General features: G+C 40.7%; 5 protein-coding genes across 21 annotated transcripts in view; all 5 read right to left on the minus strand.

Moving 5' to 3' along the window:
* Positions 1 to 21,328: 21,328 nt before the first annotated feature.
* Positions 21,329 to 27,121, minus strand: SERTAD4 (SERTA domain containing 4). Of its 2 annotated transcripts, XM_040060356.2 has the most exons (5): positions 27,033 to 27,121; positions 26,507 to 26,804; positions 25,988 to 26,174; positions 25,463 to 25,578; positions 21,329 to 22,569 (listed from the first exon to the last, which is right to left on the minus strand). In XM_040060356.2, the coding sequence occupies exons 3-5, from the start codon at positions 26,157 to 26,159 to the stop codon at positions 21,814 to 21,816; spliced, it is 1,044 nt and encodes a 347-aa protein (XP_039916290.1). In that variant the 5' UTR covers positions 26,160 to 26,174; positions 26,507 to 26,804; positions 27,033 to 27,121; the 3' UTR covers positions 21,329 to 21,813. The 2 variants fall into 2 exon arrangements, with proteins under 2 accessions (XP_039916290.1, XP_039916289.1); XM_040060355.2 differs by lacking the exon at positions 27,033 to 27,121 and having other exon boundaries at positions 26,507 to 26,968.
* Positions 27,122 to 44,122: 17,001 nt separating this feature from the next.
* On the minus strand, positions 44,123 to 131,953 carry SYT14 (synaptotagmin 14). 7 transcript variants are annotated; one of them, XM_040058944.2, is made up of 9 exons: positions 131,844 to 131,953; positions 119,934 to 119,981; positions 106,216 to 106,380; positions 99,596 to 99,814; positions 73,888 to 74,156; positions 71,573 to 72,022; positions 57,942 to 58,131; positions 54,823 to 54,879; positions 44,123 to 53,667 (listed from the first exon to the last, which is right to left on the minus strand). In XM_040058944.2, exons 1-9 carry the CDS (start codon positions 131,854 to 131,856, stop codon positions 53,354 to 53,356), a joined length of 1,725 nt encoding a protein of 574 aa, XP_039914878.1. In that variant the 5' UTR covers positions 131,857 to 131,953; the 3' UTR covers positions 44,123 to 53,353. The 7 variants fall into 7 exon arrangements, with proteins under 7 accessions (XP_039914878.1, XP_039914880.1, XP_039914879.1 ...); XM_040058946.2 differs by lacking the exon at positions 99,596 to 99,814; XM_040058945.2 differs by lacking the exon at positions 54,823 to 54,879.
* A 33,040-nt stretch (positions 131,954 to 164,993) lies between these two features.
* Positions 164,994 to 180,689, minus strand: UTP25 (UTP25 small subunit processome component). The gene is made up of 12 exons (XM_040060366.2): positions 180,555 to 180,689; positions 179,282 to 179,321; positions 177,489 to 177,738; positions 176,532 to 176,738; positions 174,333 to 174,421; positions 172,554 to 172,964; positions 171,293 to 171,512; positions 169,065 to 169,267; positions 167,668 to 167,850; positions 166,974 to 167,086; positions 166,317 to 166,562; positions 164,994 to 165,528 (listed from the first exon to the last, which is right to left on the minus strand). Exons 1-12 carry the CDS (start codon positions 180,653 to 180,655, stop codon positions 165,282 to 165,284), a joined length of 2,310 nt encoding a protein of 769 aa, XP_039916300.1. The 5' UTR covers positions 180,656 to 180,689; the 3' UTR covers positions 164,994 to 165,281.
* Positions 180,690 to 184,373: 3,684 nt separating this feature from the next.
* MRPS10 (mitochondrial ribosomal protein S10) lies at positions 184,374 to 191,032 on the minus strand. 2 transcript variants are annotated; one of them, XM_040060749.2, is made up of 7 exons: positions 190,965 to 191,032; positions 187,973 to 188,031; positions 187,805 to 187,883; positions 186,627 to 186,766; positions 186,028 to 186,136; positions 184,830 to 184,919; positions 184,374 to 184,554 (listed from the first exon to the last, which is right to left on the minus strand). In XM_040060749.2, the coding sequence occupies exons 1-7, from the start codon at positions 190,998 to 191,000 to the stop codon at positions 184,468 to 184,470; spliced, it is 600 nt and encodes a 199-aa protein (XP_039916683.1). In that variant the 5' UTR covers positions 191,001 to 191,032; the 3' UTR covers positions 184,374 to 184,467. The 2 variants fall into 2 exon arrangements, with proteins under 2 accessions (XP_039916683.1, XP_039916684.1); XM_040060750.2 differs by lacking the exon at positions 190,965 to 191,032 and adding an exon at positions 190,861 to 190,950.
* A 3,311-nt stretch (positions 191,033 to 194,343) lies between these two features.
* Positions 194,344 to 288,358, minus strand: part of TRERF1 (transcriptional regulating factor 1) — a 99,915-nt gene continuing 5,900 nt past the window's right edge. For 6 of the 9 annotated variants that reach the window (XM_058419991.1, XM_040060167.2, XM_040060166.2 and 3 more), the window contains 16 exons: positions 264,906 to 264,961; positions 224,039 to 224,130; positions 213,077 to 214,702; positions 212,424 to 212,473; positions 211,584 to 211,734; positions 210,400 to 210,648; positions 206,589 to 206,955; positions 205,967 to 206,027; positions 205,106 to 205,245; positions 204,297 to 204,400; positions 203,024 to 203,099; positions 198,151 to 198,239; positions 197,050 to 197,163; positions 196,168 to 196,356; positions 195,515 to 195,723; positions 194,344 to 194,891 (listed from right to left, as the gene is read on the minus strand). In XM_058419991.1, the coding sequence (XP_058275974.1) occupies positions 194,570 to 194,891; positions 195,515 to 195,723; positions 196,168 to 196,356; positions 197,050 to 197,163; positions 198,151 to 198,239; positions 203,024 to 203,099; positions 204,297 to 204,400; positions 205,106 to 205,245; positions 205,967 to 206,027; positions 206,589 to 206,955; positions 210,400 to 210,648; positions 211,584 to 211,734; positions 212,424 to 212,473; positions 213,077 to 214,435 (3,480 nt within the window). In that variant the 5' untranslated portion in view covers positions 214,436 to 214,702; positions 224,039 to 224,130; positions 264,906 to 264,961 and the 3' untranslated portion in view covers positions 194,344 to 194,569. The remainder of the gene's footprint in view (positions 194,892 to 195,514; positions 195,724 to 196,167; positions 196,357 to 197,049; positions 197,164 to 198,150; positions 198,240 to 203,023; positions 203,100 to 204,296; positions 204,401 to 205,105; positions 205,246 to 205,966; positions 206,028 to 206,588; positions 206,956 to 210,399; positions 210,649 to 211,583; positions 211,735 to 212,423; positions 212,474 to 213,076; positions 214,703 to 224,038; positions 224,131 to 264,905; positions 264,962 to 288,358) is intronic. The other 3 variants (XM_058419992.1, XM_058419994.1, XM_058419993.1) reach the window with 3 other exon arrangements.

The raw sequence follows: 288,358 nt of genomic DNA on the forward strand, positions 1-288,358 counted from the left end.
TCGTAATCCCAGAGCCTCCAAGAGGGAATATCAACAGACAGTGCCAAACCACTTGGTATTCTGTGTTTAGAAGGCTGCGAGGCTGGTGTATACAGCAGAGGGGAGTAATTCAGGGTGTATTTATTGCTGTAGCGTGACTCTCGCAGGGCCATCTGACCTCCTAGAGGGTTGGCTCGCCCAGCTGGGGAACACAGGCTACGATGGGGGTGAATTCCCATTTGGAAAGCGTGTTGAGATACTTCAGAGAGGCAAACAAATGTTTCTACAGAGTAATTGTTCTCTGAAGACAATTATTACTTTTACAACTGAGAACTATCAGCTTTAAACAGAGATTTCTGTCTTGGCCTCTCCTTGCAAGCGAACTATTTTTTTCTCTTTAATACTAAGGAAGCCTCAAAGGCATTATTAGTAACATGTTTTCTTTTCTCTTTCTAAAATCCTGCTTTTCAGTTTTCTTTCACTATCCCATGTCAGGTTAGTGACTACTGACAAATACTATCAACACATCTTGACAAAGAATAAAGTTCTGTCTAGAGCTATTTCACTCCCTCCAACATGTTGAACTAAGAAAGCTAAAGGAGAAGCAGGGGTGGGGGAAGAAAGAGAGAAATGAGAAACATTTCCAAACATAACATAAAAGGTCTTGCCTTAAGACCATGGATTTCCTTTTTGGTACTTTCAAAGAATGTGTCTTTAGTTCTCTTTGGCTGTGTGACCAACAGTTGTGGGGTGTGTCTGTGGTTTTCTTCTCTTCACAGTAACTCTATTGTTCAGAAACTTCAGCCAATTTATGGAAAGAGGTGGAATGTTTATGTAACTTACTTTGCTTTAGACGAGAAATTAAAAAAAAAAAATTTAAAAAAAAAAAAAAAAACTGGTGGAGGAAGGCCAGTCAAAACAGGATTTTTCTTCCTTTCTGGACACAGATGTTGGGAGGAAAAAAAAGCTAGCTCTGTCTTCACATTAAGCTAAACAGCATTTCCATTTTTAGATGCTTTTTTTAAATTAAGTAGGTCAGAAAAACAAAATTAAGTATTAGATTAGTGCTATAATTTACTTGTTTCAGAATGTGCCACGCTTGAGAGTTACGCTGTTGACATGCTTACAACACTGTAAACTGAGAAATAGATATATTAGGGTCAGATGATACCACTGTTGCCTAGACTGCTGTGTCCTAAACATACAGTTGGCAAGTACTGCTAGACTGCAGATGGCAAGTGTCTCTTTGTAAGCAGACTGGAGTTTTCTGCCATTTCCAAATTAGCTGAGCTACAAATACAATTTGCAAATTGCAAACCAAAACAAAGTAGCCAAAAGAACAGATCTTCTTATTTATGTGTGCCCACTGCCTGTATTGCAAAAGTGGACAAGTTAGCATCACTGTGTTTCTGCCTTATCTATCCAGAACCCTAATGCCTTGCTTGAACTCTTCTTTAACTGCAGTGCCTATCTAAAAACTTTAGGTCAAATTAATCTTACCTAAATGGACAAAACTTTGATTTACTGAAAAGTTTTTGATTAAATATGGAGGAGCTCTAAAGCTCAGGGTATCCTCAGGATATTCAGGTGAATTTGTTAGGTTGGGCCTCACCTGAACCAGGCAGGTGTGACTCACCTGAAGCAAGCAAATTTACATCAAAAGTACCTCAAAATGGGGTTTTGATTGTAAGAAACTATTTCCAGCCATCACTCAGCATCATCACAAAACACATCTTCCTCAAATCTTAGTGCCACCAGCATGAAACCAAGTGGGCATGAAGCCAGGCTGTGCAGACACCAGTACTGCCAAGACTGGGTTGTAGAGTCTAAAATCAAATTTTGGTCTTCATTTCAGACATACACACAGAAGCATCACCAAAAAAAACCCAAAAAAACACTACAACATGGAAAATATTATAAATAGAAAAGAGAATGGAATTAGGTGGCTCAAAAGCCTGAGTGAATGCAGTGTTCTCTTAAGCCACAAAAAAACAGAGTTTGAGAGACACCGAGGAAGCTGCCCCTGCCAAAATATTTCAGTTTTGACAGGGAGAACAGCTTCTGGAGGAAGACTTTGTTTCTATAATTATCTGGTTCTTTGCCTCACTAAGACCAGTTTATTGCACTGGGCCAATAAAGGCTTCTCCTGTGCCAGGAACATCCAAGAGTTTCCACCCTCATCCAGCACTCAGGTGGCAGAAAACCCTCAACCTATTCCCAATCCCATAAGCCTTTCAAATTGCTCTGGAAGGCAGGGCTGCACCATCACGAGCGAGGGATGGAAATTATTCCAGCAGCATTATTCAACTTGAAACCCCCACTCAAGTATGCAGAGAGTTTATTTGACCCAACGGGCCAGATTGAGCTGTGATTGCGTTACCTCCTCGCCAACTGCAACAGAATTGCACAAGCATGAGCAGAGTCTGGTCCAATAACAAGTAATTTGCCATATGGAAGCTACTGAGCAGACATCTGCAGGACACTGGAAGTGCTTTTCTATATACAGTGCTGAGTGCTACAGTTGTGCATTCCACAGAGACTCAGTTTGCAGAGGGATAGAAATGAAACATTATTTAGGGTTCTGGTTTCTTGGCCTTGAAAACTGAAATCTGAAAACAATTAAAGCCCAGTGCCATACCAAATCAGTTATGCAGTCATTCCTGGATTTTCCCATGGAATTTTTACATAAGAATTAGAGTGTATTTGCTGCAAACTTACAGAGACACACAAAGAATTGTGCTGGTCAGAGGCAGACCAGCTTATAGATGAGTTTCGGGAGTTTTTGCAAATGCATGTAAAAAGCAAAGGCATACGGAAACACACCACTGAAGATTACCAGACATTTGATGACAGCTCACTCATTAAAAGCTCTATCATGCCTCACAGCTTGTCCCTGAGAGATGGTTTTCCACACCCTCCCATTCAGGCATTGCTTATCTTCTGTGTCATTGCAAACTTCCCTTTCCAGCCCACCTTGAAAACACTTTTCAGCCCACAAACTGGGGCTCTGGAAATACTCTTTCCAGCTCTCTTGGAACACCTTTCAGTCGTGGCATTGCCGGGGGATGGAGCAAGCCCTGCGCTTTTTCAAGGAATGAGCAACCTTTGATGGTAGGTTGGCTGCTGTCCAGGAACACACAACGAAGAGGCTCCCTGCAGCTTTCTCAGCTCTTTGTGCCCGTGTAGCAGCTGGGCAAAATCTGGTCTCACAATGGTGTGTCTGTATTGACACCACCAAATCCAGTCCTAGCGGGACTGGGGAAACACCATCCAACTGAAGGTCAAGCTCTGAATTATAATGGTGCCCCCTCCAGCCTCTAGATATCTGAATCAGCTGCTTCCCCCTTCACTCAGAGCACTGTAGCTAATGTTTCTTTATCCCATTTAAAGTCTAATTGCCTTTAGAGAAGGGATCTCATGTGATTCTTTCAGAAAAGTGAAACTTTTGCCTATGCAAGAATGAAAAAGCATATCCACCAGGCAAAAAATCAGGCAATCAAATCTCTTCAGTTTGCCTTCACTGCAGGAGACCTGATGAAAACTTCTTGTGAACGCAGCTGTGCAAGTGAAGGTCTCTGACTATTTCCTGGTGCCCTGCTAGTGCATTTGATTCTCTTCTCTAGCCCATTCATTAGTACCAAATCCACAGCGATACTCCCCAGATTTAATGACAGATGTTACAACTGACCTGTAGAAGAGTGTTGTAGCCTTACCCAGACCTGAGATGTGGACACAAAGGTGGGAAGCAGAGAGTCACCATGGTGGTCTTGGCGGGGGGGGGGGGGGGGGGGGGTGTGAGGAAAAAAGCCTTTTCCATTTTGAGCTTTTTATGGTTAACGCAAAGCCTTTCTTTCATTGAACCAAGTGTTGTCATAATTTTCATTGCATTTAATCTCTAGAGTTCAAATCCCTTTTTTAACATGACACTTTGGATGTGACATGACAAGTGTTAATATTCATTATTCTACAAAGCTATAAATATCCTGAGGTATAGCAACTCACTGCAAAGGACAAGACCAAAATTATTTCCTCAGCCCTGTGCCTACATTAAGATCTGCATCACAGACACTGTTTTTCACATACTAAAATGCTCCTCTTGCACTTATTTTGGCACTAAAATTCACTCACGTACTTTTATTTTAATGGATACTTGTAAAGTTAAATTAAAATACTCAGTCAAACTTTCCAGTTCACAGTAGGCAACTTGCACACACACATTGACATCCAGCCTATACATCATTATCCCATTGCAGCGCGTGAAGAAAAGCAGTCATTTCAGAAGCTGCTGGAGTTTCCCTACTGAATTTTTCCTACAGATGTTTTTTTCCAGCAAGATCTTACTTGCAAAGTGTTTTCCCATCAGAGGCTTGCCAGGTTTTTGGGGCAATGCTGAACAAAGGTCTTACCACCTTTGTAACACTAAACAGTATTTAGTCTCTTTAGTCTCTTTCATAAACTTGATAGCCTGTAAATCTGATGGTCCACACCCTCTGCATTCCTATGTCACATACTAACAGCCTCTTCTTTAATTACAAGGTGTGGCATTTCTGGACAAGAGACAGCTAATCCTCCAGACGCGTGTTATTTACATTTATCCTAGAATTTCTCCTTTATGCAAAGCTTTGGCTCTGAAACTGCCGAGGTTAAACCACTCCGACAAAACCTCTAGCTCATGGCCACACTTTGATGCCATTTTTAATATTCTAGTTCACTAGTTATTAAGTAGAAGCGTTCTGAACATACAGGATGCAGATCTAAAACCTGGGAGGTATTTGGATGCAAGTTTGGTTCGTGTCGGTATCTGTTGCAAAACGCAACCATCTGCAAAACTTCAACAGCAGCGCAAGTTACTTTAAACCGTGCCCAGCTGCAGCTGTCTTGATGAATCGCTAATTAGCAAGGAAAAACACTAAAGCCCTGCGTTCCTTACCTAGAACCCAGTCGGAAGCCGGGCTGGTGAGCGGGTATTTGTGCTTTCAGTGGCTGCGGGTGGGACAGCGGCACTGCCCGGGTGTGGGCACGGGCCCTGGCCCGAGCCTGGGAGCCCCCCGGGCCCTGCCGTGCGGGAATGGCGCGGGAATGGCGGGCCCGGCCCCGCCAAGCCAGCAGGCTCCCTGCCAGCCTCGCCGTCTCCCTGCCAGCCTCGCCGTCTCTGGGAGCTGCGGCACACCTTGCCCGCGGCCGCTGAGGGCCCCATCCCTCCCTTCCCTTCCCACAGCGGGGCCGGCTCCCCTCCCGGGCCGGTGCCTTCCCCGTGCTGCGCCGTTTCCTCATCACCGTCCAAGTCTGTCACCCGCAGTGCTTCCCACATCCCACAGCTCCAGGAAATCCAAAATGCCTCGGTCCCTCCTCCGGCCGCACTTGCCTCCTCCCTGCCTTCCCCTGAAATACTTCTCCTGTTCAGTGGCAGCTCTTGCTGCCTTTTTTTTTTTTTTTTCACCTCGGGCAAAAAAACCCCAAACCCATCCTCCCTTTCTTGCTCCCAGCTCTGAGAAATTCCCACTGATTGTTGGGGTACAACAGCACTGCCAACAACTGTAGGGAGAAGCCAGACAGGGAACTGGCTTCACCTCAAGTTGTGACCTCTGAAGGACAAAGATTCCTGACCCTGGCCGTGCACGCAGTTGACGAAGGTCCCCCTCAAACATCCCTCTTCCCCAGTGCACCCATCCCAGGGTACGGCTGAACTCCACAGAGAAGATGGTGGCACCTCAGGGAAACTGTGTGAGGAAAATTATACGGTGCCCTGCAGACACCCAGGTGGGAGGAGGAGGCGGCACAGACGCTAAAGCAGAGATTCCTTTGTGGAGACACCCACGCAGCACTGCAGGTCATGGAGAGGACCCACACCAGAGCAAGGAAACAGCATGAGGAAGATTGTGTGTCTGAGAGGAACTGTTCCAGACTGGCCACAACTCTCATTTCCCATCCCTTGCACCATCTTATGAGGAAAGAGGCAGAGAAGTTGGGAGTGAAGTTGTGCCTGTGAAAAATGAGTGGGAGAAGGTGCTGACTTGTCTTATTTTTTTCCCCTCACTATTCAATCTATTTTAATAGATTATCAATTAATTGTCCCCATGTCAAGTCTGCTATGCCTATAACAGTAACTGGTAAGCGGTACTCATGTTTTTATCTTGACCCATGAGCTTTTCCGAATCTTATTTCCTCCCAGTGACCTGTTGAGGAAGAGAGCAAGGGGATGGCTGGATGGGCAGCTGGCCATGGTCAACCCACTGCAATCATACACTGGACCAACAGCAGGAGAGAGTAAGGACGAGAAGAGAACAGAGTTACCCTGACACTGCAGCCTGGACCTGGTGCTCTTGCTGCTTCCTGATGAATTGGGCCATTATCAGTGGATTGCCCTGGACACAGAGCCCCACTTCACCATGCACTCATCATGAGGTTGATTTGTGGGTTTGGAAGTTAGTTGGCAAGGGGAAGGCTTTCCCTACCTCCTACCCAGAGAAAACCTTCTTAAACAAGACAGGATGTTTCCTGAAGCATTCCAGGAAGCATCCACTGAAGAGAAGGACTGTGAAAGAAATCAGGAATGGTACAGACCAGTAAGACACAGTATAACTGGAAAGATTATATAAAAGCATCCCTTCTTGGGCCCAAAATAGTACAAAATATTGTGATGGGGTTTAGCTCACAACTTTTTCTAACCAGTGTATCTGTTGGCAGACTCAGCACTACTGCACTCCTCTGCCCTTTCTACCTAGAACTCCTTTAGCCTGATTTCCAGTTCCACTGCTTAAGAATGCCAGGCAAGCACACAAACTGCCTCTGCTCCTTGGCTGAATGCAGCAGAAAATGTATTAATGGAAAAAGAAGAAACACCACAGGAAGATCATCTCTGGACATAGCCCATGCAAAATGTAACTTGACATAACATAGCCCCAAAGGCACTACTGGCAAAATACCCTGGCATGTTACAGCAGCCTCCCAACTTGTATGGAAGCTGTTTTATTGCTGATCTCAGTTTACTCTATTCCCAGGCATAACTGAATTGTGGGGTTTTTTATGGGTCATCTGACCTCTCCACTAAGTGTTCTGAGCTATGATTAAGGCTTGGTAAGGCAAAGTTCTTCCTTTTTTTTTTTTTTTTTTTTTGGCTTTTTTCTATTTTTGCAGAGTTGCTTAGAAAACCTTTTATCAGATGATCTGCAGAAGCTGCAGAACGATATGCAATACATCTCCCGAAGCAGTCCATGGATAACTGCTTATTCTTCCTCCTGGAGCCACCAACAATGAGTCAGGGGTTGGGGAACATGGACAGTATTACCAGCATTGCACTGTCTCTCAAAACACAGCTGCCTCAGCTCCCCCTGGCATCCTCTTTGCACCCAAAAAACTATATTAGCAAGAAAATGAACCCACGTTCAAAACCCACTTGAAAACTTCAGGTCATTAAGTTTCTGGGTGAAAACAAATCCATCTGAACTCAAAATTACAGTCTTTACCAGCAAAACTGCTTCCGTCCTGTTCCTCCAGCTTCTCCTGCTTCCCGTGCTTGACGCAGTGAAAAACCCAATGAGAAGCTCATCTGTTCATACCCAGGAACTGCTCATGTTACTAATGTGCATAATGTGGATGCAAAAAATCATCAAGACATTAGTACATTGTTAAGCCATATCCTGTCATATCCACTGTGGGGAGCACAAAGTATCAACTTTTATGGAAAAACCTGGCTTTTTTTATCTGTCCTGCATGGAGTGAGCATGGAATGCTAAGGTTGCAAGGGAAGTCAGAGTTACCCAATTTGTTTGTCAGCACCCTCTGGTAATGTTTCACGGACAAGGGAATTATTAATAAAAATGTTCAGAAAGTTTTGGTTAAGAGGAGGGCAGGCCTCTTTGCTACTGCAGCTGCATAAGGACTAGTCCATGCATATGGAAAAGCACTATCAAGGGGGAGATCAGGTTAAAGAAAACCAAAGGAAGCATGATGTGAAGCTGGTGGTAAAATAAAGGAAGGAAATGGAAACACTAATGAGAAGTTACTTGTCCATGACTGAAGTCAGAGAAGGAAGGCAGCAAATTTCAGAGAAATATATTTCAATTCATGACCCAGTTCCATGATGCAGTACATTTCTCTTCCCCTTCAGACCACTGTTGGCAGCCCTTTTGCCATCACAACATTCTCCAATTTGCAGGCAACATCCAGCGACGAGCCTTTGATAAGGAGGAACGCCAGTGCTACTTGCTTTCCTTTGCACCTGCTCCACAGCTGAGGAAGAGCAACAGGGCACAGCTCATCTGACACTTCATTGCTTGGGAACCCATCAGCCCAAAACTCGCTCTTATTTCTGGGATATTCTAAAAGTTTACAACCAGCAGGGTGATGTAGAAGTAATTCCAGAAGTAACTGCTGTGCATGCCTACATAGTACCATGGGGTTGCTTACAGATCCATAATCATCTTTTAGAGTGCAAAACCAAATTCCTGGATCACAGCTGCCCCTGCCTCCTCAATGCTTTGCAGGTTGCAAATCAGAGGTAGCATTTCCTGTAGCTCCAAATGGTCTGAACTCTCTTCTGGCCACCTCTGCCTTCATTGCATCCAAGGCCCAACCTCTACATTTGAAATGGTGAGGAGATGTAAGGGAAAAGCAGGAAAAAAACAGCCTCTGTTCACACCCTTACATTCAAAAGTCCAGAGCTCTTTGCAACTGCTGGTCGCTGTCACTGCTCTGGGAAAAGCATCCATCTCTGACTCACTATCTATATTTCTTGGCAGCAGCTACTACAGTGGCACAAGACAGAAACAAAGAAGCTGTGTGTCAGATCTGCCCATTGTAGAGACACAAAATTGGGACCTAGATCCAAACTTCTGCCTGCAAAATTATGGCTCCAAGCCCACTGTCTTGTGTAATTTTGGATGAAAACTCCTGTATTTGTCCTCTCCTAGAGAGTATAAAATTTTCACTAGTTACATAGAGGCTTAGCAAATGGTTTGAGCAGGGATTTCACAATGAATATGTGATGATTAACTGTAGGATCACAGAGATTAAAGGTGGAAAAGAACTATTAGATCATTGCAGCCCTATGGCAGTTGCAGAATTGTTTGCTGTAGTGCCTCTCTTCCAGCACCTTGTTCAGGCTAGTTGAGTGGCTCAAGTAAAGGCTCTCCCAGATTTTTTTCTGGAGACTGTTCCATGCATTAGCAGATCTTGTTGATACTTACTTAATTTCATCTTGCTCCATTCTATAGCCAAGGGCCATCTTAAATAGTCCTCTTTCCCACTGTGTTTTTGTGTTGCTGTTTTCCACCCTTATGTCACTTCATAAATTCACATCTGTTTTTCTGTTTCCATTTCCCAAGATCAAGATCAGCAGAGACTAAATAACACACTTCCTTGTATGCTATGCCCTCTCCAACCTTTGTTAAACCAATCTAGTCTTTCTTTGAGAGATGACATTGAATTTCTGCTGTTTGACTCATCATGTGGTTTCCTGCTCCAGAGGTGCCAGCATGACAGAGAGCAGGACCCACCAGTTAATGAGATATAAAGATACAAGAAAGACTTTCTTGACATAACTGTCTTTGACAGCTTAGTACAGCAGGAGATAGATGCAGACTCGACCTGAGTCTGCATGATGACTTCAGGTCAGTTCCTGCTCTGACTTGGATCCCTGAGTATTTTACTCTGCATCCTGGGCTTAGGCGTGAAGCACCACAGCTGGTGCCAATGAAAGGAGACTTGATTCGGTCGTAATGTAGAACCACCATTAACGCCAACAGACCGAGGCCGGGAAAAATACGTTCCTCTCTTGAAGTCACGTTAATGGAAGATTTTCTGCTGGATCGGGATCAAACACTACAAGGTAGACATTGTCTAATACAGAGAAGGATGTGGCTGAACAAATGCCAGAGTGAACAGTCCTAATGACCCTTGCATTAAGGAGCCCAGAGACAAGACAGAACAAGGCCAGGGCTCCAGGAAACAGTCCAGCACAGAATGTGTACACACATGTGCATGTCCTCCAACAAGCTACACCCAGCCTCCCTCCGGCACATCAAACAGAGCCTCCCGCTGCCTGCGGGCAGGCGGCTCCGCAGAGGTTTCAGGTTCCCACTCAGAGCAAATGACAGTGTAGCAGCCACACATACAGCTTTAACTCCAAAAACCATCACAGATGTGAGTGCCTGGTGTTGATCCCAGCACTTCTAAATTTTCTGAATTCCCTGCTTACTGAAGGGTGAAATTAGACTCACGCTCACAACTTCCAGCTTGCGGAAAGCGGCTCGGAGCAGGTAGAGGAGGGTATGGAGAGCAGAGAATAAAAGACAATGGTTGTGGGTGCAGAGAAATATATTCCAGCAACACAGACTTTGTTGTAGTAAAGTTCAGACTGGGAATTTGCATATGGAAATTCTTTATGAAGGTACTCTCATTAACAACCTCAATTGCACTCTTAAGAGATTACAGCAGTTAGGGAGAGGTAAATGATCTCTGTCAAAACAGGAACAGCTCTAAGTGATTCCCCCAAAGCAGGATCAGGGCATGCACCGTGGCAAATTTCCTCCATATTCTGGCACTGGCTAAGCTAATTATGGAGGTGTTTCTCTTCTGCTTCAAAGCAGAAAATCTGGCAGCAGTTCTCGTCCAACGATGTGGAGTCAAAGCAGTGTTGATGCAAACAAAGGGAAAAAAAAAAAAAAGTTGTTCAGGCCTTAGTTCAGTCACCACAAATCATCTCTGTTCTCTAGGTCCCAAGGCACAGGAGATGCCCCTTAACAGCCTCTGAGCATCTAAATCCAGAGAGAATTTAGGATGAGCAGAGCCAGGGGCAGGAGGGCTGATGCATGGGGTCACCTGCAGCAGAGGGCTGTGCCAAAGATGCATCTTCCTGTCAGAGCAGTCAGCTATGGACGCTGTGTAGCTGCACTTCTGGGAGCCTTAGCAAGCCTGCAGCTCTTCTCCAGACAATGATATGAGAGCTATAAGGCAGCTTTTTCTTCCCTAATAGGTCTCATTCAAACATGAGCAGATCTTTCAAGCAGAATCTTCATGTCTCAGGCAAGTCAGATCCCCGGACAAATGGACAGTCAGAGAAGACCGCTTAGCCACACATGGGGTCAAACACAGAGGTCCTTCATAATGCCCAGGCTTGGCAATCACCAAAGAGTTCCAAATATTTGCCAAGCCTTGGAGGTGCAAGAAGAGGCATGCAGATATACCGCCCAAAGTGTCCACACACAAAACTCTGTTTTTTCTAATCTCCCATTTCTTAAGGAAGGTTTTTCATGCCTTATAGACCTCTGCAGTACTGGCCTGAAGGAAGTACAGTGGGTCTGGCAAACATCAAGGGTTTATAGCACTGCAGCCAACTGCTCTCACTGACCTCAAAAACTTTTCAATCCTGCTCAATTTCTGTTTTTTCAGTTAGTCTCTGTGAGGAGGAGGAAATAACTACATGGGTGTCCCGGAATGGTATGTGTCCCAGCAGATATCTTCTGACAAGCCTTGCCCAAAGGGTCTGCCCCTGCGCCAGGTTACTGATATCACTGAGGTGTACATGCATTCTTCTGCTCAGTCTGACATGCTTTGCTTAAATTGACCACACTTCTTATAAAGGAGTGAAGTTAAGTTGGGATAAGAGAAGTCGTAGAGCCTGTTTTTCCATCTAAGTAGTGTGAGCTGTAGGAAATGGGCACTGTAGATGGATGTGGCTGATGCAGCTACATGATTGTTGTAGAAAGGAACAACAGAGTTTCTGAAGTGTTCACAACAGGCCGAGAGATAACAGACCTGGTGGGGCCTCTACAAGACTCAGAGTAACTATCATTGCAGAGCCCAGGAAAGACAATTTTCACATGTGGGACACTCTGTATTTATCATGGAGAAAGAAGACTGTTCCAGGGTCTGTGGCTGTATACTGTAAGGACAGGACTAAAGCCCTGTGGGCTCCCACATCAGCCAGGAGCTTAGCTGAGATCTTTGCTTTTTTAACTCTTGCTTTTTAAAATTTCATCAGTGCTTATGGGGTGGTGTTTTGTGCTCTCAGGCTACAAAGAACCAGTCTCTGCTTAAAAAAAAAAAAATTAAAAAAAAAAAAAAAAACCCAACAAAAAACCACCCAACAAAACAACAATACCAAAGACCTCACAACCCCGCCCCCAAAACCCAAACCCAATGGTATGCTGAATGTTTTTCCCCTGAAATGGATGAATGCAAAGTATCACCCAATGACACTCCCTACCACTGAATCCATCAGCACCCTTTGTGTTCCCATGGACATATTTACCTTATAAGAACCAGTTCTGTCTTCTCTGCTGCTATGTAAAGGCTCAAACAAATGTCAGAAAACTGACTGACGGACTGTAGAGGCAATGTGGAGAACCTGACTGTGTTCAGGGCTGTCAAGTGCACAAAGTAAACAAAAGAATACATCTGTGTAATTTTTTCTCACTAATCTCTTTCAACTACAGCTCTTATTTTAGACATTACTCATGAGGGAAAGCACAACACAATGTCAGTGTGTTTTAAATTTAAAAAGTCTCGTTAGTTTTGACAAATTTGTTTCTCTGATAAATTTTATTATCGCTATCAGAAACAAAGCCTGAACAACATTGTGTCCTTTGTAACTGTTTGAAAGCTTTTGCTTCCTAGACTACCACAACCATTTAAGAACCATCAATAGCACTATTGCAATGCTCCAATCTTATCCTTCCTTAAAGCCTGCCTCTGGCTCTTCCCTCAAGTTACCTCCATTAGAGGCACAGCAGCTTCTCTATCTCATGCACAGCCAAGACAGAACACTAGGATCTTCCAGGGTCGTTGCTGAATTTGCATCTCCTTGCTTGATGAGTCATTTCAAATACATATATCTGGGTTAAGTACAGAAACAAATATCTGTACTTTAAAGTACGTTCAGGTTTTACAGAAGTCACTACCACTATGGATGGAGCGTTCAGCATCTCACTGCAATACTGGCTGCCTGCAGGGCTGACAGAGCTGCCATCCTAAACTGGGATTCACCCTCCTGCCCTGCCAGGGATTCTCAATCCGAGGGAGCAAGAGAAAGAGTTGCATGTGTGGGTTAGATTTTAAATCCCTCTTTCTGACAGCATGATGCAGCTGTGCGCTGCTAGCACGTCTGACAGAGATTGGACCCAGGGGAGGATCAGCTCTGAAAAACCTTCCCTGGGAAATTTTTGCTCCTTTTACTCCACTCTCTGCATTTCTTATAACTCCCAGGATGGGTAATTTCCCTCAGCAAAAAAACAGTCCAAATGGGGGTCGGGGGGGAAAGGAAGGAGAAGAATACGCTGCAGTGAGTGGGCAGGCACGGCATGTGTAAGTTTATTTCACAATGAGCCAGGGAAGGAGCCACGGGTTTTGCAAATGCCACAGCCCATAGTAGGCTCCATCCAACCTCTGCCGTGGGGCAGTGATAGTCACCTGGGACAGATTTGCTGTGACCAAGACAGGAGGAGAGGACACAACACCTGGGAGCTCCCAAGGGAGGCTCCTGGACGGGTGAAGGAGCTTTCTACAGGGTTTGTAACCTCTCGTGCAACTAAATCCCCACATACCGCCAACACTCCCGCAGCGCGGCTGTTCGCCAACAATGAGAACGGAGCAACACGCGAAGTACTTGCACCCCCAGCCTTGCCCCTGATAACCCCGCCACCTCTGGGCTGGGAGGGACAGAAAGCAGCTGCTGGGCTGCCTGGGTCACGGCCACCTCAGTCCATCAGCTCCTGTATGCCAGGAAGAACCCTCCCTGCATCCCCCCCAGAGCCTTCCTCCCGCCCCGGCCGGGGAGAGCGGCTCTCCCTGGCCGCGCGTTCCCAGCGGCCCCGCGGACCGACACCGGCACCTGCCAGCGCGGCTGTGCCCGCAACACTGAGCCTTCTGCATCTGCAGGGAGAGCATTCGAAGTATCTTCACTTTGAAGGCTGAGTTCCTTTTCAGTCTGCGCTTTGCCATTTCTACCCGGAATTCAGATTTACGTGGCACGCAACCGAACGTGTGAAGGTATGCGAAGGCTTGCGAATGCACAATGCAATACTATAATATAGCTCTTTGTTATGCTAATTGTTTCTTCCCAGCTGCTCCTGCAACGAGAGCCAGCCCGAGCTATCAAAGGGGAACAAAACCTCCAGGCAAGCTTTCAGTCGCAAGGTCCCCTTACCTCTGTGCTCGAGGGGCTGCAGCTATTCTGGCACCAGTGAACCAAGCCGAGGGGCAAAACAAAACAGCCTAATACTGCAGCTCCGCTGCTGCGGCTGGGAACATGAGCTGGGAAATAAAAAGTGATACCCTCTTGACAGTCAGGTTGCTATGATTTACATTTTTCTCTCGGGTACCATCCCCCTCCACGTGCATCTTCTCAGCACTCCAGTGCAAAGGGGAAAAATGAGGCAGTGTGGGAAAACATCCAGTCAAAGCTCAGAGGCTCTGCCGAGGTTCTGATTTTGGCACCCACCAGGGCAGGGCTGTGTGATCAAGAAGGATTTTTAGTGTATGCGTGTCAGATTCATGACGGCCAGAAAATTCTGGGGTTGCATTATATAAATAAAAAATAAGTCCCCAAATAATAGTATTTTTTTTAAAAAAAAAAAAAAAGGGCTTCCTATATTCGCAATTAAAAGAATAAAATTATCAGCCTGGCTGCCTTTCCATTATTTATGATGATATTCAGTTCAAAGACAGTTTGTCATGTCCCTGTGTTTCTAGGGCCTAGAAATATATCTTGCTGATAGCATATGGAAATATTCAAGGGGGAAAAGGAGCTTTGGCAGCTGGAAGGGTACTACTGGGGTCCATCAGCAGCTTGAGAGGCTCAGAGGATCACTGGGAATGGAGGGCAAGCTTGTTAGCTGAATGCCTTATTTATAATGGTCACCAGTGAAATACCTCAAAAGCTGACATTACACTGTCATCTTTAAGCCTCAGTATTAGGAAACAGCCACTTCCAATGGGTGGATAAATTCATACAATGAAAATCCTTGTCTCAGCCTGCATGCAGAGTGAGGAAAGTGATCTGACAGTAGCTTATGGCCTACTTGTATTTTAAGATTTTATTCATGCCTGTGATGCCTGTACAGGTTATTTTAAAGTTTCAGTATTGGAGCAATCTTTCAATGGAGATACAGGATTGCATTAACACTATGTGCTTTACTACTTACAGCAAAGACAAAATGAGATTTGTCGTCGTGCCAGCTAGTCTGCTGGTAAATCAGAAACCAATCTGTTACACAGAGGAAGGGGTCAAAGAAGATCTAATACATATTCAGCCTCCACAGGTAAAATGTAGGCTGCTCAAGATTGAACAATTAGTCAAATTTTATTTCCAGGGTAATGCTAATTACAGTATTAACAGAAATTGGGAAATGCAGGTGGCTTTAGCCATACTTGCTGAGACTCACAGAAGTTTGAAGAAAACAATGCTGAAAGTACATTATACTTAGAAGGGAGCAACATTTAGATGTATGTCTGAGGGTCTGTAAGAAAGATAAAGGACAACTGCATTTTGAGCCAAACTCACACTAACGTATTCAAAGAAGTAAATGGCCCCATGACAGCCATATCACTAAGAGGATGATGAGTCTGGTTAGTGGGACCTACTCACAGACCAAAGTACAGAGGATTTTGCCCTGAAAAAGCAATGAACGGAATGGGAAAAAATAATTACAAGGGCTTTTAGCATTTATTAAGAAATAAAGCACAGATTTTACACATACACTGAGAGACACAAACCATTTTTGAGTTTGAGAATAAAGCTGGATTTGAAAACAATCTGCTGCACAACTTCAACTCCCACCGGCAGACGTTTCTCCTGACAGAGGTAAATACAGACTAGCCAGTCCCACAAAATGGGGGGTGGAAGAGAGGGATTGTCTTTCAAAACTTATTCTAAACTAAAAGAAAATGAGGAAAGGGGGAAGACAAAACCAACAATAACCAAAGGTGTGGGTGGTCAGCTTATAGGACCAGGCACAACTTCTCAAAAAATCAATAGCACAGCATCATCTCACGCCAGCTAAGGGTCTCATTACCCATTACCAGCTTCAGAAATCTCTGAAATACCAGCCAGCAAACTGCTAGAGACCATCGACACCAGTCATAGCTCCTGAGGGAAAATACTGCGTTAGAAATATAAAGCAGTGAGGGGATGGTAGAAGGATGTTGTGGGGTCCCTCTGAGCTTGCTGAGCACAACTGTGGCAGCTATGGGCCAGTATCATGGAGGAGACAATACCACAGCTACAGACAGTCCATCACCCTCCTCTGCAAGGACCTGAGCCTCTAGTTGTTTCAGGAGGCAGACACAGACCACAGAAGGATGAGCCTAGTGGGGTGTTCCACAGGAAAAGCACCACTGCAGGAGGTAGCTCTAAATGGACTGACCTTGAGCAGCCAGACCATTTGTTGTCCTGCTGCAATCCCAGTATGACAGAATAAATGCTCTCCACGGTAAATTTGAGAATTATGCTGGATTAATTGAGAAGAATTACTAACCATAGAAGATGAGTTACTTTTCAAAGTCAGTATCTCTTCGCTTTGGGGTTTTTGTTGGCGTTTGGGGTTCTCTGCTCACTCTGAGTATACGCAGCCCACCCCGTGTGTGGCTCCTCCTCACACTCCCTGCATTCCTCAGCAAGGGGAACTTAAGCAATAAAAGAAGTTAAAACATTTACCTACTTGGCCTTTCAGCTGGAGCTGGTGAAAAACGCTTTGCATACTCTGCACCACTTTTGCAAAGCCAAGGAGCTGAAATTCCACTTTCCCCAAGGTATAGTCCCTTCCTGCTAATGATTTAAAGACTAAGGAGAGCAGCAATAGGCCAGCTACAGCCCCAAAGGCAACTGCTTTCACATGATTACTGCCCTGAAGTTTTATCTAACCTTCCACACCTGATCCAAGGCCCCTTGGAAGCCTCTGACCCGGCATACTAAATCTGGTCTGGTCTTAGAGCCACAGCTGTTTTGCTTCATGCCTGTTTAAAGCCCAGAGAGTGAAGGTCTCCCCCTAACACCCCTCAGCCCCAGGGCTGGTTCATGTTCAGCCCCAGAGTGGACCGGCTGGCTGAGTACTCCACGTCTTAGCAGCCTTGAGCTGAGCAGGATTAGCTGCTGCAAAGGCACTCGGCACCCAGCCACGGCTGTGTTTACATTAGAGAAAATGGACCTCACAGAGACAGTTTGCAAACACCGCAAGACGAACTTTTGTAAACTCCCTTGGTTTAGTCATCTTTCCCCATCTGTCAGAGAAGTTTAAGTGAGATTGAAAAAACACAGGAAATTACTGTGTATTCCAAGTAGTCGTGACTGAGCGGCTTGGCTGTTATATGGGATGCCTTGTGGAAGATTCGCATCTCCTAACATTTCCAGCAGGATCCTTTGAAACACTTCCCTGGCTACGGTATTTTAGCAAGCTCTGCACACCCTGCCAGGAAAAGCCTCTGGGGTTCTTCGTGCAGCTGTGGAAAAGCTCATACCAGTTCTGAGGAGCCCAAATGGTGACCTCCAGAAAGCAAGGGCAGCCCCTGTCTTAGAGGTTGCAAAGCAAGGGATGGACAATGTAAAAGGTCAGGTCCCTTTGGGAGGCCTCCACGTGAGAGTTACATTCACTGAATACAACACCAGATGAAATCCTCTACCTAACAGCAGTTTAAACCTTTGCCTGATGTGACCGACTGGTTTGGTTTTAGGGTTTTTTTTTTTGTGATAAAACTTAAGAAATTTCTTTTGCCAAGGTTCCTGGCATGAGTGAGCAGCCATTGCTTTCGCTACGCCTTTAGCTCAAGGAGGCAATGAAAGGACACAAGTCAAATGCAGGCTAGAAATCACCTTCACCTCTTTGCTTCAGCCATAACTCTCTAATCACCGGATCACTCCGCAGTGGCAATCTGAGCTACAGGCAGCTGGGAAAGTCATTTACGTGTCACAGCTGGCACCAGGCTCCAGAGGCACCGCAGAGCAGCCACCAGGTTACTTTGTTTAAATGCCGTGTTAGCTCATGCTGTGGCTCTGAACCAGCTCCCTGCTTCCCCTGCACAAATCCGAAGGGTGGTGGCACACGCCGTAGCGCCCTGGCGGCATGTCATGGTCATCGTGATGGTAGGACACAAAAGGACAGATGGTGGATGAGGGGTGTAAATGGAGGATGGAGGGCATGCAGGAAGATGAAAAGTGAAAAATGCCACAGCTTTGCTTAGGGGCGTAACACCTTCAGGACTGAAAGAAGCATTTCATTTCTGTGGCTCAGGCTGTGTCTGTTTTCCCTGCGGAACCAGCTGCTCTGCTGGCACTGCACATCACTGCCAGCTGAGGCTGTCTGAGCGCTGAGGATGCTTGAGTACCCATGTTAAGCTGTTTCAACAGATTAGCTAACACAGTAAAAATAGTAAAATTTTACCAAAAGTAGAGTGAGTATAAATCGAGCACAATGATATTATGCCACGTGTTTTAAAAAAGAAATATGATTTTAAAACTGAAATGAACTATGCATTTCCAAGGGAAATGTATTACCTGGATCCTGAAGATAAAATGACACTTCTGTTCCTAGCGACAGGAAAATTGATGTGACAACAGAAACATCTTTTTCTGTTGCTGTTTGGCATGTGCTGAAAGGCACAGTACTTTACAGTCTTACACTCTAGGAGCAAAGGGTCTTAGGATAGAGAGAAAAACAATCTTCCTAGAGAGAAGCGCTTCTGTCCAGTTCTTCTGGCAGGTAGGCCAGGATCAAGTTCAGGAGCATTCATTCAGCAGTTGTGTAGGGGACATATGGATGAAAGGCATTCATATAATCTTGTAAAAGAACTATTTTTTGAAAAGTTTTGATACTAGCAAAATGTCCTCAGCAGTGGAGTGTGCAGTGGGGGAAAGGCCTATCAGGCTTGCAGTCTCCACATGCCGTAAATCAAATTGAATTTAAACTAGGAAATCCATTCAGTCTAGCCCAGGCTGGAAATCCTATCAAGGTCTATTGCATTTCTGGGAATGGGACAAAGGTGTTTCCCCCTCTTTTCTAATGCAGAATACCTCTGTCTCTTGTGAGGCCAGTAGGATAACTCAGTGGACTCCTGAGCCAAATACGTCTACTTTCACTATTTGCTATTATTTTGTGTGGCAAGAAAGGCATAAAACCCCACTTACCAACTTTTGTTAGATGGCATTTCCTCCCTTACAGACCCTGATGATGGTAAGATTGTCCAGAGCTGTAATGGGTTAATTTCCAGATGTCTCTGGAACTAAAGAAACCATTAGAGAGGCCAGAATAGACAAAGATCTGCTGATCCATCACTTCAGCTTGTGCAAATTCAACTGAGAAGCCTCTGCAATAGGTTATGTGTGCAGGCTTGTTCTGGAAGACCAAGGAGCCCTTTAGGGTCAAAAAGCTTTCAGCCCCCCCAAAAGTGTTAGCTGATTTGTGGTTTGGGCAGGTGTTTTCCTTGGCTGTATGTGCAAGTCTACAGAGAATCTGTTGCTTCTCAGTGCACCTTCAGACTGTCCTAAATGCTCCTGAAACCCTGGCAAGGCTGAGCTCTCTCGCAGACCCAGCCTGAAGTGCAGTCAGCTGCTGTGTAATCTCTTGAGCAGGGAGCAGTTTGATTAAACGGCATTTTCTTCGGTGAGGCGGGGGGAAACATGGGGGAAAGGACCCAGTAGCCATTGGAGATGTAAAATTAAAATGAATTTTGGCCATTTTAATAAATATATATCAAGGAAATTTCACTTTACTACAACAACACATTAGTATACAAGCATCTAATATTTAAGCTTAAAACATCAAGCGTTTATCAAATATTGGAAAAGAGCAGACATTACTAGACTATCTGGATATAACACAAGAAAAATCAGGTTTTTTTAAAAAAATTGGTCCTTGTGGACAAATGTCTAAATGATGATCCTACTCATACACTGTATGAATGAGATCTATATTTAATATTATTATTATTTTTAATAAAAAAGCTTCTGTCTTGGAGAAATCAGGTGGGACTTGTACTGTCATTATTTGTCACTTTTCACAATGATAACCCTTACAAATTTACCAGTTTAAACTCACCTGACTTCATAAAGGTTATCATTGATTTATATCCTGCTGTGTTTGTGGTCACCTTGGCTGGGAGGGAGCGTTTTCCTGTGACTGCTGGGCTTTCTGAGAAAGACCATACAGTTTGCAAATGTCTTTTGCTACCCAAAATCACTATGGCCCAGGACTCCTCCAGCTGAACCCGTGAAACCCAAAGCAGGAGGTCTCAGACCCGGAGACCTGTCTGACTCCAGTGCCAAGCCTGGGGCTGTGTTCTCCTGGGGACACTCATGCCCTGCACTGAGCTGGCTGCTCCCCCAGCACAGAGGTGATTTTCACCCTTTGGGCAAGAAGCAAGTGGAGAAGTCACTTGAGTGCAAGATGCTGTGGGAACAGGCAGCTATTTATGAGTCAGCTGTGGCCTGGATGTGGCTATTGCGCTGAGCACAATCCTGCCAGTTGTTATGGGGACTGTGGGAACTAATTAATTTGGTGGATCTAAGACTCACTCTTGGTGCAACCCCAACTAACGTCTTCTGGGCTTTTTACACAGCACACTTTTGCAATCCATCAATCTACCTAGGGATGACTAAATGTTGTCCTCAGCCACTGAAATCTCCAAAATGTTCTTTTTTAACACTAAACCCCTTACATTCATTCAGATAAAACTGTGTTTATCACCACATTATTAATTAACATTGTGCTTTTTGCCTTCTTGTCTTTTTTTAAATCAACGGCAAAAGCCGTAGAAAACTCCCGCATGCTTTTGCAATCTAAAAGAGAGAAATTATGTGAAACAGAATAAAGTATAAAACATGCCACTGGGTCATGAACTTCATTATACGAAGAAGAAAAAAAATAGAGCCCCAGCAACAGACAGTTGCCATAGAAACACTCAAGCATCGAATGCTTGTTTACAAGAGACATCTCTCTATTGTTTCTTAAATCCCTTCCTAAGGATGGCAAATCAAAAAGCAATTGAGCATCAAAAAGGAAGAACAGAGATGTTTGAATAGGAAGTTGAACTCAGTACTTCAAAGGTTAAAGGTTTCTAATAATATTGATCCACCCCATGGGTTTCTTTTTTAATCTCTGTTTAGGTTAAATCCCTGCTGTATCAGATTCATACTTAATTTTCACACTGGCAAAAATTAAGACAAAAAGTAAGGCACCAAAAAAAAAACCTGCCCTGTGTAACAACAAACCTCATTAGTTATTACAGCCGAGGTGAAAACATGCAAGTACTTGAGCTGCATGTTTGATTCTGATTAAGATTCCATAAACAGGTTATTTCTTTATGCTATGTCCTATTTTGTCAGTTGAACAAGACGCTGAATACAGGAATTCAAGAGTACCACTACAAAACGTAAGGATGGTTTATTCCCAATCCATGAAGATGGTCCTTTGTCAGAACGAATACTGAGTTACAAGGAGCATATCATCCTTGCTGGTAGCATCAATTTGTTTACCAGACTTCTAATTCCTTGGTAAACATAATGGAGGTTCTTCTTAATTAATGGCAGACTTCTTGGGGGCGGGGATATGTAAAACGATATGTTTTCCCCATCTGGCTGATTGGCATTTTCAGCAATGAAAGCTCCACCATAGCTGCACAGACTACGGTGCTCAGCAGTAATGCAATGTGTTCTTTCTGAAGTCTCCTCATTTATAAATAGCCGCCGATGGCAGAGACACTTTACGCAATCTGCTCTCCGCTCTACACGTCATGTTTGTGGCATGATTGTACCATTCGTAGAAAACTATAAAAAATCCGTTCAAAATAAAAATCTGATAGAGAAGGAACATGCTGTGCATGCTTCAATAGAGCAAGAAAGATGCCTCATATTTTACTTCCTTTGTTGCAGCAGATTTTATTACTTGGTAAAGATTCCTTTTTCCTTAAGGATTTTTTCCAGGATTCACTTACGTTGCTCTTGTCATTACATCCAGTCTCAAAATAGTCATAAAATTTGCCTTTACATTCAAGAGCATGGGTGCCTCTTACAGGTTCACAGTTTAGGGTGATGCTCTCTCTCTCAGGTTCATTACCTCCTTTCTCATCATTAAATTTTGCCTTTTCCTGATTACTGTGAGACCTGCCATTAGTGACGAATATTTCATTAGCAGGTATCTGGTCATCGCTTCTGTAGGAAGGTGCACTGCCAACTTCATAATCCACCTGCTGGGAACAGCTTGGCAAAGAAATGGGAGGGGAGGAGGAAGAAGAGGAGGAGGAGGAGGAAGAGGAATTACTTTCTGTACTAGCATTAACAGAGTAGGGTAGATTTAAATAGTGACTGCCACATTCTTGATAGAAGCAGCACATGTGGAGCCTCTCATACTCCTCCTTTGCCATCCGAAGGCGTTTTCTGTATGGACAGTCCTGGGGCACAAACCACTCTTGTGAAGAGGCGCCACCGAATGAGCAGGTGGAGAAGCACCAGTTGTTCTGCATGAGGATCTCTCCGTGGATCCTCTTCATGAGATTGTTGATGAGGACGGATCTCCGCAGGTAGACTTCAGGATCATCAATGAATTTCAGCTTTTCCAAAGACATGTAAAGAATGTGGGCCCGCTCCTCAAACACGGAGATTGTCTGAAAATGCAAAAAACACAAGAGATGGAGCTGAAGGCAACCAGTTTTGTTCCAGACAAGGAGAAAAGAAATAAAGCATATTATTCCCTCTCTGTCACTACTTTTCTGTTCTTTTTCAGAGGCATCTAAAACTGACTTTTTTTTTTTTTTTTTTTTTCCATTTTGCGCGTCCATGTAGCTGGGGACCTGCTTTTTCTCGGCCACGGCATTCCCCCATGTTTAGGGGGTAAGCAGCTGAGCATTACACCACAGAGGCAATTGCAGGGCATAAATCCAAGGTGGGAGAGTCAAATCCAGATGCACACATCTGGCTCTTTAATTACATTTGGGATTAGAACATGAAATTGTTGTTTTGCTCCACTGATGGCTAGAGGGGGCCTTTTGTTGCAAAAGGACCCAATTCCATCATCCCCTGTGGGGCTTCTGCAAAGCTCTGAAGCCAAGCAAGGGTCCTTCCTGCAGCGCCAAGGTTTGCAAGAGGCAGCCAGCAGCCATCGCCTCACACAGCAAGTGTTGGAGCGTTTCATCTGCTGCCAGTGGAAGAGGCCCTGCAGCGAGGAGGTCTCCCTGTGCCAGGCTCTTACACTGCTCTGGTGCACAGAAATACATGCAGGGAGAAACCCATCTCAAAGCATCCCAGCATCTGGAGAGCAGCTGTTGGCCTGTGTACTATGCTCTGTGCTCTACAGGACCGGTGGGAACACAGATAGGCAGGGATAAGGTCAGGAAACGAAGAGAGGATAGGGATTTGCAGAAATCCTGGCTCTACGCCCACAAATTTGTTCTCCCTTCCATGGTCCTTCCAGGGCTCCCTTTCTCAGCACTAGCAGCGTGAGCAGGTTACTGCCCCTGGGAGCCCCCAGATTCTGCACTGTAATCGCTACCCTGGGAATCAAAATAGGAGAGGGGGCAATGCCTGCTACTACTGTAAGCGCTATTAACTAATTTTCATTTTTAGTAAGAATTCGGTTTGCGTAGGAGGAGAGCAGCACAGCACAAAGAGAGACTGCTCTAAATCCCCCCATCCGTGGCTTGATCATTCTTCCCTTTCCCACATGGTTACAGCATTTTTGCAGAGTGGAAGTCGTAGCTATGAGGACAGAAAGGGCTTAAAGCACAGCTGCTTTTCACATCCATTCAAGCTCTCCTCAGCCCTCTAGCTCTTTCCACAGCCTGGTCATGTCTGCAAGGCTTAGAAGCAGCACAGTGCCTCATAAAAACAAAAATTGGCCATGATTTCATAGGAGTTCACAGCTGAAGCTCTTTGCTAGAGAGAGTAATTTTCTATAATAAATGACTCATTTTAAATTATATTAAGCCTATAGGTTCATTTGCGTCCTTTGTACCTGCTGCAGCAACAGTCAGTGAAGCCATAAAAGCCTGGAGCAAACCAGTAAGCCTTGAACTGGGATCCTCCTGGAGATATGCACCGGAGGGACACCAGTAGGAACAAGTTGTCAAAGGCTTTCTTCTACACATTTGCCAGCAGCTGTCTGGAGAGAGGCTCCAGGCCCTACCATCATACACTCTATGGGACAAGTATTCTCAGAACATAACTCCTTGCTGGGTGGTATAAACATGTAAGAAATTCAAGGAAACCTGGTGGGCATCCTCCCTCTGCCAGAGCTCAATGCTGCGAAGTAGAAAATGTACTTGGGCTCAACAGAAGAAACTGGTAAGCCAGGGTTTCTGACAGGTTACACCTCTACAAACAGCACAAAACAATGGCTGGGTCTAGCTTACCAATACCTCTACAACTGCTTTTGGTTGCTGTTAGAAAAGACTAAATTACTCTTCCTTCTCCCCCTCTTTGTAAGGAAATTAATCACCGATACAAAAATCCAACAATCTAGTTTAAAAAAAAAAAAAAAAAAAGGCTGAAAACTGGGAGAGTGATGTGACATGTGTAAAACACTCACTAACCAGAGCACATTTTTCAACACCCTTGGTGCTGTTTATTCACTGCTCTGGCGGCAGACCAAACATCTTCTGAAATTAACAGCGGGACAATGTTTCACCTTCCCGGTCCAGGTACTTATTTCCAGACAACTCTAAAATCCTTGGGAACTGAGCTTGGCATTAATGCTTGCTTCTCCTCCACAGAAATCCCTCCCCCATTGCCAAGAGAACACGGGTAGCATTGGACCTCCATGGTAGGATTCAACAAGGTAAAGACACTGTCTCAAGGCATGAGCTATCCTTGTGCACTTCACCCCAGGCATTCGGTTCCATACAGAACCGAGCCCTTAATGAAGAAGAGCATAAAATCTTGCAAAAAAAGTCCAATTTTAATTATGTATCCACTGGCCTGGGTAACGTTCGCTCTAATCTCTCCCTTGACAACTTTCACTAAAAAAATATTCTTGCATTTACTGATCTGTTCTTTGGGAGTTATCAGCTTTTTAATAAACACGATTAAATACTGAAGGGACTTGTACTTGCTTTCCAAGTCATTCCGGTTTTTTAGAGGATCTGTAACCAGCGTGGGGTATATGGAACCTCTTACTATTTCCCCCCCTCGTAAAAAAAGTTTTATATGAGAGGGAAATCTTTTACTTATGTTCTTCCTTCCTGTTGTTCAAGTGCTGTTACGGAGCTGTTTCTGTAAGCGTGGCATGAACTAGCTAAGGAACAAAATAATCTGAAAAAAACCGAGTTATTCTCAGCGTTTCCATTTGCAGTTGTTATAAATGCAGAAACGCCTTTGCTACTTTTGCAATTGATGACAATACAACAATAAATGCGAAGAAGTGACAACTGTTTGTTTCTGAGCAAACAGCTGGATCATTCTCCTAATTTCAGCAGAGTATTTCAGCCTTCTGGAAATGGGTCAATCGAGTGTTACTAAGCATCTGAAACTCAGAGGAAAAATAATGACTATTAGAAAACATACTTTATGCGTACAGCTGCCGAGCGGCGGATGAAAATCCTCTTCTTCCACATATTTCCTTTTAAAGTATGTGATCTTGGATGTCGTTACAGGATTTGAAATTCCCCTGTAATGTGATCCTGTGGGTAATAAATCAGATATGACAAATGACATGCGGTTTGCCGGAGGTTCTCCAAACAAAATACTTTTCATTTCCCTTCGCGCTACAGGAGAACGCCGCCGCATATTTTCGCATCTATTCGCGGCGATCAGAAATAAACCCTCTCCTGCCTGGCGCACGACCCGGGGGCCGGAGCGAGCGGCGGCGCGGGGAGCCGGGCCCGCCGCGGGGCTCTCGGCCGCCGGACAACTTCGCCGCTCCGCCGCCGCCGAGCGCGACGGCGCCGGGCGGGCCCCGCGCACACTGCGGCCCCGCTGCCCGCGGGAGACGCCCGCCCTCCGCCCTCCGCCCGCCTCGCTCCGCGGACGGCCGCTGCTCCCCGCGGAGGCCGCCCGGTCCCCCCGCGGCGGAGCGGAGCGGTGGCCTACCTGCGGCGGGGGGCCCGGGGGCCGGCGGGGTCGGGGCCGGGGCCGGCGGGGCGGCGGGGCCGGGGCGGCCGCAGCAGGGCGGCTCCCAGAGGGCGCGGTAGGCGGCGAGGTCGGCGGCTCCCTCGGCGGCGATGGGGCGGCCCAGCCGCTGCATGGGCAGCACCAGGGTCATCGCGGGCGCCGGCACCTGGAAGCGAAGCAGCGCGGTGAGCGCCCGCCGCCCTCACCTGCCCCCGCCCCGCCGCGTTCCGCCCCCCGCGGCCCCCGGCAGCCAGACCTCTGCGCGCACGTATATTAAAAACATACGCGTATCGATCTCGCACAGACGCACGTTTGGGGTCGTCCCCCCTCCCTCCTTCTTATGGTAGGAGAAAGAGCGGAGCCCTCTCCCACAAAGGGCGCGGGGTCCCCGGCACCGGGAGTTGGTGCGCGCTCCCCCCGGGCCGCCCCCGGCCCCGCTCCCGGCCGCGCTCCCGCTTCCCCCGCCGCCCCTTCCCGGCCCCGGCGGCGCTCACACACCGGCACGGATCCGCTCGCTCACTGGCTTCCCATTTCCTCCCGGCGGCGGTGGCACGGCGCGCTCGGCACCGGCGGGGTGCGAGTCTGCCTGTCTGGGTGCGTGTGTCTGCGGTGCGTGTCAGTGTGTGTGTGTGTGTGTGTGAGAGAGAGAGAGAGAGCGCGCCCAGCAGTCCGGGATCGCGTTCCTTTCTTCTTTCTTCCCTCCCAAACGACACAGACAGGCGAAGACTTAGGTAGTTGTTTCCACTAGCCCCGATCGGACTGAACTGGATCTGCCTCCAGTCAAAACACTGCGAGACTAAGACAGAAAATTGGCTCCGGTTTCACGCCGTGAGTTGCGGTCCCACCGGAGCCAAGCACAACATCGGCGGAGCGGGCGGAATATTAAGCAGGAGCGGGGACTCCGGGGCCAGCGCCGGGCTGCGAGCTGCCTCCTGCCGCGCCAGCGGGCGGGAGGGGAGGGGAGCAGGGGGGGGAGGCGGCAAACTTTCTGCGAGGGGCGAGGGATGAGTTCATAGTCACCTACTTCTTGGCAGAGGAGCGCGGAACAATGCGCCCAGACGCGGCCCGGCCCCTCCCTCTCCTTCCTCCTCCTCTCTCTAAGAAAGCGGGATGTAGTTTCCCCTCGGCGCAGCCCTCCCGGAGGAAGACGGCGGCCCGAGCAGGCGGAGGGAAGGAGGGGCTGCAGGTGGGCAGGTGGAATTTCAGCAATTGTTTGTGTTAGCAGCTGAGGGCTCTCGAACAAGAGGAAAAAATAAACCGCAGCAGAAGAGGGAGGAAAAATAAATCGTTCACATCTGCCAGTTGTTTTCTTAAATCCTAGCACAAGGCTGCTACTTTATTAAGAAACGGCTTCCAGCGTGCGCTGTTTGTGTCTTGGATGCCTGCGTGCGCGGATCTGCCTTGCCTGCTCACCGGGGCAAAAACGGGAGCTGAAGGCACAGGCAGCTGAGGCCCCCAAGCAGTTTGCTTCAGGAAAGGCCACCAGCCTCACTGCAGTCGGGCTGACAGGTGCCTAAACCCCTTCCTCAGAGCCAATTTACTGCTAATGCACTGCAGATAGCCCTCAGTCATTTTTTCTTGCCATCTTACTTTTTTCTTGGACCAAGGAACAACACAGGGAATGGCAAGCCGCCGGACTGGTCCGTTGAAAGTTTTCCCTGACACGGAGATTATATGTTATTTATTCCTCACACCTTTTCTTACCAGCTGAGTACCAACACGTGGAAGGAGTGGTCAAAACGAGGCAGTCTGCTGACCTAGCAGCAGGGCCAAGAAGTGACCCGAGAACCGGCTAAAAAGTCAATATATTTTATGTCTGAAAAGATTACACCGTCATTAGAAAGCAGCATTGGACTATTCTCATTAATCCAGACGGAGGAATCATTCACAGGGGCACATCAATCTTCTCACGTTGGCAAGATGTCAACACTCAGTGTTTGTCCTGAGAGAATAAAGGTTGGAAGAAACTCGCTGCTGCTTCTGGAAGTCAGGATTCCTCTGCTCATGATGAATTCAGCATCTCTTTGTGAATTTATTATTTTTTTAATGAGAATCGGAGATTTCAAGTCTGCATCTTTTTCTTACCATATTTAATCACAAATAGGTCTTTCTAAGCTTAAGCAGAAATGTGCAGGAAGGAAGGAAGCATTGGGATGCCTTCTGCACAGCGCTGCTAATTTATCTTGAAAAACTGAGTTCTCTGGACAGCCACGAAAGTAAATGAACTGCTTCTGCTATTTACAACATGCAAAATTAATAGAGGCAGGCCAGTTCACTTCCATAAACAGCTACTGCCCGTGCACATCCTCTGGGTTTCCAAACTGTATAAAAACAAGGCATAAATAGTATAGCTTCTCCGGGAGAGAAAAACCCCAACCACCAGAAAACCAAAGCCCCAAACAAAGCTTGTAGGTCTCAGCATGCATTACAGAGATTTAGAGGTGGCTCTCGGCTACAGAATCAGCCCTGTTTTGCAGCAGAGGAATTGCTCCAGCATACAGAAGCTGAGCACCAGGCTTTTAAAAGGGCTCGTGACTCTGGGCGCGCTATTCGTTCCCCTTGGATGTTCCGAAGCACCGATTTCCAGCTGCTGCAGATGAGGGGGAAGAGAGCTGCAAGCATGGGAAAAGTCGGCCTCCTTGAAGGTAGAGCTGGACACAGCAGAACTGTAAGCCAGTGTTTACTGAGGAAGCGCTACCGGACCCAGCTCTGCAAGCAGGACCTCTGGCACTGCTCCCGAAGAGCCAGCCTACTGTTTTTCCCCATTAAGGGTGGCAAAATCCACGCCTGAGTATCTTGCCAGAAGTCGCACAGCAAGTCAGTGTCAGCGCCAGAAATAGAACCAGATCTCATCGTCCTCCAGCCGTAAGCCCAACCCATTCATACTGCATTATCTTATGCAATGGAGGGATTTCATCCAAAATCCCGTTGGTTTCAATGAGACTTTGCAGAACAGCACACGCATTGTTACATTTCCATTAGCGCCTCTGGAAATAAAGGATGAAAGATGTACATTTGAACGTACAATATATTTACTATACAAAATTACAGCAAAAGGTTGACACTTAGGGCTGGATTCAATTTTGAAAAATCCATTTGGGAGCCTTGTGTGGGCTTCAGTGGCATGGAAGCCAGGCAGAGTTTTTTATTGAACCCAGCCCTCCATCCTTAGGCTACCACAATTTTTCCATTTTGTCAGCCAAATGCATTCAGTGTGAGGACACCCCGAGGCATCTACGGCAGCCTGAAGGTTAAAATGTCAAACTTTTTCCGTGTTCGGTTTCACACAGTAAGACTACTATACATTGCCACGCTACTCCATTTGCTGGGGTTTTCACTCCCTATTCCTCCAGAGCCATTATGATGTTAATGAGAGAACTGTAATGATGCCATTCACATTACAAAAAGCCTGATGCGATGTCAGAGAAAGGGGCTTTTTACACAGTTCCAGAATGCCTCCAAAAACCCAAACTTAAATATAAAATGCCCGTGACTATAAAGCTGCAAGTCTCACCGAGACCAATAAAAACAAGGGAATAGACTTAAGATGGCTATTCCTTGTTTAGCCCTGGGTTTGTACCCAAGTACTGCAGCAGGTTCAGTCTTTATCACATAGCGCAGAGCACTTCCATTGCATAACAACGCTGCTTGAGGAGAGAATAGCGTTTCTTAGCTGTTAACATCTGGATTGCAGCGCTTAGAAAACAAAATTGCCATGGTTTTGGTAGCTGTTACCTTCCTGGCGTTTCAGAAAATTTACAATGCAGAAGCAATAAGGAATCCCTCTGCACACAGGCAGTGCAGAGCCACTGTCTAAGGAAGCAATGACAGCTGGCGAGAGGAAGGGGAAAGGCACAAACACCTACCCAGACTGCTGTACCCCCCTTAAAAGCAAAACAAAAACCCGACTGTGTCACCTGTAAACTAGTCCAGGCTAACCTCATTGTAAGCTATCTGCTCTTTATGGTTGATGCAACAAAGTTTGGTGTCGCAAACTTAGCTGGGGAGGCAGGGCATCCTGTGGACAAGAGCGTCATGGAAAAGGGCATAAAGGCTCCCCCGGGAGCAGCAGATAAAGGCATGAGGACGCCAGCATCACGGGCAAAGAGAGCAGAGCCATGCTGTAGAGACAATGGTGGAGTGATGACAGCTATGGCAGAACTGTGACAACCTCGCACGGGAAAATAAAAGACTAGATGGAGGCAAATAAGGAGGACAGGCAGGAGGTGGCTTGGCTCTGACCACAGCAGCGGACAGGGAAGAGGATGTTGGGAGCTTGTGTTTAAATTGATCAAACTGGCTGATATGTCACAGGTTCAAGGGGGAGGAAGTTACAAACAGAGAAGGGAGATAATGAGTGCCTTGATTAAAATGTTTATCGTTTGGATAGATATGCATGGACTTGTAGTAACGTTGTGAATAAAGCAGTGGAAGCACAGGGGACACCTAATTGCAGCACACTGGGGCAGCCCAGTCGCAGGAAATGAAAGCAAAGGATCAAAGACACTCCCTGCACTCAGGGCTTTGGAGGCAAGCTGAGCAGCAAGGCTGCAAGAAGTGGAAAAGCCGCTAGAATTGGCCATGATGGGCTTATATTGAAAACTGGACTCCCAAGAGACAGCCCATGGAGCAGACATTGCAGACTTCTTCCTTCTCTTTCTGATAAAAGATAGCTGAGGAGAACTGTGTCATGCCAATGCAGAGCAGTCTCTGGTCTATGGTGAGGGAGAATCAGCGAGCCAGAGTCATCAGAGAGGCAGCAGGGGGAAGAAGGGAGTGAGGACAGGTGAAGCGAGATGGTCTGGGCCTGAGGCAATGATGATTTTCTGTTTCTTCAGCTGTACCTCTACCAGAAATGTACAGAACACCGTCTCACAGAAGCAGGATCCAAGGGTGAAATGAAAGGGTTAAGGCTGGCTGAAATAACTAGGCTGGTAGAACAACAGGTCTGTGTGCCAACGGGGTCAATTCAGCTTTTCATCCTTCGGAGGTATAGATAAACTATAGACCTGCCAAGTCTAGTGTTTTTTCCTTGTATTTTTTGGCCCTTACTTCAGGGAATTTCAGGGAATCCACTGGGGTTTTTTCTTTTGCTTTCTCCCCCCTCTCTTCTTTTTCTAGAGCTGGACTTACTGTTTGGTGGAAAAGGAATTAGCTTGGAATCAGAACTTGATTTTGGTGTCAAAATACAGCCATTTCATGGAAGTTTTTCAAAGGTATCTTCACTTAACTTCTACCCTAATTTAGATTATACAACTCCAGATACTTGAGCGTCTCTTTCTCCAGACAGCATTCAAAGCAAATATTTCTCTAACTTTTCTAATTCCCACGTGCTATTTTTTTTTTTTCTTTACATACTTTTAAGTTGAATTGAAAGACTTTCAACTTATGAAAGTCCAGAAAGACTTTATGGAGTTGCTCTGGACCGGTATGCCAGAGTCCCCTGGGTTTCAAAAGAAAAAAAAAAAAAAAAAAGCCCTTTTGGATTCTTAACACTTGTGCTTTCTCCTGCTTTTGTTTTCTATGAGGCACAATAAGAGAAAGTTTCTGTTCTGACAAAAAAGATGCTTCCTTTCTTATTTCTTTGTAGGTACATGTCACCTATCAGAACTCTTGGCAGCCAATACGCAATGAATCCTGAATGCTGGTTCTAACAGTTAAAGTTTTCCCCAGAATTTATGCAAATATATGAAAATGCAAGCGAAATTGCAATTTCTTTTGCCACAGGGCTCCGACAGATCTGAGAAGAGGTGCCATCACATTTACTGCAGCCATCTCCCTAAGGCTGCTTAGCCTGCCCGGCCTGGGAGAACAATAAAGCCCCACGGTATTCATTTCAGCAAGCATAAATATTTTTTCCAGTGTTCTTAGCCAATATGTCTCATATGCTCTCTGCCTCCACCCCGCTGGTGGCTGCGTGGCCTCGCTCGACATAAAACACTGTCCAGGATCCATTTAGCTCAGCGGGGGTTTCGTTTTCAACACGCTTCAGTATCCTGAGGCCAAAAGGTGCTCCTCTTGCTGCACACTGTAACCGAGAGCATTTCTGATTAGTTAACCTTTGCGAGGGGTTTTAACACTGAGTAGGTGCTCCCGGTGTTATTATTGGGGCTGAGGTCAGAGGGAAAAAGGAGTCCCGGTAGTCAGGCGGGGCTGAGAAAAAGCAAAGCCCTGCTGTTACATAAGGAGATTTCCCAAATCACCAGGCAGTTCTCATCGCTTCTTCTGCAGGAGAGGTACCAATTAAAACCGCTTCCCCGCTTAACTTTCACTCCGGTGCACAGCACACGCGTGTCACTGGCACCGTAAATGAGATGGTTTATGGAGTTAATTATATTGCATTCGTCACTTTCTGTCTGCTGAAGAAAGTAAACAAAACAAACACAAAAAGTGTTTTGGAACAAAGAGCGAGTTGTCTCCCACTTTGCTGTGTGCTACTTTCCACGAAGAATGAGAGCTATTGTTATCCTTTTACAAGTTTCCTTCTAAGGGAAATAAACACCAAAGGTAGGATTCCAAGGAAATGACTCACAAATATTGGCAACAGGCTCTGAAAATTGGATCCAGTCTTCCCAAAAGCCTTTAGCAGAATACTAAAACCTCTTATTGCAAAATAAACTTTTCCCAGATGAGCTCCACATCAGCTCTGCGAGTGTGTGAGTGTGTGTGTGTGAGTGTGTGTATGTGTGTGTGTGTGTTAGCACTCGGAGACAGGAACAGAACCCATTCCTCTCGTCTCCCCTTCTTCCCTCGGGGGCACCGCTGCCGATGCCATTTTTAGCTGGAAATCTTTAATAACCGACTGAGTCATCCTCGGCAGAGGGATGTGCCTCACCTTGCCGAGCAGCGAGCTGCCCGCCGGCCGTCCGCACCCAGAGCCCCCCGGCAGAGAGGCCGGGCAGACGTCTCCTACAAGCCCATCTACAGGAGCTGGCAGGAGCATTTATCCTACAGCTGTAAAAATGAAGGGCAGGGCAGAGAAGGGATTTTTTTTTTTAATTTCTTTTTTCCCAATCCCCTGACGTCGAATCGAATTCAGCAGGGCAAAATCAGCCTCTAATAATTTGTTTTCAGTCACTGAGTTAGCCTTTCAGATGTGCAGAAGGTAACCATGCACCGTGACTCATATTTTATTTCTTAATCAGGAATCCCAGGAACCAGGGATGCAGACACTGAAAAATCAGACAGCTGAGCAAAATCAGTGCGGCAGGATTACCATCTGCAAACAGAACAATCTACTTTGCATATTTATTTCTCAGCTGTTTAAAATTTTGAATCATAAATGCATGTTCTGTATCACTTGTAATGCATGCAGTCTAAATCACTTGCACTCACTCATCTTGGTTTGGGGGGTTTGTTTGTTTGTTTTGTTTCTGACGATTTAAATCTGGTTAGACAAGAGCAACAGAAATTGCAAACCTTACACAGAATTCCTTTGTTGCTGGGTTCTACTTAGACAAGCCTATTAAATGAAAGAAGCTGGTCTCCTCATTCATTTCTTTTGCAAATTCCTATTTAACCACTCCAAATCGAGATGAAACAAACTGCGATGCTGGTCCAGAGTCAGATTTCTCTTTTTCCTTTTTTTTTTTTTTTTTTCAGAAAGTCCCTTTACAGCGTGCCTGAAAGCAACTGGCAGCCAAGTACCTACTTAAGACTCGAAAGGTTGTGTTAGTGGAAGTTTTGCATCTGGTTCAAGGCACTGCCAGGTAGTTTCTAAAGCCTGTAATTCACTAAGTGTCCAACAGAAAGAGCTTCCAACAGGACCTCTAAGTAAGGAACGATGTTTATATAGACTGTCTGAGAAATCTGAATTGTGCTGAACTCCAGCCATCGCTCAACCAGTTATAACCAGCTGTCAGGGTTGGGAAAGAAACCAGGATAAACCAGTGTGGTGTTGCCTTCCCGAATCTGCTGGCAGGGTGGCACAGCAGGCTGGGAGGTAGGAGCTGCTTGGACCCCACCCCACTGCAGTGTTAGTGGGTGAATTTTAATATTCATCATTGCGAGACTGCTCCTTTTAGTGACAGAAAGGAGGGATCAGCTGGGAAGTGGCGGCTGCTGCAGGGAAGGCAACGCAGAGGGAGAAAGCCAAGCACATGATAGAAAACATTTAGAGATCCACAAGCCAAAAATCACTGTAATCACTTTGGCTACCCCCTTTCTCAGCCTTTTGTTGTGCTCAGCTTTTTCCACTTTCCAGAATCCTCCTGAAGCAGCCAGAGCAGTCACAGCCACAAGAAGCTGGCCAGCATCCAATCCTGCTCAGGCACCGCTGCTTCTACCCCTCTGTGTTCTGTTTCTGTCTGGACAAGGGAAAATAGCCCTGGTATCTGCCTGTGTTGGGGCATCTGCAGGGAGCACCTTCCAGGAATGAGTCTCACATTTTGTAAAGATTAGGCACAGTGAGTTTAGTTACAGGATAAAAATCTCCCATCCCCGACAATGTGGCACAACCGCAGCGAGGAGCTGGAAAGGAGAGCGAATGGAGAGAGCCCACCTTGCTGTGGGACATGGGGGGTTGATTTAAAAACGTATTTTAAAATGCTATCATTCCAGAGTAAATACTTGCAATGCCCATAAAGCACCTTAGAAAAAGAGAAATGTCTAGGTAATGAAAAGATTATAAAATTATGATACCGGTGCAGTTGAGTATCCATTTTTTTTATGCACAGTGTGGCTCATGAGGCTACCAGGCAGCACACATGACCCGTAATCAGCAGGAGATGCTTTTGGCAGGGATAGATTAGTCATTCATCCCTGTGCTCTGGTGACAGCTCCTCAGAGAAAGGTTTTCTGGGGTAGCCTCACAAGCCACAGTGCTAAGAGAACATATAAAATTTTGACGCAGAACTTCATATTTGACTGAATATTTTTTTTTGTTTTCAGAGTTTCAGCATTCAGATTGATTCTTACTTACATGACTTTGCCTATTCATGTCTCAATCTCCTTGCCAGTGTCCCTGTTTTCAGACTTCAACTTTTATGGCCTATAAGAGCAAGCCAAAAAAAATCAATTAAAACAAAATATAAGAGGCTTTTTTAATGTTTCAATTTACACCGCAGACCCCAAAATACTAAGTTTTTTAAAAAACTAAGCATTTTAAATTCAGTTTTGATTTTAAGTCCAATCTATTGATTTAATTGCTATGGGAAAAGTAATCTCTAAATATTTCTATAATATGAAATAATTATGCAATCACTGTCCTTGGACAGATAACATTCTGCTAAGATCTGCCTTCAATTATTTATCTGCAGCTACAGAAAGTGATTATTCCTTTTACTTGAGCAGTAGCTTGAAAAAACTTGAAGTTCTTCTGAGAATTAATTTTCAATCAGAAAACTGTTTTGAGGCGTGTGTCCTCATGGAGGCTGGGAATCACAGCTCTGATCCACACCAGTGGTTCTTCCTCCGGCACTCACAGTTGGTTTTTGTTGCCACTTCATTTTTTAGGAGTACTTTTACTGCCGCGAGCAGAGTCTGTTTCTAAGAACAGCGCAGTCCAATGGATGGAGTGGATGATGCTCCCAGGGACCAGGGAGGACCAGGTGTCCTGGCAGAGCGTCCAGTGCGTGCTCTGGGCAGGAAGTGCAGATCCAGGTGTGTGTGGAGAAGGGGAGCACATGGGGGTGCTCCAGCTGGAGCAACCCAGCTCCCTGCAGGACATTCCCCCTGCTCTACACGGGTGAAAGGGGCACAGGAAACCAAGTGCTGGGCCCCACACTGATGATGAGAATTTACTTTCTCCTGTCCCAGACCTGGGTAGTCTCCAGTGTCCAGAAAGAAGACAGCATTATGTGTGGGAGGGACAGCATTTTCAGAGCAGGATCTGGTGCCATGGCAATTACCCAAAACTGTTCCTGCTTGCCTGCTCCAAAATCTCCTGCACAGCTGTGTCAACCCTCTTGTATATCCACATGGTGTGTCCTGGACTATTTCTAAACTCCAGGGACTGGGAGATGCCTGAGCTAAGCCCTGTGAAGTTTTCTCACTGCTATGAGTAATGGCTAGGGACAGACAATTACTTTGGTTTAAACAAACTTGTGAGACAGTACTAATGCTTTCAATGAAATGCACTACTCTCCAGATTTAACAACAAACAAACAAACAAACAATAAGAAAAAAGGAGTTATGGAGAAGCAGTTGTGTATTCCTTTATATTTTCAAGGTTTGTACAATATATTGATACTCACTCCAGTGTCCACATTCACCTACATCTGCAGCAGCAGCAGCACAGACACTGTATGTCCAGTCCTCCTCATGTATGCACTCTGGAGCAGAACAGTGACTCTTTTTTTTTTCTTTTTTTTTTGCTAAAAGGAGAGAGAATTTTAAACTTCAATATCAGTTCATCCGTCAAACCACCAAGAAAAACTGAATAACGATCAGCTTCAGTTCAATTATTCAGCTGAATCATTTTTGTCATTGCAGCGAAATTGCAGTATGAACTCTAAAACAAAATTTAGATCTCATGTTAAATCTCTCAAGTATTTTTTTGGCTCCAGCTTAGCTGCTCTTCCATGATAATGAATCAAAGATTCATTTCGTTCCCATGTCTACTTCTTCTTGACACATTCCTGCTCACCAGCCCTCTCTGTTACACATGCTCCCTGCTTTTCACAAAAGGAGGAAAAGACTTTCCTCTCTCTGCTTCCCAGGGCCAGACTGTGCCAGCCCAGCTCCCATTGAGCGGTTCCTCAAGCTCACCTCGCTCCATGAATAGTTTCACTGAGCGCAGCGGGACCCGAATAAAGCTGGCACAACCTGGCCTCCAGAAGAAAGATCCCATCAGTCCAAAGACAAAAACAAGCTCACAGCAACGGCGCAGGGCACAGCGCCGAGAGGCACCAGCCCAGCTTGGGGACGGCCAGAAGGAAGTGCCAAGTTTCTGTTACATCCCAGAAGAAGCTTGCACAAAGTTACTGGAGGATTACTCTAAGGGAGGATTACGCAAAACACTAAGGGAGATTCTCTGGCAATTCTGTGCTCGGGCGACTTAATATTATGAGCTTGGGAAATGCATCCTAGTTGTCTTTAATAGGAATGCATCACGACCTCTGAAGAATTTATAATCTTAAAAGAGAAATCCCAACAGCTAAAAATATGGATGCTGAGAAATGCGCCACTCAATTACAAAGCAAATTATATGGGCCTCCTGTGTGTGGTTCTGTTCTCAAAAAGCACAAGCAGCTTCCTACTACTTTACAGCCATGAGAGTAATTCCTTTACTTAGAGAAACACACAGTAAATCAGAAATAAAAGGTCCTCATGAAAAATATCTCAGCAGCAATTCCAGATCTGAGGGGCACAAAAGGAGTTAAAAACCATCAGAGCATAGTCAACAGTTGAGAAATAAGTTAGTAGAAGTTATTCTGGGAGCCAGTGGATTGCAGTAAGTTAAACTGTGCACCGTATTTGTTGTCTGAAATTATTCCAAAAGCAAAATCATTCCAGGAGAGAAGGATAAATATCCTGGGATAATCCAAACCAAAAATCAAATACAAGAGGAAGAATAATATCTCATTGCATTCCAAGTCCATGTCGTCTTGAAGGAATTATCCACTTGCCCAGGTTTTGCTGTCTATTTGTTTCTAAAGACTGAGACTGGAGAGGAAAGCATTAGGGGAATGCAGGGAATCTCAGACAGGGCACTAAAATTGAGTTACTTTCTCAGTTTACATACTGTGCATGTTTTTAAATAAAGTTGATTTTACTTTCCAAAATCTAATCCCAGTAATACAGAATGCATACTGTGTTTCAAAGTATGCTTGTACAAAGGAAGTACTCTCTTTAATAGAAACCCCAAATTAAATATGTGTATTTTTTTAATGCAGATTTTGGAATTGAGGTTCACCCTCAGGCCCCCTACACTCTTTGCAGGTTGGCCTAAGTGTGATTCACCCAGTAGCACTTGAGCCATTACACACACAGAGGTGTAAATGTTACAGCTTGTAATGATCCCAGAGTTCCTGGAGACACTTGGTACATCAGGTCCTTCTCTGTCAGTGTGCTGGGAACTACACACCCACTATGAGCTTTAAATTAAAAGTCAATGCACACTTAAAGAAGGTGCAAATAAACAATTACCTCTGCTAATTTAGCAAGAATTTAGCTTTGAGAGGTAGCATTACAAAATCACTGCTGCTCCAGGGGGCTGTCCTGATGCAAGGCAGAATAATGCATCCAGCATTTCAATTTCAATATTGAAAATTTTTAGCACCCATACAAAGTTTGGCTCACGTATTTTTTTAATCTCTGAAGTAAAACCTTCATAGGCATTTTAAAGGCTGTTGCTTTTAAAGGGACTTCTCTGATTCAGCTGATAAAGTATCCCACACTAAATGTGGTTTAAAATAACAAAATGCAACCCCCTCTGTGCACACAGTCACTTACATTTGGGCTTCAGCTGGCTGACACAATTCTCTTCTCCCAGAGATCTTCAAAGGCAAACAGTTCTAGTGTCTGTAAGGCATCAATTTTCCCTCATGTTTAGGCTGCCAAGGACTTTTCCAGTCATGCCCCTTTTTCCGACCATTAGCTATATTTAGAAATAAATATGTGTAAGAAATCCAGAAGAACGTATGGATTTGGATATACCTAGCTATAGAAAACAGCAAGTCTGGAGATCTTCTTCTCGTCCAGCCTAACTGAAGGGCTTAATAAATTTGTTTGAAATTATTCTGCAAACCAGCAGATTTTTTGAGACTGAAAAACAGGGAAGAAACCCCCAGCTTAGTTGAATCTAATGTAAATCAATTCAAGTTAGTTAAGGATTCCTTTACTTGCTTAGTGGTTACTTCCCAGGACTGATGTGAGGGTTATTATTAAAATACATGGGCCAGCTACTCCTCCTACAGGTCACCACACTGAGTTCTTCATCGGTAAGAAAATGGTTCTGGTGTTTCAGAAGACAGGATACTTTTTTTTCTATGCCTCAGCCTAATTACAGGCACCAAATTATTTCTGGAAGCAAACCAGCATTTTCTGCTGCCCCTTGCAGAAGAGAAGAAACCGTAATCTCGATTGTTTGCATTCATTAAAGATCCTCTAGGATCTTTATCCCCAAGGCTTTGGCCAAATTCCAACTCAATTACTGTCTACCTGAAAATTCTCCCAGTAAATTAGGATTGATGGATTTGTCTCCTCCCTCAAACTGGTGAGCAGCCATAGCTTGAACTGCATAGGCTTCATCTTCAAACTGGCTGATTTCAGGGTCAGGTTAGGAACATCAATACACTCACCTGAGCCAGGACTATATACCATAATTAGTACTTGTAAATGTTTCAAAATGACATTATTAATTAATTAATTAATGTGAAAAGCACAACTCCACACTGTATCAAGAAAACAAACCAGAAAAGATCACATGCAATAAACTCGCTGAGAAATCCACTGGCGAATAGAGTTAGTGGATGCAAGTGAAGACTGAAAATCTAACGGCAGGATCACCAGGATGTCTTAACATCGTTTCAGATCCACCCCAGCATAAACAGCAACATTCCCAGTTTTGCTACAAGGCAGAAAGTTCTTTGATGGGGATGCTTAATTTGGTTCGTCCAGAATGAACAGTTGAAGTACATTCTGTATTTCTGGCTCTTGATGCAGCCCATCACTCACACCCTGAGTGTCTGCCTACTGAGAAAGCTTTCAGTGAAATGTTCTGCATAATTAGAGAGGGTGGGATATGCACTCAGAGAACAATTCCTTGAAGTATTTCTGGCAATGAAAGGTTTGCCTAAGGGTGGATCACCCCATTCCATGGAAAACCAAGAAAGGAGCAGAGCAGCAAATCTGTGAGATGTGCAGTGGTTTGGGTACCAGCATCCTTGGATCTTTACAGTTGTCTGGAAACACCTGCTTCTGATTTACCTTCAGTAATTGCTCTCTCTCAGCTTCCTAGTGGTGCTGATGCTCCCATGTGGTCACACACAAGGACCCTTCCTCCCAAAAGGCTCCCAGGTGGTGCCTAGAGAGGCTGCCTGGAGCAGAGGCTAGACAGTGTTTAAGGAATAAAGTAGGTATTTCTCAAAAGGCCTTCAGAGGATTCTCTTGGGCAGTACAAGAGCCCGGCCGAGGCTGCACCCAAGATGGAACCAAGACGGATGACGGGTCACACATTTTCACACTTGTGTAAGTCTTGGTCCATTTACACATTGGGGTTAACTGTCCAATTATAGCTTCAGGTTATGAAGTCCCATCCTTCCAGAGTGCTCTCCTCAATTCACTGTTGTTTATACTATTTTGGGCCTGAAGTTGCAGTGGTGTCCTTGGCTCTCAGGCTGGAAAAGGGTTGCTTTGTCCAACTAAACTGTGAAGAGAACTTGCTAACACTTTATATGGAGTTCAGAGTCACACATTAAGGGAGTACAGAATCTGGAAAACATGAATGCTAAAACTTAAGGCATCACCAGGGTCCAAGCACCAGCAGCAGCAATCTGTCTACTGCTCTTGTGTCAGATGGCAAGGGCAAACTATGACCTTGAAGGGGGTCCTGCTGTGGGACAAGTATTCTGGGGGTGGAAGATAAGAGAAAAAAAAAAAAAAAAAAAAAGAGGGAATGTTGCTGGAGGTTCAGGAGAACCCCGAAAATAACATCAACTGTATTAAAAGGACAGAATTTTAAAATGTGGCATTGATGTATATTTTCTAATTGATTTTTTTAAGGGATGAATTATTATACTGGAAACAAGTAGCAGTTTCTGTCCCATCAAGATGACTCTCTGGTCTTCCAAAATTATTTAGATCCTTTTCTGCCTGCACCAATGGATTTAACTTTTTAACAACTTTTACAAGATTTTTTTCAAAATAAGATGAGAAGTGTTTGGTTATATTCCAACAGGCAATAGTCAGCAGTGTAAAATGCCTCCATGCTCAGAACAGCTTCCTCAGGTAGTGATTTCCATGTCGTATTTAGCTGAGATAAGCACGGATCGCCGGGGAAGGACAGCTCAGCTCCAGCTGTGCACTTCCACCCCCCTCCCTGTGCTGGCACTCATTTAGGTTCCAATTCAGTCACATTGGGGAACTGATCTCACTGAAAACTAAAAAAAGGCTTTTTAGGTTTTATCCTGATCCCTCAGTGGCTCTTGCTGAGAGTAAGCGTAACCGAAAGACTGCACAACTAAGGTATTCAGCAAACGAATTTGGCATGTTTAAGCATAAGCAGAAAAGCGTTCTTCTGAAAATAATACCTGTAATTTCTATATATTAACGCTTTACAAAGTACTTCATACTGTATTTCAAAGATGTGCATCAGTTTCACTGATTAATTTAACGGCATGACAGGTCATTTACTGCCTGGATATATCAATTACATGGAAGAAAACAGGAATTTTAGCAATGAGAATAAGAGTGCTGTGGGTGACAGTACTTTGTATTCGCTGGCAAGACCCATGTGAAGAAGTTCAGTTAAAAACCCAGACGAGGAGACCCAGAACGACTCCATCAGGAGCCTCTGCCTGGCTGCACGGTGACAGATGGCGAAGGCTGAATGGTTAATGTCATTTCTCAGCCTACTGGCCTGGCTTGTGCTCCCAAGTGTTTTATACGGTCTCAGGAAACTGTAGCAAGCATGTGTGATGATCTGCCACTGAGGCTTACTAAGATCTAGCTACATATTCATGACCTTTAGCCTAGCTGACTGATTTGGAGCTTTATCAAACAGCTGATTACGTGGCTTTTCCTTTTCCTGCCTATATTTTTTTTTTTTAAATATAAATATAAATGAATTCTGCAATCTGTATCTCCCTGATTTCCTAAGAATGCCAGACATTCATTCCCAGTGAAGGCATTAATTAGCAAAGGCTTGTGTGACTGACGTTTTAGTCTATTGGTACTGTAGGTCTCTGCAGATGAAAATGCTGTGGTACCGTGAGAAATGTGTGCTTAACTCTAACAGCAAATGGAGTACAACTCTGGTCTCCTTCGGCATGTTTAAGCCCGTTCCTTTTCTGAACTGTTGAACCACTGCAACAAGAACTGATATCACAGGATATAACTTTAGATTTGATTACTATTATCTCTTATACCCACATTCATTACATTTGTAAAGCTCGGTTGGCCTGGTATTCTGAATTTCTGTTTGCAGTTAACCTTAACCAGGACTTTCTCAGAGAGATGGAAGATGAAGTTTTCTTACTTCACACTAGCAAAATTAAAAGAAGAATATAAAATAAAAGCAGCTTTTTTTTTTTTTTTTTTTTTTTTGCATAATGCAATGAAACAATATGAAAAGCGATGAGGGGAAATTTCATTCTGCCTCTAAAATATACATATTAGTTCAACATGATCTTATACAATTTGACAAGAGGATTTTCATTATTAATAAGATGAAATGTAAGGCTTTTAATTAAGCGGAAAACAAACCAGTATAAACTACACTCAGAGCACACAAATCTGTTAGGTTTTAAATTTAATAATAAATCATTTATCTAAAGCCCAGCTGATTTGTTGCATGATGTTACTTGATGAAGGTTTATTTAATTTCTGCAATTTTTCTTCCTTTTATCCTTACTATTCTTAGGCCAAAACAACAGTAAGTTTGGGTTTTGAATCCCTGTGCTGAAATGCAGCTACCCAATATGATTATCAGGTAACAAAATGCCTTAGAAAGAGTCTCATTCATTTGGGAGGGTTAATTTACAAGTAAAACGAAATGTCGAATATGAATAAACACTAAATTAGAACTGCACTGTTGGACTACTAAAACAAAAATACTAGAGAAAAACAATTACAAATTTCATCTGGAAAAGTGCTAAATAGCCCTTGCCCACAGGAACCTTCAGAACCAAGTAAGTAGTGACTTCCAAAGGATTTTAAATACTATCTAACGTGGGATTTGCCACATGAAGACAATTACTCAGAGAAAACCTTTGACAGGTAAAGTAGTATATGCCTAAAAGTGATGTAACTTGTCTCTACACGTCTGAAGCAATTGGTGTTTCATAACAAGCTAATTACCAACTATGACTATTACACATAATTCTGCTCAGTTACTTGTATGAAACATGGGTGACTGCAAGGTACCACACATGCAGCTGAAGCTGCGTAGTAACTCTTTTTTTCTGTGATCTTTCAGTAGAAAATGGCTGCTCATAATTGGTGACTATCAGTCAACAGATTGTATTTCACTTATTCTGCCATGTTTTCATAGCTTCACAAATCCTTATTTTAAAGTGAATATTTTTCATATTATCACCTGTTAACAGGTCTTATATGATCTAGTGGAAGGTACTCCTCGGTTGGCATTTTTTTCTGACAGACAAGGATACCAAAGGTCTTGTGACATCTTCTAGAGAATATGGTCACAAGGGCACCGTTCAAAGTTTCTCAAACACCAAATACGCAGCCGTCTGCATATGGAATGCCGCGTCATTTTTAGCTGTACAGCCTTTGGAAAATGTAGCCTTAACAGCTACGAGTACCATTTTATCTTATTTGCAGGAGTTCTAGGTTCTTATTTGCATGGATGGTGATGGTCCAGAGAGTCAGGATCATATGGCAAAGAAATGCACCCTCTCTCCATTTTCATCTGGTAAAAGTCACTAGGCTATGCTTCTTTCATCTGCAGAAATGGGAAAAACAATAAAAGCTTTTTATACTAAATGTTCCCATGTATAGGATAGGAAAAAATGCTTTAATTGTTCTAAAAATTATTTTTTCACGCATGCCAGTAGGTATTAAATACATATCTTACATACATATATTCAGACACCTCCTAAAGCTGAGCTGCCATGAAAGCCCAGAAAGCTTTTTTTTCTAATAGGTATCACAAAAATCATCAGAGTACAGAAGAATAGCACAGAAGATCTAAGCTGGGTCACAGTAAAGTTATCATTGTTACTTGTGGCAAGTGCTCTTTCATGTTTAAAACAAACCTCAATTATTTCATCCTACTTATTCTTTAGAAAGCAGAAGCTAAGCATAAATACGTTAGATGAGATCTTTTCTGAGAAATGCACATGGGACAAAGAAGCAAAGAACCACAGATGACCCCAGAAGGAAACTGTATAGAGTCAAACAGAATGATCACCTGAGTGTGTCTTTATTTGCCAGGATACACATCATAGTTGTTAGAACATTGTCACACTGATTAATTTAGAGTTCTCTAAGCAGAAGGTTCATGACATCAACAAAGACTGTGGGAAACAGAAAGGGAAGCAGGGAAACTTAGGAAATTTGTAAACAGAGACAAAATGAGAGTAAGGGCTAGGATTACCTTGCCAAAATTAAAACATATTTTTTCTTCAACACAGACAGCAGTCCCAATGGTTGACCAAGCGTTACTATCTTCTGAACAGTGAAGTCTGGTTTTGTTTACAAGGTAATGAATTCCAAAGGAAAGTGACAACAACAGGTTTTAAAAGTGATTTTTCCTTTTTTTTTTTTAATACTTTCCAGCAATTAAATTCACATGCAAAAAGCTGATTTCACATACAGAAAATACTTTGAAATATCCAAAGTCCTCAAACTGACAAAAATACATTTCACAGAGTAAACAAAATACAAATCCACAGCTGCAAAGTTTCAGATATGGAAAATTACTATTTTAATGTTGTGACAGATATAAGGTTCGAAAATATACTACAGCATGTTTCAATCAAACTGACATGGTATTTGAGTTACCTGTGCTGTACAGGTAAATATACCTAAAACCAGCTGGTGGCATTCTGGCTCTCCCCAGAACAGGAATGGGATGTGTATGCTGAAAGGCCAGGGGTTTTCACAGAAAGAGAACTGACAACATCAAGCTCATCTTGCACACTGGAAACCCTCAGGATTAATATACAGTAGCACGAAAATGATAAAAGTAGTTTTTTGCTAGGTAATAAGAAAGAAAACAAAACAAGTATCTGACAACACACAACTGAAGACACTGTAGGTACAATGTGACACGTAATTATAAATCCCTCTGGGGATTCAGAGTCTGACACACCATGTGCAGATCTGCACATTCATCGCCAGAGCTCCTGCTTTCACCTGATGTGGACTGAAATGCCATGAAATGTATGTCTTCATCTGGGTTATAATGACGGTTTCAAACAAAGTTCTCAGGCTTTAATAAGCTGCATAAACAGCTGCAAACAGTCATTTGCTCTAATTATGTTACTGTCAAAATGTAAAAAAAAAAAAAAAAAAAAAAAAAAAATTAATGGGAATTTTAATTACTGCTTATTCAATTAAAAAAAAAAAAAGGAAGGAAAAAGAATAGCAGCTCAAGGAATACTGAAAATCTGTGTGAATTCACTCACAGGTATAAGTTAAGGGCACCAAGGTTCTGTACAGAAGTGAAAATATGAAAACAAAAACAAATTCATGAGAGGAAATGAGCACTGATTCTTCACCTCTAAAACATTTAGCAAAAATGCCTCTTTTTTCTTAGTGCATATAATTAGGAGCATGGTTGATAACAGAGCTGCAATGTACTCATTTTCTACAGTCTTTTACTGACATATAAAAATAATTCTATGACTTCTGAGACAAACAGGACTTGCAAATATAACCTATTCCCATTAAAACTGTGCTTGGTGTCTTAGATGTTTAAGGCTATACATGCATTGAAATTTAAGGAATTTCAGGTTGAAACAGTAGTTGAAAACTGTGTTATATTACAGAAGTTGTACAATGAAGGGACACTGGTAGGAAACATACATATGATGCAGCATCAGTCTGTTCCTGGTGAGACCAGCATACACCAGATAATTATTGTACAACATCAGGACTTCGGACACAGGAAAGCCAAAATCTGTTCTCAAAGTAGCACACTTCAGATATAGGTATAACATGGTAAACCAAGCTAATCTGACAGCACTTACTGACTGATATTTCTGTTTGTGATAGGATTTTCAGTAAAATGCACCAAGAAACACAACCCAAACACTTTGCTACTGATACAACAATGCACATCCAGTCAGAAAAGAGGTATTTGGAATTCTCAGCTGGGAGTCGTATTTACAGAAGCCTATTTAATATTTGTTAACAGAGATCCATCGTATCACTTTTGTCTTTAAGTAATTGCAAGTCCAAACATTATTTTTCCAAATAATTGGAAACAGGCTTGGTTCTTTGGTTAACACCATGTGACTCACATCAGACACAGGAATCAATTAAGAACAAACAGCCATACGGGGAAGTTTTTCAGATGGGGGGTGGGGTGGGGGCAAGGAAGGAAAGGGGAAAACTTCAAATCCAAAGAAATGCATCGTGTTAAATTGAGCTGCCCTTTCAAACCTCCTGCACTAGGAATAATCAGTTTAAGACATCTCTTCAGTTGCAGTGACATTGTTTACACACCATAACTTCAGTTTCTCTACATATTAAGTTTTATACAAAAGAAGGAAGGCACCGAGTGCATCGGTGGCGTACAGGCAGTACAAAAGTATGCAAGAAAATGCTACATACTGTATATTTCATACCTTTTAGAAATGTGGTGAATGTGTGCTATCTCTATGCAGTATAATGCTTCACAAATCCAACTCCTTATACCCCAATGAAAGAATGAATTAAAATGTGAAACACATTTTAATAATCTTGCTGGTAACAGCGCAATTCAATATCTGTATTCAGTAGGATCAGTTATTAGCTTATAGTCACCAGAAAAAACAAGTTCAAAATCACTGAAGATCAAGGGAACTATAATCTAAAACTATACTTTGGGACACAGCCAGCAGCCTTTACTCATGACAGATGTCCCACTAAGAATGGAGAGGAGGCTCAGTTTTACCACTGTTATTCATGTTAATAGTGCCTTTCTCTGAGACATCCCCAGGAATAGATGGAAGTGCTTACAGGGAAAGGTCCTACACAGCATGAAAGACATCTGGTTAAACCAGGACCTGAGTAAAAGGCAGAAGGTTCAGGCCCTTAGTCATTATATTAGCACTTTTGATTGCGTTAACAGTGATATAGCTTGCTCATAGAGCATTTAATTTTACATTGTTAAATCATCTTATATAAAAATAGGTAAGAAAGCTCTGTAAGAAAGTATATATACTATATAAGGAGAAATCTCTCCTTAAAAAAAGCAAATAAAGGGAAAAATTGAATAAAAGGTTTCACTAATTACACTTTGTCATGAAAATCACATTAAAAACATTTATCGTAAACAAAACAGTACTGAGCACTAATGAACCTTGTGGTTTACTGGAAAGGACAGCAAACTAGCTGTATAGTAAAAAAAGATCATTGCTCTACCTCCTTTTTTTGTAAATATTCCCTAATACATTCAACTGCTTAGAAATTTTCTTAATATGTCATAATAAGCCATTTGCAAAATTGACAATCAAAACTGGTTCAAAGCCCTGCTCCTTGCTTCTACTATGGCCTAGAGATTACATCTCAAAGCTATGGTAATTCTTCTAGTCAATTCTGCAAATTCATCCAAATTCACACACTGGAAATGAACCAAAAGTTAAAAAGCAATCCACTTTAGACCCTCAGCATGCAGTCAGTGTCCATGGGATTTGCAAAACACAGAAAAAAATTATATTGATACAATGGGCAAGACTCTCGTTCTCAGATAAAAGAGAGAAAAGGATGACATTAATTACATCCCTGAATGTCCATGAGGTATTCCTTTAGTGGTATGGTATTACTGCTTCTGCTCTCCTGAGTAGGGCCTTTATGCCAGCTCAACCAGTAAATGTTTCCAAGGAAATGAATTAATCCTTCCTGCTATAACACAGCTTTGCCCTTTTTCTGGGCAGAGCTGTCTCCTGATCTTCATTCCTAGAAGGAGCAGTACCACCCACTTTCCTGACTCCTGGCACACTCCTCTGCATAAGGACCATGTTTCTATATCGATCCAGCATAAGCCTGAACAGAAAAACCTGATCCAGCATGTACCAGGCCCATTACTTCGGTCACACCACTTTCCAGCACTAATAATTGTGCCATATTCAGGTAGACATGATATAAGCAGATACTGGTGCATAAGATTTCTGCATAGCCTGCAGAAAGGAAGAAACCCTGCTTGAATATAAGGAGGGGCAGTGATAAGTTCTTAAGGCTAAACTAATCCATGTCACTGTAGGCCAGTTGGCACTTGCCCTACTCACCCAAGGAAATAAAAAACCATCTACCCGCTGTAAAATGCACTGGTTTAGAAGCCACACGATGTCCACAGAGACCAGCACTGTTCTGAATGCATAAACTCCACAACTCACACGTCACGCTTGGTCTGAGCAGGGCCCTCCGAGGGCCACAAGGTTCCAAGAGAGGAATACGAGTCACTGTTGCTGCTACTGTAAGAAGCCATCTCTTATTTTAATGCTCTTGCTCTCAGATGACATCTCTTCAATGGGTGTTGGTGATTCACTGACAAGGAAATGCTCCGGTGACTTTTCTCTCAAGAACTACCATCAAAACAAAGTAGCCTGAAATCCAGCTGTGATGTACTACAAAAACTAGCAGTTGAGTTAGAGACCAAAAAACCAGAACACCCTTGATGGTCCCTTCTAACAATAAACATTGCTGAATGTTCCAGTTAAAACGATCAAGATGTTTAGGGACTGCTTTAACATTTTTAATAATAAGTCTTAAAAATATTTCAAAAGCTGAGGAAAGGAAGAAAAAAAAGTAAGCGATAATGATTAAATAACAAGTTTGTGACAGTATCTGGATGTTTGGTTTTTTTGCCTCCGTTGATAATTGAAACCATATTTGACTATTGCAGGTGCCAGGCTGTACCACCCCTCCAACCTGCCAATGTTACTGCTCCTCACACCTTCAGGGTGAGGTCTGCTCTCCTCCTGAAGCCCGTGGCCTCCTCTCACTAACATTAATGGCAGGCAGGAATGCACATCAGTGGGGAAATGGAAAGGATGTTTAACTGTTATTGAGAATTCCTCTTCAGAAGGAAGACAGTCTGCCTTACAAACAATTGACAAGCCAGGATTTTAAAGACTGCTATAAAGAGGACAGCTTTTTTTCCTCCAGAAAATTGTCATAACTAGAGGCCTCAACACAACTCTGAGTTCAATGAAAGGGCATTCTGTTGTTAATTCAGGCTGAAACAGGCCAAAAGGCCTCCTCTCAAACCTCATTCCCTGATCTTACCCCAGACTTTTTGTCAGAATTGGGATGTGTAAGAGTGATCTGTACTCAATTCCTACATGAAAACGTCTCCCTCAAAGAAGTTTTCTTCTTCTCGTTCGCTATATTAAAGCTGACGGTTTGCATTTCAGAAATCTTTGGGAGTTGGAGAGGTCACGGAAACTTTGCACCCATACCTTAAAGTACAGAGTGTCCCTGACCTCTAAGGTCCAGTGACTCCCACAGGCAGCTTTTCAGGGCCATGGGGAGTTTGCAGGAGGGAGCCATTGGGAGAATAGAGAATAAATCAAGAACACAAACACAAATTTTAGACAACAAAAGAATTGCTCCAAAGGTGTGAAAATGGGAAGGTACTGATGCTGACACTGCATCTGCCATCGAAAGCCATTACAAAAATTTTCAGGTAGAAGTATTTCCAACAGTAAGTGCCATAAAATCTTGTTTTCAGCTCAGGTATTTTCTAAATCGGTAACAATGTTTAGCTCCCACAAAAGCACATACGTTCATTCGAAGGGCTCCCCAAATTTCCAAATCTAATTATTAATTAGTTCAGTGAACTTTCATTTCATTTAGAAATTGTGTCACATTCTCCCACAGCAGAGCTTACACCTTGCCTTGCTTCTGCCTTTGCAGTCAGACCTCAGAGTGTAGCTACAACGTGGACGTCTCCCATCCTGAGCAAGAGGCAGCAGCACGGGGAGCAAGCTTTGCATCTTTCCAGTGCGCCCCCATTCCCTGTGCCCTGGCTGAATGGGAGCAGCAGGAGGGCTCTGCTGCCTTCCTGCCTCCACGGATGTGGGAGACAGCCGTGTCCTGCAGGCGCTGCAGGACCCCTCCTCCTTTGGCGCAGTGATTTCATGCTTGGCTGTCCTGCCCTTCCCAACCTTGCCCTTAACAGAAAGGAACTGACCAACTTTTTCACATTTATAATGCTTTAGGACGACCTATGTGGAATGTTCTAAGTGCTAAACCACACAGATCATATACAGAAAGGAGGCAATACTTCCAAGAACAGAATCTGTAGAAACGTCACTGTTCTACAATTATTTAAGGCTACACTGACAGGAAACAGATTCAATTCAAGATCTGCAATTTCTTCATCGTTTGCTGGCACACAAAAAAGTAATTGATACATTTTTTCAAGTACTTACTGTACTTTTGAACAAAGGCAAACAATAAAAACCTATGAAAAAACCACAGCAAACTATGGGGAAAATACAAGTGCCTCTAATTTGCTACTGTACTTTGTTCTTCAGCAATTCTGTTCCATGCCTAAGACTTAACTCAATGCACAAAACCACATTGTGTGTACAAGCCCTTATGTAGGGTTTAAGAAACCCACAACAGCTGAAGGTAGATTTCAAATACAAAGGTGTAGGTTTGCATAAGCAATGAAAAACAAAATTACAAACAAATCAAATAATAAGAATAGGTTCTAGGAAGAAAAACCAACATGACAGCTATTGGTACTACAATTAATTCACAAAAATCCCAAGGTGAATCCAATTATTGGTGTGACTGGTTTTGCACAGCAAATCTATATTCTACTGCATCAAAATTAAACATTCATTTCCATTCTTTATACATTCAGTTCCTAGCCTTTGTACAGTATAAATCCAAGTAAACCAATCCCTCTTATGTGAAGCACAGACTGGTCCCAGATACTTTAGGAAAAGTCCTAGAGAGAGATTCCTCTTCCCAAATGAGCCCAACACAGAGTACCATAAATCTCTCTTGTGTCTAAATTAAGATTTCAGTGCCTTAGAAATCTAAATGCTGAAATGCAAAGCTGAAGTAATGCAACCTACAAAGAGAAACCCAAATCATGACACAGTTTAGTTTAGTTTAGTTCTGTAGGAGGTTATTTGCTGCACCTTCCAAACTGACTTCTTCATTTGTTCAGTGATGACGTTAAGTATGTTCTCCACTGGAATTACCTGACCCAGTTCTTGCTGTTCAATATTGTACATTATTTTAAATAGCAAAAGAGACAACCATCACAAGACGATTTTCAGTTTCAGGAAAGAGCATCTAAATATCCACAAACAGAATAGATAAAACCATTTCCACACCCAATGAAAAACTGCTTTACAACAGCTTTGACATCATTGCTTCTATTACATTGAAAGCTGAGAAGATTTTGAAAATCTGAGCATTTTCCTTATGCATATAAAATTAATGTTGATTTTGTATTAAGTTCTACACTCAACATTACATTTCTCAAACTAGACTAACAAAAATGACTGAGAGACACAACCTGCATTGTATTACTGCAAGACCATTCCTGTTCAAAGAAAGTTTTTGCATTATTTGTATTTAGTAAATAAAGCTTCTGTAAATGAAGCAGCAGCACAACATCAGGAGGAAAAAAAAACAACCCAAAGTCCTGTAATAATGTCTAAATCTTTAAATCAGCAACAACTGAAAGCCTGGCTCTGCAAATAAATCCCTCAAAAGACACCAAATAAACCAAGATGTGGAATTACAAAATCCTTTAAAAAGGACTTAATGGAATTGTTAAATAGTGTGAGAATTGGAGAACCATGTGAAATATCTTTATTACAGCATGCGCACCATCACCAGCCTCGCTGTACTTGACTGTGTGTATACCTCAAAGCCAGGATTGTCAAAGGCATTATAAAGGAATTCAAGAGGAACACATCCGTCCTAATGAGAACACTTTAGACTAACACAAATTGACTCAGCAAAATCCCACACTTTACTCTTCTACCCACCAAGTGCTACAACAGTCAGTGAGGTTTCTTACTAGTAGGACATCACCATAATTTATAAGAAAAAAGAAATTGCTTGCTTTCTTTACAGGAACAATTAAAAAATAAACAAAACTTGCAATTACAGACAAAAAAGAGTATTTAAATTGGGAAGCTTTTTAAAAATATGTTTACTCAGTAACACATAATTTTAGTGATATGAATTAGATTCAGCAGTCACTAAATCAGTGTGAGTCCAGCTAAAGGCTTTGGGACAAATTGAAACCTCAGAAGCACTGATATTTCCCCAGTTTTGGTGGATGCCACGAGTGTTTCTCTGATGATACTGCAGCTTCTCAACTGCATCATTAGAAAGCCATGTTTCTCAACCTGAACAAAAGCAAAGCAAACTTCTGTTTTGTGTGTGAATATTCATTCAATTGCTGGCAAATCACTAGAAAAATAACTTACTGATGTTCTCTTCTTCAAGAAGAAAGGTAAAAACTTCTGGTCTGCTCTCTACTTCCAACAAACAGCATATGGTAATTCCTAAAACAGCTCACAAAAGACCCCAATGGACACCTGTTTCAAGCAAAGCCATAGTATTTTGCATTCATTCAGACTAGTCCAACTGCTGCCACTTCCTTCACAGTCTTTCAAACTAACTTCCGACTGCTGACATTTTAAAGAAACCTGTATCAATTTGGTTAATGAAAATATATTTTAGTAAAGTCATACTCTACAAGCTTCCTACATTGGAATACATGAATACAGGAAGTGCTTTCAACAGAAAGTTACATAATTTTACAGTACAACCTGTCTAAGGAGTTTTGGAAGGGACCAAACTAATGATCTGGTCTCTTTGGATTAGGCAGAAGTACAGGCAAGAGGGAAACCCCCAATTTTTGCCATATATAGAGCTCGTTCCTGTCACAGATTGAAGAAACATTAGTTTGATGTCAAAGTTCACCTGATGCCCAAATGCTAGTATTTTTCAAACCAACTGCATATCAAAAAATGAGAACTTACTTTACTAAGCTCCTGGAAAGAAACTCAGTGCAAAGCAACAGTATATTTCTATTTGCTATATTATTAAGTGTTCTTTCACCAGTGGTTTTTCTTTTTTTTTGCTTTTGCTTTACAGACCATTAACTTTTTCTCAAAGTGCAAACTATTGACCTTTAATCTGAATGCAGGCAGGTCAGAAGCTACAGTATTAAAGCAATAAAAAAGGTACACAAGGAGGAGCTTACATTAATTTGGAGAACCTCGCACAAAATGTTTCTGAATTGAAAACCACGAAACAAACCGAAACAAATACAGCATCAGGTGGATGGGGAAGGGCCCGCTATCCTATCTGTGCACAGCAATGCTTCACTGACACCAAGGAAGTTCGTGACACCCAGTGAAGGTTCCATATTAAATCCCACCATTTTGCAGGTTGTGCATCCTTTATGATGGAATGTTGACCGCAATTTCCGTTTTTTACTCCCACAACAAATCTGCTGATTGCGACCAGCGATGATCATCTTCCCGGGAGAACAAGCTCCCTTAGAACCACGGCTGCACTTTCTACCATCCGTTACGATTCCAGTAAAGTGTGCCATCTACAGACTTGCTGTCCTTTAGATTCCTTCATTTCAGTCCAGTGATTGAGTTCGTCTTCTCCTGAGCTGTTGAGACCTAAGGAAATCCAGCCTATCATCTCTTTCCGCTTCATGCTGCGCTTATTATACACGGACAGTATGAGCGTCACGTCCGAGAGCTGGAACAGAGCCACCTGGAAAACGAAGGTTTCCTTGTACACGGGGTTCGGCTGCCCCCGGCGGATTGAAGTTTTGCATTTGGACATCTCCTGCCCCATCGAGTTCAGCAGTGTTAGCTTCACATATGTATCTACAAAAGAAGTCACATTGCGGAATGTCAGGTATCTTGGAAAGGAAGATTTGGAGAATGAGGTATTTACAAAGAACAAGGATATGGTGTATACCAGGATGGCTGAACACAGCTTAGTTTAGACACATGGAGAGATGACACGTGAACAAAATATTACAAACACGCTACCAAATGAACTAGCTCCAGTACCACGTAGGTGGGTTAAGTTAAAGGTATACCTCATAATCCTCTTCCCATTGACCCCCTTGTTTAGTCTGGAAAAACTTCAATTGCATTAACACTTAGCAAGCTCCAACTAGCCACAACACTGTAAAGCATACCACTGAAATTTCAAATAATATGGATAAATGAAGTGGAATAAAGGCAATTAATGAAGATATTAAAAAAAAAAAAAAGAAAAAAAAAGATGTCAATATGCAGCAATGATATTGAAACAGCCAGGATAAAATGCTTAAGAATAATCTCTGCATGGATGTGGTTCTCATTTTGGGCTTTTCAGTTTTATTTATTTTGAAAACCAAAATGTTGCAAAGTGCATTCAAAGATGACAGTTTACACAATAAAAAACCCCCTATTATTTCCTAGATTCATGAAGGAATACATTTAGTTCATGCTTAAAGAAAAGCAACTTTTTGCATAATTCAAGATGATTGTTCAAAGAGCAGCTTGCATGCTGCTTTTAAGCATACACTTAAGAAGCTGATGCAAGTAATGTAGTTAGCACACATTATGTGTTAGCATTTGGGCATAAACCCTTATTTTTAAATGTCTTTTTCCATTGGACCAAAAGCACCAAACCATGCTCCTGCAGAAGGATGCACATTTCATGAAGTTAACTAACTATAGGAAATATAAAATTTCATAAAACATAATATTTAATTTTTATTCCTGTCTTTTCATGTTAATGGGTAATATCAAATAAAGGATGGAGTTTATGTTAAAAAAACCTACATTGAGTATTTTCACTTTGCAGGTACACTGAAACCCCAACATCCATAATCAGAGATAAATGCAACTTTTACATCAAAGAGTGCCACAAAAATTAAACATATACTTTTATAAACTGGTATGGTAGGCAGCTGTGGATATTTTACTGCTGGCAGGTTTCTTTTGCATGAAAAAGACAACATCCAATTAGTTTCTACAGGAACTCACCTCGGATTATATAAACCTGTCCACCTATCAAGTGTTTTAGACAACAGAACAGTCCGTCTGACAACAGGGGGTGGAAAGCAGTAAAAGAAATAATGACCAGATGTCAATAGTTGGGTGAGAGAGGATCAAAGGTTAAAGTTTAAGAGGAAACACTGTTCACAGGAGTGGAAGAACATGAAACCTTGGCAGCACAAATCAGAAAAAGGACTGAACAAAAGGATTGTTAGGTAAAATTTAATGAAATGAAAATTTTGTGCAGTTTTTGTATAATCTTCAACAAAAATTACATTGCTTACATAATGGGTTATCTTAGAACTAACAGACATTGGGTTCTAAGTCACACTTACCATAGCGAGAATCATGCGAATGATTAAGTTATATATAATTGGGTAAAAATCACTATATCCTTATAAAACCTTATGCTTTTTCATGCAAACTCCAGCATATTTAGAAAAACTGCACATTAAAGTAATTAAATTTCATATATTAAAAGCAGTAAAATGAAAAATCATTGAACTGAAAACCAAGCTGATTTTGCCCTTAGCTTTTCTAGTTATTGATATTTGATTGTAATACTTCAGTACTTGAGTAGTGATGAACTCGGACACAAGAATGACTCTGATGTAATCTCTAAAAAGAGCTGAGGGACACTTATATCTTAAATTCAGCAATGGGTTTCTATTTAGGATGTAAAGATATTGCTTATTAAAACCCACATATTTATGGATTTAATGTGTGTGTGCATGCATACTCACACATTGATTTAATATGCAAAAGCTCATACCCTGTTTCAACTAAGCTTTAAGGAAAACAGATAAGCATCCTTTTCTCAGACAAAATATTAACTGTCACACAGAGAAACAAAGAAGATGCATCCACTGCTACTGCCTGCAGGATTTGGCGTATTTGCTGGCACTCAATTGTTAAAATGAGTCACTAAGTAACATATAAACATGCAGCAGAGGAGCACGTACTAGCAAGAAGTAGAAATTAGTGTTCACAAAAATTCATAAGTTTACAAGCCCTAGACTATGGAAATGTGGGGTGCAGTAATTGCTTCCATTGCTATCACAGTTCCTCAATACATGAATGAAAACTGAACTGCTCATACACTTTGCAGCACTTCTCACGATTTTGGACCACTGATAACACAAACAACAAATGTTACCAGGACATTTCTTCTTCATCACCATCATCATCATCATCATCCCTTTGGGCCTTAGTTTTCATTTTGTGGAAATGATGGCACAGATTGAGGCTGGCAGATGTCCATGATGCATTCAACAGGGAGTTAGGGGATGGCAGTGGCATGGACCTGGGTCCAGGAGCTTAAAAGGTGCCACCACTGCTGGGGGGAGGGGAGGGGGATGGCACAAAGCAGCCCAAAGGGGAAATCTGGATTTCACAATATTCTGGGCATGTTTTTACCAAAACCAATATGTTCATTCATTTCCGTTTCTCTAGAAACGACAGAACTCCAAACTCACATCTGTCTAAGTAGAACCGGACTATTGTTATTATGAATATCAAATCTTCCCCCAATCCTTCACAGGGACCAAAGGCAGCACGGAAGCTCTTCCCTCCAAAAAGGTTAGACAGAACGTGGTTTTGCAGGGCTATGTGCCATGTCGAATGCTCCTTTCTTACAATCTGAAACAGATTTTTGACCCCAGTGACATGCACAACTGGTAGCTGTACAGCATGTGCCCACTGAGCACATTTTGGGAATTAACATACTAGGGACTCAACATCTCCGTTTTCAAAACAAGTACTGAACTCCTCCTAACTTGCATATTCTAAATATTAAATAAAAAGTGGCCATCTCTGAGATTCCAGAAAGATAAGCATCTGGTTTTGTTTTAAGGGAACACATGGTCTCTTCTCTCCCTTTCCTTTCTTCCCCCACCCCAGTGTCCTTGGACCTCTTTGGCTTTCCCCATCTCTTTCCATACTTTGTCTCCAAATAGGTGACTCTGGGGCAGCTACCCAATGATATCAAAATATTAGAGAGTCATCTATCGCCTTCCTTCTCTGGCCATGTTAACAAAGTCTGGCTAGGCCAGTGTGAAAAGTACAGAGAAAGCAAAGAGCCAATTATGAAGAGAATATATTATGAGCCAATTATGAAGAGAATAAACATGAGTCAAGAAAACGAGAAAGAGGAGAGAGCATCAGTATCAAGTCTGGCTTACTTCCTAAACTCTGAAGGCAAAGTGAGATGTGCAAACCACTTACAACATGTTGGCAGCCTAATACATAATCCAGTAGCAGATAATCTGCTAGTGCCATACTAATCTGGGGCTTAAAAACCAGAAAGAGTAGCTAAAACCTAAACCTCCAGACAAAATCAAAAGGAACAGGTAGGTATTTCTTATTAACACTTACGTAAATCAGACACACCATCTTAAAAAACAATAAATATCTTTTAAGAAGTTTGTTACTGAACTTTCTCAAGCTATGTCAAAGAGCTAGAGACAGTAATAACATTCGCTCCCTGTGACATTCCATCTGGCTCCACTTAAGAAGTATAGAAAGTTCACAGATATTTCAGACATGTATTTTTGAACAAATGCTTGAAGACACAATTCAAGTCCTTTCCGATGGTGAACATTCCTCCTGTACAATAAATATGCCAAAGCACTCAAGTGGTTGCTCCTTGTCTTTACTGACATTCCCAAATTACATATATTACCACATATATACAGGCACATAAGCAATTAAAGACTGCAGTATCAACCCCTCTAGGAACAGTAATAACTATTCAGAATGTTTATATTAATATTAACTGGCATGTGCTTTCTCTTTAAACACTGCCTTTTTTATTTTTGGCCTGTGATGTGAGGCATTAGTAATTTAGCAATTAATCATTATGATAAAGGTAATTTATTAGTCAGTCATCATGAAAAATTAAAACAGGCTTGTCAACTTACAATTAATATTTTGAATTTTAGATTTTTGCTATTTCCCAACTGACTAGAAATATAAAACATGAAACAGATTAGTTGATGATTGCTCTATTTCATTTTGATTGGGTAAGACTAAGTGATAGGATTGAAGTCCTTGCTACTGAGAGCCCCACCAGTACAGAAGTATTAGGATGAAAAAAGATTTTCACTCACTGGGTGGTCTGTTCGCTGCCAAGTTTTTGAAGTGGCTGCCTTTTATCACTTCTGCTGATAATCTTCCAGTTGTAGCGTTATAAAGGAGGCCAATGAGGATTTCTGGAGCTGAGCCATGTACCAGAGACTGACAAGAGGAGGTACTTTCACTGCAGGACACTTCTGACATGCTCATTTGAGAGTCACAACCCTATAAAACACGTAAAAAGTTCTGTGTGTCTTATGGAACAATGTTACTGGGAAGTAGATTTTTAGAATAATGCACAGAAAATTCTGAAAGCAACTTAGTGACAATAACAAGTTCCATTCAATCACCCAATAAGCAATGAGCATTCTTAACATACACTTAATGTGCACATGTTAGAGGTAACAATAAAGTGGTCTGAAATTAAAACAATTCTTAGGTGCTTCCACTGCTTCACGATTAAGGAGAAATAACAGCAGTAGATGAAGAACAGCCTTTATAGTCCCTATTTACTTCAATTTCTAAGGTAAGACCTGTGACATAATTTGTCAGCATCCCGGAAAACGTTAAATCTTGGATCTTTTACTTTCCGGGAAATGTAAAACACTAGTGGAACCTTGAAGATAATAAAATGCAGAAAATTCTTATTCATCCTTTATAAAGGGTAGTCTCTAGACTAAGAATTTATGAACAGCAAAATAACAGAACACATGCAGTTAGAAAAATGCTCTCTGTCTAGTATAAATTAGCTTACAAGGAATTTAACTGATCCAGGGACACAGAACTGCAATAGTCCCTTTGCCTTGGGTGGGAAAGGAAGAATGCCATCCAAAGCTCAGGAAGCAATGCTTTAATTTCCACCCTGAATGCTTCCAAAAAATTTATATCTTTCATACATTCCCACTACATCACATCTTTAATGGGAGTTCCTGATACTAATTTTTATCATTTTAACTCCACATTATTTGCCTTAAAAAAAAAGGAAAAAAATACACTTTCTTCATGCTGCTATGCTAATCATACCACATTTGTTCCTATTTTCATTTGCACTGGCACACAAGAGTGGAACCAGAGAAAACAAAAAACTGGATAGCAAGTAGCCTAATTGAATGGCAATGTACTTGGTAGCTGAGGAGAGACTTTTGAATTATCAGTGCATCCCTTTATGATTCTCTCAGAAAAAAATATAAATTGGGTCCCCAGATTTTTCAAATATGGCTTGACTCATTTGGGAACCTGGCATCACTTTTCCAAGGAGTCATGATGATATTGTGAAGCTGATTCTTACAGATTCCAAATGTCTCTATCATTTCCAGCAACAGCTGACATGGGCACAAGATCAGACCTAAAACCTAAATAGCACAAATCCTCATCAAGATAAATGTTAACTTTATAAGCAAGTAACTTCTTGCCGACATATAAAGCCCACATGCATTATAGAATCTCAAATTATAGAAGACATGATACCTACAATAATATCCCTTTTATTGACATTTTAACTAATCCTTTTCAACAGAACATTTCCCAAAAACAGAAGTTTCAAGTAGGAATCCAGTTCCTCATTAATAAACATTCACTGTTGTTAGCAAATGTATTCTTACTACTGAAGAAGGACCTCAACAAATTTCTCTGACTTCCCTCTCCCAAACTGCAAATTCAGAATTTTAAATCTTCAGTTACTTCTCCAAAAGCTCTTTATTCAATGCCAAGAATAAATTTCAAACTGCTTGCAAATTGTTAATTGCTGAAAATTAATTACAAGTATACATTCATTCTCTGATTCTTGTCATTCATAGAACAGGAAACTTTTGATTCCTAACTTCAACAGAAGGAACAAAATGGAAAGTTTAAAATAAAGATGACTTGATTCAGCAGTTGTGGTACACACTGCACACTTGAAAACCTCAGCCTGACACAACTGCAGCTATTACTTAAGCTTTCTGGTCTTTTAAAATTGTAACACATTATCCCCATGGTGCTTATTCACCTTATTGTTTTCTTGAGCCAGGAATCTTTAGCACAGTCCACCTGATACTGTTCAAAGCTTAGGTCTCAAATTTGATTGAGATCATGCTTCAAGCCCACAAAAAACCAATGTAACACAAAGCAGGCAGCTTTGTAACACTGTCCCCAAATCCTCAAAGGGCTTTGACATGATGAGAAAAGGCGATGATAGTATCTTTTCCTAATTGGGATTTATTAGTACAGTTTACTAAGGGGAACTGAGAAACCAGTTTATGACAGAGTCAGACTCACTGCAATGGATGTCAGAGTAAGGTTCAGCCTGCTAAAAATAGTGAATAGCAAATGAGTGACTACTGAGTGTAAATTACTCCTGAAGTACCAGGAAAGAGAAGTAGCTTCTGTGTGGTATAACAGAAAATGAGGAAAACAACCAAAAAATTCAATGTGTGGTACTACAACGTTACAAAAGCATGGGCTAGAAATACCATTCCTTTACAGCAGAATCCCAAGTGGATAGGAGAAGGACAAGACTGCCTTTCTCAAGGCCAGGCAAAAGGATTTCACCAGACTAATGGTGGGTTGAGAAGACCAAGGTGATGCTTTAGAACTCTAAGTGGATGGAAATGCAACTAAATGACTGTACCTTAGGAGAGTCGCACAGAAAGAACTGGGAGATGTAAGCTAGATGAAAATGTGGAGAGAGAATCTATTTTTGCAGATTGAGAAAAACAAATCGATGTTGTCTAATCCTTATTTCATAATAAACTTATGGATCTCCTTCCTACAAAACTGTGGGGACATCTATAGACAAGACGTTAAAATAAAGCAATCAAATTCACTGAAGAAAAAATAAAAATAGTACTTTGTTTTCCCTTTCACTCTAAAAGAACCTCAACTTCAATTAATTTTGTTTCATTCTGATCCAAATGAATTAAAAAAAAATACTCTGCTTTTTAGTTATGAACTGGAAAATCCTAATATAAGAGAAAGCAAAATGTTAAGAAGGAAAATTAAGCAGATTAGAAGACAGAATGGTGTTACTGGCTAACAAAAGATTAAACCACATAAATGGAAGTGTACTTTCTGTGGCTATAACAAGGAAGAAAACAGAGGATTTAGGGACAAGTATGTAAAAGACCTGAGGAAAGGGGGAGAGCAAGGTTGCATTTTGTCTGTTTTCTTTTACAAGAAAACAAAAATTTTATGAGGAAGAAACCAGAATCAGGGATTGTAAGAGACAGCTGAGATCATCTGGGCTCAGATCAACAACTAAAGAAAGACCTTCCATTGCAGGGCAAAGTTAGAAGCAGAGATATTGAGTATTATTAGATGTCTTCTCAGAATTGTTTTCTCCAGCACTGAATTTATTGTTCACATTGTGGAAATCCATTCATTGTTTTAAGGAACATATTCCATGATACCAAAATCTGTGGATAAGTAACCTGACTTTGTGCTAAGTGATATGCTGCACTAGAACTGGAAATAACAGCTGTATTAAAGTTTCTGTTTAGAAGGTTTTTCTCTGTTTACACAAGTCAGAATTCTAGAAGAGCACTAACAAACTCATCAAGAAAAAAGCCAGAAAAGAAGTTACGCTTTTACCTGCTTAAAATATAACCGTCAAAATCAAGTGCCAAAGTGTAAAATATTAACACTGAAGTTACTCATTGGTACAATGTGAATATAGATGGAGCTCCAATGACATTATGGTGCAACCAGATGCTCTTCATCTCCATGCAGGTCTGCATTCAATCTGTCTGTAAAGCTATCCCTAGCCCACTTTGATATTGTTGCTTCCCTGTGGGAAACTTAAGATTCAGACCAAAAGTTACTATTTGTTTGAAATAATGTCTATGCAAGTTTATTTTCATAACCCTTCCCTCTCATCCTCTATAAACACAGTGTAATTAAACAAGCAAGGAAAAGGACTAAGGCTCTTCAAGGTCACTGAAGCACCAGAAGAGAAGCTAGAGGCCTGGTGAGAGCTGTCACAAAACCTTGTATGTGGATTTTTAAGAACTTAGATGAACTGTCAAAGTGTTACTGGTCTGCCCACAGTGCAAGAAACTGTCTCTTGAGGTAGGCTAGGATATTAATATTAAATCCTGAATCTTTTTTGTCAATTAAGCCATAAATACATTATTAACAATAAACACTGGGGGGGGGGGGGGAAGTAAAAAAAAAAGAAAAAAAAAAGTGAAGTCTATTCCAAATATTTGGTTCATATATCTGACTTACTGCAGTAAATAAAAAATGTTCAACTTTTGACTTGTCCAACATAAAGCTCTGTGCAAAGGACCTATATACCTTCCCATATACACCACAGGATAGTACTTTGTAATAAAGTTAGTCTGATTTTATTTGATCAACACTTACAAGAATTGCTGCTTTCCACTGGATTGTAAAAGTAGTCTGTGTCATATCCTACAAAAACTTAATTACTAATTCTCCAAACTATTGTCCTTGATGACTTCTGTGCATACATTATCTGGGGAAGAGACATTACTTCTTAATAAAGATATAATAAAAACATTCCCATTAAGCAGGCTTTGTATTTTGTATGTTCCCTCTGTACCAAAGCTGGCAATCAAAAAGAGAACACTCTTTTTTCCCCTCCTACCAATGGACACGAACGCATAGAATGCATGACATCAGACTTCAACCCCTGAGAAGCGTTTTCAATAATGTTTTTCTCTTCCCTCTTACCACATACAGAATCGTCTATTTGCATCCATGGTAATATATGTAAAATGTGTTTATTTGTCTTCCTTCCCCACAATTCCATGGAAACACAGTATTTGTTACTTACATATTCATCTCCTACTGTTATTTTTCTATATCCTGAAGTTCTGCTTATAAATTCTGCTCTTAAGCCAACTAGAGTTAATGACAGGGAATAATGTGGCCATGCTCTGAAGGCAGTTAAAAGTTAATTTTCCTCAATGCACAGGTTAAAATCAGGTCTCTGTAGGCTTACGAAACCAGAGCATCTGAATCTTTTGGCTTTTCAAAATATACACAGAAAAGATGAAACCTTGCTGACAATCCTTCAGCAACAAAAATCTGATTCACAGCATGTTACTTGTCAAAATGTCTCTCTCCAATTTTAAATGTTAATGTTATACCACTAATCTCTTAAAGAACTTTTTTTGCACATTACTTTTTCTGCTTCTAGATCAATACAGCGGAGAGGTTAGGGAAGGAAACGTGAATCCTACCAGGCAAAGGAGAACCCTCAATCAAGCATTCATCTCTCTCAGTCACCACCCCAGGGCTGAACCCTGAAGCTCCCATTCCCTTCTGAGCTTGCTGAGGTCAGGAGAGCACCCAAGCCCCACACGGGCTCTGGAACAGCTCTCAAGAAGAGAAAACCAAATCTAGGGACTCTCCATCCTTCATTAGTGCCTTCAGCACCAGATACTTTATCGAAGCACGTCTCAAAACTAAAATGTTGTTGAAAAAATATCGAGATCATGCCTGGGAAAGAGAACTTAAACCACCAGATGAACTCAGCCCTGAAAACAGAGGGATGTAAAATAATTAGGAATGTCAACGTTTAAAGCCAGCTGTCCTATACTGCAAAATTAGGAGAACACATAGTTATCAGTATTTTGCTTTAAATTTATAACCTGAACTTGCAAACATTGAAACATATAGCTTTAAGCAACTCACAAAGATTCAAGTTTAGGAAAGTATCATTATCTATGACAGGTAATTATTTGGGGGTTTTTGCTTAATAGCTTCCTTGAAGCATGTTCCAATTAAGTATAAAGTGCATTTTTATTCATGTACTTAACACTTTACAGCACTACTAAGTCAACTTAAATCACAAACATGAAGCTAAATAGTCTAATAATCTTTCCATTATGCAACTTGATCTTAGGGGAAAAAAACATTTATTTTGGGTAAAATGGCATGCTTTAAATATTACCAGGACTTCCTAGGCAAAAATTCCAATTTTAACAAATAAATCCACTCAACATCAATCGTATTCACATCAAATATGGATTGTTTTGATTATTAAATAATATTAATGTAGTTGAAAATCAGATTATCTGAAATTATAATATTCCCATTTCTCATCAAAAGCTTCTGCTCTACCCTATTTTTATTCTCAAGAGAGAAAAAATTCTGGATGCAGGTTCCTAAAAAACACATTGTTTTCATGCAGATGGAACACTGAAAAAATTGAAATCAAATTAAAATTCTCTGATTCCCTGGATTCAAAGGATTTAAACCTTAAAAATTCCATACAGTGCTTTAATTTTCCATAGACACTACAACAAACTTCCTAAGATACATTATGATAATACACAAATTTCCATTTCAAAATAATTTAGAATAATTAGTTTAAAGAAATTTAAATCTTTGTGAGATTTCTAATAAGAATATACTCTATTGATAAAATAAATGCTTGGTTTCAAATTTAAGATACTATAATTTAGCATATTAAAATAACAAAATAAAATTTACATATTATTAATAATGGCAGATCACCACTCAACTTTTCTGAAAGATTTTATATTTATGACAAAAGGTCACCTGGTTGCTCCACAGACATAACAGGCTTGAAATTTTCAGAGCACACCCAAGCAGCAGTTGGAGGAGGCAACTGGAAATGAACCTACTATTGAATTTACAGCATTTGCAAAAGTACTGGTTTTTACACTGCAGAAGTCTAGCAGCTTTTTATACTGCCACGGGCCAGGGGAGGAAAAGAGGCAAAAGGGCTTTTATTATCAATTTCTGTTTTCTGTGATAAGACAGGTACATAAAGAAACATTCAAGCACTAAAAGCTGTTAGATATTTGTGTTAGCAATTTAGGTAAGAACATCTGACACAAAATGCAGACATTTTACCTGCTTTGCCAATGAAGCTGTGCTAACAGCTCCCACCCAGACCCACTCACACCTCCCCCTCTCTTTACTCCCTGTCAAATATGTAAGAGCATGGAGATGTTACTGTGGGACAGCTTCCAAGACCACAGACTTCTTTAAATGACAATGTTCTGTCCAGCTGGATTGAGTCTATGCTCATTGGGGAGATCAATGGCAAATAATTTCATTTTTCTCTTGATTACACCCTTTCAGTCTGGGAAAAGAGAGCGATTCAGCAATCAAACAGTAAGGACAATTTATGAGTAGTCAATCTATGGATTAGTATTTCATTTCATAAACATACATGCAATTATTTTTCGCAATGAACAAACCCGTATCATTAACTGTACATTTAGAATGTATTTGTCAGGTAAACTCTTTGTGATTAACAATTGCTAGTGGCGCCCTTTTGATTTGCTCAGGTCATGTTTAATCTCATGATCAGAGGACCACCAGCTGTTTCCAGTCGGAAGGGATCTGCTTCAGTTCTTAGAGCTATCCTACACACAAAAAAGAAAGGGAAAAGATAAACTGGATTCTCCAGAGGCCAGCTGACATCTGATTAAGCCCAACAGAAAGACAGGAGGTGTGAAAGATACAGCTCAAGGTCAAATGATAAAAAGGGCAAACCTGACAAGAGGCTGACACACTGTGACTAAAAGGATGCCTTGCTAAAGGCACCCTATGAACAGAAATGCTTATCTGATACCAAATACAGGCTGCTTGTGTATACAAAAGAAGTGATTACCTGAAGATCCTCAAGTCTGAAATGAAGAATGCTAATGAAGAAGATTTGTGTTATACTGCAAAGCCCACCAGAGTAATACAAAGAATCATCCAGTAAATAAATAAAAAACTAATTCAAAAGTTCCACAACCACATATGTTATGAATTTGCAGCCTAGGTGACTCCATCTGTTTGTGCAAAATCTCTGATTAGGACTTCCCTCAGTGGAAATAAATCGAAGGAAAATGGTGCACATGATTTTGCTGAAGAGTGCTCAAAACTGCAAATAGAACTAATTCTGTGGTTTGACCTTTCCTAATTTTCTTGGAAGACAGTAACAAATTCGTGTGTACATATATATGCAAACAAGATGAGTCAAAATTATAAGAAAACAAAATATTTGGGAAATTCAGCATCTCTAAGGGAACCAGAAATTTCACTTAGATTGGTAAGTTAAAGAATGTACCTCCACTGAAAGAGTTCCTTGAGGAAGGTTTAAGCAGCAGCTCATGGTTTTCAAAAGTGGAAATTTCATATGAGGGACAACCTTGATAATTTTAACTTTTAACTTCTAAAAAGTCACTTCAGGGAAATTTACAGTATGATGATTTTCCTTACTGCTCTTAGAAATCACAATCCAGGTTGGGAGACCATATTAGACTACAGAGAGTGATAGAATCTCACAGTTACCTCTCTTTTTTAGCTTTAGGTATTGATAAGGTTTCTCTATTTTATTTTTTTAAAGATGATCAAAACACGAGACATACAGTCCTAGACAATACCTTTGCCACTGATGGACAGACTGGTTTTTCTAAGAGTATTGCTCAAGAGGATTAGTTTTAGTTAATCTAGAACAGTCATTCACAGCTTGCCATTTGACTGGAGGCACTTTAGAGACTGAAAAGCATCATCGTACACTCAAAATAGTAACACCATGTCTGAAACATATCTTCCATTATTTGCAAATATCCAAAATTGTAGGGACCAAGTTGAGTAAGTAACTTATATGAAACAACTCATTAATTGAAGGCAAAGCATGCCTGTTGTTAAATTGTTATTTTACTCTGTGTGACCAAGTGATGATTTGGACTACTAGATGAAATTCTTTACCTTGCTGACTTCAAAAAATTCTCTCAAGTATCCTACATTCAGGGTTATGGTAATAGATCTGGCTACTCATGTAGGAACTTGCTTTCCATCAGTGTATTGGCAAGGGAGTTGAAAGTCCATTTTTTTGCCCCCAAACACAACACCAAGAAGACGATGGCTGCTGGTTGACGATACTGCCATGAAATGTTACATGAACAGCCAAACACAGGGAGAATGCTTTGTTTGCCAAGAACTGTCAAGTACTCCTGCAGCCTCACAAGCATTACCACCATCTTCCAATCAATTAATAACGTTCTTCAAAGAGATTGGCAGGAATCTTCTTTTTTACTGTATCAAAGGATCAATTCTGATTTTCCATGTATTGCTACCACTAACTGAGATCAATTGAGTAAGTTATTCCTGAGATAAAATGTGCTCAGGGTTTAAACATAATTGCCCCTTACTTTGATGGACACAATTTATACAAGCTAACCAAGAGCATTTATATATCATCACATAGGAAGTCTTTGTTTTAGGTAGAATTCCAGTTAAAATACTAAAAACAAAGTATTTTGTCTTTCTGTTTCTTCCCTAGACAAGTCTTAGTCATTTTTTCTTATTAGTAGCTTAAAGTATCATACTGGTATTTTATAAAGCTTTGTTTATACGTATGAATTTTAGTATTTAGCCTTCCAAATACAATCCTGGATAGATCATGCCACAAGAACACAGAATTAAAGTCACTAGTGGTGACTCTTCTGCTTTGTTTACACAAAACCTGACAGCTTGACACTATAATGGACAAGAATTTCCAAAAAATAAATGCTGCTCTGAAAACCTTTATTCCTGCAAAGTTTATGAGCTGATAAACTTTACAAGGAATACTGAAGACATAAAGGGCAAGATGAAATAAAGGCTTTAAGTACAGTGCATAAACCAGTGTACACTAAGTGATTAACCATTGTCCTTATAGTGGAGAGAGCGCCTATGTGTGTGTGTGCAAAAGCGAGCATCTTTATACACTGCATGCATAAATGCCTTAACTCAAAAAAACTAATTAACATAATTATCCAGACACTCTGGATCTTTACCATAAAGATGTAGAAAAGAATCTTTTCAACACCTATGACTGCCTTCACCATCAATTCTTTGTTACGGGGATCACACTGGGAGTTCAAGATGTTAGAAATGGAGAATGCTACAGCAAAAAAGAAAAATAAATTGAATTCTTCCCAGTAAACACCTTGTAATTTGATGATACATAACGAACAATTACTAGATTTGCTTAGCAGCAAGAGGTATGTTTTGGTCATCCAAACAGTACTTCCCAAATCAATCACAAAATAAAACCTATGGTTGATTGTTGTTATTCTACACCAAAAAGCAACCTGTGGGATGGTGAAGGGGACTACGCATGTTTCTCCGATCTTTTCCAAACAGATTTCGCTCAAGAAACTGCTTATATGTTTTTATAATCACACCATACTAGAGGCTGTTTTTCACTGTCAGGAAAATTTCTCTGGGTGAGAATGAAGAGTAACTAAAAACAGGTCCACAGGGATTTCCTGGGGAGGAATAAACAGCTTTTCTAAACTTCAAGATGGGTGAAGAAAAATTTGTCTTCCGCTGTACTAAATGAAAATTTCTCTGAAAGCATCAACAAATACCTTCCTACACAAACTATACTCGACAAAACCACAATGTATACCCCTGCTAATAAACATTTGATGCAACGGACAATTTCTATTAAATCTGAAAGGGACAGATAACAGTGACAACTGCATTCTACCCAACTCGTATTGGTTTCACCGCTTCCTCCTCATTCAAACATGCGCTGAACTTGGGAGAAAACGTGTGATAAATAAGGGGGCTGAGGAGGAGTTCCCTGCTACGTGGGAAAACTGCAGCAACACAGGGCTGTTAAAGACAAATGACAAGGGCACTAGGGATAATAGCTGCTAGTGCAAGACATCATACACAATGTGGGAAGGAGAGAAACAGGGTGAAATCTTGGGTGAAAATGATATTTTGTGAATATATTTGTAAATTTGAAACCACATGTAGCTTTGAAACCTATTTAAGGAACATACTAGTATCATGTCCTCACCACAGCATGCACTTGTTCACTTTTTAACAATAACCAGAGACTTGCAGGCCCCACTCATGTCAGCATGTCACTGTGTTTGAAAGGCACTGGACTTGTAGATCTACCTTTAGCCAGATTCCCTTGTGTACAGGTTTAAGGTATCACTGAAAAAATACCGAACTTCACAGGATGCAAACTGTTCTTACACAATCAGAAGGCATACGATTGGCTAATAAGATACATTAATATAATAGCAGGCACAGACAGAAGGAAATAAAATACATTTCTGCAGAAGAGATTAGCACAGATATTTCAATGGATTAGGAAGTTTCAGTTACAGAAGGTATATTTAATATAAAAAACCCATATAATGAGATGCAGTTGAAAAAATAGGACAACTGTCATGTGTCCAAGAAATCTCTTGATAAAAAAGCAGTCACATATAAACACTTCTCAGCAACAAAACTCTCTGCAACTGAACAAGGCAAATTTAATTCTGAATGTACAATGTGCCTCATCATGGATCTTATAATTACTAATATTCTTGAGCAACTGGATATCTCCAAATTCAAACAGCACTTACCTTTTCCTGTCAAATAACTCCTGGCTGACATTTATTAGTTGTACATAAAGACTGTTGGTTTGTTCTAGCAAAAGGACAGTTGAAAAGGAATACAATCAATGTGTATAAATACACCCAGAGGGAAACACCTGAGAAGGGTAGGAACTAATTAAGCTCAAGGCTAACGTTTTGGCAGAGGAGCAAGTGGTAATAACTTGCCCATGAAGAAATTCAGGTTGCAAACAAAACAACCTGATGTTTTCAGATGAAAATTCACAATTTTGGATCAAGATGTCCTGGCTATTTTGAGTAACCAGGGCTTGACCTCAAGAGCCCAAGGATGCCCCTCACTTCCAGTCATACACAAACACAATGAATTTTAACACTCTTGCAAAACCAGTAGATGTTAAATCCTGCAATAAATCTGCTCACTGAAAAAAATATTATATTGGCTATAAATGATAAGATAAAAATACCTATAAACTCAGAAGTGAATGAATCCCCAAAGGTTTCAAAACTGATTTGCGTAGTTCCAAAAGACCATGGATTCTCATTCACGCTATCACAACCTTGAAGGATCCTTCCCAGCAACAGGCAGAGCTGCTTAAATCCTCTTACAACAACAAACTCTGGAAGATCCCTTTGCTTTCTACCAATATTCCTTATTCTTGTTCCAACCCACAAAAACTGAGGAGGGAAAAATGCTGACACACCATGCCATACCATAAGAGAAAATAAGGAACAACCTTATCATCTTTCATGCCTCATGGTACTTGTTTTTATTCTGCCTATCACAAAACCTCAAGAAAGTAATACTAAAGAATAATCAGTGCACGTATGTGACACACCAATCAACCACAAACCTGGCCCATTCACTGCCCTTTATCACTTTAGTAAATTTTATACACAAATCTATTAAAAACACAAAAATAAAGCAAGTTCCTTTAGAATATTCTGTGTTTTGGGTCATGTGGTGCTTTTTTTCCAAGTTATAAAACTAGGAAACTTTTCACTAAGAAAGTTTGCTCTAGAGAGGTGAACCATTTCATCTTTAGACCAGACTGATTTGTGCTCCTTAAGGAAACATGAGAAATCTGCTCTATTGTCAGTTGATCCTCCACCAGATGCATGATTTAACCTCAGCTTTCACTAATAAATATATATATATATTCAGTCATTAAATACAACAGCCCTTTATTTTGAGTCTTTGGCAATACTCATGCTCACCAGAAATGCCATTTCGATCGATCCAAACTTTTTTTTTTCAAAGTGCAGAAAAAATTAATTGCTTTGCTTCACCTAAAAAATAATTTTCCTTTCTTTCCCTTTTTCTCCTCTTTTTCTTTTATTCATTGTTAAAAACAAAACAAAAACAAAAACAAAAAAAACCAAACCAACAAACAAAAAAACCCCCACCAACAAAAAAACCCCCACAAACAAAATAGCTACAGTGACCAAATATGGATGTCCTTGATAATTTTTTTTTTCCTCCCAAAATATATCTGTAATACAGCACATGTGCAACTCTTAAGCAAGGAACACTCAAGCACTCTTAGTCTAGGATGCCCAGATCACAACATGACAATCATTCTCTTTCTGGACAAAAACATATTTAAATTTGTACAAAACCAAAAATGAAGAGGGTGATCACCGCCAATTTAGTGATCTTCTGTGTTTATTGATAATGATACCTATGTTTACCCTTAATTACTGTTGCTTTGCTTTATTAGAAATATTATTTGTGGCACAAATAATTTTGTTCATCAGATAAGTAGTTGTTTTTTCAGAAAAAATTCTTTTCAGTTTCAACTACTTTTCACTTCAGGCTGAACCAGAAATCAATTATTTCCAAGGTTCTAATGTGAAGTTATTAAAAATGGCTTTATACTCTCAAAATTCCTCTTTCCTATCTTTCTTTTTTTCTTTCTTTCAAGGAAAATACCTACTTGCAACCATGACTTAATTGCAACAGATGGAGGATATTTGCTAGTATAGCTTCTTTTTTCTTCTACTCTGGTGTGTTTTTCTCTTTAAACTGAAGTACTGCAGGTGGTAAAGACAATACTATTACATACATATACATATCTATGTGCATGGATACATACATTCACCACTATATCCCTATTTATGCACTGGAAATTTCTAAGTAATTAAAAGAAAAAACCTGGACATCTTTTGCAGGTGGAAAGTGAACGTACTTACAGAAGCTCTAAGGAAATTTTCATTGTGCTAATGCAGTGCTATGACTGTTCAAAAAACTGAGTGGATGTGATGACTCTATAAATATACATACTATTCTTATTCAGAATTCAGGACACTGTATCTCACTGCATTCTTATTCTGCCTCATTTAATACTCACAGGCAGACTGTAAGAAGGTTCCAGTATCACTGGCACTGACATCTTCCCTTGAAGATTCAATTTTGTCAAGTAAAAAATCTTTTCTCCCACAATCCTCTCTTTTTTCATGCGCCGTACGCTGTACAGTCGAAAGCGAACTGCATAATTCCCAATCATCTCAGACTCGACGTGATTAAATTTGAATGTCTCTGTGAAGACAGGACACGGTCCCCGCTGGATGCTGGTTTTTGCTCTCTGCTTCTTTATAGGGAGAAGAACTAGGTGTACTTGCCACGAGCTTCCACCTGTCCTGCTGTATGTTGGAATGTCTGTGACAGCTGTCACTGTCACCAAAAGCTTCTGTTCCTGTGAGTCATAGTCAAAAGTCACATCCAGGGTGCCATATTTAGCTACTGGCTCAGGATCAAAAGGTTTAGGAAGCTGTGAAGATGATCCTCGAGCTGACATATCCTGAAGAAGAAGAGAAGAAAAGCCTATTTATTTATTTATTTGTTTTTTTGTTGTATTCTGTTATGAAACCTAGCATGGAAATATATGGCTTACTCTAGACAATATGAAGGCAATATGATCTTTTTGTTCATTTCATAATCCAGGCTATTAATCACTGAAAGCCCCAAAGAGACGGCTGACTGGCAGTCAAGATGAAATCAAGGCTTTACCTGGCCAATACCACCAAAAGCCAGGAGCCAATCAGTCTGAACTCAGATTGAATTAAGCTGTAATGATCTCTTCTTGTGTGCCCCACATGTTAAAAAGTATATATACATTTGTCACAAGATAAAACCACCTTATTTCACATATTTTACACAGGTATTTTAAATTTCACCTTTTACATTGCTTGAAACGACAGCTAATGATTGAGAGCACAGTGAGATGCCAGCAAAGAATACAGGAATTACAAACCTACTTGCACACACAGTTCCTGTACATGAATATGCCAAAAATTATCGTAGAAACATAGAATCACAGAAGATTTTGGGTTGGAAAGGACCTTAAGGATCTTTTAGTCCCAATCCCTCCTCTATGGCCAAGGGTGTCACTATCGTGACTTTATTTGTGTAATTTTACTGGAACTGTAGAAGCTGTATCTGTTTTGAACTCATCTTCTGAACTCTCTGTTAACCACATCAGTCCTAAAATTGTATTTTAAACTCAAAATTCAGATGGTTTATTGTCACTTCAAATTTTGAATAACATACTGATCCTCTATAAAGTTACAACAGCCAGTTTGATAAGGATACTGAAACAGAAAATATTTACAAGTACAGATCAACCTACTGCTCATACAATAAATTATTCCAAGTATGTAAAACAAAGATATTTCAAGCGTTTCTTCATATTATCAAAGATAAGCTTCTTCACATGAACAAATAGAGGCAAAAACAAAGACTTCTGGGCTAAGAAATGTTCTTATTTTAACCAGGCTGCCACATAGCTGTGGGAATGCATTCCTCTAAAGGCTTCACTCCTGAAGCTTTGAGTGGCTATAAAAAAAGTTGGCAGCATTCTCAGTTCTTACTGAATATGCTTACATTAATGACTGGAGTGACACTAAATGGGAAGACCTTGAAGCTTGGCTTTCCAAGACCCTGCACCAACACCCCAGATACACAATATCAACTTACCAACAGGGGTACATGGACAGAAACATCAGGACTGAGCTCTAACATGCTCTTCAAAACTTCCGGTAGCAACAAAAGACAAATTTGTGCCAAAAGCGCTTTTTCTGCACATGGCATCATTAATTAGACTTACCCATAGATGTCAGTGCAGTAACTGGTTGTTAAAGGCATTTCAGTGAAATATGTGTCAGAAAAGATGATTCCTCCACAGAAAATAATACATATATACCATTACAATTTCTAGCAGAAAAATAGGAATATTAAGTGGCCCAAATCACTATACCACATCAACAATTGACAAAAAACCTTCTTTTTTTTTTCACCCTCCCCATAAAACTTGTTTTACATTATGGGGTGTTCAGTTTGAAAAAACATTAACAGAACCTTTATTTGGGTTGTCTGAAAAGTCATGTGGAAGAATTTTGACAACAGTTCTTACAGTGTGATTTTTGGACTGGTTTAAAATGGTTTAAAAAATAATTCACTCTTTCTGGGAGCTGGTTTGAAAGTTAACTTATCTTTTGCCATAAAGGTAACTACAGCAATCTGAACAATCTGAAATCCTATTGTCATATTTTCTGACAAACTATTTTTTTCTTAATTGAAATGAGCTGCAGTATTACTGCTCGTATAACTGTGCATTGATCTTTAGATTAAAAAAGTGCTTCACCACACTCAGCTATTTTCATTTACCTCTGGACTAAGAACCGCTGTGCTATCACTTGGAACATCCTCTTCATATCCTTTGTTATGAAAGCTTTCTATTTCATGTCCTGTGCTTCCCTCACTTGGGCACTTATATGAACATCTTGGGCTGTTGCTACACTGGGAATATTCACATTTGCTGTCTCCGACTTCAGAAGGCGTACAGGAAAGATGAGGAGATCCACTGTCATCCTGGTATGGAGGCGGCTGCAGTTCATCCAGTGGAGGTGTTCTTCTCATCCTCTGAATGCAGTTTGCTGAGAATAAGTGAAAATGTTTTACTTACTTTCTGATTATTTACTGTTAAAACATTTCTGTAGAAAACGTGAATCGAAATGCCTGGACAGAGAATTAAAAAAATCTATGTATGCCCTTCTTTCATTTTATTTATTTATTTATTTTTAACTTTACACTTCAAATCAGATGAAAAATACTACTGAAAAAAAAATTGTCAAAAATGGAAATGAGTGATCTCTCAGATGAAAGAAATTTAGATAAAAGCGAAGTTTAAAGTGTATAGTTAGAATGGATTGTGCAAACCACACATAAATAAATATAGCACGGATATGACATGACAAAAATTCTAGGCTTGAATTTCAGGGATGCTTACCTTGCAAAAACCTTTGGATATCTTAAGTCAGATTCTGTGTAGATGGAATGTAGGCCAATTATGGAAACAAAATGCACTCCCTAAAGCCATGATATCAGGCTGATTACCTCCCATGCAGTTGCCCACCAGGGAGACACTAAATTAAACTCTGAAGACAAGTAAGGTACTAATAAAGGCAACTTTTACACAAGTGAACTCTGCTCACCAGTGAATTTAAAAAGTGAAGCAGTGTCTCAGATTCTTTATTACTTGTTAAGGACAGCTAAAGGGTACGTATCCAGTGTCTGGAAGTTACACACTACCTCTAGTCACTAAAGACAGTGGAAAAAGGATCATGAGCAATCTTGTGCTTGGGATGAATACTTGATGCTGACCATCTTTGCTTTTCACACTAGATAGATAGATAGATAGATACAAATGTGGTTATACATCTCCTCAGAAATTAAACCTGATACATGGCTACAGACACAGAAAGTTAATTCAAAATAATTACAATTCAATTTTTAATCTCATATTTTACTATGAAGCATTACACAGTTGAATAGAATTGGGGAAAGACAGCAAGGTATTCCGCAGCTGAAATGAAAGGAATATCAAGGACAGGTAAAGAACTGTCTCATACTTTGTTTACATTTTCTGTAGAGGTTTTAATGAAGATTTTAATGCCCCTGACATAAAGAATTACCTTATACATAAAAATTTCAAAGCAAAAATGTTCTCTGGTGTCAAACATACCATTTCACTCACAGAAAAATCTACCAAACAAGTAAGTTAAAGAAAGCAGGGCTCTTCTCTATTTCAACAGCTCCTAAAATAATCATGGCAAACAAGTAATTAAAACACTCCTACAAGGTGAAACCACTGTCAGGAACCCTCTCATCTCTGATAAACCCATCAGAGCCAGCGTGCCATTCAGAGTGATTCCAAAATACTGTTCCAGCACTCCTGCAAAAGGTCTTCTGCTGTTAGAGAGTCAGTGCTACTAACTCTTGAAAACCCAGTCCCACAGGGCTGGAAAACAAAACAGACAGCAGGGAATCATATTCTTGAATTGTAGTCATCTGTCTAGCAGATAAACATAAAACCTTACCTATGAATATTAGGCAGCTTGCACCCATGAAACTAGATAGACATGATTTTAGAATCTAAACTGATATTTTAATAATAATAAAATAATAACAAGCATCATTTGACTCTCTATACCATAAAAACTGGACCTCTCTGTCATAATCTATATAATTAAATATTCTAGAAAATTCAGAAATACAGCATTTCTGCTCATTGTTGCCAAAAGGCAACAAACAGCATTAAAAGAGACAGTAACCACCTGGCAGCCCTGAGTTTCTTTCTGTTCACTTGTCATCAAGTCTGCTAAGAATTTTTAATGCCCAGCTTTTCCATAGTCTAATGAAATGAAAGTATGTCCAGGTAACTATCAACACCATTATTGTCTTACCTGACTAAATAAATGCCCTGTGTGACTCACTTTTTTCACTTTGATGAACTCCATTATATGTCCCTATGGGAAAACTGTACAGGCTGTGTGACAGAAAAGGTGCTTTGAATGTCGGCGTGGAAGAAGTCAAGACAAAATTCTTATTAACCAGCTGTGATTCAAAAATCTCAGAAAAAGCTAAAGCACCGGGGCAGGTTTCAACTACATATTTTTGAAATTGCAGTTTAACAAACTGAAATAGCATGTAAATTCTAAAAACAAACATCTGGAATTAAAAATCTAGGGATACCTCTGTCTAGAGAGGTATAAACTGGTTTTGAACAGTTTTCTCTACATAAAAAGATATCTAAGTTTTCAAATTAATTCTCAAGGTGAAAAAGTCTCATTTTAACTTTCCCCTCCCCACAGCAAATGATGCAAAAAATGATTTTGTGTGTGTGTGTGTGTGTTACGGCTCTTTGAAAACCATAAATATTTGAATTCCATTGAGACATTCTAATGACTGATGATATCAAAGCCAAATAGTATCACAGACAGTAGTGAATACAGCAATACTAAATATCTGATCCTGCATATATTTCTTAAAAATTATTCAGAAGTAGCGACTAACTTTGACAGTCTAAAAAAAACTTCGCATATGTATCTAAGTTTAAAATACAAACCCACTGCTAGTGCTTGCTGGCTTATCACTAATTGTATTGGAGAAAAACATTTGGATCTGAAAGGCAAGATGATCTGAAGTGTGTGCATATTTACACGTGGAACCCATCTGTTATATACCTTGAACCTTTTATTTAAGGTGTAAACTTCAGACACAGCTATGTACACTTCTGTACTGTGACAAAGCCACAGAATACCTCCTAAAGACCACTGAACATGGCTAATCACATGCAAGTTTCAAATCACATGGAAAATACTTTTTGTAAATTCATTTGTAAATGAAATTGATCATAATGAATGATCACGTCACCTTGGACTAGATAGACAGGGTATAAAACAAGTCAACATATGTCCCAAAAGTGGAAGTAAGATACAGTCACAGAGATATCAAATCAGGTTTAGTCTGAGGCTCCTACCAGCCAGAAAATGGCATAACAGAGAAAAGAGAAATAGAAAGACCTCACATTCAGTTCTCCACCCAAAATATGTGAAAATACTTGGCATTCTCATGATATGAGTGAAGCTAAATCTGTTTAGTAACAAGTATTTGGTAAATTCTAAACTGAGAATACAGTGTATTGGTGTCAATAGGAAGATCTGAATAAATGCTTTTTAAAGGGGTAACTGCTTTAGTAAAAGTTTTCATCCTCCCTTAGTCAGCTGGGAAAACACTCACTTAGTGGTGATAGTAACCACCTTGCTTAATAGCTGAAGAAACCAGAACCATAAATAAAATACCTGACAAACCTCAGCAGATTAGCATTTTGCTGGTAGACTCAGGAGCTGCAGCATGTAAACTGTCATTAGCACATTTAAGTCAGAAGTAAATAAATATCTTCTTTTTAGTACTGTTAAACTAAGAAGGTTCGTCTGTTTTCATAAGCCCCCCCGTAGGACAGATTGCAAATCAAAGGGGGATGATCCATACCTTGCCATCAACCTCAAGAGACTCACAAATTAAATCTGACACAGGAACCTAGGCCAAACTCAGCATTCCTGGAACGTTGAGCAATTGATAACTATGAGAAAATCCAGAAAACTTTCAGTCATTTTGCTGGGGGGGAATCAAAGTTTAAAGATGCAGAAGTTTATAACAAGAAATGCTTTAGGTTTTCAGTTACACTACTTGAAATTGTTTTTTCCAATGCTGCTCATTTCTCCTTTCTGTTCTGGTCTCTCATGGAGCATGCTAGGCTGCACATTTCACCATGCAGCTGGAGATGTCCTTTTCCCATGTTTACACCGTTTAGACTTTCCTATAGTAATTATTTTCCCCAGAGGTGTACAGCAGCAGCACCAACCCAGCCTCCCTTAGCCCATATTTCCTGAGCAATTCCAAGAACATCCATCTCTTAACATGGAAAAAGGAGCTACCCTTGTGCCTTTAATTCCCCTGTCTCATAAGCCATTGTTAACCACACTTCTGCAGTTCAAGTTTCTCATGCACAGTACTTCTTTAAAAATTCACACTGTTGTGGGAGGCAACAGTACCACAACAACCCTATTGGAATCTGGCTCCCAGTTCCTTTAAAATAAATAATCACTTCATAAATCAGTAATTTTTGCAAGTCATATTTTGTAATTGTCAGAATATCTTCATACTCAAATGATACCTTTCCTTTCTCTAATAAATCTCTGCTCATGCTCTGCTACATAATTATTTATTTTTTTAATCAAACGTTAAGTTTCAAGTTTTCAAGCCTTCAAGGGGTTCTATGTAAATGTTAAGACAATTTAAATAAAACATAAAATGAAATACATGTTTAAAAATTAAAGAAACCTTTCTTATTCAGAACGATTAAATACCCTTAGAGATTTCTGATAGGCAGCACAGACAGTCCAAATGGAATTTTCATGTTTGAACTTTTCTACCATGCAAAAATATTATGTTGACTGAATTACCCCACATTACAGGGAGTATAAAATATAAACATTAAATATTGAATGAAACCTCAGGCCTCTCCTACCTTTAACATTAAAAGCTTACATGCATTTTTGTGAGGACAAAACCCAAATTATTTCACAGAACAACTTATCTTGGCATAATTCTATTTCTTTTCCAAAAGAATTATGGCATGAGTCATGCTTAATGAAAAAAAAAGGAGAATATAGGAGTGGTATGGGGTCATTACGGATCACAGAAAAAAAATTTCTTTCTTCTTGTATTTGCTTCCTTCTTGCATTTGCCACATTTTAGACTTCTATTCACAGGTGATCTATTCTCCATTAGGCAATTCACTGTAAACAAGAAAAAGTATAATATCTGTTTGACTGGAGGTTGTTTTCCAATAATAGATAACTGTGTTTCCTAATATTTAGAAAATTCCATACACTATGAGCTTAATTGCAGACCTGTGGAAATCAGAACAGCATTGCTGTCATTTACACCTGATGTCATGTGATGCTTTTAGCACTGCATTTTCCTTACCCTCTCAAGCTAATTCCACTGGTCATTCATGTAATAAAAAGGTCCTCTTTTGCTTTTTTAAATAAAAGTAATTCAAAATGATAGAATTATCTTTATGTCCAGTCCTTAAAACTTCATTTTTTTTCCACAGGAAAGGTCTAAGACCAACTGAAACAGCTGAAACACACATAGTATTTTTTTTACTGTGTCTGTTTACATCTCAAGCCTGTAGAAGTACAGCTAGGTTTTGTTTCCCTAAAAAAGAAATTTGCTCTTTGCTCTCTGTACTTAGTAGAGAACATCTTATTTGTAAGAATTTATGGTCTCTTTTACAGAGCAATGCTGAAAAGCCCAGCACCAGTGAAAAAAAAAAAAAATCTCTTCCCCAAATTAGCCCCATTTATAACATTTTAAGTACAAATACATTATTAAAAGTATTATCATGAACTAGCTGTCAAAGACATTCTTTTGTTTCCTTCCCAAATATTTGGGTCGTCTTTCAATGAAAATTATACATTACCATCTATTGAATTAATTTGTTTTCAATCTAAGTATCATTCTCTGATTCCTTATACAGCATTGATATTAATTGGAAGAGGAAAGCGTTCTGCTACCTGGTTCTGTATTTCTATTTTTCAGTAGTTCATAATACATCTAAATAGTGCTTAAATCTAATAGTTCAGTATTTTTAATCATTTATTGATGTAAATATCAATATATCAAGCTCCAGAACACTTTTTCTTCTTTTTAAACTTTAAAAACCTCTTGTTTTCTGAGACCCCATCCAGCTCTAAAGCTTTTTGAAAGCTGTGATCTTTAAGAAGTGAAATGGTTTGCTTTTCCTTCTGTAATAGTATTTCCTTAGGTAAAGCATATGTACCAAGTATGCCCATTCAGGTAGAAAAATGTATTTTCTGTTCCATTTAGATGCTGATTACACATTTAGTATTTTTATAAGCAGCCAACTTTCCTTTACTTTTCAGATCACTATGTTGGCTAGCTTTATAAATGAACAGGTATTCCTAGGCACCTCTGCTCACTGTTAGTTTTTTCCAAGTTATCAAAATTGTTAGAAAAATATCACTTCCAAAAAGGTAATAAGTTAAATTAATTCATAGCATCTTCCTTTTATTTATCCTTCCCTCTTTTAAGATATGCTAGAAGTCCTGCTTGCTGAGGGTGATTGACAACCAGCTTTGAAATCTTAGGAGTATCTTGGTGACAAGGAAATGCTTTTTATCGTCTCTGCGAAAATTCTCCCAAATTCAGCTCTCTCACCAGCATTTATGGAGGTTTAAGGGAAATTCAGAGCTTAAGAGCTAAAAGCTTTGAAAGCTCCCCCCACTGTAAAGCATCCCAGGCCCCTGAGAACCCCAATTTCTCACCAGTGTGTGCACAGCAGCATCTTCCTCATACCTGTAAACAGTAGCAGCAGGATGCGGGCTTAGGAAATATTCTCCTGTCATTGCTATGCTTCTTTTGAGTACTGTTATCACCTTAAATTAAAGCTCAAATTCCAGTCCAGTTTAATTCTACTACAGCTGTGGTATTTAGCACAGGAATTGAGCAGCAATGAAGTGCTGAAAAGGTGAAAAAGATCCCACACAGGCCTAAAATCAATTCCCAGTGAAGGATTGTAACACACAGCTAATATTGCTGTAATGTTCCTGCTCTAACTCTGTTCGGTCTCAAATGAGGAAACAAAGCATGATTAGAAAGCAAGATTAATGTGTGGATAATTTTCTTGAGCATTTTAATGATTTTGCAGCTCATTTCAGGCATATTTGGTTTTATATTTGACAAAAATAATAATAAAAAAAGTTTTCTAAGCAATGCAAAGGTCCTCTTTCAAGATCTTGATTCATTTACTGATATAAACAAGATCCATTCAGAAGTATATACAATACTTACAGTACTTTAATATCAGAATTCCATCATTCTTTTCTCCATACTTTTATTTTAAGTAACATAAAACTACTCTCTTATTGAGAACTCCTACTGAAACTTAAAATGCAATAACTTCACGTTTTCTTAAAAATACCTTTACCCTGGTAGTTGCATTTTGCAATTTAAAAAAAAAAAAAAAACAAACAAAGGGATAAAGTTCCCTACTATTTAAGCTTTCTATTTATTATTTAACCCTAGCAGGTGAAAATGAACCATAAAAGACACTTTCCATCAAGAATTGCTTATGGAATAGGAACACAAAGCTTGATTCCTTTGCCTCATTTTCACAGCAATTTTGACTGCAAAGGATGCTCTGTTGGAGGGAGTCCCTAACAAAGCAGCACTACAAGGATTATGCATGAACCATTTCAGTAGGGCATGAGTTAAGTTTTCTGCCCATCTACTTCAACTAGCTATATGATCACAATTTGGCTACCTCGCAGCTGTTAATATGCATATAAGTGAAATATATATTATGGTGGCTAATGGTAGTATTATAATAGAAGTTAACGTGTTTGGTATTTTATGGATGGAGAACCGAAGTACAGGGTGAAAACGAGATAATAAAAATGGCTGTGAATCTAGCTCAGAAGTGCTCTTCATCAAAGAAAGCTTTCAGAGAACTGTGGAACAGAAACACAGAAACCAAGTATATTACAACTAGCACTCTAGCCATTTCTTCTATTGGTTTTTGATGGTTTGGTTTTGTTTGTTTGTTTTTATTTTTTTATTTATACTTCAGGCTTTTCAATTATTGTTAATCTAAAATTCACTTGAAATGAATATCACCACCAGCATGAAAAACGCCCATAAATATAACACCATCAAAATGAAAAACTCCCATATATATACCCTCACAGAATTTTCCAATATCATCAGCTTTGCAGTGGAAGAGAATGAACAGAAAATAAAAAATAAAACATGCGGGTGGAAAAAACAAAAAAGTACGGGGAACGAGGAAAAAAAGGCAAAAGGAGAAAGCAGTGCAATGATTCAGGGAAAAAAAAAAAAGTGGTTTGTTGTCAAATGAACAAAGAAAAAAAATAAAAGGAGAGAAATTTAGTAGAACTGTATGGAAAATGAGAAAAAGTGCAAAGAGAAATAAAGAACAGACAAGACGCAAGCAGGAATGAAAAATTACAAACAGGTAAAATAACAAAGCAAAAATGACAGAGGAAGAAAGGTGGAGGAATGAGAAAAAGAAACAACACATGACATACAAAAAACTAGTTCAGTTCTGAGAAAAAAGCAATGTCAACAGAGCAAAGAGATAAAAGAGAAATCAGTGATGTCTGATGGGTGGAAATATCCATATTTGTAGGTAAAAATCTGCACAACCTAGAGAACACAGCTAGTTACATTCCAGGAGAGGCAAGACACTTCCCATGATAAACATTTATTTTTGCATTCACATTTTAGATTTATTGTTATTTTTCTTTTAGGTGGGAAGACAACAGTAATTATTTATTCAGATCCTACAATTCCAAAGGGCCTTGATTTCTCTGATCTATTCAGGCATTTTCTCTCCTTCTCTCCTTGACACACTCTCTCAGTGACTTGCTCTAGTAAAATGGACTGCCTTCCCTGCAGTATATTAACGTATTTCTGGAAGAAGCGTTCTAGAAAAATCAGATTTTTTTTGCTTTGTTTTGAAACAGCTCTCATAACTTTACCAAATAAAAAGCAGCTAGAACACAGAAAAAAAATCTACTATGATCTGAGTTTGCAAGAGCAGCTAACAGGTCAACAATAGAAGAAAATCGTCTATGTAGGGTCAAGATATTAGTGTCTGTAGAAGGCAATATTTTAGATATTAGTGTCTGTAGAAAGTACGCTTAGGGATGGTTCTGGTATCATTTACAGAGCCAACTCTCTAGAAAAAGAAAGGCAAAATAGACACAGTGAAATCACAGGAAATGGATTTGCTTCGAAACCAAGGTCTCTTTCCTTCACACACCCAGTAAGAGGGCTAAGAATTCACAGAAAAGGCACAGATTAAGCAGCAGGGAGCATGTCAGTCTGTTCTGCTCACTCCAGCAAGGCCTCAAACAAGTTTCTCCTGCCATAAAGAAGCACACTTATTCAAAACTAAATTTCTTGCACTTACTTGCGGCCCTTCTGAGACCTCCCACGGTCACAGATGAGCTGCTTTACTAGGCTTACATGTAATGTATGATGAAGGTATTGCTATGTCTCCATAGCTGTCATACAATTCACAAAAAAGATATTTTCTGCATTTTGACAAGACTGCATGAATATGAGTCTGGCTGGTAAAGATCTTTTCATTCAGCCACAGTGCCAGCTGTAAGAGCTGAGCAAGAGCTTACGAGGATGAGAAAACTGGCCAAGCTGCATAAGGGCTCCTAAGACCTAGAGCATGATGCTTCAGCCCACAGCAAACAGCAGGACAGGATCTGCTCTTCCATTTCATCCACCCAAACAAACAACAGCACTAAACAATCAAGGAACAGTCATTCTCAACGCACTGAACCTCCCAAAACACTGTCTGGAAAATCGTGTTGTCATGGTCTTGTACTCACAAAAATAAACCATTGGCAAAGAGTGAAAATATACCTATCCATCAAAGTCCCTTCTGATAGACCTTTCTTATACCAGAAAAAATTTATATATCTAATTTGAAATTACTGTTTGATGCTGCTTGCTGAATAAGAGACTTAAAGGTGGTGCACAGCAGTTAATTAGTAATCAAAGTCTGACAGATACAGCTGCAAAATGTTTGTATGATAATTTCAAAATTGAAAATTATTTATTTCACTCTACATGAAATTAGCGTACACTCATTAGAAAGTCAGTGATTATCCTGAAAAGGACTACAGGAACATTTCGATAGCTGTGCTACAGCAGCAGAAAGTATACAAGACATCTCCAGGCCAATTACCATCACACCCTTCCTCAAAAATTGGTGTCAGTGAAGTTTTTAGATCTTAGCCTCACAGCTGAAAACATATTCAGCAGAATTATGTTTAACATGGTTCACAATGAGAATGTTGCTGCATCCTGCATTAATACATATGACCCACCAGTGTAGCACTTCTATTGCTAGAAACAGACAGACAAAACCACCAACCAGCCAAAAAAAAAACCCCACAAAAAAACCCCCAAACCACACCACTACCAACACTGAAAAAACAACCCCAAACCCAATCACAAAGAAACAAGTAATACAAGGAGCAAAAGAGATCCAGAATACTTTGCTAACTGCTGGCATTCTACCGTAGTATCATTGAAAATTTTATTTCAACAAAATGAAAACATCAAGACATACTTTTAGGCTAAAAGGATCCTAAAAGTAGCTTACACACACATACATGTAAACACACATATATACATAGACACACACGCACGCCCCCATGGCCACGTACCAGTAACAGGATCCATTTAAGGCTTATGAAATATTAAATATAATTAAGATCACAGTTGAGGAAGTAATGTGCATTACAAAATGCTGATGCTAGACAGCAAATATTGACCTTTAAAATTTAACAAGTGAAAAGAGCCTTAATTTGCTTGTTATTCAAACTTTAACAATAAGTATGATCGTTTAGATAGCAGAAAGAAAAAAAACCCAAACCACAACCCCACAGCATTTGCCATCACTTTGCATTAACATTTTGACCAGTCAACAATTCAGTAGTGATGAAATGTGCAGTTTGATTCAAAGTAAGACAAGGCTATTTAAATAACTCAAAATAAGAAATGGTTATTGAAACATTAGAATTTTGATAAGCGATCACAGCTGCACTAGAATTAGTTTCTATAGCAACAGAGGAAATAATGTGGAGAATTGCACTGCAATACAAGATGGATTCCTTACAAACACTGATGTTCAAATAGAAAACTTCAAAATTATTCACTGTACTAAAATATTTTTATTGAAATGTTTATTCAAATATCCTACATCTTGTACTTCACATATTGCACTATTTTTGTTCTCTGGTATTCAATTTAGTCCATCCATTCAAGTTTTCACACCTTCCCCCATTGCTTACCTTCCTACTTTAAAATTAATTAAAGTGACTTAGTCTGAAAAATACTGGATCTTTAACCTCAAATTAATCTTCATTTTCAAGGACTTGTTTGCTATCCTTACATAGAAGCACACAATACATTTATTTTTCCAGCAGTGCCCTTTTGAGACAGGAGAGAACGCTTTGCACATAATATTCATAAGAAGATGCATCACAGCCATGAGAATTAACATCACTATGGAACTTGTGAAACTTACAGTCATACGAGACTTGCAGGAGCTTTTATCAGTGTGCGCTCTCATGTCCTAAGCATGATTAAGAAACCTTTGCAAACCCATTAGTATGCATGGACTGAATACCCATAAGATGGTAAGATAAAGCCTTTCATCTGAGTATATCTTTTAGATTTCAAGTGGTGCTCATTTCTAACACCAAGAATTATTGTTTCGTTGCATCATCCATGATTCCAGCTATTTTTGGCAACTAATTAAAAGCATATGCCTGAACCTTTTATGTATTTTGCCCTTATAATGAGACCTATTACTCTGGCTTATTCCATCCTTTTGAGTTCCAAAGTATCTTTCGAGTTACCATGGATACAAGTGATATGCTTTCTCCCACAACTGCTTTGTGTGCCTTATCGAACACCAGAAAACTGGCACAGTAGGAATCTAAGCCATCTATACAGGATGAATATCTAACCTCTTCAAGTATGTCTCCCTCTTCCCCCCATCAAAAAAGAATAAACAAAATTCAAGTACGCCATAGACTACCATTTGTAACAAAATAAACAAGCAGGCTCTTTTCTGTTTGAAATCCATTACTTTTGCTCAAGGAAAACAAAAGGAAAAAAAGCTACAGACATAAATTAATTTAATCTGACCAACACTGAAACAGTGCTGAAATGAAAGTGGGAGTACACAATCATTCTGACTTTGCTGCTTATTTTGAATTGACAGAGTTTAAGTGTTTCTACATCAATATATCCACAGAAGATGTAAAACACAGCAAATCTCAATGAGCATTTCTGAAAGGAGTCACAGAAACATTGCATGCAATTCTGAGATTATGCATAAACTTGAGTAAATAGAACTCCCCTAAACTCCCTCTTTATACCAATTTCTTATGGACATTTTTAAATGCAGATTGCTTTCCAACAAGCTGGGAATAATTTGTAGTTATTCAGTGTAGAAGAGGGCAGTTAAACAGATTTTTCCCATTATGCTTTTTGTATTCTGACCTCTTCTTAAAAATAAAAGACTCTCACTGAGACAGCAAAATTTACACAGTATTCAAAAACCAAGTGCTGATAGCACAATCTGAAATTCATGTGTGAAGAGTAAAGGGGAATAACCAGAAGGAAAAACAAATTATTGTAATATGAACTTGATAGAGATTCAGAACTGTCTCCCAACTTTCAATGCATTAAATCATTGGAAAGACATCAACTGCATAAATGAGTGCCATAATGGCAACTAAGAGCAAGAAAGACAGTGAAGATTGAGTAGACAAATGCCGCTCTTGCCTCTTTTCCTCCATTATCTAAACTTCTCCAAGTATTACAACAAAACACTCAACAACAACAAAGAAACCATACTTGGCTACTTCACATCCACAGGCTCAGCCCTGCTTTAAAATAGAGAGAATTTGAAGTATAATATCTGAGCCAGAGACGCTGATGCATAAACCCCAGAACCTTACCTTTGCTTGTATTATGAAGTAACTGCAGCATTCTGCAAGTTTTCCACAAGTTTTCCATAAAGTTCTTAACTTTATGAAGTAAAGATATATTACACAGTTTCATTTTTTTAACAGCATCAATGTCGATGACTAGATGACTTATATTTACCTGGATTTCATTTAACCTTTAAATTTGGTTTCTAAAACTGTCTAAAACTTCCTTTTGGGGACAAAAAAAAAAAAAAAAAAAAAAAAAAAAAAAAAAAAAAAAAAATCCGCATAATGTTTTTACTGTGAACTTTCAGCTAGAATTAAATATCACTTCTTTTTTAGTCCCCTTAAAATTTCTTTTAGAAGTAACTGAAAGCTAGAGAGCAAGGAAAAGGAACTCAAAATTGACTGCTACATTGTGATATTTATGCTAGGTCGTCTGTGCTACCAAAATATTGCAGTTGTGCAGTTTTATGTCAGAACCATTTACAAAAAAAGAGAGCATCTACCTGGAACAGTGGCGATATTTACAGAATGGCTCAGTACTCAGGCCATTACATTCACCGTTACACACGCTATTATTTGTCCTCTGTATAGTATTCTCCTGGATTATCTTCACTGAGCACAAAAACATACAAGAGATTCCCCCAGTCCTCTCTGAGAAGAGTTAAAGCACGAAGTAGTCTTTTTTAAAGAAATAACTACCACTGTTACGGTCACTCTAAAGTTCTTCCTTTTCAAAATATTGAAGTTCTCTGGAAATTACCACTGCAGTTCCCTAGACTTCTGTGGCCAACAGATTGCCTTTAGCACATATTAGAACTACTGTTGTTATTTCAAAAGATTTTCTTCTTCTAAAGTGCCTTCTCTTAAATGGAAAGAAATGGCACCAGGACAAGCAGATGATCGAGAGCAGCGCTTCCTATTGCCAGCGAAAGGAATTTTGCTCTGAAAATAGTCAAGATAACAGCTATTATCGACTAGCAGGATGATGAGTTTCTCTGAAGGAGAGCATTAGATGCTCGTCTCTCAACAGATTAACTGTTCCTCAGTTAAGAGGGAAAATGACCATCAACACAAAGCACCTTTTCCAACTTCACCAGTACTACTCAAGAACTGTCTGCTGGCCAAATTTTTGTGTGGCTACACAATTCATGAACCAAGAATTGAGAGGAAAAGAGAAAAAATATATCAGAGCAGTATAATCAACTTCACCATGAAGAAGAGCTTTTAAGTCATACATGTACTTGCAAATTTTCATGGGATTGTTGCTATATTAAGATGTAAGTAAAGGAAAATTGTAAAGTCCAAGGAAAAGACATCATCATTCTCTCTCATTCTTATAATCTAAAAATAGTTCCATTCTGGCATTATGTATAGCATTAAACAAAGCCAAATACTAAGGATTCCAAGCAAAATAGTTTCGAGAAGGTGGGTAAAAATTAATGCAAAATTAGACTCATTTTCTGGTTTGTATCCATCAGGTGTGGAAAATAAGTGCAATAGTAATAATAATAATAATTATTATTATTATTATTATTATTATTATTATCATTTTCATTTAACTCATCAAATTGCCACAAAGCTACAGATGCAACATAAACCCTTGGAAATATAACAAATCTTTATAAAATATAACATAGATGACATTGTACTTTTCATGCCAGAGTAGTGAGGTTTTTTCTATTAAAATTCACAGGAGCTTGGGCAAAATTCTAAAAATACACTGTTTTTAAATCTTACCAGCACAGTGCTGAGGATTTAAAAACAAAGTTTCAGAAGTCATTATTTCTTCTACCAAACTACTGACTGAGCAAAACACAGGGATAACCAAACAACTGATCAGATATAGCCATGAACAGAAAACCACAGAAAGTTTAAGCAAAGTCAAAGACCAATACAAATCGTATCTTCCTTGAAGATATGAAGAAATTAGCTGATCCCTAGAGTAAATCTTGATCAATTTAAACCACAACAGATACAACTGATCTTTTTTTGCCGAAAGTCGCAGAGCTGGCCCTGGCCTTTCGGTTGCGAGTGTGTTTTCTGGTACAGATGTCGATGCTTTGCAGCAGCCAACAGCAACCGCGTCACCTGTTCAAATCACACACATCAGCCGTATTTGTTCGGGCTTGAGCAGTTTCAAAGGAAGGAAATTCACACCTGAAGTCAGCCTCATGAAGACAGGAACCTTTTGTAGTTTCATTCTCCAAGATTTGGATTTTTCAGATACACATGCTCTTATCAGCTCTATTTTTAACCTGCCGCTCATATAGGATACTTAAAATTCTGAACATGTTTACATTATCCATCCAGCAGGCTAATGGAACTGCATACCAGACAGTCATGCATAATTCAAATCAATATCCTCAGGCTTGCAACTCTAAGTCAAAGCTGCCTTTAAATAAGCTGGGTGTGACTTTACCATGAATAAAATGTATCTAATTTTTAACCTTTATCTGACAAATTTATATATTTGCAAAGGAATGTAATAAAACTTCTTTAAAAATTAAAACAATTAGGAAATCACGATAATTGAAAATCTTTTACAAAATACTTTTAAAGACAAAATTTAGAATGGTTCAACAAGACTGAACCCAAATGTCAAAATGGAGAGCTGGGTCATTAGTTTATATATTTATTTTTTTTTCCAAGCAAATTGTATAGATATATACATAAAAACACATGCTGCTGAACTACTAAGCGGTGAGAGAAGGTGAATGCAGCAAGATTTCCTATTTACAAATTTAAACATCAAGCTTTAATTGAACTGGGCATAGGTGAACACACAGAAAATCTTATACCCAGTTAAGCATGTCTGCTAGCTTCTCACAAAGCACCAGTATCAGAATTTCCATAATAAAATAGTTTTCCCTTTAAGTTTCCCTATGTGCTTTCATGAGACCATGATTCCGTCTTAGCAGATAATCTTCAGCTGTGCCGAAATGACCAGAAGCATGGCAATGACATTAGCTAAGGATCTATTTCCAGATTGTAAATACAGTGGAGGAAAGGCAATTGCAAGAAACCAACCCCACCCCCCAAAAAAACAAAACCAAAAGCTTGCCCCAAACTAAAAGGACACAAACAAAAAAAATTGCTTCAAGTTGTATAACGTATCATGCTTACTCCTTTTCCCAAGGAAAATATTCCAATAATTCCTAAAACTCAGGATAACTTTATAAGATAAAGTGTTCCAAATAGCAAATAAGAACTCATTTTGGAAGAAAACAGATTACAGGTCTTTGCCTCCACAGAAGCTACAGACACAATTTTATATTGTTTACTCAGATACAATATAGTCTCCAATAATATATGCAAAGTAGCTATGAAAAAGTTATCCTAACAATAAAATACATGTTATCAGATTTAAATGGTAACATTGTTCAGCTTGTGTAAGGACAAAATATTCATTAAACCATTCCAAGAGAATACTTACAAGATAGTTATAGCATGTCTATGAAACTGATACATATGCATAAGGAAAAGAATCTACATTAGGTAACGAAACAGAAAAAGAGTTCAGTTTCAAAAAATATTCTTCTCTTACCTAATGTTCCTCTTTTACCAAAGAGAAGGTTAAAATGTCATACGCTCAGAATATAAACAAACAGCCCTAATGGGAACCTGTCCTTAACCTACAGGGAAAAGGCACAACAGGGAGGCAAACTTTAGTTTCAAACTAGAGTTAAAATCCTTTGGGTTTAACCTTTAAAGCTAAGAAAAATGCTCCATTTACCCACAGCTGCTATAGAGGAAGAACTGGTAAGCCATTCTTTTGTAATATTCTTATGTAAAGTTCAAGATGAATTTGATGGGGCCTTGGGCAACCTGATCCAATGGGTGGAATTCCTGCCCATGGCAGGGATTTGGGGGTTGGAACTAGATAATCTTTAAGGTTGCTTCCAACCCAAAACATTCTATGATTCCATTCTATGAAAGCTGTTTGAGTTTTTAGTTCTCATATTTACCTAAACTGCTCCATTGTGCTAATCAAGCAGCATGACTATTCTCAGGAGGTAAGCAGAGTACTGGGTAAAATTCCTTTTTCCAATGTACCTAACCATGTTTACAAAGAGATTTCCAGTCTACTGCTCAATCTTGTTTCTTAGTCAGTCCTTCCACGACAGACCATGAACCCTCGGAATCAGCAAAAGCACTTGGTTCATGCAGGAAATTATCTTTATTGCTGATATAGTACTACCTCTTGTGTTTATATCACAAAACAGTTCTACATTTTATGAATGGAGAGCATCTATTTTAAATAAGAGCTATTTCAGTCACTATTTCAGTCTGTGAACTTTTCCAAGTTAATGATCTTCACATAAATTCCAGACTTAAATAGACAAGAGAGCTATTAAAAGAGTAAGTTTACAATAAAATGGAAACTTTCCCGTTATCATTAATGTATGATTAATGTACATCACTTCAGAGATATCACATTGCTAAGGGTGACTTTCTTCAAAGCCTTCACACCAATGCAAGGGGTATTTCTTGAAAGACTTCAAAATTGCTAGCAGGAGGAACCTAATCTGAGAGATTGCTTTGCTCACTTGTGCACATCATGAAAAAAAGCCCTTTCCCACTGGAAGACAGTTTTTCCTCCATTTTGGAGTTGGTTGAGCTGGAAAAGGAATTTTTCTGTGGAAAATCTTGTCATCATCCCTAACTCTGAGTTTTGTTACTAGGTTTCTTCTCTCAGCAGTAGCTGATACACATACCTTTTTTCCCCAGCATCTCTGCTGCTCATCACAGGGTAAGCCCATGATTTCAGAATTACCCAAATTCATTCTATCAAGCACTTTCATGGGCTTCCTTTGATTGAAAAGACTGTGCACAACTTTGATACCATCTATCCGGCTTTTAAACTCACAAGTCCTCCATGTAAATCCATTCTGTTCCAAACTATTTCAACTCAAAACATGGATCTCCTTTGCATTTAAATACCCTGTTTATGTCTTGCCTCCTCCATAATATTCCTCAAGAAAATTACATGACTAATACTGAATTGCACATGTATTTTTTACCCTCATCTGTGAATTCAGCCTATTCCATTACTCAAGAATTTGTAAACATTATGCACGTCTCCTATTCATACACATAAAGAAGCTAACCTCAACATGATCATAGCCTAATTACTTATAAGAAGAGTTCCTTTCTATCAGGAACTTCTCACAAGACAAGGGGAGAAAGGAAAATACTTTCTTGGGAAGGAAAAAAAGATATTAATTCTGTAAAACTGAATAAAAGAGCAAGAGTTAATATTTAAATCACCTCAGTCTCTGCAACGCTCAGTTGAGTGTATTTTGTGGAAACACGCATCATAATTTCAAGCACTTAAGAGAACTGTCTTCCACTATTACAGAAGAACAATAGAGGTCTGTCATAATGCACTAGGAAGATACTTTGGAACTCAAAAAAATCCCACTAAACCCCAAGCAAAACCTGACTAAAGAAAAAACCACAAGAAAACCCAAACCCACAGCATCACAGACACTAAGTAGAAATCATTGCAAATCAGGTTAATTCTAGACACTATTCTGCAGGTCCTTGAATTACAAAACTATTTTTTTTACAAAACTATCCTTAAATATTCCCTTGAAATAGCAGTGGATCCAACAGACATACTCTCCAGAAGCTTCAAAATCACAAGGTACCGTCATTCTCCGATTTTTAAGGGCTTGGAGCCAATGAAGACTCATTTCAATTAACCAGAGGAGGCAGACACACATGATCAGGAATCAGAACTTTGTATCATTAGTATTGCATCACTGCACTCTCCTGTACTACAGGAAGATTTTTAATTACTCCTAGAATAAAAAATGTCAGGGGCAGATGCCCACATAACAGAAAAACAAGAATAACGAAGCAGGACCAATTAAAGAAATACTGTAACTAAAAAAATCCCCCCAAATCTCCAAAATCATCAAAAACATCAATTGATGGTACACAAGTACTATCAGATAAGATACACAAGCATGAATATCTGGAGTATTCACAACTGCAACATGACTCAGCCTTCAAAATACACTCTGAAGCATTTAGAAATAGGGCTCTGAAGGAGTCTTAAGACTTGTCTTAAATCTCTTCACTAAAGATCCTTTCAAAGTACCTGGCATGTAGTATTTGAAGCCCTAAGCCTATCCAAAGTTGCAGGACAAAAGGAGTATTTACTTCCAATAGGTGTCACACCTGAGAAATCTCACAGGTAATCTGATAAAGACACATCAGAAAAAAGTGGGTGGCCACCTTCTTCCTAAATACTCTTTTCATTGAATTTATTTCTTTAAGGTCATTAGAGGAAAAAGAGGAGAAATAACTATTTATGGCTGAGTATTCAACTCAGAGCTTTCAGTCCTCCAGTGTGAATACCAGTACACAGTTCTTTTCCACGTCAGGCATCTTTTTTGTCTGTAATTCTTAGTCTCTGAAATTTAGAGACCAATTTTGAGAGAACTTAGTGGCCTTATTTTGCTGAACACAATAGAGCCACACAGAGGCCCTCACTCTATAATTTCAAAACATTAAGTTTTCATTCACACTTGGCTTGAAAATAGATCTACTTACATGCAAGGAATAATGATAGAAACTAAATTGCAAAACATATGGTTATCATGGAATTCACTGAGTGATCCATTGTTCCTCTCTCAGCCTGTCCAAAGGCTTTCACCTCAGCTTGGTAAGTCTGAAGAAGTAGGATCCTGCTTCACAGAATGTATTTACTAATGAAAATTCACCAGGTTGCTTAAACAGACTGGGGAGATTCACCTCTATAACCAGTTCTGAGAGGCTTGTGAAAGAGCTTTTTGAGTTTACCTTGGAAAGATACTGAGAGGAAAGCTCTATATATACTTTAAGTAATTCAGTGAGGAGGCTTTTCCTGAGACATGAAAACTAACAAGAGAGAAAGAAAAGGCAAAAATCTGCATAAAGAATTAGATCCAAGAGATTCCAGAAGAACAGTTGCCTTCACGTGCAAAGACTGACACGGAGGAACAAGGCAAACATATGTCCACAGACACATCAACATAAAGTGCCGAAAGCCTAGAGAAGAATAGAAGGAGAGAAGACAAACTACAAAAATAACCATATTCTACCTTCACAATATGGAAAAGATGGATAAAATCCAGTAGCATATGCCTGCTAGAGCAGCAGATTCTCATTTAAGAGAACTTATGTTTTCTCACTGCAGTCTTTTAGTGCTTCCATATGTTTCAAAAAAACCTTGTGAAATGTAAGGCACTTGGGCCAATCTCAGAAATAACATGTCTTCAGCCAGGGGGCTTTACCAATTGAGAAGTTAGAAAAAGACCTTAAAACGGGCTGGAAACGGAATCTGTGGTTGTACTGAACTGGTAAACAATAGCTAAATAAAATACATCTAAGTATGCTAAATAAGCAAGTGAGCTTACTCCTTTTTCTTTCATGATGCGACTTCTTTTGCCTCCAAATGGGATCAATTCTCCTTGCTTGCTCCTAATCAGGAATTCTGCACAGATGTTAAAGAGGTAATGCTTTAAGCATATCACAAATTAACTATGAAAAAACCCAAACTGTTTTCTTCTCCTCTTCTACCTTTCTCATCTCAGGGGATTCAGAGAATCTTGACTTCAGAAGAAAAAACCATCCACAGAGCTTTTGACATCTGCCTGCAAAACTGTAATTCCAATATACTTAACCCTAACATTTCTAAGTTAAAAAACCTCAATTTTTAGGAATTTAGGGGACTGTTCCATTAGAGAAAATACATTGCCTATGAGGCTTATGGAGATACTAAAAACACAACAATTTCTCAGGATAATGCTTGATTTTTCAAAGGTGAGGAAGCAGCCACTATTGGGACAGAGGCCAATTCAATGTTTTTTTGAAATTTAAGTTATTAGGAAGGCAAGGTCCATTTAAGATCCAAATATAGATACTAAAAAATATTTCAATTATGAAATACAATGATTGCTAATTTTAATTTTAATGACAATTTTAAACATAAAATTTTTACACTTCCTTATCTAGATTCCTATTTCAATTCATAAACTCTTTGTTAGCAGAAATATCTTATGGCACCAATTTTGCTTGCTTTTTTCCTCCCCCTTATTTTTTATTCTTTATTTTCTGAAATAAATGTGTAATATTACAGTCTATATTAATCCCCTCTTCCAAAATATTACAAATGGTTGGAGCACATAAAGACAATACTACATATTAAATACTAAAATGGTAGGCTACACATTATAAAAACCTAAAAGGAAGTTTTGTCAGGAAAACAGGAAAAAAGACCACTTCAGTAAGTATCCAGACTTGGGTGGATAATATTAGAAAGTACAAAAATAATATTATTGGCAAAATTAAGACTTCAAATTTCAGGCTGACCCTGGAACTCTGGACCTAAGCACAGAGATTGAGCCACACATCCTGTACTTATACAGGTTTTGCTTTTCTTAGATTAAAAACTTCTGGTCTTTTGTGCAAGAGTTGAAAATTTCCAGTGTAAACCTCTGTGCCATTTTACTTTTAATGTTGACATTTGTCATCAACTTGATTTTCTATTGAGTTAGGTTTTCCTTTATTGAAATTTATTTCCTTTATTGTAATTAAGCCTGTCCATGAGGAGTTCACTGCAAAAGTTTTATATTTACAATGGCATACAGTCTGTAGAAATACTTGCATCCAGGCACAGCAGTAATTCATTTTTCATTTTGTGTATATGTAAAACATGTAAAAATCTAAATGCATCGAATGTGCAATACAAATATATAAAGTAGGTCCGACACTGGCCATAAGCAGGTATTTGCGAATAAAAATTTAAACCCCTGAAATTGCACAGAATTACCAAAAGTGTTACTAGAACATTCCATCATGAAATACACCAACAAAGCCTGCAGAGCATATAGCTTTTTTCATTTCAGCATTAAAAACATTGTACAAAATGCCATGTGAGTTCTATACAAATATGCTGAAAAGAAAGATTAATATGGCCATCTAGAGGAGAAAAGAATGCTATGAAAACATACGACATAATTTTTCAGGCTTCAGAGTATGATGCTTTTAGAGGCATGCTGCCAAAAATTGATGTAATAAACTAATTACGGAACTGGTAATAAGTAAACCTTAAAAATAATACATTCAGACATTTTGGTGGTGTGAATGATGCAAACATATTAATATTATACACATTTTTAGCAAGGCAAGCAAACCATACAGGATGTATTAATAAAGAAAAGATTATATTTTGTCTCTTTGTTAGATTTTGTGTATGCAGAGTTAAGTACACGCGCATCTAACCAAACGAATTTAAAAAGACAGAAGTTCAGAGTAAACAGTTATCTGTAAAACTGTTTATTGACTCCTTTGAAAACACACAGCTCGCCACTGCAAAACAGAACATGCGAGAGAAATTAGCAGAGAGATTAGACTAGTGAAGTGAAAATTCAACACAAAAATCCAAAATTTTCTGAAAATCAAATATTTTCATTATTCGTACTACTCTATCTTTGATGGAATTCATAGAGTCATGGAATCATGGAGGGGTCTGTGTTGGAAGGGGCCATACAGACCTCATTCCAACCTCTCTGCCCTGGACATGGGACACCTTCCACTGGACCAGGTTGCTCAGAAATCCACCCAGCCTGGCCTGGAACCCTGCTAGAGATGCCACATCCACAGCTTCTCTGGGCAATCTTTTTCATTGCCTTGAAACCCTCACAGAAAAGAGTTTTTTTTCCTAATATCTAATCTAAACCTACTCTCTTTTAGTAGATCTTCCAGATCTCCTCAAAACCACTCCCCCCTGTCTTTATTCTTAATGATCAGAGGCTGCTTTCCTGGCAATGAGCAGGAGGGAAAGAGTGGTGAGACAAAAATTAATTCTGTCCTCTCATCACTTCACTTTAACACTATCAAGTGTTATATGCTCAACATATGGACTGATCAGTGCCTTACAACAGAAGCACAGCTGAAACATTAAAGACTTAGAAGAAGAATTTATAAAGCACATATGAGAAAACAGAAGCACACAAAGTCAAATGCACTGACAATTTTTTCTCATGTTAAACAAAGTACATACGAACACACTGCTTGTTCGACAAAAGAGTCAAGAAATGGTTCTATCGTCTGTCTTTACACTTTTTATAAACGTAATTCAATACCCATAAAAGCCAAATATTTAAAAAAACAATTCAGCATTCCTATGGCATCAAGTCTTCTACAGATTTTTTTTTCAAGTTTAAGGAATAGTAAAGCTTTGCATTTTTAAAATCACACTGAAACATCTGGAATGCTGATGTTTCCCCTTTGGAATCAGAGATTTTTAACATCATCTGTTAAGTGTACTGCTTCTGTGAACACATATGGACAGCTTGGTAGTAATAATCTCTCCTTTATTTCTGATTGCAGGCCTTCTTCATGGGGTTGTCACCTCTTCTCATCAAAGCTCTATGTTGGGCAGCTTTACCTCTGTAACGATCATCACATAAGGCATACACTGTCTCTTCCTCTATTCTAAAACATTTTTATCATTGTGCAAAGATTCTTTGAAGTAATTTAAGAAGAACATAAAAAGTACTAAGACTAGTTATTCCGGTATGCCACCTTCAGGTCACTGAGAAGTGAAAAATGTTAGGTTGTTAATCTGCTACTATGTCCAAAACTTTCTTTAATAGTACTGAACATAGTTTTGTTGAAAATAATGGATTAATAAAACAACACAAACTCCTCATTCTAATTTGCAAGCATTTTGCCGAACATACGGTGTAGAATGATTGCAGGCTGTCAAAAAAATAACACTTTTTATCCTGCATTCCTTGTAAAATGTGGAAAGAGAATGCTCTCATAAGCAGCTGCTAAAGCAGAATATTGACATTATTAAAGTTTTTGTGCAAGTAGAAGTATGTGGTTAAAAAATTAGGTTTTTAATTTAGAATGTTTTGATAGGTTTTGTTTTAGAAGCTTTTTGCTTCAAAACCCTGAATGTTCTTTCATTACAATAAATTTTAAAATGGCATTTATATCCAGCCTGCTTCCAGAATGGAGAGAGCATTGAAAAGGAATAGCACCCAGTGACAGATACATTTAGCACTAGAAGAACAAAAAATGAGGAGGGGGTAACAACTGTAACTTTCCAGATGCAATATTTGGACTTGCCAAAAAGATTCTTTTGTCTTAGATTGTAATCCTGATGCGGATTTCCAGACTGGAGACTATCACTCCCCAGAATAAAAATCAGTAACTATAAACTCTGATGAATTAGAAGGATGATAAGGAACACAATCATAAAAATAAAAATAAAAATTTAAAAACTGATACAGGCTAGCACAATGCCTTTGAAGCTTAAATCCGATAGGGCCAAAGTAAAAAGCTCAGATGAACTCAGGACTTTTCACTGAGAATATGGACTAGATTGGATAAAAAAATCTGAGCAGTTACAAAACAAAAAGAAGAATGTCATATAACTATGGCTATTTAACTAGCCTCAGTAGTCTGCAGGGAGAGAAATATCTTATTCTAGATATCTGAAAGGAGTCTTCCTGTGTGTGTGTGTGTGTATATATATATATATATATTTATATATATATTTCTTGTATCATTCATATCTCATATTATTTGCTAATAACTTTTCCAATTCCTGTTAATACACATCATCATTCTTTCCCAACAGTGACAGAAGCCATTAAAAAACCTGAGTATCATATCTTTCATATTCCCCCCACCAACACTGTTGAGAGATCTCAGCAGGTATCAAAACCAAACATACTTTTACTACCCCTATTCCTTCTCCATCACAATGTTCAAGGACCAGTTTTTACCACCTGACCTTAACTCTGCACCTCCTTCATTATTTGCTGGAACTCACACTACTTGCCTTCCTAAAACTTAACAGCAGAGGAAAGAAATTAATTTTCTGATGATCAAAAGAGAATCCTTTTACTCTGCAACTTACTTGAACTATGACTTTCATGTCCTTCAAGTCTTAGCTTGGAATGACCATGTACTAATTTCAAGTTTTAACAGCAAACGGACATTTATATAATTTAATTATATCTAACTGTAGAAATTATATTTTTTTTCAAGTCCCTTTTGGACTGTATAGAACATTTAAAGTGAAATATCTTTTAATTACATGTATCCACTTTTTATTAGAAAACATCAAACACTAAAAAACTTTTGCATTTTAACATACTAAAGGAAGACCAAAAATACCTTACTATAACACAGCACCTGTATCAGAATCTGACTTTTACCTAACTTCCAGAAAAGTTCACTTTTCCTGCCTGAAACTGGCTATAGACACAGTTCTCACACAACTACTTTCAAATACGAAAAGCATATAAACAAAATATTGACAGGAGAATTCTCAGCTCTACATCAAGCTGTCACCCCAACTTAAAATCAAGGAATATATAGCATATAAGAAAACATCCACTGTTTAAATCCTTTGAGCACTATGGAAAAACATTAATCTAATCTTTGTAGTAATTTCTTTGTGTCATTTCAAGAGAAGAAAAGATACAGAACATTCCAGCAATGCACACTGCAATGACCATATGCAATGTAGCCAATAACCAATTCCATTTAGTTTGCTGTTAGAACAGCTTATCAAAACAGGAATAAGACGTCTTCTTTGTATTTGTAATACCACAAATTCAACAAGAGTTGCCATGTTTCCTTCCTAAACCGAAACAGCTTAAATTGCCTCAAAAATGAAATGAATAATGACAAAATTAAATGAAACTTAATGTAACAAGATATTGTATCATTTGTAGTATTTCTGGAAGAATGGATAGAAGTGTGTGCTTTTCTTTTCTTTCTTTTTTTTTTTGAGCATGCACTAATATAAGAGGTGTCTGGATATTTCTTGCAGACATTGACTATTTGCTAGCCAAGCTGCTCTTGTCTAGGACTTACTTATCCAGAACACAATTCTGAAATTTGGAATAAAAGGAAGGCTTTTAAATCACTCTTACCTTCATCTATTGAGGCTTCACTACTGTATCCATCATATTCTGCAGACAGGGGACTATATTTTTGTCTGGTTTCCCATATACAGTTTTTTTGCTGTCTGCCATCCACCACTGGCAACCTGGAACTCTGGGTTCTAGACAAGGCCTCATGATATTTACCCAGTGCTTCATCTTCACTCTCAGATGATGAACCATGCTGGTCTTTACTCATATAAGAATTGTCTGTTTGAATAAAATAAAGCAAATCGACTACAGCTCAAAATAGAATACAAGAAAATAACCATAAGAGGTTATCAATGAAGATATTCAAGCCATTTCAATTAAAATTTCTGTAATATTTTAAAAATATCTTCTTGTAATTACAAGCATTGTGATTTTGTAATTGCTGAGAGGTGTTCTCATTTTCTAGAAGACCTGAAAGATCATTAAGCCCCTCAAAAACCATACTAACATTTATTCAACAGAAAACAGATCAATTCATGTAAGGCGGCACATAGACATTCTTGAAACCGTTCTTAAGTAGGAAAATGCTTAAAATAATTTATGTAAAGTAAATCCAACACTGCTGCAATATTACATTTGGATACCTAACATATCAAGCAAGCAGATCCTGATCTTACATTCCCAGCTGATTTTTGCTCTGAGCATGTGGCATAGCATAGAAATGAAACTGATTTACAAAGAGAAGCCTACAACAAAATCATCTTTAGGATAGTTCTGTCAGTAGTGCTTAAACTCACAACAACAAATGGGAAAATGCTAGTGAAAGACGTTCGCATGCACAATTTTATTTAACTTGCAATAAACAGCTCTTTGTTCAATAACTGAAATTAATGCAGAATTTTTACTGCAGACATCTGGCAACAGCGAAAATTACACAGGAAAAAAATCTACCTAGTTAGTTCTTTTACAGCAGTTCCGTAGTGCCCACTCCTGTGGCCAACATTTTCCAACTACATCTCAAGCATGACTTCCTCCCACAAATCAAAGATTAGCTGTATTTTTATTCCTGTAAAGGGAAAATTTCCTCCTCCCTCCTTCCAAAGTTCAAATGGATTTTGCCCAAAGTTAACATTCCTTGCAGAGGTTCTGTAGATCTCAGAATCTAAAAGGCATTAAGAGTTCATGTAAACTCACAAGTCAGCATTACCTCTACTCTGAGAGCAAACCTATATGGTCTGTGATTTGCCAGTGTATTTCCATTACCAGCAGAGCTTTGAGATGCCCATAATGCTGGTTCTCAGCTCCTGATTCTGAGGGAATGTTGTCTAACATGCTAGCCAACTGCCCCTCCCCTCCCTGCTTTTGCGCCCTCAGCTCCAGATCTGCATTTCTGCTCCCGTTACGCTCCCGTCTTCATGCCCAGTCAGTCTCACTCCTCTGGCTGGGTATTCCTGCTAAAAGAGACATTCAGCTTATTCAAAATTCAGCTAGTTAAAATTTAATTTACTCAATGCATGCCAGCCATCTAGGCCTCTTTTACAGTCAAGTGTTTGCCTCTTAAAGTATTACAGAGGTCCATCCTTCCTACTTTTAGGAATCACTTCCCAAAGACGTCTTTTTCTCCCTGGTACTCATACAGAAAAACCTCCGCTGCAAGTTTAGCTAAGAAATCTTTTGGAAAGTTACATTTACATAAGTAGAATCGTATGCCAAGTTCCTGCCTTCCAGCCCCATACTCCAAGTTCTTACTCCAAAGTGCTGACTTTTGGTTTCTTACGGTGATTTCCTCTATTCCCTTTGGCTATTCAATCCCAAATTCTCTTTACTTGCACCTAACCAACTAGTTATGTAACCCTGGTCTTTCACCTTTAGTCTCTCCACCTTCATAAGAAGTTATCAGGTCTCTCCATAGCTGTCACCCTTCCTAGTTCAAATCCCAATCTACCATGTGCATCAGGTCCTATTTGTTGAGGGAGTTTCTGTCCTCACATCGAATATGTTTATTCTCAATTCTTCTGTTCAAATTCCCAGTGTCCATCAGTAACCATAAGTATCAAAGGCAGGGCAGAGCAGTACCTGCTCCATTCTTCAGTCTCTACAATGAAGCATATGAGTGCAAATGGGATGGTCAGTGAATTTAACAAGCAAAGTATAAGAAGTGTTTACCATGTCTTTTTAAAAAGCAAACTTTCCAAAAATTTACAACTTTGTCAAATTTAGGTGTTTTTTCATAGAAGATCATGGGAGAAGTGCTCTCCCACATTTCAAGCACATATTCCAATACACAAAGGTGCCACAGCATCTTTGTAAAGCTGAGGTGATATCTACTTTTTTTTTTTTTTTTGCACAAATACCCAGCATGTTTTTCCCATAACCTATTTTTTCGAAACAGTTAAAGATTTTAAACTATAACTTAGGAAAAAAAACCCCAAAGAATAGGAGCTCAGACAGAAAGAATTCCCTATTTCCTCACAATTATTTCAAATCTGGCACACAATTTAGGAAACTCATAATAAGGTCTTGAAATAGAAGTTGTCAGAAAACCTTGGATGTGGGGCCACCAGCTCTACACACAATGTGTACATCAACTTAATTTACCATTTATAGGAAAAACAGTGCCCTAAAAGACTTCTAAGGAGCAACTAGATCTTTCAACTGTAGACTATCATTTCAAATCTAGCAGATATGGTTCTTCCCATTTGTGGATGGCTATAAAGCAAGTTCAATTTCAGTGATCATTTACTGAAAACATCACACCAAGCAGGACATATTCTGGCTAACACATTCACTGCAAGAGGCTACCCAGAAAAAGGAATTTTCTTTGCTGTAACACAGAGCAAAATTTTGTATCTCATATGGCTCCAGGGGTTGAAAGCTGCCATACTGAAGCTTCAACAGATTTCCACTGAATTAAAGCAGAGCATACCAGGCCTAAAGTACAGTGCCAGACATCAGTATTAGGTGCACACTTTAACATTACAAGAAATGTATTCACAAACATGAAATCAGGTTCATTAATCAGCCTGCATAAAGAATGGAATAGTACAAAATATGGAAGCAACATGTTTGTAGGAAGAGTTGAAAGCTATATCTCTAATAATACACTGACTTTCATAAGAATCCAGAAGTTCTCAGTGATTGCAGTTTTTTATTTTTTCTCCAGTTCCTATCATAAAAGAATGAGAGTGTATATATATCATTATTATAAGTCATAAAGCAAGACCTCTTCAGAGGACTTAAAAACCTCCTCAAAGTTTAAACACAAGCTATCCATGCAAATATTTTTTTAAAAATCGCAAAGCAGATTGGTTTCAGTTTCTTGGGAAAAAATATCTTCCTGTATATTAAAAAAAAAGAAAAATCTCAGAGTTTTATGCCTTTGCTTGCCACTTCTCATTTGATTTTTATACCTGATTTGGAAACTTGCCTAAGAGAATTTGTGTTCTTAGCAAAACCCTTCTTTATATGGCTGACACAGGTCATAAGCAATTATTAACCTAATGAAAGCTATTAATTTGCTTATTATGGTACCTAAATGCCATTTTTGAGAGATTATATCTTGCAAATATATTATCATGTATAGAAATAGATAAGATCATAGTTTATCATACAAACATGGAAAACACTCCTAATTCAAACTAAAAAAAAAACCCAAACAAACAAAACCAAACCAAAACTCAACAAAGCAGTTAACTGAAATTTTCAGATAAGGAAAACACACACAACTAAAGAAAATAAATGGGTTTCTATTAGGAAATCATTCATTTCTTTACAGAATCAGCCCCTCTGCAAAAGCATATGTTGCTTCCTAAAAATTTACTATGCAGCCTGCAAAACCATGTAAAATCGCAAGGTTTTACTTCTTACTCACAAACTGGTATTGCAATTCCCTTGTTACACTAAGATTGGATGTTGAAGACAGCACACAAAGTATCCATAACAACAACACACAGGTTTTCTTTCCAGACTACAACTTTAAGACAGCCTCATTCACTTTCTATACTTAAATTCACTTAATTGGCATTTCTTATTGAGTTTCTCATTTTGTCTCAAAATCATTATCTTACATATCCCAGAAAAATTCTGAAGATCTACTGTAATGTACATGCAAAGCAAGTTACTCCTTATTATCATCATAGCACATCTTACACAATGTTTTTAAAGAAACAAAATAAAAAATCACTTTCAGAGAACAATTATTAATTTCCAGTAATTATTAATTCACAATTTTCAGCAGAAACCTCACAAGGCAGAGAAGGCAAGAAAAACTGTATAGATAAATAGTAAAGTTAGAACATAGAAAAAGCATTTATTAATCAATTCCTTTAAGTAACACTTCAGAAAGTAATTAATTTCCAAGATATATCAACATAATTAGAAAATGAAGCACTGAAACAAACCCATTTTCACTCACAGAAAACACTATTATTAAATGTGTAAAATAGGGGGAAAAAGTAGGAAAGTTTTGTAAGTTTCAGAAAAGGCTGAAGAATGCAGTTTGCTGATAGACTCCTCACCTTTTCCTGCTGTCTTCTTATTACATAGCTCTCTTTCTAATTTCTTTGAGTTTTTCCTTTTACCCTCACTCACAATTGTAATTGACTCATTGCCTTCATCCTTTGAGATGGGTTTTCTTTTTCTGTCAAAGAAGGCTTCAGATTTCTTTTCTTCTCCTTTATTAAAGCAATTGGGATGGTCATTGTGCATCCTCTTCAAGCTGGAGTCTGATAATTTCTCCTTCTGTACTTCAACAAGTTTTGTTTCTAAATCTTGGGGAACATTCATACTGTGCACTTTATCAGAATCTTCAAAATCAACTCCAGGTGACTGTGGTTTGGGTTTTTTATGCTCGTGATTCTTAGAATTATCTGATACTGCATATAGATAATTATCTTGCTCTTCAATAGACTGCTCCACTGTAAGTTTTTTACTTTTCAGGTTACTATCCTTCAAGAATTTATCATTTACAAAACACTCATTTCCCCCTACGACTTCCCTTTTAAAAGCTCCTCCCACAGTCTTCAAATCCTGAGGAACTGCCGTATCACTGACAGAATTATGATGATCTGTGCTTCTTAACTGGCACTGGTTTTTTATCAATACCTGGTCAGATACTCCAACTTGACTTGCACCTCTTTTTACAAGATCTAACGAATCAGAGTTATGAGTCTCTTTATGTTCTGCAGCACCTCTCTTTATTTTCATATTAATTTCCTGGGACTGATTTAATGATGGTGAGTGTTCCTCTCTGCCTTCCACGGGTTTATCACTCTGCGTTTTGGAGCTCTCATCTTCTGTCCGCAGGCCATTGATCATGCTGGTTACTTGCTCTGTCACTGAGTCAGCTACAGAGTAGCCGACCTCGCCAACAACACTGGCCAGGTCATCCACAGCGCTGCTCAGCGTGTCCACCAGGGAAGACACAGAGGGAAGGCTCAGATTTTGGTGAAGGTTTCTAAAAAACGCCATTTGTCCGGCCTTTTCAGCAACAGCTCTTAATACTGAGAGGTCCTCTGTTTCACAAACTGATCATCTCTGCTTCTCCAGCTTCAATTTCAGAGCTATTTGTCTTTGCTATCTCAAAAATCAATACATTTGCCAGGGGAAGCTGCAGTTTTTCTCTTTTCATTCAATAATCACTGAAAACAGCTAAATAAATATCTTGAAATGAAGCCACAATCAACCAGCAAAACCATAGTCTTTCATCAACTGCAGCATAAACTAACCATAATAAAATTCGTTATTTTCAAAAACAAGACAACTGTGTGAGGTGGATTTTTTTTTTTTTAATTCTAACCTGCGAAGAAGAAGTTATGAGACATTTAAATTTGCATCAATGTCACACTAAAACAAGCTTTTAGCATAACACAACACACATCGTGGACACTTCTTCACCCCAAAATATTTGTTGTCTTTTACATAAGGTAAGATATTTTGGAATATCAAGACTTGTTTTGTAGCAAAAAAAAAAGTTAATATGACAGACAATTTCTGAGGAATTTTTTTTTTTTTTTTTCTTCCTGGAAATTTGAAAAAAAAAAATTAGCTCCATCTTTTAGAGAAGTAGAGGGGAAGAAGGCCTCTTCAATTTCACATTCTGTTCCCTGGTGCTTGACTGTTTCTCTCAAGTCAGCTAACAAAGCCTGTTCAATTTTCACAGTGCAAAAGTAGAAAGAGGTTGTTTTACCAATCCACAATATATTTTTCAAGCTCTAATTTCTTTCATTACACATGATCCCTAAAGACCTTGTTATATTAAAAAATATTCAGTAATGTGTTAGTCAGATATTAGATATCACTAAAATTATTCTTTAAAACTATTTTCCGGGTGAATAAAAGCAAGACCTTCTCCAAAAGTATGGTGAAGGATTTTAACAGGATGTGTGAGAATCCAGTAATCTCATTCACAAATTTACCTGACAAGATTTAATTATGCAAAATTATGGAATGTTTAAAATAAGTTCAAGAGTATTCTCAGAGTGCAAGAGAAGTATCTCCCCATAAGTAAACGCAAACTCTTTGATTATATAGCTGTTGAATTTCTGCGGCTTGTGGATACAAAGGTTTGCTCCTTTCAAGTACTTCAGTCACAGGAAAAGCCAACATTGTTGTGCTGTTACAAATTGTAAATATGTGCATTCTTATAATTAAGTTTAGTACACTGTATGTCAGATACTTACAAAGTTTATCTTGTGAATTCTTTCTTGTAGTGTATCCCGAATCGAGATCTGGGAAACCACTAACATTCTCAATACACATCTTCTTATTAATGTATAGGAAAAGTAGCAACATGAGAATAATGAACACCCCGACTGCAGACAGGAATCCAATTGCTTCAGGAGATACTAAAAGAAACAAGAAAGAAACACACTTTTAAAAGCCTTGTAAAAGTTTGCAAAGTAATCCTGGGTAAGCGGGACACTTAATGTGCAAAAAACAGAATGAGGAGAAACCACGCATACGAACCAAGAAATAGTTAAGTGGAATAGAGACAAAGCCAAAATCCAAAACCAGGCTGCGGGGCAAAATGGCCGAAGGAGACTGACATGTCTTAGAGAATATGAGTATATAAAATACAAAATACATAATTGCTATTAAGCAGATACCTCAGAGGCAGTGTTGGGGATCTTTGGCAAGGGTAGAATCTTTGAAGTCCCTCAGTACCAAACATCAATTATACCACTTAAGATCAAGACATCAAGGAGCAGGTTTTAGAAATAAGAAATCTGCAAATGGATGTGGCAAATTGAAGCAATGGGGAAAGAGTATTTAAAGGGTAGCTTGTTTATTTGAAAGGAGAGTAAGCAGAGAAAGGGATATAAAAGAGCAGCAAGAACAAAAGTCTAGAAATGTGAGAAATAAGTAACAACTTATAAATGCAGTTCAAGACCAAGAGAGGGCAGATCTTTAGAAAGGAGTGCAGATGCCTGCAGACTATAATGAAGCTGAGCTGCTTCATTAATAAAGGCTGCCAGGATGTCAGAGGAAAGGCCCTTAGGAAACCCAAGGGACTCTCCACAAGGTCTATATCCAAAAAACTTGAAGTGAGAAATTAAAATGGTGACAGGATTGCAAATTTATTACGAAGTAGGGTGGGAGGTTAAAGTGAAGGGTTATAAAACTGCAATTCAAGAATATTTGGGTGCAATTTATAGGCAAGAATGTGACAGAACTCCATAACTACGTGCAATTAACAATCGTGTAAAGCATTACAGAACTGTGATTCCTAGTGATATGTACCAGATTAATTAATCTATTACCTGGTTTATTAATAGTGTACTGATAATTAAGAAACATTATAGTTCAGTTATGTCTCAAACCTGCATTCCAAATGGAAGAATAACACCTCAGAGTGGATTTTGTGGCCACAACACACAGACAACACATCTTTTCAGAGGTGAGCACAACTGCATTAATCTGGATGAAAGCTGGAATTTCACATATCCCTTTTGTTCCTCCTGACTTTGCAAGACTCTACACTGAACTCCATAACTCCCGTTCTTGGGGGTTGATTTTTTTCTATTTAATAAAGATTTATGAAGCTTTATCAGATTTACAAATTCTGTCTGCCGAGATCTTGGCACTTCACTTTAGGACTATAATGCTGTGTGGTAACATATTTCACTATTTAAAAAGGAGTGGGATTAAAGAAAAGTTGGCAACAGACTCAGCATTCTCAGAGATGCAAAACAAAAGGACAAGACACTAGAGTCCAAAATAACTACAAGAAAAAGCCCCAATTGGAGATGAGGTGGGAAAAATCCAGAATGAGAGGAGTTTATCACTGGAACAGATTGTCTAGACCAGTTATAGAATCCAACTTCAATGTTATCCCTGCTTTGAGCAGGGGACTGAACTGCAAATTACTTTCCCAGAAGCCTTCCAAATGAAATCATTCTCTGATTCGACATATGCCCTTTGTAAATCTGGGCTCATACATCTATGTAAAAGTACTGACTGAGAAACACATGCAGTTCCACAACCTCCTTTGCAGGATGACAGGGAACATTTGTGTCTGTGGTGCTGTTCTTAGATTATTATACAGGTGTCTTTTAAATCTGACAAAGAAAGATCCAAACAAATGTGCCTTCCACCCTGAAAAACAAATTTGCACTTCTGTTTCGAGCTGGACATCCAGACCTATCTAAACCTGACAATTGTTTTTGCTTCACTTCTTACCTCTGATCAAAAGAGTTCATGTAACATTTTGCCTAAGCCACCCCTTAAAGTTTTCCTGTGAAAAGGAACTTGCCAGCAACTTGGTAACAAGGTGAGAAAAGTGGATTTCTATTCTGGAACAGAGAGGAAAGGCAGGTGGTTTTTGTTTTGTTTTGTGTTTTTTTGTTTGTTTGTTTTTAATTAGTATTTTAATTATCATGAACTTTGGCATGTGTCAGACATTCTTTTATTGTTTGTCAGATGTCTATTTACCATTTTCACAGAATCTCCCCACACACAGGAATACTCTGAAATTTGATAAAAACCTCAGTTCATATAAATTAAATTTTGACCCCAAAGCTTAACAGATGAAATCTCCCAAAGTTCTGCTGGCAGTGGGCACGATCCCACCCCTTCCAACACTGCATATGGCTAACTGAGAATATCTAAGGCTATTGTAACAACACCCAGTTTTCTCTGAATTATTGATCCTGACCCAAATGAGACTAGAGACTGGTCCAGAACAGAAAATTCTCATCTTCAATAGCTGCCAGCCATAAAACCTATCAAACACAGAGGCGGTGGCAGAAAAGGCAGCAAGAGAGAACTGCAATTCACCAGAACACAGAGACCAGCAGAAGTGTAAGAGCAGTAGAAGGTGGCACAGGTTAATGATGTTCAGGGAGGAAATCAGTGTGAGATACAAAGAAGGTGTGACACCAATTTGGGGTATATGGAACAAGTCAGAAAGCGATGAGAAGGCAAAAAAGAAGACAGATCAGAAGGCAGATAAAGATCATGGGACCTTTGAATGAGCTATGAGAATGATAGCACGCTGTCCTAACCAACTTTGCCTGAATTGAGTGACCGCGCTGCTCTGAGGAGGAGATTTAACTGAATTCCAGGCAATTCTCAACAAAGGGCAGAGACAGTCTCCTTTTCATAAGGTATAGTAAATGTGCAACATCTTCAGGGAAAAACACTCTCACATATGCCACATTTGATCTTTTAAAACTGTAGGTTTAAATTGCAATTTTTAAATTTTTATTTATGCTTATATTGTTCAGCAATCAAGCTGCTTTGATCCATCAAAAGATGTGCCTAAGGAAGTTGACTGGGCCCTAAAAGGTACTGAAAGCTGAATACTTTCGGGTGTTTTTTCCAGTACTTCCTGGAAACTAAGTAGTTAAAAAAGGCAGCGTCTGAAAGCCTTATAGTTCTCTATGGAAACACAGTATCTAATGACATTTTTCTGGAATGAAAAAAGAAACATTGGCTGATACCTCACAACAAGAATGAAACTTAAGCTGCCGCATAACTAATTAATTATTTATGTAATTCAGTGCGAACACAGGACTTGAAAATTATATTTCTGTATCCATTTGCAGTCATGTAAAGAGTCTTAGAATACTTGTTCACAGATTAGGTAAATTACCAAGCTGAAACCCTGTAAAGTATTACCATTATAAAGCCAGGGGGAAAAAAAATGTACTTCAATTTTCCACATGAAATGTGTACAGATTCCCATTTATGAATACAGGTTTTATACATCACATTAATCCTTCAGTTAGTTTCTCACAGCTTAAGCATCAAGCAGGTATACTTCGTAGACAGAAAAAATTTAAAAGTTCTTTTTTACATAAAAAATACATTTATGCCGCATTCACCACCAGAATTATTTTGATTCAAAACATATTGTAATAAATTCTGAGTTGTCTGGTAATTAATTGTATCATGAAAAGCATTTTAAAAACTCTCAGAGGTTCCCACTGGTTTCTTCTACTATCAGAAACCAGTAGAAAAGCAGTTTTTTCTCAAAGTCATACTTTAAATTCAAAAGTCCTACTTGTATAAACTTCATCATTATTTTCAGTTCTTAAGAAAAGCAACAATGAAATTCTGAATTTATGTTCTAAATTCATTATAATAGAAGGCAGTTTTAGAAATACTAGAAGAACAGACAGTCTTTCTACAAAGTTACCAAGACCAATTGAATTTCTAGCTGTGGAAGTGTCATAGAAAGTCATAGTCATTACAGAAGTATTACCTTAACATCACTTTAATTCAATTTTGTTGTTATCATCACTAGAATCAGAAGTATTAGAACACAGAAACTTACCATCTCTTCATCTTAAATATCAAATTATCATCCCTTTCTCAAATAATAACTTCCTTGTTATGACATAATTTTTCATTTCCAAAAGATGTTTCAAACTCTTCAGAAAATAATGACACATTCAAATATATACCACCAAAACAACAAAAATCCTCAGACACTTTAAAAAGATGAAACATTTTTAATATGAAATGTAAAAGCATTTAATATTTTAATATGCATCTAGCCCCAAACTTTATTTAATATCCAATCAATTATTTTTGGAGCTTTCACACTCTACATCATACCACTCACTTAGCTAGTAATGTACAAAGCCACACAGTTATCCAGTGATGTTTCAATTATTCATTTACAAATGCAATACTAACTCTTCTGTACACAAATTAAGTAACTAGGGGTTATAATCTGAAAAATGCCAATTACCTTTAAAATACTAACCCCAAAAAACATTTGACATTTAATATGTAAGGCTTTTTATTTATAACTCAGGGTTTTGGGGTTTTTTTTACAACTTGATCTACGATACTTTAACCCTTTAAATTCTCTTAAATATACCAGACTGTTGTTTTGTATTTAGTCCTGAAGAAGAATGATTTATTGTTATTCATTTTTTACACCATTACATCTTGACAGTCCATGAAAAAAATCTGTGCTGTCCAGCTCAAAACATTTTCATCCAAATGCCATTCACTGCTGCTTGTCACTTCTTTCCCACTTTGCCACTTGCACAAGAAATTAAAGAAATCAGCATATTTTTTAGAAAGCTGAGCAGGTTACTCAACAAAACAACAAAAAAACCCCCAAGATCTGTGCCTTGATTGTCTTTCCTCCATGCTTGAATTATTTGTCTCCAAACAGGATGCATTTATTTCTCAGACAACTCATGTCATAACAGAAGAAACCAAACAAATCCCTTTACATCTGAGTCTGCTCACAAGTGAAACACTTTGGTCTGATTACTCAACAGGAGTAGGGACTGTACTTTCACATGCATCAATTTACATGTCAATTTTTTAAATACTTACATAGGATTATCTCTTCTTTAAAAATAAGTAACTGAACTTGGAGGCTACCCAAGACTTCATGCTCTTTCTAAACAGCTTTTCTTTGACAATGAAAACTCAATACACAACGTTTCGCAGCAATTTGTGAACTGGTACATAATTAGTATCTTTCTCTTTGCCGGAGTAGTTGAAGAAGCAACAAGTGAATAGAACCTTTTTTACCTAAACAAAATGCTACACCTGTAGAGACAGTAATAGTTTATCCACTGTTGCCTTAGAATTCCGACTTAAAACATTAAATTCTTGACTATCTGCACTGTTTCAGAAACATGAACTATATATGCCAGCATCACTATTAGAATACTTTCCCATATAAAAAACGAAAGCAACTGTACCGTAAAAATTGACGAGCTGATGTTGCTGCTAAAAAATCAGTGACAATGAACTCTAAACATTTTATTGAACACGTCAAAAGACAAAATTCCAAAACATATATCCTATGATTTCTGTTTTATCCTTTCTTCTATCTCCCATACAAAACCTGGACTATGTAATTCCCTTCTAAAACATTACCTATTTCTTCTACATTTTGCCAAAGCGAACACCAGGAAGTCTTTTAGCTCAGCTTAAAACACACAGTTACATTTCACATATCAATGCTTTTAAATTTTTAGTTACATTTAGGTAACATTAAAACTGAAGCTTTTCTGTATAAAGATGCTGCCCCCTCCAATTCCAACTTGCATTTTGCCTTTCTTTATGCAGCACGGATTTCTTAGCTTCACCTACTACCTACATCTCTCAGCATACTGTGCTAAATATATTTTATTCTGCCAGTCTTACGATGTTCCTTCCTCCAGGTTTGTTGCTCCTGCACCTTGCACTTTGTTATACAGCAAGTTTACACACTACCCAGTACAAATTACAAGCCCCTGCAACATGAGCTACCTGTACTTCAACTCTTTAAGTGTTGTCATCCAGGATACAACCCTGAGAGACAGCAAATTCAACTGGGTATGAACTTGAAATGGCAACTCAATTCAGTTCCAATGCAAAACCGAAAAGAGTGCCGCATTTCCTAAATAAGAAAAATTATAAACAATTGTAGCAACATGAACCTCTCAGAAGTTTTTTAAGACTGACAGAATGAAACAGGGATTAAGTGGTTCTACTTGGAATAACAATGCCCTTTAAATGGACCTTTTAAAAATACTGAGGAATATACAAAAATTACATTATCTGAAGTACTACATGATGCCACTTTTGGGTTAATTTCTTAAAAAAGTCATATCAAGCAAAGAATAAATGGGTCTTTTTACATGAAAAGTCTACTGGAATTAGTGTATCATGAAAGCTACACTGGTCTAACTCCACTATCACTCCTATTCCAGTGGAAATTTATTAGAAATAATAATAATTATTTTAACATTCATTTTATGTCACTTCACCCTGGCTAAGCGATATTATGCACTGCTACAGAGACAAAGCAGAACTTCTTTCTCCCTTTGTTTCCTTAATATCTAATTACAATGACTAATAAGAAAAATACACTTTAACATCTAGATTCCAGGAATTCTTACACATAGGAAGAAATTCTAGAATATATTTTAGTTAACAAATTCCGTTTATTTGATTTTATTATGATCAACTAAATTACTTGACTAAATAATTACATCAAATAGAGTTAATTTACTTCAAAAAATACAAGTATAGAACCATAGTATATCCTGAGCTGGAAGAGACCCACAAGGATCTAAGCCCAATTCTCGCACAGCACCATCCCAAAGAAGCGCATTGTCCAAACCCTCCTTGAGCTCTGCCAGGCTTGGTGCTGTGATCACTGCCCTGGTGAGCCTGTGCCAGTGTCCAGCCATCCTCTGGGTCAAGAGCCTTTTCCTGATATCCAACCTAAACCTGCCCTGACACAACTTCAGGCCATTCCCTCGGGTCCTGTCACTGGGTACCACAGAGAAGAGATCAGCCTGCCCTCCTCTTGCCCTCACAATGAAGTGGTAACTGCAATGAGATCTCCCCTCAGTCTCCTCCAAGCTGAACAGACCAAGTGACCTCAGCCACGCCTAACTCACAGTTTGTGATAAAACCAGCTTGGTTCATTACATTAACTAATCACATCCATAACTGCACAAAAATACTTGTGGCAGCTCTAGTACTGCCTCTACAGATTGTCTTTTCCAGGATTCTTTCCCCTAAAATACCAAGCTGAAACTGTCTTTTGCGGATAGATTTAATTACAGGGTAAAGAGGACCCTTGGCTCCAAAATACCAGTGATCTAAGAAAGAATTTAGGAACACTGAAGCCATACTCTGAGATGGAAATTTAAACTTTTGACAGAAATCTTTTAATTCCTAAATCCTTCTGTGCCGAAAAAGTTGTCAGCCTGCCATCCCTGCTGATTTACCAGTCCCTCAATGCCTTTTCTCTCTTACATTTCTGATTAAATAGTATCTCACAACAGAAATCTCTGAAAAGAAACAGCAAAGAAAGCATCACATTTGCCACTTGGAATAGACGCTGATCATGGAATCATCTTGATTACCTCCAAATCCCAATAATCTGTTGCAATTACATAGCACATTACATGACTATTATCCATGCAGTGGGTAAGAGAACAGCAGTGATTATAATTTTTTAATGGTATTCTCAAATAATCCTCCCAAAGCAAAAGTGTTAAAGGCCCACAGGGGTCTAGAGACTTGCGGTTTAAAAGTTCATACCCATCACAAAGCAGCTCTCCACTGCGGGGAAAGAAAAATAATCTATGTAATAAAAATGTCTTAAAATCTCATTTTCGCCTATCAGACACTACAATTAACAACAAAACACGAGACAATCCATGTAATCCAACAGTAATTAACCAGGATAACAGCAAAGCACTGCATGGTAAAAATGAGTATATGTACATGAAAACTTGAGTGAAGAAATGCCAGGGTTTGGATATAGCAAAGTTCTTACAAACAAAACTTGCCACAGAAGAAAAGATACTGCCATAGCTGGAACTAAGTGACCCCAGTAGCTGCTGTTTTCCAGAAGACTCCAAACACTGGAGAACACACAGAAATAATATTCTCCTTCCTATACGGGCATCAGTAAGCTCAAAGAAAAGTATTTACTTTGCACTGAATTTTCTCTAATCCAAAACATGTACATACAGATTGCTTTTCCAAGAGAGAGCAAATTCAGAATATATATTCTGGTCGTGTTAATTTTAACATTATTACTTTTTAAAAAAAACATTGAGCAATATGTCTAAATATCTCCCAATTCTATGAAGTCTAGTATCCATGGGATAAAAAAATTGTCAAGCCTTGAAAAAAAGCACTAATTATTATTTTCTTCATATATTATACAAGTAGCTTTAGCTGTTTACACTTTCTAAATGAAAAGATTTTATTCCTCTTTGTAAAAAGAGAAAGTGCACTTTACACTGTACTGTCCAAATCTGAACCTCTAAATGAGTATAGAAACAACATATATTTACATTTTACATTAATGTGAGGTTATCTAATTTAAAGAAATTTGCGACTATCTGTGGCATCACCCTTCTCCTGATGAAGAACAAATAGTTCTACCAAGTGGATGATAGCAGGAAGAAAGGGGAAAATTATTTCATTCCTTTTTCAGAATCAGTTACTTAGTGTAGACTAACACAGTGTAAGATAACTTGAGTATCAGATGAAGTTGACTTTCAATATTATAATGTTTCTACTGTAAAATTAAACTAATGAATAAATGTTACTTTTTTTTCCATTTGGATTAAATGTAGTTGGCAGCTTAATATTCAGACACATGCAAATGGATAAGGATAGTTGACCAGAACATTAAAGAGGAATAGTTCTACTTAAAACATACTTCTGACAAAGCAAAAATTCACACCTTCTTATCTTTTCAAAATTATTATTACAAGTGACATTTTTCATTGTCAGACAAAGACATTGTCTTTTTGCAACTTCTCTTTTGCATATTAAAGAGAGCACTTCTGTTCCATTCTTAGTTACAAAGTCAGTTTGCTGAATAATTTCCTTTGTTTGCAAGACTGCCACAACAATAGAAAGGAAAGAACATCTTGCAAAAGAAAAAAAAAGGCTTAAATATAATTTTTAAATCTCTGTGCAACTTAGCCCTTACTTGGATACTCAATCTACATTTCCATTAATTAAATACAAAACACGCTGCTGAGTTAGAAGTATCACTTTGCACTACTTCAAAAATAAACAAGTGAAAAATGTTGAGTGAAAGAAACCAAAAAAATAATATGGCCATGTATTTTCTCCTTTAATGTCACTTCCATGTCACACAGTGAATACATAGCAGAATATATTAAAGAGGAGTTTCTTCAGTTATAGCTCAATATTGTTAACACTCATCACAAATCTGCCTTGTTTGTACAAACAGAACCTGAAACAGCCTTAATTAAAATATTACTTAAATCTAACAACTAATTCCAAGTTAGATTTGCAGCTGCACTGTACAGCTAAAAAAGATATATTTTTCTCAAGTCTAATCTGAAGTTTCCTGAATTCTTTTATGTCCATAACAAATAAGGAACAACTTAACAGATATCCTGACTCTCTCAAAAACAGCTGGATACTAGGAAGATATCCAGCAAAAAGACAAACTACTAACTGAGTAGACTCAGAGAAACTCTGTCGCCTTCTGTTGTCAAAAACTAAGCAGGACTCTTCTTTCCCCAGCCAAGGCTTCAAGTTGTATTGTTAGATACTGAATAAATGAGTGAACACAAACTTGCATTAAATAACAGAATGTAAACAAGAAGCTAATTTATAATAAAAGCAAGAATCTATTTTTCCTTTTTTCCAATTTCCAGATTTCAACAATGTGTAAATAAAAAACCGCACAAAAACTTCAACTACTTAACTATACTAAACATTGGAGACACATATTTCAGTGATTCCCTAATAGCTGATAGTACATCTTAAAGTTCTTTTTGCAAGCTGGGAAGTGACTTGCTCAGTATTTTGTAGCTATTAGATGGTATACAACAGCCACAAAATACTCTAATTTTCAGGACACACACTCCCTATATTTATGCATTTAGAGGAAGTCTCTTTAAAAATACATAAGAGTTAGTTTTCAAGGCTTTCCAGAACAGCCTGTTAGTCTCCTTACTCCTGATCAGCTCTTTGCAGATTCCTCTCAAAAATGTACAAATCTGCTAAAAGGAATCCAAGTAACAAAACCCTATAAAAGTACTGCAATCCTTGTGCAGCCTAGAGGGAGACCCACACCGCGGTCTCTTCAGCAACGACAAAACTATAGCAACATTGTGACACAGGAGGAAGCCTGTGCCAGACAACTGCTTCATCTTTGAGCAGCAAATCTGAGTCCTGTATTGATGCCATATTGGGATCACATTTACACTAGAACAGACATAATGTCAGCTATTCAATGACCATTATAACCAGTACTTGCAAACCTTTGAGTCTATCATTTTAACTAACCTGAGAAATACAAAACCTAAAAAGCAGGAAAAGTGAGGTTTCAAGTTATATTCATTTTTACAGCTGAATAATCTTAGAGCAGACATTTCCTGTTTAAGGCTTAGGTTTTGCTTTTGCAGCTATGCCTTCAACTACAGCTAAGAAGTCTTCATTATGTTATTTGAGCTAAATGGTGTAATCGTGCTTAGCTTTGTGGACCTTTCTGGTCCCTTTCCACATTTCATCATCCAATACTCCAAGGTTCCTATTTTCCTAGTTAAAAAGGAAAGGGCAGGCAAGAAAAATACAATTTAGGGATGTGTAACTTTGCTGACTAGAAAGAAAAATTAGCCACCAGCAACAGGTGTTCTTCAAGTCATATAATCCCCATATAAATTGTAATTACATTCCATCACTTGAAACCGGAAAGTTTTCCCATGCATTATTCATAGAAGACACATGCTTGTTTGCATGCTTACTTTTCCCTTTTCCCTATTCAGCGCAGGAAAAATAAGATGGAACATCACTGTTTATCCTATTAGCTGCTTCTCAACAACCATGTACTTGGAAGGACTGGAAGAAAGACGGACAGACAAGCAAAGCACAAGTGTAGACCGGAAGAACTCCAGTTACTTAATGCAGGCTATTTACTACTAATGTTTCTTTCAGAGGTTCCACACGGGCATTCCAACTCACAGTTACCCTCCATACCCTGGCAGAAAGCATGAGAGGCTTTCAGGCAAATGCAAATGCAGAACCATTTTGTCAAACATCACCAGCTCTCAAAGCCTCACAGACAGTATTCAATGAAAATGAGGGAGTGGATGAATGCCAGGAGTGCTGGAATGTACTCTCCTGGTGCCACAGTCACACAGACATCAGAGAAAAAGGAGAAGGGCACACAGCAACCTTACCCAGTACCAGACAAGACTGCAGAGAATTAGCCATGTGAACACTTAATCTGTCCATTCAACTTCTACTGTGAGCTTGCAGATGAAAAAACAGCTTGGCTTTCAGGGCACAGCCAAGAGATGGGAAACTCCATCCTGCAGAAGCTGGACATGAGCACTCAGTGACATTAAGGACAAAGCTGTACAGTCTGATGAGACCAGCTTGAGACTGCTGGCAGCCAGGAATTCTCAGCTTGGAAATGGCTTCCTATTCGGAGGATGTCAGTAGAGATCTTGAGTCTGCACTCTTATCCTGGCAAGCAAGCAGAGCTGGACAACTGGCAAATAAATTAACCCTGAGGAGCCTGGCCTTGGTCAGACAATAAAAGCATCCTGAATGTGCCTCAGAAGATGTGAAGTCTTAGGTAAAGTAACCAAAGCTTCAGGTGACTGGAAGATTTGCAGTACAATGGCAAGCACCTTCTGCTTTAAAGGTACATGCTGAGTAGGGAGTGAAGAAAGACAAGAATGCACCAAATCCATGCACCACAAGGAGAAATTTGTCAGTAACATAGGGACATAAAAAGGTTAGAATGTACATGGGAACTTGTGTGAGCTAAAAAGGAGCCCAACGTAATGCAAGTATATAAGGCACTAAGAGGATATTTCTCTTTTAATCACACTTACCCCTAGGCTAATTTATAACCACCAATGCTAAAACTCAAGTTCCATGCTATTGTTATTTAATTTACTGTATCAATGGCTAGCAGAGCTTAGAATTCAATGCTCAGATATAACACAGCATCTTAAAAAAAAAAAAAATCTTTTCAATTTAACTTCCCAGCTATTAACATTAAAACCGTACAGCACTGTCCCCAAGAATGCAGAAAAAATGTTTTTCTTAAAATCAGTACAGCATCCTAAAATAAATAAGGATTAGCAAGATTAACAAATCTTGAAAGTTTATCAGAAGGCCTTCTGAAATTCCCATGAGTTTCACAATTCAGAAAGACAAACAGGACCTATTGCAGAAAGAATACAGAGCACTGTGCGTACTAACTTAGCCATCAATGGAAAAAGAGAGACAACAATAAAAAGAAAAAAATCACCTCCCCTCCAAAATGAGAAAGCATTTTTAAAAAGGCAAGACCTAAATGATTCACAGTATAGAAAAGCAGAGAAATGTTCTTAATTACAGTATTATAACAAATTCACACTCAAAAATTCTTTCAGCAGATATTTGGAAAAGATGACTTGTGACCATAAAACTATTTTGACCTTAGCTGTTAGACTTATTTCTGATGTTAAGCATTGTTAAATAAATGTTTCAATAGACCCAAACAATTTTACCAAAATGTCTCAGTGAATGCAATGGAAGCTAAGAGGACAAACAAAGCTTCTTCCTGCAGAGTATGATGCGGTTTGACAATATTATTGAGCCAGTCTAACACTAAGTTGTCAAAAGAGTCCTGCAGCTGTTGTCAAAAGAGTCTTGCAGCTTTACTCCTCTCCCACCACGTTTTCTTCTTCCTTTTCAAAGCAGTGAGCCTCTTCTGACCTAACTGAGACTCAACTCAAGGAAACAATCCTTGAAGAAATTTTTTTTTTTTTTTTTTTTTAATTAGCTTTCAGATAAGAAGACAGAAATTCAACAGCAATGCTGCAGGAAGGAGCATAGGGCTGCCAAAAGGGACAGAAAACAGAACTGTCTGGCCTTTACATCAGCTGAGCTGATCTGCCAAGCTCCAACTTCAGTCACTGTAGCTCAGCTTTAAGCTGCAACAGCCCTCCCTGGAGCACAGCTCTGCTCTGTCATTTGCTGGTCTTGCTATTGTTGCAGCTGTTTTCAAAGAAGTTTGAGTCATTAGGATCTCACCTGAAATCAGAGGCAGAGATTACCAGTTCATTACATCAGTTTTCTAAAGTGTCCTCACAACTTTCTATTACTACTAAAAATCATATCATCCTACAAATATCTGAATAAAGCGAAGATCAAAGTTTTCATGGATACCCACGGCTAAACAACTTTAACATATTACATGTAACTCGGTGAATTTTGGAGGAACACATTTTTTCCTCTTGTGAAAAATCAAATTTTATTTTATAATTTCACTATTTTTTCCTGCTGGCACTGTCAGCATCAAAAGATTCGGCAACACAAAGATGCAACACTTAGATCCACAAAAAGTCAGAGTGTAACAATGGACAGCAGATTTCTCACCAGGAATATTCACAAGCTAAGGAGCTCACTTTCACAAATCATTGCTTACCTTTTCTAATGCAGATCAGTTCATGTACACCACAAGTTCGTTCTCCACCTGTGTGGAAACACACCATTAGAAAACAGTTACAAATAAAATGTATTTCAGTTTTTAACAAGGCTTATAAGCACTGAAAAAGAAAGTTCCAAAACTCCATCAATTAATAAAAATGTGGAAAATTGACTTAACAAATTCTGAAAGTATACATTAAATCCCTTGGAGAAAACAAATGTACCATTGGCTTAATATTGCTAATGGTGGTAAGGTTTGAAGAGCTTTACACTGAATTTATACAGATAAAATCACAAAAGCAACACTAATGTTTCCCAAGTATAAACATCATTTCCTGTTTGGAGAGAACTACCCTACAGAATGGCATCTACAGAAGAATTGCGAAAATATAAGAAAAAACTTCCAGTGTAATAGAAGGCCAAAATAAAGTTATGATTACCTTCCATGGTAAAAAAAAAAAAAAAAAAAAAAAACAAACCAACCCACAAACACCCAAACCAACCCTCCAACCCTATTAGCAAAGACTTGGTTTGCCTAGAATTTGTTCTTTAGATACTTTTTAAATTAAAAAAAACCAGCTGTATAGAACTTGAGATATTTATTTGAGAATAACAAAATTGTTGTTAGAAATACTATACTTTTTTTTTTTTTACATTTTGATAAAAACCATTTTAATTGGAATTGCAGCTTGTAAACAAAGCACCAACACATAATATCTAAACAAAATATTTTAGAGTGATATGCTCCATGATCAAACCTTAAAATTCCAAACTACATCAAGCTATGGCTTCTCTTAAGTACACCCTAACCCACTCAGCTTTTTTCCACTGACAACAAAAGAGTGCATGGATATGAATACAGAACTGAGGGGAACTGCCTGGGTTTTTGTACCCAGCTCTCCACAATCTCATGAAAATACAAAACAGCGTTCCAAAACCTCCCAAAACATCTATTTCATATGCATTAATCACTCCTTGGCTCCAGACACTTCAAAAGGCACTAAAACAAGCTTTAGGTTACAAAATTCTCCCCATCTCAAAAATATGGAAATACATTATATAGCACTTATTACTCTCCTCCATTCCATGATAAATTAATTATGACATATCAATACAGTATGTAATGATATCAACCAATACTTCAAACTCTTAATTGGTAACACTAGCAGATGGTATTGCAAAGCTTTAAGAAAATACCCATATTTCTAATTAAATTTACGCTTTAAAGAAATAACTGTAGGAAATCCATACATTGGAGTGAGAAAGGATAAAAGGGATCAAATCAATGGAATAAAACATAACTCTACTAAAATAAAATTAAATGTCTGTGGAAGTAAAAAGAATCCTCATTTTATGTCAACATACTCAGAAGTATGAAATACAAGCTTTAAATATACTCTTGAATGGGAAATCAAGTATCAGTGAATCTGAGGATCCCAGGAGCTTTGTAGAGTCATCGCCCTTACAAAAGCCAGTTGTGACAGCAATATAATTTCCTCTTCTCAGTGCATTCTAGAAGCTGGGCAACATCATTTTCATTCAGAAAGGATTTTGGAAGGAAAACATAAGAAAAACTTAATTTAAAATATAATCCGCTTTTATAAAAACCAGGCATTAAAGAACAAACAAAACCCAAAACAGGACAGAGGGAGATTACAATCTTCTTTAAAGTCATTGCAATCATCTTCAGGGAACAAAAGATAAACCACAGGAGTGACTAAAAGTCTTCTCCCTAGAATTTTTTCCCTGTTAGCTTCAAATTCAGCAGTGAAGAAAAAATAAAAAATACGGCAAAAAATGCCAGACGGTTAAAAATAAAGATTCACCTAGAACTGACTGAGGGAAGAGAGCAGCAATAGATTTTTAATTATATTCACTGCTCTCAGTGAAATCAACCAGCTTAAAATCCTATCACAAAATACTAATTCTAGATTTGGATTCTGCATTGCTACCTATTGTTTTATAAAGTCAAACATTTAACTTCTAATATAAGATGGCATTCCACCAAATAAAGCCTTTACATTAACCAACATGTTATTTTTTATTGACCACAAGGCTACAAAATACATTTATACCACTGAACAGGCATACAGTCAGCATTTTATTCCTTTTCATTTTCCTTGAAAATGCTAGAATGTTATTTCTTTTTTTAATAGGTGATTCATTTACTACTTTGTTTTTTTTAAACTGCTGATGGATGGAAATAACTGTTAAATAAAAATACATCAAATAATATAAAAGTTAAAGAAAGCATCTTTTGTATTTTAAATTAACCAACGTATTAAAGACGTGAAATTTTATCCTCAATTGACCTGGACAGATTCTTCTTTTCCCCTGTGGTCCTCAAAACTGTGGAATACATTATTCACATCTTCCTTTTATTAATGGATTAACAAATAAACCCAAGTTTTTCCATCTTTACAGCTCCCAATAATTCTCTCAGCTTTTAATAAACTAGTTACTGGAAGAAACCAGACTGAAAGTGTGGAAACATTTTGCATGACATCAAGATGCCAATCATTAATTTAGCATTTCAGTCTGAAAAAAATGGGTTTGTGTTGGTTAGCCCACAAATCCCAAAGGTTCTATGGCATGACACACTTAAATTTTATTCTTTAAATAGTATTTTTAAATAATTTATCATAGTATAGTGTTAGTTCACCATAACATTATGGTTAATTAAAATTTAAGCTTGATTTAGACACAAATCATTATCAGTTCCATTCCATCTTGACTATGAATATGATCTCCTATTTAAGATTTCAATGTTTTAAGTGAGTTTGCATATTAAACTACATAATGCTCTCCAAAACATAATCAGAAACATGAGAACAGAAACAAGCCCACTTGGGCACACAGAGCTTTTCATAATGCCAGACAATGGAAGTAAAATGAAAAATGATAAAAGATCAAATAATTTTAGAACTTCATATTCAAGAAAACATTTTCATTTCCTTGAGCAAGAAGAACCACCTAGTGATCCTAAAAATCTAAATAATTTAAGACATTTAACACAAAAAGAATGGCCAGATGTTTTCCAGAGACAGCTGGAACACCTGATGAAGTTTAATTTTCTCAATTTGAGACAAAGGTTTTGTATACCAAGTCTCTATTTGCCAAGATGACTATGGCGGCAACAAGATTAAAAGATGTACATCAAAGATGAATACTAAATTTTGTATTAACTGAAAATTTTATGTCTTTCTAAACTAGTACAACCCAAAATTTCAAGTCCTACTGTGTTTAGAGCTTAGCTGGAACTTCATAACTAGATGCTGATAATAATTGTCAAGGGAATTTAGCACAGGCATTACCATAGAGTGACTTAGGTTGGGAATGAATGACATCTGGCACTCTCAAAGACTTCAGAGCAGGACCAGGACCAGCACTACAGCAAGTTCCTATGAGCCTCAACCAACCACGTTCTGCAATGACCACAGTTCCAAGACCTCTCTGGTCAGCAGTGGTTCTCAGGGGGAAGGTGTCACCCCTGTCAGTGCCAGCACTTCTCCCTTGCAGCCAGCCAGGACTCCCCTTGACGTAGCTCACAGCCACTGCCCCACAGGCTTTCACTGGGCAGCTTAACAACCCCTCTCCATCACTCAGACCCCCTTGCACAATGAAAGGCTGTAAGGGTGCCCCTCAGATTTCCCCAGACTACACAAATGTATTTCCTAAGCCTCTCCTCATGTCCCAGGTACATGTTCCCTCCCAGCTCAGTGGCACTCTGGATTAACACAGCTGGATACAGGCCACAGCCACGTGGCTGGTCCATGTTCAGCTCGCTGCTCGCCAGGATCCTCAGGGTGTTTTGTTCAGGCAGCCTGCCTGCCTGCAGCTGGTAGCGTGGGCCTTGGACTTCACCTGTCCTTGTGGAAGTTTCTGAGGATCCTTCAGCCCACTCTGAGCTTGCCAGGTAGCAGCCCTGCCCTCCAGCTAATTAAGTACTCCTTCCCTGGCATCATCCGTAAACTCAGCCAGGGTGCATTCCATGCCACCAACAAGCACAGTGCACAATCCCAGTCCCAGCACCAAAACTGTGATGCAACTTAGGCTGCCACTTATAAAATTCATTATTCTTCATTTTGGCAAAAAAAAAAATCCATGTTGGTAGCTCCAGCAGAACATTACACTGTATCACAAAAGCCTTTTGTCAGCAGGTGTAATTTTTCAGATGCACTTTTTACATGATAAATTACTTTCCTGCTGAGAATTGTTTTTTAATTAGCATTTTCATAAGTTTGGATCACATTCAACAAACGTTTACTTAACATTTTAGTCAACAATAGACAACTATTTTTTCCCTTGGCAAACCCACAAAATTCCAGCACAGAATGACAACACTGAGCAGGCTGAGTAGCAGGAAGAGGGTTCTACAGTGTAGAAACATAAAACAGGATACAAGTGATAAAGCCTAACACAATGTTAATGTCATCATGTCCAAGCATGTGGAAATGCTAATGCTTCTGCTAGGAATACAAGAGACACAGGAAAACCATTCTTATGTTAAGAGTTTCATACAACATGCTACAAATTTATTTTAAAAGACAGCTATGATGAAAGACTTCTGGGTTCCATGTACCAACAAAACTACTAGAAAAACTGCCTCACGCCATAAACTGAATTTAAGGAAGAATCTGAGCTTGGATGAACAGACAACCAACTATAGAAAATAATGGAAATTGAATGGAAAATAGTAATGGAAAATAAACAAAGACTTTCACACATCAGCAACCCTACAGATGCCATCAGTGTCTTTCCTGAAAAAGTTACATCCTCACTCATGGTGTAAAATCACCTCTGCATTCCTTTAGCATCCTTTTTCATGAGTTTAGTCTACAAGTAATACTGCATACATAAAAATTGAAATGCTTAAAGCTGAATGCTGAGAACTAGTCAAAAGATAAACCATAAAGCAAACAACAGCTGAATTTATAAGGTGTATGTTTACATTTTGTGCAGTTTTGGTCTCCTCTTGGTCCCACAAACTCAAAGAATAAAATAGAACCGCAGAAGACAAAGACCAAAAAAAAGTCAATAAAAATGGTTAAAACACAAATGGTTTCCATATGAGGAGTGACTTAACAGACTAAGACTCTTGGACCAGAAAAGAAACCCACAACAGATGGTAGACATAAACAGGTGAACATAAAATAATTATTCACTGCCTAACCCACTAATAAGAGAACTAGCTATCGGATTAAATTAGCAGTGGACGTGTTCAAGACTAGAAAAGAAAAAGTCATAAATCTATGTTCTGATTTTGATACAAACTACTGTAAAGACTGTCTTCTTTCTTGCACTATTTAAAAAGATCCCTATTGAGTAATTTCTTAGCCTAAGGATAGATTATCTACCTGTTCTAAGAATATATTGGGCATTGTTATCCAACTATAAAACTAATGACGAAAATAAAAAACCTTTTTTCATGGGAAATACTTTGTTCTAAATTATATTTGTAATCAACATGACATTGATCAATGAATTAGCAATCAGTGACAACTGATGAAGAACAGCATAACCATTTCTGTTTCTCAAACAAATTTTGCATCCAATCCTACCCACACTGAAATAAATGGAAGCATCTATATGGACTGAAAGCAGCTAAAAAGAGATGGATTTGCTAAGCTAATTCATAAAGTAGAGAGGTTATTTGGGATCTTCTCCCCTCATCATGAAAATAGTATTCTCTCTGCTTCCTTTCTCTCCAGAATGACCACAAACTTGTCTTTCCCTACACTTTTGACATCTGAAATATAATTAGCACTAAAAAAATATTAGTAAGTTCTTTATTTCACCTTGTTCTCAGTCACGTACTTCTTCAGATAAGTCTTACTGGTGGAAATATAGTAAATATAACAAGCAATAGAAACATCCAGTATAAATGGTTCAAATTGGACCTAAAACCTATATTTTTTAAAATTACTAAAAATAGAAAGAAAACCAGAAAACTTATCACAGAAAATTACAAAAAGATTAAGCATACATTGCCAAGCAATGTACAATGCTATCAAATGTTCAGAAAATAAAGATGTCAAAACCAAAAACTGACAACAAAAACAAGGATGAAAAATTAGTATGACTTCTAGCAAATTCCTATGGTTTTTAATTAACACCACTAATCCCTACTCTAGAACAAGATTTCACAAGAGAAAGTAAACTGAGAAATATCTCTTCTTTTTAAATTACTTTACGATCTATGGAGAAAAATATACTCATAGAAAGAATTTCAAATGTTTCAGACAATGCAGTATGTTTGTGATACAAAGGGAAATTACTACAAAGAATTTGTTTTGCAAAAGATTCTACTTGGTAGGAAAACTGCTTATTTTAACCTACAGAACAAAAGTACCTGTAAGATGTGTCAGTCATACTGAATTTACCCCTTTTCACATCAAAGATTATTCTCTGCAGAATGGGACCTATTAGCTCACAACACTAATTCGGTGTCTTAGAATTAACTTTCAAAATCCTCCCCAAATTTCCCCTTCTTATTCTACAAACAGATTTACGCAGAAATCAGGAGACATCTCCCATCTCCAAGAGTGAAATGCACAAAGATTAGGAGATCCAGTGATTAATTGCTGCTTGAAATCCACTTCAACTTTTACATGCAACATGGGCCCTTGGCCTTATGCAGTTCAAAACCTGACAATATTCAGGAAAAAGTTTGAGAGTGTCTGCTGTGAATCCCTTGCATGATTCACTACAAAAGCTGGAAGAGGTATAACTGAATTAGGCTGAAGAGAAAATTAGGCCTAATGGTTAAAACAGCTGAAGGTTCTCTGGAAGACAGCAAAACTCTTTCCTTTCCCAGAGGTTCCCTGTATTTGGATGGCAACATAGGCAAACATTTTTAATCAGGTAGTGACTGCGTGTTTACTTTCTGGCATGCCCATCTTGAAAGCCAAGAATTCCAATTTGCAGAAGTGCTAGGCATTAAAAACTAAGAGAATTCAAGAAAAATTTCACTCTGAACACACCAACTCTTCTTATATTAAGTATGATAGCGTCATCTCAGCCCATCTCAGCCCACAGGGAACTTGTCAAAAAGAAGTCTTTAAAGCATTAGAGATTAGGTGGGTTTTTTTAAAAAAAGGTTGCCCCCTTTGTTATCTAAAAGATAAGAGACCTACCAACTTTCTTTATTTCAATAGATTCAATACTACAGCAATGATGGTGTAAGACAATCCAACCAGAAAACTGGTGATTTTGCCTATGGCACAGTGTTTCACTGTCATCAGCAAATAATGCAGGAAATCATCCTTACAATGACAATACCAGGCCACACTCCCTGAACAGTTTCCACCACAGTCACTGAATAAGCATAAGGCAGCATTAAACCAACTCTGTGTGGCCAAATCCAATACGAAACCCTGACATGTGATCCACCACACAGTTGTCAAACGTGTTTAAGAGTGGGCCTAAATATAAAATATGTCTTCATATATTTAGGCTTCATTAAATACTGCCGATACTGCTCAACCCCTGCCCTGGCCACACCAACTTGGATTCAGAAGCACTGTTGTCATGTCAGGTCAGCACTAACCTGAGAATCTCCATGTCACCTTACACCCTCCTAGTGCACCCTGCAGTGACACCTGCATAGCCCAGGTAGTCGGGAAGTCAAGATAAAATTGTTCCCCAGGCCAGATTCAACCTACAAGCTACACATGATACTCCTACTTAAGCTCTGTTAGCAGCTCATTGCTCTGTTGTTTCCTTTTCTAGATTCTGGAAATTTGCAATAAGGCATAGTTTTCATGTGACCTATAAGAAGCAGTGTTCTAAATACTCTCTCTTTTTGTATCCATAAACAAAAAGTAGATTCATTCCATAATTTTTGTCTTTGTTTCCCAAGGAAATGAGGGTTATATAATTAAACAGTTCACTCCTTGCCTCATCCTCCTATTGTTTACAAATTCTCTGGCTAATTTAAGACAAAATTGTCAAAAAGTCTTAAGAACCTAATTTAATGTTTCACAAAAATCAGCGGTCAAATACAACAAAACACAAGCTCCACCGAACACAAGGACAACCCACCAGCTAATAAACTCCTGCACAGCACACACAGGTGCGGCTGCCTGCTCCAAACCAGGCAGCTGGAAGATGGGGAAAAAGAAGGAGACAATCTTCTCAGAAATCTGAGAGAGACTACGACACTTCACAGACACTTAGGAACAAAATGATCAGAAAGGTAGATACTTGTAAAGACCTTGACCTCTGCATCAGGAAGGAGAAGTGTTAAACTGATAGGAGCACAGGGGGAAAATAGGGGAAAGCCCATTAGTCTCATTATTTTTTCAGTAACTTATTAGATGACAACACCAACACCGCACTGTAATTCTTTCTCCTCTAAATTCCTTCTATCTGTACAGCTCATTATTCTCTTTAATACTACTTCTCATTTATTAGCATTAAACTCCTCACAATGGAAACTATATGCAAGAGTTTAAAACCAGTAAAATTTAGCTCAGTCTAAGAAGATTCATCTCCAGGTGTATTCCCCTCCTTGAGAAATGTAAACTTGTGCAGCCTGCGCTAGATTGCAGCACGTCCAAGTGCAGCCCAAAAATCTGGTAAAAGTAGATTCATGATGATACACAAGACATACAATTACATTATAAAACATTCCACCTGTGACCTCTAACATTTCTTTGCTCCCCCCTCCATGCAATGAAATGTGGTTTCCATTGCTGGCTCCTCACCCAGACCTCAATTCAACAGACTTCTCTAAGGCAGGCACCAAAGCTTTGCTATTCCTCAAAAGAGGAGAAGCAGCATAAAGCAATCAAGTTAATGTCGCCGTGAGGAACATCACCACAGTGGTGCAGAAGGATTCTCAAAAGTCACTCCTCAACTTCCTTCACCACTCCCAGCAAACTGCCAGAAGACCCCAGGCTTGGGGAGCAGTAGATTGGAGGGATTTTAATCTCAGACTGCCCACCAGTCTGGTTTTACTACTGCTTTCAGTTTGACCTTACCATCAGTTTGACCTCCCCATTCTGATACTGTCCATATTAATCCTGCCCTATGAAAATGTGGAAATATTAAGCAACAATATAACCCTGCAAAATAACCCTGCGTGATAAAACAGAGCTCCTAGTAAATGCTAATTGTGTTTTGGAAGATAACTATACAGAAAATAAGAACCGCAAATACAATTCTTTAGACGCATTTGAGCCAGAATTTTTCCAACAGAGTTGCTCTCTGTTGTTTCCTCACAACTCTGAGATTGCCTGACCTATGCAAACACTAACTGGATGTCTTTATAAAGATACATAAATGGAACACGTTTTAACACTTTCTAAAGAAAACTTTCTAAAGAAAAAGATGTAACAGTTCCTGCAATCACTAGATTAGGGCTTTGAACTTGGCCATATGAAGAATACTTGTGTTTTAAACGTCTGTCAGTGAGCGTAACAAAGCACTGACGTTGACCAAAAGGGTCGCTGGCCACGGCCAGTGGCACCCTGGTTCTCTGTAACGCTTTACACAAAATGCCTCACTTTTTACAAAAACTTTGGGGTTTAGTGTTAAAACCACTGGAAGCTGGTATGCTGAAAAAGTGACAGTGGAAATGGTACTTCAAATGATTTTAATTGTATTAATTTGAGCTCTTTTAATGTTGTGCACTCTTCTCATCTATGTCCTGCTTTGAAGGAGTTTTGAGCTATTTTATAGTTTTGAGCTATTTTATATTTATTCTTCAAAGAGAAGTTTTCAATCTTCTCTGCCTAAAAAAAAAAAAAAAAAACCCAAAAACAAACAAACAAACAAAAAAAAACCTGGCCAAATGCAGTGCCCTTAAAATTGAGCAAAGTATTTTCTCTGCTTACATAAATACATTTACAGATTTACTCTGACACAATGCAAATTCTGTATTTTGACAATTAAGACTAGAAATCCCATGGTTTGATACTGCCTTCAAGAGCTAATGTTCAACCCAATCAAACTCATATTTTTAACTGATGGCCAGAACACAGTACTGCTAAAAGTACAGTCAAAGCAAGGTACTGTTGCACAAACAGGAGGGAAAGATCATCAAGGAATAAAAATTGCAACACCTACCAACAACTCTAGAGCAGTCAGCCTGTCAGTTTGAAAGCAAAGAGGAGGAGGCATGCCGGCTACATGCAGAAAAATACATTGTATTTGCTGTCTTCAGGAAGAGTCCTAAATGAAAACCTAGCCGACCACTTTCATGAACGGAACATTTCTTAATCCCACCTCACATTTGAATGTAAACTATGCACCCAATTTTATCAAGAGCTTAAGTCCCATTTTGGATATTTCAAATAAGCATCAACAAGACAGTTGAGCAATTTCTAAAGTCTGGCCATAATAAGAAGTGTTGCATTATTTTCAAATGCTAGATTGCTGTATTCATCCATGACTTTAAAGAAATAATACCCTAAATCCTCTGAAAATATAACACATGAATTTCACATATCATGAATATTTTCAGATCTAACACATCCTCACAGATTTCTGGGATAATGCTGCCTAAAATGAAAACAGAGACAGATTTTGAAGGATAATTTTTTTTTTTTTTCTGAGCTCAAGTTATGTAAAATGTCCAGACCCAGCAGAATTTTTTTGCTATCTTCTTGATAATATTAAGAGGACTTTTCAGCAGAAAAGAACCCAGCCAACACAAAGCTGGCCAGCTCAGACTCCTAGTGTGCACAGCTTCCAAGACTGGGTGAACACGCAGCTTTGCTTGATCAGTGCAACTTCTTCTTAGAGGCCTGAATTACTAATCCAGGGAAACTGACAGCAGAGAAGCATCCCACATGCGAAACAAACCAGAACAGTTTGTTTCCCCCACATACACACTGTTTTCCTACATCCTTTGAGTTATAACAACAGATGCCTTCAGGAAAAAAAAAAAACACCTCGGCCGAGGAAGCTGTATACTTCAGGTCCTTGTCTGGCTAGAAATAAAGTTCGTATTGTTTGGGATTTTTTTTTTTAAGGATTTTTAACGAGGTGTAAAATTACTCTCAGAGTCGAGAGGAGAGGTTTCAAAGCAAAGCTCAGAAGCCCTGCCTTTGAAGATGAGCATCTCTAAACAAACCCAACAAGTGTCTAGTACATCTCGCTCCCTTGTTGTTGTTGTTGTTCCTAAGTGATGACTAGAAAGATCTGCGGACAGCAGCTCCTGTGCAGCCTGTTAGCGCCCAGCAACCGGCAGAGAGCAGGGAGCATCCCTCGCCTGGGGACTCAGTTTTCAGAGACTCCGGGGCCAGGAGAGTGACAACGAGTTTCAGAGCAGTTGGCAAAGTCCCTGCGGGAAGGGTGGACAGGGCTGCGCACCTCCGGCACCGACCTTCCCGGCGCGGGGGCCCGGCGGTCCGGGACCCGGCGGCGGGCAGGGGCGGCAGAGCCCGGCCCGGGGGGCTGCGCCGCCCGCCCCCGCCTCCTCGCCGGGGCAAGGGCGGCTGACGGCGCGGGGGAATGGATGGCTCCGTCCTCCCCGGGTCCCCTCCGCGACGCCCACGGGCGCACGCCCGGCATCACCGGGGCAGGCGGCGGCGGAGGAAGAGGAGAAGGAAGGATGCCGGCCACGGTGCCTGGGATTGATTTACCCCGCCCGGCTCCCGGGCACGGAGACGGGCGGAGGGAGCACCGCGCTCACCTCTCCCCCGTCACCAAAGAGCCCTTGACCCGCAGCCCCCGCGGCCGGGCCGAGGGGAACGGGGAGCAGAGGAAGCGTCCCCGCCGCCCTCCTCGGCTGGGGTCCCGCTCGGCTTCGCTGCGCCCCCACCTCCCGCCGCGGTGGGAGCCCTCCCTCCCCCCGGAGCCGCCCCTCTCCCCGTGCCCGGGGGAGGAGAGGGAGAGGAGGGGGCTGGGGGAGGGGAGCGGTTCGGGGCGAGAGAGAGGAGCCCGTTATTGGCCTACTTACCATCAATCGCCATGATCCCCGGCGGGGTGGGCCGTACCAAGCGGAGGGAGCGCACGCAGGAGAGGCGCTGCCGGGCGCCGCGGCTGCCGGGCGGGAGCGGCGCGAGGAGAGGGGCGGGGCGGAGGTGAGCGGGGCGGGGCCCGCGCGCGTCACTCCCCCCGCCGCGCCCGGCCCCGCCCGCCGCGGGCCGCCCTCAGCCCTCAGGGCCCGCGGGGCACGGGCGGCCCGCCCGGGGGGGGTGCTTTCCGCGGTGCTCTTCCCTGGGTTCCCGTCCCAAGGCTGAAATAAAACCCAAAGCTCTGAGGGCGCTAAGTGTCAGCAAAGCCGCGCTTCACAGAATCACTGAATACCCTGAGCTGGAAGCGACCCAAATGGATCATCGAGTCCAAGTCCTGGTTCTGCACAGCACACACCGAGTCACGCCATGCGCCTGAGAGCATTGTCCAAAATCTTTCTGAGTTCTGCCAGGCTTGGTGCTGTGACCACTTCCCTGGGGAAGCTTTGCCAGTGTCCAACCATCCTCTGGGTCAAGAGCCTTTTCCTGATATCCAACCTAAACCCGCCCTGACACAACTTCAGGCCATTCCCTCGGGCACCACAGAGAAGAGATCAGCCTGCCTCCCCTCTTGCCCTCACAATGAAGTGGTAGCTGCAATGAGATCTCCCCTCAGTCTCCTCCAGGCTGAACAGACCAGGTGGCCTCAAATATTCACGGGTTGTGGTAAAACCAGCTTGGCTCATTAAATTAGCTAATCACATCCATAACTGTGCAAAACTGCTTGTAGCAGTACTAGTACTGTTTCTACAGACTGTCTTTTCAGGGATTCTTTTCCCTTTCTTTTAAAATACTATACTGAAACTGTCTTTTGGAGGAAAGTTTAGAGGGAGTGGATTCTCCCCCTCTATTCCACTCTCACAAGAACATACCCAGAATACCACATCCAGCCCTGGGGCCACCACCATAAGAAGACTGTGGACCTGTCAGAGCTGGTCAAGGGGTGTTGGAGCTTCTGTTGCTACTCCTTCCTCTGTCCCACCCACCACAGGTTCTTCCGCTCCCTTCCGTGCCTTTTCCTCAGCTTTCTTGTACCAGCCTCTCTTTCCCTGGAGTTCTGCAGTTGTTGTCACAGTCAGGGCATCCTTCTACACTCTCTTCCCCGCCTCCCAGGAGTGGCAAAAGTATCATCACAGTGAGCAAAGAGGACAGGGTTTTGCAGGGCCTTGCAGCGTTTACCACAAGGATCCAGAAGGACATCTGAGGCAATCCATGCATGGCTCCTGCAACTAAGAGAGAAAACAGCCAAGCAGATAGCTTGTGTTATGAATTTTATATTGTAATCTTTTACAGGATGCAGGATGTACATAAAATTCTGTTACTGTGACAGAAAGTCCTGGTAACATCTGGAGCTATAAAGAAACACCTTTCTACATGCAAACAGGTTTTTCATGAAACATGGGTAGACTGGCCAAACACAGGAAAATTTTCACAAGACGGTAAGGAGGAATACCCTTCGTACCAGTATCATCTTTCTGCCAAATGTTTAGTCACCATTCAAATCCTGGAAACATTAATCCCCTTCAGCCTCAAAGCCTTCAGAAATTTTTTGTCATATAGAAAAATCAATGTGTTTTCTCAAATTTGTTCTTCACCTCAGGACAAAAAAACTTAAAAGTGAGGCATTTAAAAGCACAGCCAGTCTGAGCAAAATGGCTGAAAAATACAAGTCCCAAATGACAGATATATGTCCAGACCAGAACCAACTGCAAAAAAGGTGTTCAAAGAGAAAATGTCAGCAGAGCTTAATGGCAAATATATTTCTCTGTACCAGCACTGACATGTACCTCAAATACCCTAATGATTTGCCGTCCTTCCTCTTCCTTCCGTGCCTTTTCCTCAGCTCTCCTGCTCCTAGAAAGTGTTCCAGCTCCAAAGCTTTCCCTAAAATTTGTGTGGATGGCCATCTTTCTGATGATATTACGGTATTGAGTACATGGATGAAGATTCCTGTGGGATCAAGTACATAGTTAGAGTTATTATTCTTCTCGGCTCAGTTTTTTATTTCTCCCCCTGGTTTTGGCAGCATCCCCAGTACGAAGGAACTACCAGTCAGATGTCATCAAATCTTCCCAGGGCGCAGACATCTACCCATATAGAATCCAGCATATAGTTTTTGAGATGTTTAAAAAGTCATCCAAAATTTTTGGAGAGCCTCACGTGTCATCACGATTCCATGACTCGTGTATGCAATTATCATGATAGGATGTAGAAGTTCATGCCATTGGACAAGCTCTTTTTGAAGATGAGAAATGAACCTATGTTTGTGAATTAGTGACACTAATGATTGGTCCAGCGATTTGGTTTTCAAAACACAGACAAAACTTGTAATTTCCACAAAAGTAATGAAAGCTCAGTTTGGAAAAACAATTTCAGAACAAACATGATTCCACATCAACAAAGAGATGGTGTGAAATGTATGTGTAAGGAACCAAAACACGACTATTTGGAGCTATGCTGAATCAAATCTGTTCTATTTGTGCTTAAGTTTCACAAGTACATGTTTAAAATTTCTAAGCTTTATTCAAGCAGCAGATATTCCTGCCCACCACCATAACAGTCTCATTTTTTTCAATGCTGCCAGGAGAGAAGAATCTTGAACAAACATCTAAAATTCAACTATTTTAGTTTTGTTCCTATGGTGTAATTGAGACTGCGTAAGCCGTAGCTTCAACCATTCCCTTCACAAAAGGAGCACAGCTGGTCAGTTTGGATGTGTCAGAAATTTTCTACTGAATCCAGTGGGCAATTCATTCTGCTGGAAGCATTTGCATGTGATCCCACAAGTATGCCCTTTGCAGAATAGCACTGCTGTGCACAACCATGACTGCAGCTCAACTCCAGACCTTAGGTAAAGGTGATAAATCCTTAATGTACAAACAACTTATGGGTTATCAAGGGTTCCCTCTCAAAGGGAAGAACCAATTTTTACACAGATTTTCTGACAGCAATGCAACTATCTGACAGATACTGGATAAATTTAATCCCATAAGGCCTAAACTTTTCAACAAACTACCTACACAGGAGAAGCTTCTCCCACTGCACTGACGTGAACCCACTGTGGCAATTAAAACCAAAAGCTGTGGGAAATTTTGGCACGAGTGCCCTAGGAGGAGAAATACATTAAAGATCCATTTAAGGCCTGATCCTTGCCAGACCTTTCTGGATTTTCTTTTCTATTTTAGCCGTACTCTTAATGTTAAATCAAATATAATTTAAGAGTCTGTGCTTCATGAAAACTTAGAATATATGTAAACCATGGCATGTGTGAATGAAAAGACTAATGAAGTGTTAGAAAACACAGACTATCAGTAACCAGAAAGGTTGAAGCCCTAGATTAGTAATTTGCTAATTAAGATGCCAGACAGATAAGGTATCTATAATTGCCATGATGCAAACAAAGTGAGTTCACGACTGAACAAACAGTGGAAGAATATTTCTAAGAGCCGGATGTAAATTTTCCAGTGGAATGTTGCCATTTCTTTCAGCTGTAGGTACTCTGCAGAAACACAGTGATTTTACTGAAATGCCATTGTGGAAGGGGGCGAAATATCCAAGATCTTGCATTTCAGACAAAAGCTTTTAATCTCAAGACTTTGTCCTTCATATTATATTTTAACATAATAATGACATTAAAATGAAACATCTTGATCTTATATAGATAAGATCTTTCAGTTAGAAAACTCAGTCTTTTGTTGAAATTTCACTTAATAAGGCATTCCAAAACTGTGTGCATGCAGCTATAGCTCCCTGTGTATTTCTCTCTGGTTGTGTTTCAATCTGGAAAGAAAACAAATTTTTAAAGAAGGGATGAAAACTCCCACAAATGTGAAATTCTGGGGTTTTGACCAGGAGCCTTTAAAAAATCAGAGCAAGAAGCACAAGGATATGTAGCTCCAGGGTGTTGTCTCCTTGAAGATTATTTATAGGAATGCAAAAAACCTGGTGCAGCAATGTTGAGGAGACATATAGACAAAATCTCTAACCCATAATGTAGAAGTTAAAACATGACCTCTGAAACATCTTCAAGAAAGATCTCCAAAGTTGTTATTGCTCCAGCAGATGAAAAGATGGCTAAGAATTGTAATACAGTGCTGTGTCCTAATTGATTTGGAATATCAGTTTACAACTTCCCGTAAGGATTTTTGGCAGCAATTTTGTGAACACTGCCAATCAGATTTGCAATCAGATTATTTTCGCATGCACAGTGTTCTTTATTAGGACATTAAATACCTGACCTTTCAATGTTAAGGTTTGCATTATCAAGGTTTTTGGCACTAAGTAAATAACCTGTGACTCTTATTTAGCTTCTCATAGTTTTTGAAAGGTAGGAAAGACAACCTGAGCCCTCTGGAATTTCAGAGCTACATGTGGTAAGAGTGATACAGCACATACAGTCAAGTCTCCACTTCTTGGAAAAGAAACATAAACCTGACTTTTGGAGCAAATGATTTGGCCAAATAATAATATGTAACTTCATATTCAGGAATAAATGATTGAGAAACTGGAAACTATTGTTTCCAGCAACACTTTCCTTCTGCCAAATTTGGGACTCTACATGGTCAGATTTCCAGCCGGGATACAGTTGGAAAACGTCCTATGAGCTAAATCAAAATGGAAAGATTTTTGTTCTGATTCACGTTGTTAATCCATTGGTAATGTGTTTGCTACAGAAATAAAAACTGAAAACATAAACAAAAAATGTGCTTTTTTTTGTGCCTATTCATTCTAGTGGATGTTCAGTTAGCCATAAGTCATATGCAAACTTCAGACCTGGATGAATAACACAATGACTCTTACTGGTGCGCTCGTAAAAATCTTAACTGGCTCAAGCAACCAAGTTAATATTATTCCACTCTGTTGCCTTGTACTGCTCCAAGACAAAAGCCTCATGAAGTTACAACTAGGACTATTAAATGAATTTCCAAAGAAATATGCCATTCATTGAGCACTTGTGCTTACACAAACTACAGAAAACCTAAACCAAAAGTGTGCAAAAAAAAGTCGTATGCCAAATTCATGCACAAACCATTCAGACCTGCCAGATTTTCCATGAGAAGATGAACTGATCAAGTGTGTGTCCTGCAAATGTAGTTCTGTACCACTTATCTCCATCCCTCCCCAGTGGGAGATCTCTTGGTTATCCCCATGTCATCCACTGCTACGTTCCTAGTGTTAACAGGATACATTGCAATTATTCCAGAGCTTAGCACAGGGTGTTTGAATGGTTCAGAAGCTGTCAAATGAAAGGTACAAATGATGAATTGTCATAACTGCTAAATTCTCCTGACCTTTTCTTCTGTGAGGGTACTAGTTTCATTCTCTTTCCTCTACACAGAAGTTAGTTTTCCTGAAACTGGAAGGAACCTAAATATTTCTGAGATCTTGATGAACTTGACCAAACTGTTCCTAAGCTGAGGCTTCCCTCAGCTTTCCCAGGTAGAAGCATTTGACAAAGAGAACGTATTCACATGAGCCTAATCTGCTTGGGAAATAACATTAGAAATCCAAAACAAATGGCCTTCACAGCTCCAGCAAAATATGAAAAATGAAGAATTTAGCTACACTTAAAAAACAAAGCATATATTTCAATGCAAATTCCCAACAGAAAACTCCTGTGTTCTTGCAAAGACAGGTATGGCATACAAATATCCCGACACACAAATGTATGGGGATTACTGTGCTTTCTTACAGAAGAGATATGTGAACATCTAATTAGTGAAGTCGTAGTATAAAATAGTGATATGAAAACAGGCACATACATAGTATGAACAGCCAGCCATTCAGAAAGCTGCACCTAATTTTTTGATGGAAAAAAATCTTCTTCATCAAAAAGCCATCAAAGGTAATACCATGGAACAAAATCAAATTCAATCTCCTTTATTCATACTTAAAATATTAAAAGGGGATTGAAAGATATGATCCAGTTCTCCTGATGGGCTATTTTTAGAAAGAACAAGGTCCTGGATGCTAACAGCCTATTGGTCTGGTTCGTGCCAGCATAAAATGAACGACCTTGCTGTCACAACCTCACGTGATAGAGAGAAGAGGCTGCAAATGGTGTGAACAGAGACTGTAACAGAGCTGTAACAAGGTATAAAACCACAGCACACACAGCGGCAGAGTTAAAGCTATCACAGGGTTGGTTATTAAAACATTTAAATCTCAGATTGCTTGAACAGTACAGAAGTTTTCCTGTCAGGGTGTTTTTAAAGCTGGTTGCTCCAACTGGCACTGCGAATCCGAGAGTGGGAGAGATTCTCTTCCCTGTGGCCCAGGCAGCTCGGAAAAGTGGTGCATGCATAGGTGGTGGTGTCAGCACAGGGAGTTAATCACACTCCCAAGGAAGGGGAAGTGATAAGAGATTCACAAGGTGGTTTGGAACATTAGGTAGCCACAGCATGGATGCCAGTCCTAGTTTACTGACTGGCCCTGGCCAAACCTACCCACAGTTGCTGTTCTTGGCTAACCTTGACAAAGTCACTCCTGTTGCCATGAAACAGCTTCCTTCGCTCTCACTCACTCTTCATCTTCCTCTAATTGCCTTTAGTGCACTCTCTGCTTTGCTTCTCTGCCCTCCCACCTGTAACCTGGTTCACCCAGGCCGCCGCTCCTGGATTTCGCTGAGTACTTTTGTGTAGCTGCTCTGCATGCAAAGGAGGCGAACCTGATCTCTGTAGAGGAGGGCGACAGTGTCTAGCAACAAAAGAAAGTGCTTGACAAACACTGTCCCCTTAGCAACGATAAGGCTGTAGCTGCAGCCAGACCTCTCAGGGTCTCTCTGGAAGGAAATGGTGTCCTTAACCATTCCTCTGGGAGGCTTGTGCTAAGTATATAATCTGCATTTCATTTCTCTCTAATTGCAGCAACTTGTTTTGTGTATGTTCCTGCACAGCTGAGAGCTCAAGCCTGTGGAGTACCAGTTACTTCCTTTCCCACTGAGCTTAGTCCCCAGGAGCAGTATTGTTAAAATATTTTTTAAAGAAATAAGGGTTCAAAAGGCTGCATCCATCTAATTTCATGTTTCTTTTTACTGATAAAAGCTTTAGTCTGCCTTTTAATTAAAATATTTCAAAGTGATACAGCAACATATGATCTACTCAGATTTTTGGACTTAGCAGAGCTGTTCTTAATGCTGTTTCTGAACATACGTTCTGTTCTTACATTTAAAATAACTACCAGAATATGTCATTCATTCTGATGGCACTACAAATATTCTATTGATGCATTAATGACAATTCTGGATCTAAAGAAAATTTTTTACTAAAAATCTATGAGACCTGCAGAATTGTTAAAGTCACTACTAAATGCAGGAACCTATTTAAATACTTTTTTTTTTTTTTTTACATTACTGTTACCTTATTAAAGGGCTTCCTTCCATGAAAAAAAAATCAAATTATACATAAACTAGAAGTATAGTGCTCATTTTTTAAAAGGTTCCTCTTTTATACAACTACATCAAGATTAAGAATTCTACAGAAGGGCTGTAGAATCACAAGGTTAAAATATTACGTATATGAAGTACTAAGGCTTAATCTACATTTTTAAGGTAATTAATAAAAAGCTACCGAATTAGTTCAATAAAACTATTTTATATTTTCTAGCTTAAGCATACTCTTTTAAAAGTTGCCCAAATTCCAGTCTGGAATTCTGCTGTAATTTAGCAGAAACTTTCACAAACATTTGCGAAATACAAATACGTATAAATGGGGAACTTCAGAGAGACAGAAATGATTTAACAGAAAACTTGGTAACAAACTAAACTGAAATTAATTTGCCACTCAAGTACGTAAAACATGTTGTTTTAAAGCCAATCAACCTGCTTTCTCCTTGTCTAAGACCCAGCTTCTTCAATTAGAAGAAATAAAGTGATATATATTCCAATCTGACCTCCTTAATATATCACCTAGTGATATATATTCCTCTGACCTTTCCCTTAGTTATCCTACTGATACCCCATGGTAATAAAGGATTTGAATACTGAAAACTTACATTCAAATGAAAAAGTGTCCATGGAGAAACATCTTCTATCCTAGAAGAATGGATAAGTAAACATGATTCCTCCAGGGCATGATGGCACTAGAGGAGGATTGGTTTGGTAGGGGAGGGATGACTTGTGTTTGTAGAGTAGGGAGCCATATGAAGGGGCAGCAAAGCATTAGTCATATGGCCTTAAAATCTCTATTTCTATTTGATGTGGGTTTGACTTACTACGACTATCTAAATGTTTTTCCCAAATAGATGTATCTTAACTCTTCTGCTTTTCAAAAAGCTCAATGTAAACATCTTAAAATAAAAGTGTTTCATTTCAGATGTGCTAAATGACCATCTAGCACTTACATCTTTTCTAAGAGAGGCAGATACACAAATACCTTTGGGGAAAAAAATGCAATGGAAAATTCAAAGGCTATGTGAAAATTATTCACAAACCCACCACAAAACTTCAGAAATATTTATCCTAAATTGCAAGTTACTGAGCTGGATCTATTGTTATAATATTTTTAAAACCGTGTGGCAACAGCTGTCTAGAATGATGCTTTCTAACTTTCTGCCTTCTTTGTCCCTTTCCAACATTAAACTTATTTTTCATTCTTTCCAGCTACCGTTACCCACATCTGGAGCCCCTCCATTGCTGATCCCAATCTACACAATTACTCTGCCCTGGCAGTTCTTGTTGGCTCCCAAAAATGTTTTCAGTCCAAGTGAAAGCTGTATTCTCTACCACCATTTTCTTTGCCAATTCTCCCAAAGTCATTGGTCCTTGTTGCTAGTTATCATCTGCGTGCTCTCTTCTCACTCCTCTACATGCATTTTTGCCCTTGGTAGGTCATCCTTTGGCTCTGTGTTTCATTTGAACCTGCTCCCAATATTCTTTCAACTGCAGCCTATGTGATTGTCCAAAAGAGAAAAGTACTCCACTGGAATTATGTCACTATGGTTTAGTACAGGATCCGGCCCTTCTTTAAGTTATTTAATGAGGTTAACCACTCCTTGCATAAGAGAACATTTTAGTCAAAGAGAAGTCAAGTTCCTTTGGTTACATCTTCATTGGATCAATCCACACAATGCTATTGCAAGGTAAGCAAATGAAGTTTCTCCATGGACAACTTTTTCATTATTTTAAAGATAAACTACAATGATATAAAAGCTGTAATAACATTGCTCAATAAAAGAGGACCAGAGACCTTCCCATGTCTCTGGGGTCAGTTGGCACAGCCTGCATGTCTCCACCCAGTGCATGGTCCTGGGTTCTTTTGTCTCATCAACTGCTTCTGTGGTCTTATGACATCATCACTGAGGTTTTTTTCCTACTTAGATGTCTCAAATATTGTAAGAGCTACATACATTCCACTAGAGTGTGTATTCTTGGCGTTTATTGATATACGGGTAGGTGTTGCATGCCATTGGGCAATTTATGATGGTACAAGAGGTAGTTAAGGATGACAAGTCTGCTGGAAATATGTTGGAGCACTATACAGGTTACAAGGACATGGTACAGTTTTTTCTGTACCCCCCAGGAGCAATTTTTGTGCAACAAATGTCTTACAGGCATTTTATGAGGCCAAGGATCAGTATTCTCTGAAGAAGAAGCCTGTGCATTTTGGGTGGGCTAGGTGTACTAAGGTCACCTTGCCCAGCCATGAATATCATATGGAGTAGATTTTTCTTATACTAACTAAATGATGTAAAGTTATGCATTACAGTAAGTTGTATTTCAGGGTATAGATAACACAATGATACTGATACTAGGCAATTCAAAACACGGAAGATGACACCATTGTAAAACAATTTGCTTTAGTTCATTCTCTCTGCAGAAAAGTTACTTCCCTAAGCCATTAGGGTGTTTATTTTCAAACAGATGTCCTATTCAGCAATGTTTTCCTGGTGGCTGACTTCCCTGGGGTTAGTATTTTTTTAATGAAAAGTGTGCTGATATTTCTGTTACATGTCTCTAGCCTAAAGTATGGTTTGAAGCAAGTACTTACTCATTTAGCTGTTTAAGTCGATAAGATTCACAATTCATGAGCTGCGAATTAGTAAACAAACTGAATTAATGAACTTGCACAAATTCATAGACTTATATTAAATGAACTATGATGCAGACTGTAAGAGGTGACTGCATATGAGTCCTGATGTTGCATGGAAACCTTGCGCCACTAAACTCCAACTTAAGGTTGCTATCAGACACTGACAATCAGAAATCCAGCAAATTCAATCTGGACCAGTGCCATCATTTAAACCATCCAAATGGCTACTCCTACTGGACATTTTCCTAGGCACAGAGCACAGTTCTCTTTGGAGACAAACCTGCTCAAGGCTAGACAACCAGCATTTACCTGGAAGTTTTTTGCTGCCATGAGAGAACAGCCAGCAGAGTTTGGAGGTTACGTTCTGACAACGTGGTAAGCTACAAACCACAAAATATTCTTGGCTGATGAAAACAATAGTGTGTAGGTAGAGTACCTGATGGTTATTGAACCATAAAAGCAGTGAGGGATTTTTATCTTCTCATCCTCCCTCACTTATAAAACCTGCCCATTAGGATTATTTCCTCCTATTGTCATCAGCTTTGTAAAATTACCCTGCTTCATTTTGTCAGCATACTAAAACTTCAGCTCACTGGAGGCAATGCTGTTGCACCAAATGAGAATTAGGAAATTAATTGTCTTTTGCAATAGTGACACAATAGAGGACGAATGGCCACAACAAAATCACGACATAGCATCCTGCAAACACATAATTAACTTTTCCTTGGAATGAGAGGAACATGCTGTCCTGTTTCAAAAATAACAGTGTGCTTGGTTGTGAGCCAGAGTCGGTGATAAATACATTTCTGATTACAGTCAGCAACTTAATTTACAAGCATCTGATTAGAAGGAAAAAAAAACCCAAAAAAACAAAAACAAACCAAAACCACCAAAACCCAACCTTTCAGAAAATACAGTGTTATAAACAAGACAACTGTGATCTAGTGCACTGAGAACAAGGTTGGAGTCATAAGACTTGGTGTTCCCACTGCTGCCACTAATCTGCTGTCCAACCACGAGCAAGATAGTGGATGTCTCTATCTCAGTTTCATTGAGCTGGTAATTAGCTATCTGCAGGTACACCTTAGAGATCAGGGCTTTAACTATGATCTATGAATAAAACATCCTGTTAATACAGAAAATGGTTCCAGAATTTCAAGGATAGGTTTCTACTTCCAACAGTTGAAAGCCCTTAACTGCATGATACCATGTCTGCAGGTATTTATACTGAGGAATTTTAGCAGAATTATATGCCCACATGATATGATTAAGGCCACAGGAGTACAGATAAACCAGCTTTATGCAGAATTAAGATCCTAGCTGTACATGTCCCGCTCATGGACTTTGCCACAAACTATCCTGGGCTTCTAAAAGTGTGTATTTGTTCCAAGCCAGCATATTACAGCTGTATCAGATGAGCCAGATCAAAAAAATGGACATAATTTATCTTCCAAGTTAATGATCCGACATTTATATTTAAAGATAATATACTGCTCTCTGTCCCAAATGGGCAGCAATATGTGATTGAGCAGAGAGTATGCAATTACGTGCTGATGTTCAGTCAGCAGAGAACAGTTCTGAGTGACTCCAGTGATAAATGCCTCATCGTATTAAAAAATACACTGAGCTGTAACATCAAAGCTAACTGCTAACCCTCTAAAACTCTGTGCTTCTGGAAAGGAAATAAAAATTTGCCATTGCTGCCTGAGTGACCATACAGCCTTATTAGTAATAACTCGAGTGGGCTGAGCCTTTTGGCATGGCATTATTTCAGTTGCCAAATTTTGTCATCTAGTTTTGAACTGACTATATTTTTACCAAATCTAAAACATTTCCCCAACATTTTCCACTTTTAGCCTCAGCCTGGAAAGTTTAGACAAAACTCTTGCTGTTTGTGAGAGCATGCTTAGGGTAAAAGATTGTTTCAATTAAGTTTACTTAATGCTTCCATTTCTGATGTCTACTGGCTGTATTACTTCCTTGAGTCAGTACTGGGATTTGTAACAAGTCTAAATCCAACTCCCTTTTGTGGTCCCCTGGAAGTCACAGCAAAACACTCTTTTTAGGTATTTCTTATGCAGCTGATAAGGGAAACTTAAAAATAAAATCCATTATTTGTTTTACAATTGTTTGCTGGAACAGTTTTTCTGGGTTATCTTTCCAAATTTTCTTGATTCTAAAACCAATTTTTTAAAACGTTATTGGAAAAGATTTTTTAAAAAAATGTTTTGGGTACTAAAGAGACAAGGAGAGAGAGGGAAAAAAGCCACACTTCACTTTCATATGTGCATAAATTAAGATCATAAAGCAAAAAAATTCAAAGGATCTGACTTTCAAGCTTTCAGATGCATTATCCCATCTGGCTTACATTTTGCCCAGAGAAAGAGATTCTGCTCTCTGGGGACAGGGAAAGAACAGCACTCAGGAAGCATGTTCAGAAGAGTCTAACCAGGCTTTGACCTGTGAAGCTGTGCTTCTACACTGATCCGTGGTGACAGTACAAAAGAGTGTGTAGGAAGCAAGAGGAGGCGTATGGTTTATAAATCCATGCCAATGCCATTCCACTGGCAAAATCCCCTCCTGGGGAAGGGAAGCTGTTGCAGAAGCTCCTGCATGCTGGAGGCTGCAGCTGTGTGCAAGGAGTACTTATGCTAATTTTGCCCAACCTGGGAAAAGATTGGGGGTGGCTTCATCACCGGCACAGAATAACTCTGCTGAACACTCTCATTTGTGCTCGGGGCAGTGATCAGAATTAAGCTCTGAGAACTGAATATATTAATGTGAGTGGAGAAATAATCAGTTTCTTTTCTACCGCACGATTTGGAGATATCTGAGTTTTTCCACTGTGTTTTAGGATCCTGTTGCCATAGTAGGCATCGAAGTTGTGAACAATGAGCTGCTGCTCACGGAAAGGACCGAGGAGTTGCAGAACAGCGGTTCAAAAAAGGACACAAAGGCAATTATGGAAGCTGCAGGGAAATGAAATTATTTTCCTTTTATCGGAATGCTTGCTGTTTCTGTTTTGACACTGGTGGCACAAGAATAAATGCCAAGAAAAGAAATTTAATCTACATTCAAATAAATGATTTTTAAAAAGACAGATCAAACCATGTTCTTGGTACATGGTGACAATGTTCTCAAAATCAAGGACTGCTTAATGTAAAAATAGTCATGGATTAGACCTACCTACCTCCTGAATTTCATCTTAAGATCAATGTTCTTTAGAACTACTACAGCTTACAATATTTTCATCTAAAAAGGAAAAAATATTCTGGTTTTTATTTACCTGATACTTCTTTTGGAGGTAAATAATGCACGTAACGGGATAATGCATCTTTAGATACTGCTTTCTTTTTAATCCTCTGTTACATAGTTTTCTAGAGCTGATTGCTATGCCTGGCAAGCCAAGAGAAATTGCTATTATGGGACCCTTTTACAGCTTGGAAAGACAAAGTTAACAAACTTGTAACTTCCAAGTACTTACACAGGGAGCCCATTTGCCAAAGAATTACATAATGCTCCGTTTGACTGCAGTGGCTCTTAACAACACATATTTTATAGACAGTAGTGCACTTCTAGGGCCCAGGCCAAAAGATCTTGTTCATCCATTGCTCATTAAATTGTTGAATCTTTAATAGAAACAGGATGGGATCATTGCTATAAAACTTTGCAAAAATATACAGAGGTTTGATTCTGGATATATTCCATTTTGCATGACTGAAGGTAAAACTGTTTTGCAAATGCAGGAGGATGAAAATGCCTTTGTATTTCTGCCTACACCCACCTCAGCTTACTGCTGCTGACAGAGAGGCTACTGCAAATGCTGAGGTTTGTCTTATAATAACAAAAACCTCCTGGATATCTGGGGTGGGAACTACAGTAACAATTATCAGCTTCCAATCTGTGCTCTCGTGAATTGATGCAGTGACACATATTTGCATTTCTCTGATAGCAAATGATAGGGCATACTAATAGCTATTTTAATAGCTTAACAATTATTTAAATTAGGGTTAACCCTATTACATTGCCTATTAAATACAGGCAGTGATTTCCCCACCTCCAGTGGAAAGAACTGCATGGTGAGGCTTACATGCAAAGAAGGATCTCTCAAGTTTTCTCATGCCAGTTCCTGGTGGGGAAGACCTGGGGAAGGGAGCTCTGGCTCTCGAGTTCTTGCCTATTTCCCTTGAAAGAAGGAAAGCTGAAGAATCAGAAAGCATCAGGACAGGAACTGTGCTGAAGCAATAATATTTAGCTTTGCTAACCCTTTTTGGCCTGAGAACCCACTGGATGTATCCAGGTGACACATCCGATAAAAACAGCCAGGGCCCAAATTCTGCCATAGAAACTTGATGCAGGCAATTAGCAAGGCTGCAGGAGAGGGCACACCACTATCTCTTTTCTCTGGAAAAAAGCTGAGGGCAACACCACATCCACATGTGCAGAAGACACCTCAAGGAACATAAACTCCTAAATGGTATGAGGAAGCCAACTCACCCAGAGAATCTGTCTTGCCAAGCACAGGTCAGGGGGATTTGCTCTTCAGACTCCCTTGTTTACTTTTGTTCAGCGAAGAAGAAACAAAAGCATATAAGTAACCCCAAGTTCTCCCTTCCTACCCCCAAAAGATTAAGTGATTCCCTCACATTTTCTGGAATGTCAGCCCTTGTTCTTCTTTAGCCTTTAATTATTTTATTGCTATTGGATGGCTATGGAAACACACATAATCTAACTCTACTATGTAAGCGGAGGTTTCATTTCAGAAACCTTGAGACAGTGAAATCAGAAGCACAGCCATTGTTCATTCTCACCGTTGACTGATTCAATTTAGCTTTAAATGTGTAATTAATTTTACTACTATGGGAAATTAATTATGTTTTTGTTATAATGATCAGTATTAACCTAATTAGTGACCATGAAAATTCCAAAGCAAAGCACCTAATTATATTAGAATTAGGAGGGTAAATATTTTCCTAATGGAAAACTTCCAGTAAAACACTAATGTGCTCGAAGGCTACAAGCCCAAGAAACATGAAGCATTTGTAAAATGCCATCCGTAATGAGATTCTGATTGCTAACTCTGCTACACAAGGTAATAGCGTTTGCAATATGATGTTAGAAACCTGCCCATACATCACAAGTAAGCTATGCACCACTTAAATTGATGCTTTTAAGATTCAGTTCACCAGATAGAGCAGAAATCATTTTCAATAACCTCTTTCTCTACCTCCCAGACAGAAATGGTGTCCCTATCCCTATGGCCACTCTTTTGGGGACAGGAAAAAAATATCCTTCCCTCAACTTCTTGTCCTTCATGTGCAATTTTTTTTTTTTTCCCCCTCTGCTTATAACCACTGAGTATCCACTTCCTGCCCCGCTCCTGCTCATTTCTCTGTTTTCCACTCTTCACATTTTCTGTAACCTTTTTATGCACAGCATTTTCATAACTCAAAAAGGAGTTCCTGCACCCTGGAAAACATAGGCAAGAGATGCAGCTTAGGTGGGAAAGAATGCCACCACCAAATCATGAGGCAACTGTTCCTGCAAGGGAAGGACAATCTCTGAAGAAACAGCATTATCTTCTGTCTTCCGGGAGATGTGGCCCACCTAACCTAAAGTCTCTTGTAAAGGATTTGCATGTAAAGGGTTTTGCATGGTGCCTGCAGAGAACATCTCAACTGCATTTTTCTTTATTAAAGCAAAAGTTATGCCAAGCTGTGTTACCCCACAAAGTCCTTCTTGTAATTAAGGGACACCGAGTAACCGAAAGAATCACTTCAGCTCCCCAGGTATCCTATAGTTATTCATAACTCAATCTGACCCTTCTTTCACTAACTTTGTTACAAAAAGCTTTCTTTGGCGGGCAGAACTTGTTGCAAGCACTGTCCCAGATTTAAGCCACTTTGTAACACAGGGACATAATTGTCAATGTGATCCCCACAGGCCACCTAACGTTGCAATTAAAGTATTTGTTTAAGATAAAAGCTTCGTATTGAATTAGAAATCGATCTTCCATTTGACCTGATAGTATTGTTTTATGTATTCATGTACAGGTCTCTTTAGAAACCTCTTCCATTAGTGTGCCGGCCAGAGTGAGTGATGGAATCATTCCCATACAACGCAGAAATAATACTTGGAAATATAATTCCCAGCTTTTGTGGGACTCAGGGTGACTGGGGCAGGCACCAATTCTCTTGTCACCTCCCAGCTCTTGGTTAAACAATTTATCTCACTTACCAACTGTATACAAACAGTGCCAGGAATTTATCAGGTCAGTATTATACCCTATCAATTATGCATGGCTTACAAGCACAATATAGTTCATGAAATCTGAAACACAGACCAGAAAATTAGAGAATGTGTTCCTCCAGAACCGCATCATACCATTTATGCACAAGAGAAAAATATTTTCAGGCAAATTCTTCTCTTTCCTTACAACTTTTCCCCTTTTGATCTTACCCTATAATTTCTAATCCAAATTATGTGCTAAAAGTACAGGAACAATGAAGCCACTAAAGAATCAGTGGAGGTAAGATCCTTCAGAGATGCTGGCTCCAGTAAACTGATGGATTACCCTATAAAAGAACTTCAGAGGGATTTTTGGTTTCCTATTTGTTTACATCTACATTATCTGTGTTACACATGCATTTGTGCCTGAACTCCCACCCCTGGACAGCTGCTTCTCCCAGTGTTATTGATGGTATGTGCACATATGTAAATAATATGTAAATATATGTGTGTGTGTGTGTATTCATTAATGGACTGCTGCTTTCCAGCATAGGTCATGGGCTCTTTGCTGTTTTGTCTTTTGCTCTTCTGGCATCAGTCCATTGTGACAGCATATCATGGATGGAAATATTAATGATAGAACTGTCCCAGTCTTACCATATTTCTAGTAAATGCTTTACAGAGGGAAAGAAATAAACAAGCCTTAAAATAATATTCCAGTATTGATTTTGTATTAAAAATCTGTATTAGTTTTCAATATCCCAATTTATCCTGAAAAAGATGCCTTTTCCTGGAGACTTGTATCACACTAATCTCTACATACATGGAGTTTGTTTCAGTCATCTTTAGGTACTAATGGATGAAATACATGCTCTGGAAATCAATTTGCCCTGACACAGAAAGTCTGCCTTGATTTGTTTCAAACATGCAGAACACAAAAAAAGCTGCAGGCAATTCTCTCATGCAATAAATACGTTTGCTATCCTGGTGGCTTTTTAAAAATCAGCAGATTAGGTCTTTAATAATTTTTAAAACTGATTATGGTGATGAGAAATACAATAAAACCAACTTTTTTGATTGATGGACTTTTATTAATGGAAGGCTTTTATTGTTATATGTTTAATTTTGAAGCTACTGACATGAAATGTTGTAAGTCCTATGTATGACTGAATTAAAATTTCATTTTAGATAGTACCAATCCCCAAAACCTCAGCCTGTCTCCTTCAATCACACTCTACACGTTCAACCATCCGTTTGGCACTGGCAGAGCATTTATATCAAGTCACATACACAGATCTAAAAAAAGTCCTCTAAACTCACATAAGAAAATGGTTTTGTTTGTGGCACAACTTATACAATTGAGACTTCACTGAAGACATTTGCAACAAACTCAATTACACCTTGAAATAATAACTATATAATAACAAATTTGTTATTATTTATCATTATGAAACACTTCTCACTTCATTTTCCACAGCCACGAAAAACCTTAACATCTAGTCTTTAATTATTTTGATTCAACTTATATGTCCAAAAGGAGATGAACACCACAGGAATAATTGAAGCACAACATAAAATGGGAGAGCTAAAGGCAGTACTGAGCAAAACAAACACAAAGCACAGCTATGGTGTGGGACCTGACCTGCCACCTTTCATCGGGAAAGGATTTTTCCAGAAGGAACCGGGGTTTTAATACAACGAATGTAGTATGGCCATGGCCTCAGAAGAGTCCATCCTTCTTTGGACATTGGTGTGTCTACTCTGAAGTACTAAAAGAGACCTCTGCTTGCTACTGAACATGGGTTGAGCATGAATATGCAAAGGGAGGCTTCTATTACCCTGCTAGCAGAGAGGGAATGAATGGAGATGTGTAAAGGACACGGGCAGGGTATTTTTGGGCCCCACCAGATCACTACTTGTTTTCCTTTTCAAGGCCATTTGTAATGAGAGCAACTTAAAACATCTCTAAATTATTCAGAGAGACTAGGCCTTCATGCAGCTGACAAAAAACCAGGGAGCATTAAGTTTACCTTTGGAGGCTTTCCATAGCTCTCCAGTGGGGTGTGTGGCAGGGCTGGATCACCAGGACCTGCTTCTCTTCTCCAGCGGTCCATGGGCCAATTCAGAGACAAAGCTGGATACTTCTTTCCTGCATAGAAAAAGTTTCAAGATTAGTTTTGTACAGCACAAGCCAAACTACATTTCTAACTGTAATAAAAGTGATACTTGCCAATTCCAAAGAAAGGCAACAAGCTGAGGATTGGTTTGAATGTTTTTGTTCTTTCCTCCAGATAGAACGAGCAGCTTTTAAAATCCATTCCAATGTTATTTGGAACGAACCCAAAGAAATATAATGGTACATATATATTCACCTTTGAGTCAGCATCTCGTGTTTCAGCACTTCTAGTCACAGCATTTTCAGAACAGTTCATCATCCATATGTTTCATGCACATCATTTACCTTCTCAGTAAATCAGAAGATGGATGCTAAAATCCACAAAGCAACCTTAAAACCTCCCCTGTTTTTTTAGCAGGTTTTATTAATACTGATGGCTGAGCATATTCTGTAATGGCAGATGGCAAATTCTCCCTTATAATTCAGACAAACAAGCAACTGGAATTAAGAAAGAGGTTATCACACAAGGAACTTTTGCAGCAGTTAACAGTAATATTCCAACTTCATGTTGAAAAAATATATGCAGATAAAATAAAGGAGAAAAAAACCCCCTCATTTTCACTATAATTTGTATGAAGTATGGGAGAGATATAAATAAATTCATCACATGGATCTCAGTCTCACAGGAATCTCAAAACGATGCCTCAGTTTTAAAGAAAACAGGTGGGGTTGGGTAGATTCTTTGTTTGGTTGGGAATTTTTGCCACTAAGAAATAATCTTGGCATCAAGCTTCCAATAAAACAGATTTGCCTAGCTAAAGGAAAACAGCCAGGAATCATTATGAATGTACACAGTAACTGGTGTCTTTGTGAGCTTTTTTATTGACCTCATCCTTTGAACTTTTCTTTAGATAAATTCTTCAGATTAAAGGAGCATAACTGTCATTTTGCTAAATGTCATATGGTGCATGATCATGCTTCTTTATTTCTGTAGGCTCAAACAGTAAATTCTTATGATTTTTAGGCCTGCTGTTTCCATTTTACCTGTGTGGACTATGATCCACACATATCAATAATGTTTAAAACAGTTATTTATTATTATCTTTGGGGTCCTCCAAGAGATGACATTCAGTCCTGAACCACCCTCACATCCCACTAGTATGATGATTCCTCTCTCTTATTATAAGAGCATGGTTAATAGGCAGAGCAAAATTAAGAGAGCACAGAGATACTTACATCTAGAGCTTTAAAAGAATGTTTTGCTATGTAATGCTGTCTGCTTGGTTGGGGTTCTGTTACAAAATTGAGGTGAGCATCACCAGCCAACTTTTAGTGCGCTAACCCTGCCACTGCCCCCTCTGACTTTCAACTAGATTTGCATATCCACTGCCCTCCCAACCCTTCAGAATCACAGCTTTAATACCATAAACATATTTTTCCAAAAATATTCAAAAATCATCCGCTTCATACTCACAGCCTGCCCTTTTCACTATCTGCATCTAAGCACCCTGGTATAAACCTGACCTGCTCATATTTTATGGACAGCAAATTTTCACACCTTCTAGAGGTCAAGAAGGAAAGAGAAATTTGCTGTGTTTCTAAACGATCCCTCTGATGACGGTTGTAAATATTAATAACTAGGTGAAGAGCTATACCTGTTCTTGTTGAGGGCTCTGAATGTAATTGGATTTCTTCCTTCCATTAGGCTAGGGAGAAAATTAACCCCATAATTCATCTGGGGAATAAGAACTTTGGGAACACGGTGAGTTTGTGATTGAGCTAAAGGGATGCCAGCTTTGAAATGTTTGTTCTTGTCCAGTCCAGTCTTCTTTACTTGACTTTGAGCTTCTACATTAAGCAAATATGTTTTTCAAGGTGCATTTTATAAATTAAAAACGTAAATGAATATGAAGTATGTGATTTAAATCAATTTATCTCACATCTCGAAATGTAGCTGTGGGTCTCAATACTTGAGCAAGGCAGTGTCTTCATCATGTCATTCCTTCAGTTTCAAGAGCAAGGAGGGCATAAATGATCAACAATTCCTACCTCCTAGCCTGGTTGTATAAGAAGCTACTTAAAAAATAATAATAGTAGTAATTACTCAAACCCCTAAAATTATGCATTTATTAAGCTATGTAGTATTTTGTAAGATAAACAGGAGTATACTGGGATAATTTATCGCAGCAGTGGAATTTAAACCTTTAGGACGAGAATCAAAGAACATAATTTCCAAGTAAATGTTCACCCAGAAACCTGAGGGGCAGGAGGTGTCCTCAGGAGTAGCACCCAGTCTTTACAACATAGTCCTGAGCAGAAGTGGTTCTGCAGACTTTAGGAAGAGGCCTCAAGCTGAGTTGCAGAGTGGAAGGTGCCATCAAACCCGTTGCATTAAGGGCGGAGGTTTCCTCCTTCCCAATGCATATTTGTAAGAAGAAGGTTTCTCTCTTTTTTTTTTTTTTTACTTTTGGTTGACAATTTGCTTCCACACTATACAAGTATTTTGTGTTTGGTCATAGAAATTACAGCAGTTAACTGTAGCATTTGTATTCAAACATCTTCCAGAGAACTTAATATAAATAGACTGGATTGTTTTATTATCACTTTTGAACATTTGTTCTCCAAAGAAGCTAAAGAACATCAAGAAATTTGATTTCCAAGTGTAATCTCTGAGGGGACCTATTGACATTAACATTTCTTGTATAGTTTGGGTTTGCAGCACTTTGACACAGACATATTAAACTCTTTTCTTCCAATGGAGTGAGGGCGTACATCCTCTCCAGCTACTCCGGGAGCATTATTGCTCTTCCTTCCCAGCGTCAGCCCGCCCAAGCAAAGGCTGTGAACTAGCCAATTTTACCTTGATGGTTCTCAGACATGAAATTTTAATCCTTGCCTTAAAATTGATTTCATGGAACACAAGAAAAGGAGATTTACGCATTCTGTGGGATTCTTCCTGGATGTTTTAAGACACTGGAGCCTGCAGCACTAGGGACATCCAGAAGACTACTCCAGAGACAGAAGTAACACCTAGAAGGTAGCAGATAACTTCTTTCACTTCTTGTCTTTTTATTCCTAGTGGCGGTACCCCACCTTCCAAAGCCTCAGACCCCCAAACCTGTAAGGTACTACAGCAACTTCTCCTCTACACCCTTTCTAGTGGTTACACAGCAGCCAAAGATACTGCTCTCTTTTTAGTCAGCGCTAACATTTTAGAGGACGGTGATTTCTTAGCAGGCCATCTTCTTGCATTTTTATTCACAGAAAATCTTCAAAAACCCAGAATAGATAGCAGGACATAGAGAGGAGGATGAGTAATTCAGTGGGTTGTGTTTAGTAAGTGAATAATGATATCTTTGCTTAGAGAAGCATGTTTCCTATGTTTGTTCCTCATCTGATGGCAAACTGCCTGTAATTATTGTTGTTGTACCACTGGAGAGCAGGGGGACAGGGAGCAGTAGAGTTGATAAGATTAACTAATTAGACTTCTAGTGGACATGCAAACAAACTCTGAAGGCAAAGAGCTGTTCAGGCAGACGCGGTGACAGAAAACCAGGCTTCAGCCCTCCCACTAGCCCTGGCTTCCAAGATCCCATGTGCTGGCCTGAACACTGAGCTGTGCCACATATTAAGCCACAGTGATGCTTGAGTGGATCTCACACTGGGTATGATATGTTGCTGGGCAACAGAAATTCATTTAGCAAAATTTAATTTCCTTTATATTACCTTTACTCTGTAACATACAGGGCTGAGTAACAAATACAAGCACTGTGCTACCAGGAAATGATTTGATTTCTGTTAAGCTTTGCTTTGGAGTAAGCCTAAAAACAACCAGAAGAAATAAAAGAGGGAGGGAAGTGCAACATAGACCAACATTTTGACCTAGCTTTAAGTTACAGTGAAGCAATAGAATGTCACAGTATGCTAATTATTTAATCAACCCACATCTTTCTCTGCTGTTCATGTATTATTCTGACTACCAATCGAACACCATCTGCCCTCACAGAAAAATGTTCCTGCAACATAAAGAATATTTAGCTGGCAAGAAACTATCACCATGTTCACACTAGAAAGTCTTGAACCTGAGAAAGCTTGAGGAACTTTGGGTATTCAAAAAATCTCCTGCTCCCTCTTAGCCTTCCTCTAGAGAAATGGATGATTTCCATTTGAATTTCAAATAATTAAACCGTTTCATTAATGGATAAGAAGCCAAACGTTGGAATCCAGCATTCCTTTTAATGAAAAACTTCTGTCACTTGGAGAAGCGTGGGAAGCAACAGCGAGGAGAGGGAGAGGAAAAGAGGAGGAGGAGAGGCAGCTCTGGCTCCTCTCATCCTCCCCACTCCAGCAGTGTTTCCCTCTGGGCTCTCCTGGGCTGGCCCTATGGACTCAGGCTGGAACCCAGCGCTCTCCTCCCCAGGCCCCATCAGGAGCCCTTCGGGGGCCTGCTTCTTAACTCTGGGAAAAAGAGCCTCTCACTTTATTCTTGCCCTTTACCTGGACAGCAAATCCTATCAGGGTATGCATTTTATGAGGGAAAGAGATAACTCCTGTCCCAAACAGGGAAAAAAGGGGCTTTGGCCATGAGAGCCTGGTAAAATACTACAGGGAAAGGATTTTGGAAAGGTTGTTTAGTGAGTGAGAATTCTAAGGGGATGTTTACCTTGAACAGATAAAATTAAGTGTGAAACATTGCAAAGTGCATTGAATAACATCAAATCTATGCCAAAGGAGGACATTATCACTTACATTTTAATTTTAGTTTTAAACTACTAAAATAGATACACAACCACAACGTTTCATCCTAAATTGTTCCCGTTGGAAGTGCAGCTCAGTTGGCCTTTTCATTCTTTTCCAATCAAGTGCTGCCTATTAAGGAATCCCGAATACAACAGGTACAAGGATTTCACGTGCTGTGACAAATACCGAGCACATAGGCAGCCAAAATGTCTTTGGGCGCTGTTCAGATGCAGCTTTGGAAACAGTCCCACCATCTTTAGTTAATAGATGACTTAGCAGGCTGATGTTGAGTCCCTCCCTCACACCCTTCTGTCTGACAGCCTGGCCTGCAGCACCTAAGCCCACACCTCACCTGCCAGAGCAGCCGACAGCTTTACAGCAATGTTCCCTATACCAGTGAGGAGCCAGTGGAGCCAGGGATGGATCCACCTACCAGAATAAAAAAATGGGCCCGACGTCTCTGTTATCCTTACCCTGAATTCCTTGGAGCAGGCCCAGGGATTTCCAGGGGGACTGGAATTTGGCCCAGTGTGCCACAGACCCATAAAACACAACTGTCTATTGGCTAAACAATGGCAAGCATGTCTCAGCCAGATGCCTGTTTACTGTCTACTGAGAGAGAAAAGAAGCTCCCAGATGCTATTGCTTGGCTTTGCAGGATGTAGGACATTAATTATGAACAAATGAAATGATCATAAAACAGAGATGAGCCACATAACTTGGTTTGGCTGCAATTCCTGCTGTATGGAAAAAAATGACTGCACAGGGCTCGGTGAACATTCAGTCTGCATTAAAAAATAAATTATTTTGTTATCTATTTGCTTAAGATAGCTCTTTGCTTTCTTCTGCTATAAGGGATAATGGACCGTAAAATTGGCAAAATTATTGTCCATTTAGCACAAACGCTTTCTGCAGCAAAGGAAGAATCCCGGTTCATTTTTCCAAGAAAACACTCTTGTGCTAAAAATGTCTTTTCCTTCCTAGAAACAGAGAAGTCCAGCAACATGAGACGGGAAAGCAGAGCTGAGGGAATTGTGGCAGGGTTACCTTAAAGCCTGACGTCCCCCTCCTGACTCAATCCAGAGCCTGAGCCTTGCAGGCGCCCCTGAACCGTGCTCAGAGCCAACCCAGCTCTGCCAGGCTGCGCTGCACCAGGGTCCATTCTCCCTGCCCATGGCGGAGAGCAGCAGGATGGGGAGCTGAGCCGGGCTGGGGCAGAGGAGGCAGAGCCTGCTGGTGCCCCCAGGGCCCTGACCACACTCCTGTTTCAAGAGACAAACACCCCCCATGCTATTTGTCCCATTCCCTGGTACTGATGTGCAGTTTTCCTTCCTGCAGCAATGGCAGCAGCACTTTTGCTTCTATTTATGACAAGAAGGACACAAGGTCACACAAAAACCCACCTTCTTGAGCAATGAGTTTCTAGGTCTTCATAACATCTCAATTAAAACATTTCTCCTAATTTCAAACCTTAATTTCCCCTGTTTTTTACCCTATTCACCATAAAGAGCAGGTGGTTCTTGTGCTCTGAACAAGCTTTTGTTCATTTGAGGACCAAAGTGTTTCACTTCTCAGTCTCTTTTGTTTTTCAGTCTTTCCTGGATGAATTGGCCCATACCTGTTAAGCATCATATTTTATTACCTTGTGTTGTGCATTTGTTTCTTCCAGCCCAAGACCATGATCTTGAGCTTGTCCTAGTTGAATGTTTGGGGGTTTTTTGCTTCTCTTTCCCAGGCTATTTTTCATATTTGTTGATAACATCTGGCATCCAATCCCTGCCCTTTACAGATCCTGAAGCTTCTTATCATTTGCAGATGTAATAAGCACAGGCCTTTGCCCAGCAGTGGCTATTAACAAACCCATTAAAAGACCTGCTCCAGAGCAGACAATGATGGAAAGCTTGTGATGTAATGTCTGCTGCCACTGCTGCCTTCCAGAGATGCTTCTCATCCAGCTGGGCATCAGCTCAAGCCCATCCCCAGGCCTTCCAGCGTTTTCCTGGCTTTCTTAACCAGAATGCTATACTTGAAAAATCAAGATAAATAATATCTATAGCTTCTTCTCTAGCCACTCTTTTAATGAGCTTGGTGTGATGTAGTTTCTTTTCCCTTTGTTGTTATTTTTAGATCAGTCAGTTTTCTGGTAAGTGCTTGCAGGCTGTTTGGGGAATTCATCCTAAAAGTTTTGAGCTGGTGCAAAGGCTTTTAAATTCCTAATTTTGCTCTACTCCCCACAGATGCTCTTCTTAAAAACAGGCACTGTCCTGGCTCTTCCCCAGCCTGCTGGTATCTTGCCTGTCCACACCTGCTAAGAGAAATCCTGCATCACATCTCTGTGCATTATTCAGACATGCAGTCCACCAGGCCTACTTAATCTTAAAATATTCTGCTTAAGTCTCTGCTTACACTTTCCCTGCCCTAAGCTCATCTTATCCCCTTGCCACCAGCATTAACTCCATGAGCATCTGTTCCCTGTAGCTCTCTTTGGGTGAGCACAAACACAGAATAAGCAGCAGACACCCAGCTCCTGAGGGTCATCTGTACATAGCACTTCTTTTCCATGAGGAACAGGTCAAATTTTTCCTGGTCTTCGTACAATTAATGGGATAATGGGTTTTTTTTTCTTGTATCAGGTAGCCTTTAATAATTTCAGGGGATGAAATATGACCTCCAGAAGACCTTTTGAAAACCTTCACAAGAACTGGTTTCAAGGGATGCTGTTTCTAGAAAACCTCAGCTCAAGAAAGCAGCATATGGAGATGGACAGAACAAGAGAAGAGCGAAACAATCCTGTAAAACTCAGATGCTGCTGAGCATCTCCCTCTCATCAATTGCATGCCAGAAGTCAGAAAATAGGGTGCTTGGTGTAGCCATTCCTCTGATGCCAAGACACTGACCAGAGGCCTGAAAAGTCTCTGGGATACATAGTCTGAGCCACAAGAAAATATGAAAGGAAGAGTTTTAAAGCTAGTAGAAGGGGAAGAAAAAAGCAAACCCACGCCCTCCTTTCTTGAACTTTCCTTAATGACAGCGAGATGTTTCTTTCCCAGCAAAAGCTGACTGCTACTCCTGCCACGCCTGATGTCAGCTGGAGGAACAGATGGCTCAATGGTTCATTTCGAGCTGTTCATTCAGCCGAGCAGCACAAATTGCATTAATTGCCTCACAGTACGGGCAGGGAATGGAGCACTCCGCATGTGAATGACTGGGACTCCTCGTCACCATGGCCATTTGACTGGTCAGTCAGAACTTATCTGCATACTGGAAAAGGTGGGAAGAGAGAGGGCACAGCACAAGAAAATGCCTGAGTTACTCTGCAGGTAACAGAAGATGCCCAAAGGCTGATACAGCCTTTGACTTGGCTTTGGAATTGCTTCCTCAGCACAGTGCCACTTGCTGAAGTGTCATTTCTTAACATGAGAATGGCCCCTGCATCCAAGAACTGAAAAAACATATGTAGCCAGAAGGTTTGAAACAAGTTACCCCAGATATATCTTTGGTTGGTTTCTATAAGCTGGGAGCCTTGTATCTGCTTCATTTACTACTACACATGTACACAAGCACCTGAAAACTTCATACAGAAGGTGAGGCAAAAAAGCTTCCTTTTAGGTTCAGTTGCTCTAAACCTTGCCAATAAGTGATTTATTAGATGCTCTATTACCTGCTGAAAAGTCCTGGCCCCTTGCTCACCACCTCAAAGTGGAACGTGTTAGCATTTTAGCTGGCCCCTTGCTCACCACTTGCAAATGGAATGTGTTAACATTTTAGCTGCTGAAGACAATTTTTTTTTTTTTTTTTTTTTTTTGGTGTGTATGTGTGCACACACGTGTTTTTGGGTTTGTTTTGACCAAGGGAAAAAACCTGAAAAACTGCCACGTGAGACCAGAAGTTTAAGGGTACAGGCTCCCAGAACATGATCACTTACACTTCTCTGTTACCCACTGAATATATTTTATTTCTACAACTTTAGTAAAATACAATACCAGGAAAAGACTAACCTTACTCTCCAAGAGGCTGTTGAGGTTCCCGCTACAAAACATCCAGGCAAATCCTGCTGCTTTTTCCTTTTCTCTGCTTTAGAAGGACAAAACCACCGTTGTTTCACCAGCACAGGCAAAGTACCTGTACCATACCCACATGCATTGCTAAATTCTGCTTGAGCCCCTCCTCCGAGACAAAAACATGGAAGGACTAGGAGGAAATTAAAAATAAAAAGCAACACCTGTGCAAACCTATGATTGGCCTACAGTGACCTCTTGTAGTGTAACCCTCCCCAAATTAGCAGCAGATCTGTTTATTGTAAATGGGTGACACCTGAAGGGCAACTCTTGCTCCACTTCTGCTTGGTGGAGACTCCACACCTTCCTTCACTGCTTGTTCTGTGCTGGCCCCAGACCTCACAGGTTTCTAGAGGAGAGAGGCTCTCCACGGCTTTCCTCCCTTAAGCAGAAGTCAGCAAAAGGGAAAGGATACCTAACTGCATCTGACTGGTGGAAAAAAAAGATATGCTTTAGACAATTAATTTCCTTTTCTCTTGCAAAGCTTTGGGGGGAAAACCACTGGATCTGAGTCTCTTTCTCACTCAAAGAAATGCAGCGAAATTCCTAGAGTCCAGTCTTCCCCCAGGAGGAAGCTTTGCACTTGGTGCTCTGCACCTTGCTGCTTCAGCCAGGCTGTCTTGGTGGTGCTGACAGCTCCTCGAGCACTGCCAGAACCACCCTGAGCCTTGTGCTTGCCCTGGGGCTCCCCCACACTGTGACTCCTCCCAGTAACAGAGACTTGCCCTGCTGCTTTCCCTCCCAAAAATTCCTCATGTGGTGCATTTAGGTGCTCAGATTTGGAGCACTATCATTTGGTCTTTCTTTGGAAACAGGACCACCTTACTGGGCTTCTGACTTCTGCTTCAGCTCTTCTCATCCCTGTGGACAACGTGGCCTTCATAGTGCCCACGGGCTAATTCTGCCCAACATTCCTACGCCTGCAGTTCTGGTGAGCTGTTTCACACAGCTTGTAAGCACTTCAAGAGCTTCTGCACCTCCATCTCTGAATGTGCTCTCCCTCCTTAGGACTCAAGCAAGCAGCTTCTGAAGTTACTGGAGAACTTCCAGCTTGTAGCGGGAATTAATTCAGACACTAATTTCTTCCTTTGGGGCTCCTTTCCTGGGTTAGCTGCATTTTACCAGCATTTAACGGCATTCCACCCAACTCTGCCGACAATACTCATGTGGGAGAAGGGGAAGGAGAAATGAAGCACAAAAGAGCCTGAAGGATCTGGAAGTTCTGGAAGTCTTCTCCAGTTACTCAGCACTGGCTACACCAGAGGAACCCACAAGGCTTCTTTTCACAAAGACACCTCCTGAGTGCTTATCCCTTTCTTGACGCTCCAATGGGCTTTTCTGGACGGGTCTTCCCTGTTGAGCCCAGCTCCAAACAGCTGCAAGGCCAGCTATGTTTCCCTCCTGTCAAAATCTTCCCCAAGCTAAAGGAGCATTAATTCTGTGATTAAGCTAATGAATGGGGCCAGAGCAATACAGAAAATAATGTTGGAGAGGGAAATGTGATAATTCATGCTACAGAGATAGTCAGTAGAGAATATGGCACAGAGCAACTTCCAGGTTTTTGTTGCAATGAGCTGCTATGGTCCTTCCAGACTCACCAAACAATTTAGAAGCAGCCCCCCCCCCCCCCCCCCCCCCCCCCCATCAGGGAACTTCTCAAAAACCTTGTAAAAGTACAAATAAATTATATTAACTGGTTCCCATTTATCCATCTCATATCTAGGCTCATGGCTTCTAACAAAACTGATTCCACTTTTCCTACTTTGATTTAAAAAATATACATTTTTAAAACTAAATGTTAATTGTTTACGAACATATTAATTAAATGTCAGTGAGAGCTTTTGACACCTGACACCCAAGACAAGCAAATAAAATGGAAATTGCTGCTTCTTTGTTAGTAATAACAAGGTACTGGTAATAGATTTTCATTTATGGTCCCAGCTACCAAGTCCCCCTTTTGTAAGAGCATAAAGGAGGGGCTAATAAGAGACCTTACGGCATCCTGATAAACATGTTTTAATAATTCTGGCAACATCTCTTTAGATTTATGCCACCATCAGTGGTAAGGGTTTGACCCTGGAAACGTAATGTTATGTACAGCAAGTAGGACTTCAGTGTGATTTTCCTGTTTTGTCTGAAAGAACAAGGCCAAATCCCTGTTTTTAGTTGCGGCTACATAATTATATTGTCAACTGCTCCATGTTTACAGTCCTAGTTTCGTCCTATGTGTTGCTTTTCTGTACCTTACCTTCATCTCTCTCACGTCCTTTACTGAAATTCCTGCACCTCTCTCATATAATCAAATATTCATTCCTTAAGTACCACTCCCTGTTGTGGTTATTCCCTCCATTTCAGGTAACCAATTCCCATTACCAGCTCCCAGCTGTTAGTTTACACCGTTTATCCATCCCAGAGCTGGTGGTCTCAGCCCAATTCCCAGTCCACCTGATAAAAAATCAAACCTCAAGCACCACTGAAGTAATGGTTAATCAAAATACAAACAGTCCTGGGCTGTTGAATTACCCTTTACTGTCAAGTTTAGCACAGAAGATAAGATTTTAAACCACAGGGACTAAACTCTGTCTTGGATCTTGTGGGCAAAAGCACCCTGTTGGCCAGGAGGAGCTCTGGCTCCAGTAATACACGTGTATCTGAAATCCTGTGTGTTTTCCAGTCAGACCTCTGGCTTTGTGCCTCCCTCCCGGGCTGCAGCATGGCCCAGCTCAGCCAGCACACCAGCAGCACCTTCACCTTCCCCGTGGGATTAAGGGTCACCTGCTATGGGATTAAGGGCGTCTGCGCAGGGGAAGATGCCGGCTCACCCCAGTGACCTCCCCAGGGCACCTGCTCCCTTCCCAGGGCAGAACTGTGGGAGCTCTCTGACCAGAGCCCTGTGGTGAAGCGAGGAGCCCTCTCTGCTGTGTGTCGGGGCAGCCCAGGGAGCTGGGGGAGAGCAGGGACTGACTGCATCCTGTCCCTGCTCACACCCCTCTCCGTCTCCGCACGGGCTGCTCGTACATCCCCCCCATGATGGTTTCCCAACTGCCCCCTCCACAAACTGTTTCATCAGACACGCTTGGTTACCAAGCCCAAAAAAACCCCAAACCCTGGAGAGTAACTCCTGGGGCTGAGGCCATGGAGCGTGACTAATGCAGAGCTGAGAAACCCTGGCAGCCTGTGACAGCACAGCTGTAAAGTAATTGTTAATTCTGCTGTTGTTAACAGGAATGCTCCAGTTTCTCTCTCATGTGATTCGTCCCATGTTTCCCAATAACTGCTGCAAAGCCAACAACCTGCCTCTTCACAGGAGGCAGCTCTCCAGTGTGGAGACAGACTGTCCCCAAGTCACCTTTCCCTCCCTCCTCCACATTAATACAGGCAGCAGCAGAAGGCTGGCTCCTATCCTGCAAACACATTTTCAGAGAAAAAAACCCTGCCTTTTTGTCATCTTTGAAAGGAGCAACAAAATGTAATAGACCTCTTATCCTGATTAGGTTTTGCTATTGAAAAAAATGATCCATTAGAACATGAACTCATTAGCTGCAAGAACAAATTTCCTACAGAGACAGGTATGTCTTTCTCTTGGCCATCCATTAGCAGGATTTCCCTAGAAACAGCCTGAGGCAGGAGATACTAAGGGGAAATTCTTTTTTAACATCTTAACATCAGTTATTTTTACCCTTGGGTTTGAGTTTCCCACAGCTAGGTGCTAATGCTCTGGCAGCACAGTGTGTTAGCAGCCAGGTCCTGGAACAAGCAGTCAGCTCTCACGCTATGGTACACCACACTTCCCAAAAAATACAGGATTAGTTGTAACCCTGAGATCCTCCTAAAACAATGACCAAAAAATAGACTCTGAAGAATACCATCACCCTCACAAAGGTGTGGTACTGAGGTCAAAATGAAGAGGGAATTGTTTTACACTTGTTTTGTCGAGATGAGTAATTACTCATCAATGGTGCATTCTTGTGAAAAAATGGCAAAATACCCTGCAGAGACTGCATGCTGTCAAGTAAAGCCAGGTAAAATATCATATTTGCTAACGCCTTTCTTATTCCATTTCTAAAACTTAGTGTCCCCACACAAATGCATTAGGTTCAGCCCCTCTCTGAAAGCCACACCAGGAGAATGGGCTCTAGAGTAACTCACGTGGAGCTAGCAGTTGTCCCAGCAAACAAAGCATTTATGCCCATGAACACACATCCAGGGTGGGCCAAACTCTGACCTTGGGGCTCACCATCCCTCAGTAACTCACTGTTTCTGGAACCAGTCTTGGACAAACCCCTGCACCAGGGAATCATTTAAGATGATAAAGGGACCTTCACACCAGTACAGAGAAGAGCTCCCCATATCTGCAAACCTGTTTGACCCACTACCACAGGCTGCTACAGAATTCCTGCCTGGGATCAGTGCTGGCTGATGAGGCTCCCTACTAATGCAAGAATTTGTCAGGGCACAAAACCCTCTTGCAAGAGCTCTCCAAGGCTCTGTGCTGGCAGCTCCGAGCACCCGCCGAAGGCAGTGAAGAGGCATTCACACACTGCTTTGGCAATCAGTGAGTTATAATTAGCAATCAACATCAGAAATGTGACACTGATATATACATTTCAAATTTCCAAGTATGCTTCTCTTAGGAACAAACCCAGGTAGATGATAAAAAAATCATGAGGGCCTCAGTCTACAGTCTGGCCTTACTCCCATCAAGGCACTTTGCTTTTAATTTCAATGTGGGCACAAAAATCCTTGCAGAGTTAAGGCTCTGGCAGAAAACTCCTGCTGCTTCTTTAAACAGGAACTGCAGTACATCATGTTATCTCCCTAAGCAGCTACCCCACTTTAGCTTCCTCAGAGGTCAGCTATTATCCCTGCTAAGTACATCCGGTGTAGAAAGGAAATTCCTTAATCCTATTTTGTGCACTTGTTTTCATATGCACAGCCATAATCCTCCCACATCCAGCCTGGGTCCTTGATTGCCATTACTGCCCTGTGCTGTACAGGAGACAGATGTCCACCAGGAAAGGTTTGCTGGGGTTGGCTCTTAATTCTTGTGTGCCAGAGCAGAGTCATTTAAAATTACCAGACATTACTTAATATGCAAAACAAGAAACTGCATGGATTTTCATGTCTACTAATGGTAACTACTGGAGTTCACAGCCTTTGAGGAATACAGGAATGAGGAATATGACAAAAATTGGCAGAAAGTACGTGCCTCCTATTTACTCAAGGAGTGTATTTCACTTTGGTGTATTTACTTAAGTCTCCTAGACAAGAACTCCCTCAAAGCTTATTACAGGATGTTTCCTTCTTGCATTTGGGCTGACGCAGGGCTCACCTGCCCCTCTGGAGAACTATCTTCCTGCAGTCCTAGCACGTGCTTACAAAAACTAATCCTTCTCCTTTTAGCTCCCTTTAAATTAGACTTAGCTTCCTGGAAGAAGAAAAAGGCAGCACCATGATACTTCCATGTTGTCCATATGCAACCACCAGGAGAAAAACCAGACAAACCAACCACCTCACATCCATCTGTGGTGCCAGATGCCATTCCATGGGCATTTGCAACTGCATCCCCTGGTTTTGTACTTATCCCTGGTTAAACTGACCAGCCAGAGGGTCTGTTGGAAATAGGAGGCAGAGATATTTATGTCACTCCAGGAAAACCACAAACCCATAGCTCCCACCCAAGCACATTTAAGGATTCTCTCAAGTGTCAATTTGAAGCAAGTCCAACTCTCATTCAGCAACACACCTGTGCTATAGAGGCCTTGCCTGCACCTCCTTAGTGTAGGCTTACAGAACAGTGACTCATTAAATACTTGGGCATTTTTCTTATCCTAGACAAGAAGAAAAACTTCCCTGGGAGAAAAGGTGAGTTTGCTACACCTGAAAATGAACTGAAACAGTCTAATCAAAAGCTATTAATCACTGCATGAATCTTTATTGACCAATGAGCGTTTTTAATATCCAAGAAAAATAGTTCTGGACTGATTTTGTTTCTACACAGAAAACACCTCCTGAGCCCTGCTTTTTTGAGTGACATCCTTTGTTTCTTGTTGGGCAGTGTACTGAAATACAAAGTTTAATGCTATACAAACAATTCATCGGAATATTTAACAAAAGGGAGTAAAAAGTTGAATACTTTTTTAAAAAGCAATATAGAAATCTGCATTAGCAGTAAAATACAGGTCCATCCAATCATTCAGGCTGCAGAATCACTTAATCATTTTCTCCTGTAACAAAGAGGTGCACATTCTTCTTGGACTGTAGCATTTGAGCTGTGCGGTCTATGCCAACCACTGCAGCCAATTTCTGAGCATCGTACTTGGAGTAGAGCACAGTACAAGTCCAAGTAGCATCCACCCCGCTGTCTGTGGCCTTCAGCATGTTACAAACCTCACTGTAGAAGTGGGAGTATGTTGGTAACTCATAGAAAATGAGGTTCCTAATGCCTTTTATCGTATACCTGTAGCAGAAAAAACAAAACCAAAAGAATTTGAGGCAAATTTTACAAAATATGCATGTTAAAACATCATTCTTCTACCAAGTCTTTGAATCTCCAGCAAATGCACATCAGCTGTAGCTCAACTTTACAAACCCCGTGTCACGGACTGAAGACTGAACAGAGAAGTGGAATCTAGGGAGAAAATCTCACACTGCCAGGCACGATGACTTCTTCTAAAGTACCAACCACCACCAATTTATGAAGTGGTCAGCCTCTTCAGCTTGGATTTTAACCCAGTGAAGCCTGATCAGATCAAGCCTCATGAAACTTTTTGTATTTGCCAAAACAGAAAAAAATCCTGTTCCATTGGGAATTTGTAAACAGCTCCAGTCAGGATGTAGCAAATTTTCCAAGTGGCCTCAGCTTGCTGTATTGCATTATTGAACCAATCATATACTCCTTCCAAAATTTTATACAATTACTGTGGCATAGATGAACACAAATAAAAGGTCCAATGGATCCCATTTGCAGGCTACATCATCCTGTCCTGACATCACTGGAATTTGGCAGCACTCACATTCCTGAAAAAAGCTTTGCTCATAACAAAATATTAAAGTCTCTGCAAATGGACTGCTGACAACAGGCAAAAACTGAAAGTAAACTTAGCACCTCTTACTTCAGTCAAAGAAGTCCTCAGAGGGCTCCAACATATTCAAAAAGCAGCACAGCCCATCTGTGACTAAGGTCAGGCTCTACCTGCAGAACAGGCACACACGCAACTGAGAGGGAAATCTCGGTCCACAACTCACCTCTTGTAGAAGTGGAAACGCTCAGTGAACAATAAAAACTGCTTCTCTCCCTTGAGAAAGAAGCGCCTTGCTCTGCAGACAGCAGCCTTTTTCGTGTATTCACAGATGTGAGTGAAATTCAGGTCCTCTTTCTTGAAGTAGTTCCGAAGGCGTACGTAGTCGAAGTAGGACGGGACGTAAATGAGCGTGTGGGACATGATGGCGTCGCGGTACTCGGGCAGAACTTTGTCGATGAAAAACTGAAACCTCGATTAAAAAAAACCAAATACATTTTAACCAGAGTTAAACTTCAGCTTTCTAATAATGATATGAGCTCAGACAGGAATATCATCAAACAACAGATTGTCAAAGATTTTCACTACATTTTTCCTTCTTTTAACTTCTCGGGATTTCTGCATGTGTAGAAGAGAAAAGGCTTTACCAGCGCTACATAATTATGGTAGAGATTGGTATTCCTTCCCCAGACTGTATTCTCCAGTGCCTTTGGCAAGGAGAAGACCAGTACTGCCCCTCCACCTGTGTAGAGCCCAGCCTACACCAGAGGACTAACAAAGATGTACTTCTGTGCTGAACCCACAGGGAGCTCTGCAGTGTGCTCCACTAAATCTGAAACCGCAGTCATTAGGGCACAGCAAAACAGTCTGAGACACACAGTACCTTGCATCTAGCACAGAAGTCACGCTGTCAGCTTCTAATCTCCGAAAAACATGAGGAAGCTGGACCACGACGTGGCTGATGGAGCCAGTGAGCGGCACGTTGCGGACGGCCACCTGTGAGAAGGAGGCAGGATGTTTAGGGAAGCAGCATTCTGAAGGCAGGCACGCTGCAGCCAGCTTTCCACAGCTCACAGCTGACAGCACGAGGCTGTTTTTAAGAAAGCTCCAATACAAAACCACAGTCATGACAGACAGACCAGGTCTGCTAAATACCTGACTGCTTATGCCCTGAATACTTGAGATGGTCTCCTGAAGTTTTTACTTGTCCTATTTCTTTCAAAATGCTAACAGTTCATGCATCTTACACGGCAGGAGATAAAAAAAGGAAGCAGATGAACTCTCCATTTAACAACAAAATAAGCAGAAGAAAATAACTTGAGTCTATCAAATTTAAAAAAAAAAAAAAATCTGATTTCTGACGTGAAACAGCTATGAAAGAAAAGTATCAAATAAGCATCACTGCATGAGGAGCATACCTCTAGCACAGTATGCAATGCCATGGAGATTCAAACTGAAACATTTGGGTGAGGGAAATGATAGGCACGCACAGTCTTTCAGCAACTGAGTTACAGAATTCTTCCACATGTTGGGTTTTCTCTTTCTCTCCCTTCCACACCAGCATTCCAGCCACTCACCTGCCCAACGTAATTGAAGCAGTGTTTGTTGAAGACAAAGTTAATCTGGGGGTCCTGCAGAGCACTGAACAGCAGCGTCTGCCGGTAGTACTTGGACCAGTTGTTGAGATTCAGCATCCGCACTCGGGAAAAGTCCACGCCGTGGGAATCCAGAGGCAGCAGGTTAATGTGCCTCATCAGGTGCTGCACAGACAGATGGAGACACATCACTGCCGACATCCCTGACTGCCTGCAAAAGCCTTAACTGCAGTGGCACAGAGGGCAGGGACCAGCAAGGCAGCACAGAATATAAACAAGCAGCATCTCCCAAGACACAGCTGTCTGGAATTTATTGACCACAGCAAGAGCAATTTACTCGATTTCCTGCCTCAGAACTGAAAGCTTCCATCTCTTTAGTCACCAGGAACAGCAACCTTCCAACCTTCTCCTGGGGCAAGTATAGTGGATTTCTTTGTATTGAAGTCAATGGGCCCAAGGTTTCTGAGCTAAAAGAAGACAAAGCACAGCTCAGCTCTCATCACATTCGGGGAGAGTCTGAAGAAATTCACTGCATTTTGTCCTGAGGGAACAATGCCTAGGACTGGTGTCCCTGCCACCACTTGGCACATAGTTGCACCTAAAGGGAAAAACAGAAAGCAGGCTCCAAGACTCATTCCTTGGATATTGTGTAGGCTCATGTGCCCTTTCTGTAACTCCTGAGGAAAGAAGACCTTCTGGACTCATCCAAAATGCATAGTTACATCATGTAGTCAAAATTTCTGGTCCAGGTACCTCAGAGGTGTTTTTACATGGAAAACCTTACCATTTCAGTCCTGAAAACTTCTATTAACCAAAAGCTGAAAAGCAGGGGTACTGCTGCACACTAGCCACAAACCAAGAGCTCTATTTGCATTAAATGTACAGGAAACCCTTCACACTGTTTAACTCTGGACATGACTGATGCTTAGTATGCCTGCAGTCAGCGGAGACATGCACCAGCTCCTCTTGCTTTCTGGGGGAACCTCAGTTAGGCTGCACAGATTCCTCACATGGCTGCAATCTGACTGAGACACTGGGCAGTCAGACAGCTGGCATAATTTCTCCCAGATGTGATTAAAGGAATTGTCATTCTCATGCTGCAAGATAATTAAAACTGTCCAAGAAATACCTTTGATGAAATATACTACTAAAGTACCAAACTAAGTTTTAGAGAGAACATGTCCTGAATACTACCCAAAATCTGTAAAAAGAATGTTCTTAGTACAAGGAAAATATCAGGGTGGAGGAAGGAAAAGAAATGAGTATCCGTGTCTAGAATCAAGTCTGTAAAAACCAGCAATACTGCTCACTGCCAGAACTGAGTAACATCAGACCAGGAAGACACAATACAAAAATGAACACATATATGGAAAACTCACCAAAACATGTTCCCAGTTCTGCATCAGGTAAATGTCTGCTTGATCAATTATGAGGATTTCTATTGATGACAGAAAATCGAAGTCTCTCTTCTTCTCCCCCTCTGCACCAATGACAGTCCTGATGCCCAGGGGAGAGGCAATGATGATGTCTGAGGAGTAGAAGGGTGCATAGAGCCTCATACTCTTCTGCAGGATTGCAACTCCTGTCCAAAAACACCAATAGCAACTTCTCAGTTAACATTAATTATCAATCACATTCTTCCAAGAGGCTCTGGAACAGTAATTTCCCCCATTTCCTCTCCCCACGCTGATGAATATAGCTGAACACAACTAATCTGTCTAAAACTCGCCTTTCCCCAAAAAGTGCTTACCCACCCTACCCCCATTTGACAAGCATTTGGAAAATTTTCATGTAGTTTGGCAAAGCATTTCTGTATTTTTTTTTTTTTTAAGATTTTTTTATAATCAGAATGAAAATTTTTAACTGAAACATACTGTTTCTGGTTTTCTGGTGAACAGGGGAATTAGGAGATTGAACAATTTAAGAAAAAAAAAAAAAAAAGGCAGAAATTATTAACTACTCCATTCTCCCTGAATCCTAAACTTTGGTCTCTGCCTTTGGGTATTATAATGACTGCTACTTTAATCTGTCATGAAAGATTTGGGGTGGATCTCTTGACTGCTTTTATTCACAGGGCTGAAAGATTTGCTACTAAACCACAAAGGACAGGGCTCTTCTTGTTACAGTGACTAAAGTCTTGCACCTACACTGCTTCTCACACCACGTGTTGCAGGGTACACTCTGAACCATCGCCTCTCACGTTACAGGGAAAGGGAAGGAGCCAAAGGAGTTTGTGTCATAACTGACTGGCAGTATTTCTAGAACCCACAGTTTTCTGGTCTTAAAAATGCAGCTAGTCCAGACCACATTCAAACCACCCCCTTCAATCTGCCCAACAAAGTCTCTCCAACTTCTCTCCCTGACAATGTGAAGGCAGATAGCACAGGTACAGCTGAAGGCCCTTCCAAGAATTTCAGAGACAGCAGTAGGGATCCCTCCTGCTGCCTATCTCAACCCAAGGATAAAAATGGAAAAAGAAAGAAAAAAAGAAAGGTTCAAGTGGTTGAATTTCCAGGAAGAAGATATCACTTGTCATAGCATATACACAATTTAGAAACATCAAGTCTTTTTTCCTGTTTAAAAATGTGAAAGAGTGGTGGCTTCAGTAAGGCATAACAAATGTGCTTTAAGTTAGATCTTTGTGCAGAAGTAACAGGGTGTGCAGCACAGTAAGAAAGAGAAATTATTCTGCTTCTATAATTTGCATCTGCAAGTTAACAGCACTGAAAGTTTCTTCAATCATTTCTTAACACTTAGTAAGTAGAACAGGCAGAGTGTGGTATGGGAGAGGACTAAAAGGAAAATTATTATGCTACTGAAAGTAAGATGCTCTCAGCCTGAGAGATATTCACTGGGGAAGGAAGAAAGACAGTGCAACCTGCTCACATCTTCCACTGTATCTGTACTCCACTGTATTTCTTGGGGTGACAATTTATCTTTCAAGGTGCAATATTTAAAAAGCCTCTGATCTGTCAAGTTAATTTAGAAAAAACTGCCTTCTCATCTTAGCAGCTCCAGGAACCAAGCCACTAGCTAGTTCTCTGCATATTGAGTTACTAAACAGCATAAGATTACAATATTATGAAACAGCCTCACATTTTCTGCTTGTCCAACACTCCTACTTGCTGGCTACCCATTTGCTTCCATGAAAGCCATGGGAAGCATGGGAAGCAGAAAACTGCTTTGCTCAGTACTGAGCTTCAGTTTTGCTCCAACCATAACATGAGACTGAGACATTGTGAACAGGCTTATTAAACCCAAAAGATTTTCATTTTTGTAACATGAAAAGATTTTGCTGCATAATCAAGGCTATCTTCAAAATGAGGTGTGGGCAGTCCTGCTAGAATAAAGCTGTCATTGCATTTTAAATGATTCTGAACTTGATATGAAAATAATTACTTCTCTATTTTCTCTTACTTTTTAAGTTCTGGTAAGGCAAGAAAGATTTTCAGAAAAATCCAGGTTGCAGGGCAAAACCAGCAGGAATACCACACAGCCTAGAGTCTCACCAGAACTTCCAGCCCTGATAGCTCTTAGGCATTAGGGAAAAATTTGTTATTTAGCAGCTCTGTGCAAGCTGAAAATCATCTGCTCAGCAGGTCATTACCAATTCTGAAGTGGTCATCAATGTTGCCAGCAAAGACAGCTTCATAATCTTCAGGTCTTTTCAGGTTGGGAGGCTTCTCCTCTGGGTCAGAGCCAAACTCCCCTTTGAAGCGCTTTTTATTGCTTACATCTATTTTCTTCTTGTCGTTCACTTCGAGGAGACTGATGAGAACGTGCACAATCCGCAGAGCACATTCCCTGAAGGGCACTATCATCAGCACCTGTGCAGATCAACAGTTACAAGAGAACAACCCATAAAATACAAACACTCGCCGTTAAGTGTACGTTAATTAAACCTTTGGCTTGGATGTGCCCTGTGATCAACAATCAAACCGAAGCATTCTGACGAGCAGCAGGGAGGGAAGATGCACTGGGATGCAGTGCTCTTGAACTGCTGCGGCCAGCAGCTCAGCCTGGCTCCCCAGCTCACTCAGGGTACCAGTACAGGGGAACTGAAAACTAAGCAGGTTCTCCTGTCCTCCCTAAACCCCAGGCAAGCAAGAGCTCCTGTGACACAGAGACGGGGTCAAGGGCTGGCTCGTGGATGGGTGGCAATAGTCTCTGCACAGAACTCCAAAATGTAAATGGCTAATGGGGGAATCAACTCAGAAACCAAAGGCATCTAGCAAACACTGAAACTCAACTCTGGAATGGTTCAACAGGCAGCTGGCACACTGGTGACAGGCTGCCATAGCTGAATCCACCTGGGTATCAACTACAGGATTCTGTGAATCCAGGGAGGGTTGGTTTGGGGCCTGCAACCCCACCTACGACAGGCGGCCTTGACAGTGGGGCTGCGATTCCCTGAGGTACTCCCAGGTACAGAAAGATCCTTCCATGCAGGCAAGGCCTTAAAAGTGCCTAAGGACAAAAGAATTTCTGGCACAACCCACACTGAGTGACAGCCTACACTACCTGCACTGATAACGAAGATTGATGTGAAAGCACCTGTCTGCACTGGCAGATTTAAATATGGAAGCAGGAAAACTTGTCAGTCTGTGGTGATAGGGGGACAAAAAAAGAACTAAGTCAAACACATGGCTTGGCACAGAACCAGGCTGGCTAACAATCCTGAGCTCAGTGCTTCTCACATGGCATTTTCACTAGCCACGGAGGACAACTTCCAGGCCAGAGATGTAGAAAAGCATATACCCAGGAACACATCACCTGAGAGAGCAGCAACAGAAATAGCTGTGGATAAACTACCAGAATGTTTGTACAGCCTGAGCAGGGTGGGGATCAGGGAATCAGAGCTCTCTTACCTTCGGCCTGGTGAGTCCCTGATCCCTGTGGTCATCGGTGTCAGTCCCTGGCTTTCGATCCCTCCGCTTGGCATTGTTGCTGAGCACCTGGGCATTGGCCTTGAGGACGTGGTTCAAGGCATGCAGGCAGTAAGCGTGCCGGATCTCTTCTCCATTGGTTAAAGCATTTCTTTCTGGATAGAACAAGTCCCGGTAGGAATTCATGATGCAGAACAGCTCTCTTTGTAACGGGGTAAAAGAGGAATCAGTTGGTTTGTCCACTGCACACAGAAATTGTTTATTCACTTTTGGCCAAGTGGATTCCAAAGGCTTGTGGAGATGAAGCTGTTTCACATCAACTTCTTTGTCTGCTTTCAAAGTTTTATGTTTCTCCAAAGTGGAAGAAAAAATTAGTTGACCCAGCCTTGGCCACTGAAAGAAAAAGAAGCCAACAACAGTGAGGAGTCATATGTACCAAACCTTGAACACTTGAAAGCATATCACCACACCTAGTGATATCAACTTTAATCAAGTCCATGAAATAAAGGAGATCATCTTTTCATAATACAAGTGGAAACCCTTTTTTCAGTATGCAATCCCTTTTTGAGTCTGCCAGGATAAATAACAGTAAATTTCAGGTCAGTGGATCTGGATGGATTTTGCAATGCTGTGTCTGCAAGTGTTCCCATGACAGAGGAAACTGAGGAATTTTCTGCCTAACCCACCCAGCAAATCAGTGGCTGAAACCAGGGACAAGGTGAAAACCTGGAGTCCAACTGTGCTCACCAATTGGCCCCACTGAGGTATGTACTTTGATCAAAGAAGAAAATAAACCCATCGGGGCTAATCCCAGAAGCTGTAATTCAGTTGTTAAATGCAGTCTTGTTGGGTGTCTGTCTGAACAGCTATCAGTGTAGTAGGGGAAAACTCTAAACTTTAAGCCTTCTGCCATGCAAGTTGTCCCCAGCTGTCCCTGTAAAGTAGCTACACCAATTTAAGCAAAGATATATCATGCATTGCTTCAGGTGGCACCGGTAATTTTGGCCACAATGTGCCAAAAAAATAAATTAAATTTCAAAAAAGGAAAAAAAAAAATAAAAAATCACAGCTTTCTCTCTGACTAACTAACTGTTGGATATCTTCCAGGGAATGTCACCCAGCATATGGCTGACCAGAATGGGAGGCAACTCTCCAAACCAAAATCAGATGTGGAAAAGTTATGAAGCAAGGGTTTGTCTAAAGATGAGTATTTTGAAAACCAATATTCCCCATCAAGCAATGAGGTGGTTTTCTGGTACACATATTATTACCAGAATTTAGTAATAAAGTAATATAAGTAATAAATTCTCCTTCACTGGCTTGTGAATGTGTACAGGGACTGAGTCATCCTGAAGCAAGAATATGAAAGTGCATCACAAGTACTTTTAAAAGTGTACATGGTCACTTCAGAAGTTCAGCTGCAGAGCACAATCCTGGCATTGTGCTGTCACCGCTCAGAAACAAGTCCAGTTTCCACCCCTTGTCAAGGTTTTGGGACTACAGCTCAAACTCTAGTTTTCACTTAGGACACATGTTTCAGATGTGTCACCATATGCCTCCAGAACAGCAGACTTCAAGTTTCAACTTTTGCTCAGGAGTAAGTGAAGAATAAAACAGTTCAACAACACAGTGACAAAATCTCGATAATTCTAGTGCCAGCAGCTAATAGTAACAACTGTGATCTACTTCACCTGTATAAAAAAAGGATTATTTTAATTCAGACATCTTTAGGAATGCCAGATGGCTACAGAACATTATTACCTGGCTTTGACTTGAAGTTTTAGGAAGTGTAGACATTTTCTCTATTTCCTTTTCTTCAAGTTCTTTGTCCATGTGCTGTTTAAATGGATCTATTTACAGTAACAACAAAGAAAATAGCCTGAGAACTATTGCAGCTAATAGTAGAATCAAGATGCAGAAAGGATTTGCAAATGAGATGAACAGTTTCCATGCTGGCCAACACCACAATTAAAACTAGTTATTTCAAAGCACTTGGAGATGAGAGAAAGGATGTCAAATTCTCTCTGCAAAGAACAGAGAGAACAGATCTGACAGATTGCTTTCAAAAAAGAAAGAGAAGCACTTATGGAAGTACTAGAATTTTCAAGCACTAATCAAACGAATGTTAGACAGGAAAACAATATGTAGTGGAAAACAGTGGCAATTTTCTGCCTTAAGCTCTTACACGTCCACTGCTTGCAGGTGAAAAAGGCTGTCAACAGCAAAGTGAACTTGCTAACCTTCCTAATTTACAAGCAGTTCTGCCCAGGGCTTTGGCCACTGATACGAACACAGTTTGTACTAAAGCAGAGAAATATCAGGCGAGTTTTGGAGAAGGGGGGCAAAAATTGCCTGGAGTGAGAAAAACTCTGATTTAGCTAATCGGTATTTCTTTTTGGAAAGGAGGGGAGAGGCAAAGAACTGTTAAATCATATTATACTCAAAGACACTGGCATGCACAAAGTCACATGCAAAGTTAATTTTGAACACCAAGCCCTGTATCCTGCTTGCAGCACAGCAGCATTCGCTGCATAAAGAAAACTAATTAGGGAATACTGGTGCTTGCCAACAAATATCCAGCCCACACACAAATTACCCAGGCAAAAGTCAAGACATTTACTGATCATTACACTTTAAAAAAAATTGAGAAAATCTTTCCAGAAATGCAAATTAACAGGATATCATTTAATTGTACTGCAGGGTCTCGCATCAGCTAAGTTTTACTGATTCCAGTATTTTCCCAATAAAGTAGAGGGAGTAATGGAATGCATTTTCAGGAATTTTAGTGACCCGAGGACCAGAGTAGAAATTCATCCCCTTTCTGCTGTCTTAGGTGATTCATTTTCTGCAATAGATATAAAGACACTTCCAAGCTACAAGAATCCACTGAGGAGAAGTACATCATTTATAGGCGGAACAAAGCTGTTAGGATACTTAGCATGCAGTTGGAGAGCTCCTGCTCTCATTAAAATGCAATGCCAACAGCCTAAGTCATATTCTCATGGTAACAAGAACGAGCTGTTTTTTCTATCACATGGCCCTTTGATGCTTCCACACATTTCATGTATCACCCAGGCTGCCTCCCAGATCTAATGTCAGCTGCTGCTCCAAGATGACAAGCCAGCATCACTAGGGATGCTACAAACATATTTCTCTCTCTCAAACTATGCCATCTGATATTAAAGGCACAGAGCATTAAATAAGAGCAGAAGCTGGGCAAGTGCCAGCGTGTGCCACGTTGCTGAAGGATCGCACACCCCTGCAACACAGTTATTTTGTTACATATGGTGGGGCAACTCCAACACCGGAGCTTCAGATGCATCCATCAGCGCACTGAGATCCTGGGATACACCCTTAAAAGACACTACATGTGCTCTGCTGATGCTTCATACTCTCCTGATCTTGGTGCAGTCAGACTCCTCTGCATAACCTTCAAAATTCTCAGAGTGCTGAGCATTTGTCTAAATTACTGTGGTTGCTCTGGGCTCCTCAGAATCTGACCTCTAACTCTGCTGAGATGTGAAGGATGCCCTCACAGGTCAGCTTTGTGATTATCTCCTGTGCTGTTTGTACCAAGAGTATCTTCGCCAGTCAAGTGCAGGCTTGCAGAGCTCTTTGTATTACAGTGGCTTTTAAAACTACTATTAAAGCAGCAGAACAAGATAACACCCTCCACACACTTTTCTAGTTCTTGATACTTCAAGCTTTACCAGTTACAGCAGAAACCCCACATGAATCCCAGTCCCCAGGGGCTACAGAGAACAAATGGTTCAGCTACACAGCTGCATTAATGTTAAGGGTCCCTTATGTAACCAGCTGACATGTGGGCAGTGCCATGAATAATGTAGTGGAAGAACTTAGAAGCTGTACAGCCTATCACTGAGGTGCTGGATAATTTAAACTTGTTTACAGATACTCCTCTAAAGGCAGATCCTTAAACACAAACACGCAGTCTTTTACCTTCTGGAAGAGCTTGTGAAGAACTGCTGTCTCTCCTATCTGCATTGCAATCTCCACTCTCCTCTTCCATGAAATTGGTTTCCAAGCTGAATTCAGATTCGTGTTTCACATCAGTAAACTCCTCAATTACTCCATGACGTGGGTCACAAGAGGTATCTGTGCCATCAGCCTGCTCCTGGCTGAGCGTCTGTTCTGCTGTGTCTGTGGCTGTCCATTGTTAGAAAGAAACAGGTTATTTTCTCTTGGAAAAGTCACTATCTGTAGATGTTGTTCCCTTAGAGTTACCGATTTTTTTCTCCCAAAACTCTGTCAAAAAAGATAAAAGCAGGCTTTACATTCTACCACAAAGATGACTTTTGGTTAGCATGCCAAATGTTACATAACACAAAATGTGGTTCCCCAGACAAAATTAAAAAAGCAACCTGTTTGGGGAATTTAACATTCCGTTTCCAAATACCCCAAATAACTGGAAATTATTAAAGGCGGACTCCTCCCTCCCAGCATCTCTTAGCAGACTTCATGAATGAGGATACCTCACCGTACAGGCGGAGGTTTCCTTCTGACTTCCACGTTGTTCCCTGTGCTGTGAGGCAAACCTTTCCCTCCCCTCGGTGGCACAGCCAAGCCAGATGCTGCTCGAGAGAACAGCTTGCGTCTCCCATGAGTGGGTGAGAACCCCTGGTCTGCTGCTCCATGTGGATTTCCTCTGTGCTGCCGCACAAACAACATCTGAGGAAGCGGCAGCAGGCTGTCTGGTGGAAAATGAGCACAGCTACCCTTTCCCCTGCTAAATCCTTCAGCAGCTGCTGCTCCTACCCACACAGAGCCAACGGAGCAACAGAGTCTCCAAGGCAGACGAGCACCCAGCCAACAAGCCAGTCTACACCAGGACCCCGGCTAAAAACATACATTAGTCAAACAGCATTTACCAAAGAAGCATGGGAAAAGACAAACTACCTTCTTCCTCCTCTGGAACGTCCTTCTTATCTTCATCACCTCCCTCTCCTTCTCCAGTCTCCTGGGACCCTTCGCTCTCCATTTCTGCCTCACTTTCCTCAGCTTCTTCTGACTCACTTTCATCTTCCTCTTCCTCGCTCTCAGATTCAGGCGAGGTCTTTAGGGTAGCCAGGAGCTTATGATACCCAGAGACCCGTTCCACTTCAGGCTCCGAATCGCTTTCTGCACTCGATTTCTCTGAATCCTCAGACTGGAAAGAAAAACACAAGTGTAAACAGCAACAACAGTAACAGCCTATAAAGAAGCAGGCAAATACCCTTGTTACCCTTGAGACACACAAAGCAGTCACACGAAGAGAGATTTTCCAGCACAGAGGTTCCTCCGATCCAGCTCAAGGCTGAGTCCATGCAGAGAGAGAGCCTCTTTGTTTATTTCTTACTTTTTATACATTTGTGGGTCTAGCAGAAGATTGGCTTCTGGGGTTTTTCAATTTTCAGCCAAGTGGCTAAACTAACTGTCAGTTACAATTGTTTTCAGGTTAGAAATATGCAAACAAAGGACAGAGAATGAAAAACAAAGGATCTGTTTATGTTACATATGCGGGAAAAAGGTAGAACTGCTTCTAATGTTGTACAGTAATTAAAAAGATCTGACTCCATTTTATGAAAATTCAAAAGGCTATAAAAAACTCAGAAAAACCAGGGTAACATACCCTTACCTCTGCTTGCACTGTTTCCCCTCTGATAGATGCAATGGAATTTTTCAAAACTCACCATTTTATGCCAATAATTATGATGGGATACCTCCATTTAGATTTTGGGAGACAGACTGAAATGCCTCTTTCTGCACCAATTTGACTTGGAGCATCACAAAAGCCAGTGCTTAAAGTCTCAGCTGAGTGAGGACATTTGATCTCCACAGACAAGGCATTACTGAACCAGCAGCGGATTCTTCTAAGCAAACCACACACTGAAAATTGTAGAAAGGCACCGATACAAAGGGCAGAGCATGCTGGAAATGCTTCTGGCTTTCAAGGAGGTAAGTGAAATAGCTGTCAGTGGACAGTGGTTCCCTGGGGAGCTGGGCAGATTTGGTTCAGCTGTACAGATCTACTTCGCGCAAGCCAGACTTGAGCCAATTCTGTCCTGGGCTTGCACAAACCAATGTCCAGATTACAGCCAAAACTACAGTGAAACCATGAGTAACAACACAACACCATTTACTCCTTTCTTAATTTCTTTTAGCCCAAAAAGGAAAGAAGGCAGGAAATACTATATTAATGCACAAAATTGCTAAAGGAAACAAAGGAAACAGAGTAATAAATTTTTCCAAATTAAAACTTTGAAGTCTTTTATTAATCTGATGATAAAGGAGGTTACCAAATCCTGAATGAAAGAAAAGCACTTGCAATCTGAAGAAGGACTATTAATATTTCTTTGTTCAACAGAGAACAAAATCTCCCAGTTCACTCAACACTAAGTTTATCATCGTTATTAAAACAACTTCCAGCATGATCCAATTTTCACTGTGACTAAGTAATACACAAAAAAGTTAAGAACTGCTGCTACCTCCTGCTGCTTCTGCCCTGTGATGGTATTACAGTTTTGAGTTAGACATTACAGAGAACAATTCAGAGCCCCAAAAAAATCACATTCATCTTTTTCTCTTAAGTACTGTTTTCTTAAGTGCATCAACTTAATCAGCCTGAATAAGCTGGAAACATGAAATGCAAAGTTTTTCACTTCACTGAACTACACAAAAATCAAAGTAAGGAAGGAATAAAAATACATTACCAGTTCACATATTTGAGTTGCTTCTGGTCTTCCAGAAACCCTGTAAAGAAAGCACTAAAATACCTTACTCTGCCAATGATGTTACACACAGAATGAAAGAAATGAGGGGAACAGTGAATTGATCAGTTATGCAAGTTTAAAGAAGTTAAAAGAAAGCTTAAAACCAAACCATCACACAAGTTTCCCTACGAAAACAGACTGGGCGTCTTTTAAGGTGTAAGGTGACCCTTACCTTTAAGGGTCACCCTCTCCGGTGATGTGACCCTCTGTACAGGAAGCCTAAGTGCTCAGGCATTACAACTGATCAATAAAAATTATGAAGTAAAATCCACTGTTAATCAGAAGATGAGGTCTCAAAAGGAATTAAAAGAATCTAGCTACACGGCTAGTTTGTAAAAAAGTTAACCAGAGACAGAGACTACTTCTAGCGGTAATAATGGTATGTGAAGTGGGAAAAAGACACAAACTAAAGGAAAACCAGCATTAATTGACCAGTGTTGGGACTGCAACTCTTCAAAAAAGCCACTGTGCAAGCTAGGCTTAAACTAAGCTCAAGTTCTTTAAAAAGATGCAGAGTCTTGTGTGGGACTGAGCATCACCGTACAGGGTGACTCACAGGACATTCCCTCCTGCAGGCCCTTCATCCCGATCCACACAGGCCAGGAGGGGCCCAGGGGACACACGAACAGCAGACACTGTGTGCCTGCCCCCCAAGGCTTTTCAGCAGATCACACAGCATCTGAACCAAGCAGCTCTTTCCTCAGAAGTTTGCACGTGGGTACAAAAGGAAGGTGGTCATTCTGACAGACGCGCATCCCGCCGAGGAGGGAATGGCTCTTGTCACACAGCTCTTCGCTGCTCTATTTCCACACGCTTTCCGAGATCGGAAAAGAGCACGGAGTAAACAGTGGGAAAGCTGGAACCCTGACAAGCCAGGAGACCGGCCTGGTATCAAAATGGGAGCACACCTCGCACCCCTCCGCTTCCCCGCTCCTCGCGGCCGCCTCCGGGCCGCACCACAAGAGTTTGCATGTGTTGCAAGAAAATCCGAGCCGAGATTTCCTGCTTTCCGTTCTGCTTTCGAGATTCCCGGCTCAGGAGCGGCAGCGCGCCACGCAGCTGCACCTCCCCTCCTTCCCTCGGGAGCCCACGGGAGGCGTGGAGGGAGCGGCCTCCGCCGGGCCGGCCCCGGGCCGAGCGGGGCTCCTCGGCCCCGGCGCCGAGCCGCGGGGAAGGGGCGGCCCCGCGCGGGCTGGCCCAGCCCGGCACTCACTTGTCATAGAACGGGTGCTCCTCGCCGAACTCCCGCAGGTGCTTCTTCTGCTTCTTGCTCAGGCTGCGCAGCAGCTCCCGCCCGGCTCGCCGCTTGCCCATCCCGGCCCGGCCGGCTCCACGTGGGTGCCCGGCGCGCTGCGCCGTCGCACGGCGGGGCGGTGCCCGCAGCCCGGCGCCGCCCGGCGATGCCGGGGAGGGAGGCGCACGCTGGGGAGGCGGGGCCGCGGGCGGCTGGAAGGAGAGGCGGACGGGGGTGAGCTCCGGGGCCGGGCCGCGCCCCGCCGGCGGCGGCCAGCCTGCCGTGCCGGGAGCGGGCGCGCCTTTGTGCCTGCGAGCCGCGCTGGGGAATACAGAGTACCGGCACGGACCGCTTGTCCCAGGCTGGGTCCAAACTCAGCCCCGTCCCGAAGCTGCGGCCCGTGACCCCGAGCTTGGTGCGGGCCGTGACGCGTTTCCGCTGCCGGAGCCGCGGTGAGGCCGGCGGGCAGCGGCGCGTTGGCAGCGGGGCGGGCACGGCCAGCCCGCGGCCCGGCGCTGCTCTCGGGCTGGCGGGGCGCTTTAGACACTGCTGGAGCTACAGCACCTGCTCCAGCCGGCCCGTGAGCTGCACTGCTTTGCTAAAAACTACGCATTTTCTGGGAAAACCTCTACAGTCGGGCTAGAGGAAGAGGTGCAACGCAAGCCCTTAATGTTCGGACTGCCTTATTATAAAAGGTGCAATCAGAAAGCTCCAAATGAAACCCTACTAAACTCTGGCTCTTCTAACTTGTCACTGCAGAATCTTACCGAGTGCTGCTTAAGCGTTCTTAACTGCGCATGGAGACAAACCGTTTTTCAGAAATAACCACAAATTGTATCAAATAAATTCATTTTTGGTTCTTTGCATTAAAGTTCTTTATGTTCCTTATAACCCCTAGCTGAAACCCCTCTAATCTCTGGTAACGTGGGGCTATAAGTGGTGGTGTAATGTACAAAACACAAGCAATACGTTTCCGTTTGTCTCTGGGAGTACAAGAACTGAGAGGAACCTAATTCCAAATAGGATGGAGGTGTGGAATATTTTAGGGAAAAAGAATTTAACATTTGGATTGTAGCTTCTTGACTATCTTCGCCTGAGGGCACCCATGGATTTGACTGAAGCAAGCGAGCACATTAACTGCACTTCAGTTACACAGAAGCCTCCAATAGTTACTGCTGCGTGTTGTTAATCCCACGGTCTGTCCCTTCAATAAACCCCTCTGGCTAGGGGGAAAGAGTCTTAACCCAAACCATTCTACCGCCCTGATTTACCCAGTATCCCAGCACACAGACAGCAGCAGCAGTTGGCAGTGCCCAGCAGCAGAAATTCCCTTGGCAGGTTCTGCCAAAGCCAACATGTTACGTAACAACACTAAAATAAACGATTTCCAACTACCAGGGGTTTTGGTGAAGTTGGCAGCCATGCTCTGTAAGAGGAAAAATATTGCCAATCAATCCCACTTCTGTCAGGAATGTGAAAAAGGCAGTATATTTTTATGTTGCAAGGTTGTTTCTTGATTTACGATCTGGCATTGGGAGACAGCAGAAGAGTAGGAGTTCAGCTCTTCAGAGCTGAATCAGGAGAGCTCAGGAATTCTTTGGGGATTGCATTCTTGTGTCTTAAAAAGGGAAAATTACAGGACTTTGGTGACAGTAAGCCTGTAGCTCGGAGTCCAGTATTACTTATACACTCTTTCCAAAATTCTGGCTATGGTGATATTTCACACTATTTTGTGGAGTTTCAGTCTGCTTTTTAATCTTGCCTTATTGATTAAAAATGCATGGATCTCATTATTTTATGATGTTCTGAATGCCAGCACTTGCTTCTCTGGCCATTTATTCACACTTCTTTTCATCAGAATGGGAAAGTTTTTCTAGCAGCTTAGAAAATTTGGTCCCATAGCTTGAAGTCTACTCTCACCCCCTTTTCCTCTCTCCATCCCGACTTCAATTTAACCATTGAAAACAATGATATTCCTGGGATTGTTTCCCTCTTTCTGCTCAACTCCTTCCTCCCTCCTCCCCATTCCTTGTGTGAGAAGGATCCTACTTGGGCAATATTTGGAGTTGAGGATTAAACTACTTAGAACGTTGTGGTGCCATTGATGTGCATCGTAGAAGATGTGTTTCCCAGGAAATTAACACCTCACCTTCTCTGTGGTGAGGCATGGGCAGTAAAGCAGCACTGACACTGATATCCCACAGACCAGCGAACATATAACCACTCTTATATGGTAATCTCTTTCTTAAATTAGATCTCTCCACTTGAAAATTTTAAATCAATTTTTTAAAATTAACTTGTAAAATCACCCTGGAGCTCCTAGTTGCTAACATGGTAACGTATCACCAGCAATGTTCTTTTTAAAGATTTCTTATGCACCAGCATCTCTGATTCGACAATAATACTGGGAAGAAAAGGAAGGAGAAAAGCTTGCACTATTTGAAATCTGTTCTGCTGACCCCATTCTGTCAGCAACTGCAAGTAAAGCCCGTCAGCAGAAGTCTGCTGCTGCTACCTGTGTATCTCCAGCACTTTTATCTGCATGATGTTCCAGAGACAGATGGTTTATAAAAGCCACTTCCTTTATTTTATAGAACTCTACTAATCTGAACAGAACAGATTCCTCCTTGCTGGCTTATCGCCTTTGCTCTTTTGTCTCACAGCAACTCCCTCTCATGCTTTTCACATCTGCTTTTCCACCTCTGGTTTTGCCCTTTTCCTTGTGAGGTTTTTTCATTTTAGTGTATGTTTTTAATTGGAACAAATGTGTTGATCACACCCTGTCTATCCAAATTCATGAATGGAGAGCTAAAACTTCAAATAATTTTGCCCTAAATCACTTAGGCAGTGTAAATTACAAAATGGACTGTGATATATAGCTTATAAAGTTCAATGCTTATTTATTTATATTGTTTGCACTTCTGTGGCTAAAATGAAAAGAAAGATGTGTAAACCACAACACTGGCTTGTAGCGAAGAGAAAGGTAAGAAAGGAGTTCATATCTTCCCTTTCCATATATCACTCCTTTCATATTCCAACTGGAACTCTAGCAAGGCAGGAGTGTGATGCACATTCCTGTGAAGCACACAGCTCTGCTGTGAGGCACAGAACACCCCATGTGTCATACACTGCCTTTGTTTAAAGGAATGAAATTGCTGATCCAAACCATTTTGCTACATGGATGCAACAGTGGGCACTTCAGACAGGGATCATTTAAACTCTGGACGTCTGACTCCTAAGAACACAATACAGCATGCTCAAAGTCTGATGTCTATAAATGGTATGAAGCGTTGGGTTTTTATTGCAACTACAAATTTTCTGATTGAAAATCAGAGGAGTTGGTCAGTCGGAAGGAAGATTACTTGAGACAAAACCTAAAGCAATGGTTGGAGAGTTGCTGTTGGCACTCCCTAAGAAATGTGGCAGGAAGCAAAACTCGAGAAATGTGGTATAAGGAGGAGAAAAAAAGATGGGAAATAGTTTATCCAAAATTGATAAATTGATAACAATCTGGCATCCATAATATTACACAAACATGAAGTGGATTTGCAAGTACTTCAGCATTCAGAAGCAATCTAGTATCAGAAGGAGATGGTGAGTTTATATTTACGTATCTATACACATACTTGTACAGATATAAGTGAAAATAAACTTTACCTTTCTACAAACTTATTTTAAATGACCATAGTCACTGATCACAGAACACAGTCAAACTTCTTCACTTTATAGCCGTTCAGTCTACATGTACTGGAGTTGTGAGCAAGAATAACTTGATGAAACAAGAGTTTATATAATTTATTTATAAGAGAACCTTTATTTAACAATGGACTGTCTCAGTAAATGAGGTTGATAGGAGCAACGAATTTCAGTACTAATGGAGCCAAGTACCAGTTCATGACTTGACTTCAGTTTCTTCTACCTGAGGTAGTGTATCCCAAACAGGTTTCTGAATGTGTTCAGGTATTTTCTCTATCTTAGTCTAAAAGGAGAGAAAAACAACCATTTACTGCACCGGCCAGCTAACATCCAAATACTTTGCTTTATTTATTCTTTTGAGACATTAATCAGATTTAAAATGCCACCTAGTGGCACTTCCAAGCAATACAGCCTCTTTACCATGTAACACTTCGGGAAATTTTCCTATCAAACTACACACGTTTTCTCGGCTGACTTTCTAAAGACTTCAGTAGTTACTGAAGTCATGGTACTTCCATCAGGACTCATAACAGTTAATATTGTGGGGTAGAAACTGACCTTTTTCACTTCCATGGCAACCCCTTCAGGTAAGTTTCGTTGCACGTACTCCAAGTAAACTGCAGCAGTACTGCTTGTTAGGTATTTTAACTAAAACAGAAAGAATTTTTTTAATGAACTACTATTAATAATACTTCAAACAGAATATTAAAAAAAACCTGCCCTAGCTATGGGACCAAATGTCTTACAGGACGCTAGCTTCCATAATATTCTGAACAGAAGCAGTTCATCTGTATTCAACTCTCATGCAAGTATAAAGGAGTTACTTCACTCTGCAGAACTGCACATGCTGCCTGGGAGCACATGCATTAATTATGATGGAAGTGGTGGATCTTAACACTGCAGGTACTGGATAAAATTAATTACAGATTATGCAAGAATCTCCTTTTCTATATTCCCAAAGTTGAAGCCTGTTACAAATCCTGCAACTCCAGAGTTCCACTGAAACACTGATTTTTTAGTTTATCCTGGTTCCACTGAATTACTGATCTTTTAGTTTTTCCTGGAAGGCAAAAATAGTGCTTCTGGTCTGCGGGCAGCCACTTGTACTGCACTTATGTCAGGGGACTTGAAAGTCCTATTTTGCTAAGCACTGTGCAAATATACAGTAAGACACCCAGGAGCCACAAAATGCTGGCAGTAAACTTTTCTTCTAAGAAAGTCAACCACAGCTGGATTCTAAACCATACAGATGTCTGTGTCATCGGCCACAGAGCTGGTGGTTTGTCTCTGCTTCCTTTCTTCTATTTCCTACATACAGTTTTAGTTTGCCACATGATGCTGCATAGGACAAAAGTACGTCTGCTCGAAAATATCGAACCAATTCACAGAAAACGGAACCCTTAGTGACTGGCAATGCCAATGATTTAGCTGCATCTTTTTCCTTTCCTGAGAAAACTCTCATCCCAATGATTTTTGGAAACCAAGAACATAACACACATAAAAGTAACCCTCAATTCTACCCTACTTTTTTTAGTCATTCTTTCAGCTGTTAAGATGATGGTCAAAATAAGCTTTTTGGTTCAAAAATGATGTAGGCTGTGCATTCAGAGTAACTCATGATGCATCTTATGTAACTAGGTCAGCTGTTTTCCAATATTCTGCGTTCTCCTCCCCAAAATATTTTCATTTGTGCATTACCATGTAGTAATACCTTTGAATTGTGCACTTACAACGATTTTGCTTCCTTCTTTCTTACCTCTAAACACACATAATGTGTTCTCATTTCATACTGAACTCTGTGCTTCTTGTAAATGTGTACAGATTTGAGAAGTGTAAATCGTTCTATCGTCTTCGGGGGTTTATCTCTGAGCAAAGAAGAAAAATAAATTTTCATGTTATATAAAGGATGATAATACAAGTTTATCTGAAAGACTACACTGAAATCTCTGTTCTTGACATTGAAAAGATCCACAAGGAAATATGAAATACTGGTACAGTTTGTTACTAACTCCCACAGGCATGGTTAACACTCAGGTATTAGCCAGCATTCGGTCAGGGAAGCTACAGCACTGAAAGCTGTACTGAAAGTACACCCAGTATCCTTCATGTAGATAAAAAGTGCTTTCACTATGGCAGTGTCAGCTGAGTGCAGAACTGCTGCTGCTTTCTCGCCACTGTCCTGCCATCAAAGAAGTGTTAGGTCTATAATCTGAGAAAAAACAAAGTCAGATTTTAGCCATTTCTTAAAAAAAAAAAAAAAAAAAAGAAATACTACTTGTAAGCAGAGGACCTGAATTACAGTAGATGACAGAAGAGGGATCTCACTCCCTATCACACTATAGATCAGTTACTTACACTTTTTCAACACAGATGCCAAGTTCTTTAGCTGCAAGCACTGCAAAATATTTATAGCTGTCCAACACAGCTTCATCGTGGCCTTTAACTAAAATGGACAATCTCTTGTACAGTGTTTCTGGCTCATCTGAAACAGATACCTGCATTTTTGAAGAAAGGACAAGAGTTACCATACCATGTTCTCTTTAATTAATTCATGTCCTGTGTATTTCCTTAGCCTGTGTGCCCCATTTGTAAAAGAGCAAAAAAACCCCACAACCAGTTGAGCTGCTTATTTTAGTTTATCAAACAGAGTCTGACTGTACTACCTTGACTGACAGGTCTCACTCTACCAGGGAAGGCAAAGTGTGAAGAGATAGCTAACTTCTTAACACTTAGGTCAAATGTCTTCATCCAAAAGAGGAATGCCAGATAGATATAAGGGGGACAACACTAACAACGGCAAGAACAAAAACTCACTGCTGAAGCAAGTCTGGAGCAATATTTGTATTTTATACAGCAGTGTGCCAAGACCTGAGAGTTTGCTTGGGTATGCAAATTAAATAGAACATTATGGACAGCAACCATAATTCTCACTTTACTAAGTCAGCTCTAAGACTACTTTAAACACACTTAGTCTTCCCCAGGTGTACTATCCTTCGTGTTTGTACAAGTGCAAGTTTAGGACCTTCAATTTCTGATGGTCTGGGCTCCCTGATCAACTGGAAGAGCCTTAATGAATGCAGAAGTGCTGCTTTTCCCAGAGGTTCACTCCTAGGCAGTTTAGCACATGAAATCCAGCATGTACCAGCCACAGCAGGAAGGCTGGATCAGCACTGTAGATCTAATACTGCCTGTCAGATGTTTCTGAAGCCCCTGTCAAAAAGCTGCTAAGCTGCCGCAGGCACTTAACTGAATACGGCCAAAAAGTTGGTATTTCATTTGGAGTTACAGCTGCATAGAAAAGGGGGAAAGTTACTGAGAGGCAACTGTGAGCTACAGAAATCTTGTTGGAAAAAACCCAAAACTAAACAAAAAAATCTCAAATGCCAATAATCTAAATTATTTCTTTCTCTATGACAAATTTGACATCAGTAAGACAGACCTGCAAAAAACTGCAAGAAAAGAATTTGAGTTTTTCTGGATGTCCTCTTTATTACTAAGATAATATACAAAATACTGTGTTACAGAGCACTCACCAAAGGATTAATCTTAGGCTCCTGTGTGTCACCATGGGATCCAGCCAGCTGTGCTCCCATCAAGTTGGAACTCCTAAAACTACAGTGATGAAGAAAGCATAAAATAAGTTTTTATTTTTTCAGGGAGTATGGAGGAGCAGAGGAAGGAGGAGGGGCTGTTACACTTACGGAAGAAAATACTGCTTTTGCATAATTCTGCTGGCATAACTGACAGGAAAAGCTGATCCCTGTATAAAACAGATAGGTTACGTTGTGGTGTTTTTCCCCAAACCAGAAAGCAGCCAGTTAACACAGGTTTATTAAAGATTACAGTTTTGCACACCAAAGCACAGCACATTCCTAGGCACTGATTTGACACAATAGGAAGTTTGCTCCATTGGAAAACACAGGAAAACAGGAGCATGGGAATGTATTTCCGTATATAATAGCACCTAAAAAAAGCAGCATGTTAAGGGCACAGTAACGGTATGCATTTACTACTGAGGCACCTGAACAGCAATCACAAAGCATATTTTTAACAGAAAAATGTATTTTTGTGGCATCAGATGCCATTTCTGTACATGATATTTTCTCTTTAGTTTTACTTTCGTGGTACTATATATAAAAGTTTTGTCAAGTGACAAGCCTAAGTAGGACTTTAAAAAGCAATTGAAAATAATATCCTCTAAGTGCAAAAATTTAGTCTATGAATTTAACTGGAAATTTACTGTTTTTCCAGAAAAAAAGTTCCTTGTGATTTTGAACACTTGTTCTTTGAAAAGAACATTTAAATAGAAATACTTCTTACAAGTAAATGAACCATGTTTAAAAGATAACATGATTTTCTGTGTTAGAAAATGAATAGAGTTGTTAATCATGTAACATTACTCTCTTTCATACTAGAATAGTTGTTCCCTTCTGAACATTATGTGGCTTCTAGCTTCCTTCCACTAATTCCTAATTTGGCAAAGTTATAGACTACTTGAGGGGGAGGAGGAAAAAGGAACTCTTGCTTAACAGAACCTCAGGGCTGCAGCAGAATGCTGAAGCCAAATTAGTTACTTATCTTGCCCCTTGATGCTCTTGTTTGGCATGTGCTGGAGTCATAGCCTTAAGAGAGGACAGGTACCCCACCCAAGAGTTTTACAGGTGACTGTCTAATCAAATCATCAGAAAACAGCCAGACTTCACACTTTTTCAGGTAATCTTACTGTAGTTGCCCACGGATGTGCATAAGTGACTCTGTGACGTTATTAGGTCCCTAGCCTTTTCCGTACACATCATACATTCATAATTCATCAGCAGTGAGCAAAGCTGTTTCCTGAAGGGATTCTGCCTCAGTCGCAATTTATCCTACAAATGCTGCTTCCAATAAAGATGACTGCAGGAGGAGGCAGGGGAGATTTCTGTTTACAAAGCTGACTATGGTACAAATGCCTCCCCTTAAGCAATCCTTTCAAATCCAGATCTTCACAGAAGCACTACTGTTATATTCTATAAGTGCATAACAAAACAGGCAACTTTAGGAGCACTGAGTATTTGTCACTGTAGTTGATCATTCAGAAAGTTTCAAAATTTATGCTGGGAACTACCTGAGCCTTAATACCTAAAAGTAGTGATTAGATAGTAATTGTCTAATGACATCTAATAAAATAGAGGGACAAGTGCACATAATGACAGGACAGGGGGGAATGGCTTCAAACTGAAAGAGGGTAGGGGTAGATTAGATATTAGAAAACAATTCTTGACTGTGAGGGTAGTGAGGCGCTGGAACAGGCTGCCCAGAGAAGTTGTGGATGCCCCATCCCTGGGAGCGTTCAAGGCCAGGCTGGATGGGGCTCTGAACAGCCTCATCTAGCAGAAGGTGCCCCTGCCCATGGCAGGGGTTGGAAATAGATCGTCATTGAAGTCCCTTCCAATCTAGGCCTATGATTCTATGACAAAGTTACGTTGACAATTGCACCTCAATTCTCTCTCCCTGAAGTCAGAATGCTGCCTTCCTTCCATTCAATGCCAATATGAAGCACAGGAACAATCACCTGACAGCACTTCAGGAAGCAGACAGGCCCATGAGCATAGAAGACTATTCAGTGCAGGGCTAAAGCTGTTTGTGCAAGTACACACACAGATGACAAATGCTAGGCTATTAACTGTAATTGTAACTGCATTTTTAATTTGTTTTGAGTTTTTTTAATGCATGTGCATATGCAGTCTATGCTATATATTCTTTTACTTATAACTGGTTGACCTGGTAATAAGGATTTATTATTTGCATGCAAAGATATATATGCACTCATAGTGTATTGTGTCATATGGTTTTAGATACATAAATTTCAGTCTTCATGCAATAAAAATGAATGAAACAAAAGCTGATGAAGCAGTAGTTTTATCCCACACACTAAGGTCTACAACCCTTCCAATATTCTATGACTGTGCATGTTATTCCCACCACATGCCATCTCCCTTTGTTACTAATAAGCAAATATGCATCAAGTCAAAAGTTTTTGTAACATTAAATTAAAGGTCCTCAATGCAAACTTTGACAAAATGATACACAGAATACCTCAAGTGGTAGATATATGGCATTCAGTGGGCAGGAGTTTGTAAACAGCTTCACTGCCCGATTTAACAATGTACTCTTGCTAATGGCCATTACAGAAGGTGGAAATGACACTCAAAGATTGCAACGTGACAGAACCAAGACTTTGCAAAACACGTAATTATCCCTCTACTAGTGCAAAATAGCCTTAATTTTGTTTGGCTGAGAGCCTCTGAAGTGTCAGGGGGAGACAGATGCTTGAAATACAAGTCCAGAACACACAACATACACAGAAGAGAGTTTAGGGCTTCAGAAAATCCAATTCTCTCAAAAGAAACTTGCCTAGCATATGGCCTCCAAATCCAAGTCACCTATTCTTTACTATCCCTTCTTTACTATCCCAACCCGACTAACTGCGGGAAAACCACACAACTGCAGGGAAGAGTTCTGAGGACCCGCCAGGCGACGACGGCGTGCACAGACACAGTCCCACGCCGTGCAGTCCCAACCCTCCCGGAGCCCGAAGGATAGCACTTGCCACGTCCCCTTTTCCCACTCCACTCAGGAACGAAGACGCCGAGGAAAAGGACGAGGAGCAGGAAGACGGGGCTACGGCGTCCCCCCTCCCGCCACACACCGCACCTGACAGAGCCGCCGCCACAGCCGCGCCGCCGCCATCTTGGCTCCGCTCCGCCCCGGCCCGCCCTGCATCGCCCGGAAGGACAAGGGCGGCCGCGGCCCGCGTCTCCTTCTCCTGCCGGGGAGGCTCGGGCCGCGGAGGGGAGCTGGGGCGCCGCCGGAGCCGTGCGAGTCCCCAGCTCGGCTCCCCAGCCCGGTTCCCGCCTCCCCCGAGCGCTGCCTCAGCGCAGCACCGACGGGCCAGCGGCTCCCCCTCGGCCGCTTCCCGCCAGCGGCGGCCGCCGGTCCCCTCACGGGCGCTCCCCGTCCCGTTCTCTAGGAATCCTTTGGAAAAAAAACCAAAACAAAACCAATGACACGGACCCTAGTTTTCAACCTTCTCCCCGCTCTTACGAATATTTTAAAAAGGGATACAAGCCCGTCAGAGCAAACCCCACCGAATGTATTTTACCGAAATATAAAAATGAGTGGAAACGGCACATAAACCCCTTTCTTTTTACAATACAAATAGCGGTTAATAATACAACACAGCTTCTGATCGGTACCAAATCTTTAAAGGGGGTGGGGAAATAAACAATTTATGTACTAAAGTACTAATTTATGACACTGAACCATCCTTAAATACACACAACCAGGTAGGCAGTGTAGAGTGAGATTAACCTGAAATGAAGCTGTGTGCAAGTCAAATGCTAACAACAGGAACCTGAAACCAGCATAGATCACAAGCTCTATCAAATGTATATATTTCTTTTTTTTATTTTGTTACTTCCTCTGCCACCTAAAATTACAGTCCGCTTTTTACACTAGAATGCCTAAAATATTTACACAACCATCTGCTAATAAAATAACAGTTAAATATTGAAAATAAGATTTTTCTCATAAAATATGTTTTCTGTATGTACAGGTTTTATCAAAGAGGACTAGATCCAATATTGAATAGTTTTCCATCATCAACCATCAGCAAGAAAAAAGTTTCCTGAAACAAAACTATGTTCAACTCACGTACAAATAGGCAGAACAGCACATTTAACATCAGCCAGTGCAACACTTAATAATGATGAAGTCAATGTTTGAGGCCTAAATCATGTACTGCTTACGAAATGTGCATTTCTTTTTTATTTTTTTTCCTTTATGAATAACTTCTTTGGTTATCGTTGTTCTATTATATTCTCGGCTGTACGATAAAACAGCACCCAATTAATGTTACTTAACCAGGCATATATGTATGTATATGTATTTATAGATATTAAGTTTAGCACGGGTCCTGTCCAACTGTTAGTAAAAAAAAAGTACCACTGTAGATTCTTTAATACAGAGCTGCTCTTCAGAATCAAGCCCCTAAGTTTCTACTGTATTTCACTCAGTTCTTCAAGTAGAACTCTGATTTCAATCATCATTTTGCTTAAAAAGTTTTTAACCACCAGGAACCTGAAAATCTGCCTATTTTCCAGTGTAGAGCCTTTCTCACAAAGATCCTTAAAAGTTCGAAATGATACAAGCTTGGGAGAGGAAGAGTAGACTCTGCTGGACTGTTTTTAACAGGGGCTTCTGAAAGCCAACACGTTTTTAATGCTCACAAAAGCCTCCACTTTGCAAACCACGAAGACTTGCACTATCTATGAGATCTTTTTGTCAGTGGGTCTCGCTGGCGGTACACAGCTGAGCACCCAGAGTGCTGAACATGGGTTGCACATGCCCCCTGTAAAATAAAATGTCACAGCATGGACAGGAACTGCTGGGAAATGTGCTGAGTGGCAGGTTGGGAAACAAAAGGCTGCTGCTGCCTGATCTCCTGAAGCTCAGGGGTACAATAACTGAGAACATCACCTCTTACGTGACAGGAGTGAAATTCCACCCACTGGCCAAATCCTACTACAAAAACCTCTGGAAAACCCCCCAGAACTCTAAAACAACCACGTACACAGGAACTTCACTAACCAGAAACAGAGAAGTTATTTCCATTCTCCTGAAGGGTTGTTTTTCAGTATCAGAACATTCAACCTTCAGTAGAAACTTGAGGTCATTTGGCTTCACATATTTGGCTTTGACAGAGAAGGCACCTCTCTCTGTCAATGGGTCCCACTGGTTCTGAACTCGTGTGGTCCGGTGACTCCTATAAAAGTGCTGTGATTTACGCTCATTTTGCATAGTTAAACAAGGATAACAAGTAGAAAATAAGACCCACCATCCCTCAGATTCTGGTGAAGATACTAGGAATATGGCAAAAAGAACCCAAATAAAATAACCCCAACCCATTAAAAAGGCCAAACAAAGCTGAAGCCTGGAAGATCTGAAATAAGTCTTATAAATTATTTTATAAAGTTAATAATACTCCTCCACTGTGCAAAATTCACAAGAAAATTGGTGTTGCTGCCTGTGAGAGCTCTGCAATCAGCATTTGTATTCTGTAATTAAAGGTCCACTCAACCTAACTCCATTTCTTCCTTAATTGTTTTATTCTGCAATGTACGATTCTTTCAATATCCTGTTTGATCAGAGAACCAAATCTAAATTTATATAAACTGTGTCAGGTGTCCAGCACGTAGATCTGAACCTAAGGGATGAGAAATGGTCATTAAACAGCAACATCAACTCACCTTTGCAGCATGTTTATAATAAATAAACCACAGCTGAATTTGATGTAATGAAGAGGACTGAAAATGGCACGAGAATAACACATTATACCTAGGTGCTGAAAGCATATCAGTCTCTTTTCCAATGGCAAGAATGCTTCCCTGTGTTTGCCTGGTGAGAGAGCAAGCATTGCTCAAGCACATGCTCCCCTAAAACCACCGAGATGGCTATTCCACAGTGTGATTTATTGTCACGGGACAATATTTCCAGTGCAATCTGATTACCAAGGCAGTGTTCCTGATTCAGTGCTCCCATCAGAGGATGTGAACCACAGAACAATCATATTCCTTCTTCAGTCCTTGAAATTAGGTCATTTTAAAATCAGCAGATCAAAACCTTGCTAAAATGGAAGGTCTAAAATGTCCTGTGTAACCGAGACAGAATTGAAAATGAACTGCAATATTACTAACTCTTTCACAGTTAAACCAGATTTCTTTTTTCTCTATCTCGCTTGAAATGGCAGCACAAAGGCAAATAATGTAATCATATCTTTAAGAGAGATGACATTTACTCTCTAGAAGATGCTGGAAATTATCCAATGTAGGCAAAAAAAAAAAAAAAAAAAAAAAAGAGTTTCATCAGAAGTGTGTGAAATTTATTCTTGTAATTGGGGTAAAATGAAACTTGGAAGAGTTAAAGACTAAAGATTCTACCAGGACCATCTGGTAGGAACTGATAGCAGAACCACGAACTTCTGTAATTAGTGGCCTTGGAAGTTATCAGCAAAAAGAGCTCAGATAAAAACACCTTATAAGAATATTTGTACCAATTATTTATTTCTTCCCCCAAAACACAAATTAATAAAAAAAAAAAAAAGGGAAAAAAGCAGATTTTTTTTTTTTTTTCTAGACCTGGATAAAAGAATTATAATTTTCAACAGGTAGTTTACAATCAGTGGGAATAAACAAGCAGTCCATGTTTCCTGATTGATCCATTCAGGGTGTGCTCAGTAGCTGTCTGTCAAACAACTTTATTTACAACTCAGCATCATCCTGCAGTAGATCTGGATCTTCATCATCCAGTAAAAGGTCAGCATCCATGACTTCATTCTCTTCCATGACATCACCCAGATCCGGAACAACATCATCGTCAATGTCACCAACATTTTCAACGTGTTTAACCAAACTCATGTGATCCAGGGGGATCAAACTATGCCCAGCTGGCCCAGTAGTTCTTGCAATAGTGGCTGCCATTTCTGCTGCCACAGCAGCTTTCTGAGCCTTCTGCCTTTGCTGTTCTTCTTGTTGTCTGTGAGTCTTCATATGAGCATTGCGGCTTTTGATTTTGAAGAAGACCCTAAATTTTAAAGGAAAAAAAATCTGATTGAAATGCACTGCTTTTGATGAAATGAGCCAAAAAAGACTCAACAACTTATCAGTACATTTGCTTCCTTGTCCTGAAATAGAAAGTCAGTGAAGTCTGCAATGCCATGGTGTGAATTTCAGGGACATATTACCAGATTTATACATCCTGATGGTATCAAAATGGCCTACTCTGATTTTGCCAGAGGTAGTTTGTAGCTCCCACACCTGCTTTGGTATTTATGCACATTCTACTTTTCCCTCTATCACTTTCACACCCATTTTGCACAACGGGGAAAAAGTGAAGGATTACCACATTAGGATGGACAGAAACACAGAAAAAGTTGCCCACTGTCACATCCAAGTCTGTCATGAAGCAGGAAGCCAGAATGTCAGATGTAGATATTCTAGCAGGTAAGTGGAAAACCAGAGTAAATACTGCAGGGGCCATCCAAAATGTCACGCAAACCTATCCCTGACAGTTTTGGTAAGAAAACGTATCATCTAGGGGGAAAACTTCTTTCAAGACACAGCGAAAACCAGAGTTTTTTCACAGCAGTGCTGATCTGGAATCTCAACAGGCAAAGGCGACGCTGTACTGCAGTCAGTCACACTTACTTGCCACACTCCTTGCAAGGAAAAATTGTCGTCGGGTCGGTCTCGCCGCTTGTTGTGCTGTGGGCAGGTGAGCTCTTGATGGAGCAGTATCCGCTCTGCGTACCAGATTTCTGCTTAGTGCCGGAAAAGGTGCAGCGTGTTTTCGTCACCTGGTTCGTACCTCCGTGAATGCGCGCGTGGCCATTCAGCGCTTGTCGGGAACTGAACACCTGGCAGGGAGCAGGGTGGCGGGGAGGGGAAAAGAAAACAACGCACACACAAAGAAATAAACCCCGAGAAATCACAAGGGAACACTGGAACTGCAGAAAGGAGGATGCTGAATGCATATAACAACAGAACAAGCGAACACGTCTTATATGCACCATCTACTCGGTCAAATGGTGCTTGCTTTCAGCAATATGCCACTAGAGTTGAAGATAGTCACAATAAAACAAAGCCGTGAGCTATCCTATTATTAAAGCTGTGTAACCTAATTGGAGCTGTTGCCCTATAGTATTTCTGACTGGTATCTCAGAATTCCGTTTTCTGTACAGATCAAACTGCTTATATTTTGTGGGGAGGGAATTAAAAGCAGTCAAAATCACAATTTGAAGAAATCACGATATGACTACCACCACCACCCTCTCCCCCTTAAATATACCAAACACACGTACAGCACCACAGTTTGGCATTTCACAGATGAAGGAGGATGAAGACAGTGAAAGACCCTGAACGGCAGGTAGATCTATGGGTCCAACAAGAGAGATTGCTGGTGGGTCCGGTGACTTCTGCATTTCCCTTTCTTCCTTTCTGTCGTCTTCGATCTCCTCATCTTCTTCTAACACTTCCTCTTCTCCACTTGTCTAAAATAGACAGTGCATTTAAGGAACACTAGAAATATGGTACAAGGATAGACAGCACTGGATAGTAGGACGTACAGTGTAGTCCTGAAACAGCATGTCGTTTAGTCAAGTGGGCTTCCCAGTATCGGTATTTCTTCCCACCCTGAATGGACTTCTGGTCTTACTGGAGCTACAACCCCTTAGTGCATAAGCTACAGCACATAAACCTTCTCTGCAGTGCTCAAGACAGCCTCCACGTATATTATGGGGCTGTGGCTCCAAAGATCTACAGATGCCAGGTGCAGTGCTGCTCTCCTGCCATCAGAAGAGCCATGTATGCGGTACTTGTAGTCAAGTTACTTTAACAAAACCCCAAAACAACCAACCAAAAAACACCCCCACACATCAACAGATCCAAAGTGGAATTTGTACTGGAATGTTAGAGCAGCCTTTAGGAGCACTCACGGGCACAGGCATAATTTACAGAGGTTTCCCTGGACTACAGTTAGATAATGCACTTTTACCTGGTTGCAGTCCAGCCACACAAATCTTGGTGTAGCTTAGGTCACAAAATGTTCATAAAGAACGTAACTTAGAGTTATAAAATTATTTCTATTGGAAGATACCTAGGTGACCTAATTCAACCTCCTCCTCAAAACAGGACAAACAAAAATTATCAAGCATTAAACTTCTTCATCTTCTTGTAGAACTTACCAAACATTCATCTCTTTTCTTCTCTAAACGCGTTCTGTGTTTCCGTCCCAAACGCAAGATTTTCTTCCAGGTATAGTAGTATTCCACACATTGTGCAACTGTCTTAGACTTAACCTGTAGTTAAAGAATTGCAGAAATAGTCCAGTTTTAATTTTTTGCTCTCATTCAACACAATTTTAGTGTATTCCAAGAGGTAGGCTTTATTCCTCAAACATTCAAATGGGGAAAAAAAAAAAAAAAAGGCAGTTTGACTACAACAGGAATACTTTCATAGAATAGTTATGTTAAATTTTTTTTTCCAGTCACATTTGCATTGACTTTTTCAACTTCAGTAGATTTCTCTGGGATTCTCTAAACTCCAGACAGAAAATGACTAAAAATGTACTCTTGTTGCTGAGTTGTACAGTACCACTGTACAACAATCTAAGAATTAAGACTCGACTCACATAAACCCACATATTTTTCAACATTGAGCTAACAAGTACAGTATTGTGCCCTGAGATTTATTAACCTGTCTTTTCTGCTTTGTGGCAAAACATGAAAAGTAAGCCCAAGCATATTTTTTTCTTCATTAACAGGCTTCAACCCTTTCTGGCACCAGGCTCAATGCCAGTGACTCTGGTACTTTGTAACAAACTGCCAGAGAACACCAAGATGATAATGGAATACCGTATTTGTCCCACACATAAAATGCCATGATTTGGATTCCAGGTGTGAAAACTTTCACATGTAATAACAAGAGGAACAACTTTTATTTGTTTATAACAGTTTTTTACTGGTATCTAATGCAGGTACACCCAATGAATATACCACTCCTATCGATGTTGTAACCACTGCTGCCCCTGTGCCTGCTATCAGCTGGCCTGGCACTGGAGGGAAAAAGAACAGCAACAGAATAGAGCAAAAGGAAAACAAAACAAAACAAAAACAAAACCCAACAAACAAACAAACAAACAAAACCAAACAAAAACCCAAACAAAACAAACAACAACAAAAACCCACAAAAAAAAAAACCAAAAAAAAAACCAAACCCAAAACAAACAAAAAAACCCACCAAAAAAAAACCCACCCCAGCAATTGACAGAGAAGAAATAACCTTACCATTTTCTGTACAAATATGAAATCTTTGCTGTAGGTGGACAATGCCTCTTTGAACAGTCTCCTTTCTTGATGCGTCCATTTGTCAGAGCCTTAAAAAGAAAGTGAAATCATTATGAACAATAAAAACTCACCACCTTTATGTTGATGCTGTATCTAAAATGGGAAGCAGGAAGTCTCAAGCACATGTGAGTGATTGCTGCTACCCAAATACAAGCATGGCTGTACTGACTCAGGCCTGAAGTCCATCTAACCAGTGTTTGGTCTCCAGCAGCGGTGACAGGCAGTTGCCGAGGAGACAGTAAGATCAGGGCAAACAAATATCATGCCTCTCCCTAATTTTTCCTAACCTCTGACTGTGTTAGGCACAGGGGATTTCCTGAGTCTGTTGCAGTTTGCTTATTTACTAACTACCCATGAAAGTGCTGAGCCACTCTTCCTTTCAACCCATTAAACTTCTCGTACTCAAAACATCCTTTGCCAACGAGTTTCAAGATCAGTGGATCCTCTGTGTGAAGGGCCACCTCATTTTCTTTGTTTCCTGGCTCCCAGTATCTTCACTGGATGACCCTTCATTCATCAAGTGGAGGAGAAAGTGAACCCAACCTTGACCATCACCTCCATGCTATTCAGAATTATGTGCCCTTTCTGTCACTCTCCAAACCTTGGATCATTACTGCTGTCCCCTCAAACCTTTTCCAGCACTAAAGCATTCCTATAAAGACAAGAGGACCAGAAAGGCACACAGAAGTCCACATAAAATCCAGACTTTCTCTTAGCGCTTGACTATTTTTTGAGGTGCTGGAAAATACAGCTGCTACTTTCTTAGAACTAGCATTACAATCCCAAACTTTTGTTCTAGTTGAGAAGTACCACCACAGAGCTCATAATTTCCTATGTAAGGCTTGAGTTGCTTATTCCCATGTATGCCACTTTACATTTGATGACACAGAACTTCATATATCCTTTTTTTCTCCTTTTGTAAGATACTTTTGCAGCTCTTCACTTGCATGGTTTGGGATAAGATATTTAAATCCTCTGTGGCAGAGGTCACAAGCAGGTAGAGACTGTAACAATGTGCAATATGCACGAAGTGTTTTTATCATTTAATGGAAGCTGTATATAAAACTTCTGAATATTGTTATTCTCTGTTTGGTCCCCTGACCTAACTGCCCATGAAAATGTGAAATCAACATTTAAATTGAACTGAATTTATGCTTTCTCAATATTAGTCAAACAGAAGGAGCACAGGATTGCTCTGATGCATCAAAGCAATGTTGTTTGTTAGGAGTGGGCAGCATTACATACATTAAAGGAAAGATATGCAATAAGTCATAAAGTGGATGCCTTTGAAATGACTTACACTGTAAGAAGATTCTACTTCAGTCTGAGAATTTCTGAAACATCTAAAACTTTTATGAAAATAAATCCCAAATAGTCCTGCCAATGTCACTACTCTCCATAGAAATGCTTGCCTCTGCATCAATTTCAATTAACTTGGGTCTTGGCACCACACATGGTATTGAAATCTATAAGTTACTTTCGTCTAAAAAAACCCAGCAGTGTTATTAACTGCAAATGTTTTGTTTTTCAGCATCAGCTCCCAAGCTTACAAGCTCAGAGAAGGTATCTCATCACTCCTTTATATGCTGAAAACTACAAAATTCACTTCTCTGCAGCCTGTTTTCTGTAGGATCTTCCAGTACTGGATATAAACACACATTAGTAATTTCCACAGAGATTTACACTTAAAGGTCTCTTAAGCATCAGAGAAAGGCACTGGCTTCAAGCCATGAGTTTTACTTATTCTGTTATCACCCAGAGATCTTTCTGCTGACACACCGCCTTTCCATCTTTTCCCCCCCTGAACCAGTATCATTCCCTTCTTACACAAGTTGTCAGTCATTTGCATTTACCCTCCCTTTGTGCAGGGGTAAATGCACTCATTCAGTCCAGGAGCCGACTCTATTATGCCAAAACATAACTTTAAAAAGCAAGAAAACACCGGGAGAGATTTTCTTTTTCTTCCAGTTATTCTGCTCTCCTGCCTCTACCCCACGCTCCGAAAAAGACAACACAATAAAAACAACATAGAATCACTTCCAGGAACTAATTTTGTTGTGCACCTATGGAGAATTTGGGCCTTGCATACTTTCCCCAATAGCTGTGGTATTAGCAGAGACCCTTATAAGATTATGCGGGTTAATTGGAAGTAACCTAATTAATAGAATAAATCCTGTGTAGGAAAAGAAACAGAAGAAAAGCTGTTTTTAACTCTGGTTGCTGGGAAACCACTTTTGCTCTTGTTAGCTTGAGGGAGATATAGAGAACGTGCATAGAGAGAGATCTGCAATGCAGCAAAAAGAATTCAGGGCTTTAGAATACAGATCAAATTTTAAAGCTGATCTTTATGTTTAGATATTTATTCTACATTTTGTTTTACCTGCTGTACTGTTTTTGCACTGATTAACTGACATTAAATATCTTCTGCTCATTTGTGTGCTTTGGGCCCAACTTGTGGGTTTCAAGGGGGCTACGTGTACACCCAGGGAGCCCCATGGAGAGGTAGCTGAAAGCCACTATGTACAACATATGCTGGGTCTGACCCACAATCCTGTCACAGCACAGACAAGAAGCTTGCAGAATGCCTGAAGTGCCCTATGTCAGAGACCATCTCTCCTACAGTTCTCACTGCAGAACTTCAGACCTGAGAAACTCCACTGTTAAAAGGAGAACAATTCAAGTGTTTGGAACATATTGTAGATGTTCCCTCACTCTTCTTAAAACACCATCCTGACAGATGGCAGAGTCTTAGGACAGAGATTAGGGTGTTCTTTCCAAGGAGCCCTGGGTCAGCATGTCCAGCTCTCTTGGCACACAACAGAAAATCCTCGAGTTTTACAAGTGGCTTCCTTCACAAGCCAACAATTTTCAAAGGTGAGCTATTTGCCTGTACCCTCATTCAAAGACAATGCTCAGGATGAGTTTGGGTATCTGTTGCTTGTGGTACTCTAACGAGTTAACTCTCATGAGTAAGTGGCATGCTCTGTTTCAATGTATTCCACCTTTAAATGTGGCAAGCCTGAGAGCCGTGATTTTTGAGTATGGAGCAGAAAACATGAAGTTATCCCAAAATGATGCCACTTGAAGTCATATTAAAGCTATTCATACAGTAGATTGTGAAAAATTCTCATATGCCTCTAGTGGCTGATTATCAATCAGAAATAAACTGTTCTTCAAGAGCTGCTGCACAGTGCTAGAGCAATGCTGTCAATGTTAAGTTGCAATCACATGTTGCATGCAAGAGCATTAGAAAGTAATGCTTTGTCTTGTTATTTTATGGCACTTAAGTCCAGACTGGTGAGATTGTATTTCATGCTGTGATAAGCACAATCAAGCTTTCTTTCCTGGTTAAGAAATAGGGATTCAAAGGTGTCCACAGGTCTCAGTGCTAGTTACCAAGGATTAGCATCAACTTATGTGAAATTAAACAAAACAGTCTCCTGGCTCCTCCCTGAATTCCAATGAATTCTTTCTGAAACTACTGTGAAGTTGCTTTGGTAAAGACGGTTCCTCCTCTGCCACACAGGCAGCAATTTCTTATCTGCTCTGCTACTTAGATTGTTTACTGATGAAGAGGCTGTGGGGTATCTCCTCATCTTCCTGCTCTCATGCCCTTGAACTGTCTCACACTTATGATTTGGTGTCATCTCTTCAGGCAAGAGAGCCTGGTCAAAGTTCCTGGCTGATGTCCTTCTCCATCCATTCCCACGTCCACCCTTTGGACTGCAACAGAGCTGCTACCACAGGCACCAAGCACGTCCCTCAGACAAAACTGAAAACCTGACACGCACATTTATTCACTGTCACTATCAGCTACCATCAAACACATTTCTGTTCTTGTTCTCAGGCCAAGGGGTTAAGGAGTTGCTTTAGAAAGATTTCTTGTTACTTGGAAGTCTTTCTAATGGGCTGCTACAGCCAGGAAGAAGACTGCTTCTCTACTTGCCTTGCACAGTGACTAACTGAAATGAGTACATGACCTTGGACACTGTGATTGACTAACCACCAGAAGACTCTTGGCTTGTTTCCTATTGAGCCTGAACTGGAGATGGAGTTCAAAATGTCTTATGTAAAACCCTATTCTGTGTCTCAGCAGTTGTTAGCCACTACAAAGCATTAAACAATAGCATGGGGGGCTGCAGAGGAGAGACATTTGCCATCTCTGCTCAGGTGACGCAACTCAAGTCCAGTGACTTAACACCATATTTGTATTTCACTTCTGTTTCACACCACAATGCAGTTCTTGCTGTATTTTATGAAACAAGTCACCAACCCAGACTTTTTTCACTAGATCCATACATGGAGGCTCTGTAAGCAGCACTAAGATCCTAGTAAGAGTTACAGCACTGCCTCTTTGGAAGGGTGCTCGTGATTATCATATTCATTCATTGTGCACCATCACCTCGGAAGAAGCAGGCAGGATGGTAGATTGTTTATGTACCAGAAAATTAAGACATTAGTGATACTAAATTATAAATTACAAATAGCAGCAGTTTTAAAAGGAGATGAAGTTTTTAAATTTCAGTTTAAAAGAAAAAAATAATCACCGGAGGCAGTTTTAAATCCGTAGAATCCTACGCAGCAACATGGATGCAAACCCTCTGTACATTGTCAGTCGTGTACAGAACTGCTAAACTTGCAACAAACAGCTCTGGGAGTACCCTTGGCACTGTCCATATCATCTCTATTAAATGCTGCCATCCCTGCAGCAGACAGCAGAGAGTGCAAGGTGATCCCATGTATCCCATCCCATCCAACCTGGGATGCCAGGCTTGGACTGTGCAGCAGATAGAAAGATCCCAAGGAAACCTACCGGCATAGTGGTAATTTGCCAAAGGGTGACACTTCAGTCTCACTGGCTTTCGCAATAGCAGCTTTTCAAGAGCAACCTAAAGGAAAAAGCAGGGAAAAACAGAATTAGGAAAAGCAATCAGCTGTGGCATAAAACTGCATTTAGAAGACTATTTGGTATGAGGATATGAATTAATTTCTCTCTTTTCTCTTTTCTGTCATATAAAATCACATCAAATTACTCCAAGGCCCATTAACACTGTACCTCAGTGAAGGGCACCTAATGTGCACCTGCCCTGCCTTAGTGAACACAAGTGTGACTATTACTTAGCAACTTCCAGCTCTTTCCCTCCCTTCTGCTTGCCACAAACAAATTCATTTATAGTGTTTGACTTGATAGTGTTAATTAATACTAATATTTAATGGTTGGTTTGACAGCATTAGTATTTATGGCATAAAATATTTTAGAATACCTGTGTAGGTCAACACCTTTCAAGAATGACTGCAAGTACAGCTAATAGTCCTTCAGATCAGGAAGACAGAGGATTTATGGATCCCTAATTTTTTCCCCCCTGAAAATGCAGACTCTTTGTAAAGCAAATTCCACATCCTGACATTCTCAGACCCCTCAGACACAGCTAACAGAGCCTAAGGAAACTGGGACACCACCTAAAACCCACTGTATTAGCCAATCCAGTGAGACTCATTCCAGCCCCATGCTTTGTTGCATTTGGTTTTATACTGGCTTTCCAGGAACTGGTGCAAGGGGCCTTGCCTTTCCCTAACACTAGGCAAAATGGATGTTTTGCCTTAGTTAATAACATTCCCACCACTAAACTAATGCAAATATTTGAAATGCATTATTTATATAAGAACAGTGTGCAATTACCTCACAGTTCTGAACAAATAAGTAGATGTGATTGCTGCTCCAAAAAAAGGGTTTTTTTATAAGGGCTAGAGGAGGACTAAGCTCCCTGTGACCAAATATAAAGCCTGTGAAATATCAGGGCTGGAGCAAGCACTGGGAGACATTCAAAGCCCCAAGGCTATAAACTAAGTAATCTTATCTATATGAAATATACAGTAAGCCTTCAGAGAGGCACTGCTTTGAAATTTAAATTTATTGGAGAATAAAGGGAGAAGTCATTCCCCAAAAATGTTACAGGATGTTTAAAGCATCATTTCAAATCAATCAGAAATCTTTTTTATATAACCATATCTAAATCCATTTAATAAAGCATGCTAATTTATCTGCAGATGAGGATCATATCTCCCCTTTCAGCTTTTTATCTTACCATAATATCTCCTTTTGCTTCAAAGAGAGAGTGCAAAGCGTATTCTGAGTTAGTTCCTCCACCAGGTAACACACTGGAACAGCTCATATTTAAAAGGTCTTCCACTGTCAGAAACAAGTCAACATTTTACTGCTAATACAGTAGCCTGTCAGTCAAACATCTGGAGCCAGGGATTCTGTAATGCCCCTCGAAAACTACATAGTTCAGGGCAGCAGATTCTTTCACTCTTTTTTTCCTCAGCATCTCATCTCCTTGCTTTAGGATCACTGAGGAGAGGATGTAATGGAGCACATCCTTGGGATGGGACAGGCGGCTCCCGAGCCAGAGATCTGCCTGTGAGCAATGAATGACCCGCACACACCAGCGACGTTGCTGTGCCAAGAAGGCTCCAGCCAGGGTGGCAAAACAGAATGAACCATGTTAGAGGCAGGAAAAAATTCTGCTCAGGACTGGTAGAACCCACCAAGCTTACACATTTCCTCTCAACTATGGTCACAGGGTACAGGATCCATCATCTGCCTCTCAGCTGTGACCTCTGCCTTTACCAGGCAGTTCAGTACCCAACTTCCCAGCAACGACCTTTTCCCCTTGGCTGCCAGAAGCCAGATCATCCAGACTTCCCTTTAAATGCCACTACATACTGCTGTTCCTCTGAACCTGTACCACGTAGTTCTAGTCGCTTGCTCTGCACTCTCAGCGATTAATATTCTCCTGAACGTTTTGTTCGGTACAGACACGAGAAATCAATGCGCATTTCTTCAACAGGCACGGGCTGACGTAGGAACTTCTAAAATGGCAAGTCATTATACCTCTTTGTTGGAAGACTTTGTTCTCCAGTTCTGGCCATGGTTTCCAAACCAAAGTAGCCTTGTGCACGTCTTTCTCCATTAGCAATCTGTCCTGCAGCTCAGGAATGTCAGCCTGGAACCTGGACCCAATATTGATCCGCCTATAGAGGAAAAAATAAATAAGTATTCAACTACGCAATGTGTAGAAAAAACAAAAGTCAGATAAGCGTTCACTTGATTTCCAACAAAACTTTTATTGCACTGAAGTGGCAGGAAATTGTATCAGATTGCTTTATGCAATGCTTTACTCCCAGTGGGATAAGTATTTTGAATACTTGAGAGAACTGATCTCTTGGGAAAAAACAAAAATTTCAATATGCAATTTAAGCCATACTGAGACATCATACCTTAGGGACAATCCAAGCTAGTTTATATGCATGACTAGCAAAGAGGCTAGACATCAGAAACAGCAAATTTCTATTCCACAGAGAATGGTACTCTTCAGCAGAGAGCAAAAAGAGCCATTACTGCTGAGGGACAACGCTGTTTGCACTTTGCCCCGGGGAACCTACCAGGTGACACCACGACTCCAAGCTCCACTCTTTATATATGTATACAAATGTAAGAGTACTGGGTTGGCACGTTTTCCTCACAGCACTCTTCCCAGCCATCACAAACTTTGAGCCATGACACCTAAATCTTCCACAGCCACTTTGCTCCAAATGTCCTTAGCCCCCATCCACAGAAACATTAAATGCATCCAGCCCAACATGATTTCAGGGAGCTGAATACTTCCTGCCTGGTTCAAAACACTTTAGGCCACAGGCTCTAGGCTGGAGCTAATCTATAAAAGCGGTGACAAAAAAACATTGTTTTTCTTACGGTTCAACAGTCTGTTCTCCAGGCCCAGGCGTCACCGGAATGACACTTCCATCAATACTATCTGAAACAGAGATTGGAATTTGAGTATTACTGTTTTGCTGCTAATGACCCTCCCCGGCTGCACTGCCACCTCCCTACTAACACCAACATTACTGCAGTCTATGATGCAAAAACGACCCTTTGTTGGTATTTAGAAACAGTCTAAATTTTTATAGGTAATAGTCTGAACTTGCAGAGGTTTCTACTGTCCTGATTCTGAGTATTACACACCTTTTCTTGTGAAGTACTGAACAACAAATACTTAACGTGAACCCCATATCTCAAACTAGGTCTTTTTCTTCCACTTCAGTAGGCCCAGATGTAATGAGAGGCAAGGTGGTCCTTTCTTGGGGCAGACCACGTGGAATGATCACAGCCTTACTGGCAGATTAGGCTCCTCTATCCCCTTTATGCCTTAACTTTGCAAAATCCAAGGCAAAACTGCCACTAAAATGGATTTTCCCGTGAAGTTGCAGAACTGGCCATGCACGTGAGCACACGCAAAGCGCATCAATGTGGTGACAGGAGAAGAGAGGACAGCGGTCTCTCCTTTGTCCTGCTGCTCTGTAAATGCAATACTTACTAGACCGACACAGGAGCACCCGTGGAGTGGGTGTCAGTGGAGTAAGTGGCAGCTGAGCATGCGATGTGCTGTGAGAAGTGAGAACACTGCTGAAGAGACCAGAGCCTTGCCGGACGGGGCTGAGCATCGGTGGCGGAGTGTAGGGGGGCAGCTCGTGTGTCCGGTCCAGCAGGTGATCGCCCAGAACACGGGGAGAGCGAAGCTGGCTCTGGTACAGAGTGGCACCGGAGTGGGACATGCTGAGGTTGAAGGAAGGAGGAGGTATGAAGAGAGGTTCGGGTCTATGCCGATACTTCTTCTTGTCCTGCAACGGTTTGAAGTTTTCTTCCAATTTTACAGCACTTGGATGAGGTTTTTTGCTAGTTTCCTAAATGAAAACACAGAGAATCTTATCATTCAGGCACGCTTAATTCTGGTTTGCACACAGTCCTGTACAGCTTTGGGCAATGGCCACAGAAAAGCTGATACCACCAGGCAGTTAGTCAGGTACCACTACAATAACCCTGGCCAGTACAGTTTCTGGCACTACACAGAAGCCTCAGGGGAGTGAGAGAAACCAGGAGAAATTACCCTTCACCTCCAGCAGCATGCTCTCTGGGTCAAGGTAGGGCTGAGCCACAGAGGCAGACATGGAGAGGCTGCTGTCAGCTTTTGAAAGTGCAGGGAACTGCTCTCCCAGACCACGAGTCTCCCACATCCTTCTTCATCAGTACCCCGACTCCCCAGGCACTTCTGTCAGTGCTGAACATGCACACAGGCTGGTGGGAGATACTTTGTTACCCAGTCACAGTTTACTAGAAACTTTATATGAGAGGTTTTCTAATGCACTCATTTAGTGAGACCAGGAAGGACACATGAGCTCAGTGAAATTACTGCAATAGTCAGCAGCAGGAAAGGAAGAAAAATGTAATAAATTCAAATTCTTTGCCTCTTATCACTACATTCCCATCAGCTTGATTGCAGTCCAGCTGCAACAAATCTTGAACTTAACCCTCTCCTGTTTCCTTGGAGAAAAAAGGGTAATAGATGACCATTTGGGAAATTCACACACTATTAACATGCCCAGACTTCTAGAATTTGAATGTTAAAAATAATTTAATAACAAATCCCTAGAGTATACAGAAGCAGAAGGCATGGAGCTTATGCAAACCTGGAATCTGGATTTCTTGGGGAATGGGGATAAGGTAGGAAGAAACAGGTCGTCAGGTTGTGCTTTCAGAACACACAGCAGCTGGTAGATGAACACGGTATTATTAAATGTACTGCTTTCAGGTACTTAGGCCATCTTTAGAATAAATTTGGGAAGCAGAAGAAAATTTTGACAGCATTACTCCAGAATGTCTGCATCATCTGGTAAATTCTACTACTACATAAAACAAATTACTACAATGTATGTTTAGACAACATACATCTTTACACCACGGGTGGTTCTTGAGAATCACATTCACCCAATAAAAATCATGTTAAACGAGCATTAGCACTGTCACCCTTTATCCCTTATGTTAATAAGTTCCAGCTTGAGGAAATGTTTTTGATTACAGAGGTCCTGTCCTCTTTGTTAGATCATGGCTGTATCCTCTCCAACAGCTGTTGACATTTTTTCTCTGTTAAAAAAAAAAAAAAATAATAGTTTTGGAATAGTTTTGCTTCTGCAAGGAAAAAAATACAGCTTTGCAGAGGATTTTTTCTGGTAATGGACATTTAGAACAGTGAAAGTTATCTGTAATGACAGATAAAGTCCATGAAGATGGTGAACATTTAGTGTTCATAAAGGAGAAAGGGGAAAAAACCCTAAACTCAAGGAAAAAAATCCAAACAACCCAAAACCTAAAAAAGAGACCCAGAAGGCCAGATCCAAGTCTTTGATTAAGGGCTCATTTTGTTCTACTTCCAAGCGTTGAAGAGCTGGTACTCCTTTCTCACAAATGAAAAACAAATCAACGCAACATCCTAGAAATCCTAAACAGCTCCACCTCCTACACTGCTTCACCCAGAGCAAACCTGTGCCAACACTGCTTTCAAAAAAGGTCACACTGACCAGTAAAGGAGATAGTGGTGTCCATGGGCTCTCACTGCAGAACCACCCCTGAAGAACCACAGTACTTTTCTGCAGTTCTAGTAAGTGATTCCCATCATCCAAGACAGAATGCATACTTTTGGGCCCTGCTGCTGCACCTTGATAGATCCACTCTGGACAGATCCTGATGGACGTCACTTGACTGCTAGCCTCAGCTCACCATCCTGTAGCCTTGCTGAACGTTTAGTTCCTTTTTGCTGTTTCATTGAACTGATTCCATGAGTTCTGTGGGAGCTTTTCTGGACAGCTCAAAGCACAGTATAAATAATTGCAACACAGCTTTAGTTCTTTGGTATTAAAAAAAAAGTCCCTCTCCAATGGCACAGTCTCTTTACAGAAGAGGAGGAAACTGTGGATCTTTTGATCTTTTAATGTTTCCAATGCTACTGCTTATATAAAAGATAGAGTCCAGACAAGGAACTGCGTTGAGTTTGGTTTGCCTGGGCAATAACAAAGACCACAAGCATAATTTTGAGGGAATGAATGTGCATTTCGCCAAACACTGGCAGATTTAAGCACTGTCACTTTATATACATTGCAGAAACACACAAGCCCAAGCCACCTACTCTGGTGTCTCTAGAGAAGATCTCCCACTCAGAGCTTGAGGATTCAGAAAAGACAGTCCCTATTCTTCACTGGAACTAGAAATAGAAATGAAAAATTCTACTGCTGAGTTACTAAGTATTGTGAAATGACGGCTTTCACAGTAAAGCGGAAGTTTATATGTAAAACCTCTGTCTTAAAGGAAGAGAGGAAATATTTTATATATACATGTATATATTATATATATTTAAAATTAGTGGGTATGTCTGAATGAAGAGTCAGGAGTGACTACTGTAAGGAGTCACCCATGCTGGTATAATGCTGATCCCTCATTTGTCCATCAGCCTCACATGGAGAAGGAAAATCAAAAATATCACAAGGATATTTCTCTGCATTGTACAGTAATACCACACAGTACTTATACTCCCCAGTAATCCCTTATCATGGCGTAGTCTGCCAAAATGGATTTGAAGGAATGAGCAGAATCCACTTCTGCACCGGAACACGAAATAAATATTGCTTGCTCCAGGACTCCTTCAGGAAAATAATAATGAGCATTCTCACATCTCATTCAAGCACTCATCAATTCCTTGTGCTGCCTGACCATTTCAGTTTTGTAAGCAAAATGAAAGCATTAAGCAGAGTTATTTTTCCTGTATCAGAAATCCCGGTGATTAACCCTTAGAGCTGATGCATGCGGGGAGAAAGGGAAAAATTACTTCACTGCAAAACTCCGAGTTTCATATTGCTTAGAACACACTCTAGGCACTGCACTCTCTTCGGCTGAAATGAGAAGCACATATATCTGACTTCAGAAAACAGGAAGAAATAAAACTGCCGATTTTAAGCAATAACGTAACAATGAAGCAGCCTGAAAAGGAAAAAACAAAACCAGTAAAAAGAGAGTAAATCCCTTTGTTCTAGTGGGATGAGAGAATATCACATTCCAATTTCAAATTGTTTGTTTTCAACTGAGATCTTGATTCCTCAGCAAAGGAAAATTAATATTTTCAAATTTTCAAATGATTGAGGAAGAAATGCTCTGATGCTAATGGACTTCTTTTATTTACTAGGAGTCATAAAGATTCCAGAAAATATTCTAAAATACAGATGTTTTAGAAAGTAGCAGCACTACAAGCAAAGGGATTTAACAAGCACAGGACGGTTAGTGGCAAGAAACACAGCACTCACAGAGGATGAGCAGGGGTTGGCCACTTTTGGACTGCACGGTGGAGAGTAAGTCATCTTCACGAGAACGGGCATCTCGTCATCTGACACAGAGCTGGCAGGCTTGTCTGTGACTGTGGCAGTGCTGGCAGAGGGCTGCGTGCTGGGCTCAGGTGACAGAAGCTTTACAGGGACAGACACTGGCATGACGATGGGCGCGAGGCCATCCACCTCTTTAGGCAGCGGCTGCTGTGGTGGTTTCTCTCCTTCATCCTGCACAGACAATTAAAGGCTTTCAGCCCGAGTCAGGGAGCGCTGCTTCTGGATCGATGCACTACACAGCGTGTGCACCGTGGCTGAAAAGAAGTGGCCAGGGTTACAAAACACACAACAGTGTTCCTTCCTGGGACTCTTTCTTTGCCTCAAATGAAGTTGGCAGGCTACTCGTGACTCCTACACAGGATTCGGTCTTGGTGACAAATGATCACCTGAAGCATCTTTACAATGTAACTTGCAGGAGGGGAGACAAACACGTCTCTTTTTGTGTCTACAAACACAGAATTCTCCATCACCCAACTGAAAACAAAAACACAAAGTGTGGAACTCAGGTTGCTCTTTGCCTTCCTGTGGTATTGGCTGTTAGGACAGAATTTCTAAATTATCAGGATAAAGACTGACTGACAGGGAAAGATATTTTTATTCGGAACAACTCAAACACATTTTTGGTTTGGTATTTGTTGATACCTAGACAACTAAAACACTTTTGGAAGAAAGCTGTCGAAGATTCAACAATTCTGCTCCTCCAGTTAAAGCCTGGGAAGGCTTCCAATAAATATTCCTTAGTCATCCAAGTAGTTCAAATGAAAATAAGGAAGACTTGATGTTCCTGGTATTTCAAATATAATAAACAAACATGAGGAGGAAAAAAATTAAGACACTCCTGACATGACTTGGTAAGGTGTTCTGTAACGTGCAGAGAAACAGAGAAGGACAAACACTGATCTGTCCTCCACCACTGCCTCTGTTTTCAAAACACGAGTTCTGGCCTACAAACTAACAGAATTATGTGCATTTCTACTTCCGTGGGGTATGACATAACAAACAGTGCTGAGAAGAACAAGTTTTGACAGCAAAGCAAAGCATGGCAAAGCAAGCAAACATCAACACAGAAGGACTGTGCCAAATACTGAAGTCAAATGGATTGCTACCTGTTTGAAGTTAGGAGATGATCTTACTCCTCCGTGTGACCTCATGTGACCATTTAGAGCCGGCAAACTCTTAAATTCCTTCAAGCATATTGAACACATTAGTTTGTTCTTCGCATCAGCTCTGTCAGGAAGTGTTTCTCTGTTCTGGCCGCTATTTTTATTTTCAGTTTTTTAAAGCATGGAACAGAAGAAAAAACATTAGTCTGGCATGTTCCCTTTGTTGCAGAACGAGCTTTTTTAATCAAGGAAGCTAATAAAATTTTACAGCTAGATGGTAATGAAGTAACAAGTTAAGCACGTGGTGACTGCTGGGGAATGTGTGGCCAATAGCCTAGATCAGCTGCTCCCAAGATGGGGAAAAGGGAAGTTTTGAGCAGGACATGCTCATCAGTACAGAAAATCTGAGACCTATGGGATCTATGAGATCTACCATGACAGACCTGTACCTCCCAACTTATGACAAAAATTAACAAGTACTTGGACACAATGCCTCTAATTAAACAAACAGAAGATCTTTGCTGCCAAAGAAACAAATCCAGACCACATAGCATCCCTTTTCTTGTAAATGCAACACTGGAGCTCTCCTGCTTTTGGTTTTTCTTTGGTTCCTTTTTTTTTTTTTTTTTTTTTTAATATAAAGCAAGCATAATTTGAGTCCATTGCTATGGGGGCATGCTGGAAATCCTACAAACTTAAAATCACAAAGCACAAAACTAAAAGTGTTTCTAGAAGAGCAACAATTATTACACACCCAGACTGTATGCTTTTCCCTCTGAACACAGATCTCCTTTGCATTTTTCATATTTTATTAGAAAGACGAAAGTAATCTTTTAAAAATACCTTTGTTCTGGGGACAGTGGCTGCAGTCTGCCATCTGACAGTTGGATCTGCTAACAAAATGAGAATGGAGAAGAGGGGAAAAAGTTGAGAAAATAATTTTTCAGGAAATATTCTGTAAATTAAGGTCCTTACAGCATTAAGACTGCATTTTGCATACAATTTTACTACTATTAAAAGCCTCTGAATTGAGAGCCAGACATGAAATCTGCCCCTGTGAGCACTGCTAGTTCAAGTTTTCTTCACTCACCTGCTGTTTGAAGCCTTTGCTTTGACCCAGAAGCACTGCTTTTTGAAACAGAGTTGACTAACTCTGCTCCTGAACAACTGAGCCTGGAGTATTGAAACATTTGCAGAAAGGCTTTGTTGTAACTGGGTCCCTCCTTCCCAGAAACCAAGGCAGAGCTTCCCAAAGCCTCTCACAAGGAAAGCAGCAGCCCCGCAGCAGCGGCTCTGTGCTGCTGCCAGCCTGGCCTAAAGCCAAGCCAGAGCCGTAGACAAAGTCTGGTAATGAAGTTTCCCAATAGTTCCCCATCCCAGAGATGCCCACAGCTCACATCCCAACCTTCTGCTTCCGCTGAAACCACTTAGTTTCCACACTTTGCTACTCTTCTGCAAACAAATTTGGCCGGGCATGGATCTAAAACACCACCTACCTGAGGCCACGTGGTGCTGGGAGAGTCTTGCTGAGAGCTTTTGTTGTTCAGATGAACTCCCGAGGGCGGCAAAAGCGTTCGATGAGGGACAGCATTACCTACAGAATTAATCTCCTGCCGTGCGGGATCCTCGGCGGTCTCTGGTGGAGTGAGGCCAATGTGGGACGGCACTCTGCTCTCACTCAGGTATTGCTTCTGCTGCTCTTGCTGCTGCAGTAAACTCTGGGGGTACAGGTGCCTGTACTGTTCGTGGGGATCTTGGAAGCAATACTGAGGCACTGCTCCCAACTGGATAAGCTGCACAGGATGACTGGGATCCTGAGAGTACTGGTGCGGTTCGTGCATAGCCTTTGGATCGGGTTCCCTGTGATACGGAGGAAGCGGCAATGGCATCTGCTGCTGCTGCTGCTGTAACTGCTGCATGACAGGTTGCGTTGGGTAATACTGAGCGATCTGCACCGGGCACTGCCGCTGCTGCCGAGCTGGCTGCTGCTGCTGCATCTCCTGGATCGAGAGCCGCTGGTGTCCCTGCTGGGGCTGAGCGTAGTACTGAGGCTGCTGCAAGTGCTGCATCTGTTGTGGCAGGAGCTGCTGGGACTGCATTTGTGGAACGTGCGCCTGTCCCTGCTGGAACGCAGAATGCATCTGCATCTGTGATAAGTGCTGCTGGTAGTCGTAGTACAACTGTTGGTGCTGCATGACTTGCATTTGTTGCTTTTGCTGCGTGCTTGCAAAATTCTGGTGTGTTTGCTGTGGCACTGGTTGGTATCTTTGCACGGTGGAAGTTACCGGTTGTTGCTCAACCGCCGGCTTCTGGGAGAGCAGCTGCCTGAGGGCACTGTCACCAGAATTATCCACCATTGAAGACTCGGTGTGCAGAACCTGAGCCATGTTGTTGACTTGAATTCTCAGATTTTGGTTGGCAAATACTTGTGTAAAGGAGTCCAATTTGTGCAGGACCCCACTGGTGATTTTTTGCGATCGGTTTTCACTGGGTTGAGGGTAAGAATATTGGTATCCGTCATGGGACTCCCCCTGCCCGAGGGGGCTCCACATTGAGCTTTGATTATTGAAACTGTTCCTTGCTGGGACATGGTTTCCTGAGCCAGAATGTGTCCAACCGGTTTGTCTAGATGTATCCATCGACCCAAGACTTTTTGAACCTACAGGCAAAGCTATACTGTCCCTTGAATCTTGGGGAAATGGAGGGGAGAGGGGAGATGCCTGGGGAGCATCCATAACAGATGTCCCATAGCTGTGATTTAGAGATGGAAGGGAGTTCATTTGGTGTTGTTCGTAGTACAAGTTCTCGTTGTTGTTGGCAGTATGATTAGTTTTATACAATTGCTGGTCCCCCATTTTTGGTCACTTCTGTTCCAAACTTACAGGCACACAAACCATTGAAATCTCTATGAACCCTGAGATAGCTGAGTGAGGGGAAGGGAGGGGAGGGGAGAAGAAGCTAGAATTACTTATAATTCAGCATGTCCATGTGCATCACAAGGACTAAAATTTCATCCAGTCAGTCAGTAATTCCAATCTCAGACTTGATGTTGTTTCACATCTTCAATAAATGGACCACAGCACAAATCCTACACAGATCAGTAAGTTCAGTGTGCCAAGCACCTGCAGAGTAAGAGAAAGACAAGGTAAGTGCTGGCTCTTTCCATAAACTGTTATTGTTATTGCCTCAAAGGAAACTGTAAAAATCTTCTAGTTTGAAATACATAATCAGATGCAAAATTGTAGCAGCTGGGCTATTTCAGAGCTGTTAGATTACTTCATCTCATCCTATTATCCCGCTCTCCTCTAGCGCTCTGATAAAATCATTCTGCCAAACCAATAAAAGCTTATTCTTCAAAACTGTCTTTTCCCCTAAAGTATAAAAATGCTCAAACAGTTTTAGTCGGCCATATACTGTGCTCTCATGACTAGTTTTAGTCAGACAGTTGACTATCAAGCCAAGCCACAGACTCACAGAAACACAGAATGGTTGGGGCTGGAAGGGACCTCTGCGGATCATCTCTTCAATCCCCTTCTAAAGCAGGTTCAGCTGTGCATATCTCCAGAGGAGACTCCACAGCCTCTCTGTGCAGCCTGTTCCAGTGCTCTGACACCCTCAAAGTAAGGATGGATAAATCATATTTAGATGGAACTTCCTGTTTCAGTTTGTGCCCATTGTCCCTTGCTCTGTTGCTGGGTACCGAAAAGAGCCTGGTTCCATCCTCTTGACACCTGCCCTTAAGATATTTCTGTGCATTGATAAAATCCCATTTTCTCCAGGCTTAACAGCCTCTCCTCATAAGAGATGCTCCAGTTCCCTTATCACCTCCACGACCCTCCACTAAACTCTTTCCAGTAGTTCCTTGCCTTTATTGAACTAGAGAGCCCAGAACTGGACACAGCACTTCAGATGAGGCCCCACTAGGGCAAAATAAAGGCAGGATCACCTCCCTCGAGCTGCTGGCAATGCTCCTCCCCATGCTCCCCCGATACCTTTGGCCTCCTGGGCCATAAGGGCACTGCTGGCTCACGGACAGCCTGTTGTCCACCAGGACTCCCAGGTCCTTCTCCACAGAGCTGCTTCCCAGCAGCTGAGCCCTCTGTGTTGGTTTAGGGGGTTATTCTTCCACAGGTGCAGGACCCTGCACCTGCCTTCATAGAACTTCATTAAGAACCTCTCCACCCAACTCTCCAGCCTGTCCAGCCCTTGTGAATAGCTACACAGCTTCTGGCAAATCAGACACTCCTCCCAGTTCTGTACCAGCAACAAACTTGCTGAGAGTGCATTCTGTCCCTCCATCCAGACCACTGAGAAATAAGTTGAACAAGGCTGGACCCAGTATTGCCCCTAGGGAACACCACTAGCAATGGACCTGCATTTAGACTCTGCACCACTGCCCACAACTCTGGGACCAGCCCTTCAGCCAATTCTCAATCCACCTCACTCATCTAACCCACACTTCCTTAACTTACCTATGAGGATGTTACGGGAGACTGTGTCAAAAGCCTTGCTGAAGTCAAGGTAGGCACTGCTCTCCTCTCATCTACACACACAGCCAGACATCACAAAAGGCTATCAGATAGGTCAAGCTATTATTCCTCCTTGGTGAATCCCTGTTGACTATTCCTGATAGCCTTCTTTTCCTCTACACCCTTAGAGCTGACATCCAGGATGAGCTGCTTCATCACCTTTCCAGGGATGCAAGTGGGGCTGACTGACCCGGAGTACGTCTACTACCAACAAACCAGTCAACTGAAGTCTTTTCTGACCAGTCACCTTACATCAGGAATGCTGAACTCCGACTTCTGTTCTATCTTCTCACCCTCCCTTCTTTGTGTTGCATGATTTTAACAGACAAATTTATACCGAATGCAGACTTTTATAATTTTTACTGTATAAACTGTAATTCAAATAATATTTTACAGATGTCTGTACTGTTTTTGAAGAATAAAAAATACATAAGCACATGACAGGATTGTTTTACTGTTCCACAAAATGAAGAAATCACTGTGTCTACCGTCACACATAGGCACAGTTACAATATGCTTATGCGCTCATAAATACATTTTAAAATAAAAGCAGATCCTGAACTTGAACAAGAATTCAAGAAAGATTAAGCCCAAACCTAAACTCTGCCTCCTTCACATCTGATTTTCTACATGCAGTGCTCTCCACCAAAGACTCCTGCACACTGATGTCCTTACCTTTTTAACCTTAGAAGAATCCTCCATCTACGTGGATAAATGTGAAGTCACCGATAGAGAAAATTTTAACCAGTGCTGGGTGCATATTAAGGAGAGTTTGTGCTAGCAACAGCGAATAAGGGTAATACATAGCTGCAGGCAGAAAAAACCCTCTTCCATTCTAGCGTAATGTACCGCAGAAAACCATAGCTCCCAGTGAAGAGGGTTTGCAGTGTGTATAGTTTTTGTGTAAACCATCTGCAACCATTAGTATGTAACATCTTCACGTGACAAATAATAGCTGAGAATAATTGCAAGTTTATTTCCCCTTTCCAGAAATATACATTGCTTCACAGTTTCTCTGAATACACTCCCAGATTTTTATAGATGAACAATTAAAGAAGATAGGAGTCAACAATGAATACTCAGGCTGCCAACAGGATTTTTCATCCATGACCCAACTTCAAAGACTTCCTATTAAAAATTATGAAGGGAAACTAAACAAACCCTCCACAAAACATTAAAAGGGCATAAAAATAAACACTCTGTGGAGTTTCACACTGAAAGGCCATCAACATTTAGAGGAAGGGAGGGAGGGGAGGGAGCGTGCATCTCCTTTTTATGCCTACCAGGTTAAGGAAGTTCAGTCAAGATGCTCAGAACACACTTTCCCATAAAAACAGTACTACTGGACCTATAGGTACACCTTTTGCATAGGAGCTATGTCCCATTTCACCTATTAACAGAGCCGTAATTTACACCAAGTTCCTTGAGTCTGGCCCTTCTTTTTAAAGTCTGAAGCGACAAGTATTAGTCAAAGGACAAGAAACAACACAAACCAGTGAGGGAGAACAAATGTCTCCAGGAAACAATTAAAAGACCACAAGAATTCCAGGAGTGAGGACAGCAAGAGACTTAAGGTAGCAAACAACCTGCTTTCATTATGAAATCAAGGGGCCACCCAGGCCCCTGACCCTTTCTCTTCCCACAGGCAGGAGCACCATGGTGGCAGATGCTGTGGACCGTACCAGCAGCCACAGCTAGTGTTGTAGTCACCACAAAAAGTGCTGTCTGTCCCTTGGGCATGCGCCAAATTCCACTTACTGCACCCTTTCACCTGGGGGTTACCTGGCACGAGTCTCAGGACACTGGAAAGCAGCCAAGAGGTTTTATATCTGTGGCATTAGCACAGACACCTTTCTTCCCCTTGCTCAGAATAAAAAAAAAAAAAAAAATTAAAAAATGGTTTGTTAACATTCCCTCTCCAGCAGCTCTAGCATCCTCAACTCAGCTCTGGTTTGAGAGGTGGGGCATGCTGCTGTCAGGTAGACTACAGAGTTATCATCAGAGTCATACAGAAACATTTGTAAAAAGCTGAAAAAACCTATAATGGGGTATTATATTAAAATACTAATCAAGTCGCAAAAGGACTGGAAAGTTTAGTCACTAAGGGAATCACATTTGAAAAAAAATGCGTTGTTTTCAAACACCCATCTCCCCTCCCCCAAAACAAAAATAAAAGAAAGATGAAAACATTCTTTTCAAAGGCATCACTGATCTGGAGGGAAAAAAATGCAAATGTTTAAAAAACATTGTTATTCTACCTTCAGGTAATAGAAAAATCCCCAGATATGCACATTGATAAAAACATAATCAGTAATCAACCAGTCCCTTAGATACCAAATTTTTTTTAGTACTTCAAGTAAAGGCTTAAATTCAAGGGCTTGATCCTGTATACACAGCATTTGCTATCAGCTTTAACAAAATTCTAACAGTATATATTTCTTGTCAGATTAAAACCAGAGTCTATCATGACCTCATCAAGGCTCAGGGACACCAAAGTTAGTCTCTGGCCAACCGAGAAGCCATTAACAGCAAATTGAATGATTTCCCCTTTAAGAGAAGGGAAAAAAAGGGTGTTTTTACTCCTTTGTGTTTAGCACTAGTGCCTAAACACCCATCACTGCCATTTATCACAACAGCTCTGACTACTAAATGGTTAAACTGAACAACTAAACTGGTAGGAGTTTAAAACAACAGCAGTTCTGTGTTTTTTCTCTTCCTAACAGTCATTTATGCTACTTAACCTATTAGATTTCTGACATTACAGATACATCCCAATTATGCAATCATTACAAAGAAACATGAAAACAAATGCCAACAGACAGAAACATTTCTGTAGGCTGCCTAGAAAGAGAAATACCCTACTTAAGTTTATGGATGAAATCTGGACTCATGCTAATGGTAGTTCAATTGATTTCAACAGAGACAAGGGTTTGCTCCAACTCTTTTCTCATCATTTCAACAAGGTCCCCTGAACTCGCACAGCTCCATTCTCCAGACTGAAAGCCAGGGGTCTGCCAAGCTGGCTGATATGCCTTTACACACTCCAGCTGTCTCCCTCTTCAAACACAAGCAACTGAAAAGCAATACAAATAGTCTCTCCTGGAAGCATGCCATAACTTAATTCTGGTAAACTTGAAGTGGAAGAAAATATCAGTCTTCAGTAAAGGTGATCCAGTTTTTCTCCTTTGTAAACTATATCACCGTAGAGCCAGAAGCAGCTGTGGGGTTCCTAGCAAAAGGAAGGACATGGACCTGTTGGAGTGCAAGCAAGATGATTAGAGGGATGGAGCACCTCTCCTGTGAGGAAAGGCTGAGAGAACTGGGATTGTTCAGCCTGGAGAAGAGAAGGCTTTGCAGTGACCTAACTGTGGCCTTCCAGCACCTGAAGGGAGCTTACAAGAACGATCGAGAGGGACTTTCTACAGGAGCCTGTAGTGACAGGACTTGGGGGAATGGCTTCAAACTGAAAGACAGTAGGTTTAGATTATATACTAGGAAGAAATTCTTTACTGTGAGGGTGATAAGGCACTGGAACAAATTGTTCGGGGAAGTTGTGGATGTCCCATGCCTGGAAGTGTTTAAGGCCAGGTTGGATATGGCATTCTGAGAAGCCTGGTCTAGTGGAAGGTGTCCCAGCTGACAGAAAGGGAGTTGAAACTAGATGGCCTTTAAGATCCCTTCCAACCCAGGCCATTCTATAAACTCAGGGAAGACAAGAGGCAGTGAAATACCAAGAAGATGATAGTTATATAAAATACACACTTCTGGCTCTATCACATACCACAGAAGCCAAAACCCGCAGAATTTTTCAACTTGAGTAAAATTACAGATCAAATGACAGTCACACAATTGAACTGCCTGAATTCAGAATTTCAGAACAAGACATCCACTACAAATAAGTCGATGCATAAAAGTTGGGCTGGGTGTGTGCTGTAAAATCAGGGCTGAATGTCAGCCAAGAGCCAGTTTCAGAACTGAGTTAATGGAGAGGGATGACAAAAGACTGTACAAGAGCAAATGCTGAAGGAAACAGGGTGAAAAATTAGTTATTACAGCACTAATCTAACCCATCTCAGTAGGCTGCATGGCTGTGTATCAAAAGGGAACTGGATCCTACAGTTTGTCCAAATTATTTCAAGTTTTGCATCTGTTCCTTTAAGCTAAACATCAACATGCTTTTATAGATTAATTACTAGTTAGCCTGAAAAAAAAGAAGACTGGATAAAATGGCAACAAAGCCCACATCCCTCCACGTTCAACCAGCTTTTGCAGGACAGAGTATCTGCAGCCGCTTGCAAGTAACCATCACTGGCTGAGCACCGTCCCTGCTCTTGTCACTCCCTCCCCCTGGGATGGTAAAACATCTGTTAAAGCAAAGTTAACCACCGCCCTTAGCAGCCTAAACTGTGTTTTATAACACTTAAGGCCTGCTTAGAAATGTGTCATTGCTGTGTGCTCTCATGTTTTAATTGTGCATTACCACCCCCCAACCACACAGGCTGACAGGGCTCTCTTGAGTGATTGACTTTCTGCCACTGGAATATAAGCTTCATTCTTAACTTCAGGTAATACAAAATCCAAATCAAGTTCTCCCTTCCCTTCTTTCATTTAAATTTTTTCCTCTACTTAGCTTCCATAGAAACAAACCAGTGTTTCTCTTATTCATTTTTTAGCCTTTTTTATGGGAATGTTTTCATTGATCTGTTTTGTTATTCAGAACTGTCAGATGTCCTGCCAAGCTATTCCTAAACCAAGACAGCCATCATTCACATCATCTTGCTCTCTGATTTCCTTTAGGATAGACACAGGAATAAACAGCGGTTCCTTCCCTGACAGCCCGCATTCTGCCAAGCCCAGTGCTACCAGCAGCCCAGGCACGGGCTGACCACAGCCCAGCCTGTAAGCTGGGCACAGACACGCGCGGTTTTCAGCTGGCCTCTGCACCAGCGTGACCCCACCCAGAGGAGCAGCTCTGAAACGTAAGGGAGTGCTCCCCAAGAACAGACCCACCTGCACTGCACACACACAGCTCTCAGGTGCAAAGCTGGCACTGTCCCTACATCCTCAGACCAGAGCAACGCTGGAAGGCTGGGAAGCACAGAATTAGGAGAGTAAGAGTGGTGTATTTCAGAGACCCCTGTGCTCTTGTGCACTGTTTAGATACCGGGTTTGCCCTCAAAACTTTCCATCCAGTCAGAGTTCAAGCCCCTGCTCCTTTATTATTTTTTTTTTTTTCCCTTGGTAAAGAATATAAGCCTGTGAAAAAATCAGCCCAGTACTCAAAGAGAATGAATAATTTCCAGTGCCAGGGAAGGTGGTTGGGTGAGCCGGCAGAGAGGAAAAGGGACAGAGAGGTGAGACGGTAACTCAAAGACCAGCTTTTATTTTTTAAAAAAGTGTCTATAGAAAACCTGAAGACATCTGATATAGCAATAAAGAGAGGCAGAGACTGAAAATAAGGCTCAGAAGATACCAGGCTCATGGCTGTTTTGGTTAGAATAAGCACTGAAGTAGCAATATGGATTTCAAGGACCAAAAATTTTCTACAGCTACCTCAAGGACAAATGCTTTTAGGGACAAAAACATTTTCATCCCAATCCTGGATACAATTGCTCTTATGGTTTCTGCTGCACTTCAGTTTTGGCTGGTTTTGAATGGCAGAAATCTCAAACCCACGCTCACATCTGCATTCAAACCCAGAGGTTGATGTTTTAAGGCAAAACCAGCAACAAAAAACCCACTTCAATATATGAGAAAGTATGCAAATAGAGGAATTACAAAAGGGAAGAGGATTGAAAGGAAGCAAAATATTTAGTAGACTGATTTTTATAGCAAGCATAGTAAGAAAGCTATATACTCTTAAAATGGAAAAGGAAAAACAGATTAGCTGCTTTTTATTAATATTAATGCTGGTAGTTCTTTAACAGTTGCACAAATCCTTCAAAAATTATCATTCCCTTTGCAGCTAAGCTTCTGCAGTGCAGTTGGAAATGCTGCTGAGTCTCATCTGGCTGCTCATTTAAGCTGTTCCCATTTCCACTCTTAAGAGAGACTAGAATGTCCTAATTCAGTTTAATAAAAAACACATTGGACTTGGGGGAGGGGAGAACAACGATGGCACTGGGAGGGGAACTGAGCAATTTCTCTACTTCAATGAAGTTTAAAAAAGGCAGCCCTAAAAAAAAAAAAAAAACAAAAAAAAAACCAAAAACAAAACACAAAACCAAAAAAACAAAAACCAAATCCATCGAAACCAACAGGAAAAACAACCGTTGATCATCCCAGGAAAGTCTCTAGAAAAGGGGGAGAAGAAAGGAGGATGACAAACAATCAGAAATATCTTCCTCTTGTTTTGATCTATGTAAAAAAGTGCATTCTGAGGTACTGGTAATTTAATGGACATGTTTTTTTCCCCAAACTAGCAAAATTCTAGTTATTCAAGAAGAGGAGGCTGATTTCTAAATGAAGCCATTAACTGAATTTAGTTTAAGGAAGATACAATTTCATGAGTCCCAAAGAAACAAAGAATGTTGCTTCAACAAATCTGATTAACTTTGCTGTGGGTGAATTGGTGTCACTGTTTCAAGGTACTCTGAAGCATTCCAGCGGAAGCAGGTATGGCATAACTTCATAAAAATGGCAAACATAAAATGATGTGGTCTCCTCACAACACTGATTAGAAATAAAAATAAAATACAAGCCTTGACTTAAGACCAGAAGGGCACTTGAATTGCATATTCCCTAACTGACTAAAAAAACATACCAAAGACAGTACTAAGGGCTGATCACCTGTGATATCACAGTAGTTTTATCTTTTTAATAATTGCTGATCCTTTACTGCATATTAGATCAAGTGAAACTTGATTTGAAATCTCTTCAGGTAACCCGGGTTTACTGACTGCTTAGTTGAGACAAATTGTCATCCCTTCTGCCGAGTCCTACATCAAGGGCAATACTCTCAAACGCTTCCTGGAAAATAAACACATCCTATCATCAAAATTGTCTTCAGCTTTATATTTTAGCTTACTTCTATTATTGAACTGAGCCACTTGCTATTCCCCAGCAAGATCCTGGTTCTGCAAACATGAAAAGAACTTAGGACAGTTACTGTATGTGGCTACATTACAATCTCTGGTCACTGCTGTTGATTTGGGGGAGAGGGGGAAATTTTCAAACATTAATCCGTCAGTTATTGCTGTGACCACAGCCATGATAAGCCTCCAAGTTTAGTTTAAGTTGAGCACCCTTGTAATGCACTTAAGCAGTTTTCTTCCTGACCTCCGTGGTGTTTATGCTCTGCAGAGTGCAACGCAATTGCCTTTTTCTGTAACTGGAAATGCTTCGAAACAGTCAAAGAACATACACTAGGATTTGCAAAAACAGGCAAGGAGGAAAGATCCTGGACAGATAAACAATCAAAAAACCCAGGCACAAGTAGTATTCTGTGGAAAATAGCATATGGCTAAGCTTTCAGTGGGGAGGGAACAGCTATTTTGAGCCTGGTGTCTCCCCAAAGGAGAGAGTTTTGAGAAATGCAGCTGCAGGACCCTGTGAAAAGTCCATGCCTCTACAATTCTCCATGTTGGTGACTAGCAGTGGAGCCAAGTCAAATCCAAAGGCTAAAAAATACGACCAGCATGGTTGCTGCTGCTTTTTTTCCTAAAGCTAATGTCCTTTTATTTCTATGAGACAATATAGCCAAACTAGTCCTTTAAGATATAAATGTGTGTATATTTCCTGTGTCATACGTATTTGTGGAACACAAAATAATATTTTACTAGCCAACACACAACTAACCAGATTTGAGAAGTCCATCAATAAACTCAGAGGGACTCAGAAGCCTAAATTTTGAAAAACTGTCAAAAAACACTGCCCCTTATTAAACAAGACAGCCTTCGAAAAACTGGACATATGATGCACTGACTTTACCTGATTTTTGTGGATTTGTGAGATTCTTGTATCTTCTTGTGCTGTCTTTGCATTTCATGCTGCTCTCATTCTGTGATCTCAAAGGGACATATCTAAACAAAACAAAAAAAATGGAAATTAGATTTTCCCCACATGTGACTATCTCCCAGCACCAGCTCATCCCAAAGAATGAGCAGAATTGTGACAATGAGCTTTCTATTGCAACAAGACAAAAAACTAACTTCTATCCAATATAATATCTCCAGGTTACTCTATCTTTTAAGTCACTATGGCAGGGGGCAACTATCAGCACTCCAACTCTTTTAAAGAACAACCAAGACTCCCTTTCCCTTATTGATTGTTAGAGACTGCTTCGTTGTCAAATCTCTGGGATTGATACATGCACAGACCTTCAAATTACAGACTGAAATAGAAGTAAGTCTTTTCTTCTTACTCAGCTTGGCACCTACTGCAAAATGAGGAATGGCTTATCCTGATGCAATAAATAAAACAACATCTTCCCTCTGTTGCAGAGACCATAAAGATTTCACAGCACCTCATGCTGCTTTGACAGAACCCAGAGGCAGGGTGAATGCTCTCCCTGAGAGGAGATTTGCTGGCCCAGAGCTTGCAACCTACATGACAAGCATCACACAAACAAGTGCAGGTACAGCAGCCAGGAAGGGAGGGATTAATGAAAGTCAAAGATGTGGGAGATACGATCAGGCTGTCACCCAGTGCAGAAGAGGTATCTAAACAAAGCATCTTAAATTACCTAAATGAAAACAACACATTTGTTTTTGCCAATGCTGCAGCCTGGATGGCTTTGAGGGAAGGCCCTCGGCACCTGAGGGTGTTAAGAAGGTTGACTGAAATCCCTGCGAGGCCACTCTGTGTGATCTTTGAGAAGTCAAGGGGATCGGGGGACATCCCAAAAGACTGGAAGGCAGCTAATGCCACCCCATCCACAAGAAGAGCTTAAAGAGGGACCTGAGAAATTACAGGCCTGTCAGCCATAACCCCTGGGGAAAGTTACAGAACAAATCCTGCAGGGGGTATTCACAAATCAGATGAAGCACGTGACTGGGAGAAGCCAGCATAGATTCCCCAAGGGCAAAGTGACACAAGTGTGGCTCCCCCAGTGCTGAGCCCACTGCTGTTTAATACACTCACGAGTTGTCTGGAAGATGGAGTCAAATGCGCCCTGATAAAGTTTGCCAATGACACCAAACTAAACGGGGCAGCAGACCCCTCAGAAGGAAGAGCCACCCTGTGCAGGAACACCTGAACAGGCGGGAAGAGTGGGCTAACAAGAACCTTAAGGAGCAAAACAAAAACGCGGGAGGTCTTCCAGACTGGAGCAGATGGTCCTTGAGGTGCCTTTCAACCTGGTATTCTATGATTCTGTGAAACAGGCCTGGAAAATTGGGGTGCAATTCACAGCTCACTGATACCAGTGGAGAACACTTCATCTGCATATTGAGCCTTGCTGGGTTTTGGAAAATCATTCCAGGCTTAAGAAGAAAATGTAGAAATGATCACAGATAACCTCAGTGACAGCGATCAACATTTACTTCCTCTCACTGTCACGCTACATTCACTTGTTAAAATTATTCTTTTAAAATCTCTGATAATGGGTCCCAAGCACTGTGATGCTGCCACATAGAGCAAGAAGCCACCCCCCAAGTCCAGCAGATCCTTGCACAGAACAAGTGCCTTCCCTTAACTATCCAGCAAGGTGGGGGAGAGGAACCCAAACAACTCTCTTGTCCTGTCCAGTGCCACCCTCTGCTTCCCCCTTCACCTTCCCCCACAGAAAACAGCAGAGCACAATCCAGACATCATCCTATCAAAGGTTTTCATCATGCACCGTGAGAGACAGCCGAGCTCCTGACAAAGCCTGACCTGCCTAAAATGTCTTTCTTTAACAGAACACCTCGGCTGATGGTAAATGCTGGTAGCATCACATGGATTTTCTTGCATCTAAGTGAGTTTTTGATTACAAAATTATCACGTTGAGCCCCAGTAACTAAAACCCGTGTGCATCCATGTCTTGCAACAAACATGAGCCTAAATGCTACATGTTCCTGAGCACAAACCGTTCATCCACTTGCATCCTGTCTGCTCACAACTTTTCTAAGCAAATCCATGAATCTTTGTTGAAATAAGGTTTTAATAAACTCACATCTACTTAATGTTTATCTGATTTGGTTTTCACATTGCTATTTAAACAGCTCTAGGTTTATAAGAGGCATATTGAATCTTAGAGTTGACTAAAAATTGAGTACGGTTTGTTTGTAAGAAAAAATACTCAGACACACAGAGAAAACCTGAGTTAACATCAGTGGAGCCAAGAAGGAAAATGTTGGGGTTTTTTTGCCTCAGTTTAACACAGCTATTTGGAACCTGCTAATATGTTTAAATTTAATTTAAAAAATAACTGCTGTATCATGAGCCATGACCGAAGTCACAATATATAGTTTTGCTTTCTTTGTCATATATCCATCTGCTCTGAACAAATACTGCTACTATTAAGCCTAAAAAAGCCAAAACGTTGTGCAGACAAACCATTCCTGGTAGTTTCCTACAGAGGCCAGGCTGATGGACACTAGGAAAAACAACAACTGAAATACCCAGGAAAGGCCTTTCCTGTTTTTTTGTGTTTGTTCTGGCTGCTTTTCACTCTATATCACTTTCATCGTCAGAGCTAAAATACCACTCCTATGCAGGGTTACAGAAATTGTCAGACACGTGCAAAGGTCTCATACATAATAATACTGTTAAAAAGTAAAACTTTGGGCATTTTAGAGACAGAGGTAGAGAACTGATGGCTGATAAATACTGAAAACAGTCCCAATATAATTAACGTAGGAACAAACACTGCAGATGTACATCAACTTTACAAATGAGATTTTAATTCTTTCTATCAAATTTTAATCACCATCTTGTTTTTTGAGGTTTAGATTAGAAAGCAGCCTAACTTTATATTCCTCTGCCATATTCTTCAGTTTTTCTTCCATCCCAGCCCTTAGATTTTGCATACAAACAAAGTGCAAAAGGGAGAAGCTTAGAAGTGAAGCCTACAGCAACATTTACAAATTAAGAGCTAAGTCAGAGATCAGCTATCCCATATACACAATATAAATTTTCAGTCTTCTCTCTTCATTAGGATTGATGACGCTGCTGGAAAATAAGGAGCACATAATACCTTTTATGGGAATGTAAAGCACAGATGAATTAGCAGAAAGAGAATGCAGCTGAATCAATTTCTCATCTCAAAGTAGTAATGGAGGCAATTTCTTGAACTTTACTATGCTTGTAACATATTGATCAGCACAGCTTCACGCTGCAAGTTAAAGCAGGTATTTTCCCAGGATAAAATGGAGGATGGCAGTAGAACTCTAGGCATCACACCAAAGACAGGGATTTTTTTGTCATGTTACACTAAAGAAAAATCAAAGTTTCCACGTGCTTGCATGTTATTGCAACACATGAGAGGAAGATTTATAATATTTCAGATAAATTTCAGATAAAAGCTGAATTAGTCCTGAAGGTGCCTTCACAAAGCAAATTTAGTGACAGGACAGGGGGAATGGTTTCTGACTGAAAGAGAGTAGGTTTAGATTAGATACTGGGAAGAAATTCTTTTCTGGGGGGGTGGTGAGGAACAGGAACAGGTTGCCCAGATAATTTGTGTCTTCCCCACCCCTGGATGTGTTCAAGGCCAGGCTGGATGGTGCTCTGACCAACCTGGTTTAGTGGGAAGTGTCCTGCTAAAAAGCAAAGATGGACTCCCTCTATCCATGCCAGATAACACAGCACAGAGAACCCAGGACAGTCTGTGAGCGCTGCGCACAAACTGCGCGCCAAGGAATTCTCCCTGCTCCCCCTCTTCGAGCTTAAAAGTCCAGGACTCGTGTCTGGGCATAGAGCAGACAACAGGGGATGCAGCATCATAAAGTCACCCCAAGACACCATGGCAAGTGGGTTGGAACTGGATGATCTTCAAGGTCCCTTCCAACCCAAACCATTCTGGGATACTGTGATTGTATGATTTACTTAAATGGAATTAACTTCTGTATCATTTCACATTAAGAACTTAACCAGTGCTGCAGCTGGGAACTCAGACTTCCTGCAGATCACCCTAGCATCCAAAACATGATTCTGAGACTATACCAAAGGGGAAAAAAAATATCATAGTATTGAGAAGCATCTTCTTATCTAAATTGCTTGGTTATTATCAAACAGTGTTTAATTAATTCTGGAGCAGGAAAGGGAAAAGTTAGCCATGGTAAGATAAACATAAGAACAACAGAGTATGAGGATTAAACAAGTAAGACCAACAAAGACTGTAATATCAACTGGCTAAATCAGCAACAAAATAGTTACTGGTACCAGAATTATCATCATCAATCATATACCATTACTTCAGCTAACACAACTATATCTGAGCAGAGTCTCTCCTCCCATGCTGGAAGTCCTCTCTTGATCATCAGCCTCATGAATTTGTTCCCTTTCCCTGGTCCATGTTCAGCTTCTTGCTTGCACCTTCCTAGAAAAACTCTAGGAATTCAAATTCTCTTCTAAGGACAGGATTCTCCATGCATGCATAATTATTTTTATATGCTCATTTCTGCATCTTTCAAATGCTTCAGGAATATTGCATGACATTTATTTTCAGAGAAAATGGCTTAGACAATCAGAACACCTTACAGATGAGATGCTACTCCACAGATAGAGTGCAAATTCCAAAATTTATTAAGTTTTTCACGTGTAGGATCTAAGGCTTCAGGTAACACATACAATACATCGTGAGACCATGTTTGTCGTGTCTTTGACTCGAGCTACTGGTCAGCTTCATCCGTGTCACACAAAGCAGATATGGGTGCTCACATGAGAGGAGACCACCAGTTACACCACAGGCATAACCCAGGAGGCGCCTGCCTTGGCAGCTGCACCAAGCGACTGCTCTCTGGCACTGACCAGAACGCAATCCAGCTCCCTCGAGCAGGGCTCAGCTTGGCCCAGCCAGAAGAAACTTCCCCTATACCTCCTACCACATAACCACCTCTTGTCCTCTCCTTGTTGAATTCAGAGAGCAACCTGGCTGGCAGTACAGGAGCCCCAGAGCTGCAGCAGAACCCATCATCTTCCCCTTCACAGCTCTCCTATGCTCATCTCCTGCTCATCTCCTTGGAAGGACAGCAGATGCTCGCTCCCCATCTCATCTTTGTGAAAATCATCATTTTTTTAGGTCTCCTTCCAAACCAAGGACTTCTGGTGGCTTTTTGTCACCCTGTACTTTGGATTTTTCTTCTTTTTTACAACACTGTGTGGACTTGGGGAGGTGAAGTGGGACACAGGGAAGACCAGAGCTGCATTTGGTACTGAAGACAGGGGAGCTCCACACATTTCCACAGCAGCACTTTCATGCTTTCCGTTTTGTTTTCTGTTCCTTCACTGACAAGTACTGACACCTGTTTTGTCTATCATTTCACTGCCATTTTTACAGGACAACCACTAAGTCTCTTCCAGAGCATGTAACACCTGGTGAAGCATTCCTCAGGCATGAACTGTGTTCTGACTGCTCTCCTCCTCCTCCTCCATGCATTGCTTTTGTTTATGCACAAGCAATTTCCTCCAGCTTTTTATCATCCAATCACCCAGTACAAGGGGTTCTGTAACACGTTTCAGCCAGCCCTTCTCTTCGTTGTTCTTAATACCTCAAGCCCACAGTCTTGCAAAATTTCAGTTTCTTACTTAAAACTATGAGGCGACTAAAACGGTTTAAAACAAAATCATTGCCAAAAATGACATAATAAACAACTCTGTTTCCTTGAAAAAAACATCAAACTATTCTTTCCCTTTGCAAAATTACTGCAAACCAGCCACTCTCCTAAAAGAAATCCCCCAGTCACTCGGAAAAAAAAAAAAAAAAATTCTAAGTGGGCACTCCCCATAATGAGCTTTAGCCCTAATTGTTCCAATTCGGTAGAGTTGGGAACACGTCACAGCAAGATCTCGCCAAGAGCCTGATAACCTGATGTTTGGACCTCTCGTGCCACGCTAACACGCCAACTCTGCCCTAAGAAAATGGAGCAAGAGCTCCACCGCTCAGGAAACAGAACTATTAGACAAAAAAAAACAAAAAAACCCCAGCCTCAAAATAAGCAGACAAGACTAAAAGTCTAACTTCTACTACTTCTTGGCTCCAGATCTTCCCCGCAGAAGGTAGGTGGGGAAAAAAACCCAACCCATCCCACCCCTCTGCAGACTGACTCCTATGCACTGCCAAGAATATTTTGAAAGACACAAAACGTATAATAACTTTTCAACTGAATATTAATTTCTGAATTGAAGGGAAACATCTTAAGGGCGAGTGGGTGTAAGGAATGATTCCTCCTCGGCACTGCCGCGCTCTTTATTAAAGGCTGCGAATACCCACAAGAATTCAGCTTTGGCCTTTGCACTGTACACTAACAAGCTTAGTTTACTGACATTCACAAAGCATATGAAGCTCTGCTTCAAATGATCCCTTTGAAAGAGACAATTACCAGACAACTGGAGATTGGATGACCATCAGAGCTAATTAAATTCTTAAATCCTGTTTGTATTTTTATCCATATCTTTCTCACCATTGTTGCTGAGCAGGGGAATGGGTTGGCTTGGGAGGCCGATGGAGCAAAAATATGCCTTTCCCACACCCCCATTCCTCTCCAGTTACAGATCTGTTTGGAACAAAACTTGAGACATGAAATCAATGCAGCAGCCAGTGGTGGAATTCATCTTATTGTGACAGAAATATTCCATTTTCTCTAGCTTATATTTTAAATTGCTTTCTGATATACCAGGTTATTATTTTTTTTTAGCTTCCCTCATTCCTTACATAATTAAATGCCATGCCATTCAGCTTTTACAATTACTTTTACCATTTTCAGAAGAACATTTCTCAACTTTCTATGAAGAATTTATTCCCCACAAGTATTAGCTCCACTGACTGTTTTCTTCTTCATTACATTAAAAACTCTTAGCCATCCCTGCAGTAATCTTGTCCCTAACACAGACTTTCCTGTAGGGTGGGTATTATTTGCCAGTCCTCAGTTTCCTTTCCAAGTATTCCACATAACCAGAAGTAGCACAGAAGAGGGGAAAGGGCAGTGCCTTTTAATACCTCGGTGCCTGCACCTTGCAAGCAAGGAAGAAGGGCTAGGCATAATTTACGGATACTTTTTTGTAACAAATTCAGATTTTGCGTTTGATATTTGCAAAAATAATAACAATGCTCCCCAAAAGGTCTCCTAGCTAAGCTACAACCATTTCACCCATTTACCCTCCAGGTACAGGCACACAGCCCCTGGAGCTTTGAGTACTGGCTTCTACAATTCCTCGTCAAAGACGACCTCCGTTTTGGAGCAGGCATGCTCCCAGCCCTGTAACTTCATGTTCAAGGTACTGCCCACACTAAATGGAGGTCCAGTTGCACAATACTCTCTCCAGTTGGCCAACTTGTAACAAAGAACACAGAAAACTCTAAAGAGGTGCTTTATTGATACAGAAGGGACAAACTAAACACATATCATTCTACAAGAAGCAAGTTCATCCTTCTGAGAAATATAAACAAACCACCACCGATTAGAGTAATGCCTCCCTTCCTGGGAAGGCTAAAGATAATTATTTGGTGTGAGGGCGTGTGTGTTTTTGGTTGGTGTTTTTTTTGTTTGTTTGTTTTGTTTTGTTGTTTTTTTTGGTTTGGTTTGGTTTTTTTTGTTTTGGTTTTTTTTTTTTTTTTTTTTTTTTGTTGGTTGGTTGGTTTTGGCATTTTATTTGTTTTTATTTTGTGAACAACTTTGGCAGGGTGAGGGGGTTGAGAAGAAGAACGGAAGAACAAGTAAGAAAAGGTTCTTTTAAATAATTTAGCAGTTAAGGCTTTATTTCTGACCAAACTGCCATCTTGTTCCTTGGTAGAACAGGAGGATGGAGTTTCCAGTGAGTGCCTAACAAGCAGCAGGGAAGAAACCTTCCCTGTGGCAGGCACAGTACACCACTACAGCCTCCTCTCTTGTGAATTATAAGTAGGAAAGTGTTTCTTTGAAGATGATGATAAACTTACTTGTCATCTATGTCTCTGTCTTACCAACTGACCAAGAAATCTTTCAGGATTACTGAAATGTTACCAAGCATCACGCCTCCAACTGAAAGCAATGTATGCCTGACCTTTTAATACCATTTTCAACTCTATCACAGATAGAGCTTGAATTATTGTCCCAGACAGTTCAAGAGCCAACAGGTTCTGCCCACATTTCTCCATGATTCCACTGGCACTCTGGCACAGAGCTTTGCATGAAGCTGAAGGAACTGGAGGCTCTACAAGAGGAGCAAGAGAATAACGTATCATTTCATGTCCCATTTTTGTCTGAGGTCATAGTGACCTGAATCTAGCATGAATTATGCACAATCATCCTCCAAACAAGGGGATCTGTGCCAACTGAAACTCATAAGTTTTAGTTGCTAGAAGGTAGCAGTGGACATATTATCAAGTCCTGTTTACTTGAACCATTGAGGTTTCCTCTCTGGAATAACTTTCCACAGTCTGCCCACTGGTTTATCTCTCCTTGAGATATCAGACTACAGCTAAATTCTGTGATTTCCCATCTGCTGTCATTTGGAGAAGCCTCTATGAATTCTCTCTCCAAATAGTCTGCAAAAGACCTCCAACACCTTCAGAGCAAGCTCATATCTTTAAACAAACAGATAACACGATTAGCACAAATCCTGTTCAGAAAAGTCCTGCATTCAGACACACTGTTGTTCAGATGGCCATGTACCAAGTTCTGCATCTCAAACCCCACAGCACAGCAGACAGAACCTCAGTGCCACTTCACAGAGCTTGCCTTAAACTTTTCAGTCCGTTCTCTGTCCCTGAAAGACTTATCTCAATGGACATACAATATTTGTACATCAACATTTATTATAAATTGTTTTACATGGATGTTAAGTTTCAGAGTGTGCTGTCTGGAAATCTTGGCTTCTCTGGATCATGTTTTCAAAGACTTACTCTATAATTCTCCTATCAGTTTATAGGAGATGCATTTCTGTCTTCTGATTTAAGAACACATAAACAGATTTGTCATGGTTATCTTAGCTAAGATTGGACTTGGACTATTTATTTATTGCATTGTTTGCATGTACTGTGAGCCGCCTGATGAGGAAATGGAGAAATAAAACTAACCTCCTCCTTCAGACCACATCATTTCTGACACAGTTTCTACTCAGATCAACTCAGGTTTTGTTTGTTTTATGGAGAAAGAAAGTAAGCAAACACAGACTCCAGTTTTTCATCATTTACTGAACCTATGGCATACCAGACTCATTTATCATCAGGCCTTAGACTCAAGCTGAAATGCTAATTACAGACACAAAGAAACGGTAATGCTTTTCCAATAATTAGTAGGCAAGCAATTCTCAGAACAGTGTATCAGATTTATCACAGGATTCTGGAAAGAAGATGGTGATGCTGACACACTCGTGGTTTCCCTTCTGTTCACTTTTTATTTACAGCAGATTCAAACCTCTGGATTATCTACTCAGACATCTGACTGGTAAAGTAATTTGTAACTCTGAGCAGCATGGATGTTCCCCACTGAAGCGCCCTTGGGACCTGCCCAAGCAACAGTGACTACAAGCAGTACAACCAGAGGATGGAGAAGTAATACCATGGACCTCAGGCATTTTTAGTTCTGACTGTGGACTCGAAAAATGCAACCAAAAATGCCATTTCTAACAACCCTCATCACTGCAAACACCAGACAGCATAACCAGGAGCTGCAGAATAGGACTGAGGATGGATTGAGAGTTGATTTTTAAAAAGCTAAAAGACGAGGTAAAAACAACTTCATCAGAGATGAAAGGTGAGAGACATTGAAGTGTGCTGATCAAATCAGAAGCAAAAGCAGCTTGGGCAACACCAACCAGACCTCAGCGGGCAGTGCTTCAGCTTCTCTAACCCAGGGTAAGCAGCTTTGGGATCTTCCCAAAGCTTCAACACAACCAGACACAAGGGAAGGTAGAGCAGGGGCACGAGTCTCCCGAGAATCCCTGCCACAGTGACACATTCCCGCTCTGAAAGCATGGTGGCACTGTGAGAGGGAAGCCTGGTGCCACCACTGTGTGGCCTGCAGGTCCTGAAGAGATGCTGAGCCTTGCCCTCTTCAGCCTGTGCTTAGTTCTAATGGCACACCTGCACTCAGGCTAAGGAAACACCGTTGTTCCTCTTGGCCAAACCTCACGGCCTCCAACTTAAGTGCAGGCTGCAAAACTTGGAGAGCACTGGGGTGTTCCAAACAGCCTTCCCTCAAAACTGCACCCAAAGGAGTTTGCATGAGTGCTAGGTAGGTGTTCAACAGCAGCTTCATCTGATAAAGATTTCAAGCAGAGACCTCCCAGGTAGAGTTACAAGACTACTAAAATATTTTCTCCTATGTATAAACAACTTTACATTTGTTCCTTTATCTTGCAGTGAAGAATTCTTATTACTGTTCTTCAGTCAAAAGACAGTAAGAATGGGTAACATGTAATGAAGGCACTGCACATGTGATTTAAAGTTACCTCTGAATACCTAATGCACAAAGATTTGTTTTCCTTCAGATGCCAAGAATCAGGCTAGAACAACAGTAATATGATTTTGGCTTGTACAAAACAATGTTTTATTTTTTAATAGGCCATGGTCCTACATTAAAAAAAAAAAAAAAAATTAAATCCAATTGTCCTTCTGGGAGATTTGAAGACAAGCCTTCTGGAAAAGCAGTAACTGCCCAAGACAAAAGATAATCAAGAGTACTGTTTCTGTCATGTTCTTAGCATTTCTGGACTGCAAATTCAGGCTACGAGAAAAGTCTGTATCAGATGCTGCACCAGATAACAACAGCATGAAAATCTAAATCATTGAAAAGAGTTTCAGTAAGCCTGTTTTTAATTTTTTTTTTAAATTTTATTTTTTAAATATTAAGAACCCTAGTATAGATTTGATTTTCATTTGGTTTTTTACAGGGCACTGCCTTGGAGGAAGACCATTTCACAGAAGAATCTTAAGCCATTCTTTACCTCATCTTTTCCTGCATTAATGTCTCTGGTAATGTAGGACCCAAATCAGTTTATGCAGTCTCATGTTATCCTACTGGTATATTTTCCAGCAATGCCTAGCAGTGTCAAATGCTGCATCTCTCTCCATTTTCTACATTAGTTTAGCCAGTGGCCTGATTTCCACTGGGACAGAGGTAATTTTCTTTCTGGTAGCTGGTACAGTGCTGTGTTTTGGATTTAGGATGAAGGGGAATATAATCCCTCACAATTTAGTTGTTGCTGAGTAGTGCTCACTCTTAGTCAAGGACTTTTCAGTTTTTACATGCTTTGCCAGTGCAGTGGTGCACAAGAAGCTGGCAGGGAGCACCACCAGGAGAGCTGACCTTAACTGGCCGAAGGGATATTGCACACCACAGACCATCATGCTCAGTATACACACTGGGGGTGGGGGATCACTGCTCAGGGACTGGCTGGGCATGGGGAAGTAGTGGGGAGCAGCTGTGTTGTGCAACACTTGTCCTCCTCTCTCTTTTTATTATCTCCCTTTTCCTTACAGTTATTTTATTTTACTTTCTTTCATTTATTAAACTGTTCTTCTCTCATGGGTTTTACCTTTTCTGATCCTCCTCTCCAACCCAGTGGAGTGTAGCTGTGTAGTATTTAGTTGCTGGCTGAGGTTAAGCCATGGCACCAAGTCTAGATTCAAGAGTGGGCTGACATTCCTCTGCACACTGAAAGTTTCAGTTGCATTCTCATTAAGTCCAGAGTTCTCTCTTTCAGAATCCTCCCTGAGTTCTGCAAGGCTAAAATGGTCTCAATAGACCAATTGCAATGCCCTGTTCCTTCTAGCTCTCCTGACCTTTTCCAGAAGAGAGACAGCAGTCATCTTCCTTCACAGAAGAGACCTTGAATTATCAAAATTTCTGACACTTTCTGAAGCCCTGCAAGTGTGAGCCATCATTCCCCAGCGGCATACACATAACGTTTCCTTCCCAAAAACTATTACAGTGGTTCTGCACAATACAAACACCTGTGGAAAACGGAGGAGTGCTGGTCTGGTGTACCTTCATTCCACAGCCAGCTCCAGCCTCCTCTTTTTGCCTGTACCAGCAGAAGCCACAACTCAGGGGTGCTCTCCTTCCCTACCAAGACATCAAGAGCTGATGATGAATGGAGAAAATCTTTCTGTGTTAGTACAAGAAGAAAAACATCTCTTTGGTACTCTTTGCACAGGCAATGCTGAGGCAGCTGGCCATGCCTCTCTACATCGATCAGCAAACCACAGCACAAGCACACAGCATAGCCCTGAGATGCATTTGATAAATGATTATGTCCTTATTTCCAATAGATACACCTGTTCTTGTCAGGAGACCCTGAATATGAGATTTGGATGATTTATTCATTAGTGTGAGCTATGCATTCCTGAACTGAAAAATATTTCTTACAATAAAAGATACAGGACTAGTAATTTTCTCTGGACAACACAGGACTACTTAAAACACGAAATCCTCTGGTGGACAGAACTTAGACCTCTCTAATTCAAGGTTTCTGGTGAGTCTGGTGAGAAGGAGAAGATTTGGGAAACCTCACAGACATCCATCCTTTTCAAAGCCCAAATAGCGAGTGCAGTCTGTACAACTTTTCCAGTGGTAACAGCCACGTGGTTTCACTCTGCAGTCTGTGGCTGATGACTATTTTTACATCTTTATGGGGTTACACAGTCCATTCAACCTGAGACCAAAATGGCAGTATAACTCTGTGGACATGATTTTACTGGTCTGCTGTCCCACATACAGACCTTTCACACAAGCACAAGAATGGCGTATTTTATATGCCCACAATAATAGAACACTGAGCCACCGAGAAGTTTCTGATTTGTGTTACCTTGAACAATTTTGTATATTTTGAATCACCATCACCTTCTTCTTCCAGATCTCACTTCTCTTTCTCTGCTTCAGCAGGCTCTTAACAACAAGATGATACTCAATAAAAATAGAATCTTTGGCAAGGCTTTGGCAAGCAGGCTCATTTCCATTTCAGTTTTAGCCATATCCTCAAATGGATAAATTGCCTCGGTTATTAACAGAAGGAAGTTGCCCTGAACTTGAGAATGCCACAATTTCCAGGGAGTTCCTGTCTTTTGGAAGGTCCTAAATTGAAAGACTTTAGCTAAGATGGGAAACCTAATTCAGAATTTTGACTCTATCCCAATGCCTAAAGGACCACCACAGACAACCAGTTCCAGGCTCACAGGGCTGTTGGCATCTGCTTTGTTTCTAATAAGCAAGGTAAGCAAAGACCCTCACAGCTCCCACTCCTAAATCTGGTGAAGCAGCAAGAAAAGAGTTCTTGCCATCCCCACAAGGTGCTTTAAAAAAAAAAAAAAAAAAAAAAAAATCATCATCCATGTGAACCAAGTAACTTGCCGAATGATTCATGGCTGTCATATCTGAACAAAAAATTACCCCATCAATATGCAGAATAATAATAATAAAAAAAATTACACTGCAGATGATTAGAGCAAAACGCAGGAGTATTACGGATTCTGAACCTTAATGGATGACAGACTTGCTGCATCTCCTTAACATTGGGAGGAAAAAAAATCTCTTTGGTGGCATAGCACCAGCCTTTGCAAAAAGAGTAAAAATAACATGCAGCACAAGAGACAGGAATCCAACACATTAGGTAATCTGTGATGAGAACTCTATGAATAAAGCAGATAATACCAAACAAGTTAACTAAAAAATCCCCAACAAAACAGCCATTTACAGATCAAAAGAATACCTGCTTATGTGTTTCAAATTAAAAACCAACTGGAATGACATGTATTTGCCATTTTAAAATAAGCAAAGAACCAGATAGACAAGATGATCTGGATTTGCCCACCCTCTTAGACACATTGGGTTTTAACATTCACAGAGTGCTGAAGCAAACACCCCACCGCCTTTATCTGGATTCGATGTTGCATTTGGCACAAAACTTTCATGCTCAGAAAGAGACTTGGCTTGACAGCAGATGGAGTATTCCTTTAAAACATGAGCGGCAACATGTGCCCACCCTCCCAGTCAAAAGCAGAAAACCACTTCTCAGTAATATCTACCCATTCATCACAACATGCTTGCAACAAGCTTACCCAGAAAATATTTTTCCTTACTCTTGACCAATACTGTTCTTCTTGATAAGTAAATTCTGCAACTAAAAAAATTAAAAAAAAGAAAAAAGAAAAAAAAGAAAAACCAAAACAATACTAAAAATTCCCCAGCCTCAACAGTTCATTTACCAGAAAAATGTATGGAAACAAAGCAAGAAGTGACTATTTCAAGTTAAGAGTAACTAGGAAGAAGAGAAGCTTGGTTCGTTTTATTAAAAAAAAAAAAAAGATATGTGGTAATATAAAAAAAAAAAATAAAACAAAAGGTACATTCATTATAATGGTTCTGTGGTTCTCCTGGATTTCAATTAGAAATCACTTTATTTACAGCTCTTGGCTCAGCAGCAGGCAACCCAAGGAGAACATTTTTTATGGAGCAGTATCTAATGCAAATAAAAGTAAAGGCAACTCTAGAGTGGTTTGCTAACTTATATAATGACACAGGAAACCATTGGTACAAGTGAATAACGATCATGTCAAATGCATTCGGAAAGACCACAGGACTCAAATAATAAATTCTCTGGTAAGTACATTTACCTCAAAGAACTATCTAACAAAGTTCTTTTTTCCCCCATAAATATACAAACACTTTCTGCTAAGATCTCATTTTAATAATAATTTAAATCTACATTCCACAAAAATATAAAGTTGAACTCATTTTCTCCACTCCCAAAATGAGAAGTGACCAGTGGAGACAGAAATGTGTCTTTTCTGCCCAGAAGGATTGCATTTACTGACTTCAACCAGACTGAAGAGCAGTCCTAAGAGGCAAAGCTGGGGCCTGCCCTGGCAGCCCCTTTTGCACTATTTGCAGCAGCAGCAGCACATAGGGACGTGTAGGGAAACCCCTGTGGTTTGTCCCACAAAATCCGTATGTGGGAGAAACAAGTGCACATGAGCAGGCAACATGCAACTGAATTCTCCCCAAAAACGGCTGAAATGTCTCCCTGAAACCAGGGCAGGTTCTCCAAGGACTGACCTCATGTGTTCAAGCCACCAACTCAACTTTGTCACCACCAATCCTTTTGGTGACAGGGCTGAGGTGCAGCCCCTCACAGATGGCACTACTCCCTCCTCAGATGCCAACAGCCCAGGCTGGAGTGACAGCACCCTCACCCTCCTACCCCTCAGTCCACAGCCAGAAACAACCAGCTCCAGTAATGAACAGCAGATCAGCTAGCTCAAAGGTCTCACACAGGCTCAGACCACATTATTTCCCCCAGTTTCCTCTTCACAGAGGACCGCATCCAGCAGCCTTGTCCAACTTGCTATGCTTTTATTCAGAATGTAACATCGTAAGGGGGGGAATTCCTACAGCCATTTTTAATTTATTTTTTTTAAATGGAAACAAAATAAATTTTTCCTGGTTTAACAGCACTTTTCCAAATGGTGCCAGATAAAGAACTTCCCACCTTTTCAAATTCCTAAGGTTGTGTCAAATACTCGCATGTTCTCTCAAATGCTACTCCCCTCCCTGGCTTGTTGGTTCACTTAGGAAAGAACTGCCTACATTTTGGGCTACCATTTGGCAGAACACTTTGAGGGAGTTTCTAATACCATAGAAAATGCCTATCGGCAGCATCTCTCAGCAGCACAGGAGGGATCTACCTGTACACAGATGCTCATATCCTAGTGAACATTTCACTGAAAGGAGTAAGAGATACGTGTTACTTTCTGCAACCCATCTGACTACAGGATTACAGTTTCAATCTGTATTTTGCTCTTAACAGAGAGAAGATTGTAGAGACGATCTTGTATTGCTGTCATTAACAAAGGCCTGGCATTTGGAAGAACGAGAAATGCAGAACTTTATTTCTTTAAGATGTAGCATTCATTCAAGTCTGTAAAAAAACCTTTGCACTGGGCAGACTATTTAAACAGGTCTTCTGATAAATGCCTTCATCATCACCCTCCAAAGATGCCCTACCTGGTAACTGTGGGTACAATTGTACAACTGATGCCACCAACAGCTTGGCTGGCTCACGTCTCCAGGTTTCCCTTACAGCCAGTATAAAGAAGGAGAAAACAAAAAAGAGAAAATACAAGAAACGTTTCTAGAAGAGAATGTGACCAGAGCACTGAAATCCAGTTTCTACTGAGTGGCCCTAAAGAAAAGACTCTTTGTCTCTACTGACTGCAAGGACAAGTCAGTTGTTTCAGGAAATTAGCTGGTCCAATCAGAAGCGTAAACTTAGGACAACGTAGAACATTCCATTATTGATACTTCTGTCTTTTGAAATGAACTGCAACAGCAGTAAGTTCAGTTAAGCCTTTTTTACAGCTAACCATTATCAGTGTATTAGGGACATCATCTTGTTCGTAGAGGGACTACAGGATGTTGCTAATGAAGACAAGGTTACAGGAAAGCAGGCTGTGATGAGGCAGATGAGAGTGGTACAAAACACAGAGGAGGGAAAATTCTCTGCCAGGCAAACATCAAAGATCCAATGCTTCCCTGTTGTTATTCTAGAGACGAACCACAAGAGAGCCACCTCTGGAATTGTACTTAACCCTAAAACACACCAAACCCGCCCACGCACCCAGCTGAAAGCCCCCAGACACGCAGAGCTGCCCACCCACAGCACAGCACAGCACCTCAAGAAGCACCTCCATGGGAACGGCCGCGGAACGTACCGGAGCGCCGCGCGTGCCTCCAAGCCCCCGCGGCACCCAACGCCGCGGCGCGCAGCAAACGCCCCAGGTGCACCGCGGGCAAGCCACCGACCGGCCGGCCCTTCCCGCTGGTCAGCATCGCGAGGGAAAAATTTATGAGGATCTCAGCAGCCCTTAAAGCCGCTGTCGTGTCTGAAAAAAAAATTCCTAACGCACAGTACCACTCCCACAAAAAAGGGATTGAGCTGGTTCTTATATAAGTATGTATATTATTTAACACTCGAAAACAACAGTTCCATCACATCTATGCAGAACCAGACGCGGTGAAGAGCCGAGAGTGGAAAAAAAATAAAGTAATTTCTACTCTATTGCATTCATCCATTTTGTTTGTTTGTCTCAGGGCGAGTCAAGGGCCCTCAACACAGTGCAGAACAAGGACCACTATCTGTTTTCTTTTTCTTCCTTTGTTGTCGCACAGGGTGACTGATGCAAGTAGGTGCAAGTATAATTCACACAGTATTTGCATCTATTAGCTGCTATCTCCTAGGACATTATCTTTTGGATCTGGGAAAAAGCGATTACAAAACACCTTAAAGGTGAGATAAACAAATGCGCACCATGATCTCGAGGCAAACAATTGTTTCTGCTTTTGCGGTCATCTGAACAAGTTTTGCTCTTCCTTAGATTAAACAAACACACGCCGCCAAGATGCAAGCGTTGCTTCTGAGGTAGATGTGAGAGAGAAGGCCTAGGTGACAAAAATAACTTTCAAATAGATGTTAGTATATTCACATTGCAAAGAACATAAAAGGAGGCAGGAAGCAGGGGAGGGAAGTGTCTCTCTCATATCATATTTAAGTGACAGTACAAGTAGCAGTGACTTTTTTTCCCTGAACTGCTCACAGATATGGGACCATTGCATAATCTTCAATAATATTGTAAATTCTATTCACATCTTTTCTGAACATTACAGAAATTCACAGAATTAAAAGCAAAAATCATGATTTTTTTTTTTTTCTCTGACTTATCACTCAAAAGAAACAGATGAGAAATAGAGCAAGTTTTCCTGTACAAACAGCTTCGTCCTACTTTATGGACTAGTTATTCCCAACTCTAACCACCTCCCCTCACACAGAATATTATGTAGTGCTAAGAAGCTCCTCCAGCCACCAGCCGTATTTTGCACGGTAGGTATAAACAAGCTGGTCTATTGCGAACAGAAATCCATACACATGCAGAGGAGTGCCAGAGCTACCTCAGGGAAGCAGGTATGCCTGAGCATCCCAAGCTTAAAGTCATCTGGGTGAGTAGCACTGGGAAAGGACACCCAAAATAAGGGAGATGAGGCACAACTTGCTGTAAAACTGGAAGAAAGAGGCTGAAGGAAACGGATGAATACATTTTTGAAATTTTGTCCTGGTAAAATCTTGGAGGAAGAAGAATTTCAAGTGACATTTCTGCAGATACAGGGATAAAAATCTCTAGAGATGAAATGTGAAAAGTTATTTAAAACACGAACAAATTTAATTTGATAGTCAGCCTTTCAGTCAACCTATTTTCTGCATTTCAGTGAGAGCAACAGGGGAAAAATATTTAAATCTTATAAAGTAGTATGGAGAAAGGCATTATTCGTTTCAGAATGTATTATAGTTAAAACCACACAGAAAATATATCCTTCAAGGTTACCAACCCTCAGTGGCATCTTAGATGGTTTGCATGACAAGCATGTATCCAACAAGCAAGTAATCCAGCGTCCAACAATATAAAGACAAAAGAAAGTCAGATTCCATTTTACTTGAAGACGTGGCTTTCTAAAATACCAGAGAGAAGAGAAAGGCATTCCTGCAGTGAAGAGACAGTTGGGGCTTTGCATGGCACACTTCAAGAGCAGCAACATACAGCCTTTGTTGTATCAAAAACCTTGAACCTTTTCCAAACCGTCCTTGTTCTCGGACTTCTTTTTTCTACCTGATGTCTTCTCTAGTTTTTCATTACATTTCTGATGGTTCTTCAGTTTCACAACATCATCCTGGGGACTTTTTAAAAATAAACTCAGAATTTGAATCAACATGCTCCCTAGTCCATGTCCAGGCCCCTATGTTATTTTTCATACCAGTACTGCCTTATCCCAAGCAGTCTCTGCAGCAGATGCAACCAGCACTCTCTACTCCACTGCACTACTCAGTTTTCATTCCTGTAAACATCCAACTCAAGAGAAATAATGATTTCCATTTGAATTTAACTTCCTCTGAAGTGCCTGATGTGTCTTTCACAATCAGTTTTCTTTACCTGGTCAACAGTAATCTGCTCTAAACTGTTTTGCAAGTTTCTGAACCTAACTTTAAGAAACCTGAGAGGCCAATAAATGCACCAATCACATAGATGTGTTTTCCTGATTCAGGTTACAGATAGGAACAAATTGCCTAGAAATGCTTTAGTCCACTATTCTGCAGAGTTTGGAAGAAACTTCCTTGCAATTTTGTAGAAAAGCACACTGCAACTTTTCCCGCGCAAGTCATTCGTAATTTAGAAGTAACATGTTTTTACCATAAGCAAGTACATGGTAGAAGCATGACACTTCCATGATTTCTGAAATGAAACTCAGTATTAGACACCCTCCAGTCAGGTCAGCCTACTGTGCCTCCTCCACAATCCTACCCCCTTACACCACAGGCTTCCACAGCGGAGCTCACGGTGCTGTTTGGGTGCACACGTGTGTGTGTGCATCCCTGCACATCTGTGTAGCATCACTGCCAATGTGTCTCTGAGGAGGTGTATTTATTTTTTCCCCAGGGGAAAGCCATGGACTGGAAAGAATAAGCTCTTGCAGTATTAAGTTATTTAATACTTCAGTGGTGTAACAGATTAAAAAAACCAAACATAAACTGAGACTTACACAAAGACCTTTTTTTGCAGTGGTTTTAAGGCAGAACCAAAATACATTTACGTCAGTGAGGCCCTGAAAGTGAAATCTACATAACTGGGTCAGAAACTGTGTCTTGGGGAGAAGACACAGTTATTCTTGTTATTCCTTAACTCCTGAGCTTCAACGAAATTTTAGGAAAGTTTCTTTGTAACATTTCCTTCAACAGCTGTCAAATCATCCTCAGATATTGCCATCTTACCCTAACCCCAACAGAACAGGCGAAAGGGAACCAAACCCCTCCTGACAACCACAGATGCTGGGAGATGAGTGATGTGAGTTACAAAGGCTCCCCACCACCTGCCTTTGCAGTATCAACTTGAAAAAGATAAACTGGCATTACTGGGTAAACTCAGGTCTAATCAGTAGCCCGGTGACCCCCACACGACAGGCAGGACAGAAGCACACGTTTGCAAGCCAGGGCAAAACAGCATCTACGTTAAACACCACAAGGATGGAGGTCTGTACCTTGACAGCAGAGTAACAGCACTCACTGGGCAGGTGGCAAGATGGAAGGAGTGTGACATTTCTTGAGGGTTCCAATATTTTTATAAGACATTTAAAACACAGATAGATGTCCTGGCTTCGAGTGACATGTATGGAAAGGCAATCTTTTCAGAACAAGGCAAGGGAGAAAAAGCTGAGGGACTTGGTACAAAAATCAAACAGCACTCTCCCCGCTGCAACACCCAAAAAACCCCGGCCACGGTTTTTCTTCAGGTAGAAGATAATAGAGCAGGACAATTTCAAACTATTTCAAGTGACAGTAAGATAGAAAGAGTTCTCTGCATTCAAAACAAAATGAACCTGCTCAAAGATTTAGGATATAACAAAAAACAAGGCAAACAAAGGCTGGAGCAAGAGCGTCCTGAAGGTGGAAGAGCTATATAGACTTGGAGCACACAGCTCTAGTATTTCTGACAAAATACGATTTTCCAAGCCTGGTTTCTCCAACAGATAAACACTTCCATACTTTTCTCTTTGCTGTTAATGAGTACTTTTGGCTTTTTAACATAACTGTGAATTCAAAGATGCTGGGAACTGCACTTGAAACAATATTTGAAAAAATCCTTTTATGCTACTAAGAAAATTGAGGTTTATTGGAGAGAGCATGCATGTAGATTTGAAAGCAGCAGAGAGACACATAAAATGCATGAGAACAAAACAAACAGCTTTCAAAAAAAAAGGGTCAAGGGAGGGATGCCCTCAGCTCTATACCAGGACAACAGTGTATAATATACTCTTGAATGAACAGAAAAACAGGAAGGCAACACCTTCTCTCCCCTCCCCACCAAAAATCCAAACAGCTAAAATCCCACAGATGACAAAATTTACAGTTGTTCAAAACCAGAGAAGACTGGAAAGAATTCCAGATGAACCATGCAAGGCCAGGCCAAGGGACAAATTAAATCCACTGCAGATCAATAAAAAGCCAAGTGCATTTAAATGAAAAATGTGAAGCACTCAAAACTGATTGTTTGGTTTAAGAGTTCTGGAGTAACTCAATATTTGAATCAAGTGTTCAGCAAATAAAGGAAACACACTGCTAGATATACAAGGATACAACTTAGAAATAATATTTTTTTTCCATTTTCAAGACGAAAGCATTCACATGATTATCTAAAGGATAAGACGTACAAGACTGTTGTGCCACAGCATAAATCAGAAGCATGTTCTCCATCAGAGTGCTGTGTTCAGCTCTTATAATCTGATCTCTTCTTGAGATAGCAGATATAGTAAAAGCCTCAGAAAATGGTGACAAGAATAATTTGGAACAAAGACAGATTTCTGTACAGAAGGAAATGGAGAAGTTTGAAGCAACCACACTAATGGGAGATGAATAAATTACTGAGGATGTAAGAAAAAAGGAAATGTAGTAAAGACAACAGTGCTCCTATACACTCTTGTCTTGCAGGAGCAAAGGCATTTTTTAAACAGCAATACATTTAGAGCTGCTAAAAGGAAATGTGTGTTTGTTTAGTTGGTTTCGTTCCGTGGCCGTGCTCTGGTGATCCAGTTTTATTTTGTTTATATTCAACATTCAATCTGCACTATATTTTGCCACAAGCTACGACAAAGATCTCCAAAAGATTCAGAGGAAGTCTAGAATTTTATGAAAACTAGTAATCTACTTTAGGTAGGGAAAAGATCAGAAATACCAAACTGTCCTCTATAGCTGTAGGAATTAAGGTTTTTACGGTACAGAACCAAACTGACAGAAAAGACAGGATTTCCCCTTTGGGCCTTGAACATAACTCCCTACCTTAGATAGGGCCCTGGCAAACAGCAGGCGAAGAACACGCACACAGGCTGCAGAACTGGTCCATTAAGACACCTAATCCTCTGCAGAGTGGTATGTCCACACAGTAAGGCAGAGGAATCTGGGAGCAGGAGAACACAAAGCTTTGCCACAAGGCTTTCATCCCAGGAATGCTACATGCAGGGTATTCGTGTGCTCTGTTCAGAAGTGGCCCTTGCAACATTTGGAACAAGAAACTGCACTAATTTCCCACCACAGGGAACTGGCACACTGAAGAAGCTGCTGGGTTGCATCAGGGCCGTGCCATCACAGTGGTCTGGCACAAACTACGTCCTTCAGACACCATCCCTTGGCAGTGTGCACGAGTGCTCGTACGCAAGGTATTTACAACAGGAGGAAGCTATGTGTGTCCCTAGTACTACAGTGTACACTCCTCACCAACTTACTCCTGAGTGTACGAGCCCTGTGTTATGCATGACAGCATAAGATCTTTTTTTTTTTTATATCTAGAAATCACCCCAGAAGTAGGTTAGCCTGGCAGGCTTGCAGCACTTCATTTACATATGAGTCAATCCTTCTGCAATACAAACATTAGTGATGCGTTCCCCACTGTCCTTCTATTTATACTCACTATTTCACCTGCAGGCATCCCAAGTTAATTAAACAAATCAATCCCATTGAGATAATTGTGTCTCAAGCAAATTAACACAATTAGCCTTATAAAAAGAAAATCCAAGCACTACTATATTTCTTCATATAAATCATGTGCTTGTTCCTCTAACTCTAGGTTTGTGGCTATCTAGGAATATGCATTAAAATGAAAAGTATGACACACCAAACTGGCTGATGTGTGACTGTTACAGCCAATAGCTGCTCTCTTTGCATCATTCACATCTCCGAAATCTGAGGCGCCCATCAGAAATAAATGTTCTTAAAGAAGAAATAAGCAAGAAATAAGCAGTGGACGCTTCACAGCTTTGAGACAGACTCTGCTCCAAAACAGTGTATTACCTTGACATTTACAACCAGGGTGAGACATGCAGTGAGCTGGTTAATTGGATATACCAGGGGTTTGAGGCACCCTTAATTCTTTCTTCTCTGGTCAGGTTTACAGAAACCCCTCTGGAACAAAGCTGAAGTTCTACAAATGACATCCCGGTACCTATACTTTTACAAAGACCTGTGCCTCCCACCCTAAAGTGTAACAAAACTGCTATGGTAGTTGAACAGACACTATCATTTTTGGCCACCTGCGGTTTTCAGGGTGTCTTTTTCCCTGTGGCAACATCAGAGTAATCCATCACACCTCAGCCTCCCCAGTCACAGCCCATCCTCTATCCAAGACCTCAACCACCTTGCAGCAGGGGCAGGGGCTGGTGTCTTTTACTACCACTCCTGGTGACAGAAGAGGCCACAACTTTTGGCTGAAAGCTGGAGATTTCTCCAAGTTAACGCGGGAACACCGAGCAGGTCAGAGCCCACAAGGAAAAGTGACGAGCAGTGATGAGCAACCTGCAACTAAAAATGGAAAACTTAAGAGGATAGTGTGCAAAACCACATCCCTGTGAGCTGAAGCACCAGACCAGGCGGCTCTTTCTAGAGGTGGTAAAACGTCCACCATGCTCTGGACCGAGGCCTCGCAGTTGCCTGGGGTGGCTTTGCTGCCTCTTTCCGCGTGAGCCTGCAGGCAGCGAGGGCTGCTTGAATGCAGGAGACTCCACCAGCTTCCCAGCTGGCGAGGAGCCGCCGAGCAGAGGCAGATGAGGGTGTGTGTGAGCACGCAGGAGAGGCAGAAAGCAAGATGTTAATGGAGCTCCCCGGTAATATCTGTGCTCTCCTGTCTCCCTGCAGATGATTCAGGGAGGGCCGAGCCGCTCCTCCCCTGTGCCTCCCGCCGGCTGCTAAGCAACTGCAGCAGCGCACGGGGCCAGGCAGGCACCCAGCCCTAACTTCTCCTTTCGAGGGAATTCAAGAGCCTTACGACAGCGCATCAGCTGCAAAACTGGCCACTGGTGCTGAGTTCCTGAGAGTAATTATGGGCCAGAGAGAAGAAAGGGAAGAGAAATGATGGGCGGGTGAGGAGGGGACAGCAGGAGCAGGAGATCAGTCTTGTGCTGAGGGAGGGTATGCAGAAGAAAATTTAATGGAAGACTCCCCATCCTTTTTGGAAATTGAAAATACAGTATTCCTTTTTTTTTTTTTTTTTTTTTTTTTTAAAGCATCCCAAAATGAAAGCATTTTTCCCTCTTGGCACATTTCTCATCCCCGTGGCACCGTAACCAACAAATCACACTGGCTCAGCTGACATGGGTAAGATGGTAACAGAGCTGTTCCATTTGCAGTCATGGTCACATTTGCATGTTGACCATCACAGCCGCCCTCCCACCTGGCCCAGGGTTCTGCTGCAAATCTGCCCTGCAGAGCTTCCAGCCTTGACCCCAGGCAGGTGCCCCTTCACTGAGATAGCTCAATCCAACTGTGCACCACACAGAAAACCAGGTTACTGAAGTGGGCTGCCGACAAACCGGCCATTCCCTTGTGGAAAATTATTTTTGATATGATCTTTTCACTAGCTTGGTTCACCAGAGAGCTGCACAAGTCAGTTGGTCAGCACAGGCAATGCCAACCCCTTCAGGCACCCCACCCACTGGTGAAGAATCTCAAGTCCCTCAATGTGGCAGCGCAGAAAATGTTATCCCCCAAAGTTACGTACTGGGCCAAACAGGCATTCATCCCACATTTCTTGTTTCACCATTCTGAACTGTACACTGCACTTAGCATTTTCATTACCCCCACAAACTACTGGCATAACCAGAAACTAGTTCTTATTAATTAAAAAAAAAGAAAAAAAAGAAAAAAAAGAAAAAAAAAAAGTACTGTCTTACAAAATACATTCTCTTCAGGAAAGTTAGAAGGAGAAAACTTAATTTATGAGGTACATAAGTCTTTCACTAACTTCATTTTACAGAACACAAAAATCAGACTGTTTACTTATAAAAGTACCGACTAAATATAAAGTGAACTAAACACCATATCAATTCACAAGAAACAGTACAAACTTCTACATATATATTTATCCATATATCATTTAGGTGTCAGAACGATAATACATAGCAGGAATACAAAGATACTTTATTACAGGACAGTCTGGGAAAAGGGATAGATATCTTATCATAAAGTGTATTTAGAAAACTGGTTCCATGGCACAGGATCCACAGACACAGATGTCCTGTCATAAAGAATTCATTATTTACAAATATACTAAAGAACACTCCATTTGCAATGAAGTACCATAAATAATTCACATGTGATACGTGTCAGAAGTTAAGGCAGTGGCATTTTCTCTGCCATCCTCAGGGAGCTTCCCATATTCAGTGAAACAGAGCTCTGCAGTAACATCACAAATGCAGTGAGAACATTGGATCGTCATAAAAACACAAAACTTCATTCCCCACTAAAGGCTCCCCCACCAACACAATATAGGACATATTAGTATATCCTGTATCTCCAGATAGAGACTTCTACACAAGCATTGCTACTGTGGGGACAAGAAGGGCAATTCCTTTGCTTTTAAATTGAAATGTATGAATTTTATTTCCACCCCGTGAATAAAAATGGAATTGCTATCGTGGGTCCACTGCCCAGGTGCTGCAGTGTTGCACAGCTCTACCTCCTGTGCCTTGCTCCATCCCAAAGAGGCACATCCAGAGGCAGGCAGGCAACTCAACAAGTGTTGATCTCCCTCTCCCTGTGGAACACATGGGAACACATTTGACACAGAGATGGAAATTTCTAATTTCTATTTGAAATTAGATCAGCACAGTTTTTATTTTATATGGATGAACAAAGAGTCACCAGGAAGAGAAAAATAATCCATTGTTACTGATATGGAATGAATCTGGAAATCCAACCTAATTATGGAAGATCCCTAGTGCATTAGCTTTTCTTTTTCCATGACCTTTACGAATTCCCCTATTCCCCATAAGATTAAAAAAAAAAAAAAAACAAAAAAAACCTTTGATTGTAAGTTCATTTTCCTCTCTATTCTGTTTGTCCCATTCTTTTCTCCAGCAGGATACATGCAAAACTTGACTTATCTGACTCCTTCAATCTTCCTCAAAGAAACAAACCAAAAAACCCCACATTCTCAATTATTAAATAAAAAAACCCCAAAGCCCCTCAGGACCCCCTGTAACCTAGCTACAGAAGCCACTCTCCATATGGATGGGTGGGCAGGACTTAAATTCTGTTCTCCCTTCTGAGTCAGGAATCAAAACTCAGCAGATCTGCCAAAGAGAGAAAAGAAACAACAAACCAAGAAAACCTTACCAGCCTCCTAGAGATGATACTCAAGAAATTGGGCTGATATAGTATTTCACAGCATCATGTGGTCTCTACCCACCTCTCACAGATGTGGAAAACAGAACAGACCATCACAATCATCAGTGTGACCTTCCACCCAAGGTGTGGCACAGACTTACATGCAGATATATGGCTTGCTATAAACGTACACACAGCAATACTCTCCCTTGTAAAAATCATCTAGTCTAATTCCCAGGCAAGTGATTAGGAATCCATCATGTCCAAAGGGAGTTGTTTTAGCAAATAATTTATTCTGTTTAATAATTTGTGTGTTAGAAGTAGCCCAGATTCATCTGGTTTCAACTTTCAGCTATTCAATCTCATTACACCTCCTCCTACTAAACTGAAGAGTTTTGTACTTTTGTACTTTTTGTATTTTTTTTCCTCTATAGATATTTGCAAAATACAACTCATCCACTTCACCTGAAGCAAGCATGCAAAGCTTTTTATTTAAAAAAGTCTAACAGTAAAACAGGTTTTCCAACTGTAATCAATCTCTCAGCTTTCTGCAGGCACGTAAGAATTGGACTCTATTCCAGTAATGATCCTGGGCCATCACACATTGGTAAAACATTATATGCTCCTAGAAGACATGCTTGGCTTTTGCATCCAAAAAACATACCCAATCTTCCAGCAGCAAGGCCTCTGTGTTTTGTTAGCTTCTTCCCATCGCCCCAGCTCCCTTCCAATGTAAACTCTCTCCTGAACGTAGCGAGCCCTACCGTCTGCATAATGTACAGAGTTGGACTGGCCTGTGCTAACATTCAGACTACCCAAATAAGCCCACACTAAAAGGAAATTAACTCCCTGTGTGACACAGGACATATGTGCCATATCCCTGATTTTTGGTGGCATTTTCAAATTTAGAAAGAAATAGCTTTGTTCAGTATAATTACTAATGACGTTGGAATATAACTACCTCAGTTCTACCAGCTAAAGGCTGTTACTTCTCCCTTCCTTTTCCAAGCACTAACATTGCCTCACCCGTTTATACTCACTACATTAATCCTGCATATATGTGCACATACATAAATGTGATGGAAGTCCCAGCATAGTCTGTTCCTCTCTGCAGAAAAGCACTGAACAGCATTGGGTGTGCATTTGATGTCCTCTCAAGCAGCAGTACATAACAGTTCAGCAGAGTGTTGTGTGCTGGTCCATTTTGAGCATTGGATTGAGCATGGACAGCATTTTTAGATGTGACCTTCAACTGCCCCTGTAGAAAAATTTAAGTTAAAACATATCCTAGTTAAGTCAGTGTAGGACTGCAGTTTATTGTTTTGTTGTTGTTTTGGTGTTTGGCTGGTTGTTTTTGTTTTGGTTTTTTGTTTTTTATTTTTTCTTTATGTAGTATCTAATAAAGCATCAGCAACATTAACATTAGGGTTATTAGTTTACTTAATATTATGATGTTCCATTAGACAAGGGATAATACAATTGTAGGCTGGAAATTAACTATGGAAACATGTTGATATGGTTATATGAAGTCATGAAACTTTTTCAAATGCAGAAGCACTGCTTCTACAATACAGTTTAAACAAGTTAACTTATTTCAACTGTATATGCATAATAAACTTTCGCTCTATGCTGTCATATCAGATACTCATTCTTCCAAAACAAAAATATTCGTTTTGGTTTTTTAAATACAATAAGGCATTTAATGACTATTAAAAAAAAAAAAACCCCTGTGGCTGAACTTGAGTCAGAACATAGTGCTGCTTCTGCTTTCAGCCCAAAAAGGAGAATTCCTGTCATCTTTATTAAATAGCAGTAATATTAATTGACAAAATAGCAATTCAATTGTAATGCTTTTGCTTTTTTAGAGTAAGAGCACTTTATCTTTTAGACAAACAACACCAGCATTGCAGTGGTGTGCTAGAAAAGAAGAATGAAGGGGAGCAGGGGCAGAAAAATCTGAACTCATTGTCACAGCAGAGTCAGAGGTGGTGAGGTCAGCTGATGTTCCAGCTTATAGGAGAGGATTACCTTCAAAAGAAGGGTATAGATGCCAGACCCAAGTGCTCATTGCTATTTTCCCCATATGGATTTATTCCCAAAACAGGAATATAATGTAGACCTAAAGGTGTTCTCCCAGGCTAAACTTTAATAGGGCTTGAACTTTTTAACAAAGGTCAAAGAAATTTCAACACAGCTCCTCAGGTTAGTGTTGCCTGAGTAAAACCTGTGCAACCGTTTGTTGAGCCCTAGCCCAACGGCGGAATTAATTACCAGAATTAATTACTAGCCACAAGGCCTTCCCTAGGACATTAGAACATATCTACCACAGCTCATTTAAAAATGAAATGTTTTATTCGCCATACCTAACAAACGATGGCCAATTTGTCCATCAGGAGAACACACCCTGTACCACTACGTAGTTGTTCCTAAATAATCAAGCTGAGGACTCACTTCTCTGAATAAGTAGGATTGGAGGTTTTTTTACTGTTCTGGCCTCCATCACAAAGTTAAAGCTATTTCCTCATTTCTGAGCATGCTAATATCCAAGCAAGGGAGAGGCAGAACTTTCACTTCTCACCTGCTCACAGAAAGGTCACACCTCACTGTTAACAACTCAGCTGAAATACAGCAAAAAGCTCCAGTCATCTGGGACAATGGGAATCTTTCCCATGCTCTGTGAGCTGGTTTCAACCAAACCAAACCATTTTAGTAAGCCCACATCAAGCCTGTGGCAGAGGAGACCTGGAGCACGTGCAGGACAGAGACACTCTGAAGCTGGGGACAGGGCTGCAATGATCCCCCCACTATGAAGAGTGACATCTTCATCCCAGTGACACCTTGCTGCTTGCATGGGTAAGGGCATCACTATCCTGCAGGAAGAAATTCTGGCCTGTGAGGGTGGTGAGACACTGGAGCAGGTTTCCCAGAGAAGATGTGGATGCCCCATTCCTGGAAGTGTTCAAGGCCAGGTTGGACAGAGCTCTGAGCAACCTGGTCTAGCGGGAGGTGTCCATGCCCATGGAAGGGGAATTGGAACAAGATGATCCCTAAAGTCCAACCCAAAACATTCTGCGATTCGATGAAAGCACAACCATACTGTGGACATGCAGGTTAAAACGCTGACAATTGTTATTCTGCAGGCAGGTTGCACACTGGCCTATTTTTCAGCTTTTGAAGTATTATCCAAACGCCAAAGTAGGCTGAAAGACTACCTCTTGCAACTTTGTATTTCTATTATAGGCTCCAGCCAGTCTCTTGCCTTTTGTGGCTGCATGTATTTCCTATTTAAGAAAAGGACTACAGCAGTTCCTGGTTTGCCACATCTTCGAATAGAGAGTTTGCGCAGCAGCTTCCTCTGCCCTGCGCTACTCCGCGCTGGTGAACACCCTCTTCCCTCTCAACCTGCTCAGAAATATGCTCAGCCACCTACAAAGCCAATTGACAGACAAAAGGTAACAAAATGAAGGATTTCCAAACCACATCCATGATGACAGTCTATAGGACTTTTTGCTGCAAACCTAGGTTTCAATCCTCCCTTCTCCATCTGCACCTTCTATCTCTTTCAAAATAATGAGCAAACATTTCTCCAGCTTCACAAATCTGGCACATTTCATCTTCCTTGTCATTTTAGAGATACTATTAATACCAAATAGTTTGTGTGTAAGAACACTGTGCACTTTTGTAAAGCTTTATTCAAAGCATCCTGTGATCTTCCACTGAAAGCATTAATTTAGTAGTTTCACAGTACTTCTGAGGCTTGTATTATAAATTGTCTCACACAGGTGGAAACTCTTAAGGCTAAAGTGACTTGCTGTTGGGCTAACCACCAGAGATCCTCATGCCTTGCCTCCCCAAAATCTGTATTTCAGCATTTCTGGCCAGCCCTTGCTCCAGCACTTCCTGCCCAGCATCCAACTTCAGATGTCAGAGTCCCATTCTTTCTCTATTGCCACACCTGTGTAGGTGTCTGGCAGAGCTTCCCAGACAGTCTCTTCTGCCAAAGACCTCCTGAAATTAAGTAATTAAATGATTAACGAAAAAGTTCATCACCTGCTAAGAAAACTATTTACACAAACCCCATTTCCACCTACACCAATCTGTATGGCTGTGTTTCTATGTCCCAGCCACACCGCCTGAACACGAAAAGCTCACATTAACCCCTTCCAAATGAAAAGAATACTCTCAGGACCTCTTTAAAAATTATTTCCCTGGATCAGCAAGAGACTGCTAGCAAGTATCACATAAGTCTCAATTTGTTTTAAATAGGAGAAAAGTAACATAGAATGTCTATCTCTCACCTTCAACTATTCTTCAGGTGCTATTCTACGATTAAATAAAAGTGTATTTCTTTAATAAGAAGAAAATATACACATATATGAAAGAGGACAAGCGATCAGAAAAAGAGTAACACTTCAGTATTACAACAACAGCTAAAAACATGAGGAAATAATTTTAAATTTAATCACTAGTGAAAACTAAAGCCATGCATGAAAAAAAGGCAGCCTATGCAAATGTGAACTTGTCTTGCATAACAGACAGCACAGGATCTCCAAACTGTATGTGACTCACAAGTGCCTAAAGAGTATAGCTTGCTTTGATTCTTGCACCAGGATCCATCAACATCTGGCCATACAGTTATCTTTCTTGTTTTAATAAAAGCACGTTAAGAAGAGGATTTGTAAGAGAATACCTTGTATTAACCACTATCACTTATGGTTTTGCTGAACAGTGGACATGCTGCTTTCACTCAAATCTCATGTCACACCAGGTCTCACCAGAAACCAGTGTCAGAACTTCAGATCATCCTTGACTACTGATGCTTTCTGAAGTCTGCATTAAACAAGAGTTTTCATGTCCTTTTGTGTGTTAAGCAATCAGAGCTACAAATCATTTCAAGACTCACTCCTCATCAGAGTTATTCAGAGCATGCCGTCTTATTCCCTTCATTCCCTCACGCCATGTCTGAAAACCGGAGAAGCAAGGGCACACCCTCATCTGGCTCCGACCCTCCAACCAGAACTGAGGAACAACAGCTGCTCCCTGAGTCAGGGACACATGGAGCACACATTCAACAACTGCTAGAGAGATAATGCAGACATCCCCGGAGAGTTCTCCAACCATCTCTCTTGGTAGAAACGCCAAGTTTTCTAGGCAGCATGGGCCATCCAAAAGATCATAAAAGGAAAGAGTTACACAGCAAGCTACACAGGTATATCCCAAGCATGTTTTTCAATCAGTAAGAGCTTGTTGGATATCCTCCTGGCATCGTGTCAGAAAGCTCTGCTTCCACTGAGCTTTGTTAGTGGGATTGATGGTGTAACTGATTCAACTTTAGAGAATACTTCTACTGGAGATTTCATCACCTGCCTCTCTTAAGGCTACTAAAGGGGGTGATATTTTAAGCTGCAAGTCAGAAGAAGAAAGCAGAGAGAAAAAGGACAGAGATAATTTGTTCTTCCAAGTTGTCTGCTTGAAGACAACTGGAAGAAGTCCAGAGGAAGTTTAAGTGGGACACAGACAGGTCTACTCATTTCTCTGTCTTTTAACAGCACAGACTAGGGTAAGGGCCAGCCTGCACATTTCTTCTTTGTAAAAGAAATAGCATGCCATTATAACACCTAGCAATGCACAGGATCAAAGTGACAACACTAGTATATATTAGAGGTAAAATTCTTCTGAGCCTGTGACAGACAGGCCAAACAGAGCATTCCCTGACCAGCAGAAGATGGCTTTGGTGGGAGGGTACCATCACTCAAATCCCCATAGCCATCCCCCATAGCTGCCCTAAGGCAATCACTTGAGTCACTTCACAGCGAGATGCCCCAAATGAGGCTCTGTACAACATCTCTATGGAAGTAAAAGTCTTGACCTTTTTAATCTCCACGAGGTGTGTTCAAATACTACACTCACAGACAACTGTTGAAATAAATCATGAAAGCAGTATACTGTTAAGGCTCTCACCATTTGGAAGCAAAAGGCCAATAAAGTACAAAAGCAACAAGCCTACTTTATTCCTGATAAAATGGAGGAGGAAAAACAGACCCAACCCTGCTGGCACTCTCTGCAGTCAAATTCCTTTTGACAATTTATGAACTTTTTTTCTTCCTCCTGTTTAACAAAATTACTTCAGCAGTATAAAAGTTGGCAGCATAGCTATCTCAGAAGAAAGCTGCTCCATTCCTTATTGGTAAGCAGTGCACACACGCACAAAACCCCACACCCACAGGAAATTGAGAGCTATTCATTTAGTTTTAGCCAAGTCTTTGTGAGACTGTACCTTTTGACTATTAGCTGATGGTAAACGTGCAACTGTCTGGTACTTAATCTCATATAAAAACTAGACCAAAAAACCCTATCAATATTAAATTTAACCTTCAAAAAAGAACACAAGTGGTATGAACGCAATTGTCTGGAAAAATGCTACTTAGCGAAAACAAAACAACTACTCCCCCACATACATGCAATATTTAAAAGAAAGAATTCAAAGCTGTAATTATGTTCACACAAACCTAAACTGCAGAGTACAAGAAGTTCAATGATACAAAATCCTGTATTATTTGTAATGACACCATGTACTTCCTCTTGGGTGGGTTTTTTTTGTTTGTTTGGGGGTTTTTTTTGTTTGTTTGTTTGTTGTTTTTTGTTTTTTGGGGTTTTTTTTTGGGGGGGGGGTGTTGTTTGGTTGTTGTTGGGGTTTTTTTGGTATTTTGGGAGACTGATGGGATGCTGTCCATTGCCATTACCAGGGATAAGAAAGAAAATATGAAACCAATTCTTGTCATCTGTACTGAACATGAAACCTGGAGCAATGGTAAGCAAAAATCAAGTAAGGCTACTTTCTGGTCAAGTACAGTTTTAGCTGGGTATAGTTTGTCAGAGCAGCAGCTGGTTTTAATACAGCCATAACACAAAATTACAAACTTCTAGGAATTAAAAAAAAAAAAAGAAAAAAAAAAAAGAAAAACAAGAACTCCAAGAGATGCCCTTGGGGAACTGCATTTGGGAAGGCAGCAATCCTGTAAGAAATGACTGGGGGTTAAAGCAGACACCATCTAGACACTAAATTTCCTGCACAAATCTGCAGCTAAGCGAGGAATTGTAACCTCTGGATGGATAAGAGCATTATTTCATATAAGGTGACGCAGGGAGGGAGAGTGTTATCTAAAAAACAGTAACAACAAGGGCAACATGCATTTCTGGTCTATTCACTTTGGAAAAGAAAATACCACAAGAACAGTGAAAGATTCAAAGAATACATCTTATATCAAGAGTTTAAACAGTCTGCATATTTGGCTTATCAAAGAGGATAATGGTTATCAGTGACTTACCAACAAAATGGCTAAATGTCTCTACCAAAATTACTCAGAAGATAAAGAATACATTAGCCAAAGCTAGGCCCCCAAAGGATGCATCTGGTCAGATGAATAGGTTTTGAAGAATTCAGAATTAATCTTCTCTGCCTGACTGTACGTAATTACAGTTGATTGATATGATGCATAGCATGCTCAGAAACTCATTGACAGCAAGCTTGCTAAATGCAGTTTCTCCAAGAACCACTTTCTATCTTATCCAGCTACAATCTTGTGCAATTTCTTTGGCATTTACATCCTGCCCACTGGAGCAGTGCTATCCCTTCACAAATACAGACAAATGCATTCGGGTCACTCCAACAGGTATGGCTCTTGGAGCACAACTCTTCAGAAGCACCTGCTGCTCCCTACGCATTCCCTGTTAGAATATTCAAATCAAAGTTCATTTGTCTTCAAAGCGCTCCAAGGCCTCATTTCAGGGCATTCAAGGCTTTTGCCAGAGCTCCAGGACAGACAGCAATCTACTGTTCTGCTGCTTTACCTAAAGTTAATTGGCGCTGGAGAATTCAAATTTTTGTGTGGATAAACGAGGAACGTGAAGTGATTTCCAAGTATGGAAATGGCAGGTTTGAGAAACAAAGTTTATGACATCCATCTGTGTCTCTCTCCTTTTGTATTTAGCAAAAGCACTATGCATTATACTACATCCAGGTACTATATTGCATCTCTCCAGGGGTAAGGAGAAACAAAAATGGGACAGGCCCCCTACTGTCATTTATAGTCAGGAAAGGACATCTCTGTAAGGTAACACCAGAAATTATGGACTCACTATAGAAATCACTGAGTGAGAGGTCATGATCTGCTCTGGCAGGACAGGAAGATGCAGGCAGGCACCAGATGCTCATTTTGGGGACAGAAGCCTTCGAATGTACTTCAAAGACTATGTTTTCTAAAACTAAAGCCCATTTCTTGGTGTTTATGAAGCCCACAAGTAACCAGGGCCCTGGCTACTGTCTGAGCATTGGGAGGGCCACCAGAGAGTCCACAAAGTCCCACCCAGAGCGCTGGGCTGCCTGGGCACTGAGAGCTGCCTGCTGCTCCCAGCCCCATCACCCCAATGGGTGGGACAGGGAGAGCTCTCAGCCCCTTCAACACATCCTCTCTTCCACCTGGAGAATGGAAGTTACCACCTGCTGCTGGAGGTCACTCATGAGCCCAGACAACCCCTTTTTTGAGGCAGATTAACAGCAAACTAGCTTTTGGTGTTCTCTGAGCTCTGTCTGGATTCTTTACCTAATACTTTCCTTTAATTTGAATATCATGGGAGGGTTTAAGTTAAATTTAATCTCATATGTGAATTTTTCAATTTTTCACTCAGCCACTCCCCCAGATATTATTTTTAGACTTGTTTATTTTATATATATTTTTTTTTAAACAGCAAGTTACTAGCATGTCTGAAGTTAGCAGCCAAGCCTGAGCTTGGAAACTGCACAGCCTTCACACGAAATGGGTTTCAGAGAAAAAAGCAGAACATTTCTGTATCTCACTACACCAAGCAGCAAACCTTTAACCTCACTGCTAGGAACGTCAACTAAAATTTTCCTCTTAACTCCGTCTGGCACCCTGTCTTTAATTTAGGAAAGGTTTGATATGAAGAATGGACAGTCAAGAGGGAGATGCAGAGAGAAAAGAAAAGAGGAAGAGATTCAAAAGATTGGTAGTGGTGGTTGGCACTTTGGTGCCAAGAGTCAATCAGATCCATTTCCTAAATTAACAGGAAAAAAAGGAAAAAAAACCAAAACAAAGTAGTCCCTATAATCTCTCATGTTCTTGGAGCCAGGCTCAACAAAAGCAGAGAAGGTTCTCCATACCATGGCAGGACTTCGACATCTGAAGAACAATAATTAATCACTTCAACAGTAAGCATCATCCTCTTTTTACTGAAAGGGGAGCTGACTCAAAGGCAACCGAGGGAGTTGCCCAAAACCACACCACCAGTCATTAGCAGAGCTGCAGTTGGAAGTTTCTGGCTGCCAGCACTATTTTCAATCACTGAAATCGGCAGGCAGTCCACAGCCGCAGAGCTGGTACCCTGTGTGCTCACCAGGGGAAGGGCCACCTGCTCCCCACGCCCCATCTCCCAGGGAAGGGCCACCTGCTCCCCACTCCCCATCTCCCAAGGAAGGGCCACCTGCTCCCCACTCCCCATCTCCCAGCTCCAGTCACGCCACCAACACCAAGGAAGGATGAAAGGTCCGTGCGTCCAGCCAGCATGGTGGGCTCAGGGATCAGCCCCAGCACTGATGCTCCCATCACCCCACGGCCCTGCTCCAGTGGGTGCCCACCCTGAAGGGGCAGCTGCACCCCCCAGGAGCTGCCCTGGCACTCACCCTGTGCCCGGGCTCCCCCTGAAGCCCAGAGGACTTCGGTCAGAAAAATAACCCTCGGGAGAAGTCGAAGCCAGTGGTTCTGGCCAGGTTTAGTACCCAGCCCGGCTCACTGGGTGGAGTGAAAGAGGCAACAGGCTTCCCAGAGACTGCACACCTCAACTGCTCCTGACCTTTGTGCTTCACGCACTCCAAGGGGAAGTTCAGATCAGTTCACTGCTCAAGAAGAAGCTAAATGGCTCCTTCCATCTCATCCCTATAGCTTCAATGTGCATTTTACAGTACTGATTTCAGATTCTCTTAATTGCTTAGTCAAGAGTGTAAAGTTACTTACATCTCACAGAGCCAGCCAGCTCACAACGAGGATATTCCAAAGCCAAAGATAGCGCTTTTTGTAAGGGTAGTTGGAAAAGTATTAAATAGGTGAACTTCCATTCTTAATTTTTACAGAAGCAACACCATTCAGCAGTTTGGGAAACCCAGTGTGACAGAGACGTGGAGGGGGAAGTGAGTATCCTACATTTACACTAAAAGCAGAACCACAGAAATTTGATTTTTGTAGCATAATTAGTCTTAATTCATATATAAAATTACATCTAGGTCTCTGTTATATCAGCTGGATATACTCCCCTCATTTCTATATTCTGCCTGATACCTGCCTATACTGAGTTCTCCAGACATTCCTTCCAACTCACTTGATCCTTTGAAGCTGACAGTTATCTACCAATTCCAGCACTGAAGTAATTTATTCTTTTAGAAGTGTTAAGCATTTAAAACTTGAAACATCAGATTGTGCAAATATTCAAATTTTCTGGAAGAAAAAGAAAAGGAAAAAGCATTTACCTTGATGTCTACATTTATGTATATATTCTCCCCCTACACACTCTTATCTAGAGGCTTTTCCTCATGCATGAGATTTCCCATTTTTCTGCTTGTGCTTTCCAGGTACTTTCCACATATTGTGACATAACAGCTAAATAATACAAGAAAAGAAACTCAATTTACCTGTTACCATTTTATTCAAATTACCTTTCTTATCATGAAAGTTTTCCTAAGATGGCTTCTGTAGGGACAAAAGCATTCACTGGCAATGTCAAAGGAAATTATTAAAATTCATCTAGCAGTGATGCAAGAGCTTTGTGCTGACCTGCACTAACACAAGAAGAAACCACAATGTACCAGTTTGGACAGAAGTAATTCCTGGACTTTGCCTCTATTTGGTCTCATCAAAATCAAGCGTTACTCCCGGTAAACAAGACAAACACACCCAAAATGAAAAAAAAAAAAGAAACCAAAACCCACACAAACACTTCAACGAGTTACTGTGGTTCTGTATGTGTAAAATTGGGGGTTTCACTGCCAAGACTCGTTAGAAAAGAACAACCAGAAAATGTTTGCAAAACAGAATACTATTATGGAGGGCATTAACAGCTATTAATAATAGAATATACATCAACCTAGTGCTTTTTAGATAGTCAGTATTAATTGGCCACCTAATTTGGAACTGTTAAGACAAGAGACCTTGCAGACACCATTTGTCAGGTCTAAGCTAACAGTGGGTGAAAATAGGCCTGATAACAGTTACTTCCTTGTCATTTCCTTTCAAAAATGACACAATGCTGTTTCAGCGATCAAAGTCATTTTTATCTCATAAGTGTACCTCTAAAAATAGATTGGCCCTTATAGAAGGATTTTATATTTATGATCTGAGCTATCGGGCAGACCTCATGCTAAACTGGACTTCATGCAATTCACAACCGCTCCGGGTTGCTCGGAAGGAAGAAAGATAAAGGCACAGGGAAATATGGGGAAGGAAAAGAAAATACTGGGTGAGAGGTCTGGCACCTATCAACATTGCTGCAAGCTTGCCAAGTCTCATAATTTCATCACTAGGCGTCAGAAATATGAAAAGAGCTATTACTCATTTTTTTAATTCTACCCCATCATGTAATCGGCGGAACAGATGCCAAAAGCCAGCCATTACAAGGAAGTCGCCATGGCCAGCATTAAAACAAGATTAGTTCTGCAGAGACTGGACCATCTATTGTTGCTTTAAATGGGATCTAAACCCCTTTAATTGCAATGGCAGCAAGAAATATGGGGGTGCTTCAGACTAACTCCTCCAGAAGAAGAGACAGAAGGGAATGGATCAGGAAATATCCATGAAAACTAAGCAACCAAGGAAAAACATTGATAGGAGGCACAGTCAAGACCTGAGGGCATGTTTGGGGCAGAATCCAGATGACTGTGTGGAAGGATGAAAACCTAAATGTAAATGAGGAGAGGGAATGCAGAAAGGGAGCAGAAGGTTAAAAAAAAAATGAAATAAATGAAGTGACACAGATGACATCTTTAGTAGTTATGGATAATTGAAAGAATGAGTGACACCTGCAGCCTTGAGGAGGAACATGACCAGGACAGACACTTCTTGCAACACAGGAGGACCAGGAGTGGGACAGTAGCATTTCTCCAGCCCAGGCTGCTGATGAAAGGATAACAAATCCCTCTCAGAGAAAGGGGAGCAAGATACACCCATTCCTAGCTCAGGATTGAATTTTACAGTAAGAAGGCATCACACAAAATGAGGACAGAATATTTCCTTTTAGAGGTGAAAGATGACAGCCAGTGGAAAGTGCTCCTTCTTTATCACAGAATCTCATTTTAATGCCAGCCCAGTTGCTGGGATCCACCTTGCAGTTTGCACATGCTTGGGACTGGCAACAAAGCAGTGGTGAGAGGAGGTGTGAGGTGTCATGGCCTCAAGCTGCAGAACTTGCTAAAAACAGAGCCTCCTCAGTGGTTCTTTTACAAGATGGGGGAGAGTGAACTTGCACTGGGAGAGACAGTACAACAGCAATCAGCTGCTGTGCTACAAGAGCTGCCCATGCCACACCACACAGATTTGTCAATATTTACTCCACAGAAGAGGGCAGTACATAAAATTAAACAACGTCATATATGTACACTATATAATACATATATAATTCATGAGAATAAAGTCTTCAGGAAATACCAGCAGCTGAATGACTAAATTGTTGTCTCACCAAATTGTCCCGTCCCGATTGCTGACGCGCACCGAAGCCCCCAGCGTTGCTTCGACACTGGACAGACTTCTCAGTGAACTGAATCTGAACAAAGCAGCCTGAACAGGAGCACTTCCACCTGTCCCATTCTGGCTGTGCTTCCCTTCAACAAGAGCACGCACACACACACCGGTGGCAGTGCCACCGTGGGCACCGCTCGGCCTCCAGCCACGGCAGCGCCGCTGGCACCGTGCGACGGGGTGGTGCGGAGGGGTGCCAGTGCACATTGGCTGAAAACTCTAAGAAGTCCTGAAAACAATTTTAATTACCCATTCTTGGAGAATAGGAGGACTGGTTGGAACACGAGCAAGGGAAGCAGCTTGTTTACATAACAAACGAGGTATGCGTGCGAGGTGCTTTGTGCAACAGCGCTGCACACGGCAAGCTCTCTCACCTGGAGAGCTGTGTCTTACCAACCATACACATACAAGACCACCTCCGTGTAGAGAGTAAGCCTTTAGATAAAATATTCATAACATGATCCAACAGTGGCATGAAAGAGGGTGGTTTGAACGGACAAAATGTCTAATGCTTGCGAAAAAACCCCAAAACAACCAGGCAGCCACCAAGTCTCGGATCCTTGCATACACCACACAGTGCCAAGAGTCATTCAATGTTTTCAGTACTTGCTTGAGCAGCCACCCTCCAAAGGCTAACTCTACTTGGAAAATAAAACTTAAATGAAAAAAGAACAAAAAAATCCCCGACAAACCAAAAACCTCAAGGTGCGTCTACAAGAGCGAAATGTGTGAATCCAAGGAAAAAGTCATTTAGTCCTGATACAATGGCATCATGCATTTAGCTGTTTCCATGACATTTTCCAACCAAGAGCCAAAAAGAACAATAGGGATTTTTGAGGCCTGTAAATGGTAGAGAACTCAGGAAGAAGGGGGAGACAAAAATGAAACAAACAAGTGATAAAGCTGGATAATTGCAGTGTGGATTGTACATTGAAAGACAGTAAGAATCCCTAGGCAATACTACTTCTGTGCTTGGCTGTTTGTTGTTCGAATGTGGTTCTCCCAACACCTAAGAGTTTTAGAGACATCCCCTGCTCTCTAACAGTGGAAACCTCTGAAGTAGAAACCAAAAGGAAAAAAGTATCCATCCAAACACTGCCTTTTAAAAACACTATTAGAAGATAAATTTTAAAAGATCAGCAAACTTGCAGCTTCCTTCAGCACATTAGTGACAGCAAATATTAATTTCAAACTCAAATCTAGAGCATTTCTTCTCATATATACTCTATCTTAATAAAAAACAGTCCAAATTTGAAAATACTGCAACAAGGAAAAAAAGTGTTAAAGTGTAGAAGTTAAAACAGCTCAAAGAGCAGTTTCAATGCTTGAACTTTGAATTTTTAAATATCTGGGGTGGGGATGCGGAAGGAGGCAGTATCTCAAAACTAAAGAAAAACTTCTCTACATCCTCTGTTATTTAAAAAAAAAAAAAAAAAAAAAGCCACCAAAAAACTCTAAAATAATAGCATGACTTGCTAACCCTTGGGTGTGCAAGGGCATTGTTCCTTGTCTTCTGGCCTTGTCTTCTGGCCTTTGTTCACCGGGAGAAAAAAACTGGCTAGAAGCTGTATAGAACAGAAATCGTCTCTGCTCAGAGGCTTAGAGGCAGATTTAACTTAAAAATAATTATCACAATTACTTGCAGGGTTCTGCCAGGGGGAAAAAAGAAAATCTTCAACCCAAAAACCCAACTAGTGTGACAGTTTTGTGCAGGAACATGTTTATCTTACCCTCTCTCTTACCTTATCAGACACATCTCTTCGTCCTATTCAAAACGCATCAAGTCATGAAATTCCATCTGCAACAAAAGGAAAAGCCCATTAATACCTCCTGATAACCTTACAACAGAAGTCTAATAAGCAGTTCAAAGAAAAAAAGAAGAAAAAAAGTTAAACTTCTCCTGCCATTCCAATATAATCAATACAATCTACACCCCAGGCAAGTCGCCGTCCCATTTTGCGGCAATGTGGGAAGCGTGGATAGTAAAGATATCGAAGATGTTGCAACATGCCCTGTAAGAAACACGCTATTCCTCCTTTGGCAGGGCTAACATAGGTGGCCAAAGCATACAGGTTGTCCTGCAGAGTCATAAGTAAGTCTGCAGCATCCTCTCATTAAATTAAATGAGCATCAAATTACATAATGTGAACGGTTGTAAAATGAGACCAACGGTAATGGCTAGAAATAATCCCAGCGGTGTTATACATCGTGGAGACAATTTTCCATCAGACTATCAAACCTTGGTAAGCACTTTTTATCCCCAGGCCAAGAAGCTGTCAGCATGCAGCCTCTCTTAAAAAAAAAAGAAACAGTAAAGCATGCAAGAAACGGATGGAACAAAACTCTCATGCTCAAGTTTAAATGTTACCTACCCCGAACAAGCACATTTAATTTCCTAACACCTTTACAGACCAACCTCTCAAAGCAACCAAGGTGTTTTTATAATATAGGTAAACATGACAGAGTCTGGCATACTTGGGACCAGACGAAGGAATATCACACACCTAACCAACAAATTTGCAACCTTAAAATTGTCAATAAAATTTACAGTCTGGATAGACTCGGGCTTGAACAAACGCTTTGCCACGGCCCTGTTAAGAAGAGACAACATGACCTGCAATCCAGCCAATCCATGAGTCACTAGGGCAGAAGAGAGACCTCCCATCTGGCAACCTAAAAAGCTCTGAGTCTGCCTAGAGTGAGAAGTGTGAATCAAGGACCTGAAAAACCAACCAAAGCAATGCCTTCACACTCTTTTTACCCTTCCAGTGTCCCACCCACAAAGTCCATAAGCCTGTTAGTCCGGTGCTAGAGTGGAAAAGGTCAGAAATGCACAATGGTGAAATGGCACACAAGAGAATACTATTAATAAACCAACAAACAATGCCTAATTTTCAATCCAGTTATCTGGGGGGGAGATACAGCAGGAATTAAAGGATTTGAAACAAATTTTTCATGTTTGCCTACTTCTCCTGTAGTGATGCTACTAAAGGTATCCCTGTGCCTAAAGCAAAAACCACAGGTGTAACCCTTACTTGGTTTTCTTTTCACACCGAGCAGCTGAAGCCACGATGCCAACAGACCCCAGCAGGGTCCCAAAGGTGCTCAGTGCCACAGAGAGGTGACATCCTTCACCACGCTGCACTGCCATTTCCCCACCAGCAAAATGGGGATGGCGGCATGGGGGTCCCCAGCAGGGTCCAAACTGCCAGCTCTGGGGTGCTTCCTTTTTCCCCCAAGCGTACACTAGGACACACTAAGTGCTAAAAAATAAACCTTTCATCCTGTAAATACCATTTTCTCACATTCTACTGATGATCATTAATTTTTCTGGCATAATCAGAACAATATGACAACACAGTTACACCACTATGGCATTTGTTTCTTTTTGTTTGGTTAGTGAGTTTGTTTGTTTGTTTTCCCCTCAGGAAGAAGAGGTCTTCTCTCCACATTACAGAAAGATTTGAACAAAAGAGAGCCACTGACCAAGAGCCCACTTCAGTATCTCTACCTTCCTATTCCCCTGCCAACCCAGTAAAATTCCTCAGAGCACAACCTCTTCCTGGCTATTTTCAGAGCAACTGTAGCAATCATACAAGAACAATGGGGAAGTTTGTTTTACTCGAAGAGTAAATGTTTTGCAGCTTCCAATGTAAATATTTTAATTAATGGATTTTTTTTTAACTCTCTACTGCCTTACTTGTGTTCACATTCACACAGAGCTGCCAGGACAGAAGCAGCACTCAACTGCTGTAACACAGAGAAGAGAATACAACATAGAAAAATTACTCAGGGACTTCAGAAAAAGCACCTTCATAACCAAATCGAAATTCAGTGGGCATTTGCTGGGGGAGATCTGTTGTAAGAATTTAAGAGAAGCAAGTCTGCTCTTGCTCTGCGTCCAGCCAAGGGCCCATATCAGTTCCCACTGAGACTGTGGGCCTATTTTCATAAGCAGCTTGTAGAAAACCACAACCCAACGTATTTCTGAAACATTATGCCCAATGACCAGAATACAAGGAAAAGGTGACTTATCTTTTTGTGTCAAACATCAATATGGTGGCTCTAAACCACCCATCACTGGGCTGCCACTTCACAGACATGCTCAAATCTCCTCTTAATAATCCATAAACCAGGTGCTGCAGACTGTCGGCAGCATGGGACTCAGATTCACTCTCTCTAGGCCAGACTCTTTTGGTACTACAGAAAGCGGCTGGACTGAGGTACCAAGCCATCCTGCACATGCTCCTCTGATGGTTTCTGGATCCAGAAGCACCCCAGGTACAGGCAGCTCTTTCTCTTTGAACAGTGCCTCTCCTCTAAGAAACTATCTTCCTCCTCTGCCCCCAGATACTGGGATAAAGTTTGGATGCAATATCAGCAGATGGCTGGCATTCAAGATTCTTTTTAATTTTCTTTTTCAAATGAAGTAGGACACAGATGGTGACGTTCCTGCTTTCCCAAAGCCTGGAACATGAACACAGACCTGTCTGAGCTGGGAAGCTCAAACCCATAGTATGTTTCTTGAGAGCTGCACAAATTACTGCATGGACCAGTTTAGCCTGAAGCCATCCCACACGTGGCAGTATTTCCCTTTCCCTGCTTTTATCTGAATGAGAGGTTTTGTTCTTCTTGTACTGACCTCACCACACTTGATGCCCCTTAGCAACATCCTTTCAGAAGTTCAAACAAACTCCGTAGAAATTCCCTGCCACTGTAAGTAATACACGTGCTACCCCAGGTAAAATCCTCACTGTAACTTTAAAAAAATGACCACATTTGTACTCTTCCACCACCTCAGGCAAGGGGCTGGTTGCCCACTCGTACAGCTCCCCAGATTCTGCAGGTCTCACACTGCTGTCCACACCGGCAGCTCCATCACCCGCCGGCCAGCGGCAGTGGCCCTTGGCTCATCACATCCCACCAGGCAGTGGCTAGCACTGGAAAGGATGGGAGGAGACCTACTGCCCTCTCCCCTGCAGGAACTACTACCTGAAGATGGAGAAAGACCTCCCAACTCCATTCCATCGAGAGCAAACCTTCCACAGAGCTACATTAGTAGAGGCTGACTGTCTACCACTGCCCATTTAGGACAGGGAGCAGCAGGAGAAAGAATACCTGGCTCTCTCTTGAGAGACACCCACCCCTTAATTCAGCAGCAGCAGGAGATGCTGGGGACAACGAGGCCACTGCTGCTCCTGCACAGGCAGGCTGGTGTCATGCAGAAGGGAGCAGGAGCAAGCAGGTACATCACTGCTCGTGGTGTGCACCCACCAGGGTACCCGACTCCTAGGCGGGGTGAATGGGTACCAAAGGCACAGCAGGGTCATTCTGAAAGACGCGTTTGCAAAACCCTTCCTTGTCCCTCACAACGCCACAAAGTGAAAGTAAAACTCCTCATGTTACATTTGAGTGTTACCAACATTGCTATGTATGGATATTGTAGATGTTTATACAGTATCAACTTCAGCTTATTAAAAAATAAACAAACCCCTCCCCATCATTTCTTTTTTAATAGTTTTCTTGGCCGTACGTGCAACATTAAAACAGAGAGTAAAGATCAAAGAAGCAAGTATCTCTGCTTGGAAGAGACTTTCCAAAGTGTGTCAAAACACACTTTTCATGGAAGACCCATGCGAGAAGGAAGACTCTGCATGAAGCCCTCAATGTGCACAGACTCTGGAAAAGGAGATCTCTGAGGAAGCGAGCAACCTAAGGCTTATGCCAGTCCTTCCATCTTCTTCTCTGACCCCTTCTAGGAAAACATTGCATTTGACTTCCTCATATGCCAATTTAATCAGCAGTGTGAAACTTGCACAACCTTACCGGTGTCTCTGTGGTCTTCGCATCAGGGCAATGAGTAGAAACGTACCCCAAAGGAGCGGAACATTCATAAGTCTCCCGTGCCCACGGGATGGAAAAGCGAGCGGGGAGAGAACAGATGAATGTTAATCTCCCCTCCTTGCCTCCAGCAGCAGTCTGTACTCTCCCACGCAGACAAGAGGGAGGCTGTACAATTTGTTGAGGCCAAACTGTCTGGAAAAATGCAGGGAGAGAAAACTGATGGCAAATTCTCTTCTCTATCTCTTCTCATACTGTAGGGAAAGTGAAAGTCAGTCATAGAGCAGCTGATAGAACACGAGACCACAGGGTCTTTAAGGGGCTGTTTTTATGCAAACCGCAGTGCTGGGCTATGCAGGACTCTATCAGTTCAACATATTCGCTGCCTAAAATATTCTGCTCACACACTGCTTGCACTCTGACTTCTTATGGGAAATACTTTCATTGGCAGATTAAGCTTTTTGTCTTACCATAAGAGCACAAAAAGGACCTGACACCACTCCATTATGGGTGTTAATTCACAAATGTAGGACTTCTCTCTAGCCTACATGACTCCCAACACCTACCTCCTAACCACGAGTAGGTAGCCAATAAGCACATGAAATACCAAGCTTGGAGCAGTTGCCACCACAGACATTTCTTTAACTGATCTGTGCCTCAAAGGTGCCTGTCAGCACACAGCGCTCTACATGTGCCAAAGGAGAGCACGGGGCAGAAGCTCCAAGCAGGAAACAGAAGCTTGTCTTAGATTAGCACAGCTCACTCAAGTGTAGTGCTATGCTCAGATTTGGTTTTGATTTGCAAACCTTGCTGTCATTGGCTAAGAGGATATTTCAAGTTTTGTTAAAATAGGCAAAAAACAAAAGCCAGAAAGCTGAAACAAATGCACAAATGAAATTACCCTAGAAGCAGTAGGTACCTTTAAAACTGATGCAAGATGCACGTTTCTCAAACCCTGTTTTATAGCTTGCTTTTCCATCTCCCCCTCCAGATGAAGGCAGTCTCTTGGGTGGGCAGCTCCCACGTCTCCAGTGAAACATATTCAAAAAGTAGAGATGGAAAAAGGAGAGTCTCTCTGCTGCAGCAGCTTGAGACATCATCAGTCACCTCTGATCTTTATTGAGAATCCTCCCCACCAACCCCAAATCCATACAGATTTGTTGCCTGTTGAGATATCTTAGAAATAAGCCAAGCCCAAGACCAACTTGGCTCCAAGGTAATTGGTACTCCAGTGAGCTGGTGGCATGTTTCCAGTTCTCACTGGTAATTCCAGAATTAAGAGTTCTGGGGTCACCATACTGCCTGAAGACAGTAGACCTGACCCTCAAGTACACGTGCCAGCACTGTGACGAGGTTCTGATCGCATTAATGCCTGTCCAGCAGGAACCACTCCAGAGGAACCACTTATTTACTCTAGCTCACAATGATCACAGTAGCAGAGACATACTGCAACCAGAATCTTGATCAAGGGCAAGGGGAAAGTTCTTTGGATAATCTAGAGAAGGAATCTGAACCTAATTTCAGTGTAGAATGAGGGGGGGAAAAACGCCACTATTAAACGTTAGCATTTATTAATGTTTAGCCTTCAGCTGTGGATAAACAGAGAAGAACCTCTCTGCCTGTGCACGTATTTAAGACTGTTTACATATGAAGTCCAAAAGGATGTCCTCATTTTATAAATAATTTGATCTGATGACTACATCAGAAAAAAGTGCAATTTAAGGCTACATACGGAGGCAAAGCGCTTGACTACTAATGTCTAAACAGGGAGGGGACAAAGACTAAACATCAGAGTTACTAAAACCCAGCAAATGGTTTATAGTTGAAACTAAGTGCATAACATAGTGCACACTCAACGCACACCAAACTGCGACTCTCCTTAAACTTTTGAAGCTGTGCTTACCAGTAAGTCATTTAAGTATTCAATATGAGAGTCTCCTAAATGTAAACACTTCCTCTGCTCCTTGTACCTGACCACAGAAGCCATCCAGCAATGCCTTACTTCTCCCGTGTGGCAGGCACACCAGCTTGGAAAGCACACTTGTGGAGCCACAGGGTCAGGTAACACCCAGCATCAGGAGGAGCTGAGACTTCTTTCTCACAGAAACGAGGAGAAAATGTCCTCAAAAGCTTCACTTTCTGAACTCAAAGCCTGTGGTTTTGTTTTCCTTTGTCACATGCTCCTGTATGTGCACATAAATGGCTGTAGTTACATGTGTGTGCAATTTGCTTAAGATCAATCTGTCTGCATGTCAGTGCAGCAGGGAAAACAGTGCACACAAGAAACTCTACATTAACTTATGAAGAAATACTGTTTCCAGGTAAAATTTCCTCTTCAGTTCAGATGAATGCACAAACTTAGATTTCAGGTTGTTTTCTCAACTGAGAACCTGTAAACAGCACTATAAGAATCCTGTCAGCAGTCTCCAAAGAGGATCAAAGTATTTGCTACCCCAAATTTTTCATAGACTTTCTGAACTGAAAAAAATATTTTTTTTAATATTGTTCTCTATTTACTGCTGCAAGCCATAATGCCAGGTCACACTCCACATAAATTGCCTCTTACTTTAAGCTCAAAGCATTCCCTTCCTTGTGCAATCAAGAGGCCTGCACTGCAGAAGAAAGGAACAGAGGATTAAATAAAAAAGGCCGCACACATGTAATTTTGGTGTAGCTAAATTTTCTATAACTACTGATACTGTATATACAGTATCTGGTATTCACTGTCAGTAAGGAATATCTGACAATGAAATACAATTCTGTGCTTTTAAGAAAAACTACATTTCTGACAGAGAGGAGCAATGAGGACTGCAAACATTTAACTTGAAATCATCAACCACACATGCTAAGAAAGGCCTGCCAGGATGTGATCCTTAATTATGACTTCATCCTGCACAGCTCCCTTGAAAAAGGATCAGCTGAGACATCTTGCCCAAAGCAGCTTCTATAGAGCACAGCCCAACCAAAGAGAAGATCGGGGTGCCAAAAATAACAATAAAAGAAGTTTTCCCCACAAGTAATGAGGTATCCTTTCTAATTCAACCCTATAAAACCAGATTTGTCAAGTTATAAATTAGGCTGCAGCAATATTTCATTGCACCATAAATCTTTCTTATACCCTGGTAAAGATGCCTAATGATTTAATATGCCACAATTTATTTTTTTTTGAATTCTGGAACTCATCAAAAATTACCTGAAATAGTCATCTCTTTTACAATCCAGATTCCACAACGTAACTGGTTTGCATTTTTTTTTTCACGGAAAATCGTTTGCAAAATGCATTTACATGTAGAGTACCAAAGGTTGTAATTATCTCTCTTGGGTTTCTTAGGTAGGTCAGTGAACATCCTACAAAGGCTTCTGTATTATCCCATGATATTCATTCAGCATCATTTTTTTCAAAAGCAGTACAACCTCCTTAAAGAATTACACCAACAAGTAAAATTTTCAGAAGAAAAAAGTGGGTTTCCAGAGCCAGAAACTTTCAGAACTTTTTTCTTCACTTTTTATTAAAAGTTTCACAGCCTTTTTTTTTTGCTGAAACAGATTACTTCACAAGAATGCTGAATTCCAACTGCCTCATGTATTTCTATTTCAGTGGATAACATGCACCTCACATAATGACTTCAAATAAAAAGAAATAAAAGCAGAAGATATTTAAAGGGGGGGGGGGTGGGGTGGTGGTGAGATACTGCCAGCGCTTGTTATAAAAATTTCTAATTCCAATTCCCTCCCAACTAATCAGCTCTGCAATAAAAGAAACACTATTTCAAAGCAGTTGCCATGTCTGTAAATGCCAGCACAGTAAAAAGTTAAGAATATGATCACATCAAGTGCTATCAAAAATACACATTTTTCCTCATGAAACAGACATGATGAAAACAGCTCCAGAACTTTAAGATTGCTCAAAGTTTGTAAAAACAGTGATGTCATTATTTTGCTGCTGCTTCTGAGAAGTTTACATCCTTGCTTCCTGCTGCCTCTGCTTCACTTTTCTTAACCCAAGGAACACAGGACAGGCACCACAGCACTGAAATGCTGGGATCACGGGAGGAAGTCAGGACAAGCCCATTTCACATTTCACCAAGCCTTCCCAACAGCAATTCCAGAAGAGCTGCACTTCCAGAAGTGCTAAAATAAAAGGTGAACTGTCCTCTTATTTGCTAGGTCTCTACGAGTACACAGTCTATGGTTTTTTTTTTTCCTTTACCCTGTTCAGTCAAGGGTCACAAGCAGTGTATGGAGAAGCTAATTCGTGATCCTGATCCTGCAAAACCCCACGAGGAAAAGGCTCCAGAGAGCAACTAAATGGAGTATGCATCAATTAAGATGTGTTTCACAGCTCTGCTTATCACATGATTGCACTCCCTGGCGTGGAGTCTTGATACAGGGCTTAAGTCAAAATAGTGAACTCAACCATTCCACAGCTTGCTGTCAGATCATAGAGACAATTTTAAAGACTGAAGAAATCCAGAAAAAAAAGTGGGTTTGTTTTGTTTGTTTTTTTGTTTTTTTAAACTTAAAATGTTTTACACTGGGGCAAGGCATTAACAAAAATGTTATTTTAGGTAACCGACTGACTCACTTTTTGCTAAAATTAAAATTTATCAACCAATACCTAAAGAGCCAGGAAATCTAAAAGTGGTTCCCTACAAAAAAGCTGAGTTCATACTATCCAAGGAACTTCCTAAGCTTGATTTTTAGACTGACATACAGCCAGCCCTGATATTTCTCTCCTGATTTCCACACTGAAACAGCGAGAACTTTATTTCCCCCTTCACTTCATCTACCAAACTGCTGAGCTTGTTGTGCTCCGCATTTCCCTCAGAGGTGCTCAGGCTGGGGTGGTCCCTGGAGAGTGAAGGCTGTCTGTCTGGTGGGCTTCTCACTGGCTGGGACAGAGGGGAGGTTGTATTTCGCTTTTTCAAACGCTGGGGCTAAGATTGGTAATGGGAAACTGCTTACTTAGCCATTTGTCCCAACATTCCCAGGAAACTGTCTGCCTGAAAAAGATATCTTTTAATTAAAAACAAAACAAAAAAGCCCCTATTTAACCAATATATCTAAGAGTAACGCTCAGCTAGTTTTGCCACAGTTTTTAAGAACTGGGTTGGCTCTTCCAGCCAAGGAGGAAGTGAGGCCAGACCCTGAGAGCTGTTGGGCTGATACTGATCTGCAAAAACTCCATGAAGCCCAGCAAAATTATTCTGCATTTATTTATAGCTCCACCAATAAATGCAGAATCTGGTAAAAACGGTTTTCAGATATTGAAACTGTACAAGCGATAAAAATTTCCTTCTAGCCAATTTCTGACATTTGAATTGCTCAAACAAAGAAAGGAGCCATCTCAATACCTGTTTTTCTAAATTTGCTTCCCCAGGCGTCTCAGTTAATTCAGTGCATCTACATTTAAAGCTTACTTCTGTTATTCTACTCTGTGCTCTGTGTTTTACAACATCTGTAGCTGTTTATATACATGAAATGCATATTAGAATTTGTTTATTTTTAAACAAGTCGCCATAGAAGTAATACAAATATCTGAACTTGCATTACCAACTCACCAATACTTCAAGCAAGGATTTTTATTCACTTAGCACTCTTCTTTAAAACAGACACACATATCCCAAAGGAAAAACACAGAAGAAAATACAAACTTTTCTCCATAAGAGTAATATTTACTTACTAAGAAAAGTTATTTCCCTTAACTGGAACATTTTTCCAGCCGGGAAAACAATGCATAAAGAGTTTACTGGATTCAAATGTTTGTACATCTATTAGTTAAAATATTTCCCAAGGAAGTTTAACTAACAGTTATGCCTAACATGCATGGTCATTAAATACTGCTGTCCACAAAACACTACAAACAAAAGTATTTGCATAGAGAACAGAAGAAAGATAACCTGTTTATCACGCAGGTTGATTATCTCACCAATCATATTCAGCTTTTATGTCACTACCAGTGACAGTATAAATCTTTATCACAACCTCGATTAGTCTTTGCACCTGACAGACTTTGCATCTCCTACTTCCAATGCACTTAGTCTTGATTTTGAAATCAAGGTACACCAATTAAATTATTCAAATCCTCGATACTGACTAATCCCCTTCCCGTCTCTTCCAATGACCAGAAATACCCAAGCGATCTCCAACACCTCTTCCCAGAAGTATGCTTTCTAGGTTTTCATAGACAACAAAAGCTGGAACTTGGCACAACTTTGACAACTGCATTTTCAAATTAAAAGCCAGGAAATTAGTCATGGTAGGGCAGCATCTCTGGGGGACAGTTTGGGTGGCCACCAGCAAGATGCATGTGGAAGGCTGTGTGAGAGGGCAAGATTGGTATCTACCACTTCCTCCCTTCTGCCATAAACATTAGAAAAGCTGAGAGAGTCCTCCCCCACTTACTGTGGGCTCAACCCCCAAGCACAAGGGAGGGCCAGCGCAGGTATTCCCACACCATCTTGAGAAAGGGTAAGATCAGCAGACCTGGTGGGGAAAACTCGTTGAAGCCAAAGGCATATGGTTTTACCAGTTTGGTTAAATAGCGACTTAAGTGTCTCCAGAGAGCCGTTCTTACAACAATCAGACCTCAAACTTCTAAAAGATCACACTTGCAGGAGGACAATCCTTTCCAGTCACCAGCAGCTATCTGAAAGCTGTTTGACTCAGCAAGGTCATCACAACATCCTAAAACACACCACCTCCTCACTAAGGCAAACCCACAGAAATGGCTTCACAGCATCCCCCACCCCCAATGGGGGAAGTAGGGCATCGCTGTGCCCCAAATTGCTCTAATAGGAAAATCCTCCTAGGCGGACTGGGGGCTTCCTTTAGGGGCTGGCTGACACCCCGACCCCAGCACAAAGACTACGACCCAGATGCCAGACTCACCCCAGAAGCAGTTGGCTGGAAGCAGTGCTCTTCCCATGTCAATTTTCGAAGCAGAAGCAATCCAATCCAGCAGATTTAACCCGCTACACGAAGTGTGTGCCATCTGCTCACAGCCAGCTCAGCGTCCACCTTGCAGGCCCATTCTCCTCAAGGACAGCACTGACAACCGCCAATGCTCCATCCACTTTCTTATTACCATCTGCAGAAGGTCAGTGGTGCAGGCAAGGACACAAACATCCTGCTAGACTGAGGACATGTCCACCGCTGCGAGGAACGGGGAGAAATGGAAACCAGTGCCCTGAACTACAGGAGGTTCAAAGCTCGATGGCCGGCTGCTCTGCCTACAGGGACACAGCCAGGGAGTCAGAGCCACAACAGCCCTGTGAGCATGGCACGGCGAGAGGAGAAGGCCCTCATTTCTCTTCCAGGACAGCACACTTCCTAAATGACCTCAGGCAGCCTCCACACCACCGCAGCACCCTGACCTCACAAATGCCTTCCAGAAGCTGCAGCTTAACACTTTGGGCTGTGTTGCCTTCTCTCACTTGCCTCTTCCCACAGCTCTCATTAGACTCCCCTCCTTACATCACAGTGTCTGGCGCAGGTCTGGGCACAGCAGCACTGCCCAGCACCAAGAGGTGAGGGAGCCTGAGCAAGCACAGGGGGAGGAAGAGGAAGGAGGAGGAGCTCCCCTAGCAGAAGAGCAGAGTTGGGATATCAACCTTAGCTGGCAGCAAACAGAATTTAGCCAAACCTAACTAACCCAATTTGGCTAAACCTAACTGCAATCCCAATTTCAGTGGGCTCCTGACTTCAGATTTCATAAGAAACTCCATTTTCCTGAACTATGCTCTTCTGCTTTATCCTCATTAACATCACTTGCTTATTTTTTTTCAAAAGCAGAGATGCTAACTATTACTTCTGCTCAGGGCAATATAACACAACTGGAGGCTTTCCTTTTCCACACTGAAAAGCACCTTACAGAAAAATTTCAGCTGTCTGTGCTTAGAAAAGTAAGTTTTAGTGGTTTCCCTTTAGCATCTCCACCCCACAGAAACTATACAGGTTAGAGCCTTTTTTCTGAAACTTCAGATGTTAATTAATAGTGAAAGGGCAGTGTTAATAGCTTTGCTGTTTTTAAGCTTGCTGGTATCATTACTTTACTCCACACAGCAAGGAAAGAGGAAAATGTTCACAATCAACAGCAAGAAGTAAGCTAGAACTAGGCTGTGGGTCAGTAAGAGAGGCAGAAACTGATGAACAGTGCAGGAACAATGAACTGGGTTATTGAGTTGTATGTATGGACATGACTGTGTGACGGGGTGCATATTTTTACCACACACAAATGTTTGGCAAGTTTCTCATTTGCCTTCTATTGTGTTCCTTTATGTAGCCTGCTCCCACAGCCCCTACCAAGAGCCATGCTCTCCAACAGCCTGCCCTGTCTCCTAGAGAAGGACAAGCCTACTTTTGGCCCAAACAGAAGTTCACCTTTTTTTTTTTCCTGCATTTTTTTGGAAGTAAATAAAGGGCATTTCCACTAGAAACAATTTTATCCCAGGACAGGAGATGGTACAACACAAAACTATACAGTGCCATTTGCATTTTAAACTCAACAGTTTCAAGATCAATCTTTTTCAGCTATTAAAAAAAATTTCAAAAACGTGCTGAGTGGAGGCAAAGCTTACACTTCAGATACACAGCTTCTGCTATTTGAGAGGTTCAGCACAGACACTATCCCATAAACTTTCCACCATCATATTTATGAGCACACGGACACATTTATTTCTTTGGACAGAAAACATAGAGTAGGTGAGCATCACATCGCTGGTGAAAACTGCTGTGTCATAAAATAGCCCACAGCTGCTGGAATTTATAAATTCCTGTAACCAAGTAGCACGTGCCAAACCAGGCAATCCGGATGAATTACATTAGAAGCCTATAGACTTCTCAGAAATAATTAATTTGCTCAGAATTCCATCTGCACAAAGACATACATACACTCATATTTCTGAAGGAAAATAAATTCTGACTTCTTACATTCATGTATTTCCCCTTGAGGATAAACCTGCAAGATTATTAACTACAATAAAGCTCTAAAATGGATGCTGAAATGGTGTTTGAGGGCAGCATCAGACACTCCAAAAACATATATAAGCTAAATTCTAGTACACTATATAAAGGCAAGTTTCAACTAGAAAGCTTTACTGTGATTTGTGGTACTTTAAAAGCACTCTTGTAACAATTTTAATAGTTTAAAATATTGGAGTTTAATCCCAAAGAGATGTAGCTAGTGCTAAACTGCCATTTTAATGGAATTTTTGCACCCTCTCTCTATGCTGTACTTTATAAATAAACCTCTAGACTTTTTATTGATTTCTTTTAACATGATAGATTGAGCCTCCCTGGCAGAGAGGGCCAAAGAACAGCACACGAAAAATTACAGGTTCAGAAAGGGACAACAGTAACAAAACCCCCAAGAGAAAACAAATTAAAACACAATGCATATATGCCTGTATTCGCTGCTTTCAGATCTGCCTTGTACATGTGAGTGTGCATATATATATATATATATATATATGTATCTGCCAAGACTTCCTCATTAAATTTACCATGAGAAACAAGTAAAACAATGCCACGTACAGTTGTGTGATGTGCCTGTACATCTCTTTCAGTTACAAAGCCTAAACTTGACTTCAGTATGTCTGACTTGAGTTGCTCACGCTCTCAAGTGGTGTAGGATATGCCATCAAAATTATTTCAAAGGTTTTGTAGTAGGCCACGGTTGACGTTCTGCAGATGCAGCAGGAAAAACATCTAAGAAAGTTTTATGGTATACGTAGCAAGAATTAGAATAAATTAATACAGTTAGAGAGGGTCCTGTGGCAGACAGCTCACCAAGATACTGTCCCGCTGACCCAAATTCTGCAACCAGCTTTGCCCATGTGAGCACTGCCAAGTACACTTGTGGTCAAAGCTGTGAGATCACTTCTCCTACAATCCAGCTCAGAAACATACTACAGAAACACACCACGGCAGAAAAAAAAGTTACTACCCCTGTGCATGGATGCCCACCCACAGGGAGGAGAAACTGTTAATTTTCTGACACAGAGACAGACCTACTTTAAGTCGTGTGATCCAATTCTCAGTTGCCAACATTATGCAAGGGATAAGCAGAACAGCTCATACCACAGGTTTATTTCTTACATAGGAAGAACATGAAAGACAACCAAACAAAAAGGAAACAGAGTACTGGCAGCAAACTAAACTAGGTAAGTACAGTAAAAAATATTTAGCAGTCTTTTGTCTTTATCCTCTTCGGTTTATCTCTCCTTACTGCAACACATTTTTTAAAATCTGGATCTGTTCACTATATATGTGACTAGATTAAAAAGATTCCTTGAACACATGACTGTGCAATATGATTTAAATTCTTTGCAAGATCTCACAAACTCCTGTGTGCTTAATTTTAGAAACAAGGACAACAAAAAAAAAAAAAAAAAATCAAAAACCCAACAACGTCTGCCATTTCCATATGTGCTCTATATTTTACTAGTTCTTTACCAGAAATGAAGAAAAAAAAAACCTCCAAACCAACAACCACCCCCCCACACGAAAGAATGTTAGGGGCATTATGTCTTTCCTGACACTTTGAAACACAAAATACTTCTGACTTCTTGGTCACCTAGACGTCTGTTAAACCCAGATCTAAGTTCCCCCCAGCTGAAACACAGAGGGAGGGGTAATTCAGAGAGCTATTTGTGGAGATGTGAAGATTATGTGACAGTAATATCATGGATACTGGGGGATTCTGGTCGTGCAATGCCCCAAAATGATTTTCAGCAGTCACAGCTGCATCATTCCAAGTGCAGAGCGACTACAAGTCTCCTCAGATCCTCCTCTTGGTGGTTGTTTCTCAGATGATGGAAGGAGATGCAACATCAGCAATTCCTATCACAGAAATGATCCATGGGGACCCAATGCACAAACATGCACTGGAACACCAACCAGCCATGCAACCTGAACAGCTTGGGATGCTTGACAAACACAGGGGGAAAGGCAGGTTCAAAGAGCGGGAGTCTGCCAGACTAGAGATTTAATGCCACACCTCCAACCAGCCCCAAACCACCCAAGTCACCAAGCAGGAATGCAACACATGTCCAATTCTGTTTCTGGGGGCTGCTACACGCATCAGAAGGCACTTCGTGTTTTCCTTGATTTACCAAACCACATATAAAGACCCAAAACTAGACCTCCTGACTACTTCTTGAAGGTCACATCTCTACAAGTGGATGGTGGAGCTGAAAGACCAGCAACATGCTGTTGCTCTGCGAGGAACACGACCTTCAGAGGCCAATGCTTTCAACCTGGCCTTTTTGCTGGTGCTTAACTCACACAATTCTTTAATCCCATTAAGCATCTGATTTTTAAATACTGCTCCGCCTTGGCTCGCAGGCACCTGCTACTGACAATTATCAGAGAACATATGTAAGGAAAAAAAATAGCATATGGCTATACAAATAACTGCAGCGATGAAGCGCTCCTCGCAAGCTCCAAAAGAGACATAAATTGCAGCGGCTCCCCGGCGTGTGCGAGCACTGACCGCTCAAACACGTGGGGTTACACCATCATGTGCCCTCCCAGCTCATCCCTCAGCCCTTCCCCTGCATCCCCCTGCTCTTGACTACGGCAGAAAAAGAGATGTACAAAAAATACGTGCGAATGGATATCGGTAACTTTCGCGTGCGGTGAGCCCAATCCAAAGCTGTTCCTGCACATCTTCCCATTGGAGGTGCCTGGAGGCCTCCCTGCCTTTCTCCCAGGGCAGGGGGCTGCTGATTGAGACACACGACAAGAAGGGAAATCTCTCCACATCCACTGAAGTGTCAGATAAGTTTGTTTCATTGTGTTTTTTGGCTTGTTTTTTTTTTTTTTAAGTTATTGGGATGAGTCCCATCCCCACAGCCTCAGACCTCCCAAAGTAGTAAAGATAAATTAACATGCTCTACGTATAGGACATTATGGCAGGAAATTTAGCAGGAGAGTTAGAACAATGGCTGTCCTTCTGCTTTGTCTCTGCGCACATTGGTACCACCACCAGCTCGCACTCAAATGCACAAATTCAACATCACATTTCTCCCTTTTCTTAATGTATTTATTTTTCCTCTGGGAAGTGACTTACTTTAAAAATTGCTTTATGATTAAAAAACACAGCAATCAACTTTTCAAAATGTCAACTTTAATTTGATTTCTGTTTCCCTCCTCCTAGGTCCTCAGGCTCTCACAGGAAACCCAGATGCCTCCATTTCACACTCTGCCACAGCTGTAGCCCTACGTCAACCCCAGAAGGGCAGCTCCAAAACATGGGGATTTCTGGTAGAGATGAGGAGCTCTGTACTCCCTGCCAAGGAGCTCAGCTTTGCACATGGGACATTCAGCCACAACCTAAGAGCTTTAGTTCAAAACCTACTCGGTCTCCCAAGGGCAGGTTTTGACCTGCAGGGCTATGGGGACATAAGCTACCCAACAAAGTGCCACAGCAAACTCCTGACCTGGTCACCAGAAATGCCAAAAGGCACAGTGCAGTCCTTGGGATGCTTCCGCTGCAGCAGGGATCCTGGGAACAAGGCGGCATTAGGGGGCCACCCAGTCTGGCTGCACGCACAGCAAGGAAACGAGCTACATTCCCACCAGCTTCAAAAGGCTTTACACCAGATCTTCATTTCTCCTCCTCGCACAAAATTCAGAACATTTGTGATGAAGCTGTCGATGTGCCACAGGCAGCAAAGGAAGACTCGCAGCACAGAGCTAATGCTCAGTTAATAACCCAACAGGGAGGAGAAAAAAACCTCTGAATTTAGCATGGCTGATGTAAGCTGTGATGTCATTTCCACACATCGGCTAGCAAAAAAAAAAAAAAAAAAATCCAAGATCCAAGATACAGAGATATGTAAATTGCTTGGCTTCCATTTCAAATAAACAGCGTGAGATAACCCCAAAACTTAATAACACTTTCAGCTCCTGCTCTTCAGAGGACTCGAAGCCTTCGACAGGATCAGCTCGCTGGGAGAGCAGTGAGCCAAACCACTTGTACAGGCACGTACCCTCAGCACCGTCCCACCCAGCAGTGCCAGCACAGTCTGGTTCTCACTCTTCAGCAAGATGTTTGGTTTGGGTTTTTTATTTTGGAGGAAGTAATTTTAAACAAAGTATATATATATAAAAGATCTTGCTCTAATAGCTCTAAAGGATTTTTTGGTATGACTATGGCTGAAATTAACTATTCTCTAAGGACAGATTAAAGAAGCCAAGCAAAACAGGTCAGAAGATCAGAGAGGAAGGGCGTCTTAGGATTATGAAAGATGCTCAGCTAAATTAACTGAAAAAGAAAGGAAAAAAAAGGAAAAAGGAAAACAAACAAACAAACAAAAACCCCCACCTTCAGTCAAACAGAAGAAACTGCGGAAAGAATAATCTGAAAGTACAAAAAAAAATTAACTTACTAAATTTGGGTCACTTAGGAAATGCTGCAGAATAATTTTACCATTAAAAAAAAAAATAAAATGAATTGCCTTTTTTTTAAACCAAACCCCTCACTTTTTTCCCCTCAAAAAGTAACTTCTTAATAGGAGCTCTGCTGTAAGTGCTGTGCTTACCTATTATGCCAGAAAATAATTTCAGAACTTGAGAACATTTATAAGAAAATTCAACCTGGAGGGTAATTTTCCTGAAATTTCTGTTTGGCAAATGAAAATGGTGTTTTCAACAGATGAATATCCTTCCCTGTAATTGTTATTCTGTTGCCATCATGTAAATTGGTGTTTTACACAAATGTAGCTTGAAACCTACCTACTGAAAGAAAAACAACGCGAGATAAAACCTACCTGCACAGAACAAGGTAGAACAGTACTAATAACATGTAAGCACAGGTTTCTAAATAGTAAAAAAAAAAAAGGTTGTTGCATAATTTATTCATTTTCCAACTAGTTTCACAGATGAAGATAGCAGCACTATGAGATAGCCAAAAGATTTTTTTTTGCCTTTAGCTTAGTAATTTACAAGCCTTTGAGTTTCACTGCGTTTTGTTGTCGTTGTACACTGGGAAAATACTGTGGAAATAACATTTACCTGCATTCTCGGTCTACAAAGCTCGGTAAGCACAGCTCCACAGAGACAATCCCCACCAAGCAGCACACAGATTTACTGTAAGTTGGTGACTAATCCTTACAGAGTACCCTGTACGTGTATCACTGAGTCAGCTTGAAAGTTGGTTCATTCACTCAAACACCGCTTCTTCCATTCTCCTCTCCCTCGGATCGGCAGGCAGCCCTGAAATCTGCCTTTCCTCCATTCAAGGAGAGCTTCTTACTGCCTGAACAGGCAAAAGGTGCAGGTACAAAAACTTGCTGCTCTTGTAGAGGGCTGCCCTAAGAAAGCTCACGCTTGCCTACACAACAGCATAAAAACAAACAGACCAAAAAAAGAAAACCCTGCATTTTCTTTCAGCAAGAAACTTCTGTGTATGCGAGGAAGGAGCCCTGCAGGGAGGGACTCTCCAGGGGGCACAAGCTGACCCTGCTCCTGGAAAAACTTCCCGGTTCCCACATTTGGCAAATATGTAACATAATGTACAAAGCCTCCAAGAAATGCCCAGTTTTAAGTTTTACTGGTAACAAAAGCAGTAACAGAACAATGCAGGTACATATTCTAGATAGCTGTAATGGCCACATATGACTTTGCATTTGCGGAAGCCTAAAATAAGATGCCCCACTCTTTTGTTCTCTTTTTTCGTTTCTTGCAATTTACATAATTAGCAGTACGGATTTTCCAGAAATAACCTGAAAGTAAAAGTTCTACCTAAAAAAAAAAAAAAAAAAAAAAAAAAAAAAAAAAAAAAAAAAAAAAAAGCAGCTATTTATGCTAAGGATTGCACAGGGCTCAAATGTAAGGATTTTCCTTACAACTGAAACCCATCATCCACTTTGTAATTATGATAGTTCAACTAGAAGAATACAATTATTAGAGTAAAATAATTACAACAAAGAGCTGCAGTCATATGCAGACCCAACCTTGCACCTTCTTTCAAGCAGTCACACAGGTAGTTCAACCAACTACAATAAGAGCAGGCCTTGCTTCGGATGACTAAAAATTGAAAAATCTGGTCCAATACTGAGCACGCAATCCAACGGAAGCCTTCCCACCAGCCAGCTTTATGCAGTAATCTATGTGCCACTGCCATACAATTGTCTGCGCTGCAGCCTTATTAGTTTTGGACCATCGCCTACTGGCTGAGAGGTGGCCTTTAAAACCAGATGAGCCCATGTTATTTTAATGAACCCCTACTTTAACTAACGATCAAGTAGTTAGCCTAGGGATCATATGCTGACAGACTTCCAGCATCAAAGTACAGCTCCTTTCATAAATTAGAGTAATTCTGTGGTATTAGTCTATTGTTTATGCATGTGCATGCACTGTCCAGATTAAAACTTCTGAAAGTTGGAAATCATTGAAATAAAAATCTGCTAAGATTTTACTTTATCATTCCCACTCACGTTAAGCAGTACCTTACTACGCAGGCAACCACATTTGGCTTAACTTACGTTCTTTTCATTAACGAAACAGTACTTAATCCAATGTATTTTTTCTGCGCACCTCCCTTTTCAGGTGTATTATTTCTTTAAATCTAAAGCTGTTTTCAACTTCAAAGAGTAACTTTTTACTACAAGCAATATAGGAACAGTAAAATTTATCCTCTGCAATGCATCTTTGGTTTTCAAGTATATAAATGATGAAATCTTTTTTTGTTTTACCTGCAAGGCATATTCTCTTATTCATGCTCTTTCATTATAATAGCAGCAACTTCAGAAAAGTATTAAAGTTCGTTATAAACCACCTCTTTCAAAATTTCAGTCTGAAAAAACCCTTATTTTCCTCACTTAAAAAAATTTTGCCTCTCATTTTCTAATTTAACAAACTCATACAGACAGCAGCAATATGTTTTCATTGTGATCCATGCTGCTCACGTATCAATTTACTGAACTCTGACAGCATAAAACAAGCTCAACTGACAAAAAACAAACAAACAAGAAAACCCATAGAATCACTGTTCACCATCACAACTGAGAAGGCTCTTCAAGTCTTGGAAACAGAGCATCAGTGGAAGAAAGGGAGAATTCGCCTGCCCATACTTCTGCAACTATTTCAGCTTAGAGGAATTACCGCCACCTTAAATGGAGATATGTCCCTACCATATTCAGAAATAAGCGTTTAACATAGTTATGAATATGAATCTCACTTCTCCAGACATAAATTGTCTGCTAATTTAGAAACCTCTTTCCACTCCCCCACTCGGTACCTGATGCTTTGCCATGCAGACTTATTGAAACACGTGGTGATGGTTTGCAGGGCATTCCTGCGGATGGGGACGGAAAGATCATTAATGCTCCACTGCTCGTGCTCAGAGACACTTCCTAAAAAAGCAGATACTTGGTTCCTACAACCTGTCTTACCTTGGCATGATCAGGAGGGTGAAAGCCCTTCCAGACAGAGGCAAGAATGCCATTTCTGACACTCAAATGCCTCCATGAAAAGACTGCATCTTGCCCCATTTGGCATGCTCCTGCTCGCAGCAAGTGTGTTGCCAGAGAGAGTTAGAACTTCAAACGGCTTTAGTCAAATGAAGTATCCTGGTTCAGCATCTCACCGCTAAAGCACGTCAGTCTCTGAGACGGTGTTCTGCCTTACTTTTGCCAGGAACTCATTAGAATATCACTGCAAGTACTTGTTTATTATCATTGCTCTGATGCTGAATTCACATTTTTACAGTGATCAATAAAAACTAAATCAACTCACTACACACTCAGCCCACACATGAAGAAAATTAATTTAAAAAGATCAAAGTTGTCTACCTTCTACTGCTGTAAAATCACAACCAGCCGGATGGTTTTTGCCAGTTATCTTTGAAGAATGATTGGAAATGAATAAAAAAATCATTCTGGAAGCATACACTGAAATTACAGATACAAAACAGAGATAGGAGGACAAGTGCCAGCAACCACATGGGAGACCTTTGCTTAAATTTGAACTGCATGGTGGGCCAAAGCATGAGTGCTATTGAAAAGTTGTATCATTCGGTGTGGCTGAACATTCACAATTTCTCCTGTTCCATCAAGATACCTAAGGGCTCCCCTGCAACACTGAATATAAGCTTTTGAAAGGTAACAAAAAAAACCCCAAATAATGCCAGTGAGTTAATATCTGGACTGCTTCCACACATTTCCCTCCAAATATACTAGGGGCACAAGCAGCAACAAAGCCGCTGCGTTCAGCATTGAGCTATATGTGGCGTGTACTCGTTGTTCAGGTGACTCGGGTCTCCAGCTCAGCTTTGGTAATGGCCACAGAGCTCAGGCTTATGTCAAGGCCCACTATGGCCTAAGAAACACTGAAGATGCTTTCAGCCTCTCAAAAGAGTGCAACATGCAGCCCTCTCCTTGCTGAGAGCAGCAACGGGCCAACTCAAACACCACAATCTCTCTGCAAGGTAAGCCCAGCTTCCATGCTCAGGATAAAGCAAAATATAAAAGAGGCAGACCAAAAAAGAAGCAATTGAGATGATGTTTATGAAACTTTAAGTCAGTAGCCTAAGTATTTCAGGGCTTTGGCAACCTACATTTTAGGGAAAATAAAGTTCAGTTTAGCTGTGTAAGGCCTTCCAAGTATTCGTACTTGTGAACCATGAAAAGTCTGGTCAGCATCCATTTTTCTATTTAATGCACTGCTACTGTTGCTAACAATGTTAATTTTAACATCACACAAAGAGCAAATGGGTAGCAAATCTGCTTACAAAAAAAACCCAACAGCACTATTTACTAGTCAGGGTTGTCTTTTTCTGGTACAAAAAACATCATCCACTAGGATGTCTTCTCCACCAGCAGAAAGAGACGGCAAGGTAGCAGCAGAATGAAGCACTGGTGGTACAAGTCCAGGAGGCAGCACTGCCAGCTGCACTCCTGCTCCAACACCCAGCACCTACAGACACTTGCCAAAGAAACCCCGTTTGCCTCCTCCTTCTTCCTGAACCGCTGCACTGTCCAAAAGAGTAAATAACTTTTAATCTCTGATCAAAATGTGTATTAAAATCACCTCATCTTATGTCTCTGAACTTTCACAGATTTGCAATGCAGTATTTCCTAACCTGCAGTATTCAAAAATTGTATTCAGAATTAAAGTACACGGGATCCTTTTTGAGGAAAAAGTATTATTACATATGGACAACATACTTCATAACATACTTCATGCTCCTCAGTAAACTGTATTTAATTCTGCCTGGAGAACAGAGGGCTATTTCAAGTTATGCAAAGCTCTAGCAGCATTCATTTCACGGGGACCCACTTAAGATCATGCTCTTGCAAGAGCACCTACATACATAAGAGCCACAGGACAGCAGGTTTACCCTACTGACATTCCAGGATTGTAGTGGGTGTTCTGCTAAGAAAATGAAAGAAGTTACTATGTAGGTCAAACGTGGAATTAAAAATAAATTTTTTAAAAAAAGCCTAATGTAGCTGTAATTGGCATAACCCTCCAAGTGTAACTAGAGATCCTTCCAGGAAAATGCACTTCTAGTTCTGATTCGGCAAGTGAAGCATGACAGTACTGGGAAAAACACTTTTCCTGCTAGTACAGCTGGAACTCAGACAGGACCCTCACCCACACAGAAGTGTTGCAAAACCCCTCAATGCCCTAATAATCTTCACTATTCGCCACCAGAATTTTTGGTTTACTGGGAATTATGTATTTAAAGCCATTTCTAAACACACAAGCATTAGCTATTTTTTAGTTTTAAATATAAAAACTAGAACACAGACTTCCTTCCTATCCACCCTCATGCCCCCCCAAACACACATGCACTAAAAATATATAAATAAAGGAAATGAAACTTCCCCATCAATGAAAATTGGGGGGGGGGGAAGAAAAGAGGAGGGAGTGGAGAACAAAGAAAAAAAGACAATTTTTTATTTTTATATATATGTATATGTATATGTGTGTGTGTGTGTGTGTGTATATATATATTTTTTTTTTTTTTTTTAAAGACATAGAACTTCAGCCATTCTCAAATTTTAAACTTCCTTTGCAGGGTTGGGTACATTTTTTGCACAGTCTGATGCTGAAATTATTTAGGATTTGACATTCACTTAAAAAGAAAGCACCTGATATAAATTCTGCACCTCAAATGGCCCCTGTCCTTTAAGAGTCCTGGTAAGCCTTGTTCTAGCCAGATGGCGTGAACAAAAACCTCATCATCAGGGATCTTCTGAAAAGGAGGTGCTGATAATTTAACATTTAACATACACCTACCTGTTTTGCTGGGGCAATCCTTCCCCAGTCCATATTTTTGCAGTCTTTACACTCCAGGGTTAGCTGGAGTAAGTTTTAGTACCCAAGTATGAATTTTTCCTTT

The sequence above is a fragment of the Hirundo rustica genome, chromosome 3 (genome assembly GCF_015227805.2).
Source record: "Hirundo rustica isolate bHirRus1 chromosome 3, bHirRus1.pri.v3, whole genome shotgun sequence".
Lineage (NCBI taxonomy): Eukaryota > Metazoa > Chordata > Aves > Passeriformes > Hirundinidae > Hirundo > Hirundo rustica.

Excerpts from the sequence above, each read along its gene's own strand:
- SERTAD4 (XM_040060356.2), bottom strand. The coding sequence starts at position 26,159 with ATGACCCTGGTGCTGCCCATGCAGCGGCTGGGCCGCCCCATCGCCGCC. Across the intron at positions 25,579-25,987 it reads CCCCGGGCCCCCCGCCGCAG|GATCACATTACAGGGGAATT; the intron begins GTAGGCCACCGC and ends TATTACCCACAG. Across the intron at positions 22,570-25,462 it reads TCGGCAGCTGTACGCATAAA|ACAATCTCCGTGTTTGAGGA; the intron begins GTATGTTTTCTA and ends TTGCATTTTCAG.
- SYT14 (XM_040058941.2), bottom strand. The coding sequence starts at position 105,004 with ATGGCGTTTTTTAGAAACCTTCACCAAAATCTGAGCCTTCCCTCTGTG. Across the intron at positions 58,132-71,572 it reads AACCTTCTTACAGTCTGCCT|GGTTGTGACTCTCAAATGAG; the intron begins GTGAGTATTAAA and ends CGTGTTTTATAG. Across the intron at positions 53,668-54,822 it reads ACAGGTTTATATAATCCGAG|ATACATATGTGAAGCTAACA; the intron begins GTGAGTTCCTGT and ends CTTCTTTTGTAG.
- UTP25 (XM_040060366.2), bottom strand. The coding sequence starts at position 180,655 with ATGGGCAAGCGGCGAGCCGGGCGGGAGCTGCTGCGCAGCCTGAGCAAG. Across the intron at positions 174,422-176,531 it reads TTCACAAGCTCTTCCAGAAG|ATCCATTTAAACAGCACATG; the intron begins GTAAAAGACTGC and ends TACTGTAAATAG. Across the intron at positions 167,087-167,667 it reads GCTTCAATTACGTTGGGCAG|GTGGCCGTCCGCAACGTGCC; the intron begins GTGAGTGGCTGG and ends TCCTTCTCACAG.
- MRPS10 (XM_040060749.2), bottom strand. The coding sequence starts at position 191,000 with ATGGCGGCGGCGCGGCTGTGGCGGCGGCTCTGTCAG. Across the intron at positions 186,767-187,804 it reads AGCCTAAGATTAATCCTTTG|GTATCTGTTTCAGATGAGCC; the intron begins GTGAGTGCTCTG and ends TCAAAAATGCAG. Across the intron at positions 184,920-186,027 it reads CACATTATGTGTGTTTAGAG|TTAAAATACCTAACAAGCAG; the intron begins GTAAGAAAGAAG and ends TTTCTGTTTTAG.